The sequence below is a fragment of the Spermophilus citellus genome, assembly GCF_964194105.1.
Source record: "Spermophilus citellus genome assembly, chromosome: 1".
NCBI lineage: Eukaryota > Metazoa > Chordata > Mammalia > Rodentia > Sciuridae > Spermophilus > Spermophilus citellus.
This window is the reverse complement of record NC_138182.1, coordinates 263,672,709-263,961,066: the sequence shown is the minus strand read 5'-3', so window position 1 is coordinate 263,961,066 and position 288,358 is coordinate 263,672,709. Positions and strand designations below refer to the sequence as shown.

At 35.3% G+C, this 288,358-nt stretch overlaps 1 long non-coding RNA gene across 1 annotated transcript; it reads left to right on the top strand.

The window, feature by feature from the left end:
• Positions 1-51,492: 51,492 nt before the first annotated feature.
• LOC308650427 lies at positions 51,493-269,325 on the top strand. The gene is made up of 4 exons (XR_014022324.1): positions 51,493-51,542; positions 52,748-52,921; positions 264,627-264,728; positions 268,200-269,325. It is a non-coding gene; the product is annotated as an uncharacterized lncRNA (long non-coding RNA).
• Positions 269,326-288,358: the final 19,033 nt, after the last annotated feature.

Here is a 288,358-nt window from a genome sequence, read left to right as displayed (position 1 = left end):
TTAACCTTATTGGTTTACCCCTGAATGTAATCTGTCTCCTTTCTCTTGTCTGGCAAATCGAATACAAAAACACATCAAAAAAATTGTGCACCATGATCAAGTAGGATTCATCCCTGGGATGCAAGGATTGTTCAATATACGGAAATCAATAAATGTTATTCACCATATCAATAGACTTAAAGATAATAACCATATGATCATCTCGGTAGATGCAGAGAAAGCATTCGGCAAAGTACAGCATCCCTTTATGTTCAAAACATTAGAAAAACTAGGGATAACAGGAACTTACCTTGACATTGTAAAAGCTATCTATGCTAAGCCTCAGGCTAGCATCATTCTGAATGCAGAAAAGTTGAAGGCATTTCCTCTAAAATCTGGAACAAGACAGCGATGCCCTCTCTCACCACTTCTGTTCAACATAGTCCTTGAAACACTGGCCAGAGCAATTAGACAGACGAAAGAAATTAAAGGCATAAAAATAGGAAAAGAAGAACTTAAATTATCACTATTTGCAGATGACATGATTCTATACCTAGAAGACCCAAAATGATCTACAAAGAAACTACTAGAACTAATAAATGAATTCAGCAAAGTGGCAGGATATAAAATCAACACACATAAATCAAAGGCATTTCTGTATATCAGCGACAAAACTTCTGAAATGGAAATGAGGAAAAATACTCCATTCACAATATCCTCAAAAAAAAAAAAAATAAAATACTTGGGAATCAACCTAACAAAAGAGGTGAAAGATTTATACAATGAAAACTACAGAACCCTAAAGAGAGATATAGAAGAAGATCTTAGAAGATGGAAAAATATACCCTGTTCATGGATAGGCAGAACTAACATCATCAAAATGGCGATATTACCAAAAGTTCTCTTTAAGTTCAATGCAATGCCAATAAAAATCCCAATGGCATTTCTTGTAGAAATAGATAAAGCAATCATGAAATTCATATGGAAAAATAAAAGACCCAGAATAGCAAAAACAATGCTAAGCAGGAAGTGTGAATCAGGCGGTGTAGCGATACCAGACTTCAAACTATACTACAGAGCAATAGTAACAAAAACAGCATGATACTGGTACCAAAACAGGCGGATGGACCAATGGTACAGAATAGAGGACACAGTAACCAATTCACAAAACTACAACTATCTTATATTTGATAAAGGGGCTAAAAGCATGCAATGGAGGAAGGATAGCATCTTCAACAAATGGTGCTGGGAAAACTGGAAATCCATTTGCATCAAAAGGAAACTGAATCCCTTTCTCTTGCCATGCACAAACGTTAACTCAAAATGGATCAAGGAGCTTGATATCAAATCAGAGACACGGCGTCTGATAGAAGTAAAAGTTGGCTATGATCTACATACTGTGGGGTCGGGCTCCAAATTCCTTAATAGGACACCCATAGCACAAGAGTTAATAACTAGAATCAACAAATGGGACTTACTTAAACTAAAAAGTTTTTTTCTCAGCAAAAGAAACAATGAGAGAGGTAAACAGGGAGCCTACATCCTGGGAACAAATCTTTACTCTCACACTTCAGATAGAGCCCTAATATCCAGAGTATACAAAGAACTCAAAAAAATTAGACAATAAGATAACAAATAACGCAATCAACAAATGGGCCAAGGACCTGAACAGACACTTCTCAGAGGATGACATACAATCAATCAATAAGTACATGAAAAAATGCTCACCATTGCTAGCAGTCAGAGAAATGCAAATCAAAACCACCCTAAGATACCATCTCACTCCAGTAAGATTGGCAGCCATTATGAAGTCAAACAACAACAAGTGCTGGCGAGGATGTGGAGAAAAGGGTACACTTGTACATTGCTGGTGGGACTGCAAATTGGTGCGGCCAATTTGGAAAGCAGTATGGAGATTTCTTGGAAAGCTGGGAATGGAACCACCATTTGACCCTGCTATTGCCTTTCTTGGACTATTCCCTGAAGACCTTAAAAGAGCATGCTACAGGGATACTGCCACATTGATGTTCATAGCAGCACAATTCACAATAGCTAGACTGTGGAACCAACCTAGATGCCCTTCAATAGATGAATGGATAAAAAAGATGTGGCATCTATACACAATGGAGTACTATGCAGCAATATAAAATGACAAAATCATAGAATTTGCAGGGAAATGGATGGCACTAGAGCAGATTATGCTTAGTGAAGCTAGCCAATCCCTAAAAAACAAATACCAAATGTCTTCTTTGATATAATGAGAGCAACTAAGAACAGAGCAGGGAGGAAGAGCAGGAAGAAAAGAGTAACATTAAACAGGGATGAGAGGTGGGAGGGAAAGGGAGAGAGAAGGGAAATTGCATGGAAATGGAAGGTGATCCTCAGGGTTATACAAAATTACATACAAGAGGAAGTGAGGGGTAAGGGAAGAATAATACAAGTAGAAGAAATGATTTACAGTAGAGGGGGTAGAGAGAGAAGAGGGGAGGGGAGGGGAGGGGAGATAGTAGAGGATAGGAAAGGCACCAGAATACAACAGACACTAGAATGGCAATATGTAATTCAATGGATGTGTAACAGATGTGATTCGGCAATCTGTATACAGGGTAAAAATGGGAGTTCATAACCTACTTGAATCAAACTGTGATATATGATATATCAAGAACTATGTAATGTTTTGAATGACCAACAATAAAAAAAGAAAAAAAAAGAAAAAAAGAAATAGATAAAGCAATCATGAAATTCATATGGAAAAATAAAAGACCCAGAATAGCAAAAGCAATTCTAAGCAGGAAGTGTGAATCAGGTGGTATAGTGATACCAGATTTCAAACTATATTACAGAGCAATAGTGACAAAAACAGCATGGTACTGGTACCAAAACAGGCGGGTGGACCAATGGTATAGAATAGAGGACACAGAGACTAATCCACAAAGTTACAACTATCTTATATTTGATAAAGGGGCTAAAAGCATGCAATGGAGGAAGGATAGCATCTTCAACAAATGGTGTTGGGAAAACTGGAAATCCATATGCAACAAAATGAAACTGAATCCCTTTCTCTCGCCATGCACAAAAGTTAACTCAAAATGGATCAAGGAGCTTGATATCAAAGCAGAGACTCTGCGTCTGATAGAAGAAAAAGTTGGCTCAGATCTACATATTGTGGGGTCGGGCTCCAAATTCCTTATTAGGACACCCATAGCACAAGAGTTAATAACAAGAATCAACAAATGGGACTTACTTAAACTAAATGTTTTTTCTCAGCAAGAGAAATAATATAAGAGGTAAATAGAGAGCCTACATCCTGGGAACAAATTTTTACTCCTCACACTAAATATCACACCCTAATATCCAGAGTATACAAAGAACTCATAAAATTAGACAATAAGATAACAAATAACCCAATCAACAAATGGGCCAAGGACCTGAACAGACACTTCTCAGAGGAGGATATACAATCAATCAACAAGTACATGAAAAAATGCTCACCATCTCCAGCCGTCAGAGAAATGGTAATCAAAACCACCCTAAGATACCATCTCACTCCAGTAAGATTGGCAGCCATTATGAAGTCAAACAACAAGTGCTGGTGAGGTTGTGGAGAAAAGGGTACACTTGTACATTGCTTGTGGGACTTCAAATTGGTGCGGCCAATTTGGAAAGCAGTATGGAGATTTCTTGGAAAGCTGGGAATGGAACCACCATTTGACCCTGCTATTGCCCTTCTCGGACTATTCCTGAAGACCTTAAAAGAGCATGCTACAGGGATACTGCCACATCGATGTTCATAGCAGCACAATTCACAATAGCTAGACTGTGGAACCAACCCAGATGCCCTTCAATAGATGAATGGATAAAAAATGTGGCATTTATACATCATGGAATATTACGCAGCACTAAAAAATGACAAAATCATGGAATTTGCAGGGAAATGGATGGCACTAGAGCAGATTATGCTTAGTGAAGCTAGCCAATCCCTAAAAAAACAAATACCAAATGTCTTCTTTGATATAATGAGAGCAACTATGAACAGAGTAGGGAGGAAGAGCAGGAAGAAAAGATTAACTTTAAATAGAGACATGAGATGGGAGGGAAAGAGAGAGAAAAGGGAAATTGCATGGAAATGAAGGGAGACCCTCATTGCTATACAAAATTACATATAAGAGGTTGTGAGGGGAATGGGAAAATAAACAAGGAGAGAAATGAATTACAGTAGATGGGGTAGAGAGAGTCAATGTGAGGGAAGGGGAGGGTGGATAGTAGGGGATAGGAAAGGTAGCAGAATACAACAGTTACTAATAGGGCATTATGTAAAATTGTGGATGTGTAACCGATGTGATTCTGCAATCTGCATTTGGGGTAAAATTGGGAGTTCATACCCCACTTCAATCTAATGTATGAAATATGATATGTCAAGAGCTTTGTAATGTTGTGAACAACCAATAAAAACAAACAAACAAACAAAAAAAGTACTGGTTACAGGAATTTGTTACATGATTCCCCTTTTAAAATTTTGTCTGGTTTGTAGAAAACATACATTAAATATTTCTTGAATGATTGGACATTGCATTAATCTTTAATGGTCTAACCAACCTTACACTGTATCAGGTGACTTCTCTTTGCTGGTGAACCATTTTAGAGGATTTTCATTGTAATTCAGTATGAAATTTAAACTCCTTATGTCAGTCAATGCTCAAAATAATTTGCAATTTCAATCTTATCCTTGCGTGAGAGAAAACAAAAAAATACTTAATATTAAGTCAAATACTTATTATATAGGAACAATGTACAGAAAGTACATTTAAAAATAATAATTGAGGGACTGAGGTTGTGGCTCAGTGGTAGAGCACTCACCTAACACATGCAAGGCCCTGGGTTCAATATTCAGCACCACATAAAAATAAATAAATAAAATAAAGGTATACAAAATAATGATTGAGGTATTTTGAATATCATATATAAAATATTTGAATTGTCTCTTCTCAGATTACAACATTTCATTTTGAGACCCAACTGGATAAGGTTTTTTCCTTCTCATTGATTTTTTCCTATTTGTTCACAGTTAGTTGTACAAACTATTATGAACACGTAGTACCTATATCTATGAAATTTTTTTTTAGTTTTAATATTTTTAGTGAATATTTCTGGCTTAAATACATATAGAGTTTTTCCCCTGTAATTTCCAATTGTCAGAAAGGAATTAAAAAATTCAAAATGAGTGCAACTTTAAATAAAATATCATACTAAATGAACACACAGTGTTAATTAATCAGCAAAGAAAGTGAAATATATAAAAATATGATCATATATACATACATACATATGAAGGTATATAGTTTATATGTATACATTTATAAGCAGAGCATATATTGAATGTGAACACTTCTCATTTGTTTTGTTATTATATCCTGACAAGGTGAAGAAAAGTAAATTATGAAAGTAAAAAAGAATTTGTGAAAAATATTGTTTTACCTAGATTTTGTATATACTCGCTATAAGAACTTACCAATTCATCAGTTAATAACAAGACTGAGAACACATGTCCACTTTGAAATTAGTAAGACTTTTTCCTTAATTTCTGTAGTCATATATTTTGTTTTTTCTTCTCAGTATCCAGACATGCTCAAATTTTGTCTTGTTCAAAAATAACAGAAAATCAAACAAAACTCATTCAAAACACCTTTCTTAGAATTGATTTGTCTTCTAACGCCTACCCTGTTCAACTTTATCCTTAGATCTGAAACTCTCAGAAGACTGGTGCCCAAGTGGCAACAGTTCATCAATTTCCATTCACTTCTTGCCCCTCATTCCACTCTACTCTGGTTTTCTCTTTACTTCAGCAAAAATGGTTCTAAGACCATCAGTGAAATCCTTATCTCTAAATCCATTTCTATGTGTTTCACTTCTCGGTAGCAAATGACACTCTTGGCCACTGTCCTTGAAACACTCATGTCCAAAACAGCTCTGTGGGCTTCCTTTTTAAGTTTTAGGTTTTGGGCTGTAACTGTCCTATGCAGACTCGTTTTCCTCTAGTTGGCCATGGAGGGTTACAATCCTAAAAGTTTCATTTTTGATGTTTCCAAGGTGCCTCAGACTCAATATGTCTGAAACTGCTCACAGGAGCCCTGGGTATTCTGTCCCTAACTCAGTGCTTCTGTTCTTCCTATCCCAGTGAATTCTAGACCTTTGGCCACATTCCCTTCAACCTGTTTCTGTGCTTCACTCAAGCTACACTGGCCTGCTTGCCATTCTTGAATAAACCAGGAAATTTTCTATTACAAGACTTCTGCACTTCATCTGCATGGAATGTCCTATCTCTAAGGCTTTACACAGAGAGATATCCTATTCTCTATTCACTTCTCGTTTCAAACATCACCTCTCGAAGCTCTCCTTGAGCTCCTCAAAAGAAATTTCCATGCTTGTGTTGATATTAACAGCAAAAAAAAAAAAAAAAAAAAAAAAGCATCTGCTACATTCTACACTGCATTTTTCCCCCTACAATGCAATTTTACTTATCAGTTTCCAGGTCATTCATTTCTCTTTATTCCCAGTCCACCACCCTGGTTTCAGCTACTATCATCTCTTGCTGCAACAGCTGCCTAACTACATAGTTATCCTTCAATACACACATTTTCCACCCTGCAACTAGAGAGCTGCTTTTATAGAAGCAAATCTGATAATAGTTTTTACTCCTTAAAAACATTCAAGCATTTCCCATTGTTCTCAAGATAATGATCAAAATCTTAAAGGTGAGCTATAAAGCCATGCATGATCTCCTTCATCTTTTACTATCTTTCCTCTTGTTTCCCCACCCACCCCCAACTACTCTGATGCTCTGAAAGTTCTACAAATGCACTGCTCTCCTTATAATCTTGATATCTTCCATATGTTCTCTTAGCCCTGATGGGTCTTTGGTTGATCCCACTCTTAACCCTAAAGTTTATCTGGTTAATTATTATTTACTCTTCAAATTTCAGACCAAACTCCATTTTATTGTGTGTCTGGCACTGAGCTATGTGCCAACATAAAATACCCTGTTGGTCTAGAACAAGAATCTGATATATACTCTCTTTTTTCCCAGTGAAGACATAGTTGGCTCTTCTTACTAAGCTTTTCACAATTTGTAAATATATGCATTTATATATTTATGAGATTTTAAAAAAATCTCTCAATGAGCAGAAAACTTTATGATTGGCAGTAGGGATTCACAGACTAGATGGATTGACGATACCCATTTATTAAAGATGTCTTGTACATGTACTATGGCACACATTAGAACTCAATTTGACTTAATTAATATAGTAATATTTTGTGTATCTGTCACACATTTACAATGATGACAACTCTATGGCTAAAATTTGAAGCATTTGTTTTTATATATTTAGCTCAAGCTTTACATTCTGTACTTTTTTCTCTATCTTGAATGATCTGAGTTTCATTTCTATGCAGATCTCAGTGTCTAGTAGGAATTTTGCTTGTGCCCTTGTTTACAATATCCTCTGATGAAATTGAAACGTTGGTCAAATATAATCCTGATTGAATGGGCTCAGTGGTCTTAGCCACAAGCATTTAAGTTAATCTGTTGGCAACATAGAGAAAACACATTTCTTTCTATTTGGCAGGATATTAACTCATTTCAGCTATGGAAGCTGTAATTTTCAGAATAGTATCCCAGTGACTGGCAAAAATGAATGCAGGTTTCCAGCATTTTTCTCATGCCAATGGTGCAATTTACACACTGAGAGTCTGGCTAGATGTATGTTGAGAGAAACCAATTCATGATGCAAAACACTATTAATTCAGCAAGGGTGACTTGAATTCTACTCTGAAAATTTGGCTCTAGTAGAGGTCAGAATAAAAGTTACAAGAAGAGTCAGGACTTTAAATAAGTATGTAGTCTTACTAGGGTGATAAAACTCATACCCATTTCCATGGGGGTTTTCTTCATGACATAATCTGGTAGTATTACTTATTTTTTACTTCTACCAAAATGTCATTCCCTATTCCAATATCCTTTCAATGAAAACTCCACCATCCCTGTGGTCACTTAATTTTGAAATCTTAGAATTCTACCATGTTTCTCTTGTTTTATAATGTGAGTCTGAGCAGTCATCAAGGGGTATATCTTTCTTCTTAATCATAGTTCTCTTATTTACCCCATCATTATGTTCCTGTAACCCCCAGTTCCTTAATCTCATTATTTCATGTGGACTTAAAAACTATTTTATAGAGCTGAACCATTCGCATAGACAAAAATGAATTCAGGGACTGTGCAAGGAGATAGATTTCCTATTATCAGATTATGGTTCAATGGATCATGGAAATATTAAGTTTATTTTCAAGTGTCTGAACCCTTCAAATGAAAAGGGGTTCACTAGCATACATTCTTAGAGGTAGCATATTCTTCCTACAATGTACTAAAACTCATCCTTTGTTTATGGTTCTTAATATTTCTACTTAATTAAAGCACCTGGAGAAACTTTAGAATCCTCTAGAATGTGTGATCCTCATCAGGTATGTTTATCATTTCTCAAACTATTTCTCAGATCTCCTAAAAGAAATATGTGTATAAATGTCATATGCATTTCTATAGGTTTTAATCTAATAGGGTTTTTTTTTTTTTGTCGAAAGTCTTTTTTTTTTCTCATAACTAATTTAGTTTTACCCAAGGGATTACTAAACTCAGTTGAATATTGCCTCATAAATACACTGACTTCAAAACAACTGTTTTAAAATTTGATAAAGGGAAAAAGTACTTTCTGAATACAAAGGTTACTTTAAGTAGGAGCCTAAACTCAATACACTGTATATAACATAGGTATCTCTGGAAACAATTGACAAAAGATTTTGTTTTAGTTACCATATAAGGCTAAATAAATCAATGCTCTACATTTAGCATATTTTCAGACTCAAAATTGGGGAACTTGGGTGAGCTTCTGTACTGAGGTGAAATTTGGAAAAGTAGGTTTACTTTTATCTCTAACACGAAACTCTATAAAGATTTCCAGGTTCAAAATATGCTTGAGGTGACAAATTGGACTTTGAATAAGAGCAGATGCTCTGAGTGTTAGAAATTAGGGCACTATGTGCAGCATAATTTTTAAAAAATCAATATAATGTTTCTTCAAATTTCCTTCTTGTTATGATATGGTTCATCTTCTAGTAAAAGAGACATTAAAATACTCAGAAGCAATTTCATTTGTGTCCAGTATGTTCTCAGGAACTATGAAGTCTCCATTGCCTTTCTCTTTAGAATATGAAAAAAATTACAAATAATTGTTTAGCATAAATGATAAGAACTAGTTAAAATGAAGTATACACTTTGTAAAAGCCATCTATCTGGTCTGCTGGCTGGGTGCCTTGGAATTATAGCTGTTAATTTTACTTATTTAATCCAGAGGCAAAAGGAAGAAAATATGGTGACAGAATATGTAATCTTCTGTCATTGCAATAGATAGTGATACTACTTAAGGAACGGGAAACCATTCCATTTTATTTTTCATATCAGACTTCTAATGTAGTGACCATGACTATAAACTTACATAGAGTAACACAGGAAGCAGCACTTCAGGCTCCCTCTGGCTAGACCATGGAGTTATTTTTGCCAGTCTCCCATGATGAATTGTCTCAATCACCTCTGTGTACATTTTTGTATCAGGTTATGTTCATGCAGATTTTCTTTTTTTTTTTTTTTTAGTGTTCATGCTTTTGAATATATTAAATTCTTTCAGTTCTTCCTTCAATAATATAATTTATATTCAAACATCACTAGTGACATCTTAATTGCCAAAGGCAGGGGTTGTATTTCTGTTCACCTCTTATGGGAACTTGGATGTTTCTGTGACACTGTACTGTCCTGTCCATCAACATGCCTCTAACACACCTTTTTAAGCTTTTATTCCTCCATTCATCTCTCAAATGCTGATGTTTATTATGGTAAAACACCCTGCTAATTTCTTATTCACTATCTATTCTTCTCTTCTTTACCAAAATTACTCTGACTTTGATGAAACTGAAACATATTCCAGGCAAATGCAATCTCTTTTTCAGACTCTTTTGACACTAATTCCAGACAATGATATAGAGATAGAATCAAAAGTCTAGAGGGTAGAACCAGGGGTAGAGCTCAGTGGTAGAACATTTACCTAGCATGCGTGAGACCCTGAGTTTGATCTGTCCAAAAAACAAACAAAACAAAATAAAACAAAAAGGCCTAGAGGACCAGCTTATAAAAAAAGGACACATGCTTATTTTGTTTCCTCTTCTTGTCAATGAGAAAGCCAAGGAAACACATCTGATGCCTGAAATAGACAAGTCATCTTGTGATGGGGAGAGGGCCTCTTACCTAGAAGGGCAAAGCAGAAACTGGACAGCATCTGAGCTCTGTATTTCCTTATTGATCTGCCTCCCTCTCAATTTTTCCTGATGTCACTAAAAAAGAAAAATTGCTCTTTGGTTAAATCACTATAATTTTTGTTTACTCACTTATAGCCCAAAGAAAGTCATGCCAGTTTTGACCAATGTTCATAAAACTTGTTTAATCTTTCAGTATTTTTGTATTTTTTGTTTGCTTTGTTTTTGCCTTGTATTGTAACCATTGGTTAACATAATATCTGTCACTCCAGAGCCATAAGGGACTGTTTTAACTATTATTGATGTTATTGCCACCTAATAAAGTAAATGAATTAGTGAAAACTCCTTAAACACAAAAATTCTAAACAACCAGCTCATCCTGTGATTCATTGTACACCAAAAAGAAACAGCCAGGATCACAGAACCCATGGAAATATCAGTCATTTTTATATTGTTCAAACTCTTACTCATGTTACATTATTTTCAGTCAAAAGTATTTAATGATTTTCAGTGAGAGAACTGAATAGAGCAATTAAGTGCAAAGTTTCTGAGACCCAGGGGTTGAAGAGAACCCAGTATAGGTGGAGTCATGGACTGTAAATCCATTGACTTGTGGAGCGTAACAGAAGTGAAGGAGCAGAGTGTGGCTGCAGATGTGTGGTAGGGAGGGCAATCAGGTAAATGATGAGAAAGACTGGTGTGAATGTGCCGATCTTACTGGTTTTACTTCCTTTCTAGTCAACTACCACTGGCCTACTTTAGAAATGCACCTCCTGGACAACTTCAGCAGTCTCCATCTTTGTCCTGTTCAAGTTGGTCCACAATCATCAGTGTCCAGATGTCTGAAGAGACACAAACCAGGTTGAATTTTAGACTAAATGGAGGTTAAATGATAGTCCATTGTCTAAAAGTCCTTCTAAGGCTTCTTAATGTCCATAGGTAAAATATAACCACAGTGTACCATGTCCTCCTTTGCCCAGTTCTTCCCCCTCTGTGCCTTGCTCATCAGTGTGTCATGTGCTGGGAGCATTTGCACTTCTCTCTGTGGCCCAAGCTCCTTTTTGCCTTCACACACACCATTGCACAGAGGGTCATTTTGCTTATGATCCTGGTACTTGCCTGGTGGCTCCACTTCATGTTGAAGGCCAAGCTCTCCACTGCCTATACAGAAGCTTAAGCCACTTAATTAGCCATGTAATCTTAGGTAAGTCTCCAAACCCCTCATTTTCCTCATTTGAAAAATAGGGATAACAACAGTACTGACCTCATGAGATGGTTGTGAGGTTGAAATGTGTCTGCACATGTGAAAGCACCTAGAATGTAGTAAATAAGTGAACTAGTTATTAGCATATGTTCAGCACATGTAATACACATTGGCTATTGTTATTATTGGAAAAGTTACTCCAGCTCTTCTCTAATAAACCTGAATTAGACCTGTCTCCTTTATGTTACTATTCTATTCTTACATTTCTATTTTCAAACTTTCCATTTGCAAGAAATATAGTGTCATGGAGCCAGAGAACATGGGTTTGGGTTTGGATTTTGCTACTTAGTAGCTGTATGACCCTAAGCAAGTTGATAACCTCTGACATGGTTTCTCTCATCAGTAAAATAGAGATAATATAGGATATGTTTCATAGGATTTATTGTGAAGAATGAAAAAAATATACACATACACATGTAAAGCTAATTTCTGGATATAGAAAGTGCCATAAATGTATTTGCTATGCTGATTACATTTTTACATATCTTAATTACTGCAGTGTAAGCTTCCTGAAGGCAAAGTGTATGCCATTCATTTTTACAGTTTTCAGTACCTAATGCTATGCCAATGTTCAAAAATATTTCTTGAATGAATAGATGGGGTATATTTTTCTTCTGACATCACAAAGGAATACAATTAAAAGATGATGAGGTTTTTTACTTAAACATTCTTAAGTCTACTCTTCAGAGAGTAAGAACATTCAATGGGGTTACCATTCCTCTGCTCGTATATGTTCATTTGTGTCAGATTTGATATGGATATAATAAAACTTATTGAAAACACTAAACTGCTGACACTTGAGATATCTGGTTAGAAATTCTGGTGCTCTGACTATTTTCATTCCCATGGTTCCGGACAATATTAAGCAGGTTTATTTAAGGGCAACTTAGGTCATGAAAGAATTTATTCTGAATGGCATATTATACTGAGTCTATCATTTATATATGTTCCCCATCACACTGCACTGTAATGGACAAAGCATTTGTTGGGCTTCTTTATCTTGTTTTGGATTATCAGAGAACTTGGGTCAAATGGATTCCTTTTAGAGTCACACACCTACTACTGGTGGTTGGTCTTCTGGGAACAATTTCATTAATTAGTTGAAAAAGTTTACCAAGTAATGTAGCATGATCAATTTTGTATTTTAAGTCAATGTGGAGTTCATGGGAAAAAACATCTGGGAGTGGTGGGAGCCAGGGTGGCAGAATGTAAGGGAATATAAGCCAGAAGCAAACATGGGGAAGGCCAGAAAGGGAGGAATTTGGGAAATGTTATAACATTTCCTAGAGTGGTAACGGTTAGTCTTTGTTATTGGCTGGAGGTGATAGAGAATGTTAGAATAACTCTGGTGCATTTAAATTAATTCTTGGGTGCCTACTGCAATCATTGATCAGTGAAAAAAAAAGAGGAGGAGAAACAGTATTATTTGGAAACATAAAACCTTTTGTTTCTGGAGGTAAAACACTTGTGGGTGACCAGATGGAGGTACCTGACAGACAGTAATTAGGAGGGTGTGGAACTCAGGAAAGAGGCCAATATTGGAGATACCAACTTGGAAGTCATTACTGCATGGATATTCATGGGTGCCATTGTTGTAGATGACATTTGGCACCGTGTATGTACAGAGAGAATGAACTCTAACTTGTCACAATGGAAAACTGGTTTATTTTTTAGAAGATAAAAAGATGAGTATAAGAGACTATTAGAGCACTTCAAAAAACTTCAAATGAAAATTCTGTTTTAAGATCATGGCATAAGCCTACTGTCCCTCCTCAGTGATCTTAAAATCCAGGGACGTTCCTTTGTATTTACATGGATAATTCAACAAGGAAGTATATGCATAAGACATGAATCACAAAGCAAAGCAAGCGAACCTCAAAAGGCAACTCTCAGACATATATTCTCAGTCCTAAACAACTCCATTCCTTCTTTTTAATCATTTAAAGCTACAAGACAATTGTGCACTCTAAACACAGATTTTTTTAACTGATATATATATATATATTTCACAACCATCCAGTACACACATCAGTGTACATACATCACTGGCACAATTTTTTACAAAAAAAAATACTACTCACCCTTTCTTCTTGTGATTCGTTCTTGATACTTTCCATTCTGTTCCATTCCTTTTAATCCATTGGGAAAAATACCCCAAGACAATTTGATTCAACTACAAACTAAATTGATCTTAGTAGCTACTGAGAGGTTAAAATCCACTCTGCTTTAAAAATCCTCCTGGAACTTTGTGCAGATTAAATGTAAATTCTCCTAGTAAGGTTCTTGTTGAAAATAGACTGGTAGAGAGAGTTTCAAGCAGACTAACCAAGGGCCCTATAGTACTTTCTCACAGAAATTGTGCTGAGGGGCTCTAAACCAGTTAGTGGATGGAAAAGAATACTTTTCCCTTTCAGCCAGCAGATATTTATTGACTGACTACTATTGTAGGCAAGGCACAGTTCGTGGGAATACAGTGTTCAAGACCAGGCAGATTGAGAGTTTGTAGGGCCTGAAATTTACATAACTTGGTAGGATCCACTTAAAATAAAAAAGGTAAATATTCAAATATGAAGTTAGGTATCATCATATTCTTCAAGACTTGGGTCCCTTTCTTCTAAGATCCTAATTTAGGCAATTTACAAACAACAACAACAACAACAACAAAAAACCATTTACACAGCCATGCTTCCTGATTGCAGTCTGACGCCCTCCTCTTGAAGAACTCTAATTCTGTACAACTTCCACCACTTAAAAGGTCCTCTGTGAGCAAATGGGATCTGAACCTGAGAGTTTGTTAGCTTTAAAGCAAATCTACCTCTGTTTTCTTCTATGTAAACAACATTAGCCAGCTTGTGTCTACTGGGCAAGACAGATGCAAATTAAAGTCCTATTCAGACATATATTCATTATTGTGTGTGTGTGTGTGTGTGTGCGTGTGTGGAGATGGATAGAGAACATACAATAGGAAAACCAAACATAAGTTTTTGGGAGAGGGAGAATTTCTGGAGGCAAGGCCAGCTGGAGAGAAAGAAGACAGCACATGGTTGTGATCATAGATCAGATTCAGGATCTGCTACTGGTTTGTAAGCTGTCAGCACCAGACCATGATCAGACACACCACAAACTAAGAGTGATTATCCATATATTTTTAAAACAATTTGAGGGGGTAATGTTTTATTGGTTAAATCTAGCAGTCAAATTTAAGTTTTCATTGTGCTGGTTTTCACTTCATTTTCCAAAATTTATTTATTATGTTTTTGTATTTATTAGTCTGCACAGACTGATAGAAAACCCTGTCCTTTACCAAGGACAGGACATTCTCCTGGCAGAATTTTGGGCTTACCATACTTAGAATAAATAAAATAAAGGATAATAAGGATTATACATCACAAAGTGTTATCTTCCCTCAAAATAGAAAACTTTACAGCAAATAAAAATAATAATGACATAAAGAAGTAAGATTCGATACTTAAGAAAAAAAATTCAAATCAGGTAATGCAAAATTAGAGTATGGTAACTTTCTAAATGTGTAGTAGAGGTAAAATTTTACTTCTGCTCTGTTAGGATTTTTTGATTTGGGCCTGAGAGTTAAACTGACATTCAACAGATTAACAGGAGAAAAGTAGACAAATTTATTTAGCGTAAGTTTGATGTGATATGGGAATCCACATAAGGACATGAAGGCCCAAAGAAGTGGTAAAATCTAAATATTTTTAAAGTAAGTTGAACAAAGAGTGGCAATTGTGGAAAAGTAAACTATGTGGGAAGGCTAAGGGAAGGCAAGAACAATTTTAACCAATCTGTTTGCACAGAATTCCTTCATAATAACAATGTTACTTTCCTCCTGGTGGAGGAAGAGCATCTTCCAGATGGAACTTTCATCTCCTGCTTTCAGGTAAAAAGGGAAAGAGTCAAAGTGCACTTTTTGCATCTGCTGTTTTCTTTCCTTCTTTCCCTCCCTCCCTCTTTCCCCTCCCTCCCTCCCTCCCTCCCTCCCCCCCCCCTCTCTCTCTCTCTCTCTCTCTCTCTCTCTCTCTCTCCCCCCCCTTCTTTCTTTCTTTCTTTCTCTTAACTGTAATCCTTATTCTTGAGTGGCATGTTTTGGTGTGAAATATTCTGCCATCCTTCAGCATTACACCAATGAAAGGCTAAATCCTAAAGTAGCATGAACTAATATAAAAGACATACCAAGGACAAGAAACTCCATTTAGGAGCTAACAATCAAATGAATAACTAGTACTCCTCATTCTCAGGCTAACAGCCAGTGGGTAGAGAGGGGCCTTTTTGATCCTCTAAAGCCCTAGTATACACATTCCTTTAATGTCCCATGTGAGAAAGGGACCTTGCTTTCCTCTCAGCTCACAGTGGGTCTATCCCTGTGTCTCCATATGCAACCCAGCAGCAGCTTCTCTGGATTTTCAGGTAGCTCCATATGAAGCTGATCACACAGCGATGTGGTGATTGCATTCCCACGTGAGGGAACAGAACATTTGTTAGATATATAAGGGCAATATATTTCAATTTTCAAAATTCAAAAAGCAAAATTGCCTTAAAAAACACAGTATTTATGAAATAAGAAAGGGTTTGCTGTTAAACATTTAATTTCAATTCATAGCAGTCAGGAAAAGAATGCTTAGTCATTAAAGAAAGAGATACATTTTACCTTAACCACCAACCTTTAACTCATCTTAATCATCATTTTTAAGTGTTTGGGAAAATTTTGTTATATTCATAGAGTAGGTAAGAAAAACACACACATTTGTATTAAGAATCTTCTCCTTTTTTCCCTCATTATTTTCTTTCTTGAACTTATCCTATTTTCTAGTGTAAAAAAATCACATTTATATAAGTCCTATTTCTCAAAGTTTATATAATTTCTTGTACTAATAAATATTGAAATTTGGTCACTTTAGGGGAAACTTTATTAACGTGGTATAAAATAAATATTTAAATTTTTATAAGTTACTTATTAGAAGAAACACTCAGTATGATTTTTTTTAAACTAGTAAAATGTTCAATCATGTGTTTACCTGTGTAATCTCCTAATTCTTGCAGGGTATATATCATGCTTTAAAAATTAATTTACAATTTTGTCAACCATTTTTCTTGTCAGATTTAGAACATTGTATGTTGGGTGCATTTCAAAGTGTTCCTATATTTACAAAATAGTAGGAATGGATGAGTTTTTCATTGAAGCATTCTTTAGCCATTATGTCATAATTTCTTGATTTATACAAAGTAATGCCATTTGTCACACTAGTAATTTAGCAAAGATAAATCACATTTTTATTAGTTTTTTTACCTCTGTGTAGTTAAAACTATATGCTCAGAGTTGGTGAAATTTACAAATTAGATCTGTTTTAAACTGAATTTGAAGGAAAAAATAACTTAGATTAATGCAGGGAAGATTGGTGTTTACTCACATATCTGTTTATGTTATTGTTGCTTGTTTAAAACATTTAACTTTCAGAAAATTGGGAAAATTTTAAAGCATGTCCTGTACCCAAACTGGGGTCTACAGATTGCAAGTGATTTACAAAATCTCTGAAAATAACTGTCAGTAGGAAAAGAAACACACTTTTCTTTTTCCTAGCCGGAAAGAGGGTTTGATTTCTGTTGGATTTTTTTTTAAACAAGTGTGTGTGTGTGTGTGTGTGTGTGTGTGTGTGTATGTATGTGTGTGTGCAAGCACGTGTGTATATTATACCATAAAAAAGAAACAATTTCTCTCAGAGACAATGATGGTGATAGTATTTATCTAAGTTGTGCTTTGTTAAGAACCCTCAGATCACATACTTGGAAAGCGTGGTCTGATTACCATGTATGTAACTGCTTTCCTAATAATAATGAGGAAGAAATAAATGAATTATATAAATGAATACTTGGAACATTGACTAGAAATCTTCAACCTCCTTGAAATGTTTGAGGATTTGTTGAGAGTCTTTGGATGTATTTGAATAGTGCTGTCAGAAAACAAAATTATAACAAATTTACTTTGAAGATCTTAATTGGTTGTATTTTTAATCCTGGAATTAAACAATGCTTCATTGCTTAAAAAAGAATGAGTGCTCTGAAGGACTGAACAGAGGAGATTGGTTTTATAGACAGAAAAGTGATGAAGAAGCAATGACCCAAAAGTGGATTGGTCATTTCAGAGTTACTTTCCTTGTAAGGTAGGAATGGGGAGCAGAATTATGGAAAAATAACAGATTGTTTAACATCATGTTACTTCAGGTACTTTTTGTACCATCAAAGGAATCATGTTACTTCAGGTACTTTTTGTACAATCCTGGAATGACATATTCTTAGTTTGAAAGAGACTTGAGCTGTAGGTAATTTGCAAATGAATGCATCTGCAAATGAATAAATGCATAATATAAGAATTAAAGCAAAGGGGACATCATTGTAATGTCATTTGGCCTTTTTGGGAAACTTAGCTCTCTTTCACTGTCCTGTTGCTCCAAAGGTCAGATAATTTAGCATCATTGTGGCAACCTGGAACTTTAGCATGGGAGGCTGTATTCTGATTTTTCATTTGGTTTGTTGGGTCCCCATATACAAGCTTAGTTCAAAACAATGGCCTTCTTTAATTTTTTGAACAGTTGGTCATGCCCATTTCCCATACTCCTGGAGGAGTTTTATCAAAGCAGTGACAACCCTTGTTTCTATATTTTTTTTAAATTTTCAATGTATTATTTATCTATTAAACACATCTTGAAGGGAACATGTATGTTGCAGGAGGGGGAAGTATGTGTTGCAGATGCTCATGGATCTTGTTACAGAAACACATGGATGTCATAAAAAATTGTGTTTGATGCATTTATTCATTTGCAGATGCATTCATTTGCAAATTACCTACAGCTCAAGTCTCTTTCAAACTAAGAATATGTCATTCCAGGAAGATCAGCACATCCAGGACCCACTACATTCTTTACTTGGAGGGTCAAGGATATGAATTCAGGATTTGATAACTAAGTCTGTTGAGTTTAAGTCTACTATTCTGTAGCAAATAAATATGAAGTATTCTTAAAAGAAGAAAGATAAAAACAATGAATTGTGAGACCTCACTAATTAACTATCTAGATCATCTGCATCTGCCTGAAAGGTACTTAGATTGAGATTCAGTCTTATGTATTTGAGTGTATTAGTATTATGTATTAGTGCTAGTTGGACATACAATTGTCAAAATTTTATATATATATATATATATATATATAATTTTTTTAATTGTCAAAATTATATATATATATAATTTTTTTAAATTTAAAATTTAAGTTTTAATAAAATTTTTAAATAATTTTTAAACAAGTATGAATGGAGTTAAATTTTGTAAGCAAGAAAGTTATAAAGAGAGGAATAATATGATAGAGTAATAAAAATTATCCTTTGGGTAATATATGTCAAGATTAAAATGGCATTGCTTCATCATGCTTATAAATATCTCTTATAAAAATTCAGAAAGCAAAGTTACCAACTTACTCTCTTAAAAGTAATCTTTCTCCCCTAGTCATGGGTGTGAGAATTTAGCTTCCTTTTAGCCCAAACACATTATTACATAACAAAGAAGAAAAGAAGATTAGGGGGAAAAGCTTCTCAGTAGAGGCCAGGAGCCTCTCCAAACTGAATTTTAAGTGCTTCTTCTAATTTAGGTTTTCTCTTTTTCATTAAAAAAAAGAGAGTATTAAGGAAGTAACACAAGCATAATAACTGTTCACACAGCCCCTTTCAAGATATTCTTAGTGGTTTGCATTTTTCAGGGCCTCGTGTTTGATAGTGGAAAAGAACTGATGCAGATGGTGGAGAAACAAATTCAGTGGAAGTTGCTGCAATGAGCAATATGGTATAATCTTGGACACAATGTTGTCATTGTGTTTGATGCATTCATTCATTTGCGGATGCATTCATTTGCAAATTACGCGCAGCTCATATCCCTTTTGAAACTAAGAATATGTCATTCCAGGAAGGTCAGCACATCCACGACCCACTAGATTCTTTAAAAGCCTGCCCCAGCTCTGGTTTCCCCTCCCCCTTTTCATTTCCTTTGAGAGGCTGGAAGCGCCTCAGTGAGGAGAGTGTGGGTTCCTGCAGAGCACGAAGGTAATTCCTCAACTACACATGCCTGTACATTCCCACTACAAGTATTTCATTGCAAATTACGACTCCATTCAACTACAAATTAGTGAAGTTAACCACAAATTTTTGGAATAATCTTGGGAGACAGCAGATTTACTTGGATTACATTTACTTTGTCATAATGGATATGCAATAAGCAGGGATGAGAACACATACTTAAATAAGTAGCTGCTTTATTAATGAGAGCAGAGATATTCTTGTTGTGAGGCAAAAGTAATAATTTGTGGAAGAGCCAGCCATGGTGGTGCACACCTATAATCTCAGGGATTTGGAAGGCTGAGGCTGGAGGATCTCAAAGTTGAAAGCCAGCCTCAGCAGCTTGACAAGGCCCTGAACAATTTAGGGAGACCCTTCTCAAAATTAAAATAAAAAAAATTGTGGAAGAATACAAGAAATAGGGAGAGCAAAGAGATTATATGAAAGAACCAAAAGGAAACATTGGCAAATGAAAACTGAATTCTCCAATAATCAGGAATCAGCTTGATCTTTCACCCAAGCTTCATGGTTTCAGTTTAGATTGGACAGGGTGTCATACCTGCTGTATGACAATACTGAGCCTTAGTTTTAGAGGGGAATGAAATCTGCAATGAGCTCACAGTTGACAAAGCCATCTGGGCACAGTGAAGGTGGGTTGTGCAGGAAACAGCTTGATGATAAAATCCATGAGCTAAAACTTGAAGAAATGGCTATTGGATCTCCATTCCAGCATCCTGTCCTTTCTGTCACACTCTCTTCAAATTCACTGACATCTCCTTATACATTAATTAAGTGTATGATCGACTTGATTTTGGTTTCTCATATTTTGCATGCTATTTAACACCTGAGCTTTGTGCCTTACCCAGACTAGCCGTGTAATGGCCCCTTTGAATATAGGTGCCATCAACAAGTCTTGCACATTAGACTTGCTGCTATATCAAGTTTGCCTACCTTATGGAAGGGAATATCTTCTGAGTCTAACACTGCTCACTCTGTAAACTATCATTGTACAATATCAAAAACTCCACATTTTCTTTATTTTTAGGGACAGCAGATAATAAGTATGTATGTCAAAATGTAATATATAATAATTCTCAAGATATTGTATGGACAAAATAGGGAAATATTATCAGGAAGGGTACTAGAGGGATAAGTAATTGTTTGCAAGAGCCATTAAAGACTTAATTATTTTTACTTCCATAGGGAAGTGTCTAGTTACTTGCCTCTTGACTTTATCATCACCCCTGACATATGCATTGAATTGAAATGTTAAAAGTATTTTTTTTTTGCCAATGTTACAGTGTTATAACATCTTTTTCTTACCTTCTTCAAATAATGATCCCCAAATAGCAAGCCTCTCCTATGGAGTTGGCATTAGTATATATTTCCTTTAACCTTCATGCTGGAATATAATATGTATGTATGAAAGGGACAGTCTTTCTTTCTTTTGATGTTCTTAGCCATTTAGAAGATTACCAGTCAGGTTTTCTTGTAGACTGTTCCTCAATCTGATTTGCAAGAGGTGCTTCTCCTGATTAGCCAGAGGTTGTACGAAGAATATTACAGATAGGAGGTACCTTTTCATCACATATTATTGGGATGTGTGTGAAATCAATATGACCTACCACTGATAATATTAACACCAAACATTTGGTTAAAGTTGTGTTTCCCAGGTTTCTTCACTAAAAAGCTACTGTATTTTTTCTTTTTTTTTTTTTTTTTGGATTTGAATTTATTGCTCAAAAAAGGTCTATTGAAGTCCTAGGTCCAAGTACTTGTAAATGTAACCTTATTTGGAAGTAGGGTCTTTGATGATTTAATCAAGTTAAGATGAGGTCCTCAGGGTGGGCTCTAATCCAATATGAGTGATGTCCTTAAACAAGAGAAAAAAACACTACATGAAATGTCAGTGCAGACACAGGAAAATGTGACAGTAGCAGAGTTGGAATGATGCATCCGCAAACTGAAGATGGACAGGCAGCCTGGCAACTAGGAAGAATTGAGAAAGCATTCAAAACTTTGGACAGAACTCTGCACCCCCTCTTCATTTCAATTAATCATCTAACAATGATGCTTAGGCATGAAACAGTGGAGACATTGGAGGACCACCATGGAACAATGTTCTGTCTCGAAGCTGATCAAAAAATTCTCATCAAGGACAGGAATAAAAATCTTCTCATTCACATTCCATCAAATAACACTGCTTTATATGATACCCAAGTCATAATTGTTTTTTGAAACCCTTTACTTAGCATGGTATTCAGTGAAAGAATCCAATAAAAATGTAGTTAGGCTTTTCATGTGGAATTCTCCAAAAGCATTCCATTCAGCATTAATTTGACAAATTGGCAGCCTATCTTGGTTAAACCACTTGAACTTTTATCTATTTATAACAGTTTGAACCACAGTCCCACTTCTTTTCTCCTCTAGAAGGAAATAATGGATGGTAGATTCAACCTATTTATGTGTGAAAGTCCCCAATTAAGCTGTGATTTCAACTAATTCTCCAAAATAAGTTGGAGTTTCAATTCTGTTTGAGAAAGCTGATATGTTTTATTTTCTCCCCTTCTCTCTCTGTGCCCTTCCTTCATTCTGCTTTCTTGCCTTTTGTTTGCTATCTTTCTCACTTTATTTTATTTACAAAAGAGGTCACATTTTATGGAACTAAGTGTATACACACATGCACACACACACACACACACATACACACACACACTCATTTTAAGTTCACATTAAGTTGAGATAGAAAAGAAACATGTTGAAATGGAGAAGAAATCAGCTTTAAGTTGAAATAGAGAAGAAACATGAAAGTTCTGTTTTTGCTACCCTGTTTGCAGCAATAGCACCTATTGTCTGAAGTTCTTGAGCATTTCATTAAATTTACTTTAAAATTTAATTATGTAAAATCAGTGCATTAGAGCTTGTGTAATCATCATGGCTTAGAAGATGATCCCTTAAGAATTGCACACTCAGGGGAGCTGGGAGGTTGCATTACCAATTACCAAAATATGCTTAATGCAAGCCCATTCTTCTTTCTACACATTGCAGAAGTTATTGGAAAAATTCCAAAACCTTATAAATATGTATGACCTAAATTGTCCATTTATCTTAGCAACAAACAAGTGTTTCCTGTTATATTATACAATGTTGGCCATCAATTACTTTAAAAAAGTATGCTGCTATAGGTTTTACACAAGCATGCATACAGAAACTACAATATCCTATACGTTTATCATATATTTAAAAAAACCATTAGACAGCTCCTGAAACATAGTCCTATGTGTACACACACACACACACACACACACACACACACACACACACAGAGTATGTGTACATGGGGCTTCCTATGTAAATCATATATGACTGAAGCAGTTCTTATTTTATATATGCTGTTACATGACCTTACATAGGTTTACCAATTTAATCACTTTTTTGATGGCTGATGATCATCACTTTTTAATTTAATCTCCAAGTCATACTAGTGATTTTTTTTTAAGAGATAATTTTCAGCAAGTGGAAGCTTGGGATAGTGATACAGAGAAACTGTAATGATGATGCTCTAAGATATCAGAGAAAGAAATCTTGTTTTCTGGAATTCCTTTGTATTGTTCAGTATTATATTCTCAAGAGATTTAGTAAAGTGAGCAAGTGTAATATAAGGGTTCAGGGCATGCTGCCCCCCAATATAATACCTTGGTATTTGAGGAAATAACAGAAGCAGGTGGATTGTTCTGACCTTCTCTCTCTCTCCTCAGAGGTAGGTCCTAAGAGTCTGCTTGCTGTCACTCTCCCTGTACCCAGACACTAGCAATGTCCTGTCTCTAGGACACGGGGATAAAGAGGAGTCTGAACCAAGGGGACTTGGTCATTCCTCTCTATCACCAGTAGATCAGGCCTTGTTTGTCCAGTCTCATTCAGCACAACCATCTGTTTTTTATTCAACCTTCGCATAAAAATTCACTTTTTCCTCTTTCTTTGGGTCTTCATACTGATGACTCCCATATCTTGAAAAACTCAGATAAGTTTGTATGCTTTTCTCATTTGTCTTTTATTTTAGGTGCCTCCACCATGAACCTGGTGATGGATGAGGAAAGGAGTCTTTCCTGCCTTGTGTGAGCTCATATCCATTTTGTTGTTCAAGTATTTATTGTCTATAGTTTATTACTAAGTGTAGCCTTGACTGTCAACCTCATAAGCCACACTGGAGGACTAAAGGAACCAGAGGAGAATACATGTAAGTATGAAATAGAATCCTGTATCCAAAAGACTTAAAATCAGCATGCTCTAGTGATGGTGCCACATCAATGTTTATAGCAGCTAGATTCGCAACAGCTAAACTATGGAACCAATCTAGGTGCTCTTTGACAGATGAATGGATAAAGAAAATGTTGTATACATACATAATGGAATATTACTCATCCATAAAGAGAAATAAAAGTATGGCATTTGCTGGTAAATGGATGGAACTGGAGACTCTCATGCTAAGCGAAATAAGACAATCCCTGAATACCAAAGGCTGAATGTTCTTTGTGATATGCTGATGCTAACTCACAATGGGGGGGGGGTTATACAAGGAAAAAAATTGAAGTACTTTGGATTAGACAAAGGGGAATGAAGAGAAGGGAGGGGGATTGGAAATAGGAAAGTTAATAGAATGATTCAGACATTACTCTGATATGTTAGTATATATTTATATATGAACACCTGACCAATGTAATTTCATATCATGTACAACCAAAAGAATGAGAAGTTGTACTCCATATATGTATTATATGTCAAAATACATTCTACTGTTATAAATATAAAAAGAACAAATAAATAAATTAAAAAATAGATCCTAGTGCCAACAAATACCAGGAGTCCATGTAAGAAGCAGCCCGCCATGTTTCTTTTTCCATTGGCTTGAATTTGTTTAACTGTAGAGGGAAAATTATTCAGAGAGATGCTAAAAGAAAGGCAGTGGTATCAAGGAGAAATTTTTCTTTCAGTTTGCTTATTTTGTTAAGGAAAAGCAATTAGTTGTTGCCTTTGGTTCAAGAAATAATCCAGTAGATGTGACATGCCTGCAAAAAAGACCAAAACATTGAGATTAATCAAAATTTATGAGATCACTTACTATTTTTTAAAAACTGTTTCTTACTAGTTTTATCCTTGTCCAACTTCTTTGTTTAAAGTTTCCATCCTAAGAAATAGAGTTTCAAAATCTACCAGGTATCAAGCCATTTTGTAACTAAATCATATATTATAAAAATCTGACTATAGCAAGTTTGGACAGGTTATTTGAAAAATATGATATATATTTCTACATAATAGGAGATATGAAAAATGAGGAAAACAAAGAGATAATCTTCCTTCAAATTATTACAAAATGAATTCTAAGTATTTTGAAATATTTGTAGTGGGAAAGAAATGTTATCAGTCTTGGAAGTCAGATAGTGTTATTCCCTTCCTCTGTCCTTATAGGGGTGGAAAAGTTGACCCCACTTGTTGAGGAGAGGAGTCCCAAAGTCACGTTGCAGTTGTGAGAGGAGAGTTGAGACATCCACTTTAGAATAATTCACATCTTTCCTCTTTTTACATGTACGCACTACTGTGTTTTAGACCCGTGTTTTATCACTTTTGCTGGGATGCTAAGGGCAATTACCTCCTACCTGGTCTCCCCAACACGTACCTTCCACATGGCTGTAAGGGCAATGCATTTAAAATGAAAACCTATTCCTTATATTCCACTGCTCCACACCCTTCTAGCTTCCCTATAAAAGCAAGCCCTTCAACCTAGGAAGTTCTTCCTCATCTGTTAAACTTTCCAACTTATTTACACAGCACTTTTTTTTTTTTTTTTATAAAAAAACTAGCTGCTCGCAGCTCTCTTGCCCTGCTCTTGGACCTTCCAGTTCTCTAGGATCAGGCGTTACCTCCCCAACCCAATTTACAACATGATTTCAAATTACCTTCGAAGTTTTCTTTCTCATTTCTGACCACTATGCCTCATATCTATGATGCATTAAATGGAAACACAGTTCTCAATGCACAGACTGTTGTAAAAATTAAATGATATTAGAATATGTGAAGTGCTTATAACAATACCAGCACACAGGGGCTGCTCAAAAGACTTTAGGTATTATTATTGTTAATGCTAGTCATGTATACCTTATATTTCTGGAAAATTGCAATAATTCTGAAAAGTGTCTCATCTCAATATCTTTGTTAATACTCTTTGCTCTCCTTGAAATTTTCTATCCCAATTTCTGTCCGTACCCACTTTCTCTAAGCCTCAAAGTCTATTTTAAATTTCACAAATTCTTCAATGAAAATATGTTTCTTCTCCAAACTTTAAACTTTATTTATAGAACCTCTCAGCATCTGCATATTCAGTTCATCTTATTTATGGAATCTTTGAAAATTAAGATTATATTATATATTCTTATTACTGTAATTCCCAATATCATCTTTATTCAAATAAGTTGATACTCATTGTCTCAAATTAGCTCATGACAAAAGAATTATTTTATAAAATGTATTCTAAATATTAATCCAAAACTTTTTCCCTAGTCTTGATATTTTTGATATTTTTATTATCTGTTTTTGTCTTATTACTTGTTAATTATTCTTATTTAATCTCTTTCTAAATTAAAGAGACAGCATTATACAAACTATCTGAAGGATCCTAAGCAAGATTTTGAATATATATTTTGAATTGATAATTTATAAATTTATTTTTAAATCCAAAATGTATTTAATAAATACCCAATAGGTGTCTGACATGGAATAAATATTGGGGCTACATCAGGTCTATCAAAATGAATAAGAAATAGTGTTTGTTCTCAAAGAGTTCAACATCTCCTGGGTAGAGAGGGATAGGATAGACTCAATGGAAGACTCAGGTAAAGTGGTAATGGAATTGAATGTGTCTGATATTATTTTCATCTGAAAGAAACAATAAAGAATTTATGAGAAGATGTGGAACTTGGACTGTGTCTTGTGTGATGGGTTTGGATTTATTAAGCATTTGTTATTCTAGAGACAGGGAGAGACACAAGAATTGTCCAGTGAATGTAACAATGTGAGTGAAAGTGGTACTAAATGTAAGATGTTTTACTTTATGGTGATGTGAAAGCCAAACATATTCAGTAGAAACTGCATTTTTGCATTTTGAGTTTTGATCTCTGCCTAGGCCAGTGATCTGTGGTAGAATAGAGACTCGTGATGCTGGACAGAGGCAACCAGTTACAGCTTCATGGTCACAGGGAAGCAACCTTCTCTATAGAGCACTGTGCTGCTCTGCCATGATATTTGGTAGGTTAGGTGTGTTAAATGCTTTGACATTTTCACTCACTTAACAGGACATAATCCTACTGGAAGTTGAGGAACAACTGTACATCTATTTGATGAGAAGACACAGGGCATGTGGGTAGGGGGATTAAGACGGACTGGGATATACAGTGGGTAGGATGGGAGGACAAAGAAAACAGAGTGAAAAACCAGCTCCAGACAAGATGGCAGAGTCTTTAGATGTTCCTTGGGCTATTGTGAGGTCATCAAAAGGACTAGATGCTGTCAAAGCTGCATTAAGAAAGCTGGACAGAGAATGAATCACTGACTTGGTAGTAAAAGCACCTGACCTTGTACTTCCTCTGTAAATGTTTAAAGAAAATCTAGTTTGGGCCCAGGTGTGTTTCCTTGTCCACTGGCACTTTTTCTTTATAAGTGAGAAGCGGTTGCTTTGTAGGTGAGGATTGCCTTTCGCTCCCTATCCAGAAAGGAATCACTCCAGTGAATGACCCCTGGCAGCAGCCCACAAAGCAATCACAACTCCCAGAAGATTTCCACACAGGGCTCTCAGCCATTCTAATTCAATTAACATCTTTCCTAATTAGAAATACAGAGGCACAGAAGGTGATGCTTTAAATTTATTGCTCATTATATAGCTTTCCGTTTATTTGTTACATGAGATAACATATATGGAAGTTTGGCAAGCCAAATTCATGGAAAATTTGCTTTTATTCAAAAGGTCAGATACTTATCCCTAATAATTTTGTCACTTTAATATTTATCCCAGATTCAACATTTGCTTTGAAGACATTGTGCTGTTATGCCTTAAAAATTATTTTTGTGAAACTATGTCAGACTATTGTGGACAGTATTCTAATTAGTCAATATCATAAACAGAAATTTAGGTCCCTAATTCAATTTAGAAAAATTAGAAAAATCTGTTGTATAGACACTAACCTCCAAAACAGAGCAAAACAACAAAAGAAAAAGGAATGCTTTGTCATTATAATTGAACTTCTAGACACTGTCATTGGTTATATATGCTAACTTACTCTCTTTTTTTTTTAGAATTTTTAATATTTATTTTTTAGTTCTCCACGGACACAACATCTTTGTTTGTATGTGGTGCTGAGGATTGAACCTGGGCTGCACGGACACAACATCTTTGTTTGTATGTGGTGCTGAGGATTGAACCTGGGCTGCACGCATGCCAGGCGAGCGAGCTACTGCTTGAGCCACATTCCCCAGCCCCGATGCTAACTTACTTTCAAAGGCACTTTCAATATATAAACTGAAAGTGTTACTTCAGCCCAAGGGAAGACCCAGACTGGCCCCCTACTCTTCTACCCCTCTGGTATTGCAGAAAACTGTCTCACCTGACTTTAACTGGACAGCTCACATAACAAAATGTTAAAGACAAATCATTGCTTCCTATACCTAACAGCTACCAGTACTGAAATAAGAAAAAAATACTTTGTATAAAAATAGTAAGAGAAAAGCATCTCAAAAGGGCTGTTAAACAACAGTGAAGTTGTCAACGTTGGGTAATAACATTTTCAGTAGAGATAGTAACAGGGACAATTCCTACTGGAAATATTCACAGGTATTAAGCACAGACACCCAAAGCAGGAGTCCCTAATCTAGGGCTTTATATCCTCTTCCTTTAATTAAAAGGGAGAAATGCTTCTATTTAATTTCAATAGAACCTGTAAAATGCTTTCATCATTTCATACACAATGTGATAAGAAACTAATACAGTTAATGGAAACTAGATTTTTCCCTTTTAGGTCAATAGAAATAGCTTCTATTTGCTGCATGTTTACCTTATAAATGCTTCTCATAAATTATCTAATTTATTCCTCACAAAGATATGTGGTTAATACTATTACATCCACTTTATAGGTAAGAAATTTGTGGCCAAACATGCTCAAAGATGTTCCCAAAGTTACAGACAATTAAATGAGAGACAGGGTTTGAATACAAATTAGTGTGATTCCAAACTCAAAACTATATTCCACACCATTTTAATGACTGTCCTACAGTAACCTAGTATGTGGTCTGTGGGGATGGAATTTAAAATAATTCCTTAAATCAACATTGGCAGTGGGCTTCAGCTCTATTTTCTGGGGTATCTCATTAATTGGGACCTTTTATTACTAAGACTCTGAGGTTTACAGCCATAATATCACCTTGATGCAAACTGAATTAGGAAAGATTCAGCTGGTTCAATTTGTAACTTCAGGGTTGCTTTTTCAGATTCTTAATTTAATGAATGTAACTGTCGGTGAGAAACGAAACAAACTACACATGGAAATAGTTCTACCTATTTTTAGTCCCAGTTACTTGGTTGTCTTTGTTATGGCCCTTTTAAAGAAATACTACTCTTTTTCCTGATCACAAAGTAGTGTAATTCTGAGGTAACAGCCCTTTATATTTAGGGCAATATTTTTGTGGCATGATTCAGCCATTTAACACTCAAATGAATCTTAGTACCAGAATTTAAGTAAATATTTTACTTTAGACTGAGATCTTAGTGTATTCTACTAGGAAGGCCTGCTTTGGACTTATTTTCTCATCTGGATGTGTTCAGTAGGTCTAGTAATTTTTCCACCCAGGGTCGTGCCTCCTTAGCTTACCTCATCCCTTGAATATCAACTAATGCCAAGGGCTACTTCTAGGATTTGTCCTGTCAATTTCTAATTTAGGAAAATGGGCTGCAGTAGCCTTCTTGTTCTATTTATACATATCCAATACTTCTACACCTTTAAACCCTCAGGGATTTAAGAAAACTTCACAGCATTGTGTTTTCTGCTCAGATTCAAGTCTGTCAGAATCACAGTTAATTTGAATTTTAGACCCTTGTGTAAGAAGATGTCACTTCCTGGAAATGTTACTAGATGACAAAGTAAGTATCCACTGCTCCCTTAGCTGGGAATTTCAATTAATTGCTCATGACGTCCCTTTACATTTGTGGAAATTTTATAGAGAATATAATTTATTTCTCTTGTGTGTCAAAAAAGAAAAAAAAATTCTTTCATCACAGGAAAACATTTTTTTCCATATGATCAGATTTCTAAATGACAGAAATTACTTTTGCCAGAAATACTTTTCTAGTTCAATATTTTCCTTTAGCTTCTTGTTGTTAAACTATTGCAAAAGTGTGAAAAAAATGCAAAGTTTGTACTTAGGTACGCAAACAGTAGAGCAGGGAAGAAAATCAACTGTTTATTCTCTAATTTAATAAATACTTATAATTTAAATGCATTAAATATGAACTCAATTCTCATGAACTCATTAAGCAGAATACTGTTACTATCCCCTTTGTTTTAGTTAGCTTTGTGTTGCTGTGACCAAAAAACCTGACAAGAACAATTTAAAGGGAGAATAGTTTATTTTGGCTCATGGTTTCAGAGATTCAGTCCGTGTTGGGTGACTCCACAGCTCTGGGCCCAAGTTAAGGCAGAACATCATGGTGAAAGGGCACAATGGAAGAAAGCAGCTTAGGACATGACTATCAGGACATGGCTCTGCTCACCAAGGACAAAATATAAATCCCAAAGATACACTCCCAGTGACTTCCTTCAGCCATGCCCTGCCTACAGTTACTGCCCAATTAATCCATTAGTGGATTAATACACTGATGAGTTCAAACCTCTCATAATCTAATCATTTCACCTTTGAAAATTCTTGCATTGTCTCATACATGAGCTTTGGAGGGACAGAGGGACAGAGGTGACTAGTTAATATCATTAGACGAAGATGGTAAAAGATTCCTTATATAGCTTTTAGGAAACTATCAGAGGAAATAAAATGGTGTCTGTTGGCCTCTTTCAAGGGTTGCTGTTTCTCTCTGTGGCGGTGTTCTTAGGCCTAATCTCTATAGTGAGTTGAATTAATGTTAAAAGCAGCTTCTTCAAGAATTTTAATGGACAAGCTCTTCAAGTTAATTCTAAAGATGGACTTAACCTGTTAAATTCAGCACCACAGTGACTCACATAGTGAGGTCCATAGCAAATTAAAGGAGATTTCACTTGCTTTGAAGCAACCCTTCAATTTACCCATTTATGTACTAGGTGGTACCATAATTATTGGAAAAGATAGGCAAAAGCAATTGAGATCTATTTATTCCTTGATGGACTACCTGTGTGATCTTATCTTTTTCTGATTTTTGTCTTCATTTCGGTGAGACAACAATAGGGGCACTTTTATTTCCTACTCACCTACTATGAAGAGTCCACAATAAAAACTCAAACAAGCTGTTGTCCATAAGATTGAGAAGCCAGCTGTGTGCCCCTTTTCTTCTTGTTTAAGCTTATGTGAGACTCTGTGGATTGCTATCCATTGTTCTTTCCTACATGACATTTTGTGATCTTGATGGACAAGGAGCCCTTTTGCAGTTTGTCAAACATCCTATTACAAAGCTTTTGATAAAAGCAATATTTTAACACTTCTGACAATAGAAGTCTGCCGCTTGAGATTGTAACTGCTTTTATGTAAAGGGGATGGAGGTTAATTTCTTCATTTCTTATACAAATATTTATTAAATGTCTACTAAAAATGAATGGACAGGGGATGATATGAATGAACACTGAAGTAGAACTTATAAAGGCTGGGATTTAATTCTTGCTTTCCCCCTGGGATACTGTACTCAGGTACATGATTTAAATTACCCAAGATTTGGTTTTCATATCTATGAAATGAAACTGCTAATACCACTTCTGCCTCTGAGAACTATAAATGCCATTTGTCTTATTGATTTTTATAGATAAATGATAGTGATATTTAGAAATTAAAACAGTTAAAAGAGTGATGGTAACATGCTCTAGTTTGGCAGGGGCAATAATGCCTTTGTCTTTTTAACTTGAATGATGTGTTGCAGGAACTAAAGTAACTTTCCTTAGAAAATCCAGATTGTTAGTGGAAACTCATTTGTGGCCATAACAGAGCTATCCAAATATTTTCTCTGGGCTTCCAAAATTTGTAGTTAAGCTTGGATTCCTTTGCAGATTTTCTTCAAGGTTTCCTTCAACTACTGGAGGGAGAGTGGTCTTATTCTTTGCTGTGTGTGAACTGAGTGAAGGAAGACCCAGGCTTCCTCTCAACTCTTCTTTTCCATTGATATATGTTTAAATAGGACCTACCATTTCTCTTCCAAAAAATACTTTCCTCGGGCTGGGGCTGTAACTCAGTGGTAGAGTGCTTGCCTTGCACGTGTGAAGCACTGGGTTCAATCCTATCATAACCACATAAAAATAATTAATAAACAAAGATATTTTTTAAAAAATGCTTTTCTTTTCTGAATTTCCTGTTTCATACTCTATAGGATGGAAATGTAGTCATCATGAAATCCTTCTCATCACCTTGTGCTCACTCCATTTTCCCCATAGTTATCTTTAAATCATTAAGAAGCTTAGCTTATTCTCTCATAGTATTCACATATCTACTTCTGTGTGTGTATAGATAGATGTGGATAGATTTTTAGTGAATACGAGGAATGAGATTCTGTTGGGTGAGAGCAGGAATATATGTCCTCAGGTATATGATTTAGATTACCCAAGATTTGGTTTATGTACTAGGTGGTACCATAATTATTGGAAAAGATAGGCAAAAAAATAGGCAAAAAAAAAAAAATCAGAGAGATTCTGTTGGGTGAGAGCAGGAAAATTAAGGCCTCTGAAATGACCACTGATAATATAGCCTGATTTAATGTTAATCATTTAACAAAATATATTTTTCTTTAAACACTTTGAAAATACAGAGGAACATGTTGCTAAAACATTTACTGACTAATGTGTGAATAAAGGCGTTCAGGAATGCTAGTTTTGTAAGAAAACATCAAGTAATATGTATATGGCACTTTATGTAATTACAGACTTAATGACCTCAATAAAATAGTTTTTGATTGGTATGTGTGCTTATTGTGTGTATATGTAATTGTGTATAGCAGGTACTGTTGTAAGATATGTCATTATCAGAGATGTACAAATAATAGCTAACATATATTAAACATCTTTTAAAATAATATCTCAGATAGTCCCTTATTTAAATCTTATAATAGATTCATGAGAGGTATTATAATTATATCCATTTTGTAGATGACCATGACTGAGGCAGAGAAGAGTTATTTGCTCCAAGTTATAGATGCCTGGTAACTTGCAGAGCTATGATTCTAACCCAGAATATCCAAATTCAGAGCCCTAAAATGCTTAACCTTGGAACACACTGCTATTCTGCCTCTTGGGAATTTCATTATTATTATTATTATTTTTATTATTATTTTATTTTATTTTTTTTGTACGCTGGTCATACTATGAACCCATTTTGGCAGACTCATTCACTACACGGCCCCGGCTGCCACTCTTGTCAGGGAAGTAACATACCCCTGGCTAATTCACTTTGTTGATTGACACTTTCGCAATTAAATTCAGTGATGTGTGGATGGGTTGGTGAGCAGTCACTGTGTGTAAGAAGGACAACTGGAAATCAGATGTGGGATACAGAAATCTTCATGTAGAAGATTTGGGAAGCAATTGAGGATGGGTAGAGTCAGCCTGCATCAGTGTCTACCTGGAGGCTGATACCTCAACAGACCCCAAGAGATCCAAAATTGACTATTGGGAAAAATTTAAAGAGGGCTCTCCCACCCCACTGGAAAGTCTAAAAAGTATGATGGCTGTTGTACCAAGGTAAGTGCACACACAATGCATTGCTTCTTTATTGGAAGAAATTCTCCCCAACCCCCTGGAGGGCATTTTCATTGACAGGAACATTTCTGACATCAGGACTGGGTAAGGGGAGTTGCTCTGGTGTGTAGTGAATAGAGGACAGGATGCCATTTGACAGCTGATCATGCACAGGTCAGTTCACACCCACATCACCCCTGACAAAAAATTATCAGGTCCAAAATGCAAATAGTGTCTCTGTTGAGAAACCCTTGTAAGGAGAGCAGGCCTTCTCTTCTTTGTCACACAGTCTTCAGCAAGTATTTTTTTTTTTTTTTTGAAACAGTGCAAGTTCTGTAACTATTCACGGGAAGTACCACTAGCCATAATATCCTGCAGTAATGATCATGGTAAAACTTACTTATGTGTCGTCAATTTAATGTGGAAGAGTCTGAGAAAATTTGGGATGATATTCATTCGGAGACATTGTGAGGCATTCCTTGATGACTTTCAGAAATAGTAAGGACATCAGTGGAAAGGAAAGTCAGAAAGTAATTCTTCCTCTCTCCCCTTCCCTCATATAAGTTCCTCCCACCATCAATTTTTCTCTTTCTCCCTTCTTTCTTCTCTCTCTTCCTTCTTTCTCAAGTATGTCCCTTCAATTAAAATAATTGTGCATCTACCATGTGATTATCAATCTGAATGGATACAAAGATTTTTAAAAAGGCCATTAAAATGGAATAGAAATGTTCTAGAATGTCTGTGGTATAGTTAGATCTTGAATGCTCCCTAAAGACTCATATGTTTACACTCATAAATTGCTGGTGAGACTGCAAATTGGTGCAATCTCTCTGGAAAGCAGTATGGAGATTCCTCAGAAAATTTGGAATGGAACCACCATTTGACCCAGTTATCCCACTCCTCAGTATATTCCCAAAGGACTTAGAAACAGCATACTATAGCAACATAGCCACATCATTATTTATAAGAGCAAAATTGACAATAGCTAAGCTATGGAACCAACCTAGGTGCCCTTCAACAGATTAATGGGTTAAAAAAGTGATATACATACACAGTGGAATATTATTCAGCTATAGAAAGAACAACTTTATATATTTTTCTGGTAAATGGATGGATATGGAGACTATCATGCTAACTGAAATAAGTCAATCTCAAAGAACCAAAGGTTGAATGTTTTCTCTAATATGTAAATACTTAACACACAATAAGGGGCAGGGGGAAGGAAGAAGAATAGAATTTCATTGGATTAGACAACAAGAATGAAGGAAAGGGAGGGGAAATGGGAATAGGAAAAACAGTAGAATGAATCTGACATAACTTTCCTATGTTCATATATGAATATACAACGAGTGAAACTTCACATCACATACAACCACAGAATGGGATCTTAATTAGAATAAGTTATACTCCATGTATGTATAATATGTCAAAATGCACTCTGCTGCCACGTATGTCTCAAAAGAACAAGTACAAAATACAATTTAATAAAAGCCTCTGTGTTAAAAACTTATTCCGTAGGTTAATGCTACGGAGAGACAGTGGAATATTTGAGAGGTGGAGCCAGTGGGTGGCTTTAGGTCATTGGGGATGTGCCCTTGAAGTAGATCATCGAAACACAGTCCCCTCCTCACTCTCTTTTGCTTCCTTATTATGAAGTTAGCAGTCTTACTTTTCCATGTCCTCCCACCATGATGTACTGACTTGTCACAGGTCCAAAGCAATGGGACCAAGAAATAATAAGTTGAAGCCTCCAAAACCGTGAGTCAAAAATAAACCTTTTTTCTTTTTAAGTTGTGTATCTGAGGTATTTTGTTTTAGTGACAGAAAGCTGATTAATATAGTCTGTGATACTATGTGATATTTATTCATCTATCTAGAACATCATAATGATGAAACTAAGGGTGCAATTGATGTCCATACATGGATTGGTCAGATTTGCTCAGGCAAAAACAACTACACTTTTGCTTTGAATCCCCAAGTCCAATAATCATGAGATCTCAAAAATTTGTACAATTTAATCACAAGAGAAACCAAAAAGGAGAGTGTGGATATTTCTGTGCAAACATATCATCTTTTATAGAAAAATAAAATTAAAAAAAAAAACAACCTAGAGAACATTATCTGCTGACTAATTGTTCAGATTATAGTCAGATCCAGAAAGAGAAGACTTTTCATTAAAGAACAAATTATTTACAGCCAGAAGTACAGATATTAATCATTGTTCATCCACTTCTGAAATAAGCCTGGGAGATTGGGGGGAGGCACAGTATTCAATAGTAGGTTTTTTACAAAATTTTTCTGGTAAGTGGTTTTATATATATATATTTAAAGTCTATAAATTATATTTATAAATATGCTTTTTGTAATTATCCTCCTAGAATATTCTGCTAAGACCAAAAGTAATAGTCAAAGCTTCATAAGAGGCAGTAAGAACAAAAAAATATAGGGAGATATTTCAGCAGTGCAAATCCAAAGCAAACACTGAAACAAATGAGGTTACAGACAGTGGCATGAATGTTAATGAGCATAAAGCCATGCAGTGGAAATCTGCTAAATGCCTTGTTGGGGGAATTGAGAGGACATTTCCCTAACAGTTTGTTCCTGTTGGTTATAATTTTCAAAAAGTTACTGCAGGATGGCCCAGTTCAGTCCCAGCATCATATTATGCAGATGCATTACAATTCCCTACTGGCGTTCTGTGGAAGTTGAGTCTAATTTAGCATGGCTATTTCACAGGATATCATCAAGATCAGCAAGTGAATACCCAAAGCACAGGTGAAGGGCTGAGAAGTCACTGCAGTTTTGCAACCAAGAACTAACCTTTGGAGGTTCTCGAATGTATGAGAAGGAGGAATGAAACTACAGATGTTGGCAACAGTAGAAAATTCACAAGAGCTAGTAGTTAACTTCAGATGTCTTGCCTTCAACTTGAACCTGTATTTTCATTTAAAACAATGATACTGAAATCTTTTTTATTTTTAACTGAAGGAATAGACCACTGAGGAATCTTGTTATCTTTCTAGTCAGGAGACATTCTATTCCCTTGATAGGTTTTAGATCACAAATCAGGGAGGTGGGCTTTTGTCAGACCCTCAGTCCCCTACTGGGCATGCACTTATATTTTAGTTCTTTCAAGTGCCTATTTTCCTGGGAGAAGACTTATTTCAACAACCTGTTCAATATTAACCCTTTCACAGGGAGGAAGGACAGAATTAATTTATTTACATATTCACTATTCCTTCAACAACGATTCATAGAATTCTTATTATTAAGCAGCACGGAGACTGTTATTTCAGATTCAAAATCTAATTGAGAAGACAAATATAAAATGAGTGAGTAATCATACCATTTGTTGAGACCAACAAGCACTTGTAAGTCTGTGCCGAATAAAGTGGTTCATTCTGTCTAGGAGAATGGCGAGAATTTAGGGGAGCATTCATAAAGAAAAGGAGAGGGAGGGAGAAGACATAACTAAAAATTAGCAGTATTTTCCTAGATAGTGAAATCACACATGCATAACTGAATGCTTTCCTGCAATTTTTATGAGACTACTGTTACGGTTTGGATGTGAGGTGTCCCCCAAAAGCTCACATGTGAGACAATGCAAGAAGGTTCAAAGGAGAACTGATTGGGTTGTGAGAGTCTTGACACAATTAGTGAATTACTCCCCTGATGGTATTGACTGAGGTTTAACTGAGGGTGGGTTTGGTGTGGCTGGAGCAAGTTGGTTATTGGAGGGGTGTGCCTTTGGGGTATATATTTTGTATCTGGGGAGTGGAGTCTCTTCCTGCTTCCTGATCATCATGTGAGCTGCTTCCTTCCACCACACTCTTCTGCCATGATGTTCTGCCTCACTTCAAGCCCCGAGGAAGGGAGACTGCTGTCTATTAATTTAGACCTCTGAAACCATGAGCCTGGAAATAAACTATTCCTCCTCTACAATTGTTCTGGTTAGTCTTTTAGTTGTAGAACTGAAAACAACTGACTAAAACAATCTGACTAAAACAACTACCAAATTCATCCACATGCCAGATACTAAGAAACATAAGAAAAAAAGAAGGGCTACGAAGAACTGTGAATATTTATGTAAACTACCATAGAATCCATTTCCATTTCTTGACATCATCCTTGCCTGGATGCAACATCCATACCACCCTGGTCCTGACTTTGGTCTCAGACTTGAAGTCGCCTCTGTGAACTCTGTCGTGGCTTGCTGTTGTCAGTTGTGCTTTGACTCCATAAACATTTAACCCCTTTCAGTAATTTTCTAGCTGGCATTGAGGCTAAATGATCCAACCAGATAACAGACTACTCTGAGCAGATAGAATCAGCAGGTAGAGATACAAAAATATATGCAAAGGCACCAAGAGGTAAGAAGCTATTGGTGTTTCCAAATGTGAAATTCCTTTTGTCTGGAACCTAGAACGTGTGTAGGTCAGATGAAACTGAAAACATAAGGTTCCTTCTTTGCCTTTCACTTTTTTTTTTTTTTTTGTGGTTGAGAAGGACCCACTGAGGGAGAAGTGGATTAGTCTTGTATATTAGAAAGGCGACATATTTGGCAACTGGGTAAAAGAGGGGTATTGATAAAGAGCCACAGAAGTGACACAAGAGAAATGGGTTTCAAAAGTGATTTCAGTAGCCTCTTGGCCCTAGACTTCTTTTCTCTCCCATTCATTAATCACCCCCTTTTTATACTGATGTTATGGTTTGAATATGAGGTGTCCCTCCAAAGCTGCTGTGTTAATGCAGCAATGTTTGGAGCCTAGCTGTGACTTAACCAGTCCATCCTAGTTCAAATGGACTAACTGGGTGGTAACCTGGGCGGTGGAGTGTGGCTGGAGGAAGCGGGTCAATGCGGGTGTGCTCTGGAAGAGTTCCTCTTCTCTGTGGCCCCTTATCCTCTTCCCTCTCAGCTTCCTGTCTGCCATGAGTGGAGCTGTGCTCTTCCACCAGTCCTTCTCCCATGATGTCCTGCCTTATCCTAGGCCCACAGCCATGGGGCTGACCATGGACTGAGTCTCTGAAACCTTGAGCCCAAATAAACCCTTCCTGCTCTAGGTTGTTCTTGTGGGGTATTTTTGGTAACAGTGATGAAAATCTGACTAAAACAACAGGAAACAGTAGAGGACGATTCTCAAGTTTTTAACTTGAGATAAGGGTTAGCCGTGCTTTAATTTTACACCTATATCCTTCTATCTGACATATTAGCCATATTATTTACTATGTTTATTTCTAAATAACTAAATAACCCCAATAGGGTTTTAGAAACTTGGTTTCAAAAAATCTTTTTCCCTTTTTCCCTCCCTTCCTCCTTCCCTTCCTCCTTCCCTCCCTTCCTTCTTCCTCCCTCCTTCCTTCTTCCCTTCCTCCCTTCCTCCCTTCCTCCCTCCCTCCCTCCCTTCCTTCCTTCCTTCCTTCCTTCCTTCCTTCCTTCCTTCCTTCCTTCCTTCCTTCCTTCCTTCCTTCTTTCCTTCTTCCTTATTACATTGTCCAGTTTTGCATAGTATATTCTTAAAAGAGTGAAGCACACACAGATTGTTCTTAATCAAGTTTCCCTGAGTGGATAAAAAGAGAACAGCTCTGAGTCTCACAGTGAATATACGAGGATTGCAGGAACTGGAGTACTGGATCCATTATAGATGGGATTACATAGAGAGAAGTGTGGATCTAAAGAGAGTTTAAAAACATCACCCCACAATGACTGATGCACTACACATGCACAACTCCACGCACCCTCTCATTTAACTATCTAGCAACTCTATATTCAGTTGCCATTTTTGATGCCATATTATAGATGGGAAACAAAAAGGTACAGCGATTTTGAGAAGCAACAGAGTTTTTTCTAAGGTGGGCATAGTACAAACAATCTGTAATGGGATAGAAATGCAATAAGCAGATTTGGGAAGAGATTCCGTGGGAGAAAAAGAGGACCAAGGACAGATCCCTGCAGAAAAACACCTGCAGGAGTGGTCATGGAAAAGGTTGGCAGGAGACTTATAAGAAGTGGTCAGAAAATTTAGAAGAACTGGGAGAAAATGGAAAAGTGAGTTTTAAAAAGAAAGGGTTGATTTAGTAGGCAAAGCCTCAGACTGTGAGAGGTCAAGTTATTTAAGGATAAAAGGAGCTTTGAATTTGCCTGTTAGAAGCTCGTGCGGTGCACTGTTCTCGGGGTGATGGTAGTAGAAATCCGAGGGCAAAGATGAGGCTGAGAGGAAGGGCAGGGGAGGGGTAGAGGTGGCGAGTAGCGGCCTTAAGGGAGGCCGCGCTTTGAGGAAATCAGTGGAGGGAAAGAGTTGCAGAGGTCAGTAACCAAAGGAAAAAAGAGATTAGAGAAGTTTCCTTTTTTTTTTCTTAAGATACAAAAGTGATTTATCATTTTGTTTATATATAAAGGCTTAGGGGAAGGAGCCACAGCAGATGTTTCAGATAGAGAAAAGAGGGCATAATTGAGAGAATAATGTTTTAAAGGATGTTGGCGGAGATGAGTCATAAGTACCAGGAAGGACAAAAGAAAGCACAGCTCCTCCACTGACCCTGGTGGAGGGTTTAAGGACAGGTTTAAAACACTGAGGGCAGGAGGGAGAGAAAAATAGCCAAGATAGCCCTCAGAGATTGGGAAGCAGGCAGAGCGAACCTTCTCGTGCTACTCCTAATGTAGAACTGGGGCAGGCTATAAAGTTTTATATATTTTTTTCATAAAGAAAAATAAATAAATGTAGTACATCTGCATAATATGACTCTGCACTGAAATAAGCCTCACTATGGTGCCTTCTTCAAAATTAACAGAGAGTGGCATAAAGTGGTACAGAAAGTAGTTTCATCTAATTTACTGTATTTCATTTGTTTAACATGGCATTCGCGATTGATGTTCCTTTTTGTATTATGATAACCATCTACACATTACCATACTTTCTTCCTCAGAAATTTACCCTGCTTGAAAAGGAAAGGATTTGCCAAATTCTGTTGGAATTTTCTTTGTTTTTAAAACTGCCTATTTGTGAGCACAACACATACAAATCTAGGTATTTCTGGGCCACATTTATCCATCATATATTAATGGTCAAGCGAAATCAGTTTTAAACAACAACTACCACCACCAACCAAATAAAATAAACGAAGACAAATGAAATAGATATAAAATAGCTACTGGGTTAAATTTAATATAAAGTAAAATATTTTAGATACTTTATGGTATAGAGGGTTCACTTTCATTTTGATCTCCCACCACTCCAGAAGATAAAGTCCTTTTTTTTTCATTAAGCAGTAAAATCTTTGAATAGAATGTGTCAATAACATTTGGGAGGAAATAGAAATTCAGTTCCCAAACACATATGGTTGATCCTTGGTATCTGTGCGGGAATTGGTTCTAGGCTGCCCTGGAATACTCCAAACCAAAGATGCTAAAATCCCTCCTAAAAAATGGCATAAAATTTACATATAACCTACACATTTCCTCCTGTATGCTTTAAAGAACAATTTAGCTTGCCTATAATATCTGATACAGTATTAAGGGCTATATAAATAGTTGTTATGATGTATTACTTAGTGAATTTGGACAAGAAGAAGTTTTTACCTGTTCAGTACAAATGCCTTTTTAAAAAAATCCTGAATATTTTCAATTTGTAGTTGGTTGAATCCTTGAATACAGAACACATAGATATGAAGGGACAACCGTAATTGCAATGCAGAAGATGAGAAAAAAGTCCAACATTTGTTCCCTAAAACGTGTCAGCTTTTCTTATATCTTATTAAATGCTAAAAGTGAGGCATTTTTACATACAACAGCGTGGGTTGCCCACATATATATCAATTAAAATGTATTGATGCATTACAACTCAATCATGTTCTGGCTACAAAACAAACCAAGCTGTTTTTTAAGTAAGATTTTAAAAGTAAATCTTTCTATTATATGGATTATATCATATGTATTTGTTAAGAAACTGAGTATTTCTCTTTGGCAATGATTTATTTTAGAAAAGAAGGGATATTTAAGTATGACTAGGATCTTACCAGCAGCTTTCAAGCGAAAAGGAATGCCAGGAGTTTAACTGGGTGAAAAGAGAGGTCTTGTGTTCTGTTGGCCTCCTGGAGGATTCCAGGATGCCCCACCACTGGGGATAGGTCCTCCTCCTAAGGATTTCTAGATCTTGAGGCCCAGATCAGTTTTTTGAAGGAGAACCACTGAATGTCTGCTGGTTGCACATTATCTCCTAGGTACCACTATTTCACCATTTCAGCTGTCTTATTCTGGATACATAGGTCTCTGTTATTTAAATGTAAACATCCTGGGGGGGGGCATTCATCTATTGGGTCCCTGTTTACTTTTAGAAAACAAGTTATCAGAAATAAATTCTCACTGACAAGATAAGGATCCAAGGCTCAGAGGGTGGGGTGGCCAGTTAGGTGTTTCCGATGAAGTGGGGAAAATTCCCAGAAAGTGGAGCTGGTGGATTATCTGAAAGAATTTTGCTTGCTCCTTTATTTTGCATGGAGCCCCAAACACCCCTGTCTTGAGAAACACTCTGACATTGTGCTTTTTCATGTGGAAGTGCTATAAATGGACTTTCCAAGAAGGCATATCAAAGGGTTTTCATTTCTGTAAGAGTCTGTTTTCAGCTAAGTTCACTTGAACAAAATTTCTTGGCCTGCTCACATAAGTAACATGTCTGGGGTGCCTAAAAATATGACATTTTATTTCTCTCCACTCAGATTTATGGAAAGTTCATGAAAGCCAAGTTCATGAAAGCCAAGTTGCCTTGCATTCTAGAACAGCACGATTTTGTCTTATGAATGTAATTATCAAATATACCAAACATAGTGTGGATTTTTAGACATTATTTAACTTTGTTGCCTCCCGAAATTTCTTAGCTAAAGACATTGGGTTGGTTATCGTGACATTTTTACCACAGTATTTCTTGGATATAATAGTCTTGAAATAAGAAAAATCTTTTTTTTTTTTTAATAGCGTCTTATGAACTGGTTGTCTAAATCTTTGGAAGTATCCAAAGGTCTTTTTAAAAATTACTTTAGAGATAGTAAAAAAGCCACTTTTAATTGGTTGTATTTCATAAATATAGAGCTTATTTGTACATAAATCACTTTTATTTCTTATGTTAGGCAATTAGGTACTATATTTCAGAGGCTTATAATTTTTAGCTACTAGTCACTTTTCTTCTAGTTACTACCAAAATACATAACAAATACCAGAAATTACCTTTAAATTGCTATATCCCGTACAAGGGGTTTTTTACTTACTTATTTATTTAAATTATACGACTACCCAGTGAGGGAGAGTTAACTTCATTCCTGTCTTTAGATATTTCAGCAGGTCAGACATGGTGAGCAGTCTGCTGAGACTCACAGTCAAGATATGGCAGCGTTAAGATCTTTTCCTAGTCTCTGACTCCAAATATAGTTCTCCTTTCACCAAAAAGAAAGCCTGGTCTCCATATCTCCATGGTCTGTAGTTTATTGCAGCTGGCATATGCCTTGGAGAACAAACCCAAAAGAGCATTATTCCTCATGACAGTTTTTTTTTTTTGTACTGGGGATTGAACCTAGGGGTGCTCTAATACTGAGCTATGTCTCCAGATCTTTTTATTTTTTTATTATTTTGAGAGAGGGTATTGATAAATTGCTGAGGTTGGCCTCAGAATTTGCAATCCTCTGTCTTAGCCTCCTGAGTCATGGGATTACAAGCATGCACCACCGCACCTGACAGGAAAGTTTTTAAACCCCTAAGGAATAGAAAATTTTATGTCCTCTTAACACACATGAAGTTCCATGACTTTCCAAGTTGTCACTCCGTGGATACTGTTGTCTATAAAATAAGTCCGTGTGATGACACTCCCTCAGACAGAAGCACACCATAAGGTCTACTAACATTTTTTTTATCAAATGCATTCTGCTGCACAAATATGCAAAATCTCATCTTATCCTGAGATCCTTGACTCTGAGACACACTTTGGAAATGTATGCATACATGACTTACAAAGCTATTCTCTAGCTAGAAAAACATTTTCTTGTGGGTATTGGACTGTCATAGAAAGTGTCAAGAATATAGCAGTTTGGTGGAAAGAATTCATCTTCATTCTTCCTTTTTTCTTTTTTTTTTTGGTAATTACTAAACTTGCAGGAAATTAGATTACATGGTGTCTGGAAACATAAGGAAAATAAATATTTATTACTTCTTTTACTAATTTCTTTAGTTAACTGTGACAATTAGAAAAAATTTTCATGGAAAATGTGAAGACAACTTGGGAGTGCAGAATTTAATCAAAGAAGGTGGGTTACACTGTCAGAGAGAATTAAGGCATCCACTTTTCCATGACTACCTGGTGTGGTGTTTAAAAGCACAGATGGGATTCAGGTGTGAACAATGATCTGGCTGTTCATTGGCTGTGTGTCTTTGAACAAGATGCTTCGGTACCCTGTGCTTTAGTTGCTTTACTTTTTAAGTAGGATCTTTATAGCAGCCACCTCATTGCATTGTTCTGGGTATTGAGGAGGTTCATATTTATAAGTATTAAAAGCATTGTTCAGCATATGGAAAATGTTTGCAAAATAAAAGTAAATTCATTCCATTGTTCCCCAGAAGGGACTATTTCTACTTACTGAAATTAGAGACAGATTTTTTGGGTAAGAAATTACCAAATTGGGCCTTACAGAAAAGTAAGGTATTATGTGGTTGACTATCTGTCTTCTCATTACAGAATTTCTTCTTCTACTTCCTGTCACTGAAGAGCTCCTGCTGTCTCAATGCCATTGTTGGGAAGTTTCAGCTTGAGAGAGAAATAAAATAAGATGCTGGGACTATTTATAAGGAATTAACTCGTGAACATCAGATCTCCCAACAAAGTCTGGCTTTATTTGCACAGTAGCAGAAAAGCCCAACTGTGTAACTATTAACTAAGAAAGCAGAGTACTATATCTTGAAATAGCCTGTACCTGGCTGGCTTTTGGTGGGCATCAGTGGAGGTACATGCATGGATCAGTTGGATGGGACTTTACTCTAGAGAACTTTTTGTCACTGGGCAGAGGGACAAAGCTGTAGGGGAGTCTTCATTCTGTTTTGGCCCACTTCTTAGCAAGTCTACCTTTCGGAAATAAGCAAAGAGGAACATAGGGCGTAAGTAAAAGATTTCAAACTCTGATGTTATTTGGGTCTATCACTTCTCTTTTCTGGTCTCTTGCCTTCTTTTTCTGTTGACGATATGCAGTAGCTTCCACAAAAAGGAGGGATACAGACTGAGGAGGTGCTACCTTTAAACTAATCGTGTCTTCTTTTTCTGTCTTTAAATAAAAACATCCTGACTTTTTGCTGTATTAATAATTATTTGAAGAAAGCAAAGTCTCACATAAGTTTTATTTTTCTTATGTGATATAGGGTTTTTGATGTAATATTTATTATAACAATTTATATGTATAAAGATGATTTGTGTCTATAGGGTAATCATTTAAATAAATCTATCATAAATATCCAATTGTGTTTCAATTTACAGTTGAATCAAGATCAGACAGGTCTTATATTATAAAATTAACAAGATATGTTCCCTTGATGCTCCATTCGAAATATCCTTTAATTTAAAAAATGATTAGGAGTTGGTTTGCTTAATTGTACCATTGCTTTTTTATTTTGGTTTGTGTTCTATCAGTATGCTAATAGTTGTGTTTGCATAAATCACATGAAGAAAAATAAAAATTCCCTACGTTTCCATTTATATAAGAATTCATGTGCTACATATTAATATTTCAGAGGTAGTCATTTCTGAACTGAAAGGGCAGTTGCTTGGCTTTTGTTGGTTTGGCTGAAGAGACAGTGAATCTTTTGGGGAAGCCAGCAATCGGAGATGAACCTCCAGGTGCTAATGCATATGTCCAGGTGAATGTTCTGCAAAGCAGAAGCTACAGAATCCTTTCCATCCCAGTACAACTTTGGAGGTAAATGGAAAAGTCTAATAAACTGCCAAAGATCTACATTCTCAGGTAAGAAAGAAGCAAATGCTTTGATAGGCAAAACCCGAGGACAAAGTGGAAGAAGTCCTGTCTTTCATAGAAGATGCAAACATATAATATTCAGTGAAAATGCCTTTTGTTATTTTGGTATTAATAATCCATCAATAAAAAGACATGAAATCTGTATTAATAGTGAATTGGGTTTTATTGTAAAGGAAGTAAAATACAATGTGCACGTGATCATGTGGTCTGCATATTCTCATCAGCTGCTATCCTTAATCGAGGTCCTTGAAGAATGCTGGTAAACTAAGGGAAAATGATGTGAAATTGGGCAGAAATAAGTAAAATATATGTAAAATGGCAAAGAGAGACTCCATTATAGAGTGTGTGTATGGAAGCAAACCTATTGACAAATGCAGGTATTGCCAACTTGCAGAAATACTTTCTTTTTTCATTTGACTGTTCCTCTGCTGTACCTAGAACAATGTCATATATTTGTTACCTCACCATCTCAGTTACATACTGAATCCCAACCTTTGTTTAGAAGGCTATTAAAGGAGAGTATTCAGTGAATTACCACATAGTTCAAAAAATTTTCATGGATGGGCAATGCTCACTTTAAGAAAGAGACAATTCAATCCATTTAAGTATTTTCATAATTAAAATTATATAAATTTGTACTTTTAAATCAAATATGCCTCATTTGATTTTTATATATGCACATAAATGCATATATATGCATATAAATATATTAATGCATATATCTGCATAAATTATATATTTATAAGGGTTATTAATTTTACACAGTCACAATCTAGGCTATACAAAAATGTATTGTTAGCTTATTTCTTAAAATCCTACTCAACTCATGGGCTTTCATTTCTGCTTGGTTGTAGAAGCCTTATACAGCCATTTTAAGCTAGTGCAACCACAGCTAATTTTGAATTTAGTCATTTTAGGTTAACTGTTCTCCCAATTCAGAGATTACCCCCACTGTTGCTCTTCCATTCATTCTTTTTTTTTATTGGTTGTTCAAAACATTACATAGTTCTTGATATATCATATTTCACATTTTGATTCAAGTGGGTGATGAACTCCCATTTTTACCCCGTAAACAGATTGCGGAGTCACATCAGTTACACTTCCACTGATTTACATATTGACATACTCATGTCTGTTGTATTTTGTCTGTTACATCTGCTCTGAAGGTCAGAACTTCTACTCTGGTCTCCAGTTATCAACTACATGAATTTTTGCTACCCTCTTCTCTGAGAAAAGGTGTCTCTTATAGCTTATTACTCCTATCAATTTCTCTCAGGAGTCAGTCACTTTCCAGTTACCCATGGGGGTAGAAAGGACTCTCTATAGTTGCTACTTTCCAGAGCATTCACCTGGACCTATACATCAGCCCTGGAGATTCGTATTGGATTGCTGGCTTCCCAATATGGAGATTCATATTGGATTGCTGTCTCCCTGTCAAACCTGTGAAAGCCAAGCAACTGGCACCTTTCTTCAGGAATTACTGCCTCTGAAATGTTCTGTCATGATTTCTATTATCTTATTCTCCTTACCAAGGACTTACATAGACCCAACGATTTATGGGGAACTTCTTAACATCTAAACCCCCAGAGAAATCTACTCTATTTCTCTTTTCATGGTTGGTCTTTTGTGCTATAAGAGGAAATTGCCATTATTGTTCTATACATTGCTTTATGGTATTTGATTTATATTCTGATTCTTCTGGGCTTTGATTCCTGATGGTTAAAGATAAACCATTGAAATTCCTATGAACAATTTTTCTTATTCACTGATGCAGTTTTAGCAGTCAAAAGCCACAGCGTCAAGACTCTTACCTCTGCTATCTATTTGCTCAAATCTATTTAAGATCTTAACATCCCCTAATTTGCCTCTTTGTTCTTTCCATACTATTCCTATCCATAAAATGGCAGAAAAGCACTGCTATTAAAAAACAAAGAGTGGGAGGGAAAAATTAATAATAAAAATAAAAATTAATAATAATAAAAATAATAATTAATGATACATGACATAATAATAAATGATCCATGATATAAGTAAAAAATCTTACTCTATAATTAGATATTGTACTTTGCATGTAATTGTGTATTGTACTTTGATAAATATCAATTATTTTGTTACCTAGAAGACACCACTCTCCTCTGAGAATGGTTTCTTTCTCCACTTAAACAATTTGGGTTTCCATGTGGAAAAAAAGATCCATCAATGCTCCTATAAGGCCACGCACAGTGGCCACACATGATTGGTCTGTGTGGGATCTCATTATTCAGGGTTAATCAGACGTTTTGTTGAAATTTCTTTAAAAGGGAAAATAAAGGGTATACATTTGGAGATGTAAGCGTTAGGGGAAGCTGAGCACTCTGTGAGACAGAATGATATCAACAAACAAAGGCTAAAAGAAGTGAAGGAGAGGGTTGTGAAGGGTCTTGGAAAATGAGATTAAAAGCAGGTCTGATTCTTCACATTCTACAGTTCTTTGGCTGTCAGTCCAACGTTGACACTTTCAATGTATAGGAACACTTGTTACCTGGGTGATCTTCAGCAAGTTACTGAAACTTCATGAGCCACATTTATTTATTCTGTGAAAAGAGTCTAACAGTGCCAACTATAATGGGTTAAACACTGAAAAGTGGCCACTGGTTTTTTTTTTTTTTTGTCTTTTCATTGAATAGATCTAATGAAAAAAGCAGTCTTAACCTTAAATTGATCTTTTATTTTCCTCATAGATGACTTCAGATGACTATTCTTTAGTTCACCATACTTTTAGTGAATGACATTTCCAAGTCATTCTAGAAAACATGAATGAAATTGATGTATTATTTAATTAGAGATATGTAGGCTTAGCCAACTGCAGTCCCAATATTTAAATTTATCTTATCCTTATAGTAGTGTTCTGTGTAGACAATGCTTGTACAAAATTAATGACTAATAATTGTGGATTGACAATCTAAATTTTTTTTCAGTATTAGATTTTTCTCTCTTTTTAATATTATAGGGGAAAAAAGAGTTAGAAATGACCCAATTTGGAATAAACAGAAAAAAAAATACATCACAATGAAAATTACACCTTTTACTCTACCACCTTTCACTCCAACACCTAAAAGCAATCACTATTTAGTTTTTTTCACATCCGGGTTGATGAGTGAGATCTTTCTGTGGAATCAGTTTAACTTCAGTCATTTTCACCTACTGTTAAGCATCTCCTCTCATCACTGAAAACATAATGTTGGGAACACAATATTTAAAAGATAATATGTGTAGTGTTTGCTGTGATATGGTGTAGTTTATCCTTGCACATTATCGCATTTTAAAGGTTCTTAGAGTTATTAATAATGCTGTGATAATCTTTCTCCCATAAGAAGAATGTAATGAAACCAAGATGAGTTTTGGGGGACAAGTGCGCTCTCTATTCTGCTCTAACATGTCTTGGGGTCCTTCCTTCTGGTAGGTCTCAGCATGTGTTAAAACAAATATGTATTAATTTGATATGCAGTGCTCTGATGTCCAGATCAGGGAAACAGACATGGTCATCCCTGGTAACTCCGTGTCCTGATTCTAGGAGTAAATTTCAATGTCTGTAATCCAGTGCTTGGGTAGGAGCCCACTGGTGAGGGCTCCAGTTCTCCACTTTCTACACTGAGTCATGCTGCCTTCCCAAGATTACCAGGTTGTTTCCTTGATCCATGAAGTGCTAGTACTCAGTAGAAAGCACTGCAGTACAAGAACTGCTGTATTCCTAATTATCACGTCTTTCACATGTTTTAGGAGCTCTAAATGGAGAAAACCCCGCAAACTCATTTGTGATTGGAAATGGTGATGTTGATGAATGAAAACAAGGACAGAGAAGAAACATACTTTAATTACATTCATGCCATGGCTATCAGCTCCTGTCTGACTCCTTCAGTATTTTGCTGAGATATTCTGAATATTGTAAAATTATATACCTCCCCCAGCTCCTGCCATTGTTTTCAATATTTTTTATAGTTTTTCCTGAGCCCAACTGCCACATGGTTGAATTAGGGGGAAAAAAAAAAACAGTAGCTGAGAAAAGTAGGACAAACAAATAAGTTTGAGACTAAATTTTTTTCAGACTTATGACATGAAACCACAAAAACTCGTATTCATTCTCTTTCTCTCCCTCAGTCCTCCTAATTTGTCTCATCACTGAGACCCAGAATGCTCCCAGAATTGCATTCTGAAGAAAGCCTTGGTTTTGCTTATGAATTCTCAGCCCTTGGCTTGCCTCTGAGCTAAGTGAAGTTGGGTGGGCAGCACAGACTGCACAGAGAATATGGAGAGAGGTTTATTTAATTCACACTGGCTCTGCATTTACTTGGCAGCCTAAAATAGCTGCATTCTAGGTACACTAGGTACTTAACAGAGAATATGATTCCAAACTGCCACCCTGGTAGAGAAAACAAAACAAAAAACAAACACTAATTGCCTGAGAGAAAAGCAGCAGATTCATTCATCTCTGTGAGTCATCGATGTTCAGTCAATGAATTGTGGAGAAGAAGAAGAAGAGGCTGCAGGAGAGAGGACAGTCCTATGTCCTTTCCCTCTGAAGTTGTCAGGGTGAGGACTTTTGTGTGATCCATGGCACTAATAACTACTGCTCCTCTCAGATATTGATGTGAACAAAATATTAGAACAACTGTGTGAGCTACTCAAGCAGGGGTAGCAAACTCTAGACTTCTTGGTTAAAGTTAGTTTGTGGGCATGCTTTTTATTTTCTGCCTAGTATTTATGAGTATGCATTCACAACACACACACACACACACACACACACACACAAAACCACTTTAATAGGGAAAATAAAATCTGCACATAATCTGTATTTCCCTGAGTGATAAATCTGGCAAAACAAATTTGGCACATATCCCCTCTAGCAACAAATTCCCAGAACGAGGAAAAGTTACTTCTTGGATTACTGTCCTTCTTTTTTCTTTTTCTTTTCTTTCTTTCTTTTTTTTTTAAACATCTAGATTGCATCATTGACTTACATAACCTGTCTTGGCTCTATAAGTACTAGAGTTTAAAACCCAGGGGAAATGTGCTCTCTGTGGATTAAGCCCAAAGAACAAAGAAATAGGTTACTGTTCCATATTATTTGATTTTTTTAGAATTGATTTTCTGGATTTGTGCCATGTCTTGATGCCATAGTCTTGTGACATAAGGAGGTAACTGCAGAACTGTTTTCCAAAATACTGTAGGAATATTTTGTTCATTATTTTGGACATTTTATAAACTTAGTAGTTAGGAGGCACTCTGGAACCAGACTGCCAGGACTCTAATACCAACTTTGGCATCTCCTTCCTGAAACCTTAGGCCTGGCATTTGCTCACACTGATTCATCTTCTTCATTTTTACTAAGATGTATACTGCAATATTACCACTTGCTTAGGATTTTTGTTAAGATCTAATTTATTAACTTATGTGAGGTGGGTAGGATAGTGCTCAGCAGAAACAAATGTTTGGCAAGTAATAATGTTAAAATAATTACTTCTGAACTTCAAAATGGGAATGGTTGTAGGGAGGTGCTCTGGACAGGAGCTATGTATACACCTTTAAGTCCTGATTGAAGAGGTACTGAACTGGTATTGCACCCACTGCAATGCAATTGGACCTTCCCCATGCTCGGATAAGAAAGTGCAACTCCTGGAATGGGAATCACTGAATGGGGTTGAGTTACACCCACTTGTTTGTTGTAACCCTACTCTTTGCTCTTTTTTGGAGAGAATGCTCCATGGATTAGCTCCTCCCACTAATAAAACCTGGATTGGAGGCATGCTCCTCCTCTTTCGTGCCTGCCTTGCCCCCCCCCCCCCCCCCCCCCCGTTGGAGCTTTGGCTGAGGAGCAGTCACTGAACCCAAAGAAAAAGGTACTTTCTGTGTCTTTGTCTTTATTTAGTCAGCCCAAATTCACCTGGAGTGACCCTGATTGATTTAATTGCATGTCTCCGCAAATGGTGAAACCTGATTTTACATTTTTCTATTTTGTGGAGAATCTAAAACTTGTAACAAATCGTATTTCTGTCTTTTTATTGGCTATTAGAAAGTTTTATGTCAAAAGCAATATGTCTATTAGGTAAATATGTTATCATACGTGTTTTCCAAACTTTTTTTTCTCCTTTGAATAAGTATTCATTATTTTTTATTTTTCTTATTTTATTGTATTATGTGCATCATTGCAAATCACTTTAATTTCCCCCTTGTAACAGGATAGGCCCTAAAAATAAACCTAAATCAAACATAGGGTGAACTCTCCTAAATGGATAGGTATGACCATTGAAACTAATGATTTTCCAACATGTATTTCATGGTGAAGTTTGCTTTTCTGCTGACATTCTGAGCTACCATTTATTTTCAGCCTGTCTTTTAGCTTTAGGGATAAACTGATCCTTAGTCATCGTCGATAGAAACATTCCAGCAAGTTCCTGAGGTCACATTATTTCCCAGATGTCTTTGAATAGGTTGCACTGCTGCAAATTGATTTTTAGTTTGACTTTAAACCTAACATCTGAGTGTTTTATGTCCATTTGGCCTTTTGTGGTGAGAGAGGGATCACTAACGGCAGTTGTTCATTTATGAAAATTTACTATGTATGATGATATTAATGAGAATTATATATCTACATCTTTATATAAAATAGGGTATTTCACTGATATAAATATACTCTATTTAGATACAGTCAGCACCTTAAAGTTTACTCCTCAAGACATTTAATGGAGTATTTGGGGAATTTTATTTTATGATTTGATACAATGAATATGAGAAATTTTTATGCTCATTTGTCCTGAGACTAGTAGAAGAGCAGGCCTTTATTTTTTCCTTCTTAATTGGGTGGTACATGAATGAGACAATTGTTGAATCTTGTTAGCCATTTTTTAATCCAAGAAACACTCTGATAGTGAATTAGTTACCAGAGAGAAGGGTGGGCTGGAGAAGCAAAAGGGATAACGTGGCATTACACAAAACCTCGAGAGTCTGCCCTCCTTCCCAGCTTAGTTAGAATTCTTGTTCTGAATAGGACTTCACACTATCACTAATGCCTCTGATGTCTTCCTTCTTTCTTTCTAATTTCAAGCAATTACCTCCTTGTTGGTGAAACTAAACTGGCAAGGGATTCTGGGAAGCTAGTTTTCAGGCTTCTGCCATTGGCAACTCAGGGGAGAATACAGAACATACTTTACTCTGTGGAATTCTGGCCTCAACCATTTTTTCATTGGGTCACTTGCACCCTACATTTCTTTCATATGATGTAAGTATTCTAATTTTAAAACATTTCTATGAAGATATTTCCAATCCAGAACTATGTCAATTTTGTCAGAAACACAGGAGTCACTCATAGAAATCTAACTAGAAATCTCTTAGTCTTTTGTATCACCATTTATATGCTTTTTTTTTTTTTTTTTTACCAATTTTTAAGTTGTAAATACCTAATGAACCTCTATTATTAAAGCTACCCAATTCCATGTTTCTTTGAAGGGGTAGAAAACATTCAGTTCTCATGTCTGAATATTTTTCTCAGCTTTATTTATTTGGATGTGATTTTTGTTTTTTTTTTTGTTTTTTTATTTTTATAAACATGTTTATGATTTTAACTGTCGTCTGTCAAAATATGGGCTTAAATGTTTGGCTTCTACATCAAAAACTCTGGTTGATCAACTTTCATTTTGACTGCCAAAACATTCGGAAGAATTTGGATTATTAAAATCCATCAAGCAAATGGATCCAGAAAGACTCAGGCAGTCACGGAGCAGAAACAGAACTGCTCTGAAATGCCGGAGTGTAGGGGAATTGGGTGAGTCAACAGAATCTGAGGAGGAGGTCTCAGATTTCTCTGCAGCCTGTTGTCCCCAGAAGGGTTTCCTGTCATTCTGGCAATGGTTGACAGGACTCAGTTGAGCCCTGACGTGTACTGTCTCTCCTGTAAGTGTTTCTGACATAAGTGGTATAGTCCTGGATGCTTTTGACAAGTTTGTCAACTTAATGAATGGGCAACTAAGCCTTAAAACCACAGTGAAGGTTGTAAGTTGTTCAAGGGAGGGCGCAAAGCCCTGGTAACGAAATAATGGTTTCAGAATTATTCTGCTCGCCTGGTTGCTGATGACACTTCAGCAGGAAAAAAAAAAATTTTTTTTGAAATAAATAACTGACTTTAGCTGGCATACTGTAGCCTTTACTTTATAAATAGAATATTTTTTAAAACATTATTTATACTATTTTTTTTCTCATTTGTTTCTCACTTTATTTTGTGTAAACTCTAGGTGGAATGCTCAGTTACTTTAAGCCTCTGAGGCTTTATGGTACTTTCTGAAAGGTTTAGTTTACTGTGGTGAATGTTGCACTCCCAATGAGTACAACAGTGACTACTAAACAACTTTGTTGAAGTGGGGATTAACCTGAGTAATTACAGTTACTTGGGATTTTGTGTTTTGGGGGCAATGTTCTGTATGGAAATCGCCAGGGTTCTGACACTCACGTTTACTGATCAAATTGAGTAGAAACATAGTTAATAATTATATTCAAAGTAAGGTTTGAGAGTTTGAAACAAAAATAAGAATTGCATGTATCCACAAAGTATTAAACAAAATAAAGTTATATTCTACCTTTACTAGTATACCTTAAAGATTTTCTATTTGGCTTTGCAAGCTAGGTCTATTTGGAGTATCTAAATTGGATCAGATTTTAATGTTTAAGTCCATTTTTGCTGGGGCTCAGAAAATCTTCTCTTCTAACTTTGTACATGGAAGAATATTTCCAAACTCAGATAGGTCTGGGTGGCTTATCTTGAAGTCTGTGAAGAAACTGATATTTCTGCTGACCTGAAATGTGAGTCAGAAGGCAGTAATGATGTAATAATCACAAAGTTTCCCTGTGCCATAATGAACATATTGGTTTATACTGTTTTCTAAAGGAACTTTAATCTTGCAAAGAATCTTAACTGGAAGTAGTCCTACCTCTTGTTTCTATTTTCATTCATTGTTAAGAGCTGGAAAGTGCGTTAACGATGATTATGTTCAGTGATTTTTATTCCTTGTCAGATGGTGGGTTCGGGGCGACAAATGGAGCAGAGAGTAAGGTAATGGGGAAGGGAAGATGAGAGTACAGTTGAACACACACAGCTCTCTGCTCCCCACATCCTCTCAGACAAAGAATTTCTGCTTTATTCAATACATTGAGGTGTCTTGGGATGTGTAATTCTGTTGCTAACCAGTCACCTACATTTCAGATGAGAAAATTTGGCTCCAGAGAAACTAGGTGGTTTACTCAAGACCACAAATCTGTTTCATGGCTAGCCGAATTAAGAATCCAGATCTCCTAGATCTTAAGGTAGTAATAGCCTCATTTTATTAAAAAAATCAATTAATAGTTTCTGATAGGATTTCTAATTGCTTTGGAGCCAAAACAAACAATCCTCCTTTTGAAGAGCTTACATTCAGAGAAACAATAAATGAAGAATCATGCAAAGTTAAGACTATTTTTTTTTTAATGAAGGCTGCTCTTGCTTTCTCAAATGACCCAAAACAGGTTTCATGAAACTCTTATTTCCTTAAGGTTTTTCCTTTAAAATACTAATAAAAACATTTTAGAAACATTCAGAGTTTATTATATATGAAATTCTTACTCAATAGTCATATTTCCATAAAACAGGCTCCACAACATTTGGGTATGGTAGACAGAGCTGCTTCTCATGTGGACTTTTCTTTTTTATTTAAATAATTTGAATCACATGTCCCTTCCACTCCAACCTCGAAATCCACCTAGTCTGTTGGAATTTAATTGCTGAAAACAAACAAGTGAAAAGATTTAATTCTTTCTACAGATAAATGACCTCTAGGACTTTGGTTTCAGGAATGACTCAAGAAGGACATTGGGGGCCCAAAATTCTTTCACTTCCTGAGTATGCTTATTTCTTCTCCTGGTCTGCTGTGTGGGCACATAATTGTGAGAAGTTGCTATGACTCTGCCTCAGGTTTAGCATCTCTACCAAGTAAGGAGGCAAAGGGAAATATCAGGATTTTTTTTTTTTTTGTCATTTACGTATAGTGTTTATCTGCCAAGAGAGTCCTTATTTTCATGCTATATTTTATTTAAATTAACTAAGTACAAGGTATCTTGGTTCATAGAGCAATAGATGCAGACCACCATATCCATAGGCCTTAGCTCTCAGACCTCATTCATTATAAGTGAATTCAATCCCTCTCTGAGGACTGTAGACATTTCCTTCTAATGGTGTCTCCTCTTTCCATGCCATAAACACTATGTTTTTGGCTGCCACAAGTTTGACCGGTAAAGTCCTCCAAAAGATCTCTCCACAGTCACTCCACCCCCACACCAATCTGTTCTCCACTCTCCAGTCAGAGTGGCCAGTTCAAAATGCACTTCTCATTACTACTCTGTTTAAAAAAGTTTAGTGGCTTCCCACTGCCTTAGAAAAAAATAGAAAAACTGAAGTTGCTATCTGTGAGGCCTGGAATAGGCTGGCTTGCCCTCTCACCAATTACATCTTCAGGACACTTTTTTTTTTTTTTGAACTCCCACCCCAGTGACACTTTTAGTCCTTCTGATGATCTCACTTCCTTCCCATCATGGGTCATTAGTATAAGATACTGTTCTCTCTACCTGAAACACCTTCCATCTTTCACTGTCCTAACACAGCATTTTTCAGATTTAGGCTATACTGTGAATTTCTAAGAATAACTTTCTCTGAAAGAATTCATTCTCTTAGTGTATCTCCCTTGCATCATTTATATCACATTGTAATTGTAAAATCACATTAGTAGTTGTTTGGCTAGTATCCGTGTCTCTCTACTGGCTAGATGGGGAACCTCTATCATCCATCTATCTGTCTGTCTGTCTGTCTATCTCTCTTATCATCCATTCATCATTGACCTATGGTTTTGCTCCTCTTTGTGTTTATGATGCCTAATACAATTCTAGGTACATAGGAAGCACTCAAATGTACATATTTGAGTGATATTTATTACACCTGATCTTAGTATTATTTGAACATCTCAGTTGCAGAGTTTCAGTAGTTGTGTGGTTCCAGGTGATACTGCAAAATAGGTCATTCTGAGATCCCTTCATTAGAAAAAAATCAATGATAAGATTTTGTTTTTTGCCTTCATGAATGATTCCCTGAAAAAAAAAAACAAAAAACAAACTTCACATCTTTTATATGCTGTACACATGACATTTTAAAGAAAAATAATTTCTAAATGCAATAATGAGATTTTCTATTAATGACGGAAACTAAAAATGTATGTTTTTTTTTAATTCAGAAGTTGGAGAACTTTTTTTGGACTATGGAATTGGTAAAAAAAATCAGACTTTCTGTTTATGAATTTGCATTTGGATAGATGCAAATGTCATCTGGAATAAAATCTGCTGAATAGTATGACATTCAAAATAAACAATAGGAGGTTAAAATAATAGTTATAAATTTCAAGTGATATTTTTCTTGATATTTCTTTTAAATTGTTTGATTTTTCTGAAATCATAATACTTATTATCTGTGCACTTGCAATCCAACAAAATCAACGAACATTATTAAGGAAGCATTTTGTGTCATTTATTAATTCAATGAAGAGTTGTTGGATACCTCCTACTTGCTAGACATAAAGTTGTGTTCTTTCTTGTCAAGAATTTAGAAAATGACAAAATGGCAATGCTTGATTTCAAGGAATAAATAGTGTGGACAAAAATTTTAAAAAGAGCCTAAATAAGTACGAATACACTGATAGAAGTAGACAGGGGGCAAAAAGAACTATATTAAAGGCTCCTGACTTAATGTTTGTTCAAAAAAGAGGAGAACTGAGGAGGGGCTTCTGAGAAGAAACAACATTTGAACTGAATTCTGAGAGGCAAAAAACAGTTTTTAACTGAGTATTTGTTGCTTCTGATGGCAATTATCTTATTGTAGTGAGTGGCATTGCTATTTTCCTCCCAACTCATCACTTTCCCCTTTTGATAATTGACAATATTATTTTATATTTCTAGATATCTAACAAATTATTTAACATAGAGTTATGTGTGGTCTAAGTACACAGGATGATTTCTCTCTCTTGTAATAGGTAAATTGGAGCTTTGCAAGGATGGCTGTGGAGGCTGAAAAAGGCACTTGGGCCAGCTTCCACCAGGAGCTGTGATTTATTTAGTTTTCTTAGATCAAGCTGTCTTTAAAAACCTGAATATTTGCAAAGACTCTACATGGTTTTCTCTTCGTGAGCATTTATGAGTAACATGCCTTTTAGGAAATGTCTGATTGAATTATAATTTTTATATATATTTTTTCCTCTTTGTAATTTTTACTGAAAAGCACATTGCAAATGTTTCTGTTACAGTTCCTATAACTTGTGGATATAGATAACTAAACCTTCTTTGGTCCTAAAATAGACTCACAGGAGCCAGAATTTTTGAAACAATGTTTAATTGATTCTGTCTTCAGGAAGGATGCATGGTGAGCTTTTAGAAGATTCTTAGTATTCTGCCTCACAGATCTATTTTTTTCTTTTCTTTTTCCTCTCTTTAATCTGTTATTTCTTTAAAGAACTCTCAAAATAGTCAGCAGACGTTTTCAAAAATGCATGTGGATTATTTTAATTTAGAAAAGTAAGAATTTCTGAATATTGTAACCTAAAGACACACCAGATACTTTGGTTCCTAGGATCATCCTCTGAACAAATGAATGGGTATATAATGAATCTTGAAGGGAGACAATCCTCTCACCAAGGTCATTGCTAGAGAGAGGAGAAGGAGTCGCCATATTAAGTATACTTTTGCATTACTTTCTTACATTTGCTCCTTAAGAATAATTCTTCATCTGACATTTATTGTAAAGATGTGGAGCTTCTTATTTATTTCATTTTTTTTTTTTTAGTTTTAGATGGACACAATGTTCTTTCATTTATGTATGTATGTATGTATGTATGTATGTATGTATGTATGTGGTGCTGCGGATCGAACCCAGTGCCTCATGCAGGCAAGGCAAATGCTACAATCCCAGCCCCAGATGTGGAGTTTATTATTTTGACTTTGTTATAGACTAACAGCATCTCTAGCTGTTTTCCCTCTTCTGTGCTTTCTTTTCAGATGGACTTCTTTATTTTTTTCTAGTAAGTTCTTCTCTACCTACATAAGTGAGTTTTGAGGTGCTAACCATTATCTGTTCACTTAATCTCTCTTCAGAGTTTCTACTGCAAAGACCCATTATTATTTTTAGAAGTGCTCCTCTGTATTCTCTGCACTTTTTCAGCTGGGTGATATGTAGACTATTTTAATATCCCAAGCACAGTTTTCTAATGCTTGGTAAAGCAGCGGTAGAAGCTCTCATTGTGGAGTATTTCTGTTTAATCATGTTGGGTTAGTGCTCACCTTTTCTTTTTCTTTTTTTTCTTTAAGAATGCGACTCACCTCAAGAAGCACTTGGCATAAGTGCTGGTTTAAAGTGAAGAAATATACATGTTAAAAAAAGAAACACATACATTGCTTTTTCCTTGTGGTGTTGCTAACCTGGCAATTGTAACCATTTGAAATTTCAATAAAAACTGGAGAGCAGGAAAAGGTCTTTGATTTGTGGTATTTTCTTTTGAAATAGATCCCAGAAAAATCAGTGTGCTGGGGGTTTAGTGGCCACGCTCCTAACTGGACCTTCAGGATCTTGTTTAGGGCCCTTTAAAAAAGTGAAAACCAGAGATGAAACTCATGTGTGTTTGAGATGAAGACAATGAAATGACAAGATATTGAAAATTCTACCTCAGTTAATGACCATTATGATTATGAAAGATAAGCATTTTGTTGATCTTTGCATTAATTTTGCCAATAGCCCAAAAGCTTTTTGGTTAAGAAGAATGTTTTCAGTTTAAGTTCTGGGTTCATTTTTGAAAAATAGGGATAATAAAGACTGAAATGTGAGCTATGTAGATAATTATTTTTATTAAGAATATAATCAGAAAATATGACATATTACCATATCTCAAAGACTCCGCAGATTCAGTTATTAATTATACATAAAGTGCACTGAGTACTTATCAGCTCATTATCTTTCTTAATTCAGTTCTAGAATTATATTAAACAAGCATTCTTAACTAATCCTCTCAAAGGGTACTTTGGGAGAGTGGTGACAACTGAGCTATTGACCTATGGGAATTGTGTTTATTTGTTTTAGAAAAGATATAATATAAATAATATAAACATTAAAAGACTTATCCTACTCCATGACTGTTACAATAATAAAAAAATGTGAACATAGTAGTTCAATCCATTGATAACATTCACATACTGTTTAAAAGTGGTTTGTTCAAAAGGGAGAATATTCTTTTTCATTTTTTTAAATTGAAATTTCAAGTGGTTACAATTGCTAGGTTAGCAAGGCCACAAGGGAGAAGATTCTAAGAGTGGCTTTGGAGGTGTTTTGTTGACACTTGGAATTCACACGTGCTGGGAATGGGAGGAGCAGAAGAACCATCCCCAAGTGTGCTGGTAATGCTGGATTTAATCTGTGGATCACACTTCATTTCCCTATTCTCTAGTTCCACGGTTTTTACAGACTCTGCCCACCAACAATGTGCCCAATACTATCTCTGATGCCACTTGAGAGAGCAAAGTCACTCTTTTATAGACAGGCTTTTAAATGCTTTCATTATTACTGAATTTCGACAATAAGGGACATATCCATGCACCTTTTGGAATCTGTCCCAGTGACAGCACACTGCAATCTAGCTCTCAGTATGCCAGATCTTCCAAGGGCACATCAACCTTTGTGTTGCCTCCATCTCCACTTCTCCATGGCTCCTTGCCCTGTCAAACATCACAGTGATACTTTAATAACCTAACATGATTTTTGATGGTTTAGTGAGGTCAGTCAGCAGAGGAAGATGTGAAAACAATCTTGGCTCGTGCAGACATTAAGCTTAAGTGCAAATCTTGCAAATTACAAATGTTCTTATATTTGGTTGCAATTATTAGTTCCATTTTGAGACTGGGAGTGCTGGTTTTTCATTTAGTAATTTTGCAAAGAGAAAACCCAAGAGAATAGGCTGTTTTTCTTTACTTTGCTCTTTTTAAAGTAAAAATGACAGTGAGGTGCTATTTTCATTTTACACAGATGCTCTTCTCCTGACCTTCTGCCCTTTACACACCCCAAAAAACAGAAAGGAAAAAATAAAACCATTTAGGTCAGCTATTTCCTTACTGTAACGGCAAAAGTTAAAATGGAAGAAAACATCCTCTCTCTACTGGTTTCTTTGAAAATGAAATTCAAGAAACAATCTAGTTGGTGAAACAGTGTTTTTGATCATTAGCAGCAGTGGGTTAAAACGTGTGTCCTCTGTGGTGCAGTGTGTTTTTTGATTTGCCAAGTTTTGAAGCATCACAAATCGATAAACTACCCAGTCATCTTACACACCTGGGCAGCATGCTGCTTTCCTGGATGCAGCCCTAGACTCAATTTGGCAGAGGACAAGCCAAGTGTGGGATCGCTGTCAGCTCTGGATAATGTGTGAATGCTGCCAGTGTGTGTCGAGAAATCTGAGTGTATTTCCTGGAGACTCCCCAAACTTAAAAGATTTTATATTTCTCTCTTATATCGTTGAATTGAGTTCAAAGAAGTTGTCAACGTCTGTTTGATAACAGCAGTGTGGTCTTGTTGGGCATGGCTGCATTTTAATCACTTCATGGATATTAAGGGCTTTAGTTCCAGTTTATTCCCGCCTGTCTCTTCCTTCCAAAATTCCCCTTAATCTGGCTCTCCATAGGAGGGACTTGCCTCTAGGGGACAAGCATAAGCAAAAGATAACAGAAAAGCCCACACTATGCCAGGGTGTCTTGAAACATGAAAGGTCAGACCCTACATTTCTGTAAAAATAAATCTCTTTCCACAGAGCCAGGAGAAGTGCTATCATTCAAAAAAATCTTCACATTCATTTTCCTTCTTTTTTTTTTTCTCTCTCTAGAAAAATATGCCAATATAGTCTAAACTGCTGCTGATTAACTACTAACAGAGTTTGGTTCAAACTCCCAAGCCCAATTTTAAACACCTTTAGAGGGATAACTGATAAGGTGTCTAGCATTACAATAAACACAATGAAATTGCAGGCCTTTTGAAGTACGAGTTTATATTAGCATCATTATCATTATTATTTTTTTCCTCCCTTTCTTCATCTTGCATAAATTGAAATTCCTTCAAAACTTTAGCAGCATGTTATTAAAGTATCTGTATACAAAATAAATAAATAAATAAATAAATAAATAAATAAATAAATAAATAAATAATTGCAAATGATTTTCTTCTGGAGGAAAACTGCTGCCAAGGAGTCTTTGAAGCCAGTGCTTTTGTTGTGAATCTGAGAGCCATTGTTACCCAACAGATTCATACCCTAGGCAGAATCGCTATGGAATAGTGTGCATAAAACACTGTGAGTGTCAGCCTAGCATGCCTCTGGAAGAAATAGGACCATCGATGTCCATCAAAAAAGGAAAATATATGGGTCTCAGCATCCACTGCTTTCCTACATAACTGTAGTGGTAAAGCAAATTGCATGCACTTTAACCCTTCTGTCTGTTCACTGTCAGGAAAAGACTCAAGCAAATCCCAAGTCTGCATTGTCCTGTTAAAATGTGCGTTTATCAGGCCTTCCAGACCATTTTCAAGTACCACTTGAAAATAACACTGTGTGTTCTGCTGTTCTGAGTCTTACACACACACACACACACACACACACACACACACCATTAACCTACCTACTTTCTTCCCCTCCCTCCCTCCCTTTCTCTTCTCTTCTCTTCTCTTCTCTTCTCTTCTCTTCTCTTCTCTTCTCTTCTCTTCTCTTCTTTTCTTTTCTTTTCCTTTCTTTAGAAAGGTATTGACTGAAGTGTTTGCAGAAAGAACTTGCTCTCATGTCAAAGGCATCCTGGCTAGACAACCATACCTTTCTGTGATGGTGGGATTGGTGTGTGTGTAAGTGGGGAGAAAGTGGGCCATTCCAGGGTATTCTTTTGTGTGTTTGTGTTTAAAACAATACAGAAAGTAGGCTTTCAAAGTTTTTCTGTTTTCAGAGAGATTTCTCGTACTGATTTTGGATAACAGTAAGTGTGAGGGAAGTTACAGTCCCAATTGTCTGAGACCTTAGACTCTAATCTGAACATGTTTCCTGGTTTTACAGTCAGTTATTGACATATCTAATAGCATTGTATGAAAAAAAACGATATTATATAATGGCAGGAGTGTTAATTCAATAACAATGCCTACTTTGGGGGAACATTTTATAGGCTTGGTGTTATTCTTTGTTCCTAAGTTGGAAATAAAAATAGAGATTTCTCTTTAATTTTGTGGTGTTATAACACAGGAAAGTTGCTATTTAAAAAATTACATTCTTTGGAAGGCAATAAATCCAAGGTAGTTACTTACTAATGTTTTTATATTTCTAAAATTTGTTCTGTTGTAAGTTCTATATTTTAGAAAATTCGAATGCTAAGCTAAAAGAATTGGTTGTGAAAATTGTTACTTTGTATATGACTAACTAACTAGTTAAAGAATAAGTACATACATACGTAATATGACATTATATAAAATTTTGTGTGTATTTATTTCCTAAATTCCTTTGCAACTAAAATGTCATCCTCAAGGACTTGTATTTTATAACTACTTCAATATTTTTTCACTCAAGCTGACCCAATATCCTTCATGGAATTTTGAATGTTTAACACTAGTTCCTAGTTATGTTCTTTTCCCATGAAACATTTGATAACTCATTCAGAACAGAATCATCCACCTTTATGTTTAATTTTTGCTTCATGTTACTACACTAATTTTAAGGATTAACCAGAATCAGAATCATCACTCAGTGAACTACCCCAAAGTTTGAATGTTTCCGGGTGCACTAGTAGTATCTTTTAGAAGGTAGGTTCCTTGGTTATCAAGAACTTTTGGGGATGCCTTATCTTTAATAATATGCATATAAATACATCTAAACATGCCTCCTGTTGAAGGTATTGCCCCCACATTGGTCAGGTCTTTCCACTGCCCACTTAATATCTGAAGCAGAGTATTTCAGAGCCTGAGGTAAAAAACATTTTAGTGAAAATTGACTTATCAATTTCTTTTTCATAAAAGATATATAAACATGTATGATAATACTGGCTGGTTCATATATAAGAACATTGTTTAAAATTGGTTCAGACTTATTCCTGAAAAGTCATGATATTTTAATTTAAATTCCAAGCTAATCTTCACTACAGTGAGCAAAATGATTAGCACATCAATTAATGAAAAGAAATTTTTTTTCTTAAATGAGAAAAAAGAAATTGGTTCTTCAGAATAATTAACTCATTTCAGATTTGTCCCAGAGAGGTGAATCATAATTTCATTTTATTCTATTAAATTCTATTTTAATATTTAGCCTTTAGCTTATCAACTATCTTTTGTTGACATATTCTTTTCTTGACCAGTGCATTATCTGCTCTTTTAGCAATCAGAGAAAAAAAATCCATTTTAATGTGTTAGATTAGGTCCAAAAAAACCTAGAAAATGCTTCTTGAGAACATCAAGTTGCTATTTTTGTTCTCATGTTCAACACACTTAAAGTCTGCTCCTAGTCAGCTGCAATAATGAGAGTTTTATTGTTAGTACTTCTTACATCACTGCAAATTTCTGAGTGCTATATATTTATTTTAATAATTTCAATGTAATGAATTAGCCTGCAGGATAATAATTAAATAATAAACAAGAAGAGAAATTACAGATTTCAAAAATGATAAAAAAACTTGGGAAGTCTTAGTTCTTTGGGGACTGAGTGCAACCAAAATTTGCTTCCTGTTACTTGATTTTCAGGAATGTGCCTGATTCTATTAATTGACAAAGACTGCATTGACAGAAAGCCTTCCCAAAGGTTAATTATTTTTGAAGAAATAAATCACTACTATTTTGCTTGTTACCCTTTGTTTTCATCTTAAAACTATTTTCCTTAATTATTGGGCTGGGTAGTTTTGGGGATTTTTTTGATTTCTGATTTACCTTATAGGTTAAAATATTTTTCAAATCTGCATTTTATCTGGTTAATCTCATTTTTTTTCTGAAGAGGATAGATTAAATCCATTTAACTGTCCACTTTATTAAATTTTTGTTGTAATTTATGTTACTCTAATAGAATCAGGACAGGAGGAAATTAAATTGCAAAAAAAATACCGAGGAGCCTGTGGCTTCCATAGTCTCCTTTGCAAAGTTTGAAAGCATTTCATGTTCTAAGGGAGAAGAGTAGCATTATAAAATTTCTTAATGAAAACAAATGCCAAAATGACATCTGTTTCTGTTTGTAAAATAACATACTGCTTCTGTTTTAGCAGTATATTGACAAAACAATGGATTCTCTGGTTAGAAATTTTGATTTCCTTCTAGAATAATTTCTATAGAATCATTCAAAAGTTTTAAGCAGAAGACTTGTTCCAAAATTTTGACATCAGTTGCAACAGGGTAAGGATTAGACCATTTTATTTTCCAGTATTTGTTCCCTGAGCAGGAATAAAATAGAATTTGTATTGGTTATCAATACAATAAGTCAATGTATACAACTAATTTGGACCACTCAAACATAAAAAAAAATATTCCATTTTATTCTGTAATTATTCAAGAGATTTATCTCTTTTTTCCATTTCATTTTTCATAGCCATCCTACTTAAAAGATGTATATACGTGGAAGGTGCATAGATTCAGGGAGAAATGAAAAATTGTCATAGGGAAGAATTACAGGAGAAATTGCATTACTGTTATCTGTTGTGTCTGGTCTGGAAACTAAATCAGTAAATTCCTAAACTAATTCACACTGCCGTGGGAACCATATGAATGATAACTCTTTGGTGTCATTCTTGTCATTTGCTTGTGAGTGGTAAATTTGAATGTTAAAAATATAGCACTATAGTTGGGTTTCTCACTGTCTAGGTGTTGGCTAAATAGTGTGAGCCATAAACTAAGTGGTTTAGCTGCTGTTAATTAATAAGCACTTATTAGATGCCTACAGTGTAATCAAGCAGTAATCAAGGGGCTGAGTGTGAGGGATAAAGAACGTACAAGATGAACACAACCATCTCGAGGGCTGACTGAATGTTTCAAAAATAACATGAGAACAAGTATTCAGCAGCAGAGGATCAAAGTCAGAGCCCATATGAAAATGCAAATACGTTGACATGGGAGAGAAGCAGGCAAGATTGTTCTTTTAACACTTTTCAAAACAAGAGACTGGATTCTTCTGACTTTAAAAATAAAGTTGTGTATTTTCAGATGCTCATGTAGCCTAAGCACTGAAGACTGAATTCTGGTTTCAGTTATTTGGCTGTTGTTAGCAGTGATGCATGAAGCAGAAAGAAAACAGCTTGATTTCCATAAGTTAGGCAAACTCTGGAGAGCTGGGAATGGCAGGGAGGCAATTGGCTTGCAAAATAAACTGACCAAACCAGAAGCCAAAATTAAATAGAGTGTATAAGGGCACCCCAGGGACTGTCTTAACAATGTACTAGTTATGAAGTAACTGTTGTCGTTATTACTACTGCTAATGAAGGAACCATAGGAGAAGGCAAGCAATGCCTCTCTGATTACTGTGAGCTTCCGGTTTAACTAGCTAAGGCACTCAATGATCCTTTTAAAAATGAATTTACTCAAATGTCTTTCTGCTATTAGTGAGGATACCATTAGGCATGGTTTAGCTTTTGAAAGTATGAAGACAGTCTGGCTAATGATGGCTGAAACTGCTGGGTAAAACTACATGCTTAGACATTCATAGATTCATTTTACCCTGTTTTGTGACTTGATAATGATTTTAGTTTGTATTATGTTTTTTAATAATGATCTAGGAAAGACATTAAATGTCAATTCCTGTGTAGAAACTTAAGTCCATTGACTTGGTAGAGTCTTTTAACTGTTTCTGGTCCTGGATGCTCAGGGAAAATATTTTCCCAATGATGACTTTTAAGCTATAAAATCAAATTTAGTCATCAAAACGGTGATACAATAAAATAAGAATACACCATTAGAAACTATATGAAGATTTGGCTTTGGGGGCAAATGAAAACTAAGGGTTAGAACATCTGCAAAAATGATTCTTTAACTCCTCAGATTCAAAAGAACTCAAAGTATTTGATTCAATTCCTATAAATCATTATTTATTAATTTGTTCATTTAGTTCTCAACAAATACATCATTATCACAGCCCAAACCAGTGGATTAAAACTATGTGGCTAGTAAATCACAACACCACCAGTGGGTAACATTTCTCAAGATGTTAACCTTTAGGATATTGATTAAAGGAATGACAGAAGGTACTTAGCACCCTGAGCTGGAAACCCCACTTTGCCATCTGCTGATTGTCTGACCTCAGGCAAGTCCTTAGGTCTCAATTTTGTTATCTGTGAAATGGAAATACAATAAGAGCTCTCACTCCATAAGTTTATCATGAGCTTTAAGTAAGATAATATCTGAAAAAGTACTTTGGACAACATTAGTTTTATGTTAGGTGATATTAATAAATATTAATAATTATTACTTATTGTTTTAATTATTTCACTTAACCATTACATACGTAAGTAGAGCAAAGTTCAGTAGACTGAAGCAAATAAGCAATATGAAACAAGATGGATTATACTTGCTTCTATAGAAACCACAATGTTGAGTTTCCCCAATATGATGTCCTTTTTTTGGTACGGAGGATTGAACCCATAGGTACTTTACAACTGAGCAACATTCTAAGCCCTTTATGTTTTTTTTAAATTGTTTTTTTTTTTTTTTTTTTTTTTTTTTGGAGACAGTATCTCCCTAAGTTTCTGAGGCTGTCTTTGAACTTGTGATCCTCCTGCATCAGCCTCCTCAGTCACTGGGATTGCAGGTGTGTGCCACTGTACCCAGTGTCTTTTTATTTTAATTTTTGAAATATATCTGCAAGTCCGTATGCTGTGCTGTAAATAAGCATAGCTATATAATTATAATTATTATAGCTACACAAGTAGTAATGGGTTTTTATGGATTATTTATGAATGCAGTATTGTTGTTCACACTTTATAGATGAAAAGACTGAGTCACAGGAGATTAAATCAGTTGCCCAGTATCAACCAACTAATAAGTAATGAAGCTGGAATTCAACAAAGGCTTGACTCTTGTCCATGTTGTGTGGTGTGCTACCTGCCAGCAGGGCCACATAACTTTTTTTCCAATAAAATTAGAGAATCACTCAAAAAAAATCACATATCAAGTGAGGTTTTGAGAGCAATTTACTCAAGGTAACCTAGTCTTGAAAGTAGATAACAGCTCCAATCTTCTATGTAAAGCAGCTGTCTCTTTATATCTGGAATAATTAATTAAAATAGGTCATTCTGATCTATAAAGATGTAGAGGATCTGAATTCTGATTGCTTTAGAGATTAACTCTCCAGACTTACTGTCATGATCATCAAAGTGCTTATGCTAATATTTCCTAGATTTGAACTTTGGGAAATCAAATGCACACCCACCCTCTCCCCCGTTATTTTCACATTGTAAACTTCAGGCAACCTTCTTGATAAAATGGAATTTAGGTCAAATCTCTCATATTCAAGTAGGTTCTTTGTGTATTGAATAAGGAAGCAAATTAAGAAGGAAGAGGAAGACCTCAATTTATCTTAATCTCCTGTTGTATGAGCCTGTGTTATGTTAGATGAAAAACACACACAGCTATAACAAATGGAAATTGCCCCTTGACTAGAATCTCAATTAAGTGTGTTACTGCAAACTGTGAATAGAGTTAAGAATTTCATTCCCCTCCCAGAATAATGAATCAAGTACATATTTCCCTCTTTTCTGTTTTCTCCTCTACTCTCATCTCCATTCCTCCCTCCCTCTCCTTCTCCTTCCCCCTCTCATTCTCCTTTTCTCTTGTTCAAAGATACTGAGAGGTCGTGCTTGCTTTAATAAAATGAAACTTTTTCCTTTTTTAGTAGTTCCTCTCATCAGAGTCAAACAAAAATGAAGCAGGAGAAAGTCCTGGTTTTATCTCACTTAGATCCTGTGCCTAGATTCAACAGTTTGATTTGCTTGAGTGAGGAACAATGCTATCTGCTAAAGAATAATATTAACATAAAAACACAATAGGACTTGTCACAAAATGCATGGCAGACATTATAGGATGTAGTCCAACGCTTTAATTAACATATTTGTTAAATGCCAAGTCCACGAATAGACACTATCAACAAGGAAAATACTTTCCCCGACACAGATAATGTAGATAGCTCTCCCTCCCTTAAAAGAGAGTTTGACGGTTCTGCTATTGAGCTCTGTAATTCTGCTGGGAACCTACTCCCCTCCTTATGCCACCCAGACTTTCAAAATCAGAATGGAGGAGAAAGTCAGTAGCTTTTACTGCTCTACAATTTATTCCAAGACAGGAGCTGTAAATGGTTGTATATACAGACTTGGGAATTTGCATACTGAATGCCTCCTCTCAGTTTTCATATGCCTACCTCTGTCCCTGTCATTTACTTTGCTTTTATTCACCAATCAAGTTTGTCTTCTGGATGCCTCACTTGCATGAATGGATAGCAGAGTAATTACAGCTAAGCAAAGTAGTTTTATGAATGAAGGCACAATTTACAACGATGTGTGTGGGTATCACCTTCCTTTCTCTTCTTTAATATTCAGACCTGTCACCTTGCATGTATGCTATTGGGAAAGACTCCAGAAGCCACAGTTATGCCTCTTACAAATCACACCAGATTGCCCTGCTCTGGAGGGACATTTCTAGGAATGGAGCAAAAAGGATTCTTAATCAGAAGCCTGGGACACAAAAGTTTGATGACTTATTGCACATAAAGAATGAAGAGTCTGGGAACTGACAGGTAAAATAAGGGAGAAGTTTGAATAGGGAAAATTGCATTTTATTTTTGGTGAAAATTTAATTTTATTCCAAGTGTTTGTTATATGTTTCTCTCTAGAAACCCCAGGTTCCGTCCCATAAGCACAGAAGGGAAAATTTAGCAAGGACTTTTTTTTTTTTTTGACCATGAAAACAGCAAATGTCTTCAAGTGTATGTTTTTGAATATGTTGCAAAATATTTTCGTAATCTATTTGGTGTTGATCTGTTAGGAACTTGTCATGCCACTCCAGATCTTGGTAAGGTTTTCCTGGTTTATCTCACTCTCCCAATACCTTTAAGTCAGTGGTGGTGATTTTATCCCCAGGAGACATTTGCCAATATCCCAAAATGTGTTTAGTTGTCACAACTGGGAGGGTTGGCATTGGCAGGAGTAGAAGCAAAGGGATGTTGCAAAATGTTCTGCATTGTTTCACACAGCCTCTCAAAACAAAGGGAACCAGGCCCGTAGCATCAGCAATGCCAGTGTTGAGAGTTCTGTCTTGAGCCCCTCAATCAACACCCTGCTCTTTCTTACCAAAGGCCATCTTCCCCCTTGACTCTGTTTGCAGGGAAATAAATGTTATCACCTGTAGCTTCCTTTAACTCTCCCTATCCATCCACATACTTGTCTGTACTTACAAGTCTTTCCACGTATAGTCCCTATCTTCAAGAAAGGAGTCCCTCCTGCACCCCAAGTTTAATTGATTCACCCGTGGTTTGGATTTTATTCCTTCCTGTCCCCTCTAAGGCTTTTTTCCTCATTCTCATCTCTTTGTCCTTCTCTTGTACACAAAATCTGTCATCCTCCATCAGTTTCTTTCTCAACAGCCCATGAACAAACACTGATCAAGACTCATCAATTACATGTAACTTTCATTTCGGCCTTTTTCCTTTCCTACACACAGAAGTTTTCTTCAAGAACTTTATAGCTGTTATGTCTATTTTCTCGAACCTATCTTTTATGAGCTCTGTACATTCTTTTATAGGGACTAGCCTTTGCCTGTTTATAACAGTTATTGCTTTTTGTGAGTGAGTGTGTATGTGTGTGTGTGTGTGTGTGTGTGTAGTGTAACAAACCACTCAAGAGTTCAACAGCATTAAAATGAGCATTTTTTTAAGTATTTATTTTTTAGTTGTAGGTCCACACAATATCTTTATTTCATTTTTATGTAGTGCTGAGGATCGAGCCCAGTGCCTCACGCATGCTAGGCAAGCACTCTGCCCCTGAACCACAACCCCAGCCCTATAATGAGCATTTTTTATTATTCACAAATCCTGAGAGCATCCGGATGATTCTTCTAGTCCCCATTGGGCTCACGCTTGCCTGCAGTCAGTTGTGGGTCTGACAAGATCCTGAGAAGAAGTGGAAGTGGAGGCTTCAGGTTGGGACTGGCATGCTGCTGCTTCCAGAACAAGTGACAAGGCCAGCTAAATTCAAGAGATGAGAACCCAGACACCTTGTCTTGATGGGAGGGGATCAAACAGAAAGGGCAGAGGATCAGGGCCAGTTTTGCATGCATCTTCAGGTCAAATTCAAGTGACTAACAACCAAATATTCAAATCCAACTGTAGTGTCTCTCTTCATCTTCCTTGATTTTGAGGCAGGCTTTGACCATGAAGTCCCTTTCTTCTGAAAATGTCACCCTCGTGCTTACCACACAAACACCATTGTCTTTAATTGTCCTTCTGACTCTGATCACTCTTGATAGTCCTTGATTTTCACAACCTCAACTGATAGACTATTAACTCCAGCGTTTCTATCCCTAGTCTTCTTTTCATTTTATTAACATTCATTGGAAATCTTATCTATGTTTTTATCCATCACCTATATTTGACACCTAAAGTCAAATTCCAGCATAACACATTTTCATTATTGTAGACTTACAACTCTATCTATATATTGGACATCTTTACCTGGAGACCAAACTTATTATCATTCTTCTAGTATCTGGTTTCTCCTAAATTATCAAATTATCTAGCCAGTTGTTGTTGTTGTTATTATTCATCTTTTTATAGTACTACCCTGCCCCTTTTAACTGCTATACCCTGGCTTAATGGTTCATTAAATTCTATTAATGATCTATTTAACAATTTGGTTTAATTAATATTTATCTAGGACTTTCTAGATGCCAGCCATCATGAAGTTTAGAGTATATAATATACACTATATTTACTAGTTGATAAGTGATATAGGAAGATTTAAGCTTAAGAAATGAAAAGATAGGAAGTGCCAATGGGTGTGGTTATTTTGTTAAAGGAGTTTAGGAAGATCCACTGGGGACTGTTACTTTATTGTTATAAAAGCACCAATGGTCATAAAGAGTGCAGATGGTTTCAGAAGAACAGAAGAGTAAAGTTTATATCTTGCATGACAGGTGGTATGATCTTTTGAGAGAGAGGCCTATTGATTTGGATGAAAGTGAATAGAACTTATAATGAGTTATTTTGAAAGAGTAAATTTTATTTTTTTGTTAAACACATATTTACAAGTTTTTGTCCTTATTTAGAATCTCTTACATCCTCCCCACCAGTATGACAGGAACTTAGTTTCCTCTTGTGCCATTTATTTCCCACCCAAACTTTCACATATCTACTGGCTTGATAGCTTTGTGATTTTAAATCCAGATTATTATTTTTAACAGTAATATTTCAACTTAACTATTTTGCTGCATATATCATTCAGTAATTTTAAGGGATTTTTTTTGGTAGGATTAACGTTTCTGAATGATTATTTGGCTAGACATGAGATTCCATAATTAGAAGATTGACAATATTAATTCAGTGTTATCTCACAGAGGAGAAATTTAATTAAAGTTGCTAGATTTAGCAAATAATTATATAGGACACCCAGTTAAACTTGAATTTCAAAGAAACAATGAACACTTTAAAAAGTATATCTCATGCAATGAATAATCTGGGAACACTTATAATACTAGAATATTTATTACCCATTGTTTATCTGAGGTTTATATATTAGCTGGACATACAGCATTTTATCTGGCATGCTTAAATCTAATGTAATAGATTATTGGTTTTTTTTTTGCTTGTCCAGAGTTTTTTAAAAAATGTACATCCAGAAGTTTTTAAGAAATGTGTGTTTATTCTTGGAATTCTAAGATGTCACCACAATTAGGTTGAGAATGTTTAAATTTACATTCTCTTCAGAACTTAGTAGGCTCTTTAAAACTTATTATTCCATTTGTCTTAATTTCTAGTATTAAAAGAGGTCCTTGCTTTGGCAATTTACTCCATGTAATTTCCTGCTCATTTCTTTCTAAACCTCTTTTTGGACAGATGTTCAACCTTTTGAATATAATTTCTGTGACATGCAATTGTCCTTTTGTCCATGAATTTCTGTATCTGCTTGCAAAGATTTCAGGAAAAGTGTTTTGACTTAATACCTTCATGCATTAACTCAATATTTAGTTCTTTGTATTCTGCTATTTGCCTGGTCAGTAGCTTGATTTCTGGGGATGGAGCTTCCCTGTTCTTTGGAGGCTATAACACTGAAGTTTCATGGCATGTTTGATCTTAGCACCTTAATTTCTTTATTAGATAGTTTGCAGCTACTTAATAGCTCAATGTGCAAACTGACCACAGTGGGAGAAAGCAATAATGTGCCCCCAAACTTCAGCTCCATTTGTTCTAGTTCTATGCATTGACTCTGGCATTAGAGACCTCTATACCACTGTACTGGGATCAACTAAACTGTGTCCTCAGATGCATATGTTGACATCCAAACTCCAACATCTTAAAATGTGACTATATTTGGAGATAGACTCTTTTTTTTTTTTAAGAGAGAGGGGGAGAGAGAGAGAGAGAGAGAGAGAGAGAGAGAGAGAGAGAGAGAGAGAATTTTTTAATATTTATTATTTTTTAGTTCTCGGCGGACACAACATCTTTGTTGGTATGTGGTGCTGAGGATCGAACCGGGCCGCATGCATGACAGGCCAGCGCGCTACCACTTGAGCCACATCCCCAGCCCCTGGAGATAGACTCTTTAAAGTGGTAATTAAGGTTAAAGGAGGTCATAGATTGAGGCCTTAATTCAATATGACTGGTGTCCTTATAGGAAGATAAATATACACTGATGATGGGCCCCAAAGAAAAGGCAGTGCTGTGGACTGAATGTAACCCCCTTCTCCATTCCTACCCCCTAAGTGTGAAGGCATTAGGAGATGGGCACTTTGGGAAACAATTAGGATTAGGTAAGGTTATAGGAGTGGAGCTCTATGAATAGGATTAGCGTGAGTTTGCTTTCCCTCTCTGTTCTATGCCACATAAGGATACAATTATTGGCTGTCTGCAACCCAGAAGAGGGCCCTCACTAGAACCCACCCAGGCTAATACCCTGATGGGAGGCTTCTAGGCTCCAGTACTGTGAAAAACAATTTTTGTCTTTTATAAGTCACCTAATATAGGATATTTTGTCATAGCAGCACAAACTGATTAAGGCACAGCAAGAAGGTAGCATTCTATAGGCTAAGGAGAAAGGTCTCCAGAGAAACCAAACCTACTAACAATTTGATCTCAGAGTTTCAGCCTCCAGAGTAGTGAGAAAAATTAATTGTTTAAGCCCCAAAGTATAATGTTTTGTGATGTAAGCCTCAGAAAATGAATACACCTACCTTCAAATAATAGTCTCTTGAGGTTTGTTTATCTCTGATCTTCCAATTTGGTCTACTATTGTCACTTATTTTGTTGTTCTTAGTTAGTTTTATGTATTTGTTTTCTTAATATAATTTATTTTGGTCATTTTAGACAGGAAGGACACATGCAAAAATGTTCTGTCCACTAACAAGTAAATTTCTGGAGTTATCTTTTAATAATGAAAACCATGTCAGGTTGGCCCTGACAAAATCCTTTAATGGCATAAGATTGAGGACAAAAGGAAGTCTCTCTCCTGCAATAATTCCTCCATGACTTCCCCTGTTCCCTAAGTCCCTCTTGTTAAATCTTTCTCTTCTCCTAATATACCACTCACAACCTAGGCTCCAAGAATGTCAAATTATTTGAAATTCATTTTGGATGCTATGATGTTTCCTTTTAAATAAAGTGTCCCTCCCTACTTTGCCTACCTGTTGGAGATTTTTTCATCGTTCAAGATGTCACACAGTTGTGTCCTGTTCTGTGAAAGCTTTTCTTTTGTCCTCTTCTCAGGGAGACTCTGAGACCCACTTTCTGGTGCCACCAGTTTTTTTTTCCTTCCAAAACATTCCATAAGATATTTAATTATTTCTCTGTATGTGTTTTCACTATTAAGCAGGGAGTTACTTGAGGATGGAGGCTCACTATCTTTGCACCCCCATTGAGAGAGACGTGGCTAATATTCAGAAAAATAACTGCTTAATAAATGTATTTAAAATTAGTAAATGAGAGTAAGAAAAAAAGACCATGAACCCTTGAGTCATTTTTCCAATATTTAAATATTTTTAAGGACCAGGAACCAATCTTTTATGATTTCTTTTAAGTTTAGCAATTTCATTTCAATGACTTTGATTCCATTTCATTGCCATCGACGACTTTGTTATATTTTAAGTAAAATTTGGCCAAAAAACTGCAAAACTTTAAATTAATTAACCCTCTCAGTATTTATTAAAAACATAAGTAAAAAATTGCTTAAAACTTAATTAAAATGTGGGTCAATGTTTCTTGTACCTAATTTATTATAGAGTGCAGGTAATTGCCTTGGGACATCCTGTAGGAAAGCCTAGGAAACCCATTTACCATTTGTTCAGCTCTGTAGTCCAGAACACTCATCCTGAAAAGGGCACATATTCAAAGAGGAGAAACAATTATCTACAACTGAAACAGGTAATGAAGTTTTCTATGTGCTATAATTTTAATTTAAAGAGCATGTTTGAAAGGCTAAGAGACCCAGACAGGCAGATCCTTCCTTCTTCCCAGTTATAAAATCTGTCACATCTTAGAAATACTCCTCCATTGAGTGGCAATCACAATTTTTATTCTAAAGGTTCCACATGCGTGGCATATTATGTAATGGACAGCACTTCAGAATCATCTAATGAAAGGAGAACTCTTTTCCATGCTAATAAACTTCAGATTCTGCTTGTTTCAAGAAAATGAATTCAGGCTTTGAACTGCTGAGGTCCACATAAATTCAGGTTATCCATACAGCCGTGCGGAAAATCTCCAAGATGAGTTCTTTATTAATAGCAAGTATGAGTGAGTCAGTCAGCTCGTTTAATGATCTGGCCCATAATTTGAATCCACTGAAAGTTGCCTGTTAGCACCTCTGGGAGCCGAGATCAAGCGTGACCTTGACTTGTGATGGTCTTTGTTAAATCCTTGTATGATAGTCCCACAGTAGCTTTGTTTCCATCATTTGGTGTGCAAGCAGGCTCCTTGAATATCCTCATTATTATTACAAACACGGAAATTGTAAGTGGGAGGAGGGTTGTGCTAACATGTGAGATTTATTTTCAGAAAAAAGAATGGATGATTTCCCTCCTTTATGAAATTACTGGTAGCAGACTGTTAGAAGTGATGAAGTTCACGTAGACAATTTTGTTAGCCTCTGTAGGACATTTTGTATACATGCCTATTCATTAGACTTTCCTATTTAAAAAAAAAAATACAACTGTGATATTATTCTAAAAGGGAGAGAGAAAGAGGGAGAAAAAGAAAAGTCAAGTTTCTCTACCTGTGGGTTATCTAGTTCTTAATCTCTGATAACTCAAATTTGATATAGTTTTGAGGTTCCAAATCTTCACCATTTCTCAGCAATAATATTCTATAATTTGCATATTTTGAGCTTTGATACATGATTGAATTTTTCTTAGACTTGTATATTTTAACCATTTTTCGACTGCACTTAAGTATAACATTAACATTTTTCTAAGGGAATATTATATGAGTCTCAGGTGATGTGACATTTATGGTGCTTTCCCTCCCCGCTCTCACTTCACCATCTTGCTATAGAAAAACGATGCAACAGACTTTCCTGAAAAAATAAAACTTCTTTATAGGAAATTAATGACACTGGATTTTCTAGTTATCTATTGGTTTGAATTTATTCCTCCTGTATCAGTGAAATTTTGTATCCTTTGGCCAACATCTGCCCTCATTCTCTGCTTCAGCCCTTGGTAGTTGCCATTCTCCTCTCTGCTTCTGTGACCTAAGCATTGAGACTCTGCATAGTGATATCATGTGATATTTGTCTTTTTGTGCCCAGTTTATTTCTCTTAATATACTTCAGCTTCATCCATGCTGTTACAAATGACAGATTTGTCTTCATTTTTGGAGACCGATTAGTATGCCATTTTGTGTCTGTGTTTCACATTTTCTTTATTCATTCATCTCTTGATGGACACTTAGTTTAATACCATGCCTTACTATTGTGAAACATTGTTTCAATGTGCTACTTTTTATTTTTGTGGAGGGATTGCTGGATCATACAGTAGTTCTATTATTAATTTTTTGAGGAGTCTGTATATTGTTTTCCATAAGAGTTGTGCTAATTTGTACTCCCATCAACAATATTACCTATTCTCCATATTCTCTCCAGCACTTGTTGTCCTTGGTCTTTTTTTATGACAGCTTTTTAAAATTGGAGTGAAATGGTATCTTATTGTGCTTTTCATTTGCATTTCCTTGATAATTAGTGTTGTTGGCCATTCATGTATCTTCTTTTAAGAAATATCTATTCAGGCCTTTGCCCATTTTTTTAAATTGGGTTTTGTGTTTTCTTGGTATTGAGTTGTTTTAATTTCTTGTCTATTTTGGATATTAATCCCTTATTAGACTTATAGTTTCCAAGTATTTTCTCTCATCCTACAGGTTGTCTCTTTACTTTGTTCTTTGTTTGCTTTGTTACTTGTGATTTTCTTGTCATATCCCAAACTCATGATTCAGATCAATGCCATTGAGCTGTCTGTCCCCTGTTTTCTTCTAATTCTTTTACAAGTTACTTTTAAGTTGTTAATACATTTTGAGTTGATTTTTCCACGTGGATTGAGAGAAGGGTTTAATTACATACTTCTATACGTGAATATTAAATTTTCCTATAATTATTTATTGAAGAGCCTGTCCTTTCCCAATTGTGTATTCTGGGAGGCTTTGCCAAAAGTCAACTGACTATAAATGCCTGGATTTATTTCTGGGTCCTGGCATTAATTTTATAGTGAAAAGCATGTAACTTTCCTAGTGCTACTTTAACAAAGTACCACAGACGGAGTATCCCAGGGCAACAGGAGTTAGGGGTAAGTTACTTCAGTAGGCTCAAAGTAAAAAATCAGGGTGTCGGCAGGGCTACCTTCCCTCTTAGCCCTATGAGCAATACTCCCTTGCATCTCTCTAGCCCTTAGTGGTTTGCTCAGTCTCTGAATTAGGTGACTTGTTGCTTCATTGTTTGTCCTCATCTTCACATGGCATGCTCCCTGTCTCCCTTCACATAATTTTCTCTATGTATATATGAATCTGTGTCCAAATTTTTTCTTATTACAATATTTCTGGTTATATTTGATTTTTTTAAAAATATATTTGATTTTAATACATCTTAATGACAACACTTTAGTGTATTACATTGGTAAAGACTCTCTTTCCAAATAAGGTCATATTCTAAGGTACTAGGGGTCTGATGTTAGCATATTTTTGTTGTTGTTGTTGTTGTTGTTTGGAATGGGCACGATTCAACTCATAACAGAAGGCAATTTAAAATGTCATATTTCCCATTTTATCTATTGATTTTGCATTAAACATTTTATTTGTCACTTGAAATACTTTTGATGGATTTTTTTCAATATAGAGATATGAATTTCTTTTTTGATAATGGCCCAGAGACAAAGATGATAGTACAATAGATATGAAGAGATTTTATATAAAAGTTCCTTGTACCATGAATCTGACAAGTATTTCAAAAGAAAATATAAGGTAAGAATGATAACTTAAGCAAACTTGAAAACTAGAAGTGATTGATATTAGAAATGGAATATCATAATTAGATGTGGCAGGTGCCAGTGCTTTTATTTTTTGACTTTTCTGGTATTTTTCCTATTGCTTCATAGGGTAGAACTGATTAGATTTTATTGAAGTGTTTTCAGTTTCTTGAATTAGTAGCTATATCATATTAGATATGGCATACATTTGGGGAATGTGCACTGCAGGTTGATTTATTGGGCACTGTTTAGTTTTAAGAATTTTCAACTTTATAACTTGAAATTTCGAACCCATTGGGGGCACTTTGAAGTACTTTTATACTTTTAATACCCTGCATAGCATACAGATTCAAGATGTTAAATTTATGCAGTTTATTTTTTCACTTCTGATCTAGTAAACAGCAAAGAGAATTATTTGTAAGGAACAGAAGTTGGCTGACAACCCAGACATTCCATGACCTTCCCAACAATGTTCATTCAGATGGAGTTCAATACTACAGTTAATTTAAGACTGTAAAGGGGAAAAGTAAGTAATTGATAGCAAGCAAAAATTTGCTCCCAAGATGTAGGCTCTTTATTCACTTCAATGTTTCTTTTGCTGAGAAGAAACTTTTTGGTTTGAATCCATTCCATTTATTGATTCTTGGTTTTAATTCTTGTGCTATAGGAGTCATATTAAGGAAGTTGGGGCCTAATCCCACATAATGGAGATTAGGGCCTACTTTTTCTTCGATTAGATGCAGGGTCTCTGGTTTTATTCCTAGGTCCTTGATCCATTTTGAGTTGAGTTTTGTGCATGGTGAGAGACAGAGGTTTAATTTCATTTTGTTGCATATGGATTTCCAGTTTTCCTAGCACCATTTGTTGAAGAGGCTATCTTTTCTCCATTGTATGTTTTTAGTGCCTTTGTCTAATATAAGATATTTGTAATTTTGTGGGTTAGTCTCTGTGTCCTCTCTTCTGTACCATTGGTCTACCAGTCTGTTTTGGTGCCAATGCCATGCTATTTTTGTTACTATTGCTCTGTAGTATAGTTTAATATCTGGTATAGTAATGCCACTCACTTCACTCTTCCTGCTAAGAATTGGTTTAGTTATTTTGGGTCTCTTATTTTTCCAGATAAATTTCATGACTGCCTTTTCTATTTCTATGAGGAATGTCATTGGGATTTTGAGTGGAATTGTATTAAATCTGTATACTGCCTTTGGTAATATGGTCATTTTGACAATATTAATTCTGCCTATCCCAGAGTAAGGTAAATCTTTCCATCTTCTAAGGTCTTCTTTGATTTCTTTCTTTAGGGTTCTATAGTTTTCATTATATAGATATTTCACCTCTTTCATTAAGTTGATTCCCAAGTATAGGGTATATAAAGAACTCAGGAAGCTAAACACCAAAAATACAAATAACCTACTCAATAAATGGGCCAAGGACCTGAACAGACACTTCTCAGAAGATGATATACAATCAATCAACAAATATATGAAAAAATGTTCATCATGGTTAGCAATTAGAGAAATGCAAATAAAAACTACTCTAAAATTTCATCTCACTCCAGTCAGAATGCCATGTATTATGAATACAAATAGCAATAAGTGTTGGTGAGGATGTGGAGAAAAAGGTACATTCATATACTGCTGGTGGGACTGCAAATTGGTGCAGCCAATATGGAAAGCAGTATGGAAATTCCTTGGAAAATTGGGAATGGAACCACCATTTGACCCAGCTATCCTTCTCCTTGGTCTATACCCAAAGGACTTAAAAAAACATACTACAGGGACACAGACATATCAATGCTTATAGCAGTATAATTCACAATAGCTAACCTGTGTAACTACCCAAGATGTCCTTCAATAGATGAATGGATTAAAAAATGTGGCATATATACACAATGGAATATTACTCAGCAATAAAAGAGAATTAAAATCATGTCATTTGCAGGTAAATAGATGAAGTTAGAGAAGATAATGCTAAGTGAAGTTAGCCAATCCCAAAAAACCCAGTGCCCAATGTTTTCTCTGATATAAGGAGGCTGATTCATAGTGGGGTAGGGAGGGGGAGCATGGGAGGAATAGATAAACTCTAGATAGCACAGAGGGGTGTGAGGGGAAGAGAGGGAGCATGGAGGTAGAAAAGATGGTGAAATGAGGTGGACATCATTACCCTTAGTACATGTTTGAAGACATGAATTGGTGTGAATATAATTTGTATGTAACCAGAGATATGAAAAACTTGTGCGCTATATGTGTAATATGAATTGTAATGCATTCTGCTGTCATATATAAATAAAAATTTAATAAAAAAGAAAGCAAACAAGAAACAAATAATAATAATTCTCTTATCTATGAATGTTGTTCCCAAGTGAAAATTATGGCGATAACTTCCTTTGAGGGCAGTACACAGAGGTTCATGGAAAAGAGTCTGGTAAGAGATGAGGCTCGATGTGGTCAGAGGAGCACAATCTTCAATGAGTCCTAGTTATTACTTTGTAGTGCATTAGCATGAAAGGAGTGGGACCAAGTCTTCTTCCAGGTTAATATTGGACTCTCTGGAGTATGATCTTATTCAATTTTGAATTCCGTGACAGGTCTGCCAAAATATTTGATCAATTTAATTAACCACAGTTCATTAAGACAGTATAATTAAGACAGTTGTTAGGTCTCATAAATATTGATTTTTTTTCAGATATAAGATCTTTCTGTCATACCTAACTTCTCTGTGGTTATATGGACAGAAAAATAGTAAACTGAATTTATATTTTCACATTTCTTTAATATTCAATGACCTTTACAAAACAAATATCCAACATACCTTTTTTTGGTTGCATTTTCAAAACATAATAACTAAGAAGGCTGTATATATGTCTTCCAAAGCAATTTTATCTTGGAACCACTATGGGATTATAATGCACATAAATCTTTTACAAAAGACATGTATCCAGATATTATTGCTTCCCTGCCCTTGTTTTTGATATACATGCAACCTATTAAGTTTCTGCCATGGCTTTCAGTAGATGGTAGAATAGTTTTTCAGTTATTACACTGCCAGTTTAATAATTAGTTCATGACTCTTTATGTGGTCAGTGGCAGTATTCCTAATCTGTTCTAGAACCAATTTCAAATAATATTTCCAAATTGAAATACATTAATCTTTTGGCCCGACTTCACTAAAAAGTATTTATGGAACAGGTTAATTGGTGCCACCACATCTGTGACTGTGAGCCAGTCATTTAAATGATGTAGGTAGAGTGAGCTCATCATAGAGTACAGCAAACTCATTTTCCAGATACACGGACATACTAGCATCTGGGACTTGTGCTGTGATTGAAGATATCCTTTGAGAATAGAATATATCACATTTCACCACTATTTAGAGAAGAGAAGGAAGAATAAAACAAAGATACAAGATGAGAACCATCCAAGCCAATGGCAGGTGCCCAACTCCGATGTTGAAAGAAGTCAATGAATCTCAAGTGTATTGAAATGATAGAAGTCATTTGTCATTGGATCAATATGGTTTTAAGAGGTCTCTTTATAGAGCAGGTGTGTCCAAATCTTTCAATAGTGGTCCTCGTGATTATAGATTCCTGTTGTATGTAGATTTTGACTGAAGATTGTTCATTGACAGGGTCTACGTGTGGGGTGTGACCACTGATCCTTACTCCAGCATGAATCAAAGGATTATGTTGTATTTATTTCCATCTTTGTTCCCTTACCAGAAGTCTTTGTAACATGTCATGTTTCTTACTATAATGTTAGTGAAATCAACCTTGGTTTGCTCAAAATTTTATAATTGATTTTTTCAGCGTCGATTATGATCATAGTTTACTAGCCTGGCACATGCTGACAGCCAATTATACAAAGTCAGCAAAGGATATGTAGTGAATTTCTCTTTTCCATACCTTTTCCAGTGAATATGTTTTTCCTCTACCATTTATCCCTCCTCTTAAGTCATAGATAGGACATTGGTTGAAATTACATTTGTTTCTTGGGTTGTAAATACTTTTTGTAGTGAATAGACTTTGTAATCCTATTCTCTGTTCATCTGCTTTGTTGCCTTAATGTCATTCTGTCAGTGAAATTGTTTCTAACATGTTTTGCCTCCATTTCCCAAACTCTGTCCTTAATCTTTTATCCTGGAATGGTTTAAGATGCTATGCCTATTATGATCTTCATACCTGATTCATTTATTTTTCCATTTACTTAACAGATATTTTTGAGTGCTTCCCATTATGATCAATTCTTAATGAATCAACAGTTGCATGCCAATAGGCCTCAATATTAACAATGTGGGATGTTAGAGCATGTAAACACAAGAAGCATCAACAATCTTGTCTGATTACTGTGCATCTTTGATTTTTGCGCCTGTAATTATAATCTTTCTCAACTTAAGTAAAAATATGCACTTGAAAAACAGCTAATAACAATGACTCTAATATCTCTGAATCATGTGACCTTGAATGTACTTGGGTAGCACTAATAAAGACTGACACTTTCATTGCATTTACTGTAAGCCAGTAAGTATGACAGGTATGTTGCTTTAATCTTCATAAAAAAAAACCATAAAAGAGGAACTAGTGATTATTATTGCTTTTAAGATGAGTAAAAAAAAAGAAAAAGAAAAAAATAGGACCAAATGTTTAAGAAGCTTTCCAACCTCAATCAGTAGGTGATGAAGCTGCATTTGAATCCCACTAACCTGGTTCTAGTGGTGTTTCTGTAGACACTGGACTCCTGCATATCATGTGACAGTGAGGGAAGGCTTTCTATGCAAAAAGGCATTTCTATGGCATTTCTTCACATCACATAGGCTTGACAGGGTTATATCTTTTTCAGTGTTCCATGTCCAGCATCAAATATGAAGGAACTGGATTAGTAAACTTGAATGAATGAATGAGAAATTAAAACTGTAGTTATTATATGTGGACCGTAATTTACATATTTCTGGAAAATGTAATTTTAAATCATTGAACAATATGAAACTCAGTTTTTGATATTGATATTTGATATTTTCTCTTTCTACCTACTCTAAAACTGAAAATAAAACTTCTTTTTTTCCTTTTTATATGCACTGTTGAGCTCAAAGTCCATGTATTCTAGTGATCATGTCCATATGATGTCTAATTAGATGCCTCAGAACCCAGCATGGTCCAGATTTAATTTCTAATCTTCCCTCTTTCTTCCTTCAAATGACCTATCTTGTGGCCTGTATCTCAGAGTATGGCATCATTATTATCTATCTTGTTGTCTAGGCCTGGAACTTGGGTTTTTCCTCTCATTTTTCCTCCTTGCTTCCTAATATGGAGATGTGAGAACAGTCCTGGTCTATATATAATAACTGCAGTTTTAATTGCTCATTCATTCCTTCATGCAAAAATTTACATGGCAATTGAAACTTCACTTATATTTGTCTCTTTGCTCGCATTTTTACTAAGTACCTACTCTTAACTCTAGAAACCTAGATACAGAGTAGTATAGTTTGGATCTTAAGTTTCCCCAGAGGTCCACATGCTGCAGGCTTGGTCCCAGCTTGCTCTATTGGAAAGCAGTGCAAACCTTAAGATGTAAGGCCCAGGGAGAGGTGGTCTTTAGGTCATTGGGGGCATTATGGGAACCCAATCTCTTCTTTTCTCTTCCTTTGCTTCCTGGCTATGAGAGGAGTCATTTTGTACCCCTACATGCTAACAGGATGTGCTGCTTTGTTGCTGGCCCCAAAGCCACAGGGTTCACCAACTGCAGACTGAAATCTTCAAAACTAGAGCCAAAACCAACCTATTGGTAAATTTGTAAGGAGAAACAACTTCAGGAGGCAATTTTGGAATACTTCAGTAGTTAACTCTGGTTCCCAATCATTCTGGACAATAAATGCACAGAAAAAATTCAGATATGAAAATTCAATCTAAGGGAAGAAGAAAAGAAAGGAGATAGGCTCAGACATAATCTCGAAACCCCAAATTACTTCTAAAAATCAGTGGTTCTAATAATTATAATAATAATGCCTGCTTTCTAGTTTTTAATTATTCTTAAAAAATTCAGGTGCACAATAACAAAAAAGGGCAGGTTATATTTGGAACCTATTTTCCCAAATTAGGACAGCTTGCTTTTCCAGTATTTCATGTAGATGTGAAAGTTATAGAAATAATGAAAAAAAATCCTGAGGCTATAATTATGCTTTTTGGCTTAACATTTTAACTCTGATCTTGCTTTGAAAAAGTTTTTGATCCATTTCTTCCCCATTCTGTATGTCACGATTTGTTTGGGAGCAGACAAAAGTATAGAACATGGAACAGCTTTGGATGAATATAAAAATAGTAAATTAAGTGGTCTGTGACAAATCTTTAGGGGACATTTGTTTTCATCCATGTAAGTAGCACTTCTAAGTGGTTAGGCCTGTGGATCAGTAATTATCACTGTTTTTATGCTGTGGATGGAGGAGTGCTACTTCTACTGGCTCTGTTTTGCTCTGTTCAAAATGCTACAGCAGAGCTAGGGAGATGGCAGGTACTGTGTGCTGGGATGATAAAATCAGAGGCATGTTTGTGGAAATTCTCCCAAGGCATCATTTCCCTTTATTTATGTGCAACTTTGAGAATAGTCAAAAGAAGAGAAGACCAGCTTGTCAGAAAGCAAGCAATACATTAGAGAAGTCATGAGCAAGAGAACATTGAAGGGAAGAGGCCAGCCCCTGCCCTATCTGTTACTGACTGCAGTTTTCCTGCAGTGTCCACTCTGGTCAATTCTTCATTTTCTTGTGTGTCCCTGCTACTCCATCAAGACATTCAAAGACAATCACTGCCATAGTTTACCTCGTTACAATTTAATGACTTGATATCTCCTTCTCCTCCTCCTCTGTGTTTTCCTAGGTGACAAATTGCTAACCTGTATAATAGGCTATGCAGAGAGACCAGGCACTTGTCTGTTTCCAAACCAGTCCTTATCCCTCCTTCTCCTTCTCACCCTCCAGGGATATATGTCCTCTCTGTTATCTCCTATGCTGCATAAGCCTGAGGGTGACACTATGGTATAAATTTCTTCCAGAAAAAAATAAAAGAGTGTGATTGGCCCCTGGCATACCATTGGGGTGATGGATAGGGTTTCAGTTTAGTACAAGCCTTACTATAAGAAGCCAACCATGTGTTATAACTGCCAAAAAAATACAAATAAAAGCTAATGCAATGCACAAAATTTCCCTCAGCATTCTCATTAAAGAGTTTGCCTACAAACAAAGCTAATGATAGTTATTATACAGATTAAATTATGTTTATCAAATTATTCAAATAAATTAATAAAAATTACACCATGGTGAAAATTTCTAAGCATTCAAAGAGAGAAAATGCAAGCTTTATCAATTGCCAGTCCTGCTGAGTTTCAGTATTGGCGCTGCTAGCAACTGAGGAGTTTTTACAGACTGCAGTAGCCTCCAAATTAAAGAAGACCTCATTTTAGCCACACTGCAGATAATACTTTACCATTTTCAGAGCCTGTTCAGCACATTTCCCTAATAATAACTGTGATGGGAAAAGTAACTCCTCATTTTATAGATGCAAAATCTGAGTCTCCACATGGTTTAATGCTAAGGGTAGACACTCCAACCAGGTGACCAGCTTCAGATGATTGGTTTATTGCCCTATTGTTGACTGAATGTATCCCCCTTAAATTCATATGCTGAAGTCTTAATCCTCAATGGGATTGTATTCAAAGGTAAGGCTTTTGGGGAGTAATTAGGGTTTGGTGAGTTCAGGAAGGGAGGCTCATGATGGGATTAGTGCCTGTTTATGGAGGTACCAGAGAGCTTGCTCTTTCCACCTCAACCCCCAGAGCACATACCAAGATGGCAAGAGGCCTGCCAGCTAGCACAAGAGATCTTAGAAGGAAATCTGTCTTGTAGGCACCTTGATCTAGAATTCCCCAGCTTTCAGAACTAAAAGAAACACATTGTTTAAGTACACAGTTTGTGGTACATCACATGGTACCCTGAGCTGATTAATGCACCCTTTCATCTGGCTAAGCCATATAGATGCTGATTTTCTAGGTGCTCTTGTGATATGTAGTAGTAACCAAGACCTGCGATGCTTTAATTTCATGATTCTTTTACACTTTTATGCAGGAAAAAATAATCAGTACCTGTTTTGTGCCAAGAAACGTGCTAGATGCCAGAAATATAATAATGAACTAACCATATTCAAGTTACTCATATTTTGATAGGAGAATGACTCACATAAGCAGATAATTATAATATAATTTTATAAATGCTATAATAAAAGTATTAAACAGAGCTTTGAAAGCACTAAAGAGCTCATTTAGCTTGGAGGAACTCAGGAAATGCTTCACAAGGGAGTTAACATGAATGACTGTTTTAAGTGATTACACGTGATGCTTGGAACCTGTCCACTCAGATTCACTTGGGAGAATGGACTGGTGGAAGGCAGGCAGGCATTTACCTAAGCAGGCAGCTGTGGTTCTTGGGCTGTGTGCCCAGTATTGTGGTGGACATCAACTTAGCACTTCCATCCTCACTGGAATTCCCCAGGGAGTTTCTGTTTAGCCCAAATTCTTGAATTTTGACCCAGACCTGACCTACCAGAACAGACTCTCTGGGCACAGCACTCTAGATTAAGCAGGTTTAATAAGAACCCTGCAGTTATTTTGGCACACACTGAAGTTAGAATAACAATGCTCTTAGGATACAGAAGGAAAAGGCTGTCTTTTCCCTGTGTTTCAGCATGGATGAATCTTGACATCAGTTTTCTTATGCATTCTTTTATGTTTTTTATCCCCCAATTTTCTTATTGTAGTAACTAAATTTCTTCATAGCTCTACTTTCAAAGCATCTATGAAGTTAATTCTGCTCTGAAGTTAATACTGCTCTGTCAGTAAAATGTTTTTTTTCCTCTTGATTAATAAACAGAGCATCATCTGTTTTGTCAAGCTGGTACAGTCCTCTTCTGCTTGTACCTATAAGATCTTACAGTGGTTAATAATAAGCAAGGCTCAGAGCTCAAGGTCTGGTGCAAAATCACCATGAAAAAGAGATGTCTCTTCCTATAGCATCCTTCTTTTCTGCTTTCTAAATCCCTCCCTGAATTTCAACCACTTTACAGGCATCAATTAATGATGGTTAATTTGTTACAAAAATAATGAACATATAATTAAGATTAAGATACTCTGAGGGCTTCCTCTTGCTTTGAGGCCAGTTCTTCCTTCTGCTTGGAAGTATGTCATTTAACCTTTTTACCTCTCTGCTTCTATAATTGGGGAGAATCAAACTTACCTGCCCTGAAGTTTCTGAAGATTCAGCAGTGATGTTCATCAAATGTTGAGCACATGAAAAGTGCCAAATAACAGCTATGGGATGTGCTGGGCAAAAGCTCTCTTTGGAACATCTGTGGGACTTGACCCTTTCTGTGATTCTCTTTTCTTGACAAATTATGTCATATTGCTTCAGTGCACATGACGGAGCAACAAAATATAATGTAAGCCAAAATTATCTACCAGCTACTTCTATAAAATTGGAACACTATACCGCAATGGTGTGCCACCATGGTATTTGATGAAATCTCAATACAAGTATTTAAATGAAAAAGGTTGAAAAATAATGAATTATCAATATAGAATACCAGTGGAAACTTTACTTCTTTGCTTTTAAAGAGTTCTATGTCCCTTGTGACAAATCAGAAGAACCTGGTTTATGATCAAAGCTACTTTCAGGATTATTTAGAAATCTAGAAGTTATCCTTGATGCTTCTTCCTCCCTTGCCAAGCTTGTTAATTTCACAAATATCATTGAAACTTCCTCTCTTTCCCTGGTTCCATTTCTCTCTTTCCCTTGTTTCCACTTTCTTCTCGATTACATAAGCTTCTCTCTATTATCTATTTTGGTTGTTTCTGATCTGATCCACATGTTTTCTTTTTATATCTCTTCCAACATATCTTTCACACCGTACCCAGAGCAATTCTTTAAACAGATAAGTCAAACCTCATTTATTTTTCACCACATGCTTATAATCCCAGTGACTTAAGAGGCTGAATGGAGTTCTGTTGAACATAGAACTATATGTACCATCCTGAAATGGGGTTATAGGATCCTGGTTGTGTGGCTTCAGCTCATTTGCTGATCCAGCTTCCTTTTGAACCACCTCTTTCTTTCCCTCAAGTACACATTTCTACAGGCAATTGTGTAGTTTTTAGCTCTTAGAAGACCTTATGGTCTGCTCACATTCAAATGAACACAATTCATCAGAAATGGGCTGGTGGAATCAGAGATAAAAATGAGAAAATATGTGAATTAGTTAGGTTTTCATTGCTGTGACCCAAATACCCAAATATAAATGAGTTAGAGGAGGAAAGATTTATTTTGGCTTATGGTTTTAGAGGTTTCAGTTCCTGGTCATCTGGCTGCATTGTTTTGGGCATGAGATGAGGCAGAACATCATGGGGGAAGTATGTGGTGGAAAAAAAGCTTTTCAGCCCATGGTAGCTGAGAAAGAGAAAGGGTTGGGAGAAGGAGAGAGAACGGGAAATAGGGAGAGAGAGACAGAGACATAGAAGTGGGCATGGAGACAGAGGAAAGATCACAGTGACCTACTTCCTCCAACGAGGTCCCATCTCCAAAAAATCCATTCCACAGTCAATGGATTAATCCATCCATGAGATTAGAGCGTTCATAATCTGATCACTTCCCCAAAGCTCCAGTTCTGAACACACGAGTTTGGAGACATTCCAGATTCATACCATAGTAATATGTTTTTGAAAATAAGAAAATTTGAGACAGCCTTTTACCGGGTTTGAATAGAGGTCTGAACCTATGTTATTTAGTTCTTGAGGGCCACCCAGTTCTCATATAACCAACATACACTAATAACTAGATTTTCTGAGCACTGTGATTATGCTCCACTTTGCTTTCCCTCACCATTACTTTGGAAATTTGACATATACTCAGCAATGATAAATATTTCCAAAGGGGGAGAATAAATTCTAGAGAAGAATTTCTAGAATAATATTCCATTTCTAGAAGAATTCCATAGAGGAAAGTTTAGAAGACTGCACAAGAGTCTATGCTGTTTCAGTGGCAAAAAAAGTTTATTTTATAGTTAATTTTAAGACCTAATCTATAAACTTAGGGGAAGTTCGCCAGTATTCTGGCACTAACTCTGCATCTTGCAGGCCCTTTAATTAATTAAATTATTAGAACATTTCATTGCAAATCCTGGATTATTAATGCACTCATCTAACACTAGCCTATATTTCTGTTTTAAAGTTTTTTTTATTGATTCTTCTTAGTTATATGTGATAGTAGAATCCATTTTGATAAAATTATACAAGCATGGGATATATCTTATTCTTATTTATAATCAACTAAGAATTATTTGTCTTTGTGCTAGGCATTGAGCTGGCATTTTTCCCAACTGTTCACAAATTCAATAAAGGATGCTGTCATTAAATAATCATGGAGGCTAAAGATAGGTGAAAAATCCACTCAAAACTTTCTATCTTGAGAGTCTGGATTATTTATGAAATAATTATTTGAAATTATGTGATGACAGCAAGTCTGATGATGGGCACATAGGGAATGGAATCTAAGAGCAAATATAGTGGTGTCCTGTTGGAGGTTAGAAGGAAGGAGAGGGGCTTAGGGAGAGATGCAGAAGCAAAGGGATAGTTCTGGAAATCACCGCAAGTACCATTAAGGAACCTAAGAGGAGATAACTATTGTGCACCCTTTTTCAATCAGCTTAATTGGGATAAAACTGACAAAAATATACATATATAGAGACATATGTGTTTATATAAATTGCATCAGATAGTTACTATGTGTGTTTGTATATATGTGTATGTGTGAATACTTAAGATTATACTTAAACCTGTAATCTTGCAATTTTCAAGGACAGAATACATCATCATTAATTATAGTCTCCATGTTGTAATTGAGGTCTCTGAAACATAATCATTTTATAATCGGAACTTTATACTGTATAACAATCTTTTCTTCATTTCTTCCTCCTCCAATTCTTGTTAACTAACCCTCTGTTTTCTGTTTGTATGAGTTTGACTTTAGTTGCTGTTGTTACTAAGATTCCACATACAGGTGTGATCCCGTGTCTGTCTTCTTTCACTTAGTATATGGTCTTCTGAGTTAATCCAGAAATGTTGTTTCAAAAGGCAAGAGTTCCTTCTTTTATGGCTGAATAATATTCCATTGTGTATATGTGTATCACCTTTTCCTTATCTATTCATGTGTTTATAAACACTTAAGCTGTTTCCATATCTTGGCCATTGTGAATAATGGTGCAATGACTATAGAAGAGTAAATATCTTTTTGAGATAGGAATTTTCTTTTCTTTGGCTGTACATTAGAAGAGGGATTCATGGATTATATTGTAATTCTGTTTTTAATTTTTTTAAGGGGTCCATATTGCTTACATTAGTGGCTGCATCAATTTTCACTCTCACTAATAGTGTACAAAGATGCTCTTTCTTCCACTCTCTTGTCAACATTTGCTATCACTTATCTTTTTGATAATAAACATCCTAACAGATGTGCGGTGTGGTATTTCATTGTGATTTCAATTCGCAGTTTCAAGATGGTGATGTAAAACACCTTTTTATGAACTTGTTGGCCCCTTAAAGGTCTTCTTTAGAAAAATGTCTGCTTAGGTCCTTGCTTATTTTTAAATTGGTTTATTTGTTTTTCCATTTGCTCTTGAATTGTATGAGTTCCTTATACATTTTTAATATTAACAGATTGTTGTATAGTGTAAAACTATTTTTTTAACATTCCTTGGCTTTCCTTTTTACTTTGTTGATTGTTTCCTTTGCTGTGCAAAATCTTTTTAGTACAACTTATTTCTTTGTGTTTCATTGTGCTTTTGCTGTCAAATTCTAAAAATCCCCTGCCACAGAGCTACCCTGCCCCCCATCTATTTCTAGGAATTTTACAATTTCTGTTCTTATGGTTAAGTCTTTAATTGATTTTGAATTTATTTTTTAAATATAATATAAAGTATGGTTAAACATCCTTCTCTTTTTGCGGATATTCAGTTTTCCCAGCACTATTTATTAAAGACTACATCACCATAGCACACTCTTGGTGACTTTGTCAAAAGTTAGTTGACTGTATATGGATGGATTTATTTCTGGTGTCGTGATTCTGTTTCATTGGACTATGCATCTGATTTCATGCCAGGATCATACTGTTTTGGTTTTCATAGCTTTGTAACATAGTTTGAAATCAGGAATTGTGATGCCTCTGGCTTTGTACTTCTTTCTAAAAATTGCTTTGGCTATTCAGTTCTGTTATGTGAGACAATACAAGAACATTCAGAGGTGAGATGACTGGATTACAAGAGCCTTAACCCTCTCAGTGAATTAATCCCCTAATGGGGATTAACTGAGTAGTAACTGTAGGCACTTAGGATGTGGCTGGAGGAGGCGGGCCTTGGGAGCATTCTTTGTGTTTATATTTTGTATCTGGCAAGTGGAGTTTCTCTGTGCTTTCTGATCATCCTGTGAGCCAGTGCCCTCTACCATACTCTTCCATCATAATGTTCTGCCTCACCCAAGTCTTGAAGAATGGAGCCAACTATCTTTGGACTGAGACCTCTGAAACTTCACTGAGACTGTAAGGCCCCAAATAGATTTTTCCTCTCTAAAATTATTCTTGTCAGGTTTTTTAGTCACTGCAGTGAAACAACTGACCACTAAAACAGGTTCTTTTGTGATTTCATATAAATTTTAGCATTGTTTTTCTATTTTAGGAAAAATGTCATTGGAATTATGATTTCACTGAATCTGTAGATCACTTTGAGTGCTAAGAGCATTTAAACACTATTAATTCTTTTAATGCATAAACATGGATTATCTTTTAATTTATTTATTTCCAATTTTTTAGTAATGTTATGTAAGTTTAAATGTACAAAACTTTATCTCACTGCTTAAATTTGTTCTTAAGCATTTCATTTCTTTAGATATGCTTGTAAATGGAATTGTTTTCTTGATTTTGTTTTTGGGTAGCTTGTTGTTGGCTTATATAAACACAATTGATATTGACTTTCATCCTGAAAGTACATTAAAACCATTTATTATTTCTAAGGTGGTTTTGTATGTGTGTGTGTAATCTTCGGAGTTTTCTACATACAAGATCATGTCATTTGCAGATTCCTCAATTTGATGCCAGCAGACTTACATTTTAGGAACTGCATTTTATTCAAGAAAGCAGTAGGATTAAAATTACAATATGAGACACTTAGTAGGATTCTTTCTTTTTAAAATAAGATTTCCAAATTTGGTATATATTTCTATATTTTATTTCTAGGACAATTAAATTATTTGGAACACCATGCTTGCACAATACATCAGATGGATGAGGTGTTTTACAGTAATATTTGAAAGTCGGTGGGTTGAGGAACACATATTTGGATTGAACTCATCTGCTTTCTGTGTTTTATCTTTCTGTGTTTTTATGTAGACATATGTAGTAGAAGGGTTGTCATTGCCTTGGAGCAAAACCCAGAATATGGAAAGTTAATTCATCCATTAGTCAACACAATAATCTAAAACTTCACTCTTCTCATAAAATCATGATGGCCTGGAGACACAGCAAGACTTATATATGCTTTCTGATAAACAAAGAGAGATTTAGGTCCACCTTGTGATCCACTGTGTCTCTAGCCATGGTAGAAGCTCAATAAATATTCGTAGACAAAAAAATGAAGAACATACTGTTCAGGATAGCTTTGACTCTGAATAAATTGACTAAACTCTTGTACTTTCCCATTTTCATATGTAAAATGATAGAATTAATAATTAGTTATAGTCATATTTCCTCAACTATAATATCTGCTTGCTGATTCTTAAGTGACTGATAAATTGGAACATACTATGGCTTGCATTCCTCTTAGAATTTACATGTTGAAATTTAATTACTGGGTGGTGATATGAATAGGTGAATTACTTTGGGGGAAGTAATTAAGTCATGAGAACTTCATCCTCATGACTGGAATGATTACTTTGTAAAAAAAGGCTTCATAGCTACCTGGACCTTCCATGTTTTCTGCCATGTACAGAAATAGCATTTGTCCCTTTTGTCCTTCCAGCATGTGGGACACAGCAAGAAGGCACTATCATGGAACCAGAGAACAGCTGTCACTAGACGTTAAATCTACTGGTACTGTAATCTTGGACTTTCTAGCCTCTAGAACTGTGAGAAATGTGTCTCTATTGTTATAACTTTCCCAGTCTTGTGTATTTTGTTATAGTAACTGGAGTAGACTAAGACAAGGAGTGATGTTGATATAACGTAAAAGAGGTATCAATTCATAGGAGTTATTTTTTTAAGTGATTACAGTGAGTTTTTTTACAATTAGAGAGGGGCCTTATCCATGTGTAATGTTTTTATGAGAGGATCTGAAACTGTATAAAAGGGCCTCTTTTAGTGCAAACCATGCCTGCGCTCTACTATGTTAAGCTATGGAGAAATGCAAGAGTGCACTGAGGGGATGTGCTGGCATTGTCCTTCCTTATATAAAGAATGGATTAAAAAAAACAGGCTACAGTCTGGATACGGTTTTTGATTTTGATGAACGTATCTCTATTAGAACCAAATGCCCTCAGGAAGTACATCTCAGGAAAATGTATCAGCTCCAGGGTTTAACTTGCAAAGAGCTCACCATGATACTGGAGGCTAATGTCAAGAAAACTTTGAATGCACCTGTTTTAATGGGATTGATATTATTTTCAGAGTTGTTGGGTACAATGCATTCAGGGTCCTTTGCTTCCAGCCCATTTTTTTTTCCCTCAGAAAAAAGTGTTATTTTTACCATTTGATTTTACAGAAAACTTTTTTCCCCTGGAAATCAATAAATCTTTCTTTACGTGTATTCAGCACATATGTGTATGTATGCACGTATATGTTATGATAGCAGGCATATTTATACTTAAAACAAAAACAAAGTGATAGTTTGGCTACCAGTGAAGCTCTAGAAACAAATTGCTTGTGTTAAAGTTTCAGCTTTGCCTTTTTCTGGCTGAGTATACATGGGCATAGCACTTGCTTTGGGCTTTTGCATCCACAATAGTAAAATGATTTTAATAATAGTTCCTGTCTCATTGGGCTATTGTATAGTTACATGTGTTGAGAAAGATTTTAGAAAAGTGTCAGGCACATAGTAGGCACTCTATTCATTATAATGAAATAAAACAGTGTGTTCCCTAAGGAATTCCCATAAGAGAGAGTTCACCCTGCTATCTGGAGACATGGCATGATTTCATAACTGGGACCTTAATATAGAAATTCCCTGAAGGCTCGACTCATAGTTCTTTGTAGGAATTTCAGGAGCCAGTCCTTTTTTGAATTTGTATCCGCTATTGCTGCAACTTGTTTTTAAAATTTCCTCTGGCTAGAGTCACTAGACTGTGACTTAAATTAAATTGTAACCTTGGAACTGGATTTCCTCAAGTTACTTGTGCTCCGTACAGTAGAGACATCACATATTTGCTGCTCTCATTTGACATTTTTCTCATATTCTTTTTCTTGATAAATTGTGACCTATTGGCCACTTCTCTTTATATGTGAATTTTACACAGTGAAATTAAGACAAGATATAATATCAATAATATGATCTATCATAAACACAACTTAAATTACAAAAGACATGTCCAAAATTAAGTGGCACAGAATTAAAGTATTCTTTTGCTTTTCTTCCAAGAAAGGCTGATGGAAGCAAAGATTAGGTAAAGAACAAAAAATCTCTTAGTACCTCTAGCAAAGTTTACATTCCTGGGAATACATGGGAAACTGGATAGGTCTATCATTGAGGTTTGCTTTAAATATAAGATGTCTGGGTTGATGTGTCCTTTCCTAAATGCTTGGCTTTCCAATGTAGCAATTTATCCTCTGGGTTAAACAGTGCTCTCTTGCAGCTGAATATTTTGCAAAACAATGAGCTCATTATACTATAGCTGGATTAAACCTAATGATTAAACTTGATGTCAGTTTAGATAAAAATAATTCAAATGTCTTTAGATTCTATGAAAATTCATTAATAATAATAGGAAATTCCAGTAAGTGAGAACAAATTGCAATATCTATCTTGCTTTCTTTCATTCATGGTGGAAAAGCAGTATCATTAGAAAAAAGGCACATTGGCAGAAAAGGTATGGTATGGGTATGATAGTTGTCTATTTTTAAATTCTCTCTTGGACAGGGGGTATGGTGCTCTGATATAAATACACATAAAAATTATGATACTAGAAAAAATAAATTACGTATTCAACACTTATGTTAAGCTCTGTGATTAATCTTTATTATTTCATTTAAGTAAAAATACTGGAAAAAAACCCCAACAAAACTCTGTGAATAAGGCATTATTCTCCCTATTACATAGCTAAAATACCAGCAACAGAGCAATGAAGCATGAATAAAGTCACTCTCTTATCTTTTCATCCCATCAAACACTGCCTTAACATTTTTTTAATCCTGTCCCCTTATCCCACCCATAGCAATAATGACATTTCTCCTAAGTCTCAGATTTATTGGGATCCATTCTCTTTTTCTACCAGTTCTCTCAGTTTTATGCAGTTCAAGTTCAAATTTTGAGGAAGTGTGTCAGGATCAGAATATCACCTGAGCAGGGCAGCTAGTTGTCTGGAGGGGGCACAGGGTTCTCCTACCTTATGGATTCACTGCACTCCTCAGCCTAACTCAGTCTTGTAGGTTAAGAACTCTGGTTTTGGAGGGATTAATGAGAATGACTTTGTTTTCCATTATGGTCTCAAATTAACCAAACTCATAGATGCTAATATATGAAAGCAAAATAACAATTAATTTCATTTATAGTATGAGGCAAACTGGCCAAGATCCTAGACACACATCCTGTGGCTGATAACTTCTTTCTTTGTAGACAAGTGTCTTAACAAGCCACACGATAGCCACAAAATTCTTGGTAATTGTTGAGACTGAATGAAAAAGTATTAGTAATTTTGAGTTTTGAGGGCATCTGTGAAATTAGCACAGAACAGCCATCTCTGACAAGAGGCACTGATAGAGCAAGTCAAGTCCTTGGACAAAGAAGAATTTGCATAGGCATGCTCAGTGCTGTTTCTATTACTTTTCAATTTGCCTCATAAGTGCTTGGATTCTTAACAATTTGCTTTCGGATCATCTCATTGCTCAAATTTTGTTCATTCCAGGGAGAACTTCTATAACTTAATGTGACTGTACTCATCTATTTCAATCCATTCCGTGTTGATTTATTTGTTAAAATTTCAGGTGAAACATCTTATTTTTCTCATTTGAAAATGAATTTTGGGTTGGCTGCGGGACATAGAATGCTTTTCTCATATTGCTGTGTATATCTTAAAGCCATAGACACACCAGATTACTTTCCAAAAGATAATGGAATTTACGCTTGGAACAGAGATGTGTGAAAGATTACATTCTTGTAAATTTTATACAATTAAGGTTTAGTGAGGTATTAATAATAGGAAATTGCATTATATTTTGCTTCAGGATTTTTCTGTTATGTTACAGATTCTTACATATGGAGGTGCTTATTCTCTGAAAATGTCTTAGGAGAGAAGGTGATGGCTGTCTCCAGTATGGCATTTGGGAAGCCCTGGGAAAGCCTCAGAGGCCTCCAGCACTTTCCTCACCATCTGTTATTCACCTCTGAAACTAATTTCTTTGAGTCTTAGAGTCTTTTTTTTTTTCTTTTAAAAATTTTCTTCTTGGAATGCAGATGTACCTGGACTTTGAATGCATTAGCTTAGCTACATTTATCAAATTGTATTGTTAAACAAGATGCAGATGTAATTTCAATGTCTGGGAATTTTCCAGAATAATTTAATTTTAATAATATAATATGTGCATACCTGAATCATTAGCATAATTGGCAGATAAGGGAGTACTGTTTTCTAACTGATACCTTCTTGTTGGTATCAATGATTATCACTTTAATTGTCACTGGTTCATTAATAATGGGACTTTTTTTTTTTAAAGGCCAAACGCTACAAATAAGCTTTCCTAAAAATTTAAAGTGCAAAAAGAGGAGAAGAGTTGAGTGCTAGCAAAGGGTATTGGAAGCAGTTTGCACCTGGCTAATTATTATCTGGGTAACTACTGATTTGAGGCAAATGGATATTTAAATCTTGCCCATGGGGTGCTGTGATTGAAATCAAAGTTCCTACATCAATTATTCCCTGAATTCGGATTAAAGGGGATCGTTTTTTTGCACATTAACTTGACTCTTACTGGGAAAAATTTAATGACGGATTCCCAGTCATGAAAAATAGGACATATTCCTCTATTTCAAGTGATGGAGATTGCAGTGATTTTTCATCACAGAGCTACATATAACTTACTTTTTCTTTTTACGAGTTTGTGGATTGATTGCTTACATACAGACTAGGTTTAGAAGATTGTTAGGTATTGATTTAAGAGTCTCAAGCTTTATAGATCCAAGAAATAGTTTTCCTTTCTCCTTAAATAGACATACACCATTGAGCTTAATCTATCCCCTGAGCTTAGGATATCATTTGAATTTCTGGAAAAAAAATGGCTAGTGGCTCTGAGGATTCTAGTTGTTGTCACCTTCAATAAGGCCCATTAGTTAATATACTAAAGCTCTGTTGCTAGAAGCTAGAAACAACAGGCTCTTTGATGGAGGGCCTGTGTGAATGGACACACAGTTCTGACTGAAATAGCTCCAGTCCTCACCATGTTGGGAAACATCTATGTCTAACTACCCCCAGTGTGGCTGGGTTAGAAAACTTTCTTGGTACAGATTTTGGAGAATTTTTTTCCTAGTAAAATTATGGCAAATATTCCACTACTTACCACACCTTGCTTTACCAACTCTTTACCCCCGCCTCCCCTTTTATTAAGTCTCTCCCTGCTTCTTTGATTCATTTTCCTCATTCTAAGATCTTATGTTTTTCTTGTGTTTTCTTAGATTCCCCTTTCTTCTTATTTCCTCATGTCCTGGGATTGGAAGGGGAAGAGTGAACAGAATTTGCTTGAAAAGGGTTGTCATTTATGTGTATGATGGTGGATTCATCCATGTACTCTGTAAAATAGTTAAATTGAGGACTTGAATGAGTAAATAATGATCTTAAATACCTGATAAATGATAGAAGCAATTTTTAAATTCATGTGTCAGACAGAAAGAAGTATCCCATCCCTAGAACTTTGTTTATCTTGCCATATGGTCTCTCTGTATATATAACGGATATCATCTGTTCATCTATCTGTGTATGTGTATGGGGGCAGTAAGACAATATTATTATTTCTTTCTTTCCCTGATCTTTCCTTCCCCCCTGTATGCCCACAGGAAAGAAAAATGATTTTAAGGACCCACATGTTTGTTAAATGGAAAACATATCTCAAAAACTCACTGTTAGAATATTTCTATTCTTTTTTGTTCCAAGGCATAGAGCGTGTACAATATTCATGGCCATAGATACAAGATTCAACCAAAGCACCTAACTCTCTTTTCCCTTTTCCATTAAAATGCACCAAATGCAAAGCTCAAAGACATGGAACAATTTGTACGTTGTCAACACCAGAAGCCTATACTGCTTGCCATCAGAATTTATACTCAAGAAGAGAATTAATATTAACATTTTAGGAGGAAAAAAGGGCAAAGCCATATAAAATTAAGTTAAGTTAGACATAAGGATTACAAACTCAGTGTATTTATCTTTGGGGGTAATCAATCATTGCCTGTGCCAGAGATCCATAAAAGACTGGCCTCACAACTTACTACAGGGACCTTATCCTTTCCTCTACAAATTGCTCAGTTCCACCAAAGCAAAGACACTATTCCCCAATGAGGACTAAATAAATGACAAGCTTGAAGTGGTGAAAAATAAATTCCTCCTCTGAGTTATTTGAGTAAAAAAGTTGTCTGTACAAAAATCACACATTTCTCTCCACGTTATGGAAACTTTCCACATTTTACAACACTGTAGTTATTTGAGAAGAAGCTTGGGAAATTCATTATAAGGTGACGGGTATTTGGGATATTAGTTCTACCACGCCTCCAAGTAATGGGGAAAAATGTTGGGAATAGGAATTGCATGGTCTTCTCAACCCCCACAACTCGTATCTAGGTTATTCCAGTCTATGTTCTTTCCGTACATATTAAGCGTTTTCTGGTAACCAGGGAACAATTTATTTATGCACTTTATTATCACTGCATGTCTATAAGAGTGGAATAAAGTAAACATTGATCTGCATAATCATATACATAGATTAAGGGGAACTTCCTGAAACAGTGTGAATTAGATCATTAAAAAATAACAAAATTGAAGTTAATGGCTTATTTGCTGAAAGTAGGTGTTTTAATTATTCTAGATAGTTTGAATTCATGAATAACTTATTAGTCACTTATATCCTGTTTTTAATTTTTTTCTTCCCTGCTCATAATCTTGTTGCATCTCTGATGTTTAGATCAAAAAAGACTTCAATGCTTTATTTGAATCCTTACTAGGGAGGTCCAAGAAATGATACGGTCAATAGGAGTAGATGGAATGGTTACAGCTCACCAGGAGATTGTATAATCCACTTTTTGAAAAAGTAAGCATCAAAATATGTAATGCAGTACACTAAAACTCAGACAATTTTTCCCACTATGGATAACATGCAAAAAATTATGAATTATAGGAAAAATATATTTTGATTAGGAATCATAAAACCTGAAAACAGGTTTTCCTTTACTACATTTCTTCACTCTGCTACCTCAACCTGACTCCTACCACCAAGCTCCCCAGCTTCTCCACTACTGCCACCTTCCTTGCTCACCTCCCCGCAAATTTGCCTGGCTTCTTTTATTTTATCTAGAATATAACAAACTCTTTCCTTCCATATTGTCTTGGCATATTATTTTCCTTCTTTACATTTTATGTAATTATCTCCCAATCATTCTTCAGGTCTTAATCAGTAATCACTTTCTCAAATAGGCCTTTTTCTGTTTTTTAAAGATCACTGTGTAAGGGATGATACCTGTGTAAGATTCTCATGGAATCATACTATACATTACTACCAGGCACGTATCACTAATTACAGATACAAGTTTAATTGCATGATTCTGTCCCTATGTCTGGATGGGGTAGGTTCTGTGTTTCATTACAGTGGAAGTATTTATAGTACATTTTATATACTCAGAAAAAATTTGAGAAACTAATGGATGAATAAATGAACTGGGGTAGGATAAACAAACTACCAGATGCCATGCATCTTGAGCTGTCTATGAGACTAATGTGAATTCACTGTCTCATTTCCATCCAAAACAACTACTGAAGGAGATTTTATTATAAGCCATGCTTTTTCTCACAGTTGGAAACTGCAAGAAATTCTCTTAAAACACACTAAAATTTTCTACTTTCATTCAACATTCATATTTCCATTCATACAGAGGAGTTAATCTTTAAAACACAAGTCTGATGCCATCACTTTCTACCAATACCCTGACTTTGCTTCCCACCTTATATAACATGAAGTCCAAACTCCTTGGGATATTATAATGAATATTATTATGCATATTATAATATGCATATTATAATATACCCTGCTCTGCCTGATCCTTCACATACCTAAGCTTCTTTTCAGCTAAGACACAGGTGACCACTCTAGCATTTAAGACATGTGCCAGAAATTATGATGTTTCCTTCCTTCCTTCTTCTCTCTCTCCCCTCTTTCTTCCTCCCTTGGTTACTCTTTTTGGTGTCAGCCTTTGCACTCATGCCCCCCCCACCCCCCGCTTTTTTTTTTTTTTTTTTTTTTTTTAGCTTTGGCTCTTTAAACAAATTCCAGCTCAATCTTGGATATTTGGATTAAATGTTGAGTGCCTAGTCACTCCCCTAAACCTCATCTTTCCAGAAAGACAAATGATGTTATTCTGTGCATGCCTCTGCCATATCACTTATATTTCTTTTCTTTTTGTTTTTTAATATTTTTTAGTTGACAATGGAACTTTATTTTATTTATGTATATATGGTGCTGAGAATCAAACCCAGTGCCTCACACATGCCAGGAAAGCGCTCTACCACTGAGCCACAACCCCAGCATATCACTTACATTTCTATAATCATTTATCTTTCCCCTAAGGACCATTTCCCCTTAACACTGTCAATCCTGAGGCAAGGTCCGAATTCTTATCCTAGATCTCCTTATTCCTTATTACATTGCCTGGCTCAGGCTAGGCACATTTTGGACCCAAATGAAGGAAAGCAAGAGTTAAATTGCCATGTAGATAGCTCAGTTCATGTTTCCAAGTGCCTCAGATGTGAATGAGAGAAACTGGTCTTCAGAGTCAATTTTATTCTAACATTCCAAGGTTTATCAATAACAGACATATAGAAATTAATAGCTGTGAATAAACATTTTTAGATAATTTTATTTAGAAATAATTTTATTGTTTTTCTTTGAATATTCATGTTTTTATTTTTTTCAATTTTTCTCTGAAATTAAATCATTCAAACTAGATGGAATAACCTATGTAGAAATAGCATTTCCAAGACTTTGGTCCTCATAATCCTGACTTCATTTCCAACACTTCATTCAGTCTTATGCTATCACTTTAAATCTTCATCTTTCATATTTATTAACAAGTCTTCATTGTCTGCTGATTCTTTTTCTGTGTTGAGAATGCATTATCAAATCTCAACTCTTTTCAATTTTTTTGAGTAATTAATTTTTTTGAGTGATCCATAAATTTTGTATACATTTTCCAAGGTATAATAAAATCAAACATTTTTTTATTTTGGTTTTAAAGAAAAGAAATTCTGCATTACATTATGAGGTGGTACTCACTAAGTTTCCTCTTTGATCCATGGTTTAACCCAAATACCAAAACACTCATCCTTACTTTGAGGGTAAAACTTTCGTGGGCCATGGAGCTCAACCAGTTTGTTTCAGGTGTAGGTGCTTAGAGTTTGGAGCTTCTAGACATGTGAACTTTTTTTTGCTGTCTATTCTGTGTTCAGTCTGACACTTACCTGATAATGGACTAGAAAAAATTAATCAGTTTCCCTTTAAATGAAGATCCTGAAATATCAAAGACTTTGGAAATATGACTCAAAGTAAAAAAAAAAAAAAGCTCTCCTCTTTTAGGTTTGCATCTGTAAAACAAAACAAACAAAACAAAAAACAGGAAACTAATAAAGGAACAGAAAAAGGCAGTTTTACAGACTTTAGAACTTTAGAACCACTCTAAACTGATAAAACACAGAAGTTTAAAAGGAAGGGGAAAAAATGTTCCCAATACTTTAATCGTCTTGTTTTAATTATTCTAGTTTGCTGAAGAGCTAAATGCTAATGTGCCCTTGCTGCTGTCTGGCTTCTAAATTATTTCAGAATGAACAGTGGCTAGAGCCTCCCCAGGCTGTGAAACAGCAGGTGGCTCTTCTGCTGTGGCCTAGGCAGCTTATGAATGGTTCAACTGCTCCCCATAGGCTACCATTCCATCTCACCGAGACGCACACCACCTTGACTGAATGCAGTGAAGAAGGTAGAAGATCTGTTATTGATCAATACCTTCCGAACTGACAAGACAACAGATTTGATAACTGGGAAGGCACGTTCCCTAATTTCAGTTGCAAGTAACAAGACAGTTGCATAGGGTTCCTAAAGTTTGAGGGAATAGAAGGAAAATGTGAAAGGATCTTTAGTGTGCCAATATACCTTTAGAGGTAGCTCATAGCTTTTTAAGAACAAAGACATGGTAGCTCAGAAATATCTTCAACTCCTCCGATGGAAGCAAGAAAGTGACTGCAGACTGGAGATTGCACAAATATCACACAAAATTTAAAATTAAATACAAAGTTTTTGCACAAATATTTGTACTACTAACTATTTATGGCAAAAACAAATGAAGAGGGGAAGAGGAATCGAGTAAAGATCTTGAGTAGAAATGGATATATATGTTTGCTATTTAAAAATTTTTGTTACAACATAAATACTATCCCCATTTAAAAAAACATATTCTTTTAAATATAAATGCCAAGTTTGGGGTAAATACTAGTCTCATGAGCTTCTTAACTTTAGATTATTTTTACCAGCTTTACAATGACTAATATTTTGAGAAGATATTAGAATCTTTAATATACACTTTAATTGTCCTTTACTATTAGTGAAGGAAGGAAAATAATTGACCAACTGGAGAAAATCATATTTAGGGGACAACAGAAGGTCCCCAACTTACCAGTGGTCATTGTCATCATCATCATCATTATCATCATCATCAACATCATCAAGCAGCAGTTTTTAAACAGTCCATCTGAGCATGGCCTGGCACAGCATTCTACAAGGTTAATGAAGCCAAGTGTCAAGGACTGCTATTTCAATGCCCCCATTCATTCCAGAGACTAAAAATCCTCAAGAACATATCACACACACACACACACACAGACAGATAATTCCACCACTTTAAAAACACTGGATACAAAATACTTTTAGAGATGTTATTGGTCGTTCATAATTGAAGAAATTAAAACACCATATGGTTAGAACAATTTTTACTTAGTCAGTCTTCAAGAAGAATTATCAGTTGTTTAAGAAAATATTTCAAAATACTATGGTTTTGACCTACATAGTGTTTGGTAAAATAATTTTTTCTAAAATACCGGCATTATCATAGAATAGTTACTTGCAAATAACAAAAGCATAAAGCACAATATTCTTAATAAATACTTTTTTGTTGTTGCTACCAGAAAAAAACACATTTTTCTAGTTATATTTATTAGAATATTTGTTAGCTAAGGATGGGTATTCTTTCTCTTCATTGAATTTTCTACTATTGACATGACATGAGATTCAGGAACATAAAAAAAAAAAACCCATATAAATCATGATTGCTATTTTTGATCCTAACAATCATCGTTTTCCTAATTGGTTTGGAATTGGGTCTTATCTTGTTCTCATACTGCAAATGAATTAAAAAAAAAACCCTAAATTTAAATTTAGAGTTCATCACTTAAGGATCATTCTTTTTGCTATTGGTGTTCACAAGCACCAATAAAATATCCTTGAAACTGGTACAAGTTGATCCTTCTGAAAATTGCTGCTGTCACTTCTTTTAACTAAGCTCCTTTACTTCTTTGTGAAGGGTTGTGGAAGAGTGACATAAGATAGCTTTCTTGCTGATATTATGAAGACAGTCAGGTAACAGTTGATATCATGCCTATGAGAGCTTGTATTTAGCACATACAGCAGGTGAATCACTATCCTTTTTGAAAACACAGGCAAAGATTCAACTTGTGGTGCTTTAGATGGACAGCATTGCTCTGTTACTCAAAGATTCTAGTAGATGACAACATTAGTTGTGTGAGTTTTTTTTTTGTTTTTGTTTTTGTTTTTTGGTACTGGGGATTGAATCCAGGGACACTTAACCACAGAGCCACATTCCTAGCCTTAAAAAAATATTTAGAGACAGATTCTCATTGAGTTACTTAGGGCCTCACTAAGTTGCTGAGGCTGGCTTTGAACTCGCCATCCTCCTGCCTCAGTCTCCTCAGCTGCTGGGATTACAGTCATATGCCACTGTGTCCAGCAGGACTAATGAGAAATAAGGTGTCAAGGACCTTATTCCACAAGCAGACTTTAACTACTGCGGGATTAAGGACTGTTTCCAAATTTTAAGTATCACCTAAGGTTATGGGTTCTCAATGTATGCTTATCAATGGTGATATTAATCATGTCATATTAATCAGTCTCACAGAAACACTTGACCTGAGAATACTATTCAGAGGGAGCTTTGATCATCTTAAGTATCACTAAATTTCTAGGGGGACTTCCTGAATGTGTGGTAGGCTGTGTTAGACTTGATTTTATTCTACTGATCCATTTTTTTATTACAATCAAGTGAAATAAGTTGTGCAGTAAGTTAAGATTTATGATAATATATTGCTTTACTGAAATGAGAATGCAGCATAGAAAAAGAGTGATGGTTGCTCTGCTGGACTTCAAACCCTGGGCAAAGCTTTTTGGACTCAAAATGCCATCAGTATCATTGAAAAGATCCTGAGCCAGTCATGTAGAAATGCTCCCACACAAAGCCTCACAAGAGATTGCAGATCATTGTCAGAGGAGGGATAGTCAAATGGACTCAAGCCTGAAGGAAAAGTAGTTATATAAAAAATCTAAAAGCAGTAAAGAATTTTCATTAACTATACAGAAGAGAAAACCATTACCATCCTGCATTTCAGCAGTATGATATAAAACAATGTCCTGATACAAATGAAAACAAATCTATAACTCCAGTCTTTGTGTGAGGAGGACACATCAACAACGGCATTGAACTTGACTTCACACTGCATGCAACAACTTAAAGGTCTCCTTGTAATGGTCAGCTTCAGTACGACTGTGAAACCCAGAAACTTGGCCCTCCAACAAAAGGGGCTCTGGTTTCCTTGGGGTGTTTTATTGATTTCATTGATGAATCTCATCTAACATCAAGACAGTAGCAATCCTACACACGGTTTTGACTAATCCACCGGCATTGGTGGGATATCCACAAGGTCTATGTGTAGAAGGCATTTCTGTATGATCTTTTTTGTATCACAGATTATAGTAGGCACTTTAGGGGGAAAATCTAAAGAGTAATAAAAAGAGAAAAACCAAATTATTTTAGAGGTGACATTTGTACGCATGACAGAAATAGCAAACCACATAAAACAGTTCTAAGACAAATTTAAAAGTTTCTGCATAGAATGTGAAGTGTTAAAAAAGACTCACTGTGTGAACTTGGCACAGGTATCTGAACTTTGTGAGTAAAATAGGTCTTTGGCTGTGCATTGAAAAGGTGTTTTCTTGAGCTGAAAATGTGGCTCAGTGGCAGACTGCCCATAGGCAAGGCCCTGAGTTTAATCTTGGACACAACTGAAATAATTAATAAGTTAGTTAATCAAAAAGTACTTTCTTAGAATAGAATTGAGGAGAAAAGATTGGATTTATCATGGTTGAACTAGTTAAATATGTAGTATGACTGAAAGCTAGCTTATATAAACATCAAAAAAGAGAACCAAAAATTCCTACAAATGACATGCCTAAAAAACAAGTTAAGATCATCTTGCCAAGTGAAAATCAGCAGCTCTCGCACATGATAGGTGATCACAGTCAGAGCTAAAGCTTATAGTATTAATTGAAGTAAATGAGTGGAGTACCTATCACACATAAAAAATTCATAATTTTATAAATCTTTGCAAATATGTTTGATATCAAAGAACAGTTTCAAGAAGAGTATATATGCAAACATTTGCATTATATATATATTCATATATGGATTCATACATATTTGAAGGACATGTTTGGAGCATAAAAGATGATATTTTAAAATAATTTTATGTTGTACAAAGTTATTAACTCATGAAGTATAACACTATAGCAAAGTTGAAGTTTTAAATTATTAATTATTTGGCACACACTAAAAACTGTGCCTTGCCTTGTCTAAGGTCAATTTCTCTACTTGCCTCCAGATTCCAAAGGGATCCATCCATTGGCTCTGTCTTTCTTCTGTCTTTCATCTTTCACTGTCTACTAGTTCTTCCAAATACTTGTTAGATATACTCATGGCTATCTCATGTTTAAAATAAAATGTGATCATAAAATAACCTCAAACCACAAATGCATGCTCCTTGTCAAACTAAATTTTAATTATTTTGTAAGACTTCATCTTAAAAACCTGTCAGAAAATATTTTCTGACTACCTGAAGCAATAAGGCTATAGTAACATAAAACATTTTATGAATCCTTTGAAACACTTAGCACAAACACTATTAATTATTAATTTGTGAAATTATTTGGTTATTGAATGCTTTCTTTGATGGGCTATAAATTCCTCATCAGCTGCTCATCTTTATAGTACTTAATTTTATCCTGGTACCCAGTGCCTGATGTATAGTGGCCCCCAAAACCTAGGTAAACATTGAATAAAGGAATAGCTACAGGATTACTACCAGTTACTCTAGACCTTCAGTTATGTACCTGGTGAAGAGAGGGCTTACATACCTTATACATACCATTAAACTTTATTATCCTTATCTTTTCTATTGACCCTTGAATTGTACCCTGAAATTTTTTATATTCAGGTTGAAGTAAAGAATGACTCAATTTTTATCTGACACAAACTTTTAGGGACATTTCCCAACTAACTAAACCTGTAGGCTGTGACTGTATGTTTACACCTTTATCAGTTTATATCAGTCCAGTCCTGAGATAGACCATAAGCAACAGGAATGTAACCTGGTTGATCATTATGCTAAGAGTATGTATTTAGATTTCTTTGTGAATGTTTCTGGACCTCAATCTTTTGCTAATGGCTGGGTCTTGAAGATGGAGTAACCTAATTGGGGCATAATTAATGTAGCTATTTTGATTTTCCATCATCATGTCCTATCATACCATGTTTAGTTTTAGGCAAAATTATTTACAACAAATCTCCAGAATATATGACTTGAGTTTCCCACAGGCAGTGTACTCACATCAATTAGATTCAAAAAGACACTAGACAAATATTTAAATGGACACAGTCTACATAATAAATAAAGGGGAAATGCTATTGAAATTTCTCCGTCACCATTTCTAGGCAACAATTGTACAATCACTGGGGCAGCCAGAAAAAAACACTGTCAACTCTTTGTAAGGGTGCTGTGATGAAGAATCACAGTTGAATGTAAACTTTAGGAAAGTTATGACTCTTAGTTTCAATGACTTTATGTAGAGGTTTAAAATAATTTTTAATTTTTAATATATACAAAAGGAACCCTAGAATTTGGTATTAGTAATGGAAGGGATGCTCAGATATTGAGGATAAAAACACACAATTCTATTCATAGTAGTTATCCTTTTGTACAGAATGCACAGAGAAAGGATAAATAGAGCTTGGAATTCCATACAAATGAGGATAGTAATTGGCCTATTTAATATGGCTATTTAAATTTTAAAAAGAAAATTTGATGTAGTTATGCATCAGTGCTTCTCTGTACATCTTATTGCTGATGTCTTCTCATGTCCAATGTTTAATTACAGAGGTTGAGTGACTCGCTTCATATGGTTGTGTTCTGTAGATTATCAAGAAACAAAAAATATTTCTAATAAGCCTATATTCATATTTGTTTGGCTTTAAAAACTCACCTCAGATCTCACTGCAATTCCATTGCTTTCAATGGGTTATGGTGCAGAGGCAATCAGATTTGCCTTCCAAAAAATTTAAAAACTATCTGCACAAACTATCTGCAATAAGTTTGCCTCCTGGATGGTGGTTGTCTGCTTTTTTTTGTTGTTGTTGTTAAACTGAAAACACCCAGCCCATAATAGCAATAGGGTTTCTCAGCAACTATGTTAGAATTACTGAAAGTGCTTTTGAGAATATATTTACCCCTATACATTAAAGATAAGTGATAAAAATGCATGAGAATTTCTTCCCTTTTAAAATAAGTTAATATCAAGGAGATGCACAGTTATTCAACACATCTGAAAAACACTTTTATCTGATGATCAAAATTAATGTAAGACAGGATTTTAATCTCATTTTTTAAAAGGCTGAAGAATGGGAAATCTTCAATCAGAAGACTGTGTACTACCACTCTGTGCATAACTCTGCAACATCTTTAGGGACATGTGAAGGATGATGATTTCACAATAAAGAAGACAAGCAAATGCACACAAAGTGGTTAATATGAGATAGTATACATTAAATCAGCAAAGAGAGTGGCAAAGATAATGAGGAGAAAAGTCAACCTCAGACATCAAAGAAACTTCACAGAGGCTGAAGGTAGTGGCTGGACTCTGCAGGGCGAGTGATTCTGGAACAAACAGAGGAAAGGTGAGTTGAATACGCCAAGCCAAAGCACAGCACAAGTGAAAGAGGAGACTGCTAAATGCCTGGGAAGCACTAAAGAGAATGCCATGAGGAGAGAAGGGATCGAGAGTGCTTGATTTCAAAACTCAATTCTATCATTTCTTCTTTGTGCAACCTTAGACAATTTAATTTTCTTGGTCTCAGTTTCCTCAGGTGCAAAAGAAAGTAATAATCCCACTGAATTTTATGTATGGTAAGAAACAATGTTTGCTAACCAGATTTTTAAGAATAGATTTTCTTCATCCAAGGAAAACACACTCCATTGTGTTTTCCTTGGATGAAGGAGCGGGTTTATGATGGAAGATGGGGTACACTTGAGTTAGGTTATAGAAGACATAAATGAACATGAGAGACATATGAACTTTATCTCATAGGTAATGGATAGATTTTTAAAGTTTTCAGGTGGTATGTGATTTGGTTAGAAATACTGTATTTTAAACAAATCTACCTGGTGATGATATGCAAGATGTATATAGTAAAGAATGCAGATGAGTCAGAAAGACTCGATAAAGATGCATTTGAGGAGGCTCAATTGTTCTAATGGATTCTGGGTTACCTTTTGTATAATTAATGAAAGCAGGAAAGCAGAAGATAATTTTCCTGAGTTAATATTGGTAATTGATAGATTTTGATTAATCTCTTGTGACAATATCTCAATTAGAGATAATATATATATATATATATATATATATATATATATATATATATATATATATTTTTTTTTTTTTTTTTTTGCAGGGGCTTGGGGGGACCAGGGATTGAATTCAGGGGCACTCAACCACTGAGCCACATCCTCAGACCTATTTTGTATTTAATTTTGAGACAGGGTCTCACTGAGTTGCTTAGCGCCTTGCTTTTGCTTTGAACTCTTGATTCTCTTGCCTCAGCCTCCCACACCACTGGGATTACAGGTGTGCACCACTGCACTGGGTTCAATCATGATAAGTTTTATGTATATCAGGTGAGGTATCAATTAGGGTCTGTTTTAGTCAGCTTTTTTCATTGCTGTGACCAAAAGACCTGATAAGAAAATTTTAGAGAGGAAAAGTTTATTTGGTGCTCATGGTTTCAGAGGTCTCAGTCTATAAATGACCGACTCCATTACTCTGGGTATGAGTGAAAGAGAACATCACTGTGGAAGGATGTGGAGGAGGGAAGCAGGTGAGGACATGGTCACCAGGAAGCAGTGAGAGACACTCCACTGTCCAGGGACAAAATATAAATCTGAAGGCATGCTCCCAATGACCCACCTCCTCCAGCCACACCCTACCTCCCTTCAATTCCCACCCAGTTAACCTCTATCAGTGGATTAACACAATGATTAGTTTAAGGAGTTCATAACCCAATAATTTCACCTCTGAATGTTCTTGTATTATCTCACATAGAAGTTTGGAGGGGGAATACCTCATATATAAACCATAGCAGGGTCCTAAATTGAAGACATCCATAATAGAGCCTAATTACCTGAAAATAAATTTAACACAGATGTAGGGTAAGTCATAATTTTCTTAGATGTTCAGAAAATTATCTGTGAAGGCTTCCTCTTCGGAAAACCACACCAAATTATGCTGTAGACTTTTACTGGACAGAAAGCTAGAATGTTCATAATTCTTTCTTTGGAAACTAGCCATATCTACCTCATCTATCCCAGCATGGATTACCAAGTGTCCCACATATACTGCAGCACTAGATTGAGAGTGAGATCAAGTCACACAAAAAGGATTTGACATCAATGGTGCTAGGAAAAGATTTATGGTGTACGAGTCTCCAAATACAGAGAGGTGCTGTCACGAGCTGAGGTGTGCCCCTCCAGGATTCCTATGTTGGAATCCTAATACCCACTCCCTCAAAATGAGGCTCTGTTTGGGGATAGGTCTTTAAAGTGATAAATAAGATCAAGTAAAGTCATTGGGAGTGAGCCCTCATTCAATATGACTAGTTTCCTTAGCAGAGAGAATGCATGGACAAAGAGGAAAACCATTATTAAGGCTCAGAGGCGACAATCTTGGCAACACCTCTATCCAGTGTGTGGCCCTTTAGTCTGTGATTCTTGGTTATGGCAGGCCAGTCAACAAATACAAGTGCTAGCAGGCAATGGAGAGTCAAAAATAATGACATATCACAAATATAAATTGTGTCTAAAAAAAATCAAGAATTTCTCAGGTGGAAAAACAAATGAGAGAAGTCAAAAACATAAGAAGAAAAAAAAAAACTCTGAAAAAGCAAGCTTTGGCTCATTGCAGGAAGAAGGCTGGAAGTTGGATGAACATAATGTAGACTGCTGCTTTGCTTGGAGAAATTTGAGTCTATTTGGGACATTTTCAATTTTCAGTGCAAGTATGGAGGATTACAATAGTAGTGAAAAAAAGTTTTGAATAAGCCCCTTATTTAGAAAATATGTATCAGTGCATGGTTTAGTTAAGTGCCTGTAACATCATGGATCTTCTTCGGTGGGGTCAGGATCTTTTTTTTTTTTTTTTTTTTTTTTTAAGAGAGAGTGAGAGAGGGGAGAGAGAGAGAGAGAGAGAGAGAGAGAGAGAGAGAGAGAGAGAGAGAGAGAGAGAATTTTTAATATTTATTTTTTAGTTCTCGGCGGACACAACATCTTTGTTGGTATGTGGTGCTGAGGATCGAACCCGGATCGCACGCACGCCAGGCGAGCGCGCTACCACTTGAGCCACATCCCCAGCCCCAAGGGTCAGGATCTTAATATGAAAGGAAAAATAAAGGATGAAGTGGGACACAGAGTACTAAGAAAAATACCTTTTTTTTTGTTTTCAGTGGGTTGAGTCTATCACTAATTAGCTATGGGATCTTGGGAAGATGATTTAATCTCCCTGATTTGCAGATTTCTAAGTGAAAGGCAGATGGGAACCTAAATTGTGAATGCCTCTGAATATCATCTTCTTTATATATGCTGTATACTTAAATTTCTGAGGAGTATTATTATTCCCATTTTCTTGGCAAGAAAGGGAGGCTCAGCTAGCTGAAAACATAACTTCAAGGTCAAATAGCATGCAGGGTCTCAGACCTAGGTCTCCTGGAATTAAAAAAAAAATCTCTGCATTTTCCATAATGCTTATTATTCTTTCAAATATTCTTCAGTTCAGAAGTTATATATAATTGTAAAAGCCTGAGACAGAAACTTCTTCTGTAGAGACATTTTTTTTTTCTGTTCTTACCTCTCTCTTTCTTTACTCCCTATATTCCTGCATTCTTCTGCTTATTTCAGATTTAGTAAATGGGCTCCTTGGCCCATCTCTGTTTTCATCACATCTCCTATTACTCTCTCCTAATTCCTTCTGTCCCTTTCCCTTTAAAATAAGATTCTGACTACCTAAAGGTAGCAGGTAACGGTCATCAAAATGCATACTCAGTATTAAGGGCAGAATTATATTATAAAAGAAAATTGTATCACAGAATGAGTTCCTTTTTTTCACTGACCTCATTACCCTGGTAAACTACCGAGCTTTTCCCTTGTCCTTAGCTGTGAATGGACAGGCCATATTTCATACTTTACTTCAGCTAAAAATCTTGCTGGGTCCATCTGTTATGTAGAACCAATTTCCATCAAGAAATCTAAAATTCTACAGCTGGAAGGGACTCAAAGATCACCTAATCATGCTAGGTCATTTTAGAATTTGGAAATTGGGTCTCTGAGGGAATAAGTGCTTTCCCCAAGGTTACAGTGAGGAGCAAAATTTATAACTGTCCTCTGGAGGGCTTTCAATGAGGATCTTTGGCTTGAAGTTGCAACAACTGATCAATTATTTACCTAGAAAGGGATGTGAATGGCTGTATATGTTTCCTTAATGGCATGCATGGCTAAAGCCATGTGTCTCAGCGGATGAGAGCATGTGAACTTCAAGTTACAACTCTGTGGCTTTAAACTGTGGAAGTGCTCATGGGTCTTTGGTTATCATAACACACCTTGTATGTAACATGATATTGGTAAGTCGAGGGAATTGACTTCATTTGAATCAACAAGTGAATTTATGTATGTGTGAATAGTTTCTCTTAAATTTTGTGAGCTTTCCAAGAGAATCTTACTATGTCAGGTCTACAGAAGCTCTAAGTGAATCATTACTAAAAGGAGTGCTGAATGGCTTCAAGTTTTTTGTTCAACATTTTTGAGAAGCAAGTACTGTCCTGATTATTTTCATTAATTTCTTCTTCTATCTTAAAGGTTATCCTGAGGTTGTCTATGGGGTTCTTTCAAAGAGTTGGCAGGCAGGAAGTGCAACAGAACAGAATATACACATGCTATTGCACAAAAGTATGTGAATTATATGGAGGTTGTAAGAATAAGAACTTGCTTTCTGGGTGGTGATGGAAAGGAAGTCAGCAAAGAAATTTTTGATGTTACTGGAGTACTGTTTTTCCTAATCCTCCTTTTAACACTAAATAGGGTTAACCAATACATCAGTATGATTTGGTTTCCAGAAATTCTCTGAAGGTTCCTGGTGAAACCACAACTTACCTAAACTTGAAGGGCTCCTTTACGTGGAAGAACAAGTAGAACCCCACTGTTTTTTTTTTTTTTAAGTGAAATGCATTCCATTAATACTCAAATGCTAAATACAGATTATTATTATGAGGAGAGAATATCTGTACATATTGACATTAACTTAGTTTCTGTAAACTTTCAGGGCATATCTTTATCATTTTAAGAAATAATAGCATCTTGGTATAGGAGTTATGAAATTGTAGGTATAGATCTTCAGTGTTATGTGAAACTTTAGGATTTATATTAGTGAAGGGCTAAAATGCTTGTTAAGTAAATTACTAATAGAATTAGTCAAAATTTCTTAACACCTGTTGATTCTATCAGAAGATTGTATTACTACTGGGTAGTAATTTTGGAGGATGTTGTTAACAATTCTTATCAGCTTTAATAAGAATTTGGGTCATATTTTAGAAACATGGCAAGATGAGGCTAGTGGTTTGTGCATCACAGTACTCCTTTCTAAGCCAAAGTGTTACTATGACCATTTACAAAGCTATGCACAGATCTGTGAAACATTGCTCATGGAGAGAATTTCCATTTGGAATTTCAAATCCATTGCCTATAAATGTCATCAAAAAGAAAAATATTTGAGGTCAAAAATAATCAAATCCTGGGCTAGGGTTATGGCTCAGTGGTAGAGCACTTGCCTCCCAAAGGTGCAGTAGTGGGTTTGATTCTCAGAACTGCATATAAATACATGAATAAAATAAAAGTTCCTCAACAACTAAAAAAATATTCAAAAAAGGAAATAACCAAATCCTAGACAACAAGCACAGGCTGTCAAAAACCAGGGCATCTGGAATCCTCATCTGAGGACCAAGATGCCTATTGCTATTTGACCCACTTCTTTTTTCCTCTCTTTGTAAAATAATTGACATTTCTTTCAATGATAATATATAAGAAAAAGAATATGACTCCTAATTTTCTTTGAAATTTTTAAAATAATTACTAAATCTATTGTTAATGTCAACATTTATTAAGAATATACAACTCTCTGCAGGTAATGTAAATGGTAACTATATATATGGGTGACAGACTTATTAGATTGGCATTAAAATGAATGGGGACAGATGATGGTATCTGACAAACAGAATTTCTCTCTCAAACAGTATTCATAAACTTAAATGGGTTATTGAGACATTGATTAAGATATGAAAATTGTATCTCTAAACCACAAACATTTTCTCAAGGATTTACTTGTCTATAATTTTTTTTGTAATGTGCACACTTACAGTTAAGTGACATTGGCTTTGAAAATTAATAATATCTTATTTTTAATAAGCGCCACATTTTAATAATACTAATTTATTGATCTTGATTTTTAAGTGTACAAAAGATATAATTATATTGTAGGTCTACTTAGGCAGTGTGAAAGAGATGTGGCATTTGGGGTGTATGCCGAATGGACAGATCTCTGACAGTTAAGTTGGGGAAAAAATGTGTGGAGGGCCTAAAACATGATCAGGTAGGTCAGAGGAAATATATTCAACCTGCCTTATTTCTCTAATGTAGCAAAAGTCAAAGAAATGGAAGCCCCGAGGAAAGAAAATGAGCACATTCCTCTTTTGTGTATTCTCCTTCTCCTCGACTGATTGACTCATTCTGTGACCAACAGAATGAAATGTTTTTTCTCCTCAGACCACTGTCCCAGTCATAATCCTCTGTAGAAGCATGGATTGCAGCAGAGACATTTCAAGGATCCTGGCCAGTAGTAGTCTCCCTCAGTTTCAAATGGACACACCCTATAAAGGAGCTCAAGGACTGTCCTTAGTCAGTTTGATGAGCTCAGAAAAGAGGGCCAAGGGGATGGGGTTGAAGCTCAGTGGTAGATCACTTGCCTACTAGCATGTGTGAGGCACTGGGTTTGATTCTCAGCACTGCATATAAACAACTAAAATAAAGATCTCATTCATATATATATATATATATATATATATATTTTTTTTTTTTCTTTTTTAAAGAAAAGAAGGCCAAGTCCAAAATTCCAAGCAGCTGCCTCTTAAAATGGCAAATGGGGCTGAGAGACACCAGGTTGCCCCTTGGCTTGGCTGAAGCATTCCTGTAGCAACTGGCTTCTCCTCAGAGTCTGTTGGATGCTCTCTTCTTCATCAAGAAGCTCCCAGGATCATGCTTCAACCAGAAAGCGATTTTTAAAAATACTAATATAGCCCATGGATACATTTGACCTCTTTGAGTTTTATCATCTATGTGGAATGCTTGATGAAGTAACAAGGATGATTTTCACTGAAGTATGTGTACAGAAAGAATGTCTTAGGATTTATGAATATGATGATGGATTTTATGTGTCAACTTGATTGGGTCAAGAGATGCCTAGAGAGCCAGTGAAACATTATTTCTTGGTGTGTCAGTGAGGATGTTTCTGGAAGGGAATAGCATTTGAATCAGTGGGTCAAGTAAAGTTCTCCCTGCCAACGTGAGTGGGCTTCATCCAATCTATTGACAGAGGAAGGATAAATTTACTCTCTTTTCTCATGTTGGGACAGCCATCTTTTGCTGCTTTTTTTTTTGAGGGGAACATTTATTAAGAAACCATAAATATATTTGTATATTAGCAGATGTTTTTACAGTTTTCACCATATACAGCCAGAGGAATGAGAATTTGTTTCCATTTGTGTACAATGTATCATCATGCATTCTACTGTCATATATAACTAATTAGAACAAATTTTTAAAAATAAATAACAAATGAAAGTAAAAATAGCTAAGTTGTACTTTTGCTGCTTTTTGACATTGAAGTTGGCTTCCCTGATTCTCAGACCTTTGGACCCAGAGAATTGCGCCACTGGCTTTTCTAGCTTGTAGACGGCAGATGGAGGAATTTCTCAACCTCCATAATTTGGTGATCTGGTTCCCATAAAGAAATCTCATATCATATTAGTGCTCTTTCCCTGGAGGCCCCCAATTAACACAATAGATATCATTTCCTACAGTTATTTTCATAGAATTAAGCAATAAATATCACAGTATTCCCATTTTTAAGGATTAAGAAACTGACAGAAAACTGAAAAACTGATGTTTAATAGAATTTCAAATTCTTTCTTAGGAACCTCACATATTTAAACCCTTTTGAGTAGAATATATTTTATGAGGTCATGATGTGTGACATAGAATCTTATCTTCAAGGATAAACATCAGATTCCTATTGATCTTTAGTGCTCTTTGAATGGGAAGTCTATCAGCCAATCTTCTCTGTTTTGAGTGCACTGAATGAAAGCATTGATTAGAATAATTGGTTAACCCACTGTTAATGGCAGGTAAGGGGTTGTCAGTTGATTGGAAACTAACATGAGACCTACTCAATTGCTCAGTTGAATCAGTAATTACTTGCCTCCAGGACTGCCATCTGCTATGAAATACTTGATTGTGCATGCTATGTAATATAGCTGCCATTCCTCACTCTGCTACATTATCCAACATAACCTATTGCTAGTATGAATGTTTTTACAAAAAACTAACCAGTAGAGACTTAGTAAAAAGAACATCTAATATTAATATACATTTTGTCAATTCCAAAGCCTCATATTCTTGGATATAGTAGGATCATTTACTCAACCTTGTTAACAATATGTGCAAGGCATTCATGAAACAATAAACAGTGACCCAGGCTGCAGAGATGGTAAGAGTGATTGCATTCAAAAGATTATGTGTAGTATTGTAGATGTAATGCAAGATTAAAACGTGTTTGTCAATACAGTCAAAGTTGAAAAGCAAAACTTCATTAATAAGAGAGTTCACCCTGCATATTTTCACATTAAAGCAGAGTATTTGCATTGTGGGGCTAGTAGACCATCTGGTGGTTTGAGTGAGTCAGTCTACATATATACACAGGAGTGCTGAGTTTTACCAAACTGAAAAAACACTGACAGGTCCTTCAATCTTTCAAATATTTCCTGAATACCAGGCACTCTTGTGGTGCTGGGGAGACAGCAATGTACAAAACAGATAAGGTCTCTGTCTGCATGGTGCTTACATGAGCACAGCAGGGGGACATGGAATAGGATAAATAAATACACACAAATAATATTGTAGGTAGTGATGAGAGCTAAGGATGAATAAGTGGAGGCTATGATAGAGAATCACAGGGGACTTGCTTTGGATTGAAGAAACCACAGGGTGTAAAGTGATAGCTGAGTTGTTGTCTCTGCCCTCGAATTGCTGGCTTTCCAGGGGGTGGCTGGGATGTGTACACTGAGAGCCATCACTCACTCACGTGATCTTTCTCAACAGTTCTGCCGAATCTTCATTTTGCAAGAAAGGTGTTAATAGGTATTTCATGAAACAATCAAAAGTTTTGTGGCCAAATATATCTGGAAAGCACTGCAGAGCAGTGTAGTGCCTGTTGGAAATTCACAATGCAAGCAGAACCATGCACTGAGGCTCTAAATGCTCATGCCATTTATATATATATAAATTTTGCTTAATCCTAAATTTCAAAAGTATTTTTGAGCTTGCATCCTCATTCTCATCAGATAAATGCCTTGCAATACAATGAATTTTCATGGTATCCAAGAGATAAAAGTACATAAATATTATAAGGTTTTCATTCTAAATGAACCAGTGTACTTTGTGAATGAAATAATAATAGTCATGGAAAATTTAGAGATCATTATTCTTTTGTGATGGCCATCATTGTTGAATTGTCCCCAGAAATATTTTCCTAGTGGAAATGTATTTTGGAATAATACATAATTCTATGCTAGAGATACCAACAAATTTGCATTTTATTTTATGATGATCTCATAAAAATGGAAAAAATGGTTTTGTTTTTGCTTTGATTGCTCTGTGATTATTATAGAGGCACTTTATGTTAGTGATGTTTTGCAAATAAGTCCAGTCCATGAGATTCTTTCCTCTTAGTTGTTGGTAAGGTCCACCAAAAGTTCTTTAGTGGTCAGCTGGCACACAACTGTATTTTTGATGTTCTGAGATGATTTGGAAAGTGTTAGCAGAGTTTGAAGATTGAAGTACACTGAGGCAATAAGAAGAGGGTTCTTGCTATGCCAGTTCTAAGAGCTCAAGTGGTTACTTGTGTCGGGGAAGCTACCTTGGGTGAGGGGTACCCTTCCCTCTAGAGCAGATGCCTAACCAGAACTCTGGGGGATGGAGAAGTGAAGTGATAAATACCTTGACTTACATTCATTCTGTCTTCTCATTGCCTTCTTTACCTTCAAAAGGCAAAAAAATAGCTAGAAGCATAAGGGCAGAGAGGCCTGCTGATGAATTTCGCATAGGTCATCTCAAGGCCAGAATGGGCTAAAGAAGGGTAAAAATTCATTTTGGATCAATATGAACTATATTATCACAGGGCCATTTTTATGTTCCAGATGGGAATCTACTCATCTATGACCATCACTTGTTAAACATGTGGAGTGTCCCCAGCCTCTCATAAACCCCCCTGACTGTACTAGTATTGATATGACTGAGCTTTGAAAATCTTTACATTTGGTAAATGCTTATGCCATAAACAGACATGGGTAAAAATAATCATTTTCTACATCATTGTACCAGTGAAACTCCAGGGTGTTTCTAAAGGTAGTAGTTTCTCTCCCTTTGTCCTGCATTGAAGGGCAAATTGTAACCACGATGTTCTGGGTAATCACCCAGAGTCATTTATTTCCTACCATTTCCTCTTGCTACTACTCCTTAACTCTACTAACAAGACTATGTTGTTGCTGTGTGCAGATTCCCTGGGGTCTCTTCTCCTTCCTTCAAATCTTTTGGCTTCTGTGTCTTATCTTCTGCATATGCAACTCCATTTGGATGACTGCCCTTGAGTACTGTACCTACAGTGCAGCTCTCTCTTGGTCAGCTCAGGCTGCCCTAACAAAATATCACAGACTGGGCAGCTTTGACATCAGAAATTATTTTCTAAGTTTTGGAAGCAGAAAAATGCCAGTTCATGTGCTAATATGGTCACAGTCCTCTTTCTCTTCAGGACAAAGGAACAAGGCCTGTTTAATACTTCATAGGAATAACAAATGTGTGTTAATGAGGTTGAGGCTGGGAATGGAATGCAGGCGAATGAGGGCGACAGGCCTAGGTGCCCTGGCAGTGTGCAGTGGTAAGATGGAGGGATCATGTCTTTGGATATTTGGTTATGGGGGTAGCAAAGGCACAAGGAAGGAGATAGGCAAAAGTAGGTGAAAGTCCTCACAAAAGTCTCCAGAGATGGGATGTAGTTAGAGATTCTCCCTGAGACCAAGGCTTCATATATTTCTGCATTGTATTTATTGACCTACAGAAAGAATCTTGAGCAGATGACAGTGCAATTGTTTGAAAGTGTCCCCTCCAAAATTAATGTTGGAATAAATCTGCATTCTTGTGGTATTAAGAGGAGGGACCTTTTGGGAAACGATTAAAACAAGAGGTTACCTTATAAAAGGGATGTAAGGAACTAGCTTAGGCAGTTTCCCCGCCTCTGCATTTTGCCATGTGAGGTCCAAGCAAGAGAGCCTTCACTGGATATTGAACCTGCTGGTAGCTTGACCTTGCACTTCCCAGACTCCAGAACTCCGAGAAACAAATTTCTGTTATTTATGAATTACCCAGGTTGAGGTATTTTGCTGTAGCAACACAAATGGACTAAGTCCTTTTGTTTGGGTTTTGTTCTCTAGTTTAAATGAAATATTTTAGATTGGAAGAAAATCACTTTAGGATCAAAATAATCTATATAAATAATCATATCCAACTCAAATTTTAATGCATATGTTTAGTAATAATAGGCATATTTGTTAGGTATCTTCCTGGGTCTATGTTGATTGAGGTAAGTCTATCAACAGTTTTGTGTGTATTATATATTAAAAAAAAAACATGCTACAGGGTATTTTTAACCCACACTAGGCCTAGTAAGATTTATCTAGTGTAAGATTTACCTAGAATCTTTATCTTTTACTCATAATCAGTGCAAGAAATTCTGCCTTGTTTATTTTGAAGCATGTTTATAAATACTTCTATCACTGGTATTGCAACTACATCAAAAATCAATTTTTACCTACTCATTATACACATCCAAGACTTCACCATCAGCTGAATATTTATTGGAATCAAATTTCTGTATCACTACCAAAACGAACACCATCATTTCTTTGGATTCTTAGGCTTGTAACTTTTAAAACTGTGATTTTTCTCCTATATCCATTGTATACCTGACTCTATTCTGCAGTAAATCTTTAACATCTAATCTTTGCCCTAGATTCTTATCTCTGAGTGACTTATTTAACAACAAGTCCTCAGAACCCAACAGTCTTGGGTTTATTGTGGCCATTTTGCAAATCCTTATTATGAAATGGTGAATTGTTCTGTAAATTAAATGACTCCCCAAAGAGGCAAATTTAACTTTGGTCCACTCTCTTCTTTATGGAGTTCTTATTTCCAACTCTGAAAGAAATTTTCCTTGTACAATTGTGAAGAGAAAATAATTTTTATTCTTCTATAGTGAGTAGATCCACCACCTGTCAGATTTTGCAAGACTGGTCCCTAGGTTAAAGATTTTTAAAAGTGTGTGTGTGTGTGTGTGTGTGTTCTTTTTTTTTTTTTTCTTCAGCATTAAAATTAGTAGCTTTCAAACTTTTGGAAAGAGAAGGTAATTGAAGGAAATTTCAGCTTAGTCCATGATTAATGTAACAGCAGGTATATTACTTTACTACTTTGCCAATCAATTTCCATAGCCCAAAAATATTTGATATTTGCTCTTTTGCTTTTCATAGCAATGATGTGGAGATTAAAGGGGAAATATTGTTTGTGGATTTGAGCTCTATGAATCAAAGCTGCCATGACAGTATAGCTCCCACATGGAGCTATTTTAAACTTGAAATACTTCAGCCCAGTCCTTAGCTACCCAATGCCCTTTATGCTTTAAAAAGCCACCCTGCTTCTTCTGCCAATGTAAAGATCCTGCCAAAGCTCTCACATTTAAAACAACTAGTATCTACGGACAGGGAATTTCTAACCTGTACGAAGCAACCTTGACTCTCTGTCTTCGCAGAGGACCATATATATCATACAAAGGAGCCAGAATTACAGCCATTTCATTTTTTTTTTTAGAGAGAGAGAGAGAGAGTTAGTTTTAATATTTATTTTTTTTTAATTTTCAGTGGACACAACATCTTTATTTTATTTTTATGTGGTGCTGAAGATTGAACCCAGCGCCCCGCACATGCTAGGCAAGCGCACTATGCTTGAGCCACATCCCCAGCCCACAGCCATTTCATTTTTATGCAGAAAAGGATAGGGCTAAGGTCTTTATTCCTGTTACTGATGTAGGATCTACTGCCATAGGACATGCCTATGTTCAGTAAAAAGCTAGCTCAGTAGAAAAGTTATTTCATTTGAAGTTTCTGGTCTCACATTGTATGGAAAAGTGCTAGTGTTACAGGCAAAGTAGAATAAGAATTCCTTATTGGAAAGCTGTAACAGAAACAAGATATGGCATGAGGGGCATAGAGATATGATATCAGTTATAATGCAGAATTTGGAAATTCAAGAATCCGTCAAAAATGGTGAAGAGTTAGAGATCTTACATAAATTGCAAGTTAAAAAGTTAGCCTGCCACAGTTTCATAGATGCTGGCAGAAGACACAGACTCTTAAGTTGGAGACAAAGGACTTTATTATTCACTGCACGGCACAGGAGATGGCATGAGTTTCATATTTCCATCAATTCTCTTTTTCCAGCAATCCCAGAGTGGGGATGATAGGAATCCAGGTGAATGCTCTGTATGCAGTGAGTGTGTGTCATAGCTGAAGGAGGAAGGAAAGATACCTAACTTTTGTCATAAAGTAAGATACTATCTTTATTATCCTGTCCAGAAACAAATCTGCCCTCTTTCCTGGGTGGAGATCCTTTCTCTATCTTCCAAGGCTGCTATACATATGTCCTTGAAAAGATAATCTAGATCAAAAGCTATCAGTGCCCCTGTGCAGAAATGAGACAGACTCAGGGAGGAGTGTTGCCCAAGAGTCTCTTGAGGCTATGGGTCTGGCTCTCCACCATCCTCAGTTGCCAATATTCTGCACTTTCTTGGAAGTGACAGCTCTCCATTGGCTGTGCTTTCACATATGCAAATGTTCTAGTGAAGTGCCCTGCATGAATGAAAGTCTTTTATAAATGACTTTAAACAGTTAATCCAAGGTCTCACTTTCTTTAGCCTGCAAGTCACTATTTTCCCCTCAGGATTTCTGTTCTGCTCAGCTATCAATCACTCAATGGGGAACTCTGCAAAGGTGGCATACCAGATAAATTCATTAACCAATTTAATCCATTTATGTGTACCCTAGGAATTGTGGGGGATATTTTATTGTATTTTCAACCAAGAAAAGCAAGTTAATAACAAATTGCATCTGTCAATTCATTCAGATTTTGTATTTATTGGCTTTGAATCACTTTCATTAGACAATTGATTTTCAAGTCTTCTTGTATATCAAAATCCCTTGGTGACTTTTTCTCCTGTCCAAGGTCTCTGACCACTCCTTCAGAGGTTCTTACCAAGAAAGACTTGGGGTATGGAATTTGGAAAGTTCCAGCATTAAGTGAAGTTGAGGGGCAGCTTGGTGGGGTTCTTGTGGATTTTAACTATGATTTCACAGTTATTAACCATTAAGAAAAAATGTTAACCCTAAGAGGAAACTGTTTTATATCAGAAGGGGACTGTGTGACTGCGGAGGACTGTGACAGGCACAGCAATGCAGAGCACTGATGCAGCCCCTCCCCGGATGGGTACTGGGCAGCCCTGGGGGACTTGAGAGAAGTGACCGAGTCTGCAACAAAGCAAGGGACTGGACAGAAATTCAGTATTTGGAGAAGGTTTTGAAGAAAATGTCAGGTTTAGAAGATTTAATCCAGGAAATCTCTAGTTTCCAATTCTCACTTAATTCAAACACTAGCAGCTCCTGAACATGCATATGTTGTTGTTATTGTTATTGTTACTATTATTGTTTATTTCTCCTCTCTGCCTCTGGCTGTTTCTTTGAAATGGGGGTGAACAACATACTGAGCTAAGGTGTAGCACATTCCATTCCTAGTTCTTCATCTCTAACCATCCTTATAACCTCTGATAAATCTATTCTTTTATTCTCATTTTGTTTCTTAACCTAATTCATGAGTTCATTTCTGTAGTTCTCATTATTGATTCAGCCTGGTCCTAACAAAAGTTTTAATAATTAAAAATAAAATGGAATATAAAAAATTAATTTATATTAAGACCTAAAGTGAAATTTTTAAAAAGTTCCATTTATTATGAGATTATGCTTAGCCTACTGTTTTGGTGGTATAACTTTTTTTTTAAATGTGGTAATAGATGAGAATACCCTTAAAAATATTTTAAGGTGTTTGCTTCTCTGCTTGGCAAAATTAGGAACTATCTCATGCTGACTCTAATTTGTGTCTATGTGCACTTATGTGTGACCTTGCATGTGTCTGTTTATTTCCTGCATTCCAAAAGTCTAGGAACATTTGGGGAATCAGTTTGGCATTTCCCCAAAAGATGAAACAGCACTGCCATTTGGCTCAACAATTCCAAAGAGTTATAAACAGAGGCTCGGATATCTGTATATACATTTCATAGTAGCAGTATTCATAATACTCAAAAGACCCAAGTAATATCGCTGAATGGACAGGCAAAATATAGTATACACTCACAATGAAAAATTATTCTGACATAAGAAGGAAGTAATGAAATTTTGGTAAACACTACCATAAAGATGGACATTAAGACATACTTAGCAAAATGTCGATTCAGAAGGGCAAACAATGTATGTTTCTGCTTTTATTAAGTTCTTAGAGTAGTCAAATTCACAAAGACAGAGTAGAATAGATGCTACCAGAGGCTAGGGGAGGAAGAAAGGGGGAAGTTGTTATTTGATGAATACAGAGGTTTCATTGAGAATGATAGAAAAGTTGTGAGTATAGATAGTAGTGATGGACAACATTAGAAATGTTAACAATGCAACTGAAATTTACACTTAAGAATAGTTAAAATGACAAATATAATGCTGTTTATATTTGCCATAATTAAAAAATGTCTGAAGACTACTAAGCTACATTATCTTTCATTTTTTATGTCCTCTAATATATCATTATTAACCTGTTTCTGTTTAATAACATGCCAAGAGTTCCGCCGGTAGTAGATTACATTTAAAGATCCAGGACTACTGCTCAGTGATTATAAAGTTTATTTCTTATATTCCTGAAAAAACAAGAAAGAAAGAATATCAAGTGTTTTCTGTAAATTGTGGAATCTTTGTGGAATTCTGTGTTTTCTAAATTTTTGATGAACATTAATTTTTAAATACAAGTTATTAACACAACATTTATAACTAAGTTTTAAAATTCAGTTAATGTCATAGGCAGACTATAAAATGGCTTTACTTCTCCTTGTCTCCTGTATTCATGTCTTTGTGGAATCCCTCCTCTTGACTATGGGTTGGACTTAGTAAATTGTTCTAACCAGTGGAATATGGAATGATCTCCATGCTTACATTATAAAAACTGTTGCTCTCAATTTGCCAACAGATTGACAATTGACTTCTTGGCTTCCAGGATTTAATGGAACAGCTGTCAGGTTGGAGAGGCTGATGGTCTATTTTATGTGTCATGTTGGTTAGATTGTCTTAGTCCTTTGTGCTGCTATAACAAACTACTAAAGACTGGGTAGCTTATAAACAATGAAAATTTTATTTCTCACAGTTCTGGAGGTTGGAAAGCCCAACCTCAAGTTTCTGGAAGATTCAAGTGCCTGTTGAAAGTAGACTTCCTGGTTCCTATATGGCCATCTTTTTACCACCTTCCAAAGACCCTATCTGTGGATACATTTACCTTGGGTGTTAGGCTTTCCTCAAATAAACCCGGGGGTTGTACATAAACATTCAGCCTATTGCAGCCATGGTACCCAGTTTTTGGTCAAACTTTCTAAATGTTGCTGTGAGGTATTTTTCAGATCTGATTAAGACTTAAATCAGCAGACTTAGAATAAAGCAGATCAACCTCCATAATGTGCTTGGGCCTCATCAGTCAAAGGCCAAAAAAAAAAAAAAAAAAAAATTCCAGCAGTCCCCGAGGAATCAGGAATCTTATCAATATATTGTCCTTGAACTGGAGCCACAATATCAAGCCTTTCTTGGTTCTCTAGCAGGTAAGACTACACTGAAAATTTCAGACTTGCCAACTCCCACAATTGTGAAACAATTCCTTAAAATCTCCTATCTATCTATCTATCTATCCATCCATCCACCTATCCATTCATCCATCCATCCATCCTGTTGTTTCTGTTTATCTGGAGGGCCCTAACTATTACAGAGAGGTCCATATGGCAAGAAACCAAGGACAACTTTCATTCAACAACCAATGTACTAAGAAACTCCCTGGGAAGGGAGGGGCACATGATTCAGGACAGGGACATCTTGATATTAATTCTGACAATTAGTTGTCATTATATCTTCTGTAAATTTCCTCACTATGTTTCTGGAGAAATATCCAAAGTGGTGATTATTGTTGTTTTTTTATTATTTTTAAAATTTGAACTATAAGAGAGCGAGAGAGGGGGGGGGTGGGTTTGAGAAAAATAAAGAAATAAAAAGTTAGCTTCTTGCGTAAATGAGAAAAAGTGCTCACACTTTGAATTTGAAAACACAGTAGCCCTGAAAGCAGTATTTTGAATGAATAGAGTTTAGGAGTTAGGAGTTCTAGTACTTCAGTAGTCCTAGTACTTTCTTTTTTTTTTTGGTCTTCAAGCTCAACATTTTACTTTCACAAATTTCCTGGTTTTTGATGTCACATCTTCTCCTAATATTTGAAGAGCTGGTGATTCAAAATGAGGGCAGAAATGTCACCTCATGCTGTGAGAAGTGCAAACGTCTTGGGATTTATTTCTGACTTCGCAAGTGACTTGCAATGCAGTGGGGCATGCAGCGGCTCAACCTCTCTGGAGATTGCCAGTCCAAAACGTGGGCAGATTCGTAGCTTTTCGTAGGGGTAATTCACATTTGTAAATACTCCAAGACCCTTGACCTAAAGATGTGATTGAGGTGCACAGTATTATTTTCAAGCGACTGAACATCTTGCACCCATGAACTCTACAGACTAAAGTGCTTTGCGTCGTTTACTCAACACTCTGGTGTTTGGTTTTACTGACTACAAGATATGAAAAAAACAGCGAAGACCAAAGAAAGTTGTTCTCTCTTTCTGCTTTAAGAACATGAAGCCACATAGCACATTTCACACTGAAATTGAGGGTATTTCTTTTTTAGTGTTTGTTCACTTTCCATGAATCTAAATATATCCATAAAACTGTCAAATCCACAAAACTAAGACTCTCAGGAAATAGCTGTGATTTAAAAACAAAGGTGAATTCCTTAGGAATGTCGGGGTAACTTAGGAAACAGGTAAGAACTCCAGGAGGTTCCCACATTAATCCTGCACATGGGGAGTCATTCCCCCACACTTGAAGCCTCCTGAGAGGAAAGGTGAGGCTGCCCTTCAGAAGCTCTGGGGAGGGTCACACACTCCTGCTTCCCAAGTTCCCCTTCAATATGACTATTTCAGCCATAGCGTCATCTGGACAACTCTACCAAATGTGGGAAATTGTGTCTTTGTGGCTTTATGGGGCAGTGCCAGAAGAGAGCAACACATGTTGGAACTGTCACTGACTTAGGTTTGCTTCTGGTTGATCACATCTTGCATGCTGGTGGTGGTGACCGGGGGAGTTTCAGTACACACAGTTCAGTGGTACTGAATTGCCTGCATAATTTCTTTTCTCCAAATTCCTCTTATTGCTGGGAGAAATCTTACTTGTTGGTGTTTTAGGATGCACGACGAGTGTGCTTTATGATTTCTTATTCAACTTCTTTCAGGTACTATGGTTAGTTATTTGCTACATACCTCCCAGGCATTTGATTAGCCTGTATAAATGTCAGCCTGAGTGAATGGTTTCACTTTATGTAGTGTCTGGAAGTCTAACTAATGATACCATTATAAAGTGAGGAAAGGAAACAACTCCAAGAATCACAGTCCTCCGTGGAAATTGTCTTGTTCCTTCTGATTTGTGAAGTCTACCAACTGTTAAGAGCTCCTTGATTGAGCCTAACAGTCCTTGAATACAGGGATGGAGTAGAGATTTAAGGCGATTGAGTTGCAAGCTGTGTAGTATTTCCTAGATCCACATCGATTGACAGGCGAGCAAATGAGTCCTGGCAACAAACTCACACCCATAAGGTGTCTCTTAGGCTCATCGCTCTCAAGTGCTGTTTCTATCCATCTTAGCATATTTGTCCCAGTTCCCTGGATTCAAGTCCTTCTGAAGAATTATGGCTCAGTATTCCAATGCCACCATGGACTCACATCAGTCAGCATTTTCTGCTGTTCACGAATAATGCAGGCACATGACTTGGAGGTGTCCTACATCTTTGGCTTCCATTTTGTCACTTCCTACCAGTTTTCCTTTCTATAGATTTTTCAATTTCTTCTCTCTCCTTCCTCACTACCTTCTTTTCCTCTCATTCTTAAGCTGCTGTTCCCAGGATTTTGCCTCCTGCCTACTTAACTCCACTCATCATTTTATAATTGCCCAAATGATAATGATTCCAAACTTACATTTATCTAGATGGCTCCATTGATGTGTAGGTTTACACAGCCGGCTCTTCCTAGTCATTTGAATTTTATGGACCTTTCAAATTAACCAGGTTCAAAACTGAATTTGTTGTCATTTCCTCTCTTGAACCATTCTCTTGTAATTCTGATTGACATTTAATAACATACCACCCACTGAGCCAGCTGAACTCAGCAATCATTATACATATTTCCTTTTTTACTTTACCTGTTCAATAAATCCTAAAAACCAATCAAACTTTTCCTTTTTGTCTTTCAAATATTTCCTTACTTTTTATCGATTTCATTGCTGTATGAATCTAATGCTCTTGTCTTAATTGGGTTATTTTAACTATGTTCTAGAAGGGTTCCATCTTTCCAGTCTCACCTTGTACTAACTTATGCATAAAACTACTTCTATACAAATCCGATGGTACTGCCGAGAATAACATTTTTTTTTCAGATATAAGCTCAAAATCAAGCCCTGTAATATGACCCAAAGGGCCACCTTTGATTTCTGAATTATCTTGCACTGTCTTCCATCTCCAGACTGATCTTGTCCTCCTGCCTTAGTAACTTTCACTCAACCTTCAAGAGTAAGTTCAAAGTGTAACTTACTCAAATGGCTTTCCTCTTCCCACTCAGACTGATCTAAGTGCCTCTTCTCTTACCTCCCTAACAATGGTCTGACTGCTGAGCTCAGGAGATTGAGATTCAACATTCTGGGAGTCCCCAATCATAGCAACGTCTGCACCACACTTGGTGCTCAGTAAAAATTGAACTGATCCAGAATATTCCAGGTTCAAAGATTATTGCAATAGATCCGTAACTGATTTCTGCCTCTAAGGCAGTCAACTACAATCTATTTGGGACATAGCTGAAAAAATATAAATAAAGCAACACTCTTATGATTTTGTCCCCACTTAAGGATCTGCAAAAGCTTCCTAATGCTTTATAAAGATTTAAGATCAAATTTCTCTGCCCTCTCTTGTGTGAGTGGTCCACTTTACATATTCAAATACATCTGTTGCTGCTCTTTGGTTCTGTCCTTATCCTTATTCTCAATGCACACTGCTCCTTTTTGCCATCCCCATTCATAATTCAATCATCTCATATATAAGCTTGTAGAACTTACAAGAAAAACTTTCTCAATCCATGCTTATTTTTCTCATCAACTAATTTTGGCCCTTCTTGAGTGTCCAAATGGAAATCCTGTTTTCTTGACGTTCAAATCACCATTTTCACTTCTGTGACACTTTCTACCAGAAAAATCAATCCACAGCAATCTTTTCTTCAATTCATACATGGTTATGCATTTTACTATACTATGTCTCCCACTCCAAAAATTTATCCCTTCTCATTGCTTTTTAATATTTAAAGCTGTACATTTTATCTTCCAACTAGCTTTACAGTTGCTCAAAGGTAGAGACTAAAACGTGTCTATGTTGTCATTCAGCATTTTTGGTGAATAGAATAGATTCTGTCAGCAGGTTGTATTTATTAAAATTTTCCTCTCTTGTGAAATAAATACATTTTTTCCTCATATTTAATTTGATTCCTGGAAGATTGTTGATGTATGCTAAGTTTATTTTTAGTTCTTGCACTATTTTTGGAAAGCTTTTCGAATGTTCAGAAAAATCAGTCTTACAGTCTTATGGTTTAGATGTGCAGTATCCCCCAAAAGCTCATGTGTGAGACAATGCAAGAAAGTTTAGAGATAAATGATTGGGTTATGAGAGCCTTAACCCAATCAGTGCATAGATCCATTTGAGTGGATTAACTTGGCAATAACTGTAGGCTGGTAGGGTGTGACTGGAGGAGTGTGCCTTTGGGGTATATGTGTTGTCCCTAGTGAGAGAAAATCTGTCCCCACCCCACCTCCTGGTGCCATGTCCCCAGCGACTTTGTTTCATCTCACTCTTCCACCATGAGGTTCTGCTTCACCTTGGGCCCAGAGTAATAGAGATGACCATCTCTGGACTGAGACCTCTAAAACAGTGAGCCAAAAAATTTTTTCCTCCTCTAAAATTGTTCTTGTCAGGTCTTTTGGTCACAGTGAGGAAAAAGTTGACATTGATCTTTATCAAGCTGTGAAAATTGCAATTTTGCTGTAAAATTTGTGATACTGATCTTCCACTCACAAACACTCTCTGATATCATCTGTTCTATTTTCTATGAGTATGACAACAATTACATTAGGTAGATCCTAATTAAAGGAGAGGTTGAAGTATTTTTTTTTTAAACCCAGGTAGAATAAGGTGAAAAAAAAAAAAAACACAAAAAACAAAAACCAACACACACTATCTGGTAAAAGGATGTTAGTTTACAATTTCACTTTCCTTTGACTGTGTACCATGGATTTCATTTTATTTTCACATACATAAGCATTATTATGGAGAAATAACGAGTGCCTATGTCATGGAGACTAGGTCTTTACCCAAAAGAAAGTAAAGCATTTTTTTTTTTTTTTTGAAATCGGACAAAGCTGGGATAAACAATGGTAGTTACACAAAAATAAAGTACCCTGCTCTGTTTAATGAGGTCTACTGTTTAGCTAACAACCACTTCTTCACGTGTTAAAATTGGGTAGGATTTATGTTTCAGGTTAAAGCTTCACAAGCAATCACATGCCGGAGATTTTTAAAATGTAAATTCGGTGGTTACAATAAATCCCCCCAGGGAGTCCAGCATTATTTACAAAGTCAATTGGGCTGTGACAGTGATCCTTCTTTTTATCTTTTCTATAGCTCAAACTCCATTTTCCAGCTTTTTCTCAGAGCTCCACAACCTATAACTTAAACAGCATATATCAGACACGTTAAAGTCTGCTCTTCCCATCAGGGGACTTGTGCAATTGACTTGCTGTCCTGGTGAGAAGATGAGCAAATTGGTATGGGGCAAAAGGTCAATCTGCATTCATGGTGTGCTAATGTCTTTGTAGATGAAAAAATTATAATAACCCTCCTGGATGTACCGAACTGTATGCATATCTTTTTTTTTTTAAATAAAACACATGTGCAAAATCTTTGAAGATATTTAAAAAGAAATCAAACTGGCAATTTTGTCATGATACTACTTACTGGTGGCCTTTCACATCTTTTGGTCTCTGCCTTAGTGACCTGAAGGACCAATTTGAGAGGTACTTTCACGGGAAAGAACATTGACCTGGAACTTTCAATTCAGTCAGGACCCTGGCTAGGCAGAGGCATCCAGTAACCTTCATTCCTTTTATTTATTAATTCCATATCCAGCTGATGGTAATTTAATAAGAGTTGCCTATTATTATTTAATTTTTAATGAACACAGCACATCTGAGTTTCAAAACGTTAAATCCCAGTATTTGTTTCCACATTCCATGTCCTGATGTATTAAGGAGATGTTTCTAGTAAAATCAATTAATTAACAGTCAATCACGAGGGTCCTGTCATTCTGAGTCTTGAGCAAACGTGTGCCATGTAAACATGATTAATAAAACAACACCCTGGAGCCACGGAGGTCAATTGCTGCATCATGACATTAAAAATTGGACTGTGGCATGTCAACAACTTTAATTGAGTTAAGTGTTCCATGAAAAGAATGAAAGAAGTCAAAATGAGAAACAGGGTCCTTCATTATTTCCAAGATTGTTGATGCAGGAATTTTTTTTTTCAAGTGAGGGAATTTTGCATCTCTAAAAAAAACATCAAAGTGAGTGATCTCTCTGAAAAAGAATATTAAACACCTCCATCAATAGAAAGACTAAAACTTGATGTGATATTTATAGGATCTTCAGTATGCTTCCTCTTTTTAATTTTAAAAAGGATAATAATAATAAATTCAACAAGAGAATTTCAGAAGGTATAATCACTTATAATAAATTCTAAAGGGAGATTTTTCCTTTTTTAAAGTACAGGCTATTCTGCTTTTTAGTAATCTGTTCCCAAACTTTTTTTTTTCTAGGTTATCAGAAAAATGACTTTTTAGTGCTTAAAATAATTAACACATTTGCAAACCATGAAATCTATAGATCTTAAGTGTTCCAATTTGATCAGTTTGACTATCGTATATTCTTCTATAAAAAAGAATGTCACTATATTAATTGAGGTATACCTGGCTCAGAAAGTATGGTGTGATCTTCCCTGTATGTAGAAAAAGTTCTTCTCATAGAAGATGAGACTGGAACAGTGATTCCCAGAGGCTGGGGAAAGCAGGAGGAGGAGGGAGGAGGAAAGGTATTTAGTGGGTACTTATGGTTAGATTGGAGAAAAATGTTCTGGCATTACACTGCATGGTACAATGACTATAGATGACTACAATAAACTGTAGACACTTGAATAAACTACAAAAAAAAAGATTTTTGAATGTTTGGGTCTAGAATAAAGGAGTGATATATTTAAAAATGCTTTTTAGTTGTTGATGGACCCCAAACCTTTATTTTATTGATTGACTAATTACTTGACTTTTATGTAATGCTGAGGATCGAACCCAGTCCCTCTCATGTGCTAGGCAAGCGCTCTACCACTGAGCTACACCTCCAGCCCAAGAAGTGATGAATTTTTGAGGAGAGGTATATGTGTACCTTGACTTGAATATGACACTATAATTATGTATATCTGATGTGTCTGTTAGAAATAAAAATTTTAAGAAGAGAGAATGTTTCACCATTCCAGAAGGTTCCCTCCTGTCTTTTTCAGTAATCTCCTTACTGCCAGGTACAACCCTGTTTTATTTCTACCACCACAGATGAGCTTGACCTGATCTAGAACTTCACAGTAATGGGATGAGACAATGTGGATTCCACCCATTGTGCTTGGTCCATATCAATGCTTTTGCTCCTTTTTATTACTGATCAGTATTCCAGTGTGTGGATACAACACAATTTGCTTTTCAGTTTTCCTGTGGATGGACGTTTGGGTTGTTTCCAATTTTTGTCTCACATTTCGGGAAACTGTACTATTAAATTTCATCTCATAGAAGTGCACCTCTTATTCTGCTGTTCTTCCACTTGGGCAACTAAAGCTGTTTTTTGGTTGTTTTGAAGAGATTGGATGATTTAAAATGAGTGATGGGGGAAAAACAAAAACAAAAATGAAAGCAAAACATGTTTGCTATTGATGAAGAATTTAGCTATTGCTCCTAACAACTGAGAACAGTTATGCTTTTCTAAAAGGAAACACAATTCATTAAAATGTTTATTGAACTAAAATACAAACATACTTGAAAAATTTTTAAAGATGGTGTATAAGTTGCTATAGTTTATCAAAACAATAGGCATTTGTATAACACAAAATATTTATTCCATGCAATAAAATGTCTCTAAGTTTACTTAGAATTAAAAATTTCCTACTTATTAGTGTATTTTAATTTTTTTCTTGTTCTAGAAATTTAAGGAAGCCAGAGTATTCAAAGATACAGATCTGTGTGAATATATATTTTAGCAGAAAAATCATGTTCTGAAATGCCATAATTATGTATAGAGCAATAACCTCTGTCCAAAGGACTATAATTACTTAGAACATAGTGGGCATACTGTTAGCATAATTTACTTTATTGTTCAAAATAGCCATAGAAATAGCCCTACGTTAGATGATCGACAACTGCTTTGAAAGTCTCAAGAGATGGGCCCAAATATCAAATTAAGAAATGCCTTAACATATTTTTTAGCTTGTCATTTTGCTGCATCTAATTTTACTTCATGATACTGATATGAAATCTAATGTCCCATTAATGATGAGTTCTTTTCTTTGCCTTCTAAACTATTAGCTCTTCGTGAACAACATTTTTTTTTTCATTCACCTGTGTCTTTGACCAGCCCAATGGTCAGAACACAGTAAAAAATAAACATCGTAGGTTGATTGAATATCTATGTTGGCCATGGCCAGACTTGATATTCGTCCTTTTTTGCAGACTAATCAAGACAATGAAAGGAACAACAAATATTTTCTTGATTTTTGGTAATTTATTTAAAATAATCTTTGAGTTCTTAGTACATAGAAAGTCAGATTTTTGTTGCTTGCTTATGTGGCCTGTGTTTGCAGTTTTACTACTCTGAAACAACTTTTAGCATTTGTTCCTCGAAGAAAATGGTTTCCACAGCTTTTTGCTCATGAAACAATCTATACCGATGACACTTAAAATTGTTCCGAACTGTAATAATTCTGTAACTCTTGTCTCTACTTCCTTGGCTTTCAGCCATTTTCCAACCCACTTCAATCTGCTTCAGATCACAACACTCCACCAAGCTTGGCCAAATCAAGTAGATCTTCCTTTCTCCTTATCTTGTAATGATGACACAGTTGGTCACTTTTCCCCTCCCTACCTGGCACTCTCCTGGTTTACCTCGTACTTGTGCTACCCTTTCTCAGTCTTGATTTTGGTTCCTCTTTCCTAACATCCATCAAAATCTTACGATGGTCCACCTGTGCCTTTTCTTCCTTCTCTGCCTTCTTCCTGGATGACTTCTCCAATCTCCATTGCTTTCCATTCCTTAGGTAGACGGATTCCCAATTTCCCAATTCCAGCCCTAAGCTGTCTCTTGACTCTGTTCTTGTATACACAATTGCATACTTGACATTAGAGAACCAAAACAGAGAGAGAGATTTCAGAAGAGGTCTTTAAGACTTTGTCAGCTAGTGTGTGTTACCAGTCTTCTGCGGGAAATGGAACTTCATCTGTCTACTTGTTCAAACTGTAGTTTCAGTGCAGACGCTAATTTCATCCTGCTCTTTCAATGCATCAGCAAATATTGTGGGTTCTGCTTTCAAAATGTACCTTGCATTTATCTGCTTCTTTCCACAATGCAGCTGTTGCCACCTTGCTGGGGGTTTCCTCTATTTTTCTCCTGAATATAGCAATTGCTCCAAACTGGCCCCCGTTCCTTCCTTTTCTTAAATTCATTCTCTACAGAGTGTCAGGTAGAGTGAAGTCGTTAAAGTACATTTTATAAAACTGAGGTAGGATAGGAAGAATAAAGATAGATAGAAAGGAGACAAAGGGGGAGGGAAAAGAGACTATAGCTGTAAATCTAAAATCACCATGATCAGACTTACTCCCCAGACCTGCCTTTCCTCTAGGCCCATCACTCCCAAATTTCTGAGAAATCTACAAATCTTACAGTTACTGTAAACTCACCCATCTATAAAAATTGCCTCATTTTGATTAAAACTTAAGTGCATTGTTAGTTTACACAATGATTTTTCAGATTAGATAAAACAAAAGGAGATGTGTTCCAAGAAACCTATAACATGAGCACATTCCAAACATTATCTAGATAGAAGAGACAAGGTCAGCCTGAAGATCCATAAATGTCTTGTTATCCATGAACAAAGAACTGAGCTCACCAGGCTGATGTCCTTCCCATGCCCACCCCTCACAAAGTTTCTTTAAGAGTCTGAGATCTAAAGCATTTCTCACCCTTGAGATAGCCTTCAGTCTACTCCGAGAATACAGATCTTCATCTGTTCTAATACAATTCTTCCTCTCTTTGTTAAACCCGATTCATCTTTAAATTCTTTTCTGTGACACATTAACAGTCTGGGATATCTAAGAAGAGGTCTCCTCTGCCTCTGGAGAGACGTTGAAGCTCCTTAAGGTTGGCAAAACCTTATCACACCATTTAAGGTCCCTCCATGATTTCCCAATGTGCTCAGAAAAGTCCAAACTTGTTATGTGGTCTGTAAAGCCATACAAAATCTGGCTTCATTTGTGTCTCTAATCTTAGATTTTGACTGTTACATCCATGGTCATCTTCAGAATTTCTTAGAACTCAGTTTATGTCCTGTAGAATGGTCGTCTTGCCACAGAGAGAGTACAGGGTAGTGCTTAAGTGCCTGCTTCCTGTGACCATACCACTTACCCTCTGGGTGGTTCTGGTTCTTAATGCCTAAATTCACTGCCTTGTACTACGGAAAATGAAAGGAATAAAAGTTTCATCAACACAGTTAACTGTGAAGGTCTAGAAGAGTGTCCAGCCAACCAAAGTGCTATGAACTAGCTGTTGGATCCAGCTCTTGTAGAACACTCACACCCTCTCTTTGCCTAATTGCCCTTTCATCCTCCTGATCTCACCTTAAACATCACCATGCTTCATAAAAGCCTCTCTCGAACATCTTGACTGAAAACTCTTCCTCCTTGTCATTTTCTGTATTTCATTCCTAATTCATGTCCCTTATAGGACTTACCACAATGTGCATTTACTTATTTACTTTTACTTACTTTCTCCTCTTCTTCCTCCTTCTCTCTCTCTGTTTCTCCCTCTCTCTCTCTCCTATTCTGTTGATTGCTAGAATATAAGTTCCCAGAAGACAAGAATCATACACCTAACTTAGCACACAGGTGCTTAATAGATACTTCTTAATTAATGAATGAAATTCTACTTATTAAGAGCACATATTCATCTAGCCATAATGGTAGTTATTGTCATTATACATGGTTGTCACCTTCTCTTGGTGGCATCTGTAACACCAGAGTAGCAATATGTCAGGAGAGGAAAGTTCTCCATATATCCCAGATTGAGAGAACCTAAGACTGTAGAACCTGCTTGATTTCTGCTTGGTTACAATGGATGAATCCCCCTGGGTGCCCATATCAACAGAATGAGGAACTTCCTCTACATCCTTCCACATAAGTGTATATGATGTTTATCTAGTTTTATAATTCTTCTGAATGAGTCCATATTTTTTATTAGATAATTAGTTCTCAACTCCATTTGAGAAAACTTTTTCTCAAATTTAAAAATATAATTAAGCAATTTTTTTTGTACTTACTTGATTATCCAATGAGGAGAATTATATATGGAGAGATTAAAATAAATTACATGAAGAAAGGCCATCACTTTATGTTTCCTATCATTTTCTTTTCTGTTTGCTTTTTATAGATTCTCAAATTTTAAGTCTAAATGAATAGGAGAAGGGAAGGGTTTTCCAATTTACTCACTTTATGAAGTGACTGGTCATTTGATCATAATTTTTATGATTCAAATGAAAAAGTAGCCAACTCTATATAAGATCACATCACATATTTATTCTGCAAATGGAGATATTTTTACTAGGTTAATTGTGTTCCCACTTATTCTTTTTTTTATATTTTAATACTAGGGTTAAAACCTAGGGCCTTGCTGAACCTGCAGACAAAGCGTGTTTTCTTTATAAAAATAAATTTATTTCTATAAGAATAACACTTATAGAGATATTACATATTATGCATTGTGGTAAATTTATATAGTGAATATATCTGTCATCCAGACTCTGTGGTACAATCTCACAGTTACTATGCTTTGCTACTCTCTTCCCTCCCAGTTAGATAGCATCCTCTCCCTGCAAGTAAGCAGTCTTCTAAATTCTGATATCACAGAAAAGTTTTTCTCACTTTTGAATTTTATAAAACTAAAATTGTACACTATATGCTTTTTTATGTCTGTCTTCCTAGCTCAAAAGTTTTTATGAAAATAATCCATGCCATTGAAAGTAGTAGTTATTTCTTTGAAATTGACTTGCATGTTTGCTTTTATAGATATTCTATAAGATGAGGGAATATTTTAGAGCAGCTATAGATATACTATCATTATTGATTCTATTGTTGAATGTTTCTTTTAGTTTTCAGTGTTTGTGAATAGTGTTATTATGAATGTTCATCTCTTTCAAGGTAGGTAGATTCTCATTTCTGAGTATATACTAAGGGTAGAATATAGAATATCTGTATGTACAGCTTTCTAAAACATTGTCAAAAATATTTTAAATAGTTCCAAAAGCATTATACCCATTTGCCCCTCAATCAGCAATGTCAAAGTGTCTGTTGTTGTGTAAGAGTTTTTTTTTTTTTTACCAATACTCAGTATTACAGTACTCTTAATTTTACGTATTCAGGCAAGGGATATTTTAGAACCTATTGTTACTTTAATGAACACTTCCATGATAACTAAAGAGATCATGTCTTTTCACGTATCCATTGAGCGTTTGTTGTACTTGTTTATGAAGTGTTTGCTTAAAATTTTGATCCTTTGTCTAATGAAATTCTTATTTTTTTGGTTGATTTTTTAGAAGTTCTCCACATATACTATATGTGAATTTTTTTGTGAGAGAAATGTATTATAAATTTATTTCCTAATCATAGCTTAGTTTTTGCTTTTCAATGGTTTCTTGATGAGAATAAATTATTACTTTTAATGTATTTTTGCTTATTTATCTTTTGGGTTTTGATTAATACTTTTCATCTCTTATTTAAGGTGTTTTGGCTACCTCAGAGTCATGAAAATGTTCTTTTATGTTATCACTCACAACTTTGATATCTTTTTGATTGACCCTTTAATCCATCTTTAATTATTTTTGAATACGGCTTGAAGTTTACTTTTGATGATTTATAGTATACATATCTGTATATCTATATCCACCTATATGTAGTGGATATATTTACCTCTTTCTCTCTCATAAACATATTCTCTCTTTCTTTTTCTATCATCCATAGCCAGTTTACTTGAAAGCATTTATTTAGAAGATCATTCTAATTCCACTGATCTCTAGCCTCATTTTAACCAATCCAGGGTTTATATAGTTCAAGTAATTCCAGGAATATATTTTAAAGAGACAATATCAATCATTAACATTGGCAGTCACATTTAGCAGCTGCAGTAACAGTGATATTTTACCAGTAAATATTAAAATGTTAAACATTAAACCTTTCTTGTATCAAAGTGACAATCTGATGAAAGCTTTGAATTCTGTTCACAGAAAAATGCTTATTACACAAACATTTCTAAACACAGCTTTATAAACAGGTTATTGCCTATGCATTCTGATTTATGAACTCCTGAGTTGTAATACCTATGAATAAGTGATGTAATTTGACTACATAACATGAAAATTGCAATGAAACCTTCATAGAGAAAAGAATGAATGGATTGAAGGAATGCTTTTTCTAAGCTTACATTTGTAGTTGGGAACAAAATACTTGGCTTTGTAGTATGAGCATGTTATACCTAAATTATGTGCATTCATTTTTCTCAACAAATGGATATTGAATTATGTTCTATGCAATGGGAACAAAAGAATGAATGTTGAGTTCAGTGTCTATTAAGAGAAACCATACTTCAAAGTGTAACATATCTTTTGTAATAAAATCACATAAGAAAAGTAAAAGTTTTTCCAAGAGCACATATGAATAACCTAAACTGATTTTTGAATATTAAGAATGGGTGGTGAGCCAGAGGCAGAGAAATTTACTTATGGAAACTAAATTTAGTTGAAATCTGAATCCTGAATTACTGATCAAAGGTGTGGGTCAAAAACATTTCAAGCAGAGGCAGCATCAAGCACAATGTCACAAAGCAGGGAACAACATGGTCAGTTTGAGAAAACACCAGCTGGAGATGGTGGGATATTAAAAGCAAAGGAAGTACACAGAAAGGTGGAGAGGAGCAGGATGGCCCCTCTCTGTCAGAATGTCAGGCCACCAGTGTAAGGAGACAATGGTGCATGACTTTGTGTCTTGTAGGAGAGACCACGAGAAACAGAGGGACATGAACAATATGGACAAGAGAGATTTTATAGGATTTGGTGATGGATTTGACAGATTGGGAGAGGAGGAGGGTGTTTCTAAGAACTGTTTCTGGTTTATGCAATTGAACAAATGGACAGAATTCACTGAGATAGAGAAGATTGTAAGATAAGAAAAAAAATGAACAAGATCTTTTTTTTCCCCTTGTGGTGGACAGGAGTAGGGTGCAGGCAAAAAGCACAATTTCAACTTGAGATTTGTTGCATTTGAACTGATTTTAAATTATGTACATGGTGAGGTTCAGCTGACAATATGTAGATTGTTGCAGAGATCAGAGAAATGGTCTGGCCAGAAGGTACACATTTGGAAGTTAGTGAAATTTAGATGGCATTTGAGGCCCAGTTTGGGACAGATTGCCAAGGGAGGCCCTGAAGGACATGCATTAAGAAAATGATCTTTATCTTTTCTGGTCCAAGCTGACTCTGTTTGAAATCAGCTGATTAAATATACTTTTGCTTGAGAGCAAATATATAATGATCCTCTTGATCATTGATAATTTATCAAGATTGTTTAGTAGGCTAAAAAGCTTAATTCAGAGTAAAGAAATGATAATTTTTGAAGTATATTTTATCCAAACCACTATTAAGCAAAAATCTTTTTCCTTTTCTGAAACCAAAATTTACTAATTTTAAGAGAGCATAGAAACTATAGATTATTTTGATAGGAAGGACTGTGTGTGTGTGCATGTGTGTGTGTGTTGTGTGTGTGGGGGAGAGAGAATTAAATTGTGTGTTAAACATTTGAATGTATAGTTACATCACCTTTAACTTTTCTATGTCAATTACCATGAATTTATAAATATGACTTAATATTTAATACAGAAGCATAATATAAGACCTCTGAATGAGGGAAATGAGTTCTGAGAAAGTGATCTTTGGACAAAAATATGCTTTTATTTGAGTTGTCATTGAAGCAGAGGTTCAGGACAAGAATACCCGGATATCTATGAGATGAGATTTCCAAATAACTCTGAAGATGCTAAGAATTAAATAAGAGACTGGAGACTGCCTCACTGTTCTGCCTGAGGCTGGTCCTGCACCTTCCAGGGCCTGGCACGGGGCATCTCACTCCTTGGGTAAGTGTTATTGCAGTATCTCTTGACCTTGGCACCCTGGACATTTTGGTTTTGATGATTTTTTCTTGTGTACTGTCTCATGCATTGTGTCATGTTGCTAACTGAAGGCACTCCTACCCTTCTTATGATAACCCAAAATATTGCAGAAATTGAGGGACTGGATGGGGACATAAATGTCCCTAGTTGAGAACCACTCACTTAGAGAACAAACAAACATTTCCTTTCTGACAAATATTCGTTATTCTAAGTCTTTCTTGTCTTTCCTAACTATATCAGGGAGGATGGAAGTGTCTTAATCCCTGAACGCTATCGAGGAGGAACCTCTTGGTCACCCTGTGGCAAGAGGCAGAGGTCACAGGTCAAGTCAGGTGCTGATGGGCACATTTAGTGAGGAGCATTGAGACAGGGAGGGAGGCGGTGGATTGCCTGTCAGCCAGCAGGGGTTCATCAGGGAACACATGCATGTCTATTTTATGTCTTCTAGGCTTAGTGAAAGAAGGTTTTCATGGGACGACAGTGGAACCCTTGTGAAATCTCTTAGCAAATAGGTCAGAGATCAACCCAGAGGTTAAGAGTTACCATTTAATTGACTCCTTTCTCTTTAGATCAAATCACTTACAAAGGACAGTCTGAAAAATAAGGGAGTGAATCTGCCATTTCATGAGCATGACATTTCCTTTGAAAACATAGAATTTAATGACCAAATAAGAAAGTAGTTATGATTCTTCAGTTAGAATTTGCTTAAGTATGTGACTAGTAATGCTATGTGACATATTTCTATTCTGGCGAGTTCTGTATGCTGAATATATCAGCAGACATCTGCTGCATAACATTAAGCATTACACAGTACTCAGTAGAGGCTGTGGATCTTCAGCACCCCTGCTTTGTACTCACATCCATCCTGTAGAGCTTATATTGAAGCAGCTACTGTACATGCCTGTAGGTTAAGGGTGGTTTCTTATAATAGCTCTCCTGGGAGGAAGAAAACAATATGTTCCTCGCCAGCATTTCTTCAGGTGCTTGTGACCGTAGCTTAAATAAGCATCTTTGCATAGATCTAGAAAACACAGTCAGACTGTGTGCTGATATGACATGCCATAGGATGGCAGCCAAGTGGAAACATGTATTGTTATGACAATACTGGGATATAAAATCATGCTGGCTGCCAGCAGGAGTGGAAGTCTAGTGACCTAGATGAATTCAACCAGAAATCCATTAAATGATTTAATTTTTGGTTCATCCAGCTATTGATTATACTTACAGGGCTGAAGCAGGAACAGTTGCAATATCAATGGAGTCATTAAAGCCTGAGTAGAATTATTAAGGAGAATTAACAACTGTAGAAAGTGAATAGATGTCTGATATGAAGGGACTGGAACAACTAGAACTATAATTTTCTGACAAGGCTGATTTATTCCCTGTGCAATAAAAAAAGTATCTGCAGATTGTTCATGTCAAAACATCAGTATAGAACAGGTGTCTCAACATCTGAATGCACTGTGATGTTCGACATTTTTTGCCTTTTGAAAAAAACTAAAAACAAGTAAACAATAGGTTCATGTATAGTAGACTGTGATATCTTTCATGCTACAAAGTCTGGCAGGGTAAAAATACAGCATGAAATAGGAATGACAATATGCAGCTATTGCTAAGTTCACATTCACATTAAGAATATGAAATGTAGCAGAACGTTTTCCAGGTGAGCCCAGCTGTGTCAGATTATTTGTATAGTAGCAGGGAAACATGTTTTTTTTTTTCCCAGTGCTGTTCTATAAGAAACTGTAACTCTAGCTTTAAAACAAATTCTGTAAGCAAACAAAGTTCAAGCCCTTTATTTTAGAAAATGAAAAAATAGGATTATAAAAGATTCTCATCACAGTATAAAGCATGGAGGGTAGAGAAGGGTAGGCTAGAATTCCATGGAAATCATTTTCCAGATTCACAAAAGAAGTCTTAAAATATTCACAGGACTCTTAGTTTTTACCTTTCTGTTAGTTTCACTAAGAATACAACACAGGGAGAAACCAATTCTTTGGGTATTGTGGGAACTGTACTCTTATTAGGTCTCATGTGCAGAGAAAGAAGGATAGAAAATACATTCATATGATTATTATGGTGTTTTTTTTACCAGGACTCTGAGATAGGAAAATCAGCTGTCTTTGACTTTAGCTATAATTAGAGAGAAAGAAGAATCTAGTCACCTATAAGCCACTAAACTATGACAAAGCGCTCATTTGTGAGCATGGCACTTATCAATTTTTGATCCAAAAATAGAAGAGAAGATTTTTATAATCAACTATTTCCACCTTTTAAAAAATTTACAAATGATACTTTTAGTCACTAGAGATTAAAGCTCAGTAAACAATTTGGAAGTTCAACTCAAACTTCTTGGCCAGCACAGCACCTGCCTTGCTTCTGCAGGCAGAAATGACCCTGGTCTCTAGTGACAGATACTTTCTGGTCCAAACCTTTCAATTTGCCTTGGTCATATTCCAATGTCTGAATATCAGTAACACTGACAACAATAATAATAGCACTAGTCACAGCCATAGACCGTGGGAGACTCCTTTCCTTTATGGAGACTATAAATTTTTCATCTCATCAATTATTTCTCCAAAGAAAAGTCAATACATTTATAGAAACAATGAAATGAAAGCTTTTTAGTTTGGGAAGTAAAGAGCAAGACTGGCTATGTGTAGTGATTAAGAATTACAGTAATTAAGGTTGAAGAGAGATTTTCTGGATTCAGACCATGATTTCCTGCTCACAAATCCTAATGTCATGGGAAATGTGCTTCTCCTTTCTGTCCCCCTGTTGGTGTTGTTGTTGGTACAATGATGGTCATGATTCCATCCAATTCTATGGGTTGCTGTGAGGATTAAATACATTTTTCCTCTGGTATGTGCTTATCAGGTGCCAGTCATTATTATTTGCCTTTAATATATGTTATGTCACTGGATCACATGTTTAGACATATTGGAGAGTCCTGGATTAGAAATTCCTGGATGGAAACATAGTGAGAAGTTGTGTTTCCTCTTTTCTTTTGAACCAAAAAAAATTATACTAAAAATAAGAGAAAAAAAACTAAGATGTGTTGAGGTTTCTACTTGCCAGACATTTTGACATGTACCATTCCAATGAATCCGCACATAAAGGCCCTGATGAAGATTTTATCATCATGTCTAGATGAGAAGAATCAAAGGGGGAAAGATAAGTTATTAAAATATACTCATGGGTTATGATTGAAGTGGGTTATGAACCCCCAATTTTACCCCAAATGCAAATTGCAGAATCACGCCGGTTACACATCCACTATTTTACATAATGCCCTATTAGTAATTGTAACCCACTTCAATCTAATGTATGAAATATGATATGTCAAGAGCTTTGTAATGTTGTGAACAACCAATAAAAAAAAGAAAAAAAATATACTCATGGCAGTAGAAGAGTTTGAATACAAATATGCCGAACAAAGGTTTTTTTCTCACCCCATTACCAGTGCACACTTTCTATGCTTCATGGCTCTGCAATGTGCCTGTCATCTTGGAATGCCCCCCTCTCCATAAACAGTCTTCCAGTCACAGAGCTGCTCCAGCAGGGTTAGCTCCAGGCTGTAGTAATCCATTGCCTCTTGGTGAGGAAATTGATAGATGTGACTTAAGCAGAGCTGCTTCCCCTCCTACCTACTTCCTTGCAGGCTGCCAGACCCTATCTATGCTCCTAGTTAAGTCCAAGGCAATGGTATCTTATGGTATACCTGACAGCTGTTTGATGAACTGAAGTCAATCTAGACTTTAGAACTCAGGCAATGGTTTATTCAGAAGCTTATTATCTATTTCAAAGTTGTGAGAGTTTGAAAAGTCTTATGAGGTTGTAAAATATATCTTGGAAAAGATAACAGGGCATGACTTGGTTAGCTTAAGGAATATGCAAAGGGTGGTACAATAGATGGGCTTGAAAAATGAGTTGTAAGTGAGCTCTGGTCTGATTGCTTAGAGGTGGTTCCTTTCTATATGTGATGGTTAAGTTGGTTGTTTACTGGTCTGGATTAAGGAATATCTGAAAACCTGCTCAAACATTGTTTCCAGAGGAGTGTAGTTTGGGACTCTGAGTGGGGGATATCCACTCTCAGTGTGGGCAGGCACTGTTCCTGGCTGCTTAGGGGATTTCTCTTAAAATCTACAGTGCATTACTAATATAAATACCACACATTTAAGGAGTGGCAGAGTTGGGACTGGAGAGAAGAGAAATATAGCAAGGGTGAGTGTGTCTCTCTCTAGGAGTTGAGAAACATTCTTTCTTGTCTGTTCATTGGGCATTAAAACTACAGACACCCCTAAGTTTGTACCCTGGGACTTGCACCAGCAGCTACCCCAGGTTTCAGGCCTTTGGCCTTGGATTGAAAGTTATACCATCAGATTTCCTTGCTCTAAAACCTTTAGTATTGGGACGAACCACACTACCAGTGCCCCAGAGTCTCAAGCTTGCAGATGATCTGTCATGGGTGAGTTGGCCTCTATGAATAGGTGAGCCAGTGCCAGTTCCTCTAATAAATGTCCTCTCGTACACTCACTCACACACACACACACACACACACACACACACACACCCCATATTACTTCCTATTGGTCTTGTCTTTCTGTAGAACCCTGACTAATATACCATGCTATGTTGAAAAAGGTTCTGAGGCTGCATTCAAACACAGAAAGATTGCTGTCATTAGTTAGCAATGTCCGGCATGGCCATGGGAAGGGGGATTGGTATCATTCAAGCCATTTATTTGTCATCCTTGGGCTAGAAGCAGTAATAGAATTTTCAGTCAGTTTGAATGTGGCATTTATCATCCACAAATTAATTTTACAAATCCTCCTGGCTGCTTAGGTGGGCTTCTTTCCCCACTAATCTTTATTCACTCCTCCTGAAGATGTGTGTTTTCTTGAAATAAGAACTATTCTTTGGTCAAGTAGCTTCATTATTCTGCCAAAAGCAATAAAAACTAGTTTCTGAGAAGAAACACCCACACAGCATTATTTTTATTTTAATGTTTTTGAGAATATTGGGAATTTCTCTTAGAATGTACAGTGCATTACTAATATAAATATCGCATATTTAAGGAGTGGCAGTAAATTATAAAAACATAACAACAAGGAACATTTTAATATTTAGACCTTGGATTTGAAGAATGAGTCAATATTTCTATATTAGGCGACATAATCCTTTGAATATAGAATTGTATAAAACTCAGTTTTGCAATCAAATTCCCTCAAATTTGTGTTTTATTTTAGTTTCACTGTTCATGGATCATTTCCAAGGAAACTTAAATGATAGAAAGATTAATGGTATGAGGAGTTTTTAAGGATTTTATTTCTGCATTGACTGATATGCACTTAATCTTGAATGATATTGATCCATATTTAATAGAGAAGTGGGTAGATTCTTTCTCAGAATATCTCAGGTTGAGTATTAGCAATTTTAAAAAGCAAATGTATAGGTAATCTTTCTCTACATCATTTGCAAATGCATTGTTTCAGTTATTAACTGTTGGACTAAAGAAAGAAATCAGTAAAAATAATTATGCACCCTCTTTTTCCACAGCTATAATGATATTTTAATTTAGGATGTGAATATTTGAGAAAATACATGTACCTTATTTGATATTTTTTTAAAGTAACACTACCTTGGATTTGCTTACTCAAGCACTAAATAATTCCAAGGGAAATAACAAACTGTTCTCATTTTGAAATATTGCATCACTTACACATCCTCAGATCCCACACAATTCTCTTTTAACACAAGAATATTTGGGATTTATTAAGTAGAAATTGCTGTCCCAAACGACATCTATTGTATTCAAGTAAATTCAGTTACTCCTAAATCTTAGCACTCTGCTTTCTTGTAAATTTGGATCATCACGTCTTTACACGGAGAACTGTTCTGTAATAAATAAAGTTGACTTCCAGTGTGAACATGGCTGCAGAAGTCAGCATTTTCACCCTTCTCCTGCAAATCACAAAAAGAGCAATAAAGAATACAGGAAACTAAGAAACAAACACCCTACAAACTTCCTTTTCAGTTGCGCCAGGAGGCAGCTATAATACGCCACTCTAAAATACAGGTGGGAACTTCCAGAACCCTCTGAGAACTGGTGGAAACCCTGAAGGACCAGGTAAGAGAAGTAACACTGGGAAGGGCCCCAGGATGGAGGGAAAGCAGATTGCAGAAAACAGAAGCAAATATATACTTCCGGAAATAGTAAAAGTCCTGTCCCTTGTTTTAACATTGTTGCCCATAAGAGAGTGAATAGGGCTCTAGGTAGAAGCCTTCCCTTTTGTCTGAGAAGGAAAGGAGGTGGGCTTGCATAGAAAGATGCAGAGCTTGTAGGCAGCAGTGTTTTTCTGTGGAGATAGAGAGCACTCAACAGCTCTGCAGCTGTCTGGTAGGTCATGGGAGTCACCAGGGGCAGTGGACACTACATAAAAAAGGCTTGAATGTGACCATTCTAGAGTAAAGATTCAAGTCAGTGTACAGATTAGAGTAACGTAGTATGAAATCTAGACCTCAGTTGTTATAGGAGGAGAGATGAGTCCCCTGAAAATAATTAGGAAGAAAGAATGAAAGAAGATGGGAGGACCTGTGTTTGATAATGTCTTCATTTGTAATAACTGACAGTCAAACTTTTATTTAGAGTTGAAAAATGTATTAAGTAGGTCAAATTATATAGAATCACCATTTGGTAAGTCCCAACCAATTAATAATCAGAAGTCTGATATAGTTTAAAAGTCCTTCATTGTATCCAAGGCACTCTCAGTTGTAGAATGGTTTGTTTTAAGGTCTGCCATCCAGTACAAAACCACACCTGCAATCGTAGTCATAATATAGCCTTGATTGTAAGGCACATCCCAAGTTTAGAGATACCAATGTGTGAAAAAATAGGCTTTCTTTATCCAGTGAATTGTGGTAAGAGAAGAATAAAACATAAGATATCCAAAGGAAAACACAAATAATACTATTGGAAAGTATTATGTGATGTAAGAGAAGGAAAAAAAGAGAAAAGAATAAGAAAAATGTTTGTTTTATCATCTTTCATAAAAGAGAGTATACAGATATTGCCTAAAGAAACATAGCATTTCAGGTATGTGAAAATTATAAACTAATTATAATGGTAACCAAAGTAGCAAAAATATTATACTTTCTAAATATCAGAAAAGTTAAACATATACCTTACAGTTATGTGTACAGGAAATATAAAATGAATCTAATAGCAAAGTTTATTTATTTATTTTGGTACTGGGAATTGAACCCAGGGGCACTTTACGACTGACCACATCCCCAGCCGCGCCACTCCCCCCCACCCACCCCCCCACTCCCGCTTTTTTTGTATTTTATTCAGAAACAGAGTCTCGCTGAGTTGCTTAGTGCCTCACTTTTGCTGAGGCTGGCTTTGAATTTGAGATCCTCTTGCCTCAGCCTCCTGAGTCTCTGGGATTACAGTCATGTACCACCACACCCTGCCAAAGTTTATTTTTCACTCATGTAATAGACCATGGTAGGTGCACTGGATATCGAGGGTGCTTCTGAATGCAGCAATTCAGGCCTCTAGGCTTCTTGAGTCCCCTGGTTCCATTATGTTCTAGAGCTTCAGTATTATCTGCCAGTAGCTTACAAATAGGGAAGGAAGGACCAAAGAGGAGATGCCAATTCTACTTAAAATCCTGGTCCTGAAAAAGATCACTTCGCTTTTCTTTTCTTCATCATCCATTGTCCTTTGATTCCACATGGGTGACCTCTCTGAAAGGGCAGCTGGGAAGAATGGAGTCCAGCGAGGCTCTCAGGAAACAAAGAATAGCTCAGAGTCTAGCACAGACTTCAACTCAAAAAGGAAGAGGGGAGATAGCAACATAATTTGAGCTAAACAAAATACACCAGAGAAAGATTAAAAACCAGCAGTTAATACCTTTGAAAAAAGAAAAAAACATGGAATTAATTAATAAAGTTCCGAATCAAGGAAAATTGCATATTCTGCTACCTTTCAAGTTAAAAAAAAAGTGAACAATTAAGAAATTTATTTTCATGCCTTGTTTAAGCACAAAACAATTCTGGGAGGATAGATACAAAACTAGTAACAGTGGTTACTAGCTGTGTTGGAAGAAATGGAAATTAGATGAGAGGACTAGGTAGAAGAATTTTATTGTATATATTTTTGTATTCTTTTGATTTTTGAACCTTGTAAATGTTAATAAAATTAACATTTATAATATATCAACATTATTTAGCAAATGTTAAATGATACAATATGATATAAATAAAAGAAAGTCATAGGAATTATTTAAACAAAATACACTTAGTAAACTTGAGTCCCAGGGTTACTTTCCATAATATATTTTGAAGAGGAGAAAAAATATCTTTGCTAAGGGCCTTTAGTCATCACCTAATGATGCTCTCTCATGATTAATGACATAGATATTACCACTGTGAGGTAGCATAAGAGCTCTTTGAGCAGAGGGAATTTCACTCTGCGGCAATGGCACCTGGTGATCTTGGTGCAGCAGGTGGAGAAGATGCTCCCATATTCTGGCTTTTGGTGGGTTGTCTCCCGAGGCAACCTTGAAAATTATAAGACTCTCAATTTCATATCCATCTGACACCTTGTGTGATACAATTTTCCTGCTTTGTTACGTTGAAGTCCAGAAAATAGGGATCCCAGTCTTAAAATTTTATTCCCTGAAATGATTATAAGAAACTTCTTTGATGGCATAAAATATGCCTAATTCATTCTTATTTCCCCAGATTGTGAAAAAAAATTCTGAGTTTCTGAATTAATGCTAAATAATTAAAGTGATACAAGCACTATGATATTCTGCAGGCATTAATTCAACCAGAGTAAAACCAACTCAGTGAGCCCTTGGGAGGCAGTAGAGACACCCTAATGACTTCTGATGGCCTGTGGGTACATGACTTCAATGTTCCTCTGAAAATAAAATGTCTCATACTATTGGCTCTGTGCATTATCTGGAGTTGCCTTATTATTAAGAGGGAGTGAATGATGGATGAGCAAAGACTAATGTCAAAGAGGTAGTCAATGGGCAAAAGAGGAGAGGACTAGCAATAAGTATGCTAAAAGTGCAATGTAAGTGGCTTCTTTTCTCTACATTGTACCATTCTTTGAACCCACTCTGCTCTTTAAATATCACAAGATGAGATGCTTTAGATAATCCATTTTTAGTTCTATGCCCCCCACCCTTTGTTTTCTTTCTTACATAAGCAATACGGATTTCTTTTTAACTTGAACATCTTTTTTTTTTTTTTTTTAAATCATCCAGCTGAGATGGGTCAGAGTGACAAATGAAAGAAAAATTTTTACTGACGGAAAGGAGTGGGTATCTTCGAGTCGATATTTTCCAACAGACAGAGGGAGAGCTGCCCTCCACAGCATGGGCCTCTGTGACCTACTCAGATGTGTCTGTTTGTGTGAGGTTGATTCCCCCAAACTGTGCTTTGTTGATTCACATGAATGGTCGAGGAGGGACAATCAAATACAGCCAAGTTTGTGTCATGACCTCCTTGTCTGAGAACATAGACAGCCACTGCGGAGAATCCATGCTGTTTGAGGTCAAAGCAAAAGAAAGTCTCTGGTTCTAAGCCTCCGAGGGTGGTAATTTTGAGGAGGAATCTTCTTTTGTTTTAAGAGATGCTGCTGAATTTCTTATAGTTCTCTGGTTGATGAAAATTATGGGAATAATTAGGGTGGTCTTGTACCCTGTTTGCCTGGAATGGACCTGGTTTACGTCTCTTGTATCAGGAAAATAATAAATAGAACTCTTCATTCTTGAAAGTGTTCTGATTTAGACAGTAAATCATTTAGGCCTCCTAATAATGACCAATTTTGAGATTTTTAGAAATAAGATTTGTGAAAATAATATACACTATGTGATCTGTAAACCATGTTCCCCTCCACCCCACCACCATTTTTTTTTTCCCCTAACAGCCAGATGAGTGATTGAGTCCTTGTGGATCTGACTGGGAAGAAGGCTACCGGCATGAGAATTTACTTATGGTAGGACCATGAATGGAGCTCAAAGAAGCTCCAGCATTATGTACCCATATTTACCAGTGAATGTAACTACCATATCACATATAAACAAGTCATTCAGCAATTAGTCAGAATAATATTCCTATGAAGTCTATTTCAAGATGGTGACTCAAAATGGTGATGCAAAGCCTTTTGTTCTTGCTAAGCCTCTGCAGCTGAGTGCAGAAGGGTGGGGCACAAAATTTGAGGCACCCTCAATCTCAGGCTCCTGCAAGTGCCAACCTTGTACTTATCCTTTGGTGGAACATTGACTTGTTCTTCAAAACAAGTCTCAGGCTTTATCTATTCTAAGTAGCCTTCTTTCACTCTCCCCACCTCAAAGCTGGATGCTTCATGTATTCTGTGATGCCATCTTGTATAAATCATTGTTGTTCTGTATACGTATATTCTGTGTTGCGTTTTGGTTCCTTGAGGTTAGGTACCAGATGGTAATAATTTCTACAAATCAAACACATATTTCTGGACCTAGTACATGTCATGTGCTCAATGTTTGTTGAACTATAACAAGAAAATGAATTATCAGCAAGTCATTGATTCAATGAAGTTAATTAAAGTTTTTTCTCAAAAACTTTTAAAACAGCCTGAGAGAATCTATTCCAATAATGGTGATAATAAAATCTAATATTTTCTGACCTTCATAATTAAATGATTCAAGTCCAAGTTTTGATATATTTAATGCTTATATACAGGAGAAAGCCTGAAGAAATAATAACATTGGCAGCACTGTCATGAAACTTACAGAGACAGATTCTCATTGGAATATCTTCTAAGCACTTCTTTCTACTGGGAAATAGCATAAAGTCCTCTTTATTGTGGAGTGTTGACTTCTGACTCATCTAACATGAATAGACTAGACTTTTATTCCTCCTTTGCTCTGCTTCTTCTTTTCCTGAGGAAAAATGCTAAGCTATTTTTGGGAAAAAAGTTTTTAAGAGCATGCCAAGTAAATGTGATAAAGGACAGATATATACAAAGTCAATAAATCATTTCTGAACTCAATATTTGAGGGGTCTGTGATGTTGATTGAACTAAAATATCTTTTCATTCTATATTTGTAACATAACTAATTAGATGCATCAAAGCTGTGTAGAATCAATCTGGATATATTTGGTAGGGAGATGACTAGTTTAATTCAATTTTAAGTCTTTGATTAACATTTGAGTGTTTCCCTTAATATAGAGACAGATGAGACCCATATGAAACCATGAGTTCGGATAGAAAAAAAATGCACAAAAGAAGTTAACTTTGAGGACCTCTGTAATGATTTTATATTAATATAATCTCACAACTTTAATGCACATTTAGCATGAATCTGTGACTAAAAGTTGAAGCAAAGCATTGCATAATTACATATTATGTTGAATGTGTTCAGGACAATTCAACTGGAAGCAGATCACAAGGCCTCAATTACCCAGATTGGCTCTCTTGCTCAAAACCAATTCACTGCATAATTGTATACTTCTCCATCCCTTTGGCCTGATGAAACTCTCATTGAGTTATGGGAATGGGTGCCAAATCAAACTATTTATTTTTATTTTTATTTTTTTGTGGCCTTTTGTGCCTTAGCCTCAGATTTAAACAGGAAGCCTTGGCTTTAACTGAAGTTTATCTGGACCTGAAAGCTGACTGGAAACTATTGGTGTTCATCACCAGGTGGGTTTTCTGAATCTTGTCCATCCCTGGCTGAGATGATCTCCATGGGTCTGCTGTTTGCTGGTGCACTCAGGTCGTATGCATGATCTCCGACTGCTCTTTGTTAAAAAAAAAAAAAAAGAAAAAAAAAAAAGCTAAATGATGCTCTACTATAGAATCTCCATTTGTGCTTAGTCTTCATATCCCTGATAACATTTGCACACTCAAGTATCATTTTTTTTCCCATACTAACACCCAACTTTATAAGGTATCAGAGATGGATAAGATATGTAACATATTTGTGTATAATGTTTAAATATTTAAAGTATCCCAAACTACAAAGTAATATGGAAATATTCTTCCATTGAATTTACTCAGTGGATATATTTTCTCAGTAATGTGAAGCTTTTATAACATTGATTTATTGTATCGAAAGTAAATGCAAAACTGGAACTTAGAGAACAAGACCTTATACTAAATATTTATGGTTTGAAAATAAATCTTCTCATTAGTTTTGCTGTTTGAAACATTAATTATATTGGGGAAAGATGAATTAGTTTTCATTCCTTATATATCACCAACTTTGGGAGACATAAAATCTTTATTTACCAATTTATTTAAGTATCACCAAGAATCCTGTCTCAGTACTAGAATGCAAAAACATATAAAAGTAGGTCTAGAGATCTATTTACATAGTTCCCCACATAAAACAGGAGGTATGTGTGTTAGGGAGAAGAAGACTGAAGACAAGGATTTGAGAGCTGGCTTCTCATTTCAAGTCAGCCATTGCAGCAAGGTGTAAATATAGTGACTTTATTCTACTCACTTATGAAATAGTGATTATATTTGCCCAGCCCACTTCAAATTCCTTTTTGAAGTGGAATTGCAGGTATTGGGTACTGGGGATTGAACTCAGAGGCACTTGACCACTGAACCACATCCCCACCCTATTTTATATTTTATTTAGAGACAGGGTCTCACTGAGTTGCTTAGTGCCTTGCTTTTGTTGAGGTTGGCTTTGAACTTGTGATTCTCTTACCTCAGCCTCTGAGTCACTGGGATTACAGGCATGTACCACAGTGCCCAGCACCTCAAAGATTTTTATGGTAATAAAATAACATTTGTGAAGTTGTTTTATAAACTATCTAATACCTCATCTGTTTGAGTATTATTATTTTGTTATTTTTGGTGTTTTGTAGTCGAGTCCAATTGACCGATTACAGGATTGTAAATTTCCAAGAACCTTATTGAGAAAGTTTCCAGTGAAAAAGACAGTCTCAATTCTTTTCTTTGATATGATAAGATTAAGAGTTGGGAGAAAGCTTAGAAATAGACTTAAAATGTTGTAGCCCCAAAACATAAAAATGCTGCTTTTTTGAGAAAAAAAAAGTACTTGCTTATTTGAGAGTTATTCGGTAGGTTAGGGGATTGCGATGAGCCAGCTAATCAGATCATGCACACACTAGGTTTCAGTGATTCTGTGTTCACAAGAATTGACCTAATGACTGTTTAGCTGAGGGGAGAAAATAATTCAATGAGGTACTATCAAGGCTATGAATTCTGCACACCTTCAAGCAAAAACTCAGATTATCTTTTATTCTATAGAGATTTAAGTGAAAACAAAACAAATATAAAAGACCAAACAATGATGAAATGAAGAAGGGCTCATCTCTCCATATACTTTCTCCTTTTGGTTCAGAGATAAATTATATTTCACATAGAAATACTCTATTATTTTTAACTTATGCGAGACTCTAGTATTTGCCAATGTTGACTTTAGAAATAATTTTTATTAACATAGTATTACCTCATCAGATTGATAAAATGCTACTTAAGTAAAATTATTTACACAAATGAATTAAAATTTTCTATGATCATTATAATTCTTTTCTGTACATGTACTTTTAGTAAATTTAATAACTGGATTTTCATAAAATTCTCATCTTATAACTTACATTTTTTTTTTTTTTTTTTTTTTAGTGCTCAACATGCCAGATTCCACTGTAAAAATTTCCAACTAATGAATATAAACTCAGAGTGAGGGTAACCATTTTGGATATTTGTTAAGCCAAGAAAATTGTTTCTTCACGGATGCTACTTAACTTTAGTTCAAGACTGTCGTACTTTTTAGGAAATCTTGTAAAATTGTGCTATGATGCTGGAGGAAGACGACTCTGTAAACAATTGCTAGTTCTACAAACCAGCAGGGTATTTAGTGTGCTCTGGTGTATCTGCCTTGTTTTAACATAGGTAATATTTAGAAGAATTTTTTGATTAATAATATTTTACTATTTCATCTTATAAGGCGTAACCCAAATTTAGTTAACTCATTGGCACCAATCTAACCTCTTCTTCCTATCCTCTTCCTTGTATTTTACAATACTCTGCATTGTTGTGTTAATAGAAAACATGGAAAATGACTTAGGAGAGGAAGAACCCCACCATTGCCCTTTGACCTGTGATGGATGTGGGCCTTCCCAATTGGTATCTGGGAAGGCTGAGCCTCCTATATTGAATCCTGAGGAGAAAGCAAAGAAGGTGTAATTCTCTCCTTTATGGTCTTAGCATAGCAATGGAAACAGAGCTAACCCTGATAACAAGAATAATGGTGTTTTTTGTACTGTTTGTCTATGATTTGTGGGCCATCCTTGTAAATTTCATAAAACATCTTATTAAAACAAGTACAACTCATCTTATCTCAGTGTTTCTATATTCTCATGGGGGGCTATTCATTGGTTCCCACATTTTGCTTTGAAGGGCTTTGATGCGTTAAGGGGAAGCTTAATCTCATGCAGACCTCAGTCAACCTCCATGATATTTTGGTCACCTTCACTCAGTAACTAAGGATCTAAAAGTCTTGATGTGTATGCTTTTCTTACTTCACAATATAAATCAAACTTTTCAAAGTATTTAAACATTCTCATGAATAATATCTGGTTGTCCTAAAACAAGAATGTGTAGCACAATTGTTTTAATTTTTTTGCCCCCTTTCTTGCTTTCTTTGATTCCTTGATTTGCTTTAACTATTATCTGAATCCGTTCAGCCTACTGAAGTGTGGATCCCACTTTAAAAACAAAACAAAACAAAACAAAAACCTCTCAAAATCAGGTACTATGGCTATAGTAATTAATCAAAACACATTGTTTTTGGACACAGTATGGATAAAGAATCTACATCTAAAGCCACCTGTGATATACTATTGGCACAGAATTTATAGAATTTATACTGTGTTCAAAGTAGGCTCTCATGACCCCTGATTTCACAAAATCAGATGTGTAAGGATGTGTCAATTCTAAATTGGACAAAAATTGTTCACAGAGCTTCATTCCTACTATTTGGCCATGATTTTTTTTCTTTAAAGTGTATCTTGGCAGTGTAATATAATTAAATGAACTCCTGCACTCTCTCAACCATAAAGTATAATAGCTTTTTATATATCAATATAGATGTCACCATTTCTACAGCCCCATGCCAAAATATTGAACTGCATAGTCATATGGATAATTAATGTGGATATACTTTCAGTAATTTATGGGTTTCTAAAAATTAATTTGAAATGTTACTATAAAATAGAATTAAAATATTATATGGAAAAATAGGCCAGTCAGATTCTAAATAAATAGTAATTTGGTAGTAATATGCTTATGTGCACATTATTCAGATTTAGTTTCCCTTTTAGAAGACTCAATGTCCATTATATCCATAGCGCTTACCATACCTCCCTATAGATTTTAACAGAGTGAACCTAGATTAATGGATTTCAATTAACTTCTAGATCTCTCCTGTGTGTTCCTGAAAATGCACAAAATTCATTTTATGTTAAAAAAGAACAATAATTTCCAATTTAGTTTGAAAACATGGAATTCAATTTGTATTTTTACCTCTACCAGTCTCCTTTTTCCAATAGACCATGTTTAGTTGAAGATTATTAATAGAACTTTATACAAAAGTAGAATCTTCTGACTATAATGGTAAAGAGAAGCAGGGAAATCAAACCTGAAATCACTGTAGTAGGAATGTCTTGTAAAAATTGGTTCTAATTTCTATGTGATCATCAGTGATGCCAAGGGACAGGCATGAAGGACACAGAAGAGCTTGGGATGCAGGAGAACTGATTTAGTTAGTTAGCATTTAATTTTTCCCCCTTGAATGTCTCAGTATCCTTTTAACACAGCAATTTGTAATCTTAGTTTAAACACTTTCAATTTTGAGGCTCTAATTATAGTTTATATAATTCATGTTTTCCAAAGAATGCTGTTTCTTTCTAAATAGAAACAGTTGCGTATTTCTTTCAGATGTTTAAATATTTTAGCATTGGTAATAGGGAAAAAAATCCTTCTAATAGCTTTATAATAGCCTTGTTGAAGGGAATGGAAAGTACATATTAGAAGTTAAAACAAAAACTAATTTTGAAATTTGACTACATCATTTTTAGTGTGTTTTTCATAAATGCAAAATGTATGTTTAAGCAAAAGTGTATAATGTTTGCAGGCAGAAAAGCAACAATAATCACAGCTGCATCATATTAAATTCAGAAATCATAGTGGTTATGGGTATTTGACAACCTGAAAATTGCTTATTGCTTATGGTTTCATTTTACAATTTTCATGAAGGAAAGCTTCTAATCTATTCTTTGACAATTTGCTAGAAGAGATTTTATCCTTCAGTGTCAAATAATTTCATGTTTGCCCTCTTTACTATTTGCTCTAGAGACACAATGTCATCAAGAGGGATGGAGGACCACCTAGAAATCACAAGTGGCAACTGACAATGGTGGTAAAAATAGATATCCCATAATACATGGGTTGACCAAAGAGATGATTTTTGTGGTTTATTTATAAGTTTATCTGTCAAGAGGAAAAAAATTGCAAATTTTATTTTCTATAGCACTTTTAATGGATAAATCATCACAAAGTGTAAGTAAAGTAATATATAAAATGTTTGCATCGATAAGAGATAATTAATATATTGATAGTATTTAAGCTATCTTTACTTCATTATTTCCAATATTTCCATAATGGATAGCTATTTCTTGGTTCCTTATAAATACAAAGCATGTCTGTATGTGTTCAAAAAATAGTACCCAAGGAGATGAATACATGAATAATGTCTATATAGCCCTGGTGCAGGAACAATCCTTACCTTGTAGAAGCAGAACTAAGGTTTCTTTTCTGTGTATTTATAAACAGCATAATCTACAAATCAACATAATCTTGAAGCAGTCTACAATGATAGGTTCGGCAACTGAATTCTGGAGCCAGATTCTCTCAGTTCCAGCTCTGGGTTTTTCTAACTGAGGGTCTTTGGACACATGATTTAAGATTTTTGTAACTCAAATTCTTTATCCACAGATTGGACATTGTCATCATGCTTACCTCATGAATCTATTAGAAACACTAAGTGAGTTAATATTTGTAACATACTTTGCACCTGGTGCATAGTAAGGATTATATGAATGCTAAATAAGTAAATGGAAGATGCTCAATGGATATTTTAAAACAAGATTATGTTTTTTAGTAGTTGGAGAGATCACATGGAGATGGCTCCAGTGTCATATGAAAAAGAAAGAGGACAAAGAGTGAGTTAGATCTTGAAGGCAAAAGAAAAGCAGAAATGTAGAGGAAGACTTTTCAGGTGGACAAAAGAGAGTATGTCTCTCTACCTGTGCAGGCTTGGTCTAAGGTACATGGATTTTCAGCAGCAAATACGAAAGGAAGGAGAGGCTGCACAAATCATCCCTGCAGTAGGATTTACATCTGGGTAGAAGAATCACCAATCAAACTCAAATGACTAAGGGGCAGGTCAGGATGAAAGTGGACATATTTAGAGTTGGATTTTGATATCTGAGGGGAGGGTAGCTGGGTCTTCCAGGCAGTTGTGATGTTCAGCTTTTTGTTTCAGGATGATCAATCCACTTTGGAGCGAGACCAGCTGTTTGCCTCACATCCTCGGCTAAGTTACCAATGAGCCATGAAGCTGGCACCCACCAACAGACAAACTGGGCACACCAGCCTCCATTATGGCAAGGGTTTCACACTCTCTCACTCTGTTTCCCCTGCATGACTTTATCTCCCAGCTCATTTCTTGGTACCTAATTATCTCCGGGTGCCTCCAGTTTGCAGTTTTTGGCCCTGTTTGTCACCCCTTCCCCCTCATTCTTAGTGATCTCTCTGGCAGAACTTACATAAATTCATTCAAGGTAACAGCTCTTCCTAGTGGAGCTTTCAACTGTACATTCCCACCACATAGGCTTGTCTCATCCCTTTTAGATGGAGTCCAAACCCAGCAGCTGTGGGTAAGGGAATTGGGGCCCAGGAGCTCAGCAGATCTGGATGGAAGCTGACAAGAGCTAGACAGTGGATTAGAGCTCCTGCCAAGAAAGCCAGAGTTTGGAGCTGAACTGTAGTACTAACAAGAAAGTAGAATTTAAACCAACAATTAAGGAGGAAGCCTGTTACTTGGTCATTATGACAAAGGACTCGGGAAGGTTGCAATTTAGGATCTTGCAATAGATGCTAATTTTACATGAGAAGGAATTTTATTCCCAAACATCTTCCAATATCCACATCATATAAGGGATTGTTTATAATTAGTTCTGGCACTACCGAAGAATGATGCTCCCAGATAGAGGCAATTTCCTATACAAACTGGAGGGTCTGGGGGGTAGCAGAAGCTAAGGAAGGTTTATAAACAAAAGTGCGGAGGCATATCTATTTCCATGTGCTTCTGAAATATAGAGAGTTGCAGCACAGGCAAAGTTGACTAGGACTGGGAGACAAGGTTAGGGCCAGGAATAGCAGGCCTTTGGTGCTGGGAAAAGGATTTGAATTGCTTTTTGGACAGGGGAATGGCTGAATACATTGAGCACTGATGTGTGAGAAGATTAGCTGGCAGTTGTCTCTAAGCTGAAATTCAGCAAAAGAGAAAGAGATGATGCCAATTAAGATGCCCTTTATTCACAGAGAAAACAGTCTGTGCTTGAGCTTTTGGGTGTCTGACAGTTAGAAGACGCTTAATAAATATTTATGTAATGAAATAATAAAGTAATTAAATATAGACTTCTTGAATTAGTATATAAATTTAAGTTAGACTAATCTAATGAATCTAACCCTTCACAGGTTGTATCAACTGACCTGACAGCTTTTTTTGAATAGCTCTTGTCATAGGAAAATTCAGTGCACATGGAGGCAGCACATTTTATTCTAATACTAAGAAAGTTTTGGCTTATAATGGATTATAAGAAGAGTTAATTGTCATTGTCTTCTTTCTCATGCATGTAATGGCCATACTTTAGTTGTAGGCTTCTGGTGTCATAAAAAACCCAACCCTAGCTCTGAAGGGTCTTCCTGACCCCCATGAATTAAGCCATGACTCTTGCTATGCACCCCATTAGCACTTGTAACTACTCTCTGCAGCAGCAGCTAGTTATCAACATCTATATTGAGGTTATCATTGCCAAATCCCCAGTGCTTAGTGCAGCCCCAGCTCAAAGTAGGTGTTCTTTAAATATTCATCTAGTGCACAATTTTCTATTGATATTTTACAGTGTGAAAGTTTTTTATTCTAGGCACTGACATTACAGATACAAAGTAAAGCAGAAAGAGACTCTTCTCTCCTGCAGTTTCCATTGGCAGGTGTAGGTAGGAAGAGGAAGGAGACAGATAATATACACATAAACAAGTAGTAGGAATGTTTCAGGGCCATAAATTCAATACCCAAAATAATGCTGGGTAAGAGAAGAAAGATGAGGAATGTGATTGTAGATACAATATTTAGGAAGGACTCTTCATGGTAAAGTATTTGAGCGGAGAGTTGGCATGAAGCTACTCAACAAGACAGAATAGCTCCCTGGTCATCTAGGGGAAGAAATTTCAGACCAAGAGTGAACAATGATGGAACTGAATTAGGTTTGTTGCTTGATCACTGTTTTTCTTGGAAATTGGAATGAAATTGTCATATAATTGCACAAAAATGGAGGTAGTTCTCAATATTGTGGAGCTCAAAAACCCACAGTTTACAAAGATATACAGTCTTGGAGTCCTGGTATAAGAAAACTTAAACAAGTATTTTATTTTTACAAATTTTAACAATTTTTTTCCAAAACACTTGATCAATGAGCATATAGCGAAGTCCTTGAAGAGCGAGGAAATGTGAAAACTTCAGCTTCATTTGTTGCAGGGCACATCTATATCTATCTCTGGACTCACTATACATTTGAGAAGAAAAGAAATCATTAGCCTTTCTATTGTCTCTTCTATTTATGACCTAATAAGGAAATGGCAGTTTGAGGTTAACCTAGTCGTTTTTCTCGACAAGCACCTAATTAATAATTGTACAATTCTATCCCAGCATGAGAAAACCAGGCCACTCTGGTGATGTAGATAAAGCACTTGGGTGAGATTCAAGGTTTCTAATTTTAGTTCTGTCATTTGTTAGCTGTGGTAACAAAAGATAAGCCAACCAACCAATCTGCCACTCTCCCCACTTCTGGTTGGAAGAGGTTGTCTTAGAGCAGAGCCGCACTACCCACGTTTGAACATCACTCATGATCCACTTTACGTTTTCATAAAAGCATTCACAGTTTTTACTTAGGTCTATTTAAAGTGGATGTATCATATTACTATTGATTCTGACAATAATTGTTAATACTGGAAACCCAAGTCGTTTGGATAAAAACACTATTAAACTTGGTTATATTGGTAGCTGACAGAAATCTTTGAGATTCAAGACTTTCATGTGTATGTTATAAGGGGATATTAATAAGTATCAAGCTGTGGGTAATGTCATACCTATACCAAACTGAGCTTGTTTGAAAATGTAGCCAACCAATTCATAAAGAATAACAAATAAATAATACTGGCAAAAATATACCACTTTGTTATTTAAGGCATTTTGAATTTGGAGTACAATTAGTGCTAAGAAAAAGGTAGGTTATGTAATGTAGTTTGGGGTTCAATATTTTTCTCTATATTTGCATTAAAGCAGGGCTCAGCCTGTAGTTCAAATCTGACCTTCTGTGACAAAAGTACCTGACAAGAAAAACTTAAAGGAGGGCAAGTTTATTTGGGAATCATGGTTTCTTCAGTATGGGCCAAAGTCAGGTAGCACATCATGTGGGGAGTGGCCAATGGAGGAAAACTGCTCAGGTCAAGGTGTAATCTAAAGGTAGAGAGAGAGAGAGAGAGAGAGGAAGGGGTCGCAGGGACAATGTACCTACCCTTCCAGGGCTTTCCTTCAGTGCCCTACCTCCTCCAGCCATATTCCACCTGCCTAAAGTTACCACCCAGTCACTCCATTCACACTAGATGGACTGAAAAGGTTATAGCTCTTTCTATTCAATCATTTCATCTCTGGATGTTCCTTCATTAACAGGAGATTTTGAGGGACACTTTATACCTAAACCACAACATTTATGGGTTTTGTATCTGCTTCTTCTCACCATAAATATAGGGATATTTTAAAATTCGTCTGTGTCTTTCAAGTATCTGAGAAAGTGCCTAAAATGTAATAAACTGCTGATATATCTTGTTCTTTGAATAAATGAATGGATCCAAGGGAGTGGTAATGCAGTTCAGTCGTAAAGTACCCCTGGGTTAAATCTCTAGTACTAAAACAAACAAACAAACAAACAAATAACAAAAAATCCCCACAAACAAACAAAAACAAAAACAAACAAAAAGGTATTTCAAATATACTAAGTTTTTCAATATTTATTCAGGTTCTCAAAACTTAGAAGTGGGACAGATGAGAGATAGAAAAGTTTACTTAAGAGCAACAAGGAAAACTATCTTTTATATGTAGGATTAAATAACTCACTTATTAAATATGTCATTTTCATTTTAATGCTGATAGTTCTTTAAATGGGTCTCTCATTTTTTCTTAAATTCGTTTGTGACACATATTGGTTATTTCAGTCATTTATAGTACTTGTATAATTAACAGAGCCTCCTACAACCTTAAGCTTGTCTTGGAAGAGTCTCTTTAATCCTGGCCTTAAAAGAAACTAGGAAGTCCTCTGAGGAAATGGCTTTCTCAAAGGACCTTCCACATCAAGTGGAGGTTTTACTGTCTTTTGCATCTCGCTTACAATTGAGACAAAGGATGTGTCTTAGCTCCCCATTGCTATTCTTTTTCTTCTTTCTTGCAAAAGACCTCTGCACCATTAAGACCTCTGCCTTTTGAATATACCATCCTATCCCTCATTCCTTGCTGTCACTCTCAAACTTTCTAGACATTCCCCATTATTCTGTGAGGAGCTGAGGCTGATTCACAATTTTCTTTATCAACCCAACCACTGCCATCTATTTCCTTGGCCTTGAAATCCCAGTGTATCACTACTCCAAATCTTAGCTTCAAATTCAGGACTTCTTCCTCGCCCATGGCCATTTACTTAATTTCATTTCAGTTGCTATCTCTATATTCTCAGCCTTAACCTTCAAAACCTCAAATGCCATCCAACATCACATTCTTTGACCATGATCTCCCCACCATCTTCCTTGATCAATAATCATACTACAATAATCTGCCAATAACATTATGACCTTTAAACCAGTAATCCTACAGATTTCTCATTATTTTGTAGTCACATTTTGTTCTCCCTTCTCCTTCAGTATAGATTCTGTTTAAAAATTCATCATTGTAATCACAAGTTCTCAAAACACAAGTTTAGGGCTGGGGTTGTGGCTCAGTGGTAGAGCCCTCGCCTAGCATGTGCGAGGTACTGGGTTAGATCTTTGGCATCACATAGAAATAGATAAATAAAATAAAGTTATAAAAAAACTTACAAGGTTATTTAGCTAGAGCATATCTACTTATTCCCTTCATTTATCATGCTACTTAAATTTGGCTTCTAATTTCATAATTCCAGTGAAACTGCTGATGTCACACGAATCATAAAACTCCTGTATTGTCCAATCCTGTGATCTGATCTCTGTCCTCATCATGTTGATCTTTTAGCAAGGTTTGACTTGGTTGACCTCACCTTCCCATGCTCTTCTTGATTTTATGGTACCACACTGGCTTCATTTTATAAATCTGGCCACTGCATTGTGGTCATGATTGCTAGCTACCTCCTTTGTTCATAGTACATCTAATATTAATCAGCATTTTTCTATGCTTTGTTCTAGATCTTTTGACACCTTGACGTTTACACCTAGATGACGTCATTTAGTTTTCCAAATGCCAGTGCTATCTACATGCTAAAAAGTCCCAATTATATGTCTCTGCTTCAATTTTTTTTCTTCTGAGCTTAAGACATATCTTAGTGACATCTTTACATCTTAACATTGAGGTATTTGTTCATTTGGGCAGTTATAAGAAAATACCTTTAGCTGGGTAATTTATAAACTACAGAAATATATGGCACATGGTTCTGAAGGATGGGAAGTCTAAGATGAGAGCACCAACAGATGTGGTGTATACTGAGACCTCATTCTATGTGCCCTTACATGACTTAAAAGGGGGAAAGAATAGGCTAGCAAGCTCTATCAGATCACTCTTATAAGGGCACATCCCATTCATTATGAGCCATCTACTCCCAGAATCCTCCTGTCATCCCCTTGGGGGTTAGATTTCAGGTTAGGAATTGCAGGGGCTCACCAACTTTCCGACTATGGCAATGGTGAAGAGTTGCCTCATTTTTTTTTCCTCCAAAATTTAATACTTCATAAATATTCCTCATCTTAGCTTATGGTGTCATGGTCTGTTCAATCCTTGACTCTTCTCTGTTACCCTTCACATCCATCCATCTGCCTGGCCTGCTGATTTCATGTCTAATACAAACTTTGAAACCACTGGTTTCCATGCTGCCCCTTGTGCTCAGCCCTTATCCTCTCCTGCTTAAATGACTGCGGTAGTCTCTGAATCGAATTCTGCTCCCCTCCCACCTTTTTATATCATACATCTGATTTTGATACTTACTTATTCAAAGCACTCAGCCTGTATAATTATCAACTCTAATGAGCCTCTGCCAATCTCAACACCCTCACCTTCTACTGTTTTCCCATTCCAACTGTACTTGCATTGTGTCTATTTGGTTAACACTCCAGGTCTATATGACTTGAGGAATTCTATACAAGTATGTCCTCTGTAGTGCCTACTCTGCACCTCACCCCTGACTTAGTGCCTTCTGCATGCACTTTTCAAAATTGTCTGATTCTCATTTGTCTGCTTTTGAGTAAATATCTCCTCAAGACAAATATTCCCATCTTACTTAATAATTACAATTCCCTATTTTTACCCAGCATTTTCTTTTGATTACAGAAAACTTCTCAATTTTTTGTACATAATTTTAAAATAACTACGTTTTTGATTATTTTCCTATGAGGTTTTCTCATTGTATTGAAAAATATCCATGAAGGAAGGGATCATATGTTTTCAAAATGATGTGTAGTACTGAATTAGATTTTCTAATTACAAATATTTTTGAAACATAGAATGAACACATGTGTTTCCATAGAACAGACATGACTAGTTAGTTGTATACTAAGGGTTAAGTATACTCGTCATCTGACTGTTACTTGGCTCAACAAGTTTAATGTAGAGTACCTCATTTTAATTAGTATAATTTTTTCTAAATTTCAGATTTACTATCTAGACTGTATCTAGTATTGACTTGGACCTTTAAAAGTAAAACTTAAAAGCAAAGATTATAGATAAAATTCCCTCCTTTTTCCTCAACTTTTTCTACTTCTACCTTTGAAGACATTTTGTACATGTTTGTCTATACTCACTTTTCCTCCTTTCAGCTCTGACAGCTTTTATTCTCTGTAATGTTATTGTGGGCTTATGTTCTGTTTTTAATTATTGCTCATATTTTGATACTGTAATGCATTGATTCCAAAAGTACAGTACACTTATCTTGCAATCCTACAATTACTTTGGCAACCAATAATTACTGTCTAATAGTCAGATAATTGCACCATCCATCACTTTATTTATACTACTTAAAAATGCACGTGGGATCACAATTATCAAGTTAAATCAGTGATAAATAATTTCACCCACATGTAAATTCACATAATCAGGATGAGGATATGACTCAGGATAAAAGTATTATGGAATAATATCTTTAAACAGCCCCTAGATATTACTTCAGCTCATTAATCACCTCTTTACCCATAGCTGGGATTTAGCAGTGCAATGACATTTGTTTTACACTCAGTCTCTGACAGTCATCGGGTTTTTGGGTGGTTTGAGTTTGGAGGTATAAGTGTCATTACTGTGTTAGATAGCAAGTAGTCATATCATCACAGAGTCTGGCCCACAAAAGGTATTCTATTAAGTGTTGTAGAATCAATAGACTCCAGAAATTCCATGCACTAGCACGTGACTTCAAGATGCTACTGGTACCACAACTGTCATCCTTCTACCACCAGTAGCAGTAACAGCAGCAGCAAACATGCAGCATGAGAGATCTTTGATATCATTTGTACTGCCCGCCTCCTTTTGCATGCCAGAGAATAACATTACAGAAAACAGTGTGCGCATTTCTTTATCTTTTGATCATAACCTCAATGATATTTGCCCGAGTCTCTCTGTTAACAGTGACATGCCTCCATTTTGCTTCACCTGTGAAGGACCTGTCTGAGGTTTGATGGATCTGGACAAGAGGGTAGCCAATTAGATAATGGCCTCCAGCACGAGCAGACATCATAGGAGACCTGCCTTTGAACTCGTAGAGTGGAACTAAAGGGCTCAGTTGTTATATAAATCAGAGAGAAAAGGACAAGGTAACACCTGTAGGTTGGCTCAACAGCTATATTTTCTCAGCTCAGATAGTAGAGTAATATAATGATAGCAAATATAATACTCAGATTAATTAATAAATCTTGACTTCAAGTATTTAGATAACTTGAGAGAGTAGGGAATTATCTCCAAAATTAAAGTGTTAGCTTCAGAAATAGAGAAGTTGTCTTACAGGGACTCTATCAGGAAGTAACTCATGGGAAATCTTTTACTTAAAGACTTAAAAGTTTAATGGCAAAGAAGTTTCAGAAGGACCAGGTGTTATAAATTTAAAGCCAGGAATCCAATATCAAGTTTATTAAGTAGATACAGAGAACATGTCATAAACAAGTTTGCAGAGATTTTTCTGTAAAGAATTGCTTTCTAACTACCTGTTCCAATCTAAACTTAGTTTTGGATGGATGCTTAGTAAAGGAATACATGAAAGTCTGTGCTTAAATGGTATTAATGTTTATTATTAAAATTTCACCAATAACAGAGAAATTTGTCATTTGTGTGGATACTACCTTTGTACCACACAAGTGTACTCCAAGGCAGCATGCACACAAATAACATCCGTGTGGATATTATGATTGATACAAAGGTAGTGTGCAGAAACCAGAGAGACACTGTGGACAAAGCTCCTCACTATTCTCAAGGGTATGTACATTTATTACCAGACATCCCATAATCTAATTATTTTCTTTCTGTTTTCTTAAGAAATTCTAAAATCTATAGCAAATGCAATAATCTTGTAATTATTATAAGAAATTATTGAATGTGAAAAGTCAAGTTTTTATGATATTATTATATTTCTTTCTTAGCGTTTAAATACAGTGAAAATGACTTGCTGCTGCTCCTCAGGATCTAGGGAAATTTCTGTAAAAATAACAATAACCTAACAAGTTAGCTGTACCATGATTTTATTATTTAAAATAAACAATTAATGGAGGAATAAATGGAGCCCTTGGGGACTTAATTCAATCTTCCAATGTTGAGCAATATTGTGAAAATGAAATAAAATGTATCTTTTGTTCATCACATTTCTTTTTAAATTGGAGGTACCCATCTTTATTATGCTCTTTTCCACAAGAAAGCAAATATGGTTAAGTTTTCGCAGTAGTGTGTAAAGATCATATACTGATCATGTGAACTCATATTCAGGTCAATCCAAACTTGAACATAGTTTAAGGTATAACTAGGTAATATTGAAGGAATTGAAGTAAAAGTATAATAAAAGTCTGTGTTTATGAATAAATTAGCAGAGCTTAATTTTTGTGGACATTGGCTATAATATATCTTAGGTCATAATATACACGTGTGGTTTTTTACAGTTTGAAAAGTACTTCCATATACATGTTTGATCTCAAGAAAGCCCTGTGGGGATGTCCAGGCAAGTATTTTTATTATCTGAAAACAAATCAAGGCTCAGAAGGGTATTTGATCTCTTCAGGTAGCTAATGTGTGGCCGAACCAGAATTTGAGCACAGAATCACTTTATAAATAACATTACATCCATCTTCCCCAAAGTCCCGAAGTGTTATTTATAAATACTCTTAGCAGATTGACAAAAGAATACATTCCTTAAAATTTCTTCAAATTTCTCCTAATGACCAGGTAGACAATTGATGGATAATTTGTGTAGTAAATTGTTTCTGACTAAACAGTGCTCTCAAGATTTATCTTCCTCTTATTTAACTGGATGTATTATTTCAAAGATGGTGTCCTCTGGCTTCCATTGGGGATAAGTGACAGCTGTCCATGCATTAATGAAGCACAAAGATTGTTTTCTGTCAGAAGAAGAACAGATCATTGCTTTTCACCCTTATCCTACCAACTATTTAATTTTACAGCCATCTGAGTCAACCTTTATTCTTTCACCATGAGCTCTAGAATTTTAAGAGGAGAAAAGGCAGAGGGGTTCAGCACCTAAGTAGAAAGCTCATGTCAAATGTTACTCCTACATTGTTTAACAAGGTTCCTTTTGTTCTGTGGGGTAAAAAAAAAATGCAGCATCTTTCAATAAAAATAATAACTTATAAATATGTCTCTTTTGACTTAAGAATTCTGTTTCTAATAGAATTCTTAAATTTAGTCCAGAGTCTTATTTTCCCCTCTCAGGAAATAGGTGGAGAATATTTGTTTTCTCTGATATTACTCAAGGTATCACTACAACTTGTTATTGCAATAGTGGAAGACAGACATGACAAACCCATTCTTTTTTTTTTTTTAAGAGAGAGTGAGAGAGGAGAGAGAGAGAGAGAGAGAGAGAGAGAATTTTTTTTAAGAGAGAGTGAGAGGAGAGAGAGAGAGAGAGAGAGAGAGAGAGAAAGAATTTTTAATATTTTTATTTTTTTATTTTTTAGTTCTCGGCGGACACAACATCTTTGTTGGTATGTGGTGCTGAGGATCGAACCCGGGCCGCATGCATGCCAGGCGAGCGCGCTACCGCTTGAGCCACATCCCCAGCCCCAAGAGAGATAATTTTTAATATTTATTTTTTAGTTCTCGGCGGACACAACATCTTTGTTGGTATGTGGTGCTGAGGATCGAACCCGGGCCGCACACATGCCAGGCAAGCGCGCTACCACTTGAGCCACATCCCCAGCCCCCGACAAACCCATTCTTAAAGTTTCTTTCCAATTTATCACATGGTGGAGTTGGAAAAAAAATCATGGTTCTCTTGAGTTCTGATTGGGAAAGCAAAAGGAGAATACACCACAATGAATCTTGTTTTTATGTATAATTATAATAAATAAAGTAAAATAATAATAGAAGGGAGATCAGTAGAGTAGAATTAGTTGATTGGGGAAGGAAGGAAGGGAGGATACTGATAAATGAGATTGATCAAATTTTGTGATGTGTATATAAGATTATGGCATAGTGAATTCCACTATATGAATAATTATAATGAACCAAGAAAAAAAAAAGGACAGTCCTTGACATTCACTTTCAGCAGGTGACCTGGCTTTCAGAGCTATGTCCTGCTATTATTCTCTAACTAAAAAATCTCACCAACTACTAAACTCCAAGGGTACTCCAAGATCATGATAAAAGGAGATACAGCAAGGACATTTCCTAATTCTATCTAAGCACAGATGAAAATAAGGTCACTTACTATGCCACCCACAAAACGCTAAACACCCCCTTATATCTCCAAAATTCATGGTAGTTATTTCTTTATCAAATACAGTTTTATCTTTGGTCTACTGTTCCCTCATCAATGAGGTTTATTGAGTACTCAGTGATAGATGTTCCTGTGCCCTCTGACAGCACACACTCTTAACTGAACCTTGCTTTCTTAGGCTTTCTCCAAGCCACCCTGCTAAGTGAGGACGACAGAGATACCCCACGATTCTAAATGCAACAGATCATAAACCAAACCTTCTTCAACTAGAGGTGTATTGCCAGTGGCCTTTGGCTGTAAGACATTTAGAGACTTGTGTTCTTTGTTTCAGTGTCTTATTAATTATTTGTGATTAAACAAAGTATTTAGGTATTCTGGTCCTTGTATTTTCTCAGAAATGGAGATATGAATATCTGCTGAGAGAATGTTAAGAATATTAATGAAGAAAAGTAATATAAAATGCCCTAAAGGTGCCTGAACACAGAAAGTGTTCAAATGTTACACCAAAATATTCAAACGTATACCATGATATATTGTTTTCTCTTTTCTTTTCCCTTATTATTCTGACTTTCTCAATAATAAGAAACATTCCTTTCACACATTTTGCTGGGGATTAGAATTTTGACAGTGGGTTGAACAGATTTATAACAACTGTCCTCGTTTTGTTTTATTGTCATTGTTCTCTTATGGGGGGGAACCTCTGCTGCCCCCAGAAATCATTGATTGTCAAGTCTATGTTTCAGAGAGTAAGCTGAGAAACACAGACAAAGAAATGAATTAGACATCGTCCACACCACCAAATAACAGATATTCATCTCCAGGAGTTTGCCAGGCCCTAAACAGCAAGAGTCCTCAGACATTTTTTGATACAACATAGCTGGGTTTTATGATGGAGTTGTGTTGTGCTGCTAAAACCAAGCTCCTCATTTGTCAAGATGGGATTCATGGACAAAGGAGATGGGATTTATTAGGAAAATAAGTAAATTTAAAAACAACAACAAAATACTTAAATAAAAATCTGGTAGATATAAAAAGAGAAATTTAAAGTTCTGTACTTTTTGAAAATTTTAATAAATTCTAATGGACAATTACATATCAAGCAGACAAAACTATAAGGAAGATATGGAGGATTTAAATAACACAAGGAACTATCTTTATCACATTTAAGTGGGTGTGCAAGATGCACACCTATGTGGACATGTGTGTGCATGGATATACATGTTAGTAGCCTAAATAAAAAAAATAACAAAACCTCAGAGTTGTTAGAGATATGTGGAACTTTTACAGAATTTGACTTTTTCTCAATCCACAAAATTACCAAGCTACTATAATATGTGGGTAACCTTTGATGGCCAAAATTAATTTCAATTGAAAATAAGTCATTTTGGAGGCTTTGCAGCTGTCTCCAAACCCAAGAGATGCCTGGCTTTTGTGGCTCTGTACTGCTTCTGTTAAAATCAAAAGCCAATAGCATAAGTATTCAGTACATGATAACAAATTATCCACTTGTTTTGTTATCCTTTGTAAGCCACCCAAATAATCACTGTCTAAAAGATTTTTAAAATATGCAAACGAATAAACCAAACCCAGATACACACCAACATAAAAGACAGTAGACCAGTACAAGCAATGATGAATATAGCTTTGGTTGAGAGAGAAAGATAGGTAGTGTTTTGGGTTCTGGCAGGTTAGATCAGGGGTGTTGGCTAGGAAGTAGCAGGACATTTGGTTGAGTATAATGAAAGCAATCAAATTAAGCAGGTTTGGGAAAGCCTACACAGGAAGGTAAGATCAGCAGCAATCAATGAACACTGAAGAACCACTTCAGTTTCTGAAATTATAAAACTGGACTCTAAGGAAACTATATATGAGACTGTATATGAGTATATGAGACTCTAAGGAAACTGTATATGAGACTGTATATGAGACTCTTCAAAAAAGAGAAACAGAACACTAGGAAGGACATTTGTAGTGTAATAAGTGCATGCCATTAAAAATGCCAGTCAGGCAGGAGCACCTGAGTGACAGTGTGCATCAGTCTAGATATCTCCAGGTTCTGGTTATTGCTTCCAAAGTGGTGTTCTCAAGTCATCCCTAAAAATTTAGATTCAGGCTGATTTTGCAGGAGCAAGAAGTTCACAGAGCTGTCTGAAAAGTTAAAACGAGAGATCTGTAACAAAAATGGACAATGAGCTATTTTATAATTTATTAAGATTGATAGGAGATCCAGCATGTCTAGCTCCTCCACTCCCCACCTTGTGAACATACTGGTAGATGGGGAAAATATTAATGCAAGAAAGAAACCTGTTCCCTCTTTTACATGGAAAAAAACAGAGTGTGATGCTAAATTTAATCCAATCCAACTGCAATCCTGCATTTTAGAATGTATTTGGCATTCAATGAAATTGAATAAAAAGGGAATTACTAATTTGGAGGTTCCCTTTTAAGTTTTTTATTTTATATACATTTTCCCCTGTAACTCACTCTTTATATTCTTATTTGATTGAGAAAATTGGATGAAAAGGAAAATGCTATGATTTTTTTCCCTATACTATTTTTAAAAATTTAAAGATCTTAGAAAAGTTTAAAAATGACTAATTTTTCTGTACTTTGGAATTATACGGATTTTAATTTAGTTGATTGACATATATTGAAGATATTCAAAAACATTCCATTCAAACAACAATTTAAGAGAAAATTCAATATGCTAGATATGTTGATAATAATTTCATTTTATTTTTTTTCATATGGATTTATTTCATAGATATTTAAAATGCAAACATAATTTTGATTCAGTTATGTGTAATAAAATATAGTTCATAGTGATTGAAGGAAATTTGAAGGTTTGGGCTTTAATTTCCTTATTTATAGTTATAGATAAATGTCTAAGAAAAAATTTACTGCAATGCAAAATGATCTAAATAACTTTGCCTAATGATATATTTCATACAGCTTCTTTTATTTCTCATTCTCCTTATTTTAAAGTAGAGTGTAACACACACTTCAAACAGATATTTTCATAGCTATTGTAGCTACTAGATACAAAACACTTTTGAGAACCTTCATTAAAAAAAATTCCCACAAAATAACCAGCTAAATAAAACTTCTTAAACATTTATTTAGCAAAAAAAAAAAAAAAAAAAAAGAAAATGAATTCTGCCCCCCCCCCAAAAAAATCCTAAGGTATATAGATTGTCAACTTTCTCCACTGTCATTTTTTTCAGATGTTCACAAGTTGAAATTTTCACATAATTATCATCTGAACTTTGGTAGTATTCTATAAATTGTAAGGTTATATTAGTTAGGATCCCAGCAGAAAAAAAAAAAAAGATGACAGGTGATTGGGTAGTTTAGAGGAGTTTAATAAAAGGAGTACTTGCAAACATGGACAGTATTTAGGGATATCAAAAAGAGACACTGAAGTCCTTTGGGATTAGTAACAGTTTAAAGTAATATCTCACCTGATGTTTAGAAGGATTTGGAGAAGGAATACTTCATGGAACTCAGAAAATAGCTTTATGGAGAGGGTCATCTGACAGGAACTGTGGTCCTTGGCCAGTAGAAGTCAAGAACAGACATGGAAAATAAATATCCAGACTTTGCTCTTTCACCACCTCTGGTCTCTTGTGGTGCCTCCCATTAGCCAAGGGCAAGGGTAAGCCAGAGGACAAGGGATGCTATTGATACACCTCTTGCTGGTCAGCCTGTCTTCTAGGATGGAGCTTAATAGAGAAAGGTTGAAATAAAATCTGGAGCAAAACAGAGCACACATAACATGTGCACCATCGTGGGTAATTTAGGCAATCACTCAGAAAACATCTATTGCACATCTATCATAAGCTATGTACTCTGCTAGGTGCTGCGGATACAAAGATGAACAGAACATAATTCTCAGAAGTAGAGAAATAATCTGGGTTTTCCTTCTCTTATCTTAAGATTTAAAGATTAAAAATGGACCAAAGAAAACGAAAACAGAAAAAGAAAAAGCTTACCATAAGGGAAAAGGCATTGCAAACTATAAAATATTTAATCATAGAAAAAAATAAAGTAACAACTATCCCCATCCTAGCTTCCATCTGGTCCAACAGATAAAGGCTTGTAAAAATTATTCTGGACTAAAAAAATCCCCTTAAATGAATAGTAAGCCTAAGTTATATGAGGAGGCACGGGGAATTGATTCATGCTTAATAAACCTTGCAATTAATAAAGCCTTGTTCCTAGGCTACTCCCTCCTCTGGGGAGCTCTCAGTATTTTATAGCCCTTGTCTAAGAAGCATTATAACTCCTCTGTGTTAGGAAGAATGGAATGAGTGTGTCAGTGGAGTGGGTATTTTTTTCTCCCTCTTCTGTACCTTGGATGCTTTAATAGTAATTCAATGCTTTGCTGCTCTGTCTCTAGTGGAAAACGCTCCTTCCTATTTCCTGTGGTAAGGAAGGGGTAGCTTTCCATGCTTGCACTATGCCATGATTGTTAACATCATAATTTTCCAGTAGTTAATTTTTAAGTTAATTCAAAGTATATCAATTAAACTCTGTGAGTTTTTGACCAAAAATTTTTTTCCCTTAGTTTTTCTTTGATCTTAAGTGTGATTTGTGATGAACTGTTCTATGACAGATTTATATGGAGTCTGAAGTGGACTATGGCGACAAAAGTGACCCACTTAATAATTGAGTACTTTTTTAATTCTACTTTCAGTTGTCTAAAAAAAGGCCTGGGTGCTTCTTGCATAATCATATGTGCTGGAATTGATTATTACAAGTTCATAAAGCCATAGTAAATTTCTTTCTTTCTTTCTTTTTTCTTTTCTTTTTTTTTTTTTTTTTTTTTTTTTTTTTTTTGGTGGTGCTGGAGATTGAATCCAGGGCCCTGTGCATGCTAGGCAAGCACTCTACCAACTGAGCTATATCCCAGCCATAGTGAGTTTTTTTTTTTCTTTTTTTAAGCTGTTACATTGGTCTGCAATAGCTCTGTTAGACTTTCCAGTAAGATTGGCAGTGGAAGCAAGAGGTTACAGAACATACTGTTCCTAGCCAGGCCAGGAAAACACTCTCTCACAAGACTCTATAGAGTTTTATGTCCTTGAAAATCTGATGGATGGACCAATGCTTCCAGATAGGAAATGAGATAATAATTTGTAACCTAGGTGTCAACTGGGACTTCCTGACCCCTGAGACTTGCTTGGAAATTTGTTCATACCTGATGGAGGCCAAGGGAATCCTCAAGGCTTCTTCAAGTTGAGGAGGATGTGGTATCAGGTTTTCTATACCCAACTTCTTCTCATTTCCTCTTTTCTTACATGCAGTCATTTCAATGGCAATGCTGCTGACATGAAATTGACCCTTTATTGCCCAACTTACCCCAAATATACCACACCTTGAAATATCTGCAATGACTGTAGAATTTAAAGACATGGAAATAACTTTAGACTGAACCCTAACACATTAAAATAATTTTTGGTACATCTGTTTTCAGGAAGCTTCTAGTGACCTTCCCCATGCAGTCAAGCAGATTTGCTCAAATTTTGCTGAACTTCTTCTACTGACACACTTATTCTTGGGGTCTTACCTTCTACACCCAGTGCCTAATCAAAGTTCTTACCAAAGAAAGATCTGAACTTTGCTCCAAAGAGTAAATGAGACTTTTCTTAGAACAACAGCATTTTTCAATGCGTTGTGATGGACAGTACACTTATTAACAAGATAACTTGGAATTTCCTTTTTCTTTTTCCTGTAACCTTGAAAGAGAGAAGACAAATTCAGATTGTGTAATAAGATAATTATGAACTTGGCAGCTGTGCCACCTTGATACTACCAGTGAATTGCTTCCTAGTATGCTGAAAATATCATTTGAAACCCTGAGCATGTACACTGTTCTTAGCTAATGGGTTAAGGACAATCTCACAAAAGTATGAGCATTGAGTAGGAAAATGGAAGATATGCTAGGATTCAGTTTTTTTCAGATTTCTTTTTCTTTGGTTTTCTGAATTTTTCAGAATTTCTAACTACAGGAGAAATGGTATGGTTTGTAAAGATCTGAGAAAGCCTACCTAATTTTTTAGTTTATTTACAAACCTTTTTAATCCCTTTGAACCAAAGCATTATCTTTTGAGAACAAAAAATATTTAGTTGAAGTCCTCAGGGAAAAACAACAATGACAACAACAACAATAATAATGAATGTCAGAAAGAGTGCGGAAAGAAATGAGAAATAGAAATACAGAGTCACCTTAGTAAGCCTTGGCTCTTGATGTGTTGTGGGCCTCTCTATTGCAGAGTTAATGCAAATAATATGACTTCATGGTTTGTTCTCTGGCCTTTGCTATAAAGTATGTATTGAATTCAGAAGTACTTCTGGTTGATGGCAGAATTGATGTTACATGATTTTAGTATAACCAAGGAGAACGTGGAGCAGAATTCAACAGTAGAGTCATTTTAGTGTTATGAATCAAGAAAAAACAAAAGAAGAGGTAGCTGTCAGGAAACATAAAGGAGTCATCAGGGTCAAGGTAAAAATAAATGGAAGGTGGAGAATATATCCATGACATACATACTTTTTCTTTTGATTTGATTTCAAATTGAATATTTTGCTACACAAACCAGGTAGAAGAATCTGCTGAAATCTGAAAATATTCTCTGGCCCAGATCATTACTGTTGTGTTTGATAATGTTTGAATTTTTTCCTCTGCAAATGAAAAAGAGTGAGCTGATACCTCCAAATCAGCACAATGGACAGCAGCGGTGGCTTGGAAGTTTCTGTGTGGTCTGCCAGGGAGTTTTTCAGGCAGGGTCTTTAACATGATCAGTAGTCAGAGCTATTCATGGGTGATCACCCTGTTAAGGGCCTGCCACCTGCCGTCCCAGAATCAAGCATGACAAGCTTACACACTCTAGCTAATAGTGCTCAACATTTGGTCTACATACAAATCAAGGAAGATTGAGTTCCAATAGAATCCAAGTCCTAGGTTCTAATTGTTTCCTCTAAATTATAAATGGACTACGTTTGCATCTTCTTAACTGAATTAGAGATTTTAACTTCTTTGCTTTCAAAGACCGTGACCTAAGAGTACAGATGCTTACCTAACTAAAAGCCTAGTGGACCACTTAGTGGGAAACGTTTTCCTTTCCTGATGCTTACTGATAGAAATCCAATAGGGCTTCACTACCTCAGCTATCACAGGCTGCTCTGAGCTTTAAAAGGTTGTCTTCATCTGTTAAGGAACATCTGCTCCATGCTCTGGTCATATGGTGGCCCTTAGGAAATAGTTCTCTAAGGCAGAAACATATTTCATTAGATTTATATGATTTACAAACAAGAATTTTAAGTTCTAATTAGTACTTTCGGGGTGATTCATGCAAAAGAAAGATTTCAATTTGCATGTCAATGAAAACTTGCTGCCTTAGAAAACTGTGCTCAACTCTGTAATTAATCTTTGTACATAGGGAAGGGTTTGTTTTTCTTATTTCCATTCCTCAGGAAGCAAATTCAGACAACCTTAGCATCTTAGAAATTTAAAACATCCATGAATATTGCACCATGACATTTCAGGTTTGGTATGTGGCATAAAAACAGAGAAAAAATAACCCCTAAAATATTCCTTTTTCTTCACCTACCATAGCCCTGTTTTCTACTCCTCCTTCTTCTACCTTTCTTTTGTACTTTCCCTCTCCTTTCTCTTTTTCTTCTTTTACCCCTTCCCCTCTTTCTTCTGTTTTTCCCTCTCTTGCATTGTAGCTGTCTTTTAGAACTATTTATGACCTATGCTTGCTGTGTGTTGTGACTCTAATTTTGTTAGCTTTTATGCTACAATCACTCATTTTCACTTTGTGTAATCATTACTAATACAAATGCTTTATCCTAAAGTTATAAATTCTAACTAATGGTTACCATAATAATTAAATGTCTACTTTTTATGTATTAAACTAAAATATTGGGCCTTTTGGCCAGTAAGAAAATGTAGCAGAAAGAATAAAAAACAACTAGAATATGAGAGGTACTGGTAACAGTAAATAAGGGCTACTTAATTCCTGACTTTTAAGAATCATGATGGAACTTACAAAACAAGTGGTTATATAATATTAGTTTATATTATCATATATGGTGGTTTGTCATGCCAGTCTATAGATGACTCTTTCTATTTTCTATAGTACTTTGTAACATGGGATGATGTTGGTATTTCCCACCCTATCAGAATGGGTGGAGACATATGATTCTAACTGCCAAGAATGAATCTTTTCTCCTTCTATGGCCACAGGGATTGATTCTGTGATGTGCACTGATCTAAATGTACTGATTGGAGTTTTCCTTGGGAGTTTCGCTGGAGAGACCTAGTAATAAAGGATGGAAGATTGAGATTGACAGTGGTTATCTTGCTGCCCTAAGAAGAAGGATTGTCTGAGAGCAAAGCTAAGCAGAGGCAGCTTTAATTGTACAAGAGCAAGAGAAAAGATTTTCAAGAGTTGATGCTCTTGACTGCATTTCTGGAAGTGTGCAGAAGAACAGTACTTTATAGATAAATATGAAATGAATGGTGGAAAAGATATCTTTAAGTGAGAAAGAGAAGGCAGAAAAATTCAGGACGGACAAATAGAGAATGACATCTCTGAGACTTGGAGGAATTTAGAATGGCTGCTGTTTCAGGATATTGACCAGTTAGTAGTGGATATGACTTGAAAGGTTGGTAAGATGCTGATCATGGAAAGGGCTTTTATTTCCAAGATAAGGAGCTTGGATTTGATAGTGAAGACAATGAGAAGCTATTTAAGTGGGAATGTGACAAGGTCTGATTTGCTATGGTTGGCCTGTTTGATAAATAAAAGGCAAAGTTTGAAAGATTTTTAAATATTATCTTTGCTAGTTCCCATTCAGAAGCATCAAAATAATAGTGAGAAAATTTGAAGGTCTAAATATAACTCTAAAAATCAATATATTTTACATCTGTAGGTTTATTTTGTCATTTATGATATTATAAAAGAGCAGGGAAACATTGTTATGAATATATTGATTTGATCTTAGACATTACAGTTATATTAAAAAAGTGAAGTTAGCAAATAAAAAACACTACCATTGCTGAAAACAGAATCAGTACATATAACTTTGTTAGGATCTAGAAAAGTCAACTTTGTAATGAAGTATTACAATGAAAATGAGATTGATTCTATTTCTCAAATTAGAAGTCCATATTCAGAACCCAAGTAAGCCATAAATGTTGTTTAAATATTCTGTACCACAGTCAATTTTGGTGTCTCAAAATTATCAAAAAAATTGATAGATATACTGTTTTTGTTAAGACAATATAAACTGTAATATCTGAAAGTTGAGTATGTTTAGATTTAAGTAATATTCTCTTCTCCTATTAATGTGCAAGGATTTTCATTTTGCAAAATTCTTTTCCATTTATGTTCATTATTCATGACATCCATGGGATGCAGATGAAAAAACTGAGGCTGGAAGAAGATAGTAGTAATTTGCTCATGGACACACAGAGAAGCTAGCTAAAGTGAGATTTGAGGCAGAGTTTGACTCTAAAGCTACAACTTTGTGTTTTCTCTGTTTCTACTTTAAATATGGCATCGCTTATTTTTCCAGAGAGCATAACAGCTAACTCAGGACAGGTAGCTCACAGATTCAGGAATTCAGTATCCAGCCACAGACCTGTGTGATGGATGCTAGGGGAGTCTGACACAGTCATCTAGTGAACCCATTGCCTGTGTCACCCTTTTGAGTCTTGAAATTAGGCTTTCAAATATTTTTTTCTCTGGCATTTTGGTTTCCTATGGAGAGAGTAATTTTGCTGTCAATTTTTTTGCCCTCAACTCCTTTATATGTTACCTCTTTTTGCCAGCCAACACGAAGATTGGAATCTCTTCCCAGTATTAATGGAGTTAAATACACAGGTTATTGTAGTAACCACATTCCATCCAGTGGGCTGATTCACAAGTGTCACTAATTTTGAGGCATTTCCCATTCTCTGAACTCCTTCTGTAGACTTGGTTAGATAAGATGCCAGCCCAGATCTACAGGGGCCTCGTGGACTTTTGAATATTGCATTTAAACTAATGCTCATTTCTCAAGGGTCAATCTGGAGCTCCAAGGAAAGTCAGATCACTTATCATATGTAACTGGATTCTGCTGTGTCTTGCTCAGGTTGCCTTAAGCATCTCTGGTCCCTAGCTAACTTCCACTGATTCTACTCCCAGCTAATGTATCTCCTGTTCCCCCAAACCTTTCTGGATACTACTGTTGATTGAGGTTTTTCTTGTGAAAGTTCCTGCCTCTCTTGCAGTGGTTTTCACATCGTATTGCAAATGTCTTTTTTTCCCCCCATAAAAAGAAGCTACATCTTGAATGAGAGTCTGTGTTTTTATCTTTCTTGCTCCAGTGCCACCTACAGGGTCTGGAAAAGAGAATGTAGCCAACAAATGCATGTCAAAATAAAAACAAAACAAATGAAAATAGTGAAATTCTTAAATAATGAAAATACAAATCCATAAATATATATATGTCTTACATGCATTTTATAGGAATGACACATTTTTGATCACCTTAAAATGGTTGGAAGAGCCTCTCAGTAAAGTGTAATGGGAAAATCTGTACCCATCCAATAAAAAAGGCTAAAGAGAAATAAACTAATACTTATTAAGGGAAATGTCCAGAGTGATAAAAACTGGTTTATGCACATGTCATTTGATTTCATCTCTGCAGCAATTCTAAAAATTAAAGGAATTTTACCTTTATATTGCAGATAAGTAAACTAGGTTTGAAAAGAAACTAAGTTACCTTCAGATAACAGACTTAGTAAATGGTAAAGATGGGACAGAATTTCAGGATATAAGTCTGATAGACTCAAATATCAGAGCTCACTGCATAGTTAATATGTCTGATACTTGGACGAGTATTTATCCTAACATTATTCTGTTTGTGCACATTTATGTATATGGGCACACCTTTGGGTGAATCCTGGGGCTAAGAATGCCTAAATCACAGGTTGTAAGAATAAATCAGCTAATATTTATAACATGGAGCAAAATTGCAAATGTTAACAAATAGATTTTTCTTCTTGTATCACCCAATAATTCCTGAGCCTAAAGTTTTCTTTCTCTCACTATATTATATTTCCATGAGAACAAACCAATTACTGTCATATTGTGGATGTCAAGGAACAGTCTAGGTGTTAGCTAGCTGAAGAATGGACAAAAGAAATACCCTTACAATTTATTTCTAAAATGTTCCTTGGGGACATTTTAGGCAGGCCTAGAAACAAAGTGCTATCTCTAATGTGCTCAGGGAGATCAAACTCTGAGGCTACATTTTAACCAACCTGATTATGTTCTCATTCACCACAGCCTGACATGTACAACATCTGACCACAGTGGATTGTTTTTGGGTTGTCTTCTTTGTGGGCTATAGATATTGGAAATTGTGTTAGGGGCTTGGAATTCTCTAGAACAAGAGGACCAGGAATTCTCTAAATTTTTCTAGGTAGAAGTAGGTTCTCTTTCATTTCTATTAGCTCAGAATCGACATTGAGATGTGTATTGGGAATTGCTTTAAACAATTGCCCTATCTTTATTAATGAAGGGTAAAGACCAGGCTCTGAGCTTGGATTTCCCTTCTGTATTTCTTTCATCTATGAAATATCAGCTGTCGAACTCATAGAGATAATCCATAAAAAAGAAAAAGAAAAAAAATGCCTAACTAGTAATATGATACAGAAATACTGATTGTGAGGGAAAAATTTCAAAATGTGACTGAGTAATAAAGTAGTTTTTTTTAAATTGGAGGACATTTATTAAATGAGGGAAGATAAAAATATTTCCCTGTCTATAGTGACTGTCAAGGCATTAAGCATATGAATGCTACATTATTCGCCTAAAGGGTGCTCCTGTGCTTCTTAAGGCATAGAAGCTTTCAGGGCCACATGGAACTTCACTTCACAGTTCCTTGTAAAGAAGTCAATGTGAGCTATCTGCATAAAAACACCTCAGAGGATATGGAGTAGAATGAGAATCCGGTTCACCCAAAAATGATAGAAGCCACACAGATTAATAAAAGAAATTTTACCTCAGAGCATTGACAAGAATTGTCTCAGCTCCTCGGGGAGCTCAGTATTCATGTTAGAATTTCCTTTCTGCAATGCGGCTCTTCTAAAGCTTCCATAACTTGAATCAAAGGGTTGTGTGAAAACAGAAGTTGGCATTTTAAAAAAAAATTCTGAGTTATTAGGGAAGTCCCTGCAAATGAAATTAACTTTAGATGGTGGAAAACAATGCTTTGCCTATGAAACAATTCATATACTTCTGATGAGCTCAAATATAAATTTTCTTCATTGATTGGGTGGGGAGGGCTTAGAAATTGTTTTATAAAGAACTAAAATAGTTTGAAGCTTTTAAAAAAATCTTATTTCATTGTAGAAAGAGCTCTCAAGTCTCTTATTGAAGATTTGGCTGTTAGTAATGATTTCTTACCCTCACCTACAAATTCTATGATTCATTTCTGTTATAACATTCTCTGTTTTATGAAAAGGTTTTTTTTCCCCTTCTTTTTTAAATCTAATCTTACCTGTGATTAGTCCTGCCCTACTTTTCTATGTCACCTTCAAAAAAAGCGATAAAGCCTGAGTTTCCTCCAAAAATAGACATTATTTGAGTCTCCTTGTTCTATAGCTGTGGTGTCATTAGGGACTCATGTGGCACTGCAGATACTAAGAAGAAATATGTCATTCGGTTCTGAGGTCAGCTTAGTCTAGGAAGGAAAGAGCAATCTGGTGGCGAAACACCCTACAAAATAATATCTCTGATTCAACTCACAGAAAGCTCCCTGGAATTAAAAGATACCACCAACATTTTTTTTCCCTACTAACCAGGACTGTATCTATCTGACCTAGATTATCAGACCGTGAAAAGTGAATATGAGTCTCTTGCAAAGTAATATCATAAAGTCTTAAGGCTAAAATGAAGTGTATAAGAGCTTTTCTTTGCAACTTTTCTCCTAATTCTTAAATTTGTCTTCAATAGCATCTCTAGGCATTTTTTTAGTTCTTTTTTTTTCTTTGAATATATTTTTTAACAAGAAACCTATTACCCATGAGACTAGTAACTCTTTGAAGGTTGTGAGTGCTGTTACTTTATCTTTTCCACTGTTACCTCCTGAATCTAAATAATGCTCAAAGTCCATATTAAATGCTTACTCAACATTTTTTGAACAAATGAATGATTGCTCTGAAGTACTCTTACCATAATTGCTTAGCAATGTTGCAAAGAAAGTAGATGATGTACCTTCTTTCTGTCTCTTCTCTCTTCATCTTTAATTTTCTCCTTTCATCCTGTGGCTGGCATAGAGATCACTCATGAAGGAAATATGAACCTAACATTTAGCTCTTTGTTTATGGAAAGTAACTACTTTTATTCTTTTCACAAACCTGTTTAAGAAGTCCTAGTGGAATATAAGTTAAGGGTCACTCACTACCCAGGTAACCATTTTACTTAAGTTCTGCTTCAGTTTTTTCCATCTGTAAGATGAGTATAGTGATTATACCTATCTGATATGATTATGTGAAGATTCAATATCATAATGTGTACAGAGAACTTCAGACAGTATCTGCCATATAGAAAGCCCTCAACAAACATTAGAAGTTGATACCATATGAACCAACCTGTTCTATATTTACTCATTTTAAACTATTCTCATTATCTCTTGCTGTCATCTATTCTGGTTATCTCTTGCTCCATTGTCTCTCATTTTTCTGTACATTTTCTGACTGAGCTCAGCTGTGTAGTTCTTACTTGGGTTTTGCATATGTATTTTCTGTGAGACACCAGGGGACCTGGAAGCATCTGAACACTTGCCTAAGTTGGATGTCTAGGAGTTCATACACCCATAGCTAACAATCGACATCAGAATGTTCAACCAGGTCCACATTTAACTTCTCCATGTGACTTGAGTTTTATATAAGGGTTTTGAGAGGGAGTTTTTCAAGAGCATACATTATAGGAAAGCTGGCTGGAAGTCACAGGACTTACTATGATTTTACCCTAGAAGCTACATACTTTCTGCCATATCCTGTGGATCCAAGCAGTCACAGGGTCTGCCCACAATGATAAACTAGATAAAAAGACTACCTCTTGAGTTCAGGAATGGCAAGATTACATTGCAAAATTGCATGTTATATAGGAGAAATCTTAGCTGTTATCTTTGGGAAATTTCACCAGCTACATTGACTGTTATAATTTTTTCTTTTGCATTTGAGATTAAATTCATTTCTCTATTACTTCGTTAAATACTTAGGATCATATAGAAAAATTCAAACCCTCAAATTCTCTTTATTGAGTAAGTTTTCAAAAGTTTGAAGACTAATGATGTGGTTTTAGTATTTTTTATGGATAAATATGTATAAATGCTTTTATTTTCTATAGAAAGGGTTGTTTTAAAGATTTTTTTTATTATGGTCTTCATTGGTACTGGATATGGTAGTTGAAAGAGCCCAAAAATTGGTTAAAGGAAATATATTAATTATAGTTGCTTTCATTAAATTGGGTTGAATAAACCAACTGGCCATTAATGTCACTTTTTCATCTTCAAATCATCCAACACACAGAAATTTGAAGTAAAATCAAATTTTTGCCTATGTCCATTCATATCCATATTTCCAGCTTGTCATTATTCCAACATAATAATAAACAATATTTTCTCCTTCTTTGTGGCTCTCACAGCAAGCTGTTTCCTGTGCCTATTATTTCTGTCTGCCCAAGAAAGTATAGAAACTCAAAAAGGATAAAGATTATCCAACAAGGGAGTGGAGTAAATATTTGAGTTACAGGTTTCTATTTCTTATAAGTTCAAATTTTCATTCATTTATCAAATTTAGGATTATTTCATTATTGTATTAAAAATCAATAGTATGTCCCACATTTATTCCTGATGTTCATGGCTCACTTTTCTAGGTACAAAATAGTACCTAGAAAAACTACAATTATTTCCCCAGCTTCCCTTCTATAGAAGCATTGCCATGTAACACATTTCTGGCTAAAGAGACATTAATGGAAGTCACCTTGTAGGACTCTGAAAAGATACCTGTTATTTGTTGAAAAGGAAAGGTAAGGCTGCTACTGTCCTTTCCAACCATAACTGGAGTCAAAATACCCAGAACTGCAGCATTTAACTACCTTGTCTTTCACCAGATGGAAAAGACACAAAAACCGCTATGATGCTGTTCTGGTATTACTGAACCACTGATCCATTAGCCTTAATTATTTCCTTCCATTTTGTTTTCAGACAAATGAACAAAAACACTATAATCAAATAAGTACTGTCTTTTTTTTAAGCGGGGGGGTGAGAGATAGATAGATAGATAGATAGAGAGAGAGAGAGAGAGAGAAAGAGAGAGAATTTTAATATTTATTTTTTAGTTATCGGTGGACACAACATCTTTGTTTTGTATGTGGTGCTGAGGATCTAACCCGGGCTGCAAGCATGCCAGGCGAGCGCACTACCGCTTGAGCCACATCCCCAGCCCCCATAAGTACTGTCTTCTTAATTCAAGATTTGTTTTTTGCTATCATTGTTGCATTTTAGCTAAAATAACTTTCCTTCTTTCCTCCTTCTCTCCTTCCTTACTTTCTTCTTCCATCTTTATCTTCTTTTATTTTATTTACCAAGTGATGGGTACCAGAATTAGGAATGATACAGAAGAAGAGAGATGCTGTTACAAAGAGTTTAATAAAAATTGTTGAGACTTTTACTGATGACCTTTTATTTTGGGGAAAAGAAATCTACAAAACCAAAGCAATGAGAATGATAAAGCACTGAACCTGGAAATGCTCTAAATGGCTAATAAATTATAGAAAGACTATCATTTTATCTTATTAACTCAGTTTAACTAACTGATAAATGTATCAGTTGGAAATCAAAAATAGTCATATGTGAACCATGATTTGGGAAAGACACTTGGAAGTAGTTTTGAAGTTGTGATAATGTATACAGTGAACAATGTGATATAATGGATAGATCATGCTATTCTATGCAAAGTACTAATTTATGTATAAAAACCAGGTATAAATACAAATTCAGAAAAGGATTGATAATGTTTTCATATCAGTCTCATCTCCTGCCATTATTCACTTTCTCTTCCAGATTTCAACTCGAATTTTCTCTTTTCATTGATCAGTTTCCATTCATCTTGCAAGTCTCAGTTAAGCCTTTTCTTACTCTGAGAAGATTTTCCTGTACATACTTCTGTAGGCTTTGTCGTTCCTTAATCATAAGTTGCAATTGTTTACTTGTCAATTCCTTGCTAAACTCTTGTGTTTCACGAGGACAGGGACAATAGCTTTCCTCTTTGTATCCTCAGAGTCCTGTCTGGTACGCTGTGAGTACTTATATATATAATTCCTGCTATCCCAGAACCCCTTGTTGAATAATTGACAGAATTTAATTACCATTTAATGTTGTTACATTGCCTTTAAACAAAAATGAAGTTTGAAATTAGTTGAAAGAAGTCAGCCTATATTATTGAATTCATTCATAGGATTTTATTTTTATCATCACGACAAAAAGAAATCATCCTTTCTTTTGAAGTTTTTCATTTTTTGGTATTCAATACAGACTCTTGTCTAATGTTGTAATTTCTTCTTTGACATTCTTGATATGCCAGAGAGCTATCAGTCTTCTCATTTGCCAATCTTTACTGGCCAAGTATGAATGTTCAAAGCCAGACTAATTTCCACATAACATATACTACATTTTCCTACTAAAAGATCAAAGAAAAACACTATGCTTGACATGATTTATTTTTGACAAATATGTGTAGCCTACTTTAATATGGGAAAACATTTTTCATTAGGTTCCTGAGGGAGAGAATTATGTCTCACTGGATATATGTCCTCATTTTAACAGAGCATTACTATATTCAATTTTGTTTTGTCTTGTTTGGTCACCTAGTATTTCAGAAAACACATTCTTAAGTATAGATGATTCTGAGATGGATTTTCCAGTACATAATAGAGGTTTTTTAAAAATCTATAACTTTCTGAAGGTTTTTAAACTTAATTTTCAAATCATTGAATTTTTCTTTGTAGGGTTTTTATAAGAATTGCGTCATATTAACTAATAGGTAAATTTACAGGCTACACTGAAGCTCTCCTTTGTTCACCTTTCAAATCAGAAAATTTACATACATTTTTCTTTATTAATCTTTTATTATCCAGTTCATATATATATATATATATATATATATATGTGTGTGTGTGTGTGTGTGTGTGTGTGTGCACTCAATGACATCCTTAACATCATTCTTTTATTTATTTTTATGACAAAAAGAGCATAACAATGTGACTTTTAAAAATTATTCAGTTCTCTTCTTTATAATTCAAAATTGAAACCCATCAAGTAATCCTGGTTGCTTTTCTTCTTTATATTTTTTGGGGGATAATAATGATATACAACTCCTGCTATCCCAGAACCCCTTTTCTAACCAAAAGCACAAGATACCTCTGGGTTGCTTGAGCAGATTGTATATATTTTTTTCCTTTCCATTAACTTGCCATATCAAATAAACTTCAAAATGCCTTTCAAAAATCTTTTGTATTAAGTAATTTCTCTTCTCTCTGTTGCTACTGTTCCATTGGGCTTTCATCAGTTTCTATCTACTTTAGTGAGCAAACCTCCTAACCATTCTTTTCTATTTTGTCATACCTCTGCCTAAGTATCTTTTCAAAGATTCCTTTGGAAATCTCACCATATTAGTTCTCTGTGTGAAAACCCATAGTTATTTCCAATAACTCTTGGGAAAAGTTAAAGATGTGGTTATGTTCCAGCTACTGACTTTCTTCCATATTTTCAAACAAATCCTTTTCTCTTGCCTTTCTGATCTCTTGACCTTTTACATATAATGACTCCTTTGGCTGGAAAACCCTCCTCCCTCCCTAACCCCACTACCCACACGGTATCTTCCTAAGGTTGACTTATCCTCCAGCTCTCAACTTCAAAATATTCTTTGAAGCCAGCCTTCATCCTCTTCTCCTTGGGAGGTCTGGTTCTGAGTCTGTGTTTCCCATGGAATCCTCCACTTCCTCTTCTAGCTATCTCTTAATTTACATTTTTAAAACTAGTATTCTTTTAATTGAAAAAATAATAATTTTATACATTCTGGTGTAAATAAAACCATGTTTTGATCACACACACACACACACACACACACACATGCATACACACATGCTCAAAACAGAATGATTAAATCAAGTCAAGTAACCTATCTATCATCTCACTTCTCTATCATTTTTATTTTTGTGGCCAGAGATTTGAAATTTACTCTGTTAGTTATGCTGAAGTGTAACATTATTATTGACTATAGTTGCCTTCAAACTTATTCCTAATATCTAACTGAAATTTTGTGCCCTTCAACTGGAAACCATTCTCTTTTCCCCTCCCTCAGCCTCAGGTAATCATCTTTCTATTCTCTGCTTCTATGACCTTGGCCTTTTAAGATTCCACAGGTAATATCATGTGGTATTTGTCTTTCTGTGCCTGGCTCATTTTATGTAGCATAATATGATCCAGAATCATCCACTTTGTTGCAAATAACAAAATTTCCTTCTGTTTTTAAAGCTTAAGTAGTATTCCATTGTGTTTATTTTTATTTATTTTTTAAAATTTTATTATTTTTTTATTGGTTGTTCACAACATTACAAAGCTCTTGTCATATCATATTTCATACATTAGATTGAAGGGGGTTATGAACTCCCAATTTTACCCCAAATGCAGATTGCAGAATCACGTTGGTTACACATCCACAATTTTACATAATGCCCTATTAGTAATTGTTGTATCCTGCTACCTTTCCTATCACCTACTATCCCCCCTCCCCTCCCCTCCCATCTTCTCTCTCTACCCCATCTACTGTAATTCATTTCTCTCCTTGTTTATTTCCCCTCACAACCTCTTATATGTAATTTTGTATAGCAATGAGGGTCTTCCTTCATTCCCATGCAATTTCCCTTTTCTCTCCCTTTCCCTCCCATCTCATGTCTCTGTTTAATGTTAATCTTTTCCTCCTGCTCTTCCTCTCTGCTCTGTTCATAGTTGCTCTCATTATATCAAAGAAGACATTTGGTATTTGTTTTTTAGGGATTGGCTAGCTTCACTAAGCATAATCTGCTCTAGTGCCATCCATTTCCCTGCAAATTCCATGATTTTGTCATTTTTTAGTGCTGCGTAATATTCCATGGTGTATAAATGCCACATTTTTTTTTATCCATTCATCTATTGAAGGGCATCTGGGTTGGTTCCACAGTCTAGCTATTGTGAATTGTGCTGCTATGAACATCGATGTGGCAGTATCCCTGTAGCATGCTCTTTTAAGGTCTTCAGGGAATAGTCCGAGAAGGGCAATGGCAGGGTCAAATGGTGGTTCCATTCCCAGCTTTCCCAGGAATCTCCAAACTGCTTTCCAAATTGGCCGCACCAATTTGCAGTCCCACCAGCAATGTACAAGAGTACCCTTTTCTCCATATCCTCGCCAGCACTTGTTGTTGTTTGACTTCATAATGGCTGCCTATCTTACTGGAGTGAGATGGTATCTTAGGGTGGTTTTGATTTGCATTTCTCTGACTGCTAGAGATGGTGAGCATTTTTTCATGTACTTGTTGATTGATTGTATATCCTCCTCTGAGAAGTGTCTGTTCAGGTCCTTGGCCCATTTGTTGATTGGGTTATTTGTTATCTTATTGTCTAATTTTTTGAGTTCTTTGTATACTCTGGATATTAGGGCTCTATCTGAAGTGTGAGGAGTAAAAATTTGTTCCCAGGATGTAGGCTCCCTATTTACCTCTCTTATTATTTCTCTTGCTGAGAAAAAACTTTTTAGTTTAAGTAAGTCACATTTGTTGATTCTTGCTATTAACTCTTGTGCTATGGGTGTCCTATTAAGGAATTTGGAGCCCGACCCCACAATATGTAGATCTGAGCCAACTTTTTCTTCTATCAGATGCAGAGTCTCTGCTTTGATATCAAGCTGCTTGATCCATTTTGAGTTAACATTTGTGCATGGCGAGAGAAAGGGATTCAGTTTCATTTTGTTGCATATGGATTTCCAGTTTTCCCAACACCATTTGTTGAAGATGCTATCCTTCCTCCATTGCATGCTTTTAGCCCCTTTATCAAATATAAGATAGTTGTAACTTTGTGGATTAGTCTCTGTGTCCTCTATTCTATACCATTGGTCCACCCGCCTGTTTTGGTACCAGTACCATGCTGTTTTTGTCACTATTGCTCTGTAATATAGTTTGAAATCTGGTATCACTATACCGCCTGATTCACACTTCCTGCTTAGAATTGCTTTTGCTATTCTGGGTCTTTTATTTTTCCATATGAATTTCATGATTGCTTTATCTATTTCTACAAGAAATGCCGTTGGGCTTTTGATTGGCATTGCATTAAACCTATAGAGAACTTTTGGTAATATCGCCATTTTGATAATGTTAGTTCTGCCTATCCATGAACAGGGTATATTTTTCCATCTTCTAAGATATTCTTCTACTTCTCTCTTTAGGGTTCTGTAGTTTTCATTGTATAAATCTTTCACCTCTTTTGTTAGGTTGATTCCCAAGTATTTTATTTTTATTTTTTGAGGATATTGTGAATGGAGTGTTTTTCTTCATTTCCATTTCAGAAGTTTTGTCGCTGATATACAGAAACACCTTTGATTTATGTGTGTTGATGAAGTACATTTTCTCTATCCATTCATCTATTGAGGGATACTTAGGTTGATTCTGTTTCTTGGCAATTGTGAATTTACTATAATGAATATAGAAGTGTAGATAAACCATCAACACATTGATTTCAATTCCTCTGTATATATACACCCAAAAGTAGGATTGTTGGATTGTATGGCAGTTCTATTTTATTTTTAGGAAGCTCTGTGAAGCTTTCCATAGTGAGTATGGAAAACTTACATCCCCATCAACAGTGATCAGAGGCTCCCTTTTCTATACATCTTTACCAACACCTGTTTCCTTTTATTTTTTTTTTATAACAGGCATTCTAATAAGTGTTTGGCAATATTTACGGTACCAATAAATATCCTAAATAGCCAAGGTAACATGGAACAAAAAAATCCCCAAAACAAATGAACATATATCATATTCTCTACTTTCAAAACATAAAGCTATTTTTATCAAATGCAATACTGGTGTAAAAACAGACACATTGACAACAACTTGACTGAAAGCTAGAAATAAACCCATATGGTTATGGTTGATTGATTTTCGACAAGGGTGCAAGTACATACTAGGGGGTAGGTCATCATCCTCAGTGAATGCTGTTTGGAAAACAGGATAACCACATGCAGAAGATTGCAGCTGAGTCCTATTTCACACCATACATATAAACCACCTCGAATTGGATTGAAGACTTAAATTTAACTAAAAGAAAACGTACTTCTAGCAAAATAAAGAATAGGGGAAAAACTCCATTACATTAGTTTGGGCAATGGCTATTATATGTGAATCAAAAAAAAAACAGTCAAAAAATTTAAAAATAAACAAAAAGTGAATTTGCTTCAAATTAAAAATCTTCTGCACAGCAAACAACCAACCAAGTCAAGACAAAGCCTATGGAGAAAATATTTTCAGACTATAGTTTGGATAAGTGGTTGATATTCAAATATATAAGAAATACAACTAATAGATAAAAATTCAAATAATTAATTTAATAAATTGTCAAAGACCTCTCTCTCAAAAGAAAACATAAAAGCAAGCAAGAGATTCATTAGAAAGTGCTCAGTGTCACTCATGATTCAAGATAAGCAGGTTAGATCCTTAGTAGGTATCACCTTCCATGGTTTTTTTCTGACTGAACTGAGGCCTCTTGGCTGTGCCATTTATGTTACCCAGAATTCTGTGGGGTTGGACTGTCTATCTGTTCTTCCCTACCCCCACCTGGGAGTTTATCATCATTATATATAAACCAAATTAATTCATAAATGTTGCTTCCTATACAGTTTTTGATGGCTTCCTGTTTTCCATTTGGCAACATGTTTCAGAGAGAAACTATTCATTCAGGGAGGTAAAATGCTACGATTTTTTTTTCATATCAATGTTATGAGATAAAAGTATTAATTTGAAGTCTATATTTTTATCTTTCTCATACCTCATTTAGTATCTCAAACTCTACAATCTTATGATCACTATCTTTTAAATTATCTTGGAAAAAAATGAGTCACTGTTTGATTTTTATGTGCACTGACAGTGACCTCAAAATGTGACTATATTATTCATAGCTCATAGTGCTTTAGCTTTACTTAATTGGAAAAGTCTGATTGTGTGATTTCTAATTCTGCTAATGTAATGCTGTTGGGCCAAGGGGAGGTACAGAAGTTTCAAGATTAGTTGCCATTTCTATTAATTAATAATTGGTTCAATTTTCCTTAGTAAAGATGCCATGATATCCCTTTAATTATACTAGGATACCTCTATTATGGAGTGAAAATAATGTAAAAAGCTCTGTGGCATGTTATTTTACCAATAAAGTCTTGCACAAAGAGGTTTAGAATATTAGTAAATTATGTTTTGTCAGTACATGAAATCACCAACTCTCTAATCTAATGGAGAATTTTTTTGTATGATGGAAAGTAAGATTAAACAATTGCCTCTTCGGATTCCAATTTCCCTTGATTTGAAAGTAACAATATGAGTGACCAGAGAAGTATGTAGTATTCAGGATAATATTTTAAGGCCAGCTTTTCAGAGTTGGTATTTTATTAGTAAAATTTTACAGCACATAAGAACATGAAAATTTGGATTCTTGTATACTCCTTGTAAATTTGATAATTATAAACTTAAACTAGGTTAAAAAATTATCATACAGAGATATCTTTCTTTCCAACTTAATATCCTTCAGGAAGATGAAATTTAATTTACTGATCCCAAATTCAGTTATCAATAGATAATAGATGAATAAAACAATATGAAATCCTTGAATTCAAATATCTAGCCAGGAAGTGGTTTCTTAGTTTTGTTTGGCAAGCCACTAGCTCACTGTGTCCTCAAATGCTTTACCTTTGCCCAGCATAGATAACTCATCATAAACTGTCCACAGTAGTCTTTTAACAGTTATTCATTCACCAACCTCTGTTTACTTACTTATCATATCTATGAAGTGTACATCTAAATGAATATGCAAAACTTCCCATTCTGCCCTCTGATTAGCATATTTCTGCTCCCCAAATTAGGTCCTAGATAGGCATGTTTCTGCTGTGTGGCCATCATTACCCACTGTATTAGCTTTTCATCACTATAACAGATACCTGAGATAATCCGCCTACAAAGAAAAGACATATATTTAGGCTTAGTTTTGCAGAGTTCAGGCCATGATCTATTGACCCCATTGCTGTGGGCCTGTGGTGATGCAACACATCATGGTAGGTAGGTAAGTGTGTCAGAGCAAAGGTGTTTATCTTGTGCCGGGGACATCAAATCCAGGAAAAGGAAGGAAGGAGTTGGGGTCCTACTATCTCCTTTGGGTTAAGGTCTGCAATGACCTAAGTCTACCCACTAGGCCTGGCTCTTAAAGTTTCTGCCACCTCCTAAGAGTGCCACTCTGGGGAGCAAGTCATGAAAACATGGGCCTTTTGGGGGGCACCTGTGACTAAAGCTATAATACCCAGCCATGCCATGCCTGTTTTGCTGAACTTCAGTATATCCAATATTATATTTAGTGCAATCTGTAGGACAGTTTTTCAGGTGGCCTTATACTGACCCAGTTCTTCTCCTACTCTTTCTTTCTACATGTGATTATTAGAATAACTATAAAATGAGTTGGGTATCCAATACCCTGAGATAAAAAAGAGCTGCCTGGGACAAACCAAGTCTTTTTCTTGTCCCTTTGAGATAATGTAGCACTTTGATATAATGAAGACCTGCTGAGCTAGTTCTGGTTTTGCATTTCTTTCTCCTGGAAGAAGATATCCTTGAAAGGTTTCCCAAACAATTCTCACGGACCCTGCATCAAATAACCTGGAGAGGACCATATTATTGGTTTCTTTAATTTTGATGCAGATGGGACACATATAGTCAAGACTCCATTCATCAAAGTAAAATGGGTGAATAAAGGCACTCAGAACTCTCCTGCTCCTTCACAAAGAACCAAAGCAATAGGTGTATAGATGCCTATTGAGATGACTGATCAAGGAAAAACACTGAAAATTAATAGGAGAAAAAAATGGAAACCTTGTAACATCCAGAGATGTGAGGCAACAGCATAGTAAGAGAAATGAAATATTCCATCACCTGCCATCTTACTCTACAGAATGGGGAGGAGGAATCTTCCTTCCCAAGGGGTACAGGCCAAAGAAAAAGTCTCAACAAATTTCATCAGCAAGGATACTGGTAATCTTAGCTCTTGGAAATTTTCACAACCCTATAGGTTTGCAGCCTCACTAGATAAGTAATCTGCACAGTAGTGATCTGCACAGTAGTCTGGCTTGGGAAAAGAAACTCACATCATCTTCCAGCAAATTTACTGGATATTATAACTAGAAGCCATTTTAAGAAGGAACCTATTACCTTTATTTGGACTGCTGTAGAGATCAGAAACTCTGCATGTTCCCATCTCTTAGAACAAAAATCATTTCACTGCATGGGTTTAGTGGGTAGTTGCCTAATGAACTTAACATGTCACAGTAGAGTTACTCTGACACAAGCCAGCTCAGAGTGATGCATTATAGGGAACAGGTGTTCCAATACATAGTAAAATGGAAATCACCTTCCTGAAGACCTGGAGTTTGGGGGAGCCTACCTTCTAAGGTCAGAGGTATGGTCAATCACACCTGTTTATATCCCAGTGCCAGAACAAAAGGCATTCACTCATATGGTTCCTATCACCCCTTCCCCAGTGCTGTACATGGATACCTGTCAATAACAATGTGAGGAAAACACTCTCTGATTCTGTTTGTGCCCCACCCAAAACGGTGGTCTTGAGCAATGCCATGGCTCTGGCTATTGACACACCTCACCCTTGGGTCACGTAGTCTTACAATATCCAGAGATAAACTTTTCCTGGTGCCAGCCACACGCTACTGTCATTCACTCCACTGAACACTTCAGTTGAAAGGGATTTTGTCTGGCTCCATTTATAACCCACTGCTGCTCAATTCCTGGTGGGCACTACCACTGAAAGAACTGGGGAGAGAAAATCCACAACCATTGTTCTGTCTTCCGGTGTACATGACGAGGGAGGTGGCCATGCTCACAGTGGCAAAGAGAACACAACAACTACTGCTGCCAGTACACCTACCTACACAGGCCCCACTATTGGCCACTTCTGCACTTTGTCTGGCCACTCTCTGCTGAACAAACTGGATTCAGATGCCACAGAGGGAACACGATAATTCCTGGCCTTGCCTCCACCTGTGAATTACCAGGGCCCACAACAAGTGTCCTATCCCTCTCACCACTATTTGTGTACCCAGTGCCAGAGTAATAGAACCAGATCAATAGTGCCTAAGGAAACCTCCATAATCTAATCTATAGGGACTGCCCCTCTCAGTTATAGACTAGTTACACAGTGTTTACTCCACTTACTTTGTGTCTACACCACATTGCCTGCACATTTAGATTATTTCAACAATTGCTTGATTTGTAGAAATAGTGGGCCTTTCCAACTTCAATATGGTATGCAATGTGACCAAACTTCACAATTACAGCCAAAGAAGCCACAAAGAGATTACAATATACTGCTTTTATGAAAATAAATTCAACATTGCCTAAAAACTGATACCCCAAGACACATCTTCAGAGGAAAACCACTTATTAAGAAGGCCATTCCATAAAAGTGGTAGAAATATCCATTCCACCAGAGGTGCAACTCATAGGAATATAGGAATAAAAATGAAAAAAGAAAGTGATCCAACACCACTAAAAGATAATAATTTTCTAGTAACAGAGTGCCAAGATATCAAAATAAATGAAATGATTATAAATTATTCAAAAGATTTTTTTTGCAATACTGGGAATTAAACCCAGGGGCACTTTACTATTAAGTTGTGTGCCCAGGCCTTATTATTATTATTTTTTAAAAAATTGAGACAGGGTCTTGTTAAGTTGCCCAGGTCTTGACTTGTGATCCTTTTGTCTCAACCACTTGAGCAGATGGGATTACAGGTGTGCCACATCTCATTTCAAAAACTAAATGAGATGCAAGAGAATACATACAAATAATTGAATGAAATTAGGAAGAGAATGCCAGGTGTGGATGAGAGACTTTGAAAAAGAGCAAACAGAGATCTTAGAAATGATCAGCACAATAAGTCAAATAAAATTCATTTAAAAATCTCAACAATAGACTAGGTCAAACAAAAGGAAAGATATCACAGTTTGAAGGCAGGTATTTTGAAATATGACATTCAGACAGAGAAAGAGGGGTAAAAAGAGAAAGAATAAAGATAGAATTCAAGATCTTTGCAACTACATTAAATGATCCATTGTTCACATTATTGGCATGGGTAAAGGAGAGGAAATAAAGGTCAAGTGCATAGGAAGCCAATTTAATGAAATGATAAGAGAATAACAGAACATTTCTCTTATCTTGGGAAAGATCTAGACATCCATATTCTGATGCTTATAGAACCCCAAATAGAGATTCCCAGAAAATATCTTCATCATAACATATCTAGTCAAACTTAAAATTACAATACAAAGAATTTTAAAATCCGCAAGTGAAAAGCACAATTTCATATTAAAAGGCAATCCCATCAGAAAATAGCCCATTTCTCAGCAGAAACCCTAAAGAACACTGCATCCATTGGCTGCAGAATAAATTTTCTTTAAATTAACACATGGAACTTTCTCTGGAATAGATCATAAATTAGGGGAAAAAAACAAGGCTTAATACATTAAAAAATTGAAATTACATACTATATTTTTTTCTGACCATAAGAGAATGAAACAAGATGTCAATAACAAGAGAAACTTCAGAAATTATACAAAAAAACATGAAGAATTAACAACACATTTTTGAAGGAAGAGTGGATTGTTGAGGAAGTCAGAAGGGAAATTTAAAACTTTCTTCAAAGAAATGAAAGTGGAAACACAACATGCTCAAACCTGTGGGGTGAAGCCAAGAAAGAAGTTTATAGAAGTGATTGCCTACATCAAAAAATAGACGGAAGCCAAAACAATCTGGGTTAAATTTCAAGAAATTAGAAAAACAAGAAGAAATAAAATCCAAAATTGGTATAAGAGAAACACTAAAGATATAACAAGTAATATAGATTGAAAAAATAGAAGGAAAGAAATAATAAAGTTCTATTTCTAAATGAAACAGTCTAAATTTGCAAAGATAAATGAAAAAATTATTCTTTGAAATGATAAATAAAATTAATAAATTTTCCAGCATGCTAACTAAAATAGAAGATGCAAATAAAATTAGAGGTTAAAAAGAAGATATTAGAACTCATACCACAGAAATGTGAAGGATCAATAGAGGTTATTCTGAAAAACTATATGCTACCAAATTGGAAAATCTAGAAGAAATCAACAGATTTCTGGAAAAATATGATATACCAAAACTGAACCAAAAATCTGAATAGAAAAATAACAACTAATGAGATCGAATTAGTAGTACAGTGTGCTTTGTTAACAAAGACAAGCCTTTTTTCCTGGCTTCATTATTTTCTGAATGGGTTCATTACTGAATTTTATCAAATTTTTAAAAGGAGAACAAATGCCAATGCTCCTCAAACTATTCCATAGAATTAAAGTAGATAGGACCCTTCCAAACTAATTCTTTGAGGCCAGCTTTACCCCTTTCCCAAATTCTGACAAGAAAATGTGTAACAACCAAAAGAACCCTATAGACCAACATCCTTGATGAATATAGATGCAAAACTCTTCACAAAATACAAGCAAAGCAAACTCAAAAGTTCATCCAAAAGGTCACATACCATGAGTTTTATTCCATGGTTTCAAGGATGGTTCAATACACTAATCAGTAAAGGTAATATATGACCTAAATTGAATGAAGAATAAAAATCATATAATCACCTCGATAGATGCAGAAAAGCATTTGATAAATGCTTTTGTTTCCAACACCCCTTTACCATAAAAGTCCTGAGAAAAATCAGTAAAGTAGGATCAAATATTATCATAATAGATAATGCACGCAACAACATATAACCAACATTGTACAGAATGGGAAAAAAACTGAGAACATTTTCCATAAAATTATGAGCAAGGCCATGGTGTTCACTCTCAGTACTCTTATTCGATGTAATAATATAAATATTAGCCAGAGTTATTGGAAAGAGAAATGGAAGGCATACAGTAGGAAAAGAGGATGTCAAATTATCCCTGTTTACGGATGATATGGTTCTATACATATAAAAATCTACAGGCTCAATCAAAAGATTGTGAGAATTGAGAAACAAATTCAGTAAAGTATCAAGAAACAAAAAATGAGTAGTTTTTCTGTAAATAAGGAACTTGCTGAGAAAGAAATCATAAAAACAGTTTAATTTGCAATGGCTCTAAATAAACAAATCAAATACCTAGGAATTAAATAAACTAAGAGTGTGAAAGACCTCTACAACAGAAATTGCAAAAAAACTGCAAGAGGAAACTGAAGAAAACACTAAATGTTAGAAAGATCTCCCATGTATAAGGATTGGAAGAAATATTATTGTTAAACTGAACTTCTCAAAGCTTTCTACAATGTAGCTATCAAAGTACCAGTTATATTTTTCACAGAACTTAAAAAAATTCTAAAATTCATTTTTTCAACAAGAATGCTGAGAAAACTGGATATCCAAATATAAAAGATTTAAAATTGACTCCTATTGCACACCCTGCAGGAAAAAAAGAATAACAACTCAGAATGGATCAAAGGACACAAACTCTGAAACTACTGGAGGAAAGAATAGAGGAAATGCTTGAAGATATCAGTACAGGCAACCATTTTCTGGACATGGTCCCCAAATTACAGAACCCCAAAGCAAATATCAACAAATGGAAATTACATCAAACTAAAAGGTTCTTGTACAGCAAAACAATCAACAGAGTGAAGAGACAACCTACCAGAGGGAGAAAATGTTTGTCAGCAATTCATTTTACAGAGGAGTAATATCCAGAATATATGAAGAACCTCAAAACCTTTACGACAAAAAACAAGCAATCTAATTAGAAAGTGGAGATATGATTTAAATGGATCTCAAAAAATTCAGAATTGCTAGTAAATACATAAAAACTATCTTTAGCCATCAGAGTAATGCAAATCAAAACTACATTGGCATATTATCTTGTTCCAGTTAGAATGGCTCTTATATATATAAAAAATAATGACAAATTCTGGTGAAGATGTTAAGTCAAATGAACTCTTAAGCAATTGGTGAGAATGTAAATTGGTACAGCCATTATAGAAAACAGTATGGAGGTTTCTCAAAAATCTAAACATAAAACTACCATGTGATACTATGCCTAAATTCAAAGGAAATGAAGTCATTTAATACAGTCAAATAATTTCCTATATTCAAAGGAAACTAAGTCACTGGGTAAGAGAGATATCTGCATGCCCATGTTAATTGTGAGACTATTTACAGTAGCTAAAATATGGAATCTAACTGGATTCCTGTCAACAGATCAATGGATAGAGAACATAATACATATGCACAATGAAGTGTTATTCAGCCATAAAGAATTAAATTATATCACTTGTGAAAAAAAGGATGGAACTGGAGGATATTATATTGAGCAAAATAATCCACATATATAAAGACAAGTATCACATACATGTTCACTCTAACATGTGAAAAATAAAGAAGTAAAATAGTGACTATTAGGGACTGGAAAGGGTACTGGGTAGAGGGCCATGAGGATCGAGCCGTGGATGTCTATGGTCAATGCTCCCTTTACAAATGTATGGAAATAATTTGATCAAGTTCACTCTCCAAATTTTGAACTGTCACATGTAGTCATTCCATCCCTCATATAAAGAAACTGGAAAATGGAATTTGAGTTCTAGGTCATATGGGATCCACACACTTGGAGCTTTCCTCTGTTAATAGGTAATTACCAGACTTGGTGTGGGTCCTCCTGCATAATGGAAACTCTTGAGGTTTCTCAATTGTACATCTCAAAAATGCCCCTTAAATGTATCTATTCTTATTCCTAAAGTCATGTTCATGTTTACTTGTAAATGTTTCAAGTTTCCCTTTTGGAAGAAACTACCCAGAGTAATCTGTCATCTCATCATTGTTTTTAATTTATGAAAAATAAACATAAATGAGAAATCCAAATATCATCTGATAATCAGAGAACTGAGGTTATTGTTTTTTTAACAAGGATGTATAATGTTGAAAGATCAATCAAAATAGTGTTAGTTAAAGTGGACACAATATTTTTTGTTTAAAATTTTTATTGGATTATCATAATTATATGTAGTAGTTGGGTTCATTTAGATGAAATCATATTTGCATGGAATTTGATTTCAGTACCCATTACCTCCTCTCCCCCACTTCTCCTTTCAATTGTTCTTTTTTTTATTGGTTCTTTCTACTTATACATAAAGGTGATATTTTCTGTGGTATCTTTATATATGTACATAAGGTAATTTGGTTAAATTAGTTCCACATTTTCTCCCCTTTCCTGTCACTCCTTCCTCCATTTTGATCTTCTTCTTCTACTCTACTAATATTTTCTTTATCTATATAGATATCCTCTCCTCTCCTCCTTCTTTCCTTTATTCTGCTACATCTTCCACATATGAGAGAAAACATTTGACCATTGACTTTCTGAGAGTGGCTATTTCACTTAGCATTATGCTTTCCTGTTCCACCCATTTACTAGCAAATGCCATAATATCATTCCTCTCTATGGTTGAGTAAAATTCCTTCATGTCTACATACCACATTTTTTAATCCATTCACCTATCGATGGGCATCTGGGTAGATTCTACAGTTTGGCTATTGGGAATTGTGCTACTGTAAATATTGAGGTGATTGTATTGCTATAGTGTGCTGCTTTTAGTTCTTTGAGATAGACACTGAGGAGTGGGATAGCTGGATCATATGATGTTTCCATTTTTGACTTTTTGAGGAATCTTTATACTGCCTTCCAGTACAAAGGTTGTACTAATCTGCAGTACCATCAACAATGTACAAGTGCACCTCTCTCCTCCCACATCCTCTTTAGAATTATTATTTATGTTCTTATTAATTGACATTCTGCCTAGAGTGAGATGAAATCTTAATATAGGTTTGGTTTGCCTTTCCCTGATTGCTAGAGATGTTGAACACTTTCATATATTTGTTGGCCATTTGTGTTTATTCTTTTAAGAAATATTTGCTTGTGTCTTTTGCTTGTTCATTGATTGGCTTATTTATTTATTTATTTTTCGTGTTAATGTTTTGAGTCCTTTATGTATTCTGGATATTAATTCTCTATCAGAGAAGCATCTGGAAAAGATCTTCCCTCCCTCCCTCTTTCTTTCTTTCCCTTTCTCTTTCTCTCTGTCTCTCTGTTTCTCTCTCTCTCTCTTTCTTTCTACCAGGGATAGAACCCAAGGGTGCTTAACCATTGAGCCACATCCCTAGCTCTTTCTTGTATTGTATTTAGAGACATGGTCTCACCGAATTGCTTAGGGCACTATGCACTAAGTTTTTGAGGCTGGCTTTGAATTCATGATCTTCCTGCCTCAGCCTCTCAAGCTGCTGGGATTACATATGTGCAGCACTACTCTTGTAAGCGTTCTCGTCTAATTTCCAAGTCTTTGGTTTATTTTTATTTGACTTGTACACAGTAATAGATAAGAATCTAGTTTCCTTCTTCTACATATGGATATCCAGTTTTCCCAGCATCATTTGCTTAAAAGACTATCTTTTCTCCAACACACATTTTGGCACCTTTGTCACGTATCAGATGGCTGTATGTATATGGGGTTGTCTCTGTGTCTTCTATTCTATTCCGTCTGTCTTATTCTCTATTTTGATGCCAATACCATGCTGTTTTTACTACTATGCTTTGTAGTATCATTTGAGATCAGGTATTGATGTCTCCTGCATCACTCTTATTTATCAGTATTGCTTTAGCTATTCAATCTCTTATTCTTCAAATTAACTTAAGGATAATTTTTTTTTCTTATTCTGTGAAGAATGTCATTAGTATTTTGATTGAGATTGCTTTGAATCTGCATATTGTTTTTCATAGTATGGCTGTTTTGACAGTATTAATTCAGGGATATAAGGTTTTGATGTGCAGTAATATAATAGAAAGGAAATGAAAGCTTAAAATCAGATATTATGTAATATACCTTTGACAAGTAGAATAAATTCTAAATAGAAAGATTCTGCACACAAGAGCCTTAGTTTGACCAATAATCAAGGGCAGATGTACCTAATACAGGAGAAGAAAGAGGAAGAATCAGTGAATAGGCAGGTGAAAAATAGTGCTAGAATTTCCCCATGTCTACTTCAGAAATAGTGCAGGACACTTCTTTTTCTGGAATCTCAAAATATTCTGGAGTTTCACTGAGGCAAGAATAAGAGTCATTTAGAGGGAGCTGGATGATGCTTTATTGAATTGTGTGGCAGGCAGTTCTAATTTCTGACAGTTTTTTCACTTAAATATTTTCTAATCTCCCAAACTTATGTTAATTAATTAATGAAGAGATTTTAGAACTTTCAAGAATAACACAGAGTCAAGTTGTCTTATTAAATCCAGAGCTAATCACTAAGTAAAGTTTGTTTACTTAGAGAAATCCAAATCTACCAACAGCTTCCAAAAGGTTCTTTCTCTCCAACATGGTCAAACCCATAATTCTTCCTAAAACACATACATTTCTGGTTAAAAAATAAAAATTAATCTAGAAAAGTCAAATATACAACTGCTAAAATTATTTTATAGGCCAGGGCTCTCCTGTACACTTTTGCTAATATGCTTACCATAATGTCTAGTTAAGACTCATGTGCAAAGGCAGTGCCTGGGCTCTTTCCCTGTTGTTTTATCACTTTTGGGAAAGTTCATGCTTCTTGATTTTATTTGGTTTACCTTTGTTGTCTGCCACATTTTACTTTTAGTTGTATTCAGAGATGAGTCAGGGATTCAGTGTCTCCAAGTTAACGTGGCAGTATGAAAGGGGATGAGGCTGTTTCAAAGATACTAAATTGTGGTTGCCTTTAATATCATTAAGATCTGTCATTGTTCATGATTTTTTTGTACCATCATATAATAAAGGAAAAAATTTTATCATGTAATGAAGGTAACTGATCCAGAAATATGTAAAAAGTCTAGTTTCTACTAAAAATGTTCTTCTAGAAATTTATAAAGTCATTTTCAAGGAAATAATTTCCTAAAGATATGGGACTTTGGTGAAACATTAGGGAATAAAGAAAATAAATTGAGAAAAATTCCACAAGCTTATTTTTATTGATCATATTCCCATAGGTTCATTTGTTATTTTTAATTAGAATGTATCACTAAAAATACCCTTTTTGTATTTATTCTTAAAAACTGCATTGTATTTTGGCCTTTTAAACTTATAGCTAGTCACAATATGTGAAGAATATAAAAAAGCTAAGTCTATGACCTGCCCTTGGCATGATTAGTCATTTATTTTCTGGATAAATGATAATAAGATCTTGAAGAACAGGTTAATAGAGTTGGTGTTTTTTTTCTTAAATTAAGCATACTAATGTTTAATTCATAAAATATAAAATAGCACAAAAATGCATTTTAAAAAACCTAGTATATTTTCCCATATTTAATGATATTAATTTTAGGAAAAGATAACCACATAAATACTAAGATTGATTGAGGAGTATATGTAAAGTGTACAATTGTTACATTTGTCCAAATAATTTAGTGTAGTTATTATCTTTGCCCAATAAAGTATAATAAAAATTGACTTCTTTATTGGCAACCACATGTGGTAGAATCTTCTTTGATTTATATATATATATATATATATATATATATTTTTACTTCTGTTTTTGTAGTTTGGCAATGAAATTCTCTAGGCATCTGAAATATCAAGATAACCTATTGCATTATAAATATTTTGAAGTTTGACAAGTTCTAAAATAAAATTGATATATATCTCTGCCAGATAATGTCCTGTTCACCCTCAGTATCCACTCCTTCTTTGTCCCCAAAAAGAAAAATTACAGGGATTATTAGCTACTTTCTGGCCAGATTCAGCCAATAGGAGGCTCCATTTGGCAACTGGAGAGCCATGGAAGGGCATTAGTGTTCTTTAAGGGGAGATATGTTTGTTTGTGCTCACTCATGTGCATGTGTGTGCTTGCTCTCCTGCACTTGTGCTCTTTCTCTCTCTCTCTCTTCTTTGTCCGTGAGGATATGATAAGACAAGACAAATCAGGAATATCAATTCCTGCCAATTAGGAAGAGCACATTTACCAGACACTAGATCTGTCAGCACCTTAATCTTGAACTTTCCAGCCTTCATACCTGTGAAAAATATTTGTGGTTTATGCCATGCAAATGGCATTTTGTCATAGCAGCCCGAGGTAACTAATACAATAATAAATAGTCAAGGAAAAAAATTGGGCCATTCATCAAGATTCTTTTCTGCCATAACAGATAATTTATTTCTACATTTATGAAAAGTACTGTCACTGTTTCTACATTGGGAATAACAGTGCTGCTGCTGGTGGAAGTATGAGGGGTGTGTGTGTGTGTGTGTGTGTGTGTGTGTTTGTGTGTGCTCATGCAGGAAGCATTTGTTTAGTCTACTTTAATACTATCACAGCTAACATTTGTGTATGTTTGTTTTCTTTATCTCAGCTCTGGTAAATCCATGAAAAACAGATGAAAGCCAAATCTTTCATTATTCCTAAATCCCTGATTATCACGTTTCTCCTACAATGTGTCCCAAAAGAATGTGAGAAGCATCTGTAACCACACACAGGTTATGTTGTGGTCCCCTCAGTAGCATTTTGTCCATATGGAGCTTAATTTTGTAAACTACCTATAACTATGTATAAAATTCAGACAGAAAATAGCAATTTATCACAAGTGTCCAGCTGGTTTCTTCTTCTAAGTAGTTATTTCCTAATCTGAAATCCAGCCATTCACTGCCCACTTGCATTTTTGAGCTATAAAATCAATAGTAAATAGCAAAAACACTCCTTTGAGAGATGAGCTATGCATTCCAACTGGAAGAACAAGTGAAGGGCAATGCCACAGAACTGTGTGCTTGGATTTTAATATAAGAAAATATGAAAAAAATGGGAGTTTCTCATTTCATCAAGTTGATCAATAATGCAATGTATGATTGAGTTTAAAATTCTCCTTAAATGTTCTTTAAAAGAAAATCTTTAGAGAAATGCTTTTCCAATTACTATAGTCTTGGAAAGATTTTGTACATTTTACTGACTTATTGATCTTCCCTTAATATAATTGAACATGATCAGTTCAAAATACACATTTTTAGACCTCTTCAAATGGAAGTCTTGAACTCTGCCTTACAATTTTGCTCTCCAAGAAAGTGCATTATTACCTCCAAAGCATTTCCAGAAGAAATGTTTTATCTAGAAATATTTCAACAGTTTCTTGTCTGTCTTGTTTGAGTATATGTGTGTGCAAATACATGAATATATATACATGTATACACAAACATTTGAGTGTACATACATTTGCAGATGAGAATTTATGTAAATATATATTCATATAAGTATTAATATATGTATTTAAACACATGGGCAGACACACTTATATAAAATTTAGTATGTTATTCAATGACAAGGTATTGTCTTTCTCTCAAATTCTTGTATCTGTGGTTTATTGTTTACCTATAAGTACATTAGTAGGGAGATTAAATTTAAAAAATCAATTATTACAGAAATATTTTCTATGATTTTACTCTTTTACAAAGTACACATAATAAAATCATTTTCTCAAAGAATTTGCAAATTGGTTGATGTATAAATAAAGCACACAAGGCTGTAGGGGAATCATAGTCAATAAGTACCAAGTTACCTCATTGGGTTCTGAACATCTAGAAATTGGTTACTGCCAATTTGGCTTTTAGGATAGGAAATCCACTCAAAGATAAATTCAGAAAAGATCACATTGCTAATCTGTGTCTCATTGGTAATTTGAAATCAAATGTGACCAGTTATAGGGCCCTTATTCTTTTCATCATAAAATTCTGGTTTCTAACATAAAAACCAATACAATAAAATTAAGTGTATTGGAAAGCAGCAGCAATTAAGAGACAATTGGATACAATAGAAAATAAAGTAATCATATTGGGAAAGGTTTGTGAAATTGAGGAGAAATTTGATTATATCTTTAAAATTAGATTATGTATTAAAGAGCAGTCTTAACATGCAAAATTTGGAAAGTGGGGAAGCACAAGGGATATAAAAAGAAAAGTAATTAGTTGTAATGTAAGATCTCAGAAGGTCAGAATTCTGAGATTTTGTTACACATCTTGATTATAAACAAATTCAGGGGATTTGAATTTCAGTCCAGAAGATTTGAACATTATCTTGGCATATAGAATATCCTCAATAGGTATTTTTTCATTGAATTAATTACTTTATCACATAGGCAATAGGGAATATTGATGGGTTTTAGTGTAGAAATAAAGCAAATAACAGCATTATTCTTTAAAGAATATTTTGATGGCATTATTCAGCCCTGGCAAAATTGTAACTTGAGGGACATCTAAGCATGAGCTTTGGATATTGACTGTTTTTCAGATTTATAGTTTGGAAATATTTTTTCCTATTTTGCAGGTTGTCTCTTCACTCTGTTGTTTGTTTCCTTTGTTACACAGAAGTTTGCAATTATTATCAAAATACCAAGGGAATTCTATAATAAAGTATGAAAAACAACACTATAATTTGTGTGCAACTGAAAAAAGATTCTGAATAACCAAGATCTTCTTGTGCAAAAAGGAGAAAGTAGGAGGCATTATGCTATCTGACTCCATGCTGTATGAATCAAATATATGTAAAAACATACTGCAAAGCTACAGTACTCAAAACCATATGGTACTGGTGATCACTGAACCAGAAAAGAAAGCCAAGAAGTACATCCATGCCTGTACAGACAAAATTGATTTTCAGCCAAGGCAATAAGAACACATATTGTGGAAAAATCAGTATTTTCAATAAATGGTGCTGAGAATATTGACTATCTGTATTCAGAAAAAAACTAGACCCAGTCTTACCAGTTGCAAAAATCAACTGAAAATAGATTCAAGGATTTAAATGTAAGCTTCAGCTACCAGAATACATCGGGAGATGCTTTAACACAGCAGAATGAGCAAAGTTGCTTGTTTGTTCATCTATTTTATATATTTATTTATTTATAGAAGATTCCAAAGAACAGGGAAGAGAAGCAAAATAGACAAATAGGATTACATAAAATGAAATAGCTTTTGCACAGCAAAGGGAATAGTTGGTAGAAGATTTTAAAAGAATAAATAGACATATTTAGAAGTCATAATCAGGAAGTTGAATATGAAGAGTCTCTAGAAATGGAATAATTTTAAAGGTCTTATTCAAAAACCTGCATTGAATCCCTATTAATTGCCATATAAACAGCTGTGAAAACCAAAGGAGTCGTGGATTTAGAGTCAGAGATTCAAAACAAGTGAAAAAGGCTTAGGATCACCCGAGAGGGAGAGGTGAACCATGAGATTAACAGTATCAGTTTCATCATATGGGACAGCTAATTATTTTTCCTTTTTAAACCCATTAATTGTTTTTATTAGTTCATGATAATTATACACAAAAGTTGTATTTATTATGCCATTGTCATAGTTGCACATAATATAAATTGATTAATCTCATTTCCCAAGATCTTCCCTTTCTCTCTCTCCCTCCCCTTGATTTGTTTGCTTAACTGTATCATCTCTCTTCTATGATTATCATTATCATTCTTATTATTATTTAGGTTATGGAAATCTTATTATTTGCTATTTATTTTTTCCATTTTTATTTTTTTATTATTTCATTTTAGTTATACAAGATATTAAGGTTCATTTTCACATAATTATACAAGCATGCAATATATTTTGTTCCAATTCATTCCCCAGTTCTTCCCCTTTCCTTTCCCCTCTACTGATCTTTCTTCTATTTATTAATAATTTTTAAAGACTATTTTGTGTCTTGTGAATATACATATAGGTATAAATGTGAGATTCACTGTGGTATACTCATATACGTACATAGAATTTGGGTCAGGTTCATTTTACTACTCTTCCCCTTTATTTTTGTTTTTTATTTCTTTCTTTCTTTCTTTTTTTTTTTTTTGTTCCAGGGATTGAATCTAGGGTACTCTGTCACTGAGCTACATTCCTAAGCCTTTTATTTTTCTTGGTATTATGGATTGAATCCAGAGGAGCTTAACCACTGAGCCACATCCCAAGCACTTTTTTGTATCTAATTTACAGATAGGGTCTTGCCAAGTTGCTTAGGTCCTTGTTAACTTGCTGAGGCTGGCTTTGGACTTGTGACTCAGTCTCCCAAGCTGCTGGGATTACAGGCTTGTCACCCCCAGGCTTTTTATCTTTATTTTTTATTTTGAGACAGGATCTCATTAGGTTACCTAGGCTGTCCTCAAACTTTATATCCTTCTGTATTAGAAGAAACCTCTTGGTTTCTGGGATTATAGGTGTGACCCACTGTGTCTAGCTCAAGAAATTTTTCTAAATTAGTGCACTATAATTATAACATTGGGGCTCATAATTATACAGGCACGAAATATGATTAGGTGCAGTTCAGTCCCCAGTACTCATGTTTCCTTCTACTCCTTTCTACCCCTGTTCCTTTTCCTCTGCTCTACTGGTCTTTTTTCTATGTATTTATAGTTCTTTTAAATTAGTGCATTATAGATACATAAAGGAAAAATATCCTGTGGCAGATCTATATGTACACGGGATAATTTGGTCAGTTTCACTACACCATTCCTTCTTTCTCCTGTCCCTCTTCCTTCCCCTAAATCCCCTTCCTCTATTTTACTAATTTATTTTCTATTTTCATGGGATTCCCTATACACATACATTTCACCCCTTAATTTGGTCTGGCTTCTTCATATAAAAGAAAACATTGGACCCTTGACTTTCTGACTCTGATTTATTTCACTTAGCATGTTGTTCTCCAATTTGATCCACTTTACCAATAAATGATGTAATTTCATTCTTCTTTGTGCCTAAGTAAACTACATTGTATATGTATACCACATTTATTTATCCAATTCTTCTGTTGACCAACACATAGGCTGGTTCTATAACTTGGCTACTGTGATTGCTCTGCTGTATATTGGTATGCCTGTAACACTGTAATATGCTGACTTTAGATCTTTCAGATAAATACTGAGGAATGTGAGAGCTGGGTGATGTGGTGATTTCATTTTTAGTCTTTCGAGGAATCTCCTTACTGGTTTTTAAAGTAGGTTGTACCTACTTTACTTTTTGCAGTCCCAAAGTAGGAAATCTTATATTGGAACATATCTATACTTGTAAAGCTTCAGTGATTAAGATAGTGCAGGGGAAATAAGAATGAATAAGTAAAACATACAGAGACCAGACACAATCATTTGAATTATGATGAAGTTCCCCTCCTGAGCTATTGGGAAAACTTTCTCCTTTCAGGAATTGTTCAATGTGGAGAATGGTGACAGAGAATGGGAGAGCAGTCACTGAGATGGGGATTCTTTGACGACCTATGACGGTGCCAGTCCTAGTAAAAAGTCATCTTGAGCCCTTCTTTGAATGATGAAAAAATAAATCATGTCTCAGTGGATTGTAAATCTAAATGGAAAGTAGAGCAATGCATCTTCTAAAGAGATGACAAAGGACAATGCTCCCATGATTTGGGAGGTGATAAATATTTCTTAAATATGAAACTAAAATACTTTTTTTATTTTTATTTCATATTTATTTCTTAAATATGAAACTAAAATACTTTTTTTTTAAAGAGAGAGTGAGAGAGGAGAGAGAGAGAGAGAGAATTCTTTTTTTAATATTTACTTCTTAGTTCTCGGCGGACACAACATCCCCGTTTGTATGTGGTGCTGAGGATCGAACCGGGGCCGCTCGCATGCCAGGCGAGCGCGCCACCGCCTGAGCCACATCCCCAGCCCTAAAATACTTTTAAAATGGACTATATTAAAATTGTTTCTATTCATTTAAAGTTACCAATAGTAAGTAAAAGACAAAGCCTCAGAATGAGGCTAACTTGGCACTACATGTACCTGACTCATATTGGGATTATGCAAATAACTTATTTAAATCATTAAAAAAGAAGACATAGTAAGTTAGAACTTCACAAAAGAAGATATTCGACTGTTTAATATATATGGACAAAGTTACTCAATATCATTAGTCACCAGAGAAATTCAAATTAAGACCAAAATGAGATAATATTAAAAATGAAACAGATTGAATTAACTTAAAATGCAGGTTAAAAATTTAAAAAGCAGAAAATGAAAATTCTTGATAAGGATATCAAGTAAATGAAACTTTTATATTCAGATGGTGATTATGTGAAATGAGCCAACCACTTTGGAAGACAGTTTGACAGTATTTACTAAAGCTTAACATTCACAAATTGTATGATCTAGCATTTCCTCCATAGGCATGCACCTAATAGAAATGAAAATCTATATGCACCAAATGACATGTGCAGGAATGTGCATGGTGGCTGCCTAAAACATGATGTGACCAAATACATTATTGCAAATTCACATAAAGCGATGCTGTACAGTAATGTAACTGAAGACACTAGTGTTGCTCACAAAATCATGGGTGAGTTCCACAAACACAAGGTGGAGCAGAAGAAGAATTAGAAAAAGTCTCGGCACAGTAAAACGTATGCCCAGATAGTATAAAGAGGCCAAAGAAAGAAGCCCACTTGTTGTTTTTCTGGGAATAGCATAACTTGGAACAGTCAGGAAGGAGGTTTCTGTCGCTAGAATTGCATAATTTATCTAACAGAGTGGTGAATGTGTGGGTGTGCTTGTTTCATCAAACTTCCTCAAGCTATACCTTTAAACCTGGATTCGCTTATAGTGTGTAGGATAGTCTTCAATAAAAAGTATAATCGACTAAAGAAGAAAAAATATCCTTGCTATTTCTATAAGGAGGAAATTACTGAACATTTTTTCTTAAAATATCTCAAAGAAAATACAAATTTCAAACTATAGGTTTGTGTCTCTGGCTATACGTTGGATTCCTGGAAAGGGTTACTTAAATTATTATAAATTTTTAAAATAGTTGTAGATGGACACAATACCTTTATTTATTTATTTATTTATTTTATGGGTGCTGAGAATTGAAACCAGTCCTTACGTGTGCTAGGCAAGTGCTCTACTACTAAGCTACAACACCAGCCCCGACTTAAACTATTTTCTAGATAAGTAGAATCAGTAATTTGTACACCCTACAGGAATTTCTCCAGTGTCAGACACAATTTTGCTTCTTGTTCACAGATACTGAAATGACATTATAAATGGACTAAACAGCTTGCTAATCACCACAATCATCAGAATATGAAAGAGACTACAGAATTACTGAAATCCTACAATATTCTCCATCAATTTAGAACTTTTTGGCAGGTTTCTCCTACATTTTAGTAGGAGAAAAATAATTTTTTTCAAATAATTTTTTTAAAGTTATGGACACCAGGTAATTTCCTCAAATATAATAAGAACAATATTCCCGTAGAGATTTTGTTGTTTATAAATTAATGATGCTTTCTGACCTATTTCCAATTGTGCATTTCAGAATATAATTATATAATATCACAATACTGAGAGCACCATGGAAAGGGTACTTCTTGACCAGAGATGTTATAATCAGTGTTCTGAGGTGTTTTCATGTTGTATTATTATTATTATTTGAAGATACTGTTTTAATTGTTGATATAGTACCCTGAGCATCATGGTGAAACCTTTATAATAATTAAAAATATTATTATAATAGTTTCTGGAAGGCAAAGACATAACCAAATCTCCTTAGAGCAGAGTTCTGGAGGGAACTAATTGTACCAAGAATACACATATTTTTTTCTAGAACACTATGGGGTAAGATTAAAAAGCACATTTTTTTTTTTTTTTTTTGCTACTCTGACCCTTCCTTCCCACTACCATAGACTTTGTGACCGACGAGGTTTATTTTTTTTTAAAAAATTCAGTTTGGGCTCGGGATGTGGCTCAGGCAGTAGCATGCTCCCCTGGCATGTACGGGGTGCTGGGTTCGATCCTCAGCATCACATAAAAATAAAATAAAGATATTGTGTCCACCAACAACTAAAAAATAAATATTAAAAAATTCTCTCTCTCTCTTTCTCTCTTTAAAAAAAAATTCAGTTTGATCAGTGTCAATTCATGTCAGCCATGACATCCCACTAATCTCAATAGTAGGATCCCAGCTTGAGAAATGCAAAAACATACAGTACACACATGCATTGCCAAGGAAACATTTCATTTGATGGACATTTTAGCTTTATTTAATGTTCGTTGCTATTTATTACTATGAAAGCATATTAAATTTGTTATTAACTCATTTAATGAAGGAAAAAATGGTTAAAAGTTGAACATTTCTGTTCATTGAGTTTTATTAATTATTATTTTTTGTATTACATCCTAATAGATTTTGTTGTTGTTATGAAGATGATTCTCATGGGCCATTCATATATTTGAATGTTTTTGTTCATGCCGTGTGTGTGTGCGCGCGCGCGTGCGTGTGTGTGTGTTCAAGTGGTTATTCTGAGAGAAGGAATATTGGTGGGTGATTATATATTTCAAACACATTCTTGTCTTTTCTACTAAAGTTCATGTGTTATTTAACATTTCAAACACTTCATTTGGCCATATAGGTCAAATAATGTTTGTGTTCCCCCCTATTATTAAGTTAATGGCTTATGCAGTGGGTATTATCATATAGAGACTGAACTCCTATTTTTAAGATTGGATTTTATGTTTCCCATGAAAACAACCTCTAACTCATATTTATTTATTCATTTTATTTATTTTGAGAAATAGAATATGAACTATTCCAACTGATCAATTTTCACAGACTGCTTAAAGTTAAGAGTATAAAAGAGAAATTAATATTTTAAGAGACTTTATACTATTAAAATAATCACATCAATATCAACTGGAGAATATTAAAAATCTGCCAATAAATGTTCTATGACTAGTTTTTGCATCTCTGATAATTAGGAATGACTTAATTCTATTGACAATTGTTTTGAAAACAACAAAAAAATTTACCACAAAATGGAATTTTCTGAACTAGATTGTGAAAAGGAAAAACCTTTTTCATGCAAAGCATTAGCAATTAATTCTATAGTGCTCCGGTTTTATCCTGAATTTGTTTGAAGGATTACAGATGAGGAGTGGCAGCACAAAGTTGGATTTCACCGAGAACACTTAATGTATAATTTTTTTATTTCATACTGATGAAATGATCTTAAAGTATGTGTTTTTTAAAAAAGTAACTTTTAAAAAGGAGAATGGGATACAAAAATACATTTCCTAAATTTTATTCTAGCATGTATAAAAAATATGAAATGCATCAATTTAGTTGGATTCCATCTGAAGTGGGAATGGACATTAACTATTTGCTGGAAAGGTGGACTTCACTGGATCTTGAGATAGCAGTAAAACACAAAATGAGAAAACTTGGAACTTCTAGAAAAGACTCTGGGAAACAAATATATTTTCCAAATTGGGATCAACATTTTGTAAGCTATGAATTCACTTTTGCGTCTGGACCCGAAGAGGGGAGGTTTTGGAGAGCTGACTGAATATATTTGTTTGTCCATCATGTTATTTAGTCAGTATTAGTTTAATGACATACATTTTAGCTGCATATCATCTTATTAGAACAATGCTCTAGGAACCCTTGAGCTACAGAAATGACCATTATTTATTTACAAGCAGAGTTGACCATTCCCCTTTTGCTTCTGCACTCTCTTTTATAGTATATGTCCCATTTTGTGCACATACTATTATATGTGTTATCTCTTCCTACTAAATTGTAATGTGAATAAACCATTTCTTCATAACCTTGAAACCTTACGCTGCCTCCATAAATGCATACTCAATAATTGATTTTTAAATGATTAGATGGGTGAATAAAGCTTTTGTAAAACTTATTTGACCCAGAGATGTGTACATAAACCCTTAGCATAAATTTGGAGAGTTATTTCAGAAGACGATCCAAGAACCAAGATTACCCATTACTTCTGGGCAGTTGGAATGAAACTCACAAACAATCCCATCAGAAGTTACTGAGAGAATTTGCACAACATCAGCTGCAAATTAATGAATCCCTATATCTTTTGGTTTTGAGTGTATCAAATTAGGAGTTACTCCATCTAGAACCACAGAGGTTTAACAAATTTACAGATTCTATATAGGCTGTCATGTTGAAAAATGGTTGTCAGAAATTTTAAGATTTCTTTGAAAAGATTTATCAGCACAAATATCTGGAAGTGCTGTGTGTGTTATGCATGGTGGTTGGACATAGGTAATGACTGTATGGTAGACACAAAAGAATAAGAAAATTTAAGTGAAATGAGTGTCTCCATAGACTCAAACTAGAAACATTTCTTACAGATAGGAATTTTGCTCATTCCACAGGGCTAAGGTGATAGAATTAATGTAAGAACTTCATGCACACATATTTCCCTTTAGAGTTCCAACTAATTATATTTTCATTTTGAAGTTTAATACACAGAGAGGGTATTAAAGAGGCAATTTTGCCAGGCTCAGTGGTACATGTCTGTAATCCCAGCAGCTCGGGAGGCTGAGACAGGAAGATCCCGAGTTCAAAGCCAACCTCAGCAAAAGTGAGGCACTAAGCAACTCAGTGAGACCCTGTTCCTAAATAAAATAAAAATAGGGCTAGGGATGTGGGTCATGGCCAAGTGTCCCTGAGTTCAAACCTTGGTACAAAAAAAAAAAGCTGCAATTTTATTATTTCTCTTTTCCATCCTAGGCCATTTTTTTTTCTTTTAAACTCTCACTTGTCAGTTAGGAACAACTCATTAGTGTAGTGGTTAGTAGGAGAGGAGTCAGAAATAATCATGCTGCTCTTTGGAAGTAGAATTGGAACACATCACAGGAGGCATTGAATCAAGGCTGCTGTGCACCAATCCTTTATGGGTGTTTGGGGATGTAGTGGTAGGATTGGGGCAGGCCTTCAGGCCATTTGGACATCTGCCTCTGCCTTACAGTATTACTCTTTTGTGAGAAGCTGCCCAGAGCTGCCAAATATGTTCCCAGGTTTGCATCTGGATGTGGACAGGACTCTGCTTCTTGTTTTTTTATATTTGTTCTCTTTTTCTATTATGATGTTTTGGATAAGGTTTTTCTTAAGGGTCTACAACCCAAAATCTTGACTGCCTAGTGTCAAAAGTGCATTTCAGGATTCAACCCACCCTTTAACACTCCAGTGTCTTCTTCACAGTCTCTCATGATTTTCTTATAACAATTATGCAACCTACATATTCAGAATGATGAAAACTGTAGTAGAGGGAGAAATTACACAGATCAGACAGATGAAGCCCAGACTACTTCCAATTTTCTGCGTTGGAGTATTTCTTTTCATTCTCGTTTTGGATGGTTTCCCTACTTTCCATTTCACTTTTGTATTCTGGCAGGCATGCAAATTTAGCTGCAGATATTTTTTCCTTTGACCTTAAGAAGAATGAATCCCAAATTTCTATTCAAATCAAAGTAGAATTTTTAAATATAGGGGTTGGAGGCAGTTGTGAACACAAAATGGTATAATGAAATGAACGAAGAATGAAAACTAGATGGTCAGGAAAAAATGATGGGAAAAATACCTACAGAATTAAACAAATGGAATTCTAACGCACATGATAAGGTAGTAATTAACTGATGTCAGCACAACACTTATAAGTTAAGTGGCATCTAATCTGTTCTTTGCCAAGACTGCACAGTTTCGCTGGACATTCGGATGTAACAATTAACAGTTCTCAAACCCCATTCATTATAAAATGATTTAATTATGTATTATTAAATTGAGCAATGTATTATTAAAACAACAAAATGACTTTTCCTCCTGGCAAATTGAATAAAATAAACTGCAACAACTTCATGCTGTATCTATACAAGGAAGAATGAATGAAAATTTCTCACTCTGCGTTTATTTTGATGAATGTGTATAACTGAGTGAGAGAGCTAGGACCACTTTTTTTTTTTTTTTACATTGTGGCCTAACAGGACTTGGTATGGTAGTCATTTTAGTCTGATTAGAAGAGTAAATGCCAATTTTAGTGATATTGAATTTGGTTCATGTGTATGTTTCAGAGGGATTCCAACCTTAACAATTGGTTATTTGTTATTTAGTTTTTTTTTTAAATCACATTGCCTCACAAAAATGATAAGATAAAGGAAATTAAATTTGTTTGGATGAAAGGAATATAAAAAATCAATATGATTAAGATATTCTTATATTTATAATCAAGAAGATGGAAAAATTTTTAAAATCCCCTTGGTAATCTATTTTCTATACATCTAATATCTGTTGATTCATAATACATGGGTGTTACTATGCAGTAAGTACCTTTCAGGTACTTGTGCATACAGATGCATATAGATACTATAACCCTATTATCAGGATATTTGAGAAAAAGAGGAGAGAAGTGGGGGAGTGAGAGGGAGAGGGAGAGAAAAAGAAAGGTTTATTTATTTTATAATGGGAAAGAATAATGTATGAATTATAGGATGAACTAGGGATATGTTGTAGGACACTTCCTTACAGAGAAGACTTCCTGTTAAAGTTACTAATGATAGAGACTATGTCCTAAACACTATGTACTAGGCACCGGGCTAACTATTTGCATGCATTAATTCATTTATGCTTTCACAAAATATAATGACATACTGTGAGAACCTCTGGTTGTATATATGAGAAAACAGGTTTCAGAGACCTCTTCTCCAAAACTCCTTGGTAGAAAACATATTTGGATTTAGTCTGACAACTGCTGATATTTCGTAAACTCTAGGTTTAAGAGCTCTGAACTGAGTTAAGTTAAGCAATGACATTGCTGGTGGGACTGCAAATTGGTGCAGCCGATATGGAAAGCAGTATGGAGATTCCTTGGAAAAGGGGGAATGGAACCACCATTTGATCCAACTATCCCTCTCCTTGATCTATACCCAAAGGACTTAAAAACAGCATACTACAGGGATACAGCCACATCAATGTTTTTAGCAACACAATTTATAATAGCTAAACTGTGGAACCAACCTAGATGCTCTTCAGTGGATAAATGGATAAAAAAATGTGGCATATATACTCAATGGAATTTTACTCAGCAATAAAAAAAGAATAAAATCATGGCATTTGCAGGTAAATGGATGAAGTTGGAGAAGATAATACTAAGTAAAGTTAGCCAATCCTCAAAAGACAAATGCCAAATGTTTTCTCTGATATAAGGTGACCGACTCATAGAGGGGTAGGGAGGGGGAGCACAGGAGGAACAGACCAACTCTAGATAGAGCAGAGGGATGGAGGGGAAGAGATGGGGCATGGGGCTAGCAATGATGGTGGATGTGATGGACATCATTGAAAGTACATGTATGAAGACAAGAATTGGTGTGAACACACTTTATATACAACCAGAGATATGAAAAATTGTGCTCTATATGTGTAATGAGAATTGTAATGCATTCTGTTGTCAGGTATTTAAAAACATAAAATCAATTAAAAAAGATGGTGATCCATGATTAGTCTTCCACTGGGAATTGTATTTGTAAGTATGTATGTACACTAGGGGTAGTCATATGAATATAAAAAAAAAATGGTGGAGCCTAGGATGTCTGCTTATTTATTTATTTTTTTTAGTTACTGGGGATGTCACTCAATGGTAGAATGCTTACCTAACATGTGCAAGAAGACCCTGGGTTCAATCTCTAGCATTGACAAAAAAAGATATGAACAATTATTCACTAATGAGGGAATATTAATTAAAATATCAATTAAATATTAAATATTAATGAAATAATTAGATTAATTAAATATCAATTAAAGAATCCATACAGAGGGTTGGGGATGTGGCTCAAGCGGTAGCGCGCTCGCCTGGCATGCGTGCGGCCCGGGTTCGATCCTCAGCACCACATACCAACAAAGATGTTGTGTCCGCCGAGAACTAAAAAATAAATATTAAAAATTCTCTCTCTCTCTCTCTCTCCCCTCTCTCACTCTCTCTTTAAAAAAAAAAAAAAAAAAAGAATCCATACAGAATGATGGGGAATACTGTAGTTCTGCTGTTTCTTTATACTGTGACCTTGAGAAAGAAACTAAACTTGCCACTGACTTTACTTCCTTATCTATAAAGTGGAAAAATAATGAAAGTAATGAATATATTTATGAGAATCAAGTGAAGATTTTAAGACTAACACACCAAAAATGTCATAAACAATAGTGTTTAATAAATATTATTTGTTGTTATGTAACAGAGCTTCCACGGGGTTAAAAAGAGTTTGTACCAACAAAGGGAAGCTCCCCAATACAATTCTGAGCATAAATAAGCAAATTTCAGACAAATGACACAAAATATATTTAGGATAGTGTGTTTTCATAGGGACATATAATAGGCATGTGCACATTTAAAAGGACATCTGACAGTCTCTTAATCCTTTTTTTTTTCACAACAGCACTTTAAAGAATCAATACAGTTACTGTAACTATTTTGTTGGTCTTTTCTTGTTGTGTTTATTTGTGCCTGTCAGAGAAAATGTGACTTGGGTTCAAGAAAAGGGAGGAGCATCTGTTAAAGTCACACTTCTCATTTGCTTTGACACAAACTTGTACACATATGAATATGTGTACAAACACATATTGGAAAACTGGGGAAAGGCCAAGTTCTGTTGTTCCATTGAGAACAAAAATACATTCTGGAAAGATTTCAACCATGCTCCTGCCAAATATGGCTTTTATTTTATTTTCAAACAAATATTGATGTCTCTTGCTAGCAGGATTCTTCAAAAGGATGATGATGTATAAATATTTTCCTATCACTTAAATGATATGTCCTTTTGGGAAATATGTAGATTTTCTTAATTTCCTGGGGATTTTTTAGTGTTGTGATGGGTATTTTTGAGTAATGAAACTGTTTCTTTAAATTAAACCCCTTCATCACTGGGGATGTGATGGCTGCAGCATTTGCTCTCAGTCCAAATGCACTTTCTGTGTTACCCTTTTTAGGCATTAGAGCTAGGCCCCATATCTACTGTTCCTGTAGGAGAGCATGGCCAGTCTGTTTTCTTTGATCTCATATTCCTTCTCTAGCCATACCAATCATTTTGCTCACACATCTGGAGGAGTCTCAGCAAGGTTTGTGAGAACCATAAACTCTCTTGAACGTATGAGGAATGACCACATTTCTGAAATGTCGTGAGAAAGAAATATTTGAGGGAGAGGGAAAAACAAGTTTCACTATCATCTGAACTTTCAGATGTTCAAGCAGATGAACATTTATCATTTGCTGTTAAATCTATCACCTTTTAAATGGTAAGGAGTGCAGTATTTTCCTTTCATTCATGTATAACCTTATTTTCTGTAATTTTAAAATTATTCACTTTGGAAATGAATGTTCACATGGAAATGTGTATGCATATGTGTCTAATATTTTATTTATTGACTATCTGTTCTTATTGACTTCCCTCTCAAGAGTGCCAATCACAGCATTTCTTAAAATCAAAAAGTGCATTTCTGTTTTTAAGGTTGACAAATTTATTTTTTTAAAGAAGAAGAAGTCCGTTTTTTTTTCCAAGTGTGTCTTCCCACCAGAAAATGTGTAGCACTTCTATTACAATATTACATTCATTACTGTAGAAGTTTGTAACTATTGAGGCAAAAGGAAGAAATACTTCATTTTAAATATTCTGAATATAATTAATAAAATAAGGGTGCACAGACTGCAGTTTATAAAGGAAGCTCTTTTACATTCATTTTGTATTTTTGTCTTTATGCAAAACCCTATAAAATAGGTCAATTGCTTTTTATTTTATTAGCGACAAGTGATTATCTTTTCAAAGATAATCAAACTTTTAAAATTAGGTGTCATTTTGTTCCAAGATTCTAATATTTCTGATAAATTAAGAAATGTTTTTAAATTAAATCATTGCATTCTATACAGTGATAAGTTCTTCTGAGCAGAAGCCTCTTAGGTTTGCATAAATCTATAGAAAACCCTGGCTCTAGAGTAAAGAGGCTCATCTGAATTTGTTTTATCACTGTTTCTGGACTTTTGCAGGATAAATATCAACATTACCTCCCATGTAAAAGTAATTTTTTTCAATCAGATATTTCAATCATCTCTTGGAACTCTATTTAAAATAATAATTATTTTGTTAATTGGTAGAAGTCTAACATACAAATCCCTCATCCTAGAAAATTTAGAAATTATAGAATAACACAATAAAAAAATTGGTCAAAGGTCTACTATGTAGAATTTTTTAAGTTATTATTTTAGCTTATGTATTTATAGACTAAAATAAATATAGACAGAGGCTACATTGTTTCAAGTGATAATATATTATTATACATTCCAAATCCTCACATGCATTTTAAAATGAGATTTTAAAATCAGATAGTGTTTCTTGTGTGCTTACATCAAAATTGTTTTATTAACTCAGCTTTAGCCATCATTTAAATTACCCTCTGATTCTGCATTTAAGATTAGTGATACAATAAACATTCTTACTATTCATCTTTTATCCATTTATGAAATGTACTTTTCTATATGATAAATTCCTAGAAGATCTACTGCTGAAATAAAGGCTTAGATTCTCATAAGACATTTTCAACTTACAGCCACAATGTTTCCCCAGATAGACTCCACTGATTTACACTGTCACCCACACTCATATAGGTATGATCATATTTTAAAAATCTTTGCCGATATTTTGGTGAATAATTGTGTGGTATTGTTATCTCCATTATATTGCTTGGATTTCAGTGGAGATGGACTGTATTAATTACTAACAAACTTCCCACCCAGGTACTGTTTTTGTTTACTTTCCAAAATTCTCTATAACATTTATTTTCTGTAATGAAATAAATATATGTGGTATTTATTTATTTTCAGGTTTTTCATATTAGAACATAAGCTCTTATTTCTTTTTTTATTTTTTAATTTGTTCCTTTTAGTTATACATTACAATAGAATGTATTTTGACATATCATAAATACATGGAATATAACTTCTCATTTTTGTGATTGTACATGATGTAGATTTACACTGGTCGTGCATTCACATATGAACATAGAAAAGTTATGTTCTATTCATTCTATTGTCTTTCACATTCCAATCCTCTCTCCCTTCCCCTCTCCCTCTGTCTAATCCCATGAACCTCCACTCCTCTCTTACCCTCACCTATTGTGAGTCAGAGAGAACATTTGGCCTTTGAATTTTGGGGATTGGCTTATTTCACTTAGCATGATAGTCTCCAGTTCCACCCATTTACTGGCAAATGCCATAATTTCATGCTTCTTTATTACTGAGTATTATTCCTTTGTGTGTATATATAACATTTTTTTAAATCCATTCCTCTGTTGAATAGCACCTAAGTTGGTGCCATAGTTTGGCTATAGTGAACTGAGCTGCTGTAACATTGATTGGCCATATCACTATATTATATAAGCTCTTATTTCTTATGTGCTACTGCATTGTCAGTAACAGGTAGAATACAACATGCCATGTTGTAGATTTTTAAACTGAAGAATAAATTTGTGCCATTTTTGTTATGTGAATTAACTGCTTATGATATTTATTCACTTTCTTTTGAGGTATTTCTTTGGCATGCCCTCATGAGATAGTGATGTATAAGAATTAATTATATACTCAGGTAATTGTTTTATGTTTCAATGGCTTTTAGTTTTTATTTTATCTATGAATTTATTTTTTAACTTAAAATTTTTTAAACAATTTGCATTGAAATATATTCTTATTTTGCTTTCTGATATTTTCTTTAATGTTTAGATCTACCTTTCCCATACTGTTGTATATAATAAAGCCTTATGTTTTTTTTCTAGATCTCTTCTAGTTGGATTCATTGTAGTTGACATCTTTGTCATTTAAGAGAAATGAAAGGCAAATTATACAAGAAAGTCACCATGTACATTAGGGCTTAAGTTATGGTTTGAATCTGAGATGTCTCCAAAAACCTCATGCGTAAAACAATGCAAGAAGGTTTAGGGGAGAAATAATTGGGCTATAATAGTCTTAACCCTGATGGGATTAACCAAGAGGTAGCTGAAGGCAGGTAGGGTGTGGCTGGAGGAGGGGTCATGTCTTCCAGGTATATATTTTGTATCTGGTGAGTGGACTCTCTCTCTCTGCTTTGTGATCATCATGTAAGCCACTTCCTTCCACCACACTCACGCCATGATGTTGTCTCACTTAGAGTCCCAAGGAATGGGGTCTGCTATTTATGCACTGAGATCTCTGAACCCATGAGCCGTCAAATAAACTCTTCCTCCTCAATTGTTCTGGTCATGTCTTTTAGTCATATCAGCAAAAATGCTGACTAAAACAGCATATGCAATTGATTAAACTTGAGGGAATGCAGTGTGATATTTGGGTACTTGGGAATTTGGAAAAAACTAATGTCCTGAGTAACTAAATAAATATTGGTAAATATGGGGGACCTGTTATTGAGAGAAAGAAAGAAAGAAAGAAAGAAAGAAAGAAAGAAAGAAAGAAAGAAAGAAAGAAAAGAAAAGAAAAGAAAAGAAAGAAAGGAATGAATTGAGAAAAAGCACTTTTCAAATTGGAATAATAACATCACATGCCAGATTGTTCTTAAAGTAGAAGGAGAAAGTATGCTGAAAGTAAATAGTTGGCTGTGAGGAAGAGCAAAAGTTGCAGTAGACCTGGAGGTTGAGCAGTGGAGGCAAGCACTTGCATAGCGTGGTGGACAGTGCCCAAGAGGGAAGGGCATTCTGCAGAAAGTGGGAAGCAAACAAACTCTAAAAAGTAGAGTAGAAATCATTTTTTTTAAATGCAGTTTACTTATTTATTTATTTTTTGAATCAGGGATTAAACCCAGCGACACTATTTAATCACTGAGCCACATCCCGAGCACTTTTTATGTTTTATGTAGACACAGGGTCTTGCTGAATTGCTTAGGGCTTTGCTAATTTGCTGAGATGGGCTTTGAACTTGTGATCCTCCAGCCTCAGCCTCCATAGCTCCTGGGATTACAGGTGTGTGCCACCATGACCAGCTAATAGAAGTTTTTCAGAGACTTGCTGAGAACTTGATGAAAGCTATGACTCCTCTCCACAGATAAATGCATATTCATGCCACTATGACGAAACTTTCGGTAAATGGACGATTCTCCTATGCTGAACCGAGAACCATGATTCTCAGGGATATAGAAGTTTTCCTTTCTAAATTTGTTCCCAACCCGAAGGACCCTTATATCTAAATGGAAAAATGGAATCTTCAAAAACATGATGATGTCATTATTGTGGCATGGATGTTTTGAATGTAAAAAGAAAAAAAAATGAAGGCATGAGATATGTTCACTTTTTTCTGGTTATTAATTTGTCCTTTGTCTTTGGGTATGTGGTGGCTTATTTTATGTTTTGACTAGAGTGGTAATCTGGGTGCCCAGATTAATTACTATTCTGGTTGAGACTGTGAGAGTGTTTCCAGAAGACATCAGCCTTTGAATCAGTGGTTTGAGTAAAGCAAATTATTTTCTCCAATATAGGCATGTATCATCCAATCTATTTATGGTTAAATAGATTAACAACAAAAGAAGGATAAAGGAATGAGGAATTCATACTCCCTCCCTGTTTGAGCTAGAATATCAGTCCTCTGCCCTTAAAGGGCACAGACAAAATTAGCACTCCACCCTTCAGTTCTCAGAACTTGATCAATGGATTTTTCTTGGTCTTCAGCTTGCAGTGGTATATTTTAAAGCTTTTTAGCCTCTAAAATAGTGTGAGCCAATTCCTCCAAACATAATATATGTGGAAAAATCAGAAGGCTGTAAGTGTGTGTGTCTTCATGTGTGTATGCACATCATATTGGTTTTGTTCCCCAGGAGAATCCTTACTGGTACAAGGTGGACCTCTGATCTCTTTCTTCATGGCTGCCTTTCTAATGGATCTGCATGTTTCTTGACTGGACTCTATGAAGTTGAAAGACGGTATAGTTCTCTCAAGATGGTTTCCACTGAAAGTCTTAAGCAAAATGTTGAAGAATAACATTCAGCCTATACATGATTCTATGACAGGTTCCTATGACAAGAGCCCAGGTGGGCACACAGCCACCCAAAGAGAAGTGTATTTAACTCAAATACTCGCTTTAGCAAGGAGTACATTGAGAATTGGTAAAGTTTCATTGCTGATAAATCCCTTCTCTTCATAAAGGATTTGAAGGAAATTAACTCATCACACTATTTACTGAAAATCTTTGTCTTTTTTCTCAGGCTGTGTCTATCCAACTGAGAAAGAACAGACCATATTATTTTCTGCTGTACTAATGCCAATATTAATGTCAGTGTGGATTTCTTCATGGTCAATTTGATCATTTCTTTGGAGATGGGCCATTCTTATAAAATAATAACAGACAAATGGAATCAATTATACTGTATTGACAAGGTTTATTGCCTTCTCTAAAATCATTTGAAAAGATAGACATATGAATTTCACTCAGGAGAAAACTGACTTTGGTTACAAAAGTCCTTACATTATATGAGTCCCCCTGAGAAACATTTGTCTTATTAGGATCATATTTTAACTATAATGTGAGTGCTGTATTACATATATCAGAGAAAATCAGGTAAAAATGAAAAAAAAAACTCTTGGAATAAATGAAATGAAAAGAAATGTATAAAATGACAATCTCAAATTAGTTATAACTAAAGCAATTCTGAGTATTTAGATTTTCTCTCGTGTGCAGATATTTTGTACTGAATCTGAGGAACATTACACTTCAATAAATGTGAATACAGCCTGATGAGATTCCATCAAAAGTGGAGGTGAAGGTGAAATCACCTATTGCAAGCCTTTATGCACTGATAAATATGACAAAAGGAAAAAATCTGGCATAGAAAAATTGAAGAGACCCTGGATGCTTGCTGTGCACCTACAGAAGTGATATCTACAATGTTACAATACCATGTGGAGAGCAATTATTTTTTACCAAAACAATTTGATGTTTTAATTATGCATAATTTATGACTGAAAACATATGTTCTTAAAAAAATAAAAACCTGTAGCCTCCTAATCCCCCATACTGTTTCATATAGGATCATCAAATAAAAAGAATACTTTAACCATGACATAATTTATATAGTCTCTTTGGAATTCTTAAGGACTTCAAAGAGCAAGCAAAAGTAAAATGGAGAAAAAGTAAATAGATTAATTTAAGCAATGACACAAACATAGTGAAATAAAGAAAGGAGATATTAAGTTTAAGAGATATAGACTATGAAGATCACTACATTCTTTAAGTTTTGATGAAACTCAACACTTTAACTCAGTAGCTTAATTGTCAGTGAAAGAAGGTACTTTATTTCCACGTGTAAGGGCCAGAAACAAGTTTCTGATGTATGGTCTGGAGAGTGAAGGATGGTAAGGAAGGCAGACCCAACGCTGGGAGGTGAGACTCCTCTGAAGGACCCCTAGGCCTGAAGGGTCAACACCTGCTGTCCCCACCTCTTACACTCTTACACTCTTTCTTTCCCCTTAGAAGGGTCAGATCTGCATTAAGATTTGTTAGTTCTTCTGGTCGTTCTCCCGTTTCCATGAGGGATGCTTCCTCCAGTAAATGTCTGTACATCTAATTCTGTCCCGTTATCATATGGGAGTGCCCAAACGATGCAAGTAGTATGAGGAGTTATTAGAAAAAGCTACCAATAAGATTGGCATTTGGGGGTTGGAGTTGTGGCTCAGTGGCAGAGTGCTTTTCTCATACATGTAAGGCACTGTGTTCCATCCTTGGCACCACCACATAAAAATAAACAAATAAAATAAAAATATTGTATCCATGTATAACTAAAAAAAATGGGATTTGGACTTGTTTGCTTAGTAGCTGGTGGGTGAAAAGGATGTTGTCCTGTCTGGTAGGAAGTGCTATAGGTAGAGACCAGACTATAAGGTAAAGTGAATTGTGAGGATTTCAGGTGATGACCAGAAAATGTCCAGCTAGAGAGGAATGCTATGATGGGATATAGAGTTAGACATTAAGAAAAACATGGATTAACAATTCCTATGAAGACCGTAGAGTATTTTGTCATTATAAGCTGTATTGATAAACTTGGGAGTAATAAGAAGTTGATGGCAAGTAACAAGCTCTGGTATCTTATAGAAGGCCCTCCTCTTCTATAGTGGAAATAGACAGAGCTGTGAAGGCTAAAGAGCTAATAGTTTGAGATGTGGAGCTCCAGAGACATCTGAAAAATTCCCCAACTACGTGAAGACTGGAGTACTGGTTGAGAAAATCCAGTTCTTGAAATGTGGATTAGGGTATCTTGATCAATGCAGATATTGCCTCTGCATTTGCCCATGAACCCTATGGAATTCACAGGTGGATGATCCCTTCCCTACAAGAGCTCTGACCTTGCAGAATCCACTCCTCCACAAAGAAACAGGTGATCACTCAGAAGCTGCTCACTTCACTATTGTCTGTCATCTGACAGGTAGTTCTAAGTCCTGGAGAAATTATGTTGGATTTCAGAGAGAGGGAGAGAGAGAGAGAGAGAGAGAGAGAGAGAGAGAGAGAGAGAGAGAGAGAGAGAAAGAAGGAAAGAAAGAAAAGTGGGAGGGAGGGAGGGAGGGAGGGAAGGAAGGAAAAAACTATACACACAAGAAAGTTGAAAAAGTAGCTAGCATGTACAGGCTTGAACCGGTGAAGTACCCCCACAGTGGGATTTTGAAGGCCAAAGAGGACAGACTATGTAAGCAAGTTGTGTTATTCAGCGTTCCGTCACTGTGACACAATACCTGAGATAAGCATTTTATGGGGAGGAAAAGTTTATATTTGCTCATAGTTTCAGAAGTTTCAGACCATGGTTCATTGGTTCTGTGGCTCTGGGCTTGTGGCAAGGCAATAAATCATGGTATAAGATGGAGCAAAGCTGCTCACCTCATGACAGCCAAGAAGCGAAAAGAGAGAGAAAGAGGCACAGGGTCCAATAATGTTTTCAAGGGCACACCTCCAATGATCCAACTTGCTTTCACTAGTGTTGGTCTCCTGAAGGTTCTGTCACCTCCCAAGAGTGACACAGGCTGTCAATAGAAACTTAAAATATAGGCCTTTGGGAGGCATTTCATATATAAATCATAACAAAATTATTCTTTATGTGAGACAATTCTTGGTATGCGACACATCCTAGCAAGGACTGTAGGAGATAGGACAGTCTTGCTGCTGGGGTGACTTTTGGCAGTTTGTAAAAAGGGATGGCCAGAACTACATGAAGTAGAAAAGCCTGAAAAATCTTGTGAAATATTAGAGGCAAGAGCATTGAGGCTCGGAGAAACAGGCATGCTGGAGTGGGTATGTCATAAAAGACCAGAAGACGGCAGACAGGTATGTCCCACAGGAGGCCCCTGAGCTCATTCTTCCCCAAGGCCAGCATCATTGTGTTCATGAGAGCAGTTCTAACATCCCTAAGCAATTTAGTGGGGGCTTCCTTTGCAGGCCAAGCTGATGGTAAGAGAGGCAGATCCAGTCTTAGAGGATATTGTAGTAGAATTCAAACACTAGACACCAGAGGCCACCGTTGTGGCAAAGTCAAAGGGGAAGTCAAGGAGCTTGGCTCAAAGTGTTGTGAAGATGGCTAATGAAACACAGAATCCTTGAGAGATCAAGTTCTGTTTAACAGTAAAAGGGGAGGAAGGGAGGGAGAGAAGGAAGAAAGAAAAAAGAAAAAGAGAGAGAGAGGGAGAAAGGAAGGAGGAAAGAAAGAAAGGGAGGAAGGGAGGGAGGGAGGGAGGGAGGGAGAGAGAGAGAGAGAGAGAGAGAGAGAGAGAGAGAGAGAGAAGGAGGGAAGCTGAGGATGGCTTCCCACTAAAAAAGGAATCAATCACTTGCTCAGTTCCCTCACCTGAACCAAACTGTATCTATATAGAACTGGCTTTCTGAATAGGTGCCCTACAACATAGTCAGGGCTGGTGCACCCTGTGGTGATTTCTCCATTCCTCTACGGAATGTATGGCCATATACTTGATAAACTTTAAACTGGGGGAGAAAGGAATAACCAGACAATCCAAGGACCATTAGACACAAATCGTGAGCTGACACTGAGGCCTGGTGATGCCAAATACGATCATAGTCCCTAGGTTAGAGTAGGGACCTATGGGAGCCAGATAATAAATGATGCTATTGTGACATTCTATACTACAGCTCTCTATAAGTAAGAAAAATATCTGAAGTATCATGTTAATGAACTACCTAGAATTAATCCTATCAAATGTGTGGCTTTTATATTGAAGACAAGCATGTTGACTGAATGAAACTAAATAAAGAGTTTAGGTATTAATAATGTGTTCCAAATACTTTATCTTAGGATTGTTTTCTGGGGAAAATGGGCTAATATAGCTAAAATATTCAGAGTTAATTTTGATGGAAGTATTTATTAGGGAGGAGATGGTGCTATGACACCCACAGTAGAGTTTTTAATTAAATATTCCACTATGAGGGCTGTTCTTAGGGTAGAGATGGATTACTTTTCAGTATCTACTAGCAAACTCCGACCCATTTATTTTTACTCATTTTGTAATATTGCTATTAGCAGCTAGCTCCATAACACGACTGGATCAGACTAGTACTCCCATGAGATGGACAATGATTTTAATTCACAGTCTTGTCTCAGATATAGGTTTACTGTTATTGAATGTACTGCATTGACTTGGGCAGTCCACAGAGCCATACTGATGACACCATGCTGACTGGACAGGGAAGGGAGAAGATGACTCGTGTGCTAGAAACCTTGGAAAGTTACATGTCCTCCAAAGGGTGGAAGATAAATCCTATTAAAACTCAAAAAACCCTGCACTTCAAAATCTGACAGGGCCCGGATGTATCCGTAATGAAAAAGACAGAGTGGAATTTAGTCTACAGTGAGGTAAAAATGGTATATTTGTGATCACCTAGGTCAGGTTCAGAAAGGCAAACTGCAGACTAGGTAGGTCAGACTTCCCTGTTCCTCCCCACAACTGTGATGGTGCCCTTCCTCTGGCTTACTCCTATTACCGTATGTTGGGTCCTCTGTTAGCAGTTGAAACAAGAGGGAAAAGGTTTGCTAGCTTCCTATGTGGGTCTGCTCAGTTTCTGAATGCAAACAAAGAGTTCATAATGACTCCATTTCTGACACTGAAAAAGAGTGTAGAGGGAAACCATCCCATTGGGAAAAATCATGAGTGATGTGCCTGATGTGGTAGACTTTGTGTGGAAAGTGAAGTGACTCAAGATTAATACATGCAGTATTTTATATATATATATATCCCCTGCCACCAGGAAGTGATCAATGGCCTGATCATTTGGTAAGATATCTGCAAGAAAAAAGAAATTGAGTATCAAACTATGAATTTAAAAATAAAGGCATGTGGTAAAACACATGGGATTGGGCACACATTGTACAGATTTTTTGTTTAACATATAATGTAAAATAGAAAATAAGTTTCCTATAGAAGGGGCACTGAACAACCGAATAGACAAATATAATTTAGCTAGTTGGTACCAACCAGACTTCATTATCAGCTGCTCCAGATTTGCTATGATAGGTACATGCTGCATGTCCATGATGTCAGAGACAGAGTCTACATATGGGATCAATGGCATAACAGGCATCCCTTTGGCAGATCAACAAGCCACTTGCTGCCATGTAAAATACAATGAGCCACTTCCATCATGGAAAGGCCAGCAGTTTGTTTTCAAGAATAGACATATGTCCTAGGCATAGATATTTGCCTTTCCTTCCTGCAGTCTCAGTTGACACTGATTTGAGGCTTTATAGAATGGTTAATCCACAGGCAAGGAATCCAACACAGCATAACATTTAACTAATGATCACATCTCACAAAGGAAGTGTGGAGGTAAAGGCTAGATAAACACAGAATTCACTAATTACATCTCATATGGTATCACCCAGAATGAGTCAGCTGCACAGAATTCTGGAATAACTTATGAATCTAGTTCCAAGGTTTGGAACATTCTGAACAATATTCTGAAATTATGAAGAACAATCTCTAGAATATGGTATATGTATTAAATCTGAAACCTCTTCATGATGGTGTGTACCAAGTGGGAATAATACATAGATCCAGGAACCATACAGTAGAAGCAGAAGCAATCTCACTTACCAGTGTGCACAATAAATTCCTCAGGAAATTTACTCTACTATTCTCTGAAATTGTGGATTTTATAGAGTTGGACATCCTCACAGGAAAATGGGACATCCTTTTGCTAGGGAACACAGATGTCTCATTGAAAACATGTTATGGTTGCAGCATTAGCACTTTGGATGCCTTGTCCCCAGAGACCAACAGGGTAGAAGGGGAAGTCACCATACAGGCAGTCAGGGGACCTATCAGCAGGAGGATACAAATTTACTTTTGTTTGATAGAAGTGGGGAGGAATCTGTTTGAAATCCAAGTGTGTGTGCACATGAAAACTACCTCTTCCTACTTTCTCACCAGGGAGATAGACTCATGGAAGGCATAGAGGAACTCCTCCCTTTCTGAGTCTGTGAAGAGAAGTAGAGATAAACTGTGGCAGCCATCAAATTGTGCCTCTAAAGTTCCAGCTGCAGAAAGTGTATGCCAAGGCACGATTGTGCTAGCCTGCCCTTCCCAACTTCCTTTTCCAGTCATTGCTATGGATAGCATCAGGGTAGTTCATTCCTGGAAGAAGAGGACTTCTCTGATGGGTTCCTTGGCTCAAGTCCTTCCCATCGGTCAATGACCCTGCTGAATCATCTTATAACTGATTTTTTTCCACTCATCTTTCATTCCCTGTCTGTTTCACAAGGGAAGGATAAACATCAGGTCTGAGGATTCTGTAAGACTCTCATTGTTCCCTCCTAATTTTTCCTCATTCATTTCTCTTAATAAAAATCTCTTGCTCATCTGCATTAACTTCTTTACTATAACAAAATACATATGGGAATTAACTTTTATTTAATGTTTATTTTGGCTCATGGTTCTGGAAGTTCCAGTCCAAGATCAGATGACCTCGTTACTTTGGATGTTCTGGCAAGGGTGGCACAATATGGGTGGGAACATGTGGCAGAGCAAACAGCTTACATCATGACCCAGGAAGCAGAGAAAAACAGTGACCAATGTCCCACAACCCCTTCTCCATACTTGTCCCCAATGACCCAAGGACTTCTTACCAGGTCCCTCCTCTTAAGCATCTAGAGAACTTTCCAATAGTGCCATCCTGGGGAATAATCCTTAACATATGGGCTTTTGGGGAACATTACCCATATTCAAACCATAGCATAGCACTATCTAATCCTGTCGTGGCTTCTGTTTCTCTGAGATCCTGCAGTAACAAATACATTTTGGCTGAAAACACAAGTTGAATTATGGAGTATACATAAATTGCACACTGAATTTGGAATGTTTTGTAATACTAATGACTCCACAAATATTTCTTGATTCTTGTACACACCTATTGACTTTCTGTTATTCACTAATAACATTTGTGCTCCTAATCCACCCAATTTTTCAATTCTTTCTATCTTAAAATAAGACAGGGTGAGTCAACAAGAACGTATGATTAAAACTCCTCACAATTAGCAGAAAAGCAGCTCAAAAAAATGCCCTTCAGATAAAGAAATATTTCTGAGGCAGATGTTTATTTGACAGCAAAGCAGAAATATGTATGAGGCAAAGAGCAATGAAAGTCAAGACCTCCTCTTGCTTCAAGATTCTGATACATTCACTTTGTTTAGTCTTTTAGTTAGTTTCGAATTCTAAAAATTCCTGTCACCAATATTCTTTTGTAAACCATTTCGTGTTTCTCACAAAAACGAGTACTTCACCCATGAGTCTGCTGATGAGAAAGCATATGTCTTATAATGTTAACTAATGTCTCAAACAAATAGATATCTATGATTGGACACATTTATAAATTAATGTTTACATTACTGTTGGCATTATTGACATAAATATTTCATAGCACCTATTATAGCAGCTTCCAGAAATATTTGGAGGCCTTCAGAAATATTTGTTGATCTAAAATGAAAATACCTCTGAGGAGTGGGTTTGATTAGAAGCCCGCCAGAGAGGTGAAACTGAATCAGGAACTGAGTGTGAGAAAAGAAAGAATCCACCAAGGTGCCTTCAGCTGCTGCCTTCTGGTTCCGTTAGCAGCTTTGCCACGTGGTGATTGTAAGGGACAGAAAAGTCGCCTAAGTAAATATGGTGCAGTCGAGCATTCAGAGGAACACAAAACTCGAATGCAGAGGATGTGTTTGAAGGTACAACTCAGTCAGATGTCTCTGGTATGTATGTTCAGTAAGATCTAGGTTTCTGACTAGGTAAAAAGGCAAGTCTCTGGGATTGGTGTGTTTTTGACACTCAGAAAGAAAAAGTTCTCCAATTTTACCCCATTTACACTCCTCTGTCATGTGTATCTTACAGTGGAGGTAAAAGAAAGTTAGTTACAGAAAACTTCTATTAAATATGGGAATAGATAAAGAATAAAAGGGGAATGATGGCATATGCCAAAATTAAGGGGACAAGAATCCTTTCTTAGAGTGTGTTTTGAGGAATCCAAACAGTTTTGTGACATTTTAGACAGGGAAAGTGATTTTATACTGAAGTAATGTAGGGTTGTGAAAACCTTCATATCAGCTGATAAAGAAAAATATTACTTTCATAGGTTCACACAAGAAGTTCAAGTATTTCATCTCAGCTTCGATTTTTAAGCCATTTTCCTGCAAACTGGCAAATTTCTGCCTACAGCAAACTGATGAAAATTCATGGATGTTTTCATTCCTCTAGTTTAGGGCAGAATAGTAAAACTTTTGCCTTAGATCAAACTTTTGAATATTTGAGGGGAAGGAAAAAAAAAACCACATCACTTCTCAAATGTGAATACCCAAAGTGAAATGTGGCCGTTTCTTACATTTTTAGATGCCTGGAAGTTTTCCACAAACTTCTATAACCGTCACTCTGCAGGCTTCTGCTATAAATGTTTCAGGAACTATCTAGGGAAATATTCTATTGAGAGGGAAAGCAGGATTATCTAGCAGATAGAGCGTGGAATTTGGACTTAGACAACCATCTGAGACCTGCACCTGCCTCTTTCATTGCCTTATGGTGAAACGCTGTATAAATGATTCAGACTCACTTTGCTTATATTTTTCCCTGTGGCAATAGAGGAAAATGGGCTAAGCATTAGCCCCTTCACAAATCTCCGAGAATACCATGAAGGTAAATATGACATTGTCTTTAAAGTGCTGTGACCTCTAATACAGGTAAGTGGTGCAGATGCAAAAGGCTTAGAGAGGGTGTAGAGACATCATGGAATCTCACCACGGAGGCCTGTGGAGCCTTTGCCTCATTCCTGTGTTCAGTGAGGGGTGCCTGTGACACGTAGTTAGCAATTAGTACTACCAACTGCTAATTGCTCCAGAACAAATCTCCCCTTCAGCATCTGGGACATATCAACCTCCCTTTCACAAATTCAGTGAGGGGAGATAACCCCTAACAACCAATCACTTGCATCTATTAATTGTCTTGTATGCAAAATGCATTGTACTGAGCTTTAGACCCCTAATGAGAGTCTCTTTGAACTATAATGATTTAGAAAGCATACTCACTGTTCTCAAAACACTTGGAATCATGATGCAGTTTTTAAAAAGGAATGTCTGATCATGAAAAATCTTATGTGAAAGTCCTGTATACTAGTTGATAGAGATAATGATTCAAAGGAGTTCAAAGGAGGAAAAGTATGATGACAGAGGATGTTTGACTATCCTCATAATATGACTTTTGTTTGTAATTAGGACGTATCAGAGATACAGAAGGAAAAAAATTCTTATATACCCACAGTTTTAAAAATTAAAATTTTATCCATCTTAAGTTTATTTTGTTGTGCTATAACAAAATAACTGAGGTTGAGTAATTCACAAAGTAGAGATAATATGGCTCATGATTCTGATGGCTGGAAGGTCCAAATACTTTGTCCTAGAGATGGCTCTCTGGTTATCTTACAATATGGCAAAGAAGCAGAAAGGGAACCTGCCCCATGCAGAAGCAACCAGGCAAGCTCTTGGAGTGATCTCACTTTATAACAACCTGCTGTTACAGGAATGAGCTTTTTCACCCCTGTAAGTCCCGAAGAACCCCTCAGAATCTGAATTGATCCTTTCATGATTGTGTATCCCCAAGACCTATTACCCTCCACAAAGCCCCACCTCTTAAAAGGTCCACCTCCTCAACTCCTCCACCCTAGGGATGCAGCTTGCAGGACATGAACCTTCAGAGACACAATGTATCCAAGCCACAGCAATATCTACAGCAGTTATCATGGTCGAAATGTGATCTGTTAATATCTCTCGCTGCCATAGCTGATTTCATCATCTTCATTAATTTTAAGCTATTTGAACCCATCCACAGCTTATTTCTTTTTATGCCAAGTTTTTGAAATTTTCATTGCTCATTTGTAAACACCAGTTCAGTAAATCAATAGGATGTGTCTTATGAGATAACTTCAGAATGAAAAGAAGACTACATGAAATATTGGGAAGATAATTGGTTGAGAAAACACTCTGATCACTCTCTGAAACTGTTAGTCCCTCATTTAACCTCCCCAGAGTATCTCTTGTTTCATTTTAAAATGAGGGGGTTGGGCTAGATTTCATGGGCCTGATTTTTACAATTCTCTGGAAAGGGCTGCTTAAAAGTTGTATATTTTCTTTTGCTTCTGAAAAGCTCATTTTGCTTTGTATTCTGTCAGAATCCAAGATCATTTCTTGTCATTACGATCAATATCTCAATTTTATAGACCACGGATGCTTTGGGTAGAGAAGAACCAGATGGTAATATGGTGCTTTCAAAACACGCTCTAACTGTAATTCTTAATTTAATCATAGTTAAAGTGGACTTTCCCAATCCCTGTTAAATTTTAATACTCAACTCATGAGCGCTTTGGTCTTGCCTGAAAGAACTAACTTAGAAGAATAGTCTGGTTCTTGGTTTTCGATCTTGTGAGGCAGAAACCCAGGCATCTGTAAACAGGGCAGAGGCAGATTATCCTTGAGGGGTATATTGGTGCTATACCTCTATTTTACAGCCTAATAGTAAAGCATTTGTTTTAAATATGATAGTAAGTAATACTGAAAGCATTAACAATGTCAAAACATCTAGCCAATTCAGACATAATAGTAATCCAACTTTTAATAAATTATGAAATATGTCATATGTTTTACATGAAAAATTAAAAAGTTGATCTTGCTTTAATCAGGCATAATTTAGTGTTTCTATTAGAAAAATAAAATGAAATTAACCTGTGCTGCGTGGTATAAGTAACGTGAATCATATTAGCGTATTGAAAAAGAAAGTCAGCTGGGTTGAGCATAAAAGAGAAAATTGTTTCTCAAGGAAGTTTTCTAGAATTTTTAAAAACATGGTTTTAAATAATAGTATAAAGGAGGATCAATCATTGTGACATGAAACAAGTATTTTAACATCTTATGGAATATTTCCATGTATTTATGTGGGGAACTTTGTTGAAAATCTGTAACATGTTATGCACAATCTAAATCATTACTGTCCAATCATTACTGTATAATTTTAAATTTTGCAGTTTTATGCTAAGAAGAGTAGAAAAGGCATGGGCAAATTGTATTTTATATTCTTGTAGCATGCATATAGAGTATTGGCATTTTAATATAAAAATTATTGAGATATTTCAGATTTTACTAAGGCTTCCACATTCTATATGTACTTTATTCACAATGAAACTCAACTCCATTTTGACATAGTTCAAGTGTATGATAGACACATGTGTCCATAGACATTTGACAGATAGGTCTAGATGGTGAGAACACATATTAGACAGCACACATACAGCCAGTACCTCCTTAGTGTTGACAGGCTAGTATGGAAAATACACTTGGGACAACAAATCAAGTGTAAAACTTTAAGGTACAGTTTTTTTTTTTAAAAAGCATTGCATAGGGCTGGGGTTGTGGCTCAGTGGTAGAGCGCTTGCCTAGCATGTGTGAGGCGCTGGGTTTGATCATCAGTACCATGTAAAAACAGACAAATAAAATGAAAGTATTGTGTCCATCTATAACTAAAAGAAAAAAAAATTTTAAAAGCATTGCATAAAATTAATATCACTGGTTATTGAATTGAAGCAAATTATATTTCATGCTAATGTAAAAAAAATTAATATCACCAAATATGTTCCCTGCATTTAACAAATTCTTATTTTGCATATGATATAGATAATGTGTTTTTCTATGTGGGTAAGATCACTCCACATTTTTAAAGAAATGTGTTCTGAATTAACAGGCTGTTGTAGTCTATTACTATTCTTTTATCTCTGCACTTGCCTTTATTCCTATATCAGTATTACATTGTAAGTTTGAAATTAAGTATGTGACAGGAATATAATAATTCTTTAATTCAGTTATATATAATTAAAAAATTAAAGTAAGCTGATATGAAATAAAGAAAAGTTACCAGAGGAACTTCATCCCAGTATGAAAGAACATTCAATATTTTTTCATGTACTTTCTTTAATTTTATAATTTCTGTGACTTCTACTGACGTGTTTGCAAAGACTTCCCACGAAGAACTCTAGTCTATCTTTAGGTTTATTATATAAGTAGTTTACTTTAATAAAATCTTGCAGTTATACCTAACTTATATGTAACTAATGATGTGAAGAAAGTACTTAAAATAAAAGAAGTATAATAAAACAAAATGTGAAGAAAATATACATAACATAGTTTTGTTTAAAGATGTGCCTTAATTGATTCCATGTAGCTCCGGCTTAATTGTGGATGGTGCTGAGGATGGTTGTCTATTTATTGAGATTTGAAGCGTGCCAAAAAGAACAGATGAACTAAAAGTTTAGTGTTCACTCATCTAACTAAAAATATATGTCTTTTGCCATGTTGCTTCTTAAACTAAAATTGCTATAGGATTTCAGACAGAAGAGATTGCATGCATTGAAGAGGTGACTCCATGAGAGAAACTTCCCTAAACTGGAATTTAACGATTGATAGATATGGATTCTTCAGGAAGAAGGAAGAAGGTCTTTATCATTTGGAAAAGCAACATAAATACAGTAAGAAAGTGAAACTTGGCAAAATTTGTAGAGAGAATAAAGTAAATGGCCTTAGTTTGAAACACCATGGAAATTTTAAAAAGCACAAGCAATCTAAGGCTGGCTCGTGGATCCTCTAACACTCGATTCCAAAGGTAATATGGTGCCAACAGTGTTAAGTCAAAGAAGTGGCATAATGAAAATGGCACATTTGGAAGAGTCATCTAGCAGAGGTGACAGGATTGATTTAAAGACACTGAAGCGAAATATCAAGGAGATTGAGGTCAGAGATTAGATCCATGAATAGATTTGGAAGATTTAAATGAGACCTCTTAAAATAGGATTCCCAAGATTTTTTTTTTTTTGACAGCATAGATATGGAACAAGTAAGATAAGGATGAGGAAAAAAAAGAGTAAATACAGAATGAAGTTTGGATTCAGGGCTGTGGTGTGGAGTTGGGTGGATATAAAAAGAAGGACAGATGATTCTTCCATGATAGCACAGTGTAAGGCCATGCTAGTTTGAACTGTGAAGGTGAGTTTTCTTGAGTTTCTTGGCCCACAGTAAAATACAATGGAGTTACATTTTCTATTATTATTCTCAGACCTCATTCCTCAGAGCAAAAGTAAATTGAAAGTTGGTTGAGAAATTACTAAGTGAACTATGGCAGTACTTCCATCTCCTTCTGAAAGCATACATATTTTGGTTTGAATTATTTAGGAAGTTATGAAACAAAACAGGATTTATGTTCTCCTTATTTTGACGTATGGTTTACATTTTGAAAACTTTGCCCTAGGATGGCATTGGGTAAGATTATGGTGATAAAATTGAGCATAGCTAAAGCAAAAATCACAAAATTCAGAATAGTAATAGACTTTATAAATCTTGTAATTACATGTGTAAAAACACAGTAAATATTTTTTGAGTATCTATCAGTTGTCAAGCCTTTCGTGAACATTGGGTGTATAGATTTTTTAAAAAGTTAACGAAAAAAAGAAAAACTGTCTTTGTGAATAATTTTATGGTCCAGAACAGGAAGTGGTCATTAAACAAATGAACAAACACAAACAGTTGTAAATTTTGATCAGTCTTTGGTATGAGTTAAATTTTGTCCCTAAAAATCCATATACTCAAATCCTAAGCCCTAATTCCCCAGAATGTGATTTTATTTGGAAATAGGGCCATTGCAAATGTAATTGCTAACATGAGGTCATACTGGAGGAGGGAGGGCGTCTGATCTGACGTGATTGGCAGGCATCCTTATGAAAAAGGGGAAATTTGGACAAGGACAAATAATGTACTCATTCAGATGAAGGCAGAGATCAGAGTTATGCTCCTCCAAGCTTAGGAATACCAAAGATTATAATCAAACTACCAGAAACTAGGAGAAAGGCATGGACCTATTGTTCAGAGCCTTCAAAAGAAACAACCCTGCTGACCCCTGTATCTCAGGCTACTATTCCCCAGAACTGTATCACAATAAATTCTGCTGTCTAACACTGCAGTCTGTGATATTTTGTTACAGGAAAGCATACATATTTTGGTTTGAATTATTTAGGAAGCTAACTCATATAGTGATAAAAAATAAAAAAAAAATTATTGGGAACACTGGAAGTAAATAAAAGCTCTCATTATATCCAATGAACAATGGAGAAATGCTCAAGGAATTTATAATGAGGGTGATACTTACAAGATGAGAAAAAGCCAACTATGTGAGGTATGGAGAGGAGGGAGCTGGGGAGATAATAAGACATGTGCAAAGGCCCCAAGATAGCAGAGTGTGGTCTAAGTATCAAAGTAAAAATGACAATATGGCTGGTGCATGGGACTGTGGCATGAGATGAAACTGATAGACCTTGGAACTGAACTTGCCTATTATTTTAAAAATAGTAAGGAACATTCATGGATTTTAAATAAGTGGTAACATAATCTACTTTACATGTTAAGTACATTCTAACCAATGTGTTGAGAACAATCTGGAGGAAAATAATTAGAAAAGTTTAGCAATGAGTCAGACCTGTGTTGAATTTGTGGTGGTAGATTTGAGACAATTTGAGCAAATATTTAACTTGGGGATGTAGGGAAAGTGTGTTATAAAAATTCAGTCTTAGATTTATGCCATGAGCTACTTTTTTAAAAAAAAATTAAGATGTTATTTATTGATAGGCTAGAAGGGGGAACAAATAAAGGGGAGACAGAAAGGGAAGGAATAATAGAACAGGATTTAAATTCTGGATATATTACATTTGAAATGCCTGTGAGATAACCAAGTAGAAACAACAAATGAGCAAGCTGTTGCTTCAAAAGAAGTTGTGAGGCAGAGGCAGAACAAGGAAAGTCAAGGGTTTCTGTGGAGCCATCACCAGGTGTTAACAGCACAGCTGAGACGAAAGCAGAAGACTCTTGGTTCTGAAGCCAGTATTATTGCAACCTCCTGCACGTGCCCAGTCAATGACTTAATAGTATTTTTTGATTAAATAATAAGGGAGTCATTTCTTGGTTTATACCAACAATAATTCACAAGCACCTGTGTAGTGAATAAAAAGACATAGTGACACAGTGTCAAGTACACAGAAATAAAATTAAGAAGGCTCAGAATCTACTTTTAGTCTTGCCACTAATTAGTTTAATTGTGTTTAAGTAAAAAGCATATATTTAGTATCAGCTAGTTGATCTCTAAGATACCACTAGTTATAAGCTCTGTGACTCTCTAGAAATTGAGCTTCTGGGCACATAGTCTAATTATATTATTGCAATGTGCACAAGGAGGTAAGTATAAACATTCTTAGAAAATCATTGCTAAAAAACAGAATTTAAAGAAACTTAAGTGTCCATCAACAGAAGGAAAGAAATAAAATGTGCTGTGTATGTGACATGCCATTCAGTGGTTTAAAAGAATGAACTAGCTCTATTGTGTGTAGTCCAATCTTCAGTTTCACTTGATGGTTCCAGTTATCTTCAATCAATGCAGCCCCCCCCAAATTAATGGAAAATTCTAGAAATAATAAAATCCATACATATTAAATTATCATTCTGAATATCATGATGAAGTCTTGCTGTCCCACTCCATCACTTTTTCCAGTGCATCTACTTTGTATACACTATTTGTTCCACAACAAGAAAGGGAGAAAAATTGATCATATTCACATAACTTTAACACATTATTTTGTCATAAGTGCTCTGTTATTATTAATTATTGTTATTAATGTCTCATTGTTCTTTATTTGAAAATTAAGCTATATAATAGATATGTGTATATAGGAAAAACTGTACATATAGAGTTCTGTACTACCCATGGCCTCAGGCATCTGCTGGGGAAAGTGTCCTGTCTTGGAAAGTGTCCTGTGAGCATCAGGGGAGATCAGTATATAAAAACATCACACACAGGTCAAATGTCAGAAGAGTTAGGTCAGGTGATCCTTGAAATAGCTTAGCTTTCATAGATGCATGTGTATCTGTAAGTCCTAAAAATAGGAAGGATGAAACCTGGCTGAATATTGGAATCCAGGAGGAAAGAAACTGTGTAAGAGAAATACAGCTTAAAACTCATAGTGTTTCTGAAGATAGCAGGAATTAACAACAATTTATTATATTATTCTTTGTATATTTATACTTATTCCTTAATTGTACTATTCCCTAAGTAAGTTACTATTTTTCATTTCATATTGTGGAGGATAAAAAGTTTAATTTTAATATAGTGATTTGAATATTTTAACACAGCATCATTAATTTCCTAAGATTAAAGGTGTCATTTTGTACCTTATAACATTGTTTTTATTTTTTCTTTTTAAATGTACACTCCAATTTTATTCAACCACCTATTATGTGTGTGCTTCATTTGTGTTGGGCACTGTCATGTTCCTAGAAGTTACAATCTTTCCCAAGATCACAGAACTGGTCAACAGAAGAGATAAAAGTTAAAATTCAATTGTTCAACTCTAGGTCCTGTTTTTCCTATTATTCCATGACTGACAAACATAACCAAGTAAACACGCAACATAAACTTCACTTGAAACCCGATTTTCAGAATTCTTTACAAAGTAGAAGGTTCACTCAGCTAACATATAGTTAAATATATTGAATATAATGTTCAATTATTTTGCATATAAATGCTGTAAAAATTCCAAAAATATACATTTCTACATGAGTGAAATAAGTAACATTAGGAATTCCATCTTGTTTTAATAATAAAAAGATTTCTTTCCATTTTAGAGCTCTGGTTCTGCTTTTCTGAGTAACTTCATAAATTTTTTGTTTCTCTTTTTGGAACCTTGATAATATATTGTTGCTTTTGATGTTAAAATGGACAAAAATTTCACTGTATTTATTAAAAATTTCACCAATTTATTCACTGTTACAGGTTGAGAAGTTTCATTGGTTGATTTTTTCTAGAAAAGGAAAAAAATAAGACAACTTCAAGAAAAACACTAGGACATAATCTGAAAAGATATTCACAAAGGGCACTCTACTGTCATTTCACTTTCTTTCTTGTTTTTTCAAACCTATTGTCTCCGATCTTCATCATCAAATTTTGTGTTATATCTGAATGATGAGCCCAAAGCATAAAAAACTGTTGTTTTCAACCTTTATTAATGTTTCCCAACTCATTTCCATGTTTGCCTTCTGACAACCTGCCAAAATCACCCTCTGGTGAATAGTAACGAGATTGGGGTAACAATCATGGGACACAAAATGTGTTGCAGATAATTAGTATATCACATCTTTGTCACAGCAGATACTTTGCTACCCACACATCTCTATTTTTAAGCCCTATGTGTCACACAATGTGTGTTCATTGTCTGTCATAACGTGAGGAGCACCTTTTTGCATTGCATATAATAGAGCTGAGTTGGAGGTGAGATTCCATTATTGTTTTGACTTTTTGTTTTGTCACTGGTTAGCATGAAATACATGTATATGGTGAATAATTGAAGTCATCTTTGACTTCCAAATAGCTTTAGGAAAGGGAGGGATTACCTGTTTTGTTATACACTGAAATATACACTTAGACTTTGTTTTCCAATAAAGAAACAAAAATCTCCTTAGATGGTCACATTTGTTTTCATGCTAATTAGTTCTGACTATTTAATTGGCAAGAATAGCTGGCCAGGCAATTAATTAATTCTTGAATTGCACGCATGTTCTCTCTCTCTCTCTTTCTATTTTTCTCTCTTATGACCATCCTTGCGTGCACACTCACACACACAAAGCTTTTCAGTGTAAGATAGGAAGTGATAAGTTGAGGTAGAAAACAAAAACTAGATTTGGGGATGTTGAAAATGCTAAGGTAATTTATGGGTTCTCCAAGACATTCAGAGAATCTTAGTGAATTATTATCTAGTAATTTATTCTTAAAGACATTAATGACATGCCCTCTGTGCATATGCAAACACATACATATGTGTGTTAAACAGATTCTCTATGTTGAAGTATCAAAATAAATTTATCACTTCATGGATTCAGCGGCTGTGGTATCAATATATGAGGACCATGCAGCCATGATACAATGCACTGGCTGCTATAACATTACATTCAGGATTGATTTAGTCTTTGTATTTTTTCTTTTTTTAGAGTACTGGAAATCAAACTCAGGGTTTCACATAGATTAAGGAAGTACTGTACCACCGAGCTACATCCCCATCCCCACCTTTTTTTTATTTGATTCTGAGAAAATCTTACTGAATTGGCCAGGTTGGCCTGAATTTGCCATCCTCCTGCCTCAGAAGTAAATGGGATTGCAGGTGTGCACTGCCATTGATTTATTGGTAAAAGAGTAATACTGTCTAAAAGAGAAATAATACTGTCAGTTTAAAATGAGAAAATCATGCTTTGTCTCATATCTAAGAAAATTAACTTAGAGAAAGCATACAACCTTTAAAAATCAAAGGTTCTTTATCTTTAAAATGGGCACAAAAAAGCTATTCTGTTTACCTCAAAATACTCTTATTAGGCCTGGCTCAGTGACAAACACTTATAATCCCAGGTACTCAAGAGGCTGAGGCAGGATGATGGTAAATTCAAGGCAGCCTCTGTGACTTAGCAAGACCCTGTCTCAAAGCTAAGTTTAAAAATGGGCTGGGAATATAACTTACTGGTGGAGCACTTGTCTAGTATGCATGATTAATCCCCAGTTCTGGAAAAAAATTCTTATCAATAAATGCATTTATATAAGTAAAATCTCTTGGAAATTACTGATGTCTTACCTATTTAAGACATTATAGATAATGATCTAAATATTCACACTTCTAGAAAATATTATTTCCTAAATTGGAATTCACTCCTTTATCAAATATGAATAGTTACCTATTGTGTTTCAATATGCACAATTATGGGCATTTAGAAGACAAATGTAAACAAAACAGACAATAATTTCTACCCTAATAGACTGTACTTTAGTGGATCAAAAACAATAATAGATAAAGCCTATAGTATTCCAATAAGAGTTAAGGACTATAAAGTAAAATAAAACAAAGTAGTAGTTTTAAATATGAGTCATCTGAAGAATAACTTGGAAGAGATAATGCCTAAGCAACCAGGAAAGACCACATTGTGTATTAGAATGCTAGCTTAAAGAAAACACTCAGATGAACTCTAGATAGGGCAGAGGGGTTGGAGGGGAAGGGAGCGGGCAGGGGGTGAGAAATGATGGTGGAATGTGATGGTCATTATTATCCAAAGTACAGGTATGAAGACACAAATTGGTGTGAATATACTTTGTATACAACCACAGATATGAAAAAATGTGCTCTATATGTGTAATAAGAATAGTAATGCATTCCACTGTCATATAAATTAAAAAAAAATAACCTAATTGAAACTGGGCAAAAGACTTAAATAGACATTTCTCAAAACTTAAAAATAGCCAATAGTTACACAAAAAAGTGTTGAATATTACTAGTTTTCAGATTAAAAATGACAAAATAAAATACTTTGGTAAAAAAAAAAAACATTCATGCTTTAATGAATGGTCTCTCATTACTCAGTCAGAGCCATGTATAGCATTTAACAATATTTCATAGTAAACTCAGAAAAGTGATTTGGCAGTTAAAAATTACTTCTAACCCCATGCTTTTGTATTTGGGCTAAAACGTTTTAAATGAATGCACCTTATTTTGTATTTTTTTTGATAGTCACACAAAAATTATCAACACAAAGAAAATGAAAGTTATGGTTATTATGTATAAGGTAATGCAAGTGAAATATCTAATAATTAACATGATATTAACATAAGCAAAAATATAAGTATGAATCTGTTATCCGAAATAGTAAAATGTACTTGAAAGTTAAAATAAAAAAACAAACAAAAAATAATTAATGTTGGATTAATGTCATTCACAAAGTTAATACACAGTGTCTTAGCACATGTTGTTCAGAAAATATGTCTGGAGGCCAAAGCTCATTTATCAACATTTTGTTAGGGAGCATGATACTAACAAAGCAAGAAAAAAGAAAAGAGGGGAATGAGGCCAATAAGGAGGCAATGTATTATGAAATTGACCATTAAGTCTTAGGCATGGGTGATTGCTCAGTGTCCTCTGGAGACATCTTCAGAGAGTGTGTGGTGAATCACTGAACCTTCCCATAGTCCTCATAGTCTATTGAGATGGTAGCTGAGAAAATGAAGAATTTCCCATTTCCCATTGATCTTTCCATGGTGCTCTTCTGGAATGGGCCAGAGCTAAGATCTCAGGGGTCAAGACAGCAGCTGTCATACCATATTCAGCCTTACTGGTTGTAGCATCCACACCTGCCTACCTACAGCCTGCAGTTCCGTGGGCATGTGGCAGAGCACGTGAGCCAGGGAAATTGCCAGGGTGCTAAGTAGGTCCCAGAGGTCTCATCTCTCAGTGGTTAAGAGGGAAGGCAATTATAGGGGGTATAGAATTCTGCAGTAGAAAGGAAGGGGCCACCTCATTTAGCTAATGAGAAACAAAAGGAACCAATACAAACTTACTTCAGACCTGTCCTACAAAGCTGATGAATTGTAGAACAGCTTGCTCCCACCAGGTGGTGATGAAGCTCAACGAATTTTTTACCTGAAAGTCTTAATTTATCCTTCCTAGCTTATAAGAAAGTGCTTGATGTCAGGCAATTTGACCTGGGGATTGGGGGGAATTGGCATTAGTATCACTGAGCCAAAACTATGACCTAGTCATTCCTGGTGAATATGAATCATAAACTCATCTAGAACATAGTATTGTTGTACCATTTTATATTGTAAAGATTATTTTTAAAACCCTAAAAAATGTATAAAATGGAAATTAAAACAAATAGACAAATTGACATTTTTAAAAATATCAGTAAAATTAGTTAAGATAAATCAATAAGCTGTACCATAGTTTTGTTTTATTGAATTAATGCATTTTCCTAAAATGCTAATGATATTGTAGCTGATTCAGTTTTTCTTGAACTATGTTCTATTGTTTAAGATTATTCACTGCCTATGTATGGCAGGAATTCTCTCTCATACACAGACAAACACACTCATACATAAAAATCACCTTTGTGGATTAGAATAAGTCAGATATTTCTCAGAAAGTGTACCTACAAGTTGCAGGAAAATATATGCCTAACACAGGTCAGCATTTTTTGGTTCTTTGGTTCCTAGTTGGGTAACAGAGTACAGCCATGCACAGTGCAATATATGAAGAGTAGGGCCCTTCCAGATTGGAAAGCTCACTTATTACATGCCCCAAACCAGAAATGCAAGTCAAATCTGTACTACTGTCTGTATAATAGATACATTTTTTATTGAAGCACAGACACATTCATTTGTTTATGTTTTATCTATGGCTGCTTCCCAAGGCAGCTGAGTAATTGTAATAGAAGTGTATGGCCTGTAAACCTGAAATATTTATTACCTGACCCTTTACAGAGAAAAAGTTTGCTAACCCTACTTTATTTTACTGGCTTGCCTGAAAATTCACAAAGACTTCATAGTCACAGACAATGTATACATTAACTAAGAGTATTGGTGGACATTTAAAGCATTCCTCATCTTCAAGCCATTAGTAAGGTCTTCCTTGAGGATGAGTCAGTTTTTTAAGTTCCCAGAAAACTCATTTTCAAATAGTCTGTTCTCTGATTCCAACTTAATCTCTATTTTTACTGGGTCATTTTAACTAAATACTAACCAAATATCTAATCTCTCACACATATACCTGGGATGAAAATAGGTAAAATTCCCTATGTTTCAGGAAATTCACATCTATAAATGTATACTGAAGACTTATTTATGTACGATTCTGCTATAAGATTTTTTTATTCACTTGCCATTTATATAAGGGAAATAAAAACAGTTCTAAATGTCCAAAGATTGATAAAATAAATTCTATTTTCTTTATAATATAATTATTATAAATTATAATACGTAGCATGTAAAATGGAAAAATATTTTAAGTACATAGAGGATAATCACATTTTTAAAAACTGTATTTGTAAATAGCAAAACAGTGTTTTAAATATAATTGACACCCTCTTCTATTCTTGATAACTATTTTGGACCCCTCCATCCCTCTTCATCTAAGGCCAGGCTACAAGATAGATACTTATTGCTCTAGGGAGATAATGGTCTTTAATTGTCTTTAAAGATATTTAATTATTCCTTCGGTTATTAAAAGAGTGTTTCAAAATTCAAATGCCAAAGCAATTGTCTGCAAACCAAAGCACATTTGGTATGTAAGAACTAGGGACTGGGCTGGGGATGTGGCTCAAGCGGTAGCGCGCTCGCCTGGCATGCGTGCGGCCCGGGTTCGATCCTCAGCACCACATACCAACAAAGATGTTGTGTCCGCTAAGAACTAAAATATAAATATTAAAAATTCTCTCTCTCCTCTCTCTCTCCTCTCACTCTCTCTTAAAAAAAAAAAAAAAAAAAAAAAAAAAAAAGAACTAGGGACTGAAGATAGAATGTTTGTTTGGAATGTCTATAAGATGTGGATTGGAAGATTATAAGACAAAGCCTGAGAACTCAGACCAGTGACAATGATAATGCTGCACACTGGTGAAGTTAACTGCTCCAAGTTCTTCTCATGTACTCACTTGATGGATCCCTAGAAAGTGGTGCTCCATAGTATTCCATTTTAGAGATGAGGAAACTGAGGCACGGGGAAGATAAGTAACTTTGGCAAGATTTTAAACAGCTGATAAGTGGTAGTGTTGTCAGTTTAGTTCAGCCCCTCTGGCTCCAAAGTACATGCTATTCACTTCTATTTCATACAGATTCTCCAAGATACAATCATATTTCTATGGAAAAAGGGAAAAACGATTTAGCCACATGAGGGTTCAGAGAGGAAAAGAATCATAGAGGAGATCAAGAGAGAAAGTGTAGGAGCATGAAAATGATTGATCCCTGGTTTTCTTCCTATTATCTTTGAACCTTAAGGGGATGGCATACAAATCTCTATTTCTAATGGAAAAAATTCTACATAAAAACCTAAGAACAAATTCACATCTAACACCATGTATCTCCATTTCCCAGGACAATCCTAGTTTTTGCCTCTTCTTGTACCTTTTTAATTATCAATAGGACACTTGTCACTCTCAAAAGCATTCTAACTTAGACAATAAATTATGGGGTCTCCCCATTTATACTTCAGTGACACATGGAACTTAGGTAGAAGGCAGATCTGCAGAGCAATAGCCTCGTATAGGGGCTGAACAGTACAACCAGTGTCCAGGTAGAAAGAAGTCCTGAGACGGCCAGCCATCCCTCTAGGTCACTTATTTATTTCTGTATAACAAACCAACCAACAACATAGTGACTTAAAACAAAGTCTTTTTTTTTTTTTTCCATCTCTTGGTGCCATTGTCAGTGCCTTGGTCTGGCCTCAACTGGATTCCGTTTTCCCTTGTAGTTACCTGGTAAGTTGTACCATCAGTGGGCAGATGGTTCTTGGATGCTGGTTGTTTTCAGATGGCCTCACTCACACATCCGGCTATTGACTTTCTGTTGTCTGTGACAGCTCAGTTTACATCTTGTGGCTCCTTGTCCTCCATCAGGCTAACTGGAGTTCACACTGTCTAAGCAGAGAGACAAACCCCAGTTTTTAAATATTTTCTTTTGCTTAAATCATTTTTAGAACATTCTAATGGCCAAAAAGTGACATCATTTAGCCCAGAATCAGTCTGGGGGAGACACAGAAGTTCCCATGTTTTAAATGAAAAACTGTAGTATATTAACATTTTACAATTTATTTGAGCATTCAGTGATTCATGAATTGGGCAGCACAAGACTGCAGGTGGTCCAGGCTCCCCAACAGGAGTACAAGGGATCTTTTGTAGGATGAACACAAAAGGAAGGAAAAAATTTGATTCAAGTGGATAATAAGTATCTTTGAGAAGCAGCTTTCTTTTCAGTGGAAAGTCTTTAGCTGGGAGTTAGTTGTCAATTTCTGGGAAGTTAAGCTTATTTTCATTTTTTTTTTCATTTATACTGAGTTGGGTTTTTGATTGACATATGTAGGACCCCAGGGCACTGGAGATGCCTCAAATAATGGCCAACTCAATTACTTTGTAATACATAGAAGAGGGATGTCACCAGAAGGAGGGGAAGGATTTGCAATCTTTAGGCATGAATGAGTTAAGAAGTTAAGATTTTCCCCTTGGTATCTGAAGAGGATTGTTTCCAGATCACCCTGTGTATGCCAAAATCTCCAAGGGCTTGAGATTCTTATTTAAAACAAGATGGTATCTCTATATAACCTATGGAAAGCCTCCCATATCCTTTAATAATCTCTAGATTGTTTGTAATATCTAATATAACATAAATACCATGTGAATAATTATGCCGTGTCATTTAGAGAATAATCGCAAGAAAAAGTCTGCATATGCTCCATACATAGGAAATTTTTATTTCTAAACATTTTCTGTGATTGGCTGAATTCAAGAGTACCATCCTATGGTTAGGGATAATGAGGGCCAACTGCTGTATCGCATTGCATAGATGGGAGTGTGTGGAAAATAATTGTGTGTCCATTCATCAGGGAGATCATTTTGAACACTGAGCGGAGGGACTGCTCATACTAGGACCTGAATGGGACTGAAGCACATTTCAAGGTGACAACTTAGCAACTGGACAAGAGGGAGCTCTGAAAGAAAAGCAGCTAACTTTGTTACAAGGATTTGCTCCTGCCTGAAACAAAGAAGATTAGGAGCAGATGCATTAGGAAGAGAAATTCATACTCAACACCTCTCAAGACCGCTCAGCTAAGGGCTGAATCTGTGTGTAAGCCCGGGGCCTCCCTCCTGCTATCATATATCATGGAGAGAATGAAAACACAAAAAGGAGGGGTTGAAACTTTGGAATAATGAGAGTGAGCTAACGCGCAAGTGATTAAACTAAATGAGTATTTCAATCCTTTAAACTGGAAAACTCATTAATTTTCCACTGCAAATGTAAATGGGAGATTTGTGAACAAGCCCACAAATAAATAAATCCGTGTCTGTACTTCTAAATGGTGACATTAAATTTTAAACCACATATATTTTCTGCACATATAAAAGCCAAGAAAATTTAATGAAAACAAGTATATTCACCCAAATATAAAGATTAGTAATCCTAAGTAGTGAGGTTATGGATCACTTATAACTTTTCTTTCCTCTTAAATATTATCTAAATGTCTTAAAATGTATGTGTATCAGCTTGGCAATAAGAAAGGAATTTTAGTTTTAGGACAGGTGCACTTTTGCTTTTGCCCATTCTGTGCTCACTGAAGCCTGTTAATCTGAAAACTATTCCACTTTCAAGTGTTAATGAGCTAATAAGTCATTTCGGGGTGAGTTACTTTTCAAAACTGCTGAAATCACACCTCTAACTGCACTTATATTCTTTCTACTGGATGGGAGGGTCTGGCTATTCCTGCTGCAAACTAACATGAGAAAACAAGATAAAATGAGCATAGATTATTATAAATATCTTAACTAATTGAAATAGTTCCACTTGAATAAGCAACTACCCTTTGAAGCCACTCATTCCTGCATGTGAGGATTTGACAGAACATGGCTTAATCTTTCATAAAGTAGTGATAGAGTTCAAATTTACCCATGCATTCTAAGATATTTTGCCAGATGTTAGTACATAGTTTTAAATCTATTCCATTAATTGGAATCTGGAAAAGATGAAATATAAGCCAAGCTGTAAAGAACTGTGGATGAAAAGCTTGTAATGAACTATGATTATAATGTTATATGAGTGCTCTAGTTCCTTTAATATAAAACTTATACCTAGTCATAATGTTAGGAGACACACAGAGAGTATTGGATCTTAATGTGCAAAATACCAAGAAATATAATTTTAGCTTTTGGAATGATTGACATACACACTGGTGGCACATATGCATGCATGTGAATATACACTCACATTTAGTCACACACACAAATTAAAAAATAGAAAAAAATGATCTTCAGTTTTTCCCCTTGTGGCTGTATTTATGTATTACACAGAGGTTGTCAGAAAAATTTGGTTTAGTCTCCTTCCTAGTTATTCTTTGATAATTCTTAAAGAATTCCCCCATTTAAATTTTTTTGTCTCTAATAATTACTGGCTACAAAATGAAGGAGATTAATTTATAGAGACTGCATATATAAAATAAAATGAAGTTAATCATAAATAATTAAAATCATGAAAAAGTGCTGGAGTTAAAATATCAAGTGGTTAAGAAATTTTTTATCTTTTAGAAATAAAAAATCTTGGTGCTATCCCATTCCTTGGTTTATACCCAAAGGACTTAAAATCAGCATACTACACTGATGCAGCCATATCAATGTTTATAGCAGCTCAATTCACAATAGCCAAACTATGAAACCAACCTAGGTGCCCTTCAACAGATGAATGGATAAAGAAAATGTAGTATATATACACAATAGAATATTACTCAGCCTTAAAGAAAAATAAAATTATGGTATTTGCAAGTAAATCGATGGAGCTGGAGAATATCATACTAAGTGAAATAAGCCAATCCCCACCCCCACAAAAAGCTGAATGTTTTCTCTGATATGTGGATGCTAATTTACAATAAGGGGGGGTGGGAAAAATAGACATACTTTGCATTAGGCATAAGGGAGTGAAGGGAGGGTAGATGGTATGGGGGTTAGGAAGGATAGTAGAATTAGTCATAATTATTACAGTATGTATATATATGATTACATGACTGCTGTGATTCTACATCATGTACAATCAGAATAATGAGAAGTTATATTCCATTTATATATGATGTGTGAAAATGCATCCTACTGTCATGTATAACTAATTAGAACAAGTAAAAATCTTGTATTGGTTGGAATGCTTTATGTTTCAAATAATGAAAAATTGCAAATTTGGTATCATGATTAATTTTATGTTAATATGAGTAGGCCATGATATATCCAAATATTTGTTAAAACTTTATTCTTGGTGTGTGGTGGGGGTGTTTCTGCAGGAGATTAGCATTTACATGAAGAGGTTGAAGAAAGCAGACAGCCCTTCCCTGTGTGGTGGGCTTTCAACTCAGATTGGACCTGTATTATTAACCTGTAGCTTTCAGTTTTTAGGGCTTAGCCTTTGTAATTTCCAGCTCCTTGTAATCAATATCTCTGTGTCCATGCCTCTCATATATCTATCTATTATCTATCTATCTATCCATCCATCCTATTGATTCTGTTTTTCTGGACAACCTTGACTAATACACAGGCACAAAAATTAAAGGAGATTATTGGCTTAAACACCAAGAAATCTATAGTTAAGTCAGATTTAGGATTGTTTGATTCAGTATATTTAGAGAAAGTCATTAAGGACTGCTGAGGGCCATTACCAAGTAGGAATGACCATCGAAATTTCCTTGCCAGCGTACCCCATGTTAATTTCGCTGTTGACCTTGCATGTGTGTTTGAGAAAGGTGACCCTGCTCAACGACCAGGGTGGATCCAGGATTAGGGTGTGTCCTGCAGTTTGAGGAAGTATCCCGCTCCTTGGGTTAAGGGCGTTCCCAGTTTAAGACCTTGGATTTTAGGGAAGTTCGATGTTGAGGATTATTGCTGCTGGAAATAGGGCGTTCCTGCTGCCTGAGCTCCCATTGAGTTCTCGTGAGATGCAGAGAGCATTTTGGGAAAAAAGCCTCGTGGAGTAGGTGAATTGTGTGGCAGCTGAACTGGGATTGCCCCAGAACGTGTGTGGAGGCCGGTGTGAGTTCGGGAATAAAGAATTGCTGTTTGAATCTACAAAGCTGTGTGGTGGCTCGTGATTCTGTGCCCAGCCAAGACTGCGGCAAAGGACCAGTTTTTTAAATTCTCAATGTTCTACTTTACACAGTCAGTTTAGTGGTTAAGCTGGTTACACTGGTAGTTAGAAGTTTCTAGTAGTAATTCAAGATGCATATTTCCTTGTTAATGACAGGCATACTGGTACAGTCCACTATTGCCTTGGCACTAAACCAATGACTCCATCCTGGGGAATGATAGCAGACAATTACACAAAGCCCATCAGTTGCACAGCTGGAGTTGGAGGTAGTATCATCTTCACAGAAATATGTGAGTGGAGTTTAGATAGTATGTCCTTAGAAAACCTGGATCAGGAAGCTCTCAAGATTTGAACCCAAGATTAGAAAGTATTACATTGTAGTATGTGCTTACAAAATTGATTTCTTATAGAAAATAAAAATATTACTGACATGATTTTGCAAAGAAGTTACCAGAATTTTTCAGATACTTAAGCTTCTTGACATGAAAGTAGGGAGTAGTGGCTTGATAATTACCATTTAAATTAAATATCCACAGTGAGGGTGCTGGTGAATAAGAGGCTGTTTCGTCTTTTCCATATTCTTCACAATTTCTCTTTTCCTTACTCATTTCTCTTTATCTTTTATAAAAAACAAAACTCAGATGAATGGTGAATCATGAAAGAGACAGACGCCTGGAAAGAATCAATGGGTCAATTTATTTTTATATATCAGTTTAGTATGGTAGGAAATTTCAATTACAAGCAAACAAGGCAGAAATCTTAATTACTAATTCTGCTCCTGAATAAAATAAATGAAAAGGAAATATTATTCATGGAGACTGAGAAAGAACAGACTCAGCTTATCAGTGAAGTAAAACTTAATTTATTTTCCCCATATGTGCCCTTCAATACCTCTTATAAATTTTTTAAAGTATGATGGATATCTTTTCTTTGAATATTGTAGATGAATATAGGATATGTCAAAATATCACCAATAATTAAGAAGATTTTGTGTATATGAATAAATAACTACATGAGTACCTTTCATTCTTCACTTTTGATTGGATGGAATTTTTCATAATTAAAAAGTTTGTTTAATATGAGATTTTTATGTGAGTTAAAACACTTGATTTATGAAAAGCCTTATTAAAATGAATGGGGTATAAGTATACCAGGAGAAAGCATATGGTGGCAGGTAAGCTTTGGAAGTACATATGGTGGCAGGTAAGCTTTGGAAGTACTATAGAATAGGTTAGCTTTAGAAACATCTGACATGACGTTCTATTTCCCTTTAGCCCACACAGATGCTGTTTTGGTTAGCTTTTCATCACTGGAACCAAAATACCTGACAAGTACAGCTTAGAGCAGGAAGACTTTAATTGGGGCTTGCAGTTTCAGGCTTTCAATCCATAGAAAAACAACTCCATTCCTTTGGGCCCAATGTGAGGCACCACATCATGAGGAAAGGGCCCAGCAGAGGATTGGTGGAAGTAGAAAGCAGAGAGAGAGAGAGAGAGAGAGAGAGAGAGAGAGAGAGAGAGAGAGGGAAGGTAAGGGGCCACTATGAGGGCATACCCCCAGTGACCCACCTCCTTCAGCCAGGCCCCACCTACCTATATTTACCAGCCAGTTAGTCCATTCAAACTAAGATCAACTGATTAGGTTATAGTTCTCATTATCTAATTATTTACCTCAGAATATTCCCTCATTTACAGAGATTTGGGGTGATATCTCAAATCCAAATCATCACAGATGTGTAAGAAGAATTAAGTTATCCTGAACCCTTGAAGCCTATTTATTTAAAGCAAGAGTAAAATGTAAAATCATTATGACTCTTGTATTAGTCAGAATTTTCTGGAAAATCGGAACTATATAAGCTAGATATAGATATATCGAAAAATATTTTATATGAAGTATAAATTCAAACAGTTATGAAAACAGAGAAATCCTCCAATCTGTCCTCTGTAAACTGGAGGCCTGGGAATGCTGTTGGTATAGTTGCAGTTCAAGCTTGAAGGTCAAGATCCAGAAACAGAGACACCCAAGGTCAGGAGAAGTCAGATGGCCCAGCCCAAGAGAGACATTGTGAATTTGCTCTATTTATCCTTTTTTTCTATTTAGGTCCCCAGGGGATTGGATGATGTCCACAGGTGTTGGTTAGGGTGATCTTCTTTATTCTGTCTACCTATGCAAATGCTTATCTTTTCCAGGAACACCCTCACTGACACATCCAGAAATAATGTTTTCCAGCTATCTGTGAATCCGTAAATGTCATCAGTTAAAGTTCTCTCTTTCTCTGGCTTTTGCTCTCTCCCTTTCCTTGTGCCATCCTTTCCCAGCCCTCTGCTATTTGGTATAGATTTTATAACTTAATTAGTCTTCTATTAGGAAGAAATTTATTTTATTTAGATCATGACTTGACTTACAGTGTTCTGTTTTTTTCTTCCAAGAAATCTATGGACCTCTCTCACTTAGATGGATCTTCTACCAAAGAAAATAGACTTAGTGTGTCTCAGGGCACAAAGCCCTAATAGACACCCATTCTTATTGGTTGTTTCAAAGCAAAGTAGGTATTTTACTAGTCTTTTTTTTTTTTGAGGCTTTTTTGTTTACTAGGATGTGGGAAGTAAGCAGAGTAGTATAACATCAACTTTAAAAGATGTGTTTCTTTCTAAAATCATTATCTACCATTATCCCAATGGCTTTTAGTAATGGAAAAAACTTAGTAGCATATATTGATGGTTAGGCTAGTTGGATTCATAGCTTATTTTTTTTCCAAAGAGAAAAATACCTAAAGCAAAGAAAACTAAACAAAAATAAACAACTCCCCCCAATAAAAAAATTCCAAACAGATCCTGAATCTAAATTTAAAAAATAACAAGGAAATTTTGGTTCTAGCTCTATCTTGTAAAGAACTTGAAATTTCTAGTACCTGATGTTAGATGACCATCCCGTGTCAATGTTGAAATACTAAAAATCACTTACTTTTCTTGGACTTAATTGAGATGACAGGACGAACTTTTATCCTGAAATACCGAGGCTTCTGGGGGCTACACTATTGAGGGGAACTCCACAATTTTGTGGGTTTAACCTTAAGGCACCTCACCAAATTTTCAAATTTAAGGTCGTTGAAAAATGTACAATGGCTCTGGTGAGGTAAAGGAAGCATAATATTACATTGAGAAATACATGACGAGCTTACACCATTAACAATATCTACTTTCTAAAGAAATGATCTTATCAAGTCTTTGTTCCACCTGTAAGAAGATAATTTCCCAGATATCTAGTCTGTTGGTTCCTTCTAGTCTACTGGTCTCTCATAATGGTGGAAAAAGAGCTAAGAAAAACTTGTGAAATTCATAGTCCAGTATAACAGATTGCAACTTGGTTATAAGCTTACAACATGCTTCCTCTTTACCACCATGTCAACAGGAACCCAGAATACTACAATCCAGTTGATTACAGTTAGTAAAAGGCTGTAAGTTGCAGGCTCTGAAACACAGTTCTTAAGTGAGCTTAATATCAAGAGGGAAGAAAACAGCAAAAACACTAAAGAAATTTGAAACCTTTAGCATCTAAATGTATAATAAATATTAAATATAAAACCTTACATAAAACACCTACTTATATCAGTTCACAAAATTTGATATGTTATGCCCAGCTTTTGATACAAAATTATAAGACATTCTAAGGGGATAAAAAACAAAAGAAACAAAAACAAAGTCTGAAGAGATAAAACCATTATTAGAAACAGATTCAGATTTAATGCACAGTTGGAAGTATCTGACAGGGAGTTCAAAACAGCTGATTTGTATTTTGAGGATTCCAGTGGGAAAGGAATACCATCAATGGTAGTAATAAAAAGAGAGAGGGAAATTAAGAATTTTTAAACAAAATATGCTAATGGAAAAACAAAACATAGAATAAAAGCAGAATGCCTTTGAAGGCATGTCAGTGGACTAGAAAATGCTAAGGAAAATGTCAGTAGATTGGTCATCTAATCTTCAACTGAAATGTAAACAGAAAACCAATGTGATAACTCATCCAATAGCTGTTATTTGAAAGTTGACTTACGTTAGTTAAAATATATATTGTAAACTCTAAGGTAAGAACTAAAGTGTTCAAAAATATAATTGAGGTCTACGGTTGTGGCTCAATGGTAGGACGCCCGCTTCGTATGTGCTAGACCCTGGGTTCAATCCTCAGCATCACATAAAAATAAATTAATTAAATAAAGGTATTGCTACAACTAAGAAAAATAAATAAATTTGAAAAAAAGTATAATTGATATAACTAGGTAGAAATGTAATGATGAAATGATCAATTAAAACCAGAGAAGGCAGAAAAAGAGGGGAAAATTGGTGTAACTATCGAAACAGTTATAAATATGGTAGGTATTAATTTAACTATCTAATAATCTTTTAAAGTTAAATAGTATACCATTCAAAACTAAGAAATAAAATTTAGAGTGAGAGAGAAAAGGAGATCCAGTCACATATTGTTTGCAAGAAACCCACGTTTTATATAAAGACTCAGAAAGTATAGGGAAAGAGAAAGATACACCATTCCACATTAATCAAAAGAAATCAGAAATAGCTATCTATATTTCAGACAATGTAGACTTCAGAACAAGAAAAATTATGAGGGATAAAGGGTAGCATTGCATGATGGTGAAGGAATAAATTCTTCAAGAAAATACACTCTTTAATGTGTATGTTCATAGCAACAGAACTTCAACATACATAAGCAAGAACCTACAGAACTCCAAGGAGAGACAAAATTGTAACTTGTAATTGGAATGTCAACATTCTTCCTTCAGTAATAAGTCAATCAGGCAGAAAATAAGCAAAGATATTGGCACTAAAAATCAATTTGATCTAATTGTCATTTATAGAATAATTTATCCAACAAAAGCAGAAGACACCATCTCAAACTTGAATAAAAATTTCTACAATATATATAATATTTTGTTCTAAAGAAAAAAATTGGTGGGGGGAGGGTACTGGGCATTGAACTCAGGGACACTCAACCACTGAGCCACATCCCCAGCACTATTTTATATTTTATTTAGACAGGGTCTCACTGAGTTTCTTAGAGCCTCACTTTTGCTGAGGTTGGCTTTGAACTCTTGATCTTCCTGCCTCAGCCTCCCAAACTGCTGGGATTACAAGCATGTGCCAACATGCCGGTGCATTTTAATAACTTTTTAAAAAACAAAAATCATAGAAAGTATGTCCTCATCTCACAGTAGTATTAAACTAGAAAGGAAGGACAGAAAGATAGCTGAAGAAATATAAAATCTCCAAATATTTGAAATTCAAACAATATACTTATAACTAACATATATGTCTGAGAAAATGTTTCAAAATAAATTTTTAAAGTATTTCTAACTAAGCAAAAATGCAACATACCAAAATTTATGGAATGGACCCAAAGCAGTGCTTTGGAAATAATTTTACAGAATGAATGTCTGTATTAAAGAAGAAGAAATATCTAAGATCAATAATGTATGCTTTCATCTTAAGAGATCAAGTTAATCCTAAAACAAAGAGAAGTTACTTCTAAAGTAAATTGAATTTTTTTCAAAAGTAAGTGAAATTGAGTCAAAAAAGGGGGAAAAATCAAGACAATTTAAGGATAGTCTTTTGGAAATAAAATAATTAAGTTAATATGCTTCTAAACCAGTCTAAGAATAAAGAACAATATCAGAAATGAAAGAGTAGTAATCACCAATAGTCTCACAAACATTAAAAGGACTTCAAAATGTTACTATGGACAACTATGATAAGTCACAGATTGTACAATTTAGATAAAATGGACCAATTCCTCAGAAGACAAAAAAATACCAAGACTCCCATGAAGGAAAGAAATAATGTGAATAGATCTGTATCTAATAAAGAAATTGAATCAATGATTAAAAACCTTTCAAAAAAGCTCTAGATGGTTCCACAAGTGAGTTCTTCCAAACCCGTAATGCAGAAAGGATAGTAGCTTTATCTCTCACAGACAACAGAGGGAATACCACGTATCTCATTCTATAAATCCTATGTTCCTTTATTCCAAACCCAAATAAGTACAATGTTCCCTTATACCAAAATCAATTAGGTACATTATGAAAAAGGAAAGCTATTGTCTACATTCATAACAGAGATGTAAAAATTCTCAAGAAATGCTAAGAAGCTAGTCTAATTATATAACAAATATTTAATTTTGATGATCAAGTAGAATTGATTCCAGGTACACAAGACTAATTGTGTACCTGGAATTCAAAATCAAAAATCAATTAATGTAACTCACTGCAACAGGCTGACAGAGAAAAGTCCCAGGATCATAGTAATTAAATAATAAAAAATTGACAAAATTACAGTATTCACACATGATAAAATCTCTCAGTTAACCAGGAATAGAGGAAAAGGCCATCAACTTGATAAGGAACATTTATGAGAAGGTACAGCCAACATTGTACTTAATAGTGAAAAGCCTAATGCTTGTCCTCAAAGATCAGGCATACGACAGGAATATTCTTTGTAATGACAACTATTGAATTCTATGGTGGAAATTATAGATAGTGCAATAATATAAGAAAAGGAATGAGAGGCATATAGATGCAGAAGGAAGAAATAAAACTCTTCTCACAGATAACCTGTCTATGTAGAAAATCACAAAGAATGAACAACAACAACAAAAATTCCTGGTACTAACCAACAAATATAGAAAGATTGCAGGAGCCAAAGTTAACATAAAAAAAAACCCTGATTTCCTACTGGGAATAAAAAATAATATTTACAATTGTATAAAAATAACTCTATATAGATACAAATCTGATAATGTATAGAAAGGATTATATGGAAAAATACAAAACTGATAAAAGAAATCATAGAAAATCTAAATAATGGAAAGACAATCATGATTGAAAGACTTAACATTGCTAAGATGGAAATTCTTCCAACAAAATCCTAATCAAAATCCCAGGAAGTTATTTTGTACATATTGACAAATGCATTTTAATGTTTATATGGGAAATCAAAGAACTAATAATAGACAAACTAATCCTAAAAAGGAGAAAGTTAAAAAACTTTTACTCTCCTATTTCAAAACTTAGTATAAAGCTTTAGTCAAGACAGCAGTTGGCAATAGAATGGACACATAGATCAATGGTACAGAATACAGAGCCCAGAAATAGACACATACACATATATAGCCAACTGACCTTTGAAAATTGAGGAAAGGAAATTCAATAGAGAAAGGACAATCTTTCAACAAATGCTGATGAAAAAATTCAACATCTGTATTAAAAATATTATCTACACACAGACCTTAAACCTTACACAAAAGTTAACTCAAAATGGATCATTTACCTGAGTATGGTACAAATCTACAAAACACCCATAAGAAACTATAAAAAACAATCAACTGTGATTTGTCAATGAATTTTTAGATCTAACAACAGAGACAATCAACAAATAAAAGATAGCTGGATTAAAATGAAATTAATTTTTTTTGCTATGTGAATTACTTTGTCAAAAATGAAAAGACAATAGGACTGAGAAAAAATATTGAAAACACATATCTGATAAAAGACATGTATGTGAAATACAGAGAATTCTTTAAACAATAAAGAATCAAATGGCCCAATTAAACATAGGCTAAAGACCTGAACAGATGTTGCAGCAAAGAAGATACTGAGATAATGAATAATAAATGTAACGAGATGCTCAAACTCACTTGTCATCAAGTAATTACACATTAAAAACAAACATGAGGTACCACTAACACACCTTTCAGAAGAGCTAACATCCAAGAAGCTGACAATACCAATTGCAGAGCCAGAGGAACTCTCTTTCCTTTGGGAATGCAAAAATGGGACAACCACTTTGTGAAATAGTTTATCAGTTTTTAGAAAACTAACTTGCCACATTAGTAAACAGTTTAGCAGCTTACAAATCTTCTGTTTCAAAAGATGAAATAACCCAAATCATGTGAAAAACTCCAATGGCCAAGGCTGAAAATTGTTTTTATTTATTTTTTATTTTTTAAAATTTTTTCAGGTGTTCAGTTTTTTATTTGTTCTAATTAGTTATACATGATGGTAGAATGCATTTTTTTTTATTAGTTGCTCATAACAATACAATGATCTTGACATATCATACATTTGATTCAAATGGGGTATGTATTCTCATTTTTCCACGAGTACACATGGCCGTATAACCAATGCTGAAAATTTTGAACAGCAAAACGAAGAAATAAAATTTGGAAACTAACACAAAGTATAACATTAACATCCCCAAGTTCATACTCACATAAATTAATAACTGAATAAATAAGTAAGTGGAAAGACAGCTTTCCTACTCAGAAGAATTTCAAATAATGAATGGGGATACTATACCCTCTCAGCAGGTGGAGCATAGCCCCCTCCCTTCCCATGGGCATCACTTGGTAAAGAGGTCAGTAAGAATGGAGGAATACAGCAGTAAGTTTACAGTGGAGAAACCTGACAAACACCAATGCAGGCAAGTTCTGAAGGTCAGCTCAGAAGCAATAAGTCTTGCTGATGGTATAGGTTCCAGTTATGATTCCATGAAAACATTGCTGTCCCACTGTGGTTCTCCTCCCTACAATTCATACCACCAGAGCAATCATGGTGTTTCTCAGTACAAATACCAGACGGACCTTAAGGGACATTCTCAAAAATACCTGAGCTTTCCTTGAAACTGTCAAGGTCATAAAAACAAGGAAACTGAGAAACTGTCACATCCCAGAGGAACCTAAGGAGACATAATTAATACAACATGGGTGGGACTTTGGAATAGGAAAAGGACATGAGGTAAAAGGTGTGGAAATCTGAATAAATCACAGTTTTAGTTAATAGTAAGGTGTCAACATTAGTTCATCAATTACGAAAATTGTGCCATATTAGTGTAGGCTGTTAATAAAGATGGAAACTAGAACTGGGTAATTATGTATTACTATCTTTGCACTTTTTTTCTGTTAATCTAAGGCTATTCCAAGAAATAAACTTTATCTAATGAATAATTATCAAGAAGGAAATAAAAGTGGATTCAGAAAACTAAATCTTCAATCATTTTAGAATAATTGAATTTTAAAAAAATTTTGTATTAGCCTTCAAATGTAGGATAATAATGGAATAGGTTTGAAAAAAAGAAAAAGGGACTCAGAAAATTCAGCCCTCAAGAGACTCTTTTAATATATTTTCTTTTTAGTTTTGATTGATACATAACATATATATTCAAGGATATAATTATGTTTTAAATAATACATGCTGTCCTCATTTAAACTTAATTAAAATAATACAAAATGGATACATTTTGATATAAAGAAACACCTATATGAAGAAACAAGTAAATTTGCAATTGAGACTAAAATGTTTTGATGATAATATGAAATCAACAAAACATAGAAGCCAGATTTTCCACTGTGCTATGTAACTTTTGATATACTCTAGGTTTAATTATATACATTAAATATTAAAGGTTTTCAGGAGTAGAAATAAAAAAGGACATGTAACTTTTAAAGAAATAGGAACAATATAAAACAACAACAGAAAGCTACTATATCAATCAAAATAAGAGTGAAAGAAAGAAAATGGACTTTTTAAAAAACCATCAAAAGTAGAATACATAAAGTAAAATGGCACAGATACATACGAGGGTTCATTAATCAAAAAATATTGAATTAAATTCTGTTCTTAAAATATAGATATTCTTAGAATGTCTTAAACATTCCCAAAACAAAAATCCATTGACATACAACAGCCATACTTGAAATTAAAATACATAAAAAGATTGAATACAAAAGGGGAGAATAATGTATTACCAGCAAATATTAATCAAAAGAAGGAAATATTAATCAAAAGAAGCAAAAAATAATTCAAAGCAATGATTTATAGGAGGCAAAGGGAAATACTTCAGACTGGTAAAAATAACTACACTAAGGTGATATGACTGTCATAAACTTTTACATGTACACAGTTCAAAATACATGAAGAAAAACATGTAGAAAGTAAGGAGAAATTCACAAATAATAACATTAAAAGATTCTAAACCTGTGTTACATACACATTAGCAGAGCAAACAGACAAATAATCATGATAACAATTGAAAACAACATTTTTGGAAGCTTTTGCATGTGTGTGGATGTTTGTGAGGACAAGAGGTATCTGTGCATAGGTGTATATATTCTCAGAAAGGATAATAAATGTGTCTCTTCACACAAAATGTTCAGAAACACTCATTGTGCCTTATGGTACATGGCAGGCAATTCAAGTTGCTCACCTAACAAATCCAAATACTTCCTATCTCCTCTTTCTTCTTGGCTAAATAAAACAACAGTGGCTTTTTATTTCAAAGAAGGATGTGAAGGAATTTATAAAAGTGGAGTCCCTTGTAGAAATCACACAGTATCATTTTAATATGATGATGGACAGTAGAAACTTTGATAGTTTGGATTTATGGAAGATTTTTTTTTCAGGTGAAAGACAGCTCAGACTTTCATACTAATGAATAGACTCTGGCAGGAAGACTAGCAAGTCAGGCTGTAAGAGGGAACTGCAGTGAACTTTTTTTTTTTTTTTTTTTTTTTTTTTAGTGAGAGAGGAGAGAGAGTGAGAGAGAGAGAATTTTTAATATTTATTTTTTAGTTCTCGGCGGACACAACATCTTTGTTGGTATGTGGTGCTGAGGATCCAACCCGGGCCGCACGCATGCCAGGTGAGCGTGCTACTGCTTGAGCCACATCCCCAGCCCTGCAGTGAACTCTTTGAGAGGCAAGAGAGAAAGAGATCCAGATCAGAGCAAGAAGTGGGGGTTTGGACAGAAATAGACAAACTTCTACTTTTAATAAAAGATAGAGACTATTATTTTGAGGTTTAGTTTGAATAAAATACAATGTCAATCACATGATTGAAATGGAAACGCCAGTTTAAGTCACTACATGGCAAAATTAAAATGTTGGGAAGTCAAAAGTTTATGAATAAGAAAGAAACATTATTTTTTTCCTTGAATTAAGTAATTAATGACAAAACTGTATTTTTTTCCCATAAATTTTGGTTGGTTTGCTTGATAAGTATTACCAAACAATGTATTTTTATCATCTGAGTATGGGCAAGAAGAGATCTTCTGGCAAAGATTGTAAAAATGTTATTAGAGATGAATATAAAATATCTGGTAGTAGATTAATTGAAACAGAAAAATGATGACGAGCTAATGATTTGCAAAAGGTTTTGCTGAAGACTATTTCTGAAAAAAAGGAAAAAGGCAAATAGATCCGTTGGGATTAAGTTGTGAGAAAGCATTGCTAGCCATTTAAACTTTCTAGATTGTGAAAAAATACTACATGTTATTTTTATCAAATAGCACTGTCCCCACCTGAACAAAGACATGGGAGGGAATGGTTGTAAATCTTTCATTCCCGTGACTACTTTTGTGCTTTTCCTTTCAAATGAATGTGAAAGCCTCTGTGGAAATGAAAGACAAAGAACAAAATGTCTGAGAGATGAATTTCAGATCCCATTTAGGTCAGTTTTCTAGGAAATGTTACTCATTTTGCTCTTTTTATGTTTCTTTTTCCTTCATTTCCCCCCTATTTTAGGGAATAGGTTATAAAGCATAGATTTAAATAAATTATATAAAATTTTAGACCTAAATTTCTCTAAAATGTTAACTACTGAATTTGGCAGTTTGATTCTTCACTGAATTACTTCTTCGGGGGGAAGGGGAGGGGAGGAGGTAAGGAGGACTTGGTGGGGAGGAGAAGGAAGAGGAGGTGATTATTTCAATTTAACAAAAACAAGTTTTGATTTGTGAACTCACACAGAGATGTCATTCTTTCCAGAATTAGGCTAACTAAGTGTACAAGGGTCAAAGAATGAAATCATGCTTGGATAGAGCTTTGGTCTATTAAGCTTTACATTGTCTGTTTTTCTCTGAAGTAAAATTTCTCATTTTTCACAAAATTCTTTGAATCTTCCTACTTTGAAATAGAATAAAGTTTAGGGAATAGACAAGACTCACCTCTTGTATTCAACCAGGTAATGTTAACATTGTCTTCTTTGACTGAAGTCTTTCAGGGATGGAGAATAAAGATGAAAGTACAGTAAGAAAAAATGGGGGAAAGTTGCTAATATAAGAAATGATACTGAATTGAATGAAAATTGAAGTATTATAACTAAACAGGAGACTAGGGAATTGCTGACCTTGCCACTCTCTGAAAGACTGTATACTATTCTGGAAAATTCAGTGAATGCAAACTTCTGTATGTAAATGGGCAAAGTGACTGTGACAGAGGGTCAAGATGTCCCAGAGGTCTTTAAAAGAATTTAGAGAAATTTAAAATCATGTATACAACATGTTAATTTAAAGTTTTAAAGGAAGTGAAAAAATGACACTTATTGTAAAAAAAAAAAAAGTGGACTGGGGGATGTGTCTCAAGTGGTAACATGCTTGCCTGGCATGCGCGGGGCGCTGGGTTCGATCCTTAGGACCATATAAAAATAAAATAAAGATGTTGTATCCACCAAAAACTGAAAAATAAATATTAAAAAATTCTCTCTCTCTCTCTCTCTCTCTCTCTCTCTCTCTCTCTCTCTCTCTTTAAAAAAAAAAAGTGTGGAGTATAAATGTTGGGATCTGGTCCAGATTTAGAAGAAACTTTGCAAATTCACCAAGGCATAGGAAAAAAAAAGCTTATTATAAAATGAGAAGGAAAGGTAAGCATTTTTTCAAACTTTTGAAAAGCTGTTGTTTTTCCCCACAAAGCAAGCAAACACATGAATTCTCAATGTTTTAAATTACAGTGAACAAAGTAAATATTTTCTTTTCCCTATGTATTTGCAACTGAAAATAAGAGAATTTTAAGGATTTGGGAAAAAAAAAAAACAACTTGAAGATCACAGAATGATCATAACCATTGCCATTAAATTAAGATTTTTTTTTGCATGGTTTCAGTTCATATGTTCATTTTTATGGTTGCACACTGCAAAGAGGGGACGGCTTGTTTATGAAATAAAGCCATCTGTTTCAAGTTCATTGTGAAGTTTGAAGAAGAATGGGGTCAGAAAATGCCAATTGACTTCCTTCAGTGCAAGGAGGTAATGTAGGGTGAGAAGAGATGAAGATCATCCAAAAGCCCCACTCTTACAGGCCAAAACAATAAGATCCTACACAAGTGACCATGTTTCTCACATCAAAATTCAACTTAACAATTCTCTTCAGGACCTGACCACAAAAATCAAGCAGACTTTGTGAATTAAATTTAATAAGTGAAAGCTGAAGAATTTATCTTAGTGACCTAAAGGCAAGAATTAATTCATTATGCAAATCAGAACACCATTGAGAGTAAAAGAGATACTTAAAATTAGTTAAAACTGTATAATTTTTGAAATTGACTAATGAATCAGTTTTATTAATTTAGTGAAACTAAAAAATAATTCTATTCAAATGCTCTTTTACTATTCTTTCTAAAAGTAAAAATACCATGCATCTTTGTAAATTAAAGCAAACCTTAAAAAATGACTTCAAATTTAATATGTAAATATTAGAAATGGAGAGCAAAATAATTTTATTTGGCACATATTCACATTCTTTTCTCATTTTTAAAATTATGCCCATTTCCAATAAGAAGCCAGCCTTTTTTTTTTTTGGTAGAGAGTAAAACTTGAAAATAAGTCTAAATTTTTCCTAAAAAATTATTGTCAAAGTTATTCTTTGGGCGTAACACCTTTACAATTGTTAATACCTTTTAATTAACATATATGTAGATTATAATTTTTAAGAAAAAAATTCACTGTAGTCACTGAGCTTCCTGATAAATATATGGTTTTTGCTATCAAGTGGAGGCTATTGTAAATAGAAACTTTATATCTTAAATATTAAATATTTTATCTAAAAGAAGTTCACTTGTTTTTCTTTCATAGAAACATTCTTTGACATTTTTTAGTGCAGAGTAATACTCCATTGTGTATAAATGCCACATTTTTTAATCCATTCATCTATTGAAGGGCATCTAGATTGGTTCTACAGTCTGGATATTGTGAATTGTGCTGCTATGAACATCGATGTAGCAGTATCCCTACAGTATGCTCTTTTAAGGTCTTTAGGGAATAGTCCAAGAAGGGGAATAGCTGGGTCAAATAGTGGTTCCATTCCCAGCTTTCCAAGGAATCTCCATACTGCTTTCCAAATTGGCTGCACCAATTTGCAGTCCCACCAGCAATGTATAAGTGTACCCTTTCCCCCACATCCTCGCCAGCACTTGTTGTTATTTGACTTCATAATGGCTGCCAATCTTACTGGAGTGAGATGGTATCTCAGGGTGGTTTTGATTTGCATTTCATGTGCTTGTTGATTGATTGTATGCCCTCCTATGAGAAGTGTCTGTTCAGGTCCTTGGCCCATTTGTTGATTGGGTTAATTGTTTTCTTATTGTTTAATTTTTTGAGTTCTTTGTGATATTAGGGCTCTATCTTAAGTGTGAGGAGTAAAAATTTGTTCCCAGGATGTAGGCGGCATTTATACACAATGGAGTATTACTCTGCACTAAAAAATGACAGAATCATGGAATTTGCAGGGAAATGGATGGCATTAGAGCAGATTATGCAAAGTTTAGCTAGCCAATCCCTAAAAAACAAATGCCAAATGTCTTCTTTGATATAAGGAGACCAACTAAGAACAGAGCAGGCAGGAAGAGTACGAGAAGAAGATTAACATTAAACAGGGATGAGAGGTGGGAGGGAAAGGGAGAGAGAAGGGAAATTGCATGGAAATGGAAGGAGACCCTCATTGTTATACAAAATTACATATAAGAGGAAGTGAGGGGAAAGGGAAAAAGAAAAAAAAAGGGGGAAAAATGAATTACAGTAGATGGGGTAGAGAGAGAAGATGGGAGGGGACGGGAGGGGAGAGGGGATAGTAGAGGATAGGGTAGGCAACAGAACACAACAGACACTAGTATGCAAAAAAGTGGATGTGTAACCGATGTGGTTCTGCAATATGTATACGGGGTAAAAATGGGAGTTCATAATCCACTTGAATCAAATGTATGAAATATGATATGTCAAGAACTATGTAATGTTTTGAACCACTAATAATAAAATTTTTTAAAAAAGAAACATTCTTTGAAATATAAGGCAAATAAGTTTTTTAAGTAAATTCTTACTTTTATGATTCTTTACTATTTATGGATAAAATATTATGTTTTGAAGTCATAGGGCATTCTCAATTTATTCTATTCTCATACAGATTATCAAATTGTACAATTTAATACCTTTTAACTAACATCTATGTATATTATAATATTTTAAGAAAAATTTCAGAAAAAAAGAGAAGACAGAGGAGACAAAGAGAAAGAGAGAAATTCCCATAATTATAGCTCAATTTATATGGGCAGAGAAATGGGTAGAGTATTGTAGTTTCTTGTGATTATGAATTGTATCCACCAAAATTAATTCTAAGAGCATATAGCTATATAGACTTCTTAATTTAGAAAACAAACACACAAACAAAAAAAAACACTGCTGTGTCTTGATAATGTGTTCCATGAACATTTGAATTCTTATCATTTTAGTAAAATATAATAAAAATAATTTCAACTTTAGTGCTCAATTTTTCAACTATATTTACAATAGCATTCATAATAATATCAAGGAATTACCTTCAACTGAATTTGTTTTTAAATGTTCTTATTACATGATTTGGATGAAAATATCTAAACAGTGTCATAAATAACTGATTTTCTCTTTAAAAGGTCTATTTAAAAAATTTAGTATCTTAACTCTTTGTAGAATTTTTTTGCTAGTGGAACCAACCCATTATAGTTATAGCTTTGTTTAGAGTATGTATAAGAAAATTTTACATAGAAAATGAGATATTAACTTAGAAGATTTACTTGATCTAAATGAAAATTTATGCTTTACAGAGCAATAAGCAAACACATTTTAAAACTATATGTTAAATTATTATTATTCATTCCAGACTTATTAAATAAAATAGTGTTAGCTACCAGATTTTTAAGTGACAACAGATTTTTTTTTCAGCTTATTTGTTCCTTCTGATTCTTATATCTCTATCTCCCTATGGGCTTAAGAAGTGGGTAAATGTCAATAAATATTTTGTGAATATTATCTGTTCATAAATGGAAATTTAGTACTTCATTTTTAACTTGCACTTCTTTTTTTTTTCAGACCTCCTTACGTTTCATTGCAAAAGGAAAATGTGAATTCAAAAATTAATGAAGATTTATGGTATCTAATAAAAGAAACAAGGGATTTCAAATACTCTCTATGAGCTGTGCAATGGGTCTATTGAAACTTTATTTGCTGCATATATTCATTTGCTACCCCTCTATAATTTGCCCTTTGGCCAGTGGTTGACCCAGCAGTTTCAGACAATGTGGAGTTGGGTGCTTCTCCCACCTGGGACCTAAAGGTGTTCTTTGTCTCTCCATCCTCAGGTCCTACCTCACTTCATTTTGTCAGTACCCTGTATTTTGTCTTTGTACATGGAAGGGGACCATTTATTACTTTGCACATGAAAAGAGATAGGTAAACAGAGTTGGCTTCTTTAAGATGATGAAATATTAAAAATGAGACAATGTACAAAAATAATATGTAGTTACAAGTGTGATGAATTTATGTGTTAGTCAGCTTTTTGTTGATATGCCCAAAATATGTGACAAGAACTATTTAGAGGATGGAGTTTATTTGGGGCTAATGGTTACAGACTTGTCAGTCTAAGGTTGACTGATTCTGTTCTTCTGGGACTGAAGTAAGGCAACGTTATGGCAGAAGGGTATGGTGGAGGAAATCTTCTCAGCTTATGTCAGCCATGAAGCCGAGAGTAAGAGAGGAACCAGTGACAAGAGATAGTGTAAGGGCATGTCCCCAGTGACTGACTTTCTCCATGCTGTGTCCCACCTACCTACAATTTCAAACCAGTAGTCCATTTAAATTGGACTAATTTAAATCCATGAAGTGGGTTAATCAAGTAATGAGGTTGTAGATCTCCTAATCATTTCACTTCTGAACATTCCTACATTACCCAACCAATAAGTATGGTGGGAAACATTAAAAATTCAAACCATAACAGTTTATAAAGGAAGAGAATAAGCTATTAGGAGAAAGATTAGCAAAACAGATGATTTAGAATAAAGATTAGAGAATGTTGTGATGAAGGCTTCTCAAATATGTAAAATTTTTTTCAATATCAGAAAAAATTGAATTGAAATAAAAATTGAGGGAGACAGAGAAAGGCATTTTTAATGCAAAATATTCCATTGCACAATGAAGAGCTGCCATGAATCTCTACATATCAAAGACTATAACTGCAAAATAAAATTTAAAGACTGTAGGAATGACAATAAAGAAGTCTGACACACTGAAAAATTTGAAATTACCACTGAAGATTTAAAAACCAGGTTGATGAATATGTGTAGATTACAATAATGGGAAAATGTTAATGAAGTCTAAAATAGTCATTAGCTACTCGCAAGTCATTGGATGTTTTAATAATTTTCATGATAATTAAATGTTCATGATTTAAGTGAGAAAGTCTAGATGCATAACTATGCATACCAACTTAGCTATGAAAACATACATAGATCTATATCAAATGAATATACAACATTTTAAGAAAAAACATCATTAAATTACTTTGGAAATTTTCTTTGGTTGGAGTTTGGGTAATTGTAAAATTTTTCTTCTTTTTTACTGTTCTATAGTAAATGACATTCATTATCAAATTAAACACCAAACTAACTTTTCTTTTTAACAGAAATATCATAACTGTTAGCTTCTTTGATAAAGTATGGACATAAGGAAAAAAGATACCAGAGTTCTGTTTACCTGCATGGTAGACTGGTAGTAAAGGGATCCAATTCTCTATTCCTCTCTTTATTAACATCCTTCACAATCTGTCTTTGAGGCTCTTCCTATTAAGATATACTCTCTCTCCTAAGTTAAAAGATGCACTGGCCTGACAGTTAATTTTAGCAGACAATAAACAGAAGTGAGGGAACATTATCCCCTACCACCCCATCATGAGTTTTGAAAGTCTTGCATGCTTTTTTTTTTCCTTTTTTTTTCCTGTCCTTGGACCTTGAAAGCCAGCCTGGGCTAGCACAATAGAGGATATAAGAGGTACCTGGAGAAAAGCAATCATCAACAGTCAGCCAAACCCATGGATTAGAGAGCAGTCAAGATCAGCCAAGTCAACAATCTGACTCAGCTCACTTAGACAACCTGACAACAGCTCACACAGACTTATTTGTAAACACAAGAAAGCAAGAATCACCAGACTTATCCAAAGTTTTGTGAACAATAATGAATTTTTATGTTTTAAAACCATTAAATTTGGGTGTGATGTTTTGCAAAATTAAATGATGGCTGTTTAGTCAGTTATTTCATCTCTGTGACTAAAAGACGCAACCAGAACAATTGTAAAAGAGGAAAAGTTTATTTGAGGGCTCACAGTTTCATAGAAGGCCAACTCCATTCTTCTGGGCTCAAGGAGAGGTAGAACATCATGGAGGAATAGTGTGGCAGAGTGAAGCAGCTCATATGGTGATCAGAAAGCAAAGAGAGAGACTGCTCTCCAGATACAAAATACATACCCCATAGCCACGCCCCCAAGGAACCACTTTCTCCAGCCACACTCCACCTGTCTCCAGTCATCACTCAATTAATCCCATCAGGGATTAATTAACTGATTAGGTTAAGGCTATAACCGAATCATTTCTCCTCCAAACCTTCTTGCGTTGTGTCACACACAATCATTTGAGGGACACCTCACATTCCAATCATAAGAGTGGTAAATGATAGCTGAGGTAGAAATTTACACTTCACAGAGAAGGCTCTTTTAAAATTGGTCTTTTTAGTTCAGGGAAAACATGAAATATATGACATTTGACTTTGTGACTGGCCGGGGTGGGATAAAAAAAAAAGTTGTAAACTGTTAATAAAGGCTAGAAGTATCGTAAGGAAACTAATAATTGGGGCCTGGAAAAGTGATGATGCATGTAATGTCATCACCAAATAATTGACAAAACTGTTGCTGCAGAACTTCAGAAGATGGGAAATTTATCTAATGAACTTTTTGGATTTGCCTAAGGAGATCTCGAGGCAGAGCATTGAAAGTGTCAGCTGGATTTTCTTAATTATGTAGAGTATGGCAAGAAATTGATGAACTACAGGAAAAGCTGTCCAGTTTCTAAGCAGAATTTAGAGGGTATATGAGAGGGCCAGAGTTATGGGCTACAGAATAAAATAGTTTCTTTCCTTCATTCCCTTTAGTCAAGAAAAGATTATCAAAGTAAGAACAGCCTGGGGCATAGATTTAAAAAAAAATCAATGTGGATTAAGACCTTTTTGTAAAAAACCTCTGGAAGAATTACAAAGGAGCTTATCTGCCCTACTTATAGGTAGACAGAGGGGCTATTTGCAATAAAGAGGGTCTCCCACAGATATAAGATACGCTCCATATGAGTGTGCACAAAGGATTTTTTTTTTTTTTTTAGTGGAGTAGATGCAAATCAAATGAGTTGAAAGTCCACAAAAGTTTTTTAAGAGAATGCATAGACAATAGTGTCATTATCTTGGCCTCAAAGATGGTGAGATTGTTTAAAATGCAAAAAGCCTTCAGAGTCCCCCTTTTCCATGAATGATCATCTACTGAGAAAAATGTTAAGAGGGTATAATTTCTCCTAACCTCTTCAAAATGGAGCAGGAAAGAGATGGAAAAGCAACAAGTTCTTGAGAGGGGGAATTGTGGAAAATAATGAACCGGGAGACTGACCTAGGGAGGAGAATGGAGGTCAAATCTGGGAACATTCTCTTTTCACAGAATCAGAGCATCTGGAAATATTTGCCCAGTTAGATGGCAGGATTCTTAATGTCCAGAGAAGTCTCCCATCTTAGTCTTTTTGAATGAAGGTTCTGGGAATTAAAATTTCCTGCCTTGTCTTTCCATGGTATTCTGGGCAGTGATGGTGGAATGCAAATAACTTGTTCATTTAGTTCATAAGTCTCTGAATCAAAATGTGCTTCATCTGGAGACGAGTATCGATTGTGGAGTGCTGGACTTTACGGGCAATACGATAATTGGAAAAAAATTTGGGTGCCATGTAAGGAAGTGAGACAATTTGTCTGTGAGAGTGGTACAAAATTGGGGTCAGAAGATGGGATGGTGGTAGGTTGATTGGAAACATAGCCTCTAATTCTTCACCCCTCACTGAAGCCATATTTGAGCTCCTCTCATCAGAAGGTCAGTTTCATCATTGCTTGAATGTTGTTAGATCTTGTGACTTGCTTTTATAAGTGAAATACTGCTTAAATCATTGTTAGCAGATCCTTAGCCTGGCCTTAAAGAGGTTTTGTACACTTCTACCTTCCCACTCTCTCTCAGATCTCTATCTCAGTGGAAGTCGATCTGGGCTCGCTTGCTACAGAGATATCACAGAAGTGCTAGAGCAGCAAAGACCTAGCAACTACTACACATGTACAAGCCAAAATTTGAAGAATGCTCTACCTAATGTATAACTGATAATAGGTCTGTGAGTGAGCCTGGCACAAGTCAGGAGAACTGCCAGTTGTCTTAGCATGCTAGGGATGCTGTAATAAAATACCACAGACTCAGTGTCTTACAAACAACAGAAATTTCTCTCAGTTCTGTAGCTTGAAAAGTGTAAGATCATGGTACCAGAAATGTCTGGTGAAGGCCCACTTCCATGTTCATAGTCTCTCCTCAGAGTACTCACGTGGTGAAAGGGGCAGGCAGCACTCTGGAGACTATAAATTCACTAATCCCATTAATGAGAGCACTACCCTCACAACGTAAACTCTTGCCAAAGGCCCCATCTTCTAATACTATAATATTTGGGGGGAAGGATTTCAACATACTGATTTGTGGGGTAGAGCATCAATATCTAATCTATAACACCAGCTCCTTCATAGATACATCTATGAATAGTAGTTTGGGGTGATTTTATAAATAGCATTGTAGATGCTATTTATAAATAGATAAGAGCTGTTAGAAACTACTGTATAAATTCTTAGTGATCAATTTAAAACAAGCATTGCAAATTTCAAGTTAATTTCTTCGTTAAAAGAGGAGATGAAAATTGAATAAAAGAATTACTCTTCTCTGATTAGAAAACCACAAATAGTGGGATTTCCTTTGTCACTGCACCGATGCAGGTGACATAGATTCTTCTTTCTATTCTGAATTCTGTCTAGTTGCTTGGCAGTGAGAAGAATAGAAGGGAGCTGAACACCTCTGGGGAATTGCGTTGGTAGCCAAGCAAGAAAGACACTAAGATAGCAGACAGCTGTCACTGTGATGGAAGCTATAGGGACTTTAATACCAAACCCTGACAATCTGTTTACAAGGCCAGCAGCTGGTGACAGGTGAGAGTCATATTTTCACTCATTTTTTTTTTTTAAATAGGAAAGAATAGAAGAATCGAGAGAAGAGAGTTAAGGCAATTTCCCCAAAAAGGAATATTCATAGCTGTTATATGAAAAACAGTGTTCAGGTAAGTTTGGAAAACATTGGGCCAAACAAGTGAAACACTTTTATTTCTTTTGTCTAAAGAACTTCCAGGACTCTACTATTTGTACTATGAATCCCCAAAAGGAACATATAGTATGCAATATTCTTCAAGTTTATTTGACTTTTTATTTTAAGAGCATTTTGCAGGATTATATTTTCACCAAGCACACTTTGGGGAATGCTGAATTCATGGTTTCTAAAGTATGTAATTTTTATTTCTAATTTTCAAGTTTAAATTTTTCTCTATAAAGATAACCTTTTTAGCAGTATGTTGTAGCATTCACATTTACATGGTTTTAAAAAAGTAAAAAAAAGTAATTTAACCTAGTGAAAAATAACAGTATTACTTTATATATTAAAATATGTTTTTGGTTCTACTCTTCTATAACATGATGTCACATTTTTTAATACCTGCCTTTAATTATAGGTTTAATATAATGGTAATAACTTGTATGAACATTCACGTGTTGAAAAATTTACCATATGTCAGGCCCTGCACCAATTACATGTCATCATAATTGTTCATCAGAAAAACTCTATGATTTTAGTACTGATGTACTCTTTTTTTTCAATTTTTTTTTTAGTTGTAGGTGGATACAGTACCTTCTTATTTTATTTATGTGGTGCTAAGAACCAACTCAGGGCCTCACACATGTGAGACAAGTGCTCTACCGCTGAGCCCCAGCCCCAGCCCCAGCCCCAGCCCAGTACTGCTTAAAAACTATAGTTAACTATAGTTATCTATTACTATAGTACACATGGTATACATGCTATGCTACATGGTATACTACTATACATAACTAATATAGTAGTTATGCTGTTTAAAAATTATGAAGTTGAACTTAAAGAAGTATGGCCATCTCATGAATTGACTTATTTAAAAGTGACAAGACTGAGATACACCTGTAGTTCTATAAAATGTTAGCACCTGTTCACTCAGTGAATGCATAGACTTTACCAGTAGGCACACTGTTAAGTATTTAGAAGAGCAAAGCTCTGAATTACATTTTCTATTAACCATATATCAAAGAAAAAAAAAAACATCTTAGAGCAAGTAAGTGAATGGGTTATTGAACCTGATGAAGAAAAGCATATCTAAAGACATTTCAAAAGATACTGAGATTAGAAGCTGATATTAACAGATATGAAAAGATCTGTTTTGACTTCACTGTAACGAGTTATTTTTCCCAATTCAATGGCTTTGTTAGTGATTTTTTTTTACAATTAGAAATTCGAGTTTTGATTCTAAAAACATATGTTAAATAGGCTATAATAGGAAATTACCAACAAATTATTATTGTGAGTAAACTTTGGGCACAGAAACAAGGAAGCATTTGCAAAGAAAGAAAATGGGAGTTGTGCATAAAATATTTCAGATGTGAGCACTAGCTGAGGTCCTCATAGTTCATGATCAAGTAGTAACATTTTTAATACATGATCAAGTAGTAACATTTTTAAACAGCTTTATAGACATAATTTTGGTATATAACAAACTGCACACATTTATAGTGCACAGTTTGGTAAGTTTTGACATTTGTATCCACTCATAAAATCGTCATCCTGCCACCTCTCCCCATACCCCAAGTACTGGGCAACCACTGATCAATTGTCAATGTGGGCTATTTTACATACTCTAGAATTTTATATAAGTATAACTGTACAGTATATAACCTTTCTTTTTCACTCAGCACAATCATTATGAAAAATTAATCCATAATTCACATTTATTATCCATAAAATTTCATTGCTATGTAGCATTCCATTGCATGAGGAAGTATTTTAGTTTATCTTTTCATCTATTGATGGACATATAGATTGTTGTCCATATTTGGCTATTACAACAAACATGAGATGAAAATAAGTGTCTTTCATTGAAATATTTTTTGCTTTCTTTTATTAGAACTGCAATGGTAACTTAATATGATAGATGCATGTTTCACATTTCAAGAAACTAAACTGTTTTCCAAAGTGGCTTTATCTTTTTATATTTCCATCAGCAGTGTATAAGAGTTCTCCTTCTTCCACATCCTTGCCAACACTTGATACGGTCTAGGTTTTAATTTTCATCATTCTTGGAAAATCTCTATTGTGTAATTTCATTGCAGCTCTAATTTGCATTTTGACTAAAAATGTTGAACATCTTATTTGTCATCTATATATTTTCCTTTACTTATTTGTCATCTATATATTTTCCTTTACTTATTTGTCATCTATATATTTTCCTTTCTTGAATGGTCTCTTCAGATCTTTTCCCATTGTTTTTATTGGGTTATTTATTTTCTTATTATATTTTAATAGTTTCTTATATATTCAGAAAAGAAGTACTTAGTAGATATATAATTTATAAATATTTTCTTACTGTATATTTAGAAGTAGCATTCCAAATTCACAGTGTATTTTCATCCTGATAATAGACTTTTGTTATTTTCTTTTTCATTTTTTGGGTAAAAGATATTTTCATTTTAATAGTCTAATATTTCAGTTTGTTCTTTTATAAATCATGTTTTTGGTATTCTAAGGCATTTTTTGCCTAACCTATGATATAAAAATGCTCTAGTGTGATTTCTTCTGAAAGTTTTATAATTTAAGTTTTATATTTAGGCATATGTTCTATTTCAGGTTAATTTTTGCATATAATATTTGGGATGGCTGAAAGCTTATATTTGTGGTTTATTTTTCTAGCACCAATTTTTGAAAGGTTTCCATGTTTCCCTTAAATTTTTTTTTTGTCAAAAAATAACAATTTTCAGGTATGTCTTTGATTCTGTATTCCATTCCATTTATCTATTTATCTGTATTTATGCCAATACTATGCTGTCTCTGTTCCTGTATCTTTATAATGGTTCTTGAAAAAAGAGTTTTTCTCCACATTTGTTCATTTTCAAAGTTGTTTGGCTCTTCTAGATTTGTTTTTGCATTTGCACATGAAATTTATAATCAGTTTGTCAATTTTCATAAAAATCCTTTGGAGATTTGGTGTATGGTTATGTAGAATCTAGGGAACAATTGGGGGATGAATATCATCTTAAAAATATTGAGTCTTTGAATCCATTATCACAGCATCTCTTTCCATTGATTTAGATCTTTCTAATTTCTCTTGGTCATTTTGTAGCTTCAAAGATGAGGACTTTCACATATTTTTCTACATATTTCTAAGTATTTTTTCCCGAAATTGCAGCTTCTCAAACATAGAAACAGAGTTATTTTTGTTTGTTAGTATTTGGTTCTGAAATCTTACTAAGTTCACATTTTAATTCTAGTAGCTTTTATATGGATCCCATTGAATTTTCCACGAACACAACCATGCAATTTGAGAAGGAAGATAATTTTAATTCTTCCTTTCCAATCTAGATGACTTTTTCTCTTTCTTTCAATTTTACTGGATAGAACCTTCAGCACCACATTGAATAATAAAAGTGAGGAGTGTGGGTATTCTTGTCTTGCTTCCAATCTTAGAAAGAACACATCCAATCGTCCACTATTAAGTGTGATGTTAGCTTTTGTATTAATCCAAAAGTCTAAATTTTGTCTTTGTTTTAAAGATTGTTTTCATGAGCTAAAGAATTCTATGTTCACAGTTTTTTTTTTTTTCTTTGTACCAGGGATTGAACCCAGGGGCACTCCATCACTGAGCCACATCCCCAGCCCTATTTTGTAGTTTACTTATAGACAGGGTCTCACTGAGCTGCTTAGCACCACACCTTTGCTGAGCCTGGCTTTGTTTGAACTCAGGATTCTCTTGCCAAAGTCTCCCAAGCCGCTGCCATTACAGGTGTGCACCACCTTGCCGGCTCTTTTACATTTTTAGGAGGAAAAATTTACTATTCTCTTCACACTTTTTCCTCTCTACATAACATATTATTTTCCCTCTGAATGCTTTTCAAGATTTCCTTTCCCTCACTGATTTTGAGCAATTTATTTTGTACTTTGAAGTAGTTTTGCTTATGTTTCTTATGCTTGGAGTTCATTGAGCTTCTTGCATTTCTAGGTTTATAATTAATTCCTCATATTTGTATAATTTTTGACCTATTTTTAATTCAAATATATTTTGATCTTCCCTGTTCCTTTCCTCCCTTGGGTACTCCAATTACATATACAGTAAGCACTTGATATCTTCCCATAAATCACTACTGTTCTTGTGCGTCTACCTTTTCTTCCTGTTTATGATTTTATACGATTTCTATGACATCAAGTCCTATTATCTTTTTTTTCTTTAACATCCTAAATCTGTCATTATTCCTATCCAATGTATATTTTAACATTATAGTTTTTATCTCTGGAGTTTTGATTTAGTCTTTCATATACTGTCCATATGTGTACTTAATTTTAAACATAAAACACATGATGTAATTCTTATTTTAATATTCTTATCTGCTAGTTCTAAATCTGTATCATTATGTGTCAATTCCATTTAATTTATTTTTCTCAATGTTGGTCATATTTTATTGGTTCTCTTGTAATATTTTATTGAATCCAAATATTTTAGATGTTTTTCCTCAGTGTTTTTAATTCCTATATTATTGGTGTTTGTTCTGGCATCCAGTAAAGTTTGTTAGGAACAGTTTAAATTTTGGGGTCTTGTTGGGTAGGATTGAAACAGTGCTCAGTCTCTGGCTATTTATGTCCCAGTACTGAGGAAGTACTTTCTATGTCCTCTATCCAAGGCCTCAAGAATTATGAGTTTTTCTATCTCAATGGAGGAACATGGAGTCTTCGCAGTCCACTGTGAGCATAGGATACTGTTGCTTCTAATCATTTAGGGTGATTCTTTTCAGAGTATCAGGGAGTTTCCTCAGATGTTGGACAGTATTCACTTGAATTATCAAGGGGAATTTTCTTCAGATCTCTCTAATTCTCTCTTTGTACAGTTCTCTTCTCTGGTACTTTGCCATGTGAACTTGAGGTGCTTTGGAACCCAGATTCTTGGTTCCATCTCCTTAATTTAGAAAATCTGCTGGACTCCTCTCGAGTTATCTTTTCTATAACATGCCCTAGAACTTCTTTCAAAGCAGCAAGCAGTAATGATTGCATAATTTTTGTTCAATCAGTAAATACTTTAGTTGTATTTGGTTGGAGGGTATATTCACCCTATCTCACCATTATTATTCTATCTTGTGTAGAAGCAAATGTTTTATTAATAGCTTTAATTTTATTTATTACAGTGTATTTATTTTTAAGTCTACTGATTTCTATTTTTCACATTTTTTCCTTTCATCAAGCAAGGATTGATATATTTTATTTTGCTTTCTTTTAAATGTTTTACATTCATTTGCTTGCTTGCTTATATATTTATTAAAAATATATTTTCTTATCTACCATTTAACTAATGCTATGATAAATTCTAGAGTTACAAATATAAATAAGAGTTCTTGGCTTTCTATTATAGCTTATTTAGGGAGAAAAGCCCAAGAATAATTAAAAGTGATAAGGGCTTGCTTTGAGCCTTCATGACTCCTAACAATTGGTATTTGCTTTGTGTGTTTTAGGTACAGACTATTATTTGGAGTCAAAACTTCCTGCCAAGCACAATGTCTGAAACCCAGCAGTATTCAAGATAAATAAGTTATTATGATACAAGAGACTAGTGCTTACTATGATTCCTTCTTCATTATTAAAAATTGTTGTTTAAGTGTTTAGCTGCAATAATTGCCTTATTCAGTGTTCAATGAATGAAGTGTTATTTGGATATCTAGCAGGGAGAGAGATGATTTCTTAGGCTGAGAACTTAAGAAAAAAATGTGAAGGAAGTGTCCTTGGATTGATTCATGAGAGATGGGTAGAACTTCTCTAGAGGGAGAAGGGTAGAAGTGAATTTCAGCATGCCTTAGGGGGGGGGAAAGGAGTGATATACTGAGAACATGGTACTGTTCAAAGTGATCCCACAGAGGTTATTGTGTGTGTGTGTGTGTGTGTGTGTGTGTGTGTGTGTGTGTATGTGTGTGGTGTGGTGTGTGTGAAGGGACTTTACAACACAGAAGAATTGGGGATGTGGCTAAGGTAATAAGATTGAAAAGAAAATAGGTGGTACATTTTAACCCATCTTTATGCCATAATGAGTTTGACTTTTGTTACATAAGAAAGCAATTATCAACTTGAATCCTAAATAATGATAGGTGATAGATTAATGAGCAGATTGATTAACAAGAGATGTGAGTCAAAAGTTCAGCTAGGAGGGTGTTGCATAGAAAATGCATACATTAATAGATTCATAACCAAAATCTACCTAGGATAGCATATTGAAGAATAGCCTGGCCTAACATTAAGCAGAGCATTAATTATATAGCTGGAGAATACTAAAGTAGGCCATGCAATAGAAACACACTTAGAATGGAAAGGGTATAATTTATATGATCTCAGAAGCAGAATATCTTGATCAAGTAAATATGTTTTTCTTTCCATTTAAGGATAGTGTGTGCAGTTTAAAACTGTGCCATGACTTGCTACTACAGAAATGTTGGAGTTTATATGGAAGAATTCTTTTATTTTACATCTTTCTCACACTGACAATACAAACCTCAGTACCATTTTACTCTTTCATTTTGTTTTAGATATACATGTGAAAATGTGTATGACCTAAGGAAATATACATACATGTGCACACAGATATGAAACTAATCTTTTATATATATACATTATAAATTATTAAGAAATAGTATGTGTTTTAAATGTATAGACTTATTTGGTGAATCACAGTATACTATGTTTGCTTCTTCATTCTGCTGCCTTAATTTATCTAAAATTCTTATAAATATTGTCAATTCATAATTTCTTATAATTTTTGTATGAAGGCACATGTATTTTATATATATTTACCATTACTAGTTACTCAAGCCTGCGGTTAGTTGGTCATTTGTAGTTGCAATGCATATTTTAAGAATATATTTTTACACAATGCATTTCTTATAATTTTAATACTAGAGGATAAATTTATAAAAATTATACATTTAAAAATTACTATGATAATATTTAATTATGTTGGTTTAACATAATGCAGCTGAAGGAAAAATATCTTGACTACTATAAGAATAAATAGTAAAAACATTATGCTTCCTTACAGTTGTGATGAGATTTTCGGTTACTTATTACTAATAGATTTGCCTCAGTATTTATGATGAATACGATGACTTTAAGACCCCTGAAAACTGACTGTTGTTTATATATAGTCAAAAACTTTATTATACAGCTTCATTATTGAATTGGTACTGAGACGTTTTGAAAACTGGTTTATTTAATCATTTTTATTACAATGAGAAAGTCTTTTGTTTGGGATTAACTTGCATGGTCCTTCTACACAGGGAGATAAGGTAGGGCCTGGGCATCTGGCTTGTTTCATTGGTCCTATTTACTGAAGTGTTCCTTGGGTCCTCACCATCTGGAGTTGGATATGTGATGATCTGTAGTAGTTGCCTCGGACATTTGAGATTAAAGTCCAACTGTCTAAAGGGTTAGACATTAGACCTAGCCTTTAACACTTGCTTACCAAGACAAGCACTATAACTGAGAATTAAAATGTTGCTCAAAGTACAGATAAAAACCTAGTGTAGTGACACTTTGTGTCAGGGAAGAATCATCTTTAGATATCCTTAGTTTTTAGTTAGGTTCATATACTAAATAAAATATATTTTTCGCATGTATCAGATTATAAGAAATGCAGCTGAAGGAAAAATATCTTGGCTACTATAAGAATAAATAGTAAAAACAAATTATTGCTAGGTATTCAAGAATAGAAATGCAAGATATTGACTCTAAAAAGCATGAATTTTATTATGGATTACTGTTAATAAGGTATGAATTATAGATAGAAATAAGCAAAAACTGGACAATTCTGATTTAACACAAAAAAATTAAGAACTAGTTCTTTAAACACATATCATAATTTGTTTCTATTTTTCCTAAGTTCACATAATCTTTTCTGTGGGCAATGCATTTTATATCCTGCTTTTGCTTTCATCTGAAAAGATGAAAGAGTAGTTGATGGTGGCCATTCTCCCTATATCAGCTAAGCTACTGCTTCTGTGCTTGCTGGTCTTATGTTGATATTTCCCTTGGCCATTGCACTTGGCTTCTGTCTTCTCTCCAATTTACAGCAGTTGGGGATATTGACGGTGGCGGTGGGTATGTTTATGTGTGTGGGGGTGTTGATGAAATACTCAGATTTTAATAATAATTCTCTGGAAATTTTCACTTTTTATTTAACCCTTACTACCACTTGTTGGGTGTGAATCTGGAGTTAGTATCCGAGCTGCACTCTGCCATTTTTTTTTTAATTTCTTTCCTTTGCTACCATTTCCTGAGGTTTACAGCATGAGTTGTATGTTGCATAGTTGTTAATGCTGAATTATGGGTTCTTTCTCCCTTTTTGCTTCTGTTGTTCTTATTCATTCAATAACAATTGAAAAGGGGACATTATTTGTTTCAGCTTTACTTTTCCATCATTACTCAAAACTCTGGACTTGTTTCTGAAATAGCCGTTGCATTTTTGAGCAATTTAAACCTTGACTTGAAAATAATGGAACATACGCTTTTTAAAAATAGACAAATTCTTTTGATTTCTCTACATAAGGAGTATTCTAAAGGAAAGTGTGCTCCCGAGGAGAGCAAAAGAGAAAAAGAACTAAATTTCTTTTCACCAAATTGTGACATTAAAGTACAAACACCAGATATTTAATCAAGCAAGCAAGCATGGGTGCAGATTCAGGCTGTCAACATTGAATTAAATTATATAATAACCTATATATAAGACGTGGTTCTTATTAAAAAGAGAATTTTCTTTTACTTAAATTTCTGTACACAAAATATATAATCTGATCAAGGAGGTTTTTGAAAGGGTGAGTCCTCACTCAAGTCTATGAACTGGATGAGAATGATTTCCAAAGCTGCTCCTTTTTTTCTGTCTCTTCGGGGAGCTCCATCAGTCAAGGGTTACCTGTGCTTTTGAATGCTGCTGCCTTGCTTTGGCTTAGAATTCTGTGTTGTTGTTTTGGCTGAGAATTCACCAAATGCCACTATCAGGAGTAAATGAACTAAGGCAGAGATCTTATAAGAAAGAAATTATAACAACAGGGAAGAGAAATGGAAATGAATGTTTGTAGGGTTTATATTTCAAATATTCATGAAATCTTCCTATTTTTTTAAGAGTTCTGAAAGTAAAATTTCGCATAGAACTGCTCATGAATAAGCTTCTGGTCATACTTTATGTATAAATAATTTCTGGATATTATAAAATTTTAAATAAAGTTTCTGGTCAGAATGACAGAATGTCCAGTTTTACTTCTTGTTCTTAAGAAATTTTTGTTTTCTTTAACTGTGTTGGTTTTTAACCCTAGGTGACTACAAATGAGACTTCAAAGTTCAATTCTTTGAAAATGAACTGAATGATTTCCACTGACAACTCTCATTATTAGATATACACTGGTTTTTGCCCTTTCAGTTAATTATATAATAATTGAACAGACGTTTATTGAATATTTTTTGCACATGATTCTATGGGACATTGTGGAAAATCTATAATCTAGTTGAACACACAAGATGTCATTTATACAAAGAGATTTAGCAACACCATATGTAAAATTTTAGAAAAGGAAGCTATCACTTTGGTATGGTGGAGTCTGAGAAGATCTCTCTTCTTTTTTTTCTTAAATGCAGCGCTGGGGATTGAACTCAAGTCCTCCTACATGCCACACAAATGCTATACCACTGAACTAGAGCTCCAGCACCCACTCTAGGGAGTTCTTGGGGAAAGGTGAAGATTGAGTACAGGAACTCAACAAATAAAATGTCACTGGAGGGTCAAATGGTAATGGAAACTCTAGTTGGAAGAATAGGAAAGGGCTTTGGTAGGGAAACAGGCAAAGTTACTGACCTACAAAACATAAGATACACTGAGCAGCTGAAGGAAAAATATCTTGACTACAAAAGATGAGTCTTTCAGGTAAAGGAAAAGAAATGCTATTTTATGGTTGATAGATTGAGTTTAGAGTTAATTTTAGGCAGTAGGGTTAGGGTTTTAGCTTAAGAAAATGGTAGTCAAAGAAGGAAAAAAGAGTGGGGAGAAGAGAAAAAGAGAGAGAGAAGGAAGGAAGAATTAAAGTTATAAAAGGACAAAATAGCTTCAAGTAACTGGACAGATTTTCGAAGGCAGAAGCTAGATATAGGAATGACAGGTGGGGTTATGGCTTAAATGTCTCATCTTGACGTTTTGCTGTGGCTGCTGGTAGGAGTAAAGGGAATGTTTAGAATCAGTGCACCTCAGATGAATCATGTTCTGACTGGGGTCATTCTGATCATGAAGATGGCGGCGAGCAGGCTGTGCCCTGCTCTGTTATTCCATGATGTTTAGTAGTTCTCAGGCTGCCTAAACCTGTGTTACTTCATTTTACAAAGCAGTGGTTTGTCATAAGTTACTCCATTTTGAGTTTAAGTGCTGAGGTAAAATGAGTCTATACCTTATTTATACAAGTAAACTACTGCCGACAGCCTAGCATAACCGTAAAGCACAAACTGATCAATAAATTCATTGTGCTAATAAAAATGATCACCTGTGGACTTCTCAAATTAATCAGAAGTACACAGATGTATGGGAATATCAACCTCCTATCAGAAAACTAGGCCCATGAGCTTATGAAATACACCAGACCACCAAAGGAAGCAACCTTCTCACTCAAGGCCCATAAAAGGAGGAACACCCCAAGACAGAACATGGAGGCACCCTGACTCCACCACCTGGTCACCCTTATGTGTCTTGCTCAGGAAAATCACCACAGGGATAAACCTCTGAATCTCCGTCCTCTGGCTCTATCACACTGCAGTTTCTCTTGCCCATGAAACCACACACAGCCCACTACAAACTGATACTCTGAAATTGCAGCCTGTCTGAGAATGGCCTAGAATAAGTTCCTGAGCTTTAACAGCTCCATGCCCTGAACAAGTTCTTGACTGGTTCACAGTCTTATCTGACCATGTCCAGTGACCCCTTGCATTTGGGTCTGCTCTCAATTCTGCTTTCAGTTTATCCTCCTGAACCCCTGTGGCTGCCTTAAGCCTTTGTCAGCCTTTCTGAAAACTGTACAGATAATTATTGTAAAGTGTCATGTGTGACTTGAGAGTTGTAGATATTAAAAATTAAGATTGGGATAAAAGAAGTTGCATTTGCCTGACTTATAACTACCAGGTGACCCACAAGTATTCAGTGCCCTGTCACTGCTGAAAGTGGTATAGTGTGTGAGTTTACAGTTCTTCAAAAAATTCTTACATTGTGCAAAGACATAAATGTGTTTAGTCTATGGTAATGACAGAGATATAAAAAAATGGTGGAAAACAGGAAAAGAGAGCTGATTTTTTCTCTGTGTTTAGAAAACAAATGTCCTATGTAGTGAAGTAAACCTTAGGAGTTACAGAGTTGTCTAAATAGCAATTATTAGATCCTCTGCTAAATCCTTTATATTTCTTATGTACATTAACATAGTGTTTTGATTTTATTCAAACATAAATATTTTCTGTCAACCTTAAGTAGACATTAATTACTGTCCCTTTGTTGTTTGAGTGGGTAATCAGTTGTCTCAATACCATTAATTATATAATGATCCATTGTCTTTGATTTAAAATATTATTCACGACTATACTAAATTATATTTGATTTGTTTATTGTTACTATAATAAATTTATTACTGTGACTTTGAGGTCATAAATAGGAAATTTATTGACTTTTTGAGGTATTATACTGTATCCCATTAGCTTACAAAACTCTGGGAGTAATTATAATAATTTTGAGTTGATTTTCTTGGGGTTTCAAAGCAGCAAATCAGATCCCCCCAAAATAATGTAGAGGTTTAAACTTTCAAAATTAAAGTTTATTTTTGTTTCATTAACTTAAATCGAACTTCTAAAATTGTATTGAACAGTGAGAGTATTACTAGGAGCTGGATGCAGTAGCAAACTCTGTAGTCCCTGCCACTTGGGAGGGTAAGGCAGGAGGATCAGGATTCAAGGCCAGACTGTGCACTTTAAGAAAAACCTGTCTCAAAATAAAAAATAAAAAAGGCCTGGTGATGAAGATCAGGAGTAGAGTGTTCCTGAGTTCAAACACCAGTACTACAAAAGTAACAAAATAGATTAATAAATATTAGTAAGAATTGCTTTCTATAGAAACAGCTACATTTTAAAATAAAGCATATGGTTGGTTTTTAAGAATAATGTGAATTTTGAGATGTTAGAGTTTGATTTTGGTAATGGGCATTGAATCCAGAGGTAATTTATCACTGAGCTACATTCCAGTTTTTAAAGTTTTCATTTTGAGACAGGGTCTCACTATGTTGCTTAGGTCATTGGTAAATTGCTGAGGCTGGTCTTGAACTTGTAATCTTCCTGCCTTAGCTGCCTTAGTCTCCCAAGTCGCTGGGATTAGATGTGTGTGCCAGTGAGAGTTTTTTAATTAACAAAAGGTGTACTTTCATCATATGACTTTTTGACCATTAACAAAATGATGACTTTTCTCTTTTAATCTGCTAAGATGGTTATTAACAACACATGTATTGCATTTCAAATTTTCTTGAAATAAAGCCAATTTAGTCATGCTGTTTTATTTTCTAATGGGTTATTTGGATTATATCTAGAACTGGAAATTTTTTTTTTCATTAAGTTCTTTTTTTTCAGGTGATGGCATCAAAATCACACTAATGAAATGAATTGTAAAACTTGCTATATTATATTCTTTGGAATTCAAAATAAAATGTTACAGATTTGAAGGAAGTAATTGATTAACGTTTCTGGTTCTAGTTAACATTGTTGTAATAGACTCATTGACAAAACTGACAAAACTTTTACAATGGCTTTCAGATTTCTATTTTATTGATTCACTTTTTGGTTATTGATGTATTCTCACAAACTATCAAGTTAATATTAATTTTTAAATGTATTAGTGTTGTATTTTTTTCAGTTTTCATCTGTTTAGGATGCTTACACTGTCATTTAAAATTAGGCTTTTGAGAGGATAGTTTATTTCATTTCTATTTTATTAAAGCTTATTTTAAGTCATGCTATTTCTGGAATTATTAGTTGGTATTATTCTAACTTCTTATATTAAATGTTTAGTTCTTCTATCATTTTCTTTCCTATCTAGTAACTAAAACATTGAGAAACATAATTGTTAAGTATGTTTTTTTCCCCTGCATCCCATACAGCTTAGTATATAGCTTTTAATTTTGATTGCCACTTTGCTTTCTTTTTGAAAATTTGATTAGTATATTTTAACTGTCAAGTGTTTTGATTTTTTAAATTGAGTAACTTGTTATTCAATTCTGATACCTTTAAATGTTGCAGCTTATGTGAATAGAAATCTTTATTTTGAAAAAATAAATCATCCATTTGCGTAGATATTCCTTAACATGCATAAAGAAGAGAAAATAATTGGTGCTTCATTGGACATCAGAATCACTTATAGGCTTCTTAAACTCAGTTTGCTGGACCCACCCTTTTTCTGAGTAGGTTCATCTGGAGTGAACCTGGAGTATTCTCAGGTCAAACAATTCCTGGGTATTCTGATGCCACCTGTGTGGGGACACACTTAAAAACACTTAAAAAGTGGCACACACCTGTAATCCCAGTGGCTCAGGAAGCTGAAGCAGGAGGGTCACAAGGACAAAGCCAGCCTCAGCAACTTAGTGAGGCCCTAAGCAAATCCATGAGACTCTGTCTCTAAATAAAATGTAAAAAAAGGGCTGGGGTTATGGCTCAGTGGTCAAGCAACCCTGGGTTCAATCCCTTGTAGCAATAAAATAAAATACAAAGGAACCAAAATTATAAAGGTCTTTAGCTTTAATTGGATGGCCCTGTAATTAGTAAAACTGGAAATCTTAGTCATTGGAGATTGTAAGATGAAGGGAGGTGTTTAATGAAAGCAATGTTTTGGTAGAATACATTTGAAAACAGATAAAGAACAGTTTGGATGGAGTTCATAGACTGTAAAGCTAAGAGAAACTACCAATAGGTATGGGTTTTCCAGGCATAGGTCAAGTCAGTGATGAGGAAAGGGGAAAGAGTGTGAAAGACATTGAAAGAAAAATTCAGCAGATAGTTGTTTTTGAAGGCTGTGATGTTGCTGGAATATAATGAAATATCAAAGGTCCTGGTGTGGGGATTCTTGGGCTGAATGAGCGTGAGGAAAGCTAGGCTCTCGGACACGCAGTTGAATATACATGTCCTCACCTCATTCACCCCCTCTTCTCCTGGACTGTATTTTATCCTACTTTTATCCTAGTGAAGGCAGTGACTACTTCTGGGGCCACCGCAGGGCATCCTAGAGTAGAATTTCTATGGCTGTTGCAACTATAAACATATTCTGAAAATGTCAGTTTTGGTAATAGTGAAATCCAAGGACGAAGTTTCTAGAATTTTATTGTCAAACTTCTCAAGTCATGCCTGGATTGCTTTCATCAACCAGAAAAGACAGGAGGGATGCAGAATTTTCTTCTTGTGTCCACACATCAGTGAAGAACTTTCAGATCTAATATGAATGCAGAGGACGAACAGTTAATTAGGGTGATCAGAGGATGTTACCCAGTAGTCCACACTCTAGCTAATCACAGGGGAAGCAAACAGGGCACCAGGGTTAGTTGGGCAGACACAGTGGCAGAGAGGAGGAAGTTACCATCATAATAGTCTGACATCAGGCAGGGTGGTTTTCACCTTGGCAATTTCTCAGAGACAACCTGGTGTTCCATTAGAAGAGGTCCAGCAGGGGGCTGCAATGCCTAATGTCCCAGGAGAGGATGAAAATACTACGCCTTTTAACCTGAACTAT